Source organism: Anastrepha ludens, chromosome 5 (assembly GCF_028408465.1).
Source record: "Anastrepha ludens isolate Willacy chromosome 5, idAnaLude1.1, whole genome shotgun sequence".
Taxonomy (NCBI): domain Eukaryota; kingdom Metazoa; phylum Arthropoda; class Insecta; order Diptera; family Tephritidae; genus Anastrepha; species Anastrepha ludens.
In genome coordinates, this window is record NC_071501.1 from 53,769,824 (window position 1) to 54,046,807 (window position 276,984).

General features: G+C 36.9%; 4 protein-coding genes across 4 annotated transcripts; 3 read left to right on the forward strand and 1 right to left on the reverse strand.

Annotated features, from left to right (window-relative positions):
• Positions 1 to 76,057: 76,057 nt before the first annotated feature.
• On the forward strand, positions 76,058 to 220,928 carry LOC128864122 (neurotrimin). Its single transcript, XM_054103638.1, has 10 exons — positions 76,058 to 76,332; positions 105,182 to 105,597; positions 134,664 to 134,770; positions 180,406 to 180,622; positions 183,334 to 183,492; positions 190,652 to 190,780; positions 206,228 to 206,378; positions 211,213 to 211,355; positions 212,526 to 212,639; positions 220,434 to 220,928. Exons 2-10 carry the CDS (start codon positions 105,285 to 105,287, stop codon positions 220,628 to 220,630), a joined length of 1,530 nt encoding a protein of 509 aa, XP_053959613.1. The 5' UTR covers positions 76,058 to 76,332; positions 105,182 to 105,284; the 3' UTR covers positions 220,631 to 220,928.
• Positions 220,929 to 221,131: 203 nt separating this feature from the next.
• LOC128863028 (uncharacterized) lies at positions 221,132 to 221,692 on the reverse strand. Its single transcript, XM_054101921.1, has 2 exons — positions 221,426 to 221,692; positions 221,132 to 221,315 (listed from the first exon to the last, which is right to left on the reverse strand). The coding sequence occupies exons 1-2, from the start codon at positions 221,675 to 221,677 to the stop codon at positions 221,244 to 221,246; spliced, it is 324 nt and encodes a 107-aa protein (XP_053957896.1). The 5' UTR covers positions 221,678 to 221,692; the 3' UTR covers positions 221,132 to 221,243.
• Positions 221,693 to 240,127: 18,435 nt separating this feature from the next.
• LOC128865211 (lysine-specific demethylase lid) lies at positions 240,128 to 258,803 on the forward strand. The gene is made up of 4 exons (XM_054105332.1): positions 240,128 to 240,529; positions 245,969 to 247,420; positions 251,979 to 253,390; positions 253,837 to 258,803. Exons 2-4 carry the CDS (start codon positions 246,001 to 246,003, stop codon positions 256,441 to 256,443), a joined length of 5,439 nt encoding a protein of 1,812 aa, XP_053961307.1. The 5' UTR covers positions 240,128 to 240,529; positions 245,969 to 246,000; the 3' UTR covers positions 256,444 to 258,803.
• Positions 258,804 to 267,169: 8,366 nt separating this feature from the next.
• Positions 267,170 to 270,752, forward strand: LOC128864030 (sphingolipid delta(4)-desaturase DES1). The gene is made up of 2 exons (XM_054103502.1): positions 267,170 to 267,713; positions 269,684 to 270,752. The coding sequence occupies exons 1-2, from the start codon at positions 267,316 to 267,318 to the stop codon at positions 270,249 to 270,251; spliced, it is 966 nt and encodes a 321-aa protein (XP_053959477.1). The 5' UTR covers positions 267,170 to 267,315; the 3' UTR covers positions 270,252 to 270,752.
• Positions 270,753 to 276,984: the final 6,232 nt, after the last annotated feature.

A 276,984-nucleotide genomic window follows, 5' to 3' on the forward strand; every position in this document is an offset into this window, starting at 1 on the left:
GTAAGAAATTATTCACTATTCCAAAATCCACTCCAAAAAAATTCACAAACAATTTTTACATGTTGCACTTACGTTTTTTCCTTATGGCATCCAAATCAGAAAGAAATATTGACACATTGTAACTCACACTGTCAATTTGACAGTTCAGTTCCGCCCCAAGCGTTAAAAAAGTAAGCGACATTATGGCTGGCTCAAAAGAACGCTGTACCCGTTGCCACTGCTCCGAATTACAGCCAAACTTTACGAAACCCATTTTCAATACTTACTTAGCAATGTGCATAAGTTTGGTTTAATTCGGTGCAAAGACACGGCGGGTCCACGTTTTGGCATATATTTCGAGACCCTAGTCATCAATAGGTATGAAAATTACCCCGTATTAAAGCACTTATCAACAGCTTTCATTTGATACCCATATTGTACATACACAACCAAAGGTTACCCGGGTCCACGTTTTGACCTATATCTCGAGACCCCAGTCACGTAGCGGCATGAAAAATACTCTGTACTAAGGCATTCACCAACAGCTTCAATTTGATATCCATATTGTACATACACGTCCGAAGGTTACCCGGGTCCACGTTTTGACCTATATCTCGAGACCCTATCTACCAATAGGTATTCAAACTATACGGAAATCATCTTCAATACCTACTTAGCAATGTGCATAAGTTTGGTTTAATTCGGTGCAAAGACACGGCGGGTCCACGTTTTGGCATATATTTCGAGACCCTAGTCATCAATAGGTATGAAAATTACCCCGTATTAAAGCATTTATCAACAGCTTTCATGTGATATCCATATTGTACAAACACATTCTAGGGTCCACGTTTTGGTCTCTATCTCGAGACCCTAGTCACGGAGCGGATGGAAATACTCTGAACTAAAGCATTCACCAAGAGCTTCCATTTGATACCCATATTGTACATACACATCCGAAGGTTACCCGGGTCCACGTTTTGACCTATATCTCGAGACCCTATCTACCAATAGGTATCCAAACTATACGGAAACCATCTTCAATACCTCCTTAACAATGTGTGTAAGTTTGGTTTATTTCGGTGCAAAGACACGCCGGATCCACGTTTTGGCATATATTTCCAGACCCTAGTCATCAATAGGTATGAAAATTACCCCGTATTAAAGCACTTATCAACAGCTTTCATTTGATACCCATATTGTACATACACAACCAAAGGTTACCCGGGTCCACGTTTTGACCTATATCTCGAGACCCCAGTCACGGAGCGGCATGAAAAATACTCTGTACTAAAGCATTCACCAACAGCTTCAATTTGATACCCATATTGTACATACACATCCGAAGGTTACCCGGGTCCACGTTTTGACCTATATCTCGAGCCCTATCAACCAATAGGTATCCAAACTATACGGAAACCATCTTCAATACCTTCTTAACAATGTGTGTAAGTTTGGTTTAATTCGGTGCAGACACGGCCGGTTAGCGAACACACACAAAAAGTTGACTTTATTTTATATATAAGATTTTTTTCAGTTTGTGTCCGAAAAATCCAAATATCTTACGGAACCCTATTTTTTTCCAAAATAAAATGTAATCCATGTTACTCTTGGATAATGTAGTTTTCGAATGGTGAAAGAATTTTTAAAATCGGTCCAGTAGTTTTTGAGCCTATTCGTTACAAACAAACAAACAAAAAAAGTTTTCCTCTTTATAATATTAGTATAGATAAAATAAAGCATTCACGCTTGCATTCATGTGAATTTGTATATACCAGATGTGTTACTTTACCACGAGAATTCCAGAATCGTTGAAATCTTCTGTAAATAACCATGGGAAACTGTGCAAATAACTTGACCAATTGTATTGGTGGCAAATGCTTAATTCTGAAACTCATATCTTATCGTAGCGAGCTTTTCAGCATATGACGCACCTAGACCCGCAAACACGAGATTTTTACTAATAGCTGATGTTTGGCAGGTTTTTAAATAAGATTTTAATTTGGTTTAGTTATTTACCAGAAAACATCCCTTCCACAGAAAGCTGTGAATTCGAGTTACTTTACTTTAACTGGTCCGAGGGCCAACAATTTATCTTACCGTGTATCGTGCGATACATTATTTTAATTCGTTGAACTATTTAATGTTATATTAACTCAGCCGAACATGACTATTTCATTTTATGTCAATACTGTCTGGCAAACTATCCTAACTCTTACGTGCCTATTTACTTTGCCTTAGCTCCTGGAGTTCTAAATATTAAACGGTATCACTATTTTTCACAAGTGATGCCTAGATGTCAGTATTGAGTAATTCCTAGACGGTACTTTTTTCAAATGTCATATTTGATATTTGTTAACTAGACAGATGCACATAGTCCTGCCATAAGTTCTCTGACAAGTAAAGTGCGTTATATATATGAATTTATAATACTTTTTTACTGAAGTTAGTTTTATTTAATCATATAAGTATTAAAAATGCAAATATTAAATGGCCAAAATTTGCCTTTACGAAAGCCATCAAGCTATTGCAGTACGCACGGTTTCCATGGATATTGACGTCGCTGCCCGAACCAAAGATTGTTTGAGACGCTCCAAATTTCTGTGAGGTCTTCGCCATATTCTCCAATTCTGACCACAAACTGTAGCCCAACGTATTCAGATCTGCTCTTCCAGACGGTCAATGTTTTGAGAATATGAACACAGTAATATTGTTTTTTAGCTGCTGCTGAGTGGTTTTTGCTTTATGGAGCAATCTTGCTGGAAGATCCAACGCTCCCCATTGAAGGAAGTACTGCTCAACTGCTTCACCACAGCTCTTGGTATACTTTTTCCCAGTCTTAACCGCTTTTTCGCAGAAATGAAGAGATGTAACGCTTTTACAAGACACTCCCACTATACCATTACGGAGGCTCAATGGTGACCACATTGAACCCTTGGAACAACATTTTTTGCGTCTTTAGAAGTTTTAGCATAGATTTTGTCGGTATTAAAAACTTCTTCAACGGTAAAAATTTTCTCATCTGTGAAACAAATATTGATCGCGTGACACCGAAGTAGCTGGTTGCATCTTTCGAGTCTAACTTTCTTCAAGTCAAAAGATGACCAACCAAAAGATGATCAGTTAATTCTAAGTTCTTAGACGATTTCTGCGAATTCTTTCTCGAACGACTTTTATGGCAGCACTGGTTCGAACCTTGCGAGAACTTTTTTTATCTGTCACTTCAGACGTTTGGGAAAAACGATTGAACGAAACGGTGAACAAACATTCTCTAAATATTAAGTTTCTTCAACAATTCCTAAATCTCATTGCAATCACTGCAATGCGATTTTCGTTAGCCCCCCACTCCATTGTTAACAAGCGGTATTTGCCAGGGACTTTCTTAGGTTTACCTGTATACGCCATCTATTGAGTAATTTCTCTATATCTTTAATGTTTTCGTGTAGAAAATGTGTCGCCAAAATACTGTTGTGACTAGTAAACATAATGACGGTATTGTCAGCGTAAGTTGCAGTCTGAACCATTCGTGAGAGTGGTAGATCCGTAGTAAGTATTTTGTATAATACGGGGCCAAGAACACTTCTTGTGGGACACCTGCAGAGATCTTAGCCCCGACTTCGTCCGTGACTTCGTCTTAGTCCGTGACTTCGTCTCCCAGTTTCATTCTAAAAGACAGGTCATTGAGATAGGAGCGTAACACTTCATAGTAATTGTGTGGCAATTTTTTTTTTTAATTTATACAGTGAACCGGGGTGCCAAACTTTATCGAATGCTTATGAAACATCGTAGAAAGCAGCCGTACAAAATAGTTTTTCTTCCAAAGTAAATTTGTTCCTTTGTTGTGTTTCTGATATTGTTGTAGGTACAATCGGAAGAGACATTTGCTGAGGTGCATCAAGATACCCAATGTTGAGCCAGCCGCTCAAATTACCTCTTAGTGGAGGAACTCATGTTGTCGAATGGGCCAAGTTTTTCGTTGCCTTCCATAGAAAGTAATCAGTATTTTTGTTTGCAGACAGTCCAGACACATATATTAAAAATTCGCGATTATTCTTTTCCGAAGCATGTTTTTGAGACTATGTGCTGCGGCATTGGATTTTTGTTACTCTCCAGGGTGTTGAGTTTCTTTAAATAGTTTGCGCAGCTTTCGCTTTCCTTCTTCTAATTAATTGCATTATAGAAGAATTTATGCGCTTTTTACCATTAAAGTTAGGTGGAGCGGGTGTGCATGATCATGATGCGTGTTGAACTATATTGTGAAAAAACTTCAGCTGCAGTATACAAACGGAGAAGCATGGAGCGCCTAAAGATCGAAATAAATATTTTCATCACTGAAATTATTATAATTTTTTTTAAATTCAGTAAAAAAGTTTTTGAAAAACAAAATTGGATAACTAATTTGGTATATTTACTGTATGAACGTATGACTTGTGTTAGTCAGTTAGCCAGTCAAATAGTAATCTTTACGAAAGTAATCGTTGGAAACTGAGATGCGAGCCACCATTTGATTTCTGCATAATCATTTAAGGTCTCCAGGTGAATAACATACTTCATTGACGGCTTGATATACCTACCTACATATTGAAATATTAGGCTACTCTTTAATAATTTCCTTTATTAAATGTAACATCGTTCAAGTTTCAAGAAATATAATAGTTTAAATATTTCCGGTATTGAAAAATTATTTTCACTTTTTAAATGCATTTGTATTTTAAGCAAATACTTAGTACGAACTTCTTTTCAGAACTACAATAATTCAAAATATAACTGAAGGGTGCGAAAGCAATGGTGAATCGCGGCGTTGATTATGAGCGTAAAGGGAAAGTCAGTGATGTTGACGACTTGAAGGTTCTACTGTGTTAATCTTAATTACTTTTGTTTAATTACTTTGACGCGTTTTTCGCCTGAAGATGCTGTGTTAGCCAAGCGAAAAGTTATAGCAGTATTACAGCAGTCCCAGCTACCTTTAAACATGGAAGCAAATGTTAATAATGTGTTAGTTGGGCACGAGTTAATATTATTTTGGAGAGTCCAAGGATGCATGAATATATTTTTCGCCCTGGGCCTATGCCGTTAAAACTTCTTGCATATTATTTTTTCCCTTTGGTTCTTTTGTCTCATTTGCCATTAATTTACATAAACTAATGTTCTTTTCTTTGAGGCTTTTTTGTTTATGCTTTAAAAGTCTACCTTTCCGGTAGTCAATGGCATCTGTTAGCCGCCAACTTGATATGTTTAATAGGCAAATAAACAAAGCACATCCAAAGCCGCTACTGCTAAGTATGCACCTTCATTGTACTTTGTGGCTGCAGGTAACATATTTTGCGTTAACGAGCTTCAGTGATTAAAATCTGCCACAGTTCTTTCTATTATTACCAGAACAACTGGATTGGGGGAAAAATTAATAGCTGATAAAAATGTTGGAAGGAAAAATTGTGATGATTTGAAAAGGTTCTTTTGTGCGACAAAGTTCCCCTGAATTTACAAAAACACCATTTTGTTATTGGCTACATTGCTTCGCTTATATTTATATATATTGAAGTGTTCTCGGAACTGTTTATTCAGTGACGAAAATAATGCAGAGTCTTATATATCCATTCGCCTTTCACTATTGCGGCCAATTAACATAATAATAATTTTTATTGTTGTGTTAAACTTTTGTCATTTCAATTTGTAAATTGCTAATGTGTTTTGCTGGCTTCACCCACTGAATTTCCACAGCAGAGTCCAATAACTGCTACCCCACTTCGGTGGCAGGAGCAGGTGTGAGCATTTATGTAGCTGCCGTGGGCCGTCAAGCTTTTTGTTTGCATTTCTTGAATGCTACACCAATTGTTCATGGTGCTTATTTTCAGTAGAAATAAATTTACAAAGCATTAAATGACGTTTCCTTTTGAGTGGACGGTCCTTCCTCCTAATTGTCATCATACCTGACATCATTTAGAGGCAATTACCATTTGACAATTGTGACTGATTCAATTTAAGTGTTCGCAGAGCATAAATAACCTAACAAAGTGGAATTCATATATAATTGAAAATTATAGCTTCACGCTTTCAAATAGGTTTGATCGCATTATAATTCTATGTATATAAGGATTTTATATCACTTGCTAAGTTTTGTTCTTTTTTTAAATATTGTAAATATTAAAATATGTGCATTTATATATGTGTGTGCATACATTACATAGACATGGGTAGTTTTGGGGCTCACCCAAACACTTCCAATCACAATTGAAGAATTTCAACTCAAAGATTTTTGAAACAAATGCTTAGGTTAAGTACGTTATTTATAAGTAATATCTTGTTACAGTTTAATTTAAACTACGACGCTCCATATACACCGCACGAAAAAATTATAAGACCAAATTTCTTATATTTTTATTATCTGCTTAGGCCTAACAATTTGTGTTTTTAATATTTAAACTTTTAATGGTAGATAAATGTTTTAACAGTATCCAGAAACAAGCACGCATTTCACGAAGCTTAAATTAATTATTAAGGGGCCAGATACCTGTAAAATTTCGAAACAAATTTTTTTTTTCATAACATGTTAATACAGGGTGGGCCATATAGCGTTTGCTTTTTGAACCACCTATTTTTTTGAGAATGGTAACACAAATGGCATGTTAAATGTGTTCATAATTTACTTAAAGGTTTGACATTTACGAAATGGGACGCTATACGCTTGAACAAAATTGCGAAACATTGAAAACCTATTTCCAAAGTGGTGAGCCTTCTTCTTCTTCCGCGGTTACAGTAAATGGCGAACGTTACCGTGACCTGCTCAACGAGTTTTTGGTTCCAAAAATTGAAGAGGATGACATGGACGACATTTGGTTTCAACAGGACGGTGCAACTTGTCACACTGCCAAAGTTACAATCGAACTTTTCCCTACCGTTTTTGAAAACCGAATAATCAGCCGAAATTCCGATATAAATTGGCCGCCTCGGAGCTGTGATTTAAGCCCGTTGGACTATTTTTTGTGGGGTGCCGTTAAAGACAAATGCTATGCGAACCATCCAGAGACGATTGATGCTTTAAAACACGAAATCGAAGTTGCCATTATGAAATTGGAGCCCAAACCATCGAAAATGTGCTTAAAAATTGGGTTGATCGAATGGCTTACTGTAAAGCCAGTCGTGGCAGTCATTTCAACGATATTCTTTTTCATTCATAAATGACAATGTTCAATCTTCAAAAAAAAAAAAGTTTGAAAAGATATTGATTAGTTTTTTTTATAGCTGATTCAAAAAGAAAATTTTACACCCTATATAATCCTTTAAGAATATGTCAAACAAATTTTAGAACGTAAATTTAAGTATTTCTTATATTATAGATCGTCACCCGTGACGACTCTATTCTTTGCGTTCGAGCGCTGAGAGAGGTTGAATTTTCATGTATTCAAACTTTAGACGCGGTTTTGCCAAAACTATAATTTTCGAATTGGCGTACACGATAACTCGAAAAGTTATTTACCGATCTCCCTGAAATTTTGCACACATTTTTTTATGATATTCTATGTGGATTTAAAGTTTTCGAAAAATGTTTGAAAAATAACACTGCCCTGCAAATTTCAATTTTTCTGATGGTTTTCAAAAAAAAGGGGGTTGAAACCCCTAAAAATAGCGTATTTGGCCATTTTTCAAAAATTGTGGAGCAGAACCCTGACGTGCTACGATCTTCGTTATTGTCAGTAATTGAAGGTTGAACTTTGCTCTTTGAAATAAGCCCAAACCCAAATTGTTCGCATGCACCCTTAGAGTAGGGGGTGTACTTATGTCTACGGGGGTAGGGAAAAAAATTGAAAATTTGAATTTGATTTTTTTTAATTCTTTTTAAATGGAATGTTTGACTTCAGATTTGTAATCAGCGACACTAAATACCTTAGGAACACTGCACTTTTCATTATATCTTATCTCGTGTGCACATAAGTTCCTATGTTCATTTTTTTCTCTACCCCCGTAGACATAAGTACACCCCCTACTCTAAGGGTGCATGTGAACAATTTGGGTTTGGGCTTATTTCAAAGAGCAAAGTTCAACCTTCAATTACTGACAATAACGAAGATCGTAGCACGTTAGGGTTCTGCTCCACAATTTTTGAAAAATGGCCAAATACGCTATTTTTAGGGGTTTCAACCCCCTTTTTCTCGAAAACCTGACGTGATGGAAAATTTTTGAACTCGGATTCGTGCTCAGCGCGAAAATTCCCTTCAGGATCACTAGGTCCCGCAAAACCGATGCAGGGCAGTGTAATTTTTTCGAAGCAAAAACAGTAGGAAAATTCGCCCCAAAACTCATTTTTTCTAAGCATTTTATTCCGCGAATCATTTTAAATAATTTCAATGAAAATCAGGGAAAATTTGGCCGTTTACAGGTATCTGCCCCCTTAAGAAAAGAAAAATCTACGGAACGAAACAAATATAAGTCCAATGTTATTACATTTAAAATAAACAAATAGAATTTTTATACATTGGAGCTTAGTAATTTGTGTTGAATCCTCTTTTCGTTATAACTTGTTGTTATTATATCTTTTATTATAACTTGTTGTTGAGTATTATACAAATTTTGGTAAATTTTTAACCATTCGTCATTATTCGCTCTTCTAAGGCTTTTAGCGTTATCAAACTGTCTACCATTTTTGAAAGCCGATTAAAAAAGTATTGCCTATACATTTTCGATTGTGCTGCAGGCAGGTCATTCTAAAGTTGGTATTTTTTTCGCTTCCAAAAACTCATGGAACAGTTCATAGGCACCTGGTTCAGTTGGGAAAAGTTTCAAAGCTGGGAAAATGGGTTCCGCATAGACTTTCTGTCGCCAACCTGCAGCAGAGAGTGAATGTGTGTTCTCGGCTGCTGCAATGGCTTGAAAATGAAAGTTTTTTTAACTGTATCGTTACTGGTGATGAAAAATGGGTCCTTTATAATAATCCTGTTTGCAAACGCCAATGGTTAGATAAAGATGAAACACCAGAACCCATCCCTAGAGATGGCCTTTACCCAAAGAAGATTCTTTTGTCTATTTGGTGGGATATGGCCGGTATTGTTTATTATAAACTTCTGGAACCAAACCAGACGATAACTGCTGATTATTATTCACTTCAGCTATCAAACCTGAATGAGGCACTTAAAAAAAAATCGACCGTCTTTAGTGAATAGACGTAAAGTTTTGTTTCACCACGACAACGCAAGACCTCATACCGCAAGGGAAACATTAGGCAAGCTAAACGAGCTCGAATGGGAGCAAATGCCGCATCCACCATACTCTCCGGATATTGCACCTTGCACCTTAATTAAATGACAGGTGTCACTATTGCTGTCAATAATTGAAAAGTCATTTAATTAAGTCTTTAAATTGGCTCTAAAGGTTGTATAAGTCGTAGAACACGATCTTCCTTAAATTGCGCAAGCAAAATTTTCTTGTGAGCAAGCTTGTGGAGTATAAGGAAGGAAGGATCCGCCATTTTGAATTTCAAGAAGTGCCACTTTGCTTTCGAAAGTAAACATAATTACCTACATTTTAAGCCCTCATAGACCTCTTTTCGTCAAAATCTATTCTGGGGGCAGGGGGTCTCACGTTCAGAAAGAATGCCCCATATATATATATAATTGGGGCGTACACCTTTTCTGGATGTTTGGCCGAGCTCCTCCTCCTATTTGTGGTGTGCGTCTTGATGTTGTTCCACAAATGGAGGGGCCTTCAGTTTCAAGCCGACTCCGAACGGCAGATATTTTTATGAGGAGCTTTTTCATGGCAAAAATACACTCGGAGGTTTGCCATTGACTGCAGAGGGGCGACCGCTATTAGAAAAATGTTTTTCTTAATTTTGATGATTCACCGAGATTTGAACAAACGTTCTCTCTGTGAATTCCGAATGGTAATCACGCACCAACCTATTCGGCTACGGCGGCCGCCGTAATTTGTTTACTATAAATATTGTAACACACGAGCAAGTAAGGCTATCTGCTTTATTATCATTTATTTATCATAACATTTATTTACTTCATTTATATTCTACTTAAAATGTAACACCTGTTCTTGCCTCCGCATCTCTTTCGGAATTGAGCGACCATTTGCCTTTTGTTTGAACACATATATCTTACAAATTATAAAAATAGCTGGTTTATAGCTAGCTTAGAATTAAAGCTTTATTTCTATTAAACCTTAAGCGGGACAAATTTTGATTTCGTTTACTTACCACAAAGCGCTTTTAAGAGTTGATCACAAATTGGCGTCACTGTTCGTACGAACTACATGTGTACATATGTATCTTACAACGTACTTACATACAATTATTAGGAAATTTCATTGCATATCACACATAAACTATTTCAACATTGCGCCGCAAAGTATGCCATAAAATCAAAGTTGGACACTTGCACACAGCTTAACTAACAATACTGCTGCCGGTGCATAAAAATTTTATTATGACATTTCCGTGGCACTTAAGTTCAGCAAATTGTTCTCGCCCACGCTAAATTTGTTGGATATCAGATATGAGTGGAATTCTCCGAAGTACACCAGTATTTGAAAAGTTGTTTTTATTTTTATTGTTGTATGCATTTATGTACATATGTTTTGTTGTTGTTAAACACTAGTCAATAGGATGGTTTTATTGCGGTCGTAGAATTGATTGTGGCTTACCAACCATAACAAAGTGCCACAAAAAATAACACAGTTTTATGAACAACCTGTGAAATTCATATCCATGCTCATAGAGTTTTTTTGATTTTAAATTTTCACAGATCCAGGACCTGAAATGTTTAGTTAAATTTCAAGTGCGATTTCTTTTCAACCGTAAATGACTTATGCAACTGAAAGTGAGTATAAGAAAGCAAAGCATGTGAATGATTGAATTTGCGTTTTAGATGGAAAATAATTGAAAATATAAAAGCAATGCAAGTAAAGGTATTCCGAAGAAGTCACAAAAAGCTCAGAGGTATGCAATCAAAATGTTGTTATCTATTTTGTGCTAACAAGAAGATTTCAAAGAAAATAACGCCTGATTAAATTTGTTTGCCAGTTTTGTGACAACTTCACACAATAAAAGGGTGCCACACCACAAAAGAAATAAACACAGAGAAGACAAAAACAATAAATGGGTTGCTTTTTGAATAGAAACTCACAATTTCCACATTCCCGATTTCATTTCCGTCTTCCACTGTGTTTCTATTTTCATTTCCGTTGGTGCTGATAGTTACTTGCTTTGTTTTCACATATTTTTAGCACATATTTATACACATTTCCCTGGTTCATCTCTGCAGCCGAACCTACTAGTTTTGAACTAATTTACTTCCACTTTGCAGCTGAAGTAAATCGTCTCATAACAGTACATATATTTGTTTACTGCTATCAGCAAGTAAATGTCCTATAATGCATCAGCATAATATCATTTCACGAATTAGTCAGCTTCAGCGATATAGACGTTTCGAACTAGTTCATAATGGTCATTTTGCAACTGGATGTTGTTACATATGTATGTATGTATGTTCAGTGAAAACTCTCCTAACGGACACAAACTTGTAAGACGGACATCTCCTTTGAGCGCACAGTTTTTTCACTATATATTTAAGTTTCAAGTATAAATTTCGGAACAAATTACTCTCTCTTAAGCGGACACTCAATTGACCGGACGCGGACAGTTATTTTCGTAAAATTGACACAAAAGCCTCTATTGATCGGACGCGAACATCTTATCAAAATACATTAACATTTATTTTCGTAATAAATCAAAAAACACCTCTGTTGAGCGGACGTGCACTCCTTATAGGCGGACAAAATATAAGAAATGGAAAAAATGGTATATCCCGGGTAAAGCGTGATGCTTTTCATGTTACGACCCGTTTATGCCAGTTACGACCCTTGGGGCGACATATGGACATTTAGGAAATGGTGTAAAGTAACGTTCATTCGATTTCAACCACTTAGAAATAAAAAATCAAACATACATATAACACTGTACAATACAAACTTGGAACTTGTTTTGTCATTGTATAGGCTCAATTTTCGCAACTAAGCCCATAATGTTGTCGGAAACTTGTATGTAATACATATATGGTCGTCGGAATTGTTCTCTTACTATCGCTACATCCTTTTCCATTCACATTGAAAGCAATAGTGAATCCGAATTTGATCAGCCGATGCCCAACAACGCACTTACAAACGTAGTGGTTTCCCTTTTACTTGAAATGAATAAAAAAGAGGGTATACCTTTAAGGCTTTTTGTGCTCTTTTCTCATCACAGCACCTCATCCATAAGCCTGAGATGAAGCTGGGTTGAACTGAGCGTATGTGGCCGAGATGGAGAAGGTGTGCTGGAGGTTCTTAGGATGTAGCCTGAAACCGATAGGAGTCACTGAACCATATCCCGAGGTTGTGCAGATGCCTACGCAATCTCTAGAGACCTGTGATAATGCCAGTGAGCATTCTCAGTGTGTCCTTAGGGAGGCTTATGTGATGCCTAAATCTCTTTTGATTATACCCTCTTTTATATTTAGTTCCATTCTTTGTCGCTTAGTTTTATTAAAATTGAAATCAAGAAATGGCAGTACTTCTAAAATGAAAAAGAATTTTTGAAAATATAGCTTAGTTACAATAAATAATTTTCCTGTAGGTGTATAAGAAGGAACCAGTGAACTGTTGTGTAGATATATTGGCGTACATATACTCGTAAATGTACATACGTAGGTACATATAAATGTGATGTGCATGTATCTGTTACCAAACTACAATGCAATTCTTAGTTCAGATATGTATCTGTTAAGGTCCTTCATCAGCATATCTTGTGTATTGGCGACATAGTACGAACATAAGTTAAGTATAGCAAGTGAAAATGTGAAATCCAAAACTGAAATTCGGAACGGGAATGTCTAGCAAAAAATTTTAATACTTATATAACAAGTTATGCTTGAGAGGCATGCAAGCAAAGTTTTTTTGAAATGTAGCAAGTACATATGTATGCATGCCATGCAACACCTTTTCGCTACATACATGTGTATGCAACAGCTACAAACAGCTCTACGCCTGCATAACTGCTCTTAAGCTAAAACGAATACATATCCTTGCTCATCCGATGGTTGCAATTTTCACACCGTATATATCAAATACCTTACGTGGATTGCTGGCATGAAGAATGGTTACATCGCCTGCCGGCATCATTCGCACTTGTTTATGCTTTTGCCGACAGTTTTAAATGTTGGGTGAAGTAAAAAGTTCTCAACGTTTGTTCGTTTTATTTTGACGATGAAATTAACATAGTTATATATTTCCATAATTTTATCAACATTTTTAACGGTTGGCTCACGAAAACGGAATTGCTGAAATCAATGATTTTCTGCTGTATTCGAAACTCTATTGGGATTCATAAATAGCATAACTCTTTTTTAACACCTGCTCCACCTTGTTCGAGGCGGTACTGAAGAATGTAGCAATTTTCCCCTTTTTTGCCTTTATTTTGGAACGCTACAGCATTTACGAAGTAGAAAACTGTTATATATGTAATGTGGTTACCCCACATATCTGTCGCATGTGGCAACACCGAACAACTGGCAGTAGTGGCACGAAGAGAGTAGAAGTCGAGTAAGAGTTGGGAAAGACAGCCGCACTGTGGGCGGAGATTTATTTTTTTTAATCTTAATTTTTCGGTTCGTTTTCTTCACCGAAATACTCCTCGTTTATTAATTAACGATTATACTATATATTAAATAAGCTAGTTATTTAATTGTTACATTATGTAGTTCGATAGATTAGATTATATTTGTGGGGAGCTTGGACAAGTCCAAGCACTCAGTCAGGAAGACCATTATCCTGCACCCGGATTGATTACCTTGGAAGGAATAGAGAGACAGGGCAGATATAATAGGAATGGTAAGACTGAAAAATTTGGTTCTAGGTCACTCTTCCGCAAATATTTTTGGATTCATTGATGAATCCTAAGAGATTACGAAGAGTATAAACTTTATCCATATTCAGTACATCGAAGCCCAACAGACTAAACCTGATTCTAGAAAACGCCGCACAGCTACCGAGAAAATGCTCTGCAGTGTCCTCATTTTCCCGGCAGGAAAGGCATATTGGGTCGTCAATGACATCGACATGTATGTAACGTAAAATATGTCTCACATTGGATATCTAGCGGAAAACATTCAGAACTCTTTACTTCACCTAATACTGATATTTTCTCCATCCCATTCGTAGCGTTGCAATTCGTGATTGCAATTAGAAAATGCGTTCACGTACATATGAGTATATAGGTATATCCGTACAAAATTGCCCTGAACATAATAATTTTATGATATACTTATATATACTTATGCAAATACTTAATTCTTTATTGACGTCAGAATGCGTTGTTTTTCTTGAAGTTTTAGCCCATGACTTTAAAGACGGTATATTATTATTATTACAAATGGCTATTTGTTAAATGAGACTTAAAAAGATATATTAATAAATCCTAAAACTGCTGTAGGCTTAATTTTTACCTGGAGGTTTGGATCTATAACCCCACTTCCCTGGTAATTTAGTCTGCGTCGTGCCATTGCTAGGCAGTTGTATAGAACATGTTCTGTTGTTTCTTGTGCGTTTACATAGTCTACAAGAGTGATTTTCTACAACACCAATTTTTTTCATGTGGTAATTGAGTTTACAATGTCCTCCCAGTAGTTCAGTGTAGTTTTTTTTAGCATTGTCTCTACCTTTATACTACGGGCTGGATCAATTAGCTTTTTTGATTGTCACACTCCAGTCCTCGATTAAGCCTCGTTGTTTCTGCTCATGTAGAAAGGCACTTTCGAAGCTGTTATTTACCACGCAGAAAGGTTCAGGATCTAAGAATGTTTGCACCCTTTTTCGCTAAAGTGTCCTCAATTTCATTCCCTTCGTGCCCTTCAAGTGCCGGTACTCACATCAGAGTACCAAAGTTTCTTGAGGTAGAGTTGCGAGTATTTTAAAACATTGCCAGACCAACCTAGATTTAAAGATATTTAATTATTTCTCCACCCTAAGCGATAAATGATGACCACCTTGAAATTCCTAAAGAATTCTAGTTTTCATTCCATCTTGCAATGGACCGTCAGGCATGGAGAGTTCAGGATGGAATCCAGAGTTCTTACATGCCATGTAAGATTGTCTTCCTTAAAATGAAATAGGACTGAATTGTCTGCCGACCGTTTGGCCTCAAGGTGGAGTGGAATGAGGCCAGTGGCCATTCCTAAGACCGTTGTGGGGCAAGTACGCATTGCTCCCGTTACGCTCAGACAGGCTATTCTACATACCTTGTTAGTTGTTATCTGAGTATTAATTTGGTCTACTTTAGACCACCATACTGTAGGTGATCATTGGCACTGTTATTGTCTTATAATACCATGCCATCAGCTTTGGCCGCAGACCCCATGTTTTACCGTAAGGCCTTTGGCACGTGTATGTTGCTCTCAAAGCTTTATTTGTGATGTATGATAAATGATTTTTCCAGGTCAAGGTTTTGTCAGGGATTTTTCCCAGATACTTCATATCCCCGGATTGAGTTAAGTCTGTGCCCGCTAGTTCTTAACCACATCAGAGACGCGATATTTAGAATACTAGGATCACCCTTCTTATGGATTGAGCAGAGCACACTTAAATTTCAATCGGCAGTAATACTTTCATACGACTATATTTTGCATAGAAGCTGAGGCATGCACCTTACCAGCTCATCGTCGCCATGTTTCAATAGCTCAGCCGGCAGTTGTTGTACTTTAGTCGCGTTGTCGCTATTCTCACTCGTCATGGTTGAGTAGCGGAACGACAGTTCCGTCGTCATCGTCCTCATATTTTAAGTATGTTCTGGAAATGAACCACCAGATCGCCGTCTTTGTTCTTACAAGAAAACACTCCGGTCTTGAACCCTTCTGTCAGCCGTCGAACTTTCTGGTAAAATTTTCGGGCATTGTTCCTGTTGGCCAAAATCTCAAGCTCCACGTGCTCACGTATTTTGGCCTCTCGTTTTTTCTTTCGGCTCGTGCATGCCGGCAGTGATCTCTGAGAGCAGGAGTGAGAGTCGAGTGGCGAATCTTCTGGCTGTCTGTTGTGATTTTGATGTCGTGGTTTAAAAATAGTATTTTTCTCGAAACGTTTGTTATAAAGGTCATTAGTCAAAGTACTTAACTGATATTCATACATATAACTACTACTTTAGTTCTATTATTACGTTCATTAAATATGGATTTTGCTTTCAAAATATAAATTAAAGAATCCAGCTATGTGTATATAAGTATTTCGTGTAAGTATCTCGTATAAGCACGAGTATGTATGGCGGAGAAAGTTCAAACGTCCATACTTCGAAACTAAAACTGTTACCAAAGCAAATGGTAAAAATATGTTTTGTAAAGGCGTTGAATTGTAATTTATTCTTAGAGTTTCCTTCGTAATCTGTTGTTGGTGTTTTTAGTAATATTCGTTATTCTGTATGTCACTTCCGTTTCTGAGTTGCTTTCTCCTTGCTAGTTCTGATTGGTTTTAGTTAGTTGTCCATTATGCACAAGAATTCTCGGCTTCGAAAAAGTCATTAGCATTTTTCTATTTCCCTTTCTCAGTGGTTATTTGGTTATTTACACTTTTATTTTTAAGTGTTTTTTGTTTTTCCTTCTGTCTGTGTTTGAATACTTTTTTGCGATGGGAAGATCTTTATTTTTCGACTATGTTGTTTTGCCCTTCTGTTATTATCCTAGTTGAATTTAATTTTCGTTTTTACTGTCATTCTCAATGTCCGGAAAGTAGTTATAATTTACATTTTCTTTTTCCCAATTTTATCCGAGCGCAACCTGCTTCATGAGATTAGGAAAGCAAAGATGATTGAGAAGAAGAAGGAAGGAAGTTTCATTGCTTAAACTTTGGTAGGTTCATGAGGCATTTGTAATTATATAGGTATCTAACGGCCACCGTAATCGAGTTGTGCGTGACTATATTTCAGTAAGATCCAGTTTCGAAACCCGCAGTGAGTATGAAAAACCAAATTATAGAAAACGTTTTTCTAATAGCGTCTAATCTAGGTCGACGACATTAATATAGAAAATTTCTTACATTATCATGGAGGGGGGATATCATCAATACTAGCATCTTATACATTTTTAACAAAAGCAACGAGCCGACATTTGTCTAGTCAATCGAGACTTATCTCAAACTGAAGTACTTTATCGAGACATCTACAGTGAGTCAAAAAAGTATTGGCACACTCGAAAAGTCAAAGTTCTCAGTGCCATAACTTTTCTTCTAATGAAAGTATAAAAAACTAGAAAACGGTGTTTTCTAAACATATTTCGTAATGCATTATTGCAATACTGACCAAATAGCTCCGGCCGCCCAGATCTGGCCGCCCAAAAAAGTTAACCGAACGACAGGAGCGAATTGTGCTTGTCAAATTATGCGAGGCCCTGCAAAATTCATTTGAAATTTATTTCAATCCCCAAACTGTTCGTCATGGGTGTCATGGCCGGGTTCCTCGACGCAAACCCTTCATTACGAAGGTAAATAAGAAAAAGAGGCTAGAATTTGCTAAACAGCATTTCAATAAGGCCAACGCTTTTTCGAACACCACCATATTTAGTGATGAATCAAAATTCAATTTATTTGGGTCAGATGGAGCACAAAAGAGCTTCAAGAGAACAACCTGCTCAAAACAGTTAAACACGGTGGAGGAAATGTGATGAGTGTTTCCCGGCATCTGGTGTCGGAAAGCTCGTGTTCATAGATGAGACAAGGGATAAGCATGTGTATCGCAACATTCTTAAAGAAAATTTAAGTCCAAGTGTCGAAAAACTGGACCTTAATGGGACAACTTGGCAATTTCAACAAGATAATGACCCATTTGTGGAACAACATCAAGTCGCACACCACAAATTAGGAGAAGGAGCTCGGCCAAACACCCAAAAAGAGGGTGACGCGCCAATTATATAAACAGATATAAATAGAAGTGGATTAAAAGCATTCTAACTTGGTAGCAGCGTTCACAATAAAAATTCATTAAGTTTAACTCAGCTTAAATGCATCTGTGCATTTATTTAATTTATTTATTTGGAAGGCTTAATGCACGAGTTAACTTATATTAAGGCCGTAAACGCAAATTAACACTGTTGCCTATCTACCGTATTAACTGGAATCTGCTAATAAAATTGCTTTCTTCCTCCTTGCCTCAGTACTATCGTTTCCCATTACAAACGGCTGCAGCTGCGTAGTTTTCAGTATTGTTTTCATTATAATTAATAGTTGAGTTACGTCGTCGTCGTCGTTTCCTTAATCTCCCATTGGAGGCTAGGGTCTCACCCTCCAAATCTGAAGCGCAGACTGCCGACTTGTCGATACACGGCTACTCCTGATAGATTTCCCGCTATAGTTATATTCACAAAGCGGGAGCTTAGTAGGGACTATCGCCCTTTAATGACTAAACACATATTGGTAATAGACTTCCAGGAAGCTTGTAGGCGCTACCGTTAGTTCACTAATTGCTGCTGTATTACCGTACATAGGACATACACTTACCGATTCATATAGGGACTAGCTATGCATAAAAACATGAATTTCTAGCATGACTGGGTATTGCATGGCGTCAAAACGCTTGCCAATGCTTATAAGGAGTTCGGTGCAACCCAAAAGTCGAAGTTGCTCATTTCCTTCCATATAATATCGTTACTTGGATTCTGCACAACTCTGTAAATAGCTTGTAAAAAGATTTTGATTTTGATAAATTCAGTTTTGTTTAGTTCGTGAGTTTAGTAAATGTGAATATGAATAAAAATGTGTAATATTCTTATAGTCAAAAACGCATTTCATTGGTGTAAATGTAAATAGTATTTGGGTATGGCGTAATTTTATGTTGATAAACCACGTTTAGAAAACAAAAAAACAGAACGAGGCGGAGAAGGGTTTTCACACTGTAAAAGTGAAAACTACGCCCTTAGAAAAGTTATACTCTTTAAGTTATTTTATTTCAAAGTCCGTAAAACTGACCAACATTTCTCCTATTTTCGTTATTTCAACAAGAAGTGCTGTCAAACACCTTTAAAACAGACAATACGAGTATAAATCACTTTGGAAAATAATAAACGAATAAAAATACTAAGCGATGATGATAAGTAATTATATAAGTTTACGCTTGATTTCGTTGTGCCAACGATGCACCTAAATTTATACGTAAAATTATGCAACCCTGCCGGCTTCTCAGCTACCGAACGAAACAGCACAAATTTCAATTCAACTGCACAGTGGAAGCGGTAAGATAAATTCAACAATTGTAATATTTTAATGCCCTTTCTTATGTTAATTAAATTTCTTTCCTATTCTTGTGTTATGTTATGTTATGGTTTATAAGTATATGTATATATACACATATATATATTTCTATTATATTAATTTGTGTATATACTTATATAAGTATATCTAATTTGTATTAAAATATGCTTGATTGCATGCATTTTGAATTTATGGATTTTGATTCGATGGCTATATATAACACATGGACTGAAAAGTCCCGGGCGTAACACATAGATGGCACTAGTTTTATTGCGTTCACCTATTTTTCGGTTAGTATTAACCATAAAAAAAAGCTGTTAAAATTTCATGATAATCTATTCATTAGTTCGTGAGTTATTGTGCTAAGAGTGACGCTACCTTTTATATTTTCAAAACAATGGACCAAAAAGAATTTCGTGCTTTGATTTTGCACTGCTTCTTGATGGGGAAAAATGCCGTTCAAGCGAAGCAATGGCTTGAAAAGTATTACGGGGACTAATTCAGAAACGACAATAAAATGATGCTTTGTTGAATTCAAACGGGGCCGTGGAGACACTTAAAACACCGAAAAAATCCACAAAATCGTTTCGAATGATTGAAAAGTGAAGCTGCGTGAGTTAGCTGACATCGTAAAGAACGTGTTAGCTTTATATTGCATGAGCATTTGAGAAATCTCTGTTCAAAGTGGATGCCGCGCTTGCTCACTGCTTTGTTTAATCAAGACAACGCACCGCGTCATAAGTCAATCAAAACAATGGCAAAACTACTTGAATTTAACCAATTGGTCCCACATCTACCGTATTTGCTAGATTTGGTTCCCAGCGACTACTAGCTATTCACAGATCTAAATAAAATGCTCGCCGGAAGAAATTTTGCTTGAACGAAGAGGTTAATGTTCTACAGAAGTGGTATTGAAAAGTTAGAACAGCGTTGGAATGATTGCGTTGTTTTTGATGGAAATTACGTTGCTGAATAAAGCAAATTTTGAACAAAAAAAAAACCTGTTTTCTTTGTTGGGCCCGGGAGTTTTCAGCCCACGGCTACACCGACCACAGTATTTTTACGATAGATTTTTTTCGCGTGGGCGGCTTTCGACCGCGCTTATAAAAAAACTCATCAGTCCAACATCGGTTACGCTGCCCATAGTATTTTGGCGAGAGGTTGATTTTTAGCTGCTCTTCAAAAGAAAATTAATATTGTATTTAAATAAATATACCCAATATATGTACATATATGTTTTAGAAGCTATAAGCCCCAATCCCCTAGTTGTTATTAAACGTCTAACAGAAAAGGATGTATGTATGTAAATTTTATTCCTATCATATTATATATTGTTCGTTTTTATTCGCATTCAATTTGATTTCTTTGCGCCTGGCAGCGCACTGTTTCAACCATGCTTTTCAGATATTGTTACTTCGGCTGGTATGTCAAGAGTTTGCAATTTGTAAATTTTATTTGAATTGTTAAGTTATTGCACATATAAATAAAAAGTGTTCTAAGCGTGTATGTATGTTACAAAGTTGTAATAATGACAAAAATATATGTGATTAATGTACTTTCGAGTATATCAAATTTTGGTGAAGATAAAGGACAAACACGAAATAAATAAAATGAACAAATGTCTTAAAAACTATTACAAATTGAATAATGGGGATGCTAATTTTAGTAAAATAAAAGTTAAACCAACATTTCCTGTGAGTTTCATGTGAAAATTCTTAATATTTCTTACAACCAAGCGTACGGCTTATCGTCCAAATACATATTCAAAGAGGGCTCGTGGTATATATTAACTTTTATGTTTTCCATTTCTTTGGCATATCACATACATATATCTTCAAAACTCATTTTTCTTCTTCCGACATTTTTTTGGTGTTCTTCTTTCATTTACGTCAGGCAATGGATAAATAACTTCTAAGAAGGCTAAGTTAAAAATCAAAAATCGAAAGAAGCTCTTCATCAATTTTCGACAGAAAATTTTTGATAGAGGTATTTAATTTTTTTTTTCAGTATTTGACATAGCTCCGACTTATCCATAACAAATACCCTACCACATCCGATTTTTTGGTGTTTTTAATATAGTTTGACGCTAAATTTCAAATATTGTGTGGTAAAGTTTAGCCGAGTAGGTTTACAAGTAAATGAGTTTTCTTTGCATATGGCAAATATAATATTTAATGGACTAGGTATTCTGTGATGTGATAAACCGCATGAATTTTTATTGCAAGGGTCGTGCAAATATGTGCGAATGTTTAGGAATGATACAGATTTTAACACATAAACCAGTAAAATAATGATTTTCTCTATTATTTATTACTTTCATTTCTTAAGTCGGTAGGTTAATGTATTGAACTGATGAAAACTATGCTTATTAGCACTAGTATTTTTAATCATGAGAATATTAATTTTTCTATAACCTATGGACAACGCCAGGACCTTTTTTAATTTTTTTTAATGCACTCATATTAATCCCAACATATTGGTGATGTAGGCATTGAAGATGGGGGTGTGGTGAAGCTTGCTTATGTTTAGTTTATTTGAGGTACTAGAAAATATATTTCTAAAGTAGTAGCACAGCACCTTACTCAAAGTAATATGACAAGAACTTCGCACAAACCGTATACGCTCAATCTGAGTCAACCTCTGCAAAGCGTTTCACATTATTTACTTCTTTTTTCACAGGTTCAACTGAACACACAAGTTCTTTAAATGCAATAATTTGACAAAATGTATGTACATATTTATAAACTTGTTTGTTTGCAATGTGAAAAAGTGTTTAGTGAAATTGTTTTTCGGTAGCTATTGCTAAATAAGAAACATGTTAGTTCAGAAGATTTCGTAACATATTTTCTGCATCCTTTATGCAACAGAAATGTCATATTGCTTGAAATGTTATTCAAATTTTGTGATAGATGGTATACATGGGAGTAGGCCATATTCTTATTGTAGCTCAATGCAATGCCACATATTTCGCATAAAATTTGTGATACGCTTTGATAATGTGACATTTTGCACCACATACCATATTATTTTCCACCCATGTACTTTATGCAAGGTTGCGCAAAATTAATCGGAAGATTTATAACTTTTGTATATGGCGTCGCACGTCAATCATATTTTACACTTCAGAACTAGACAATTGTAGTATACAAACAGACAAGCAATGGAGTGCAAAGTTCAAAACAAAGATTCCATTACTGAAAATATTTGTTGTTTCATTTATTAAAAAAGGTATTCAAAACCAAAATCAATTTTGTGCCACCTTTAAGTTGAAAATTTTGATTTCTTGGAATGATTTGCGCCGATAGATCACTTTTGATAATGCGCCCAAATTAGTCTCGTTGCTATCAATGATATAATAATAATCTTTTCATTTCGAAGGTAGCTTTATTAATATTTAAGGCTACACAATTCTTACAACTAAGTTAAGGGGGTGGTAGTTTAGCGCTAAAAAAAAACTTTTTTTTTGAATTTTTTACAGAAATATGGCTTAAGATACTTTAATAAAATCGGTTGCATGTTATTGTACATCTTTTCAATAAGTTTTTAAAAAATATTTATAATAAAATATTGACAAATAAGCTCATGACAGAGTGGCAAAAAAACGTAAAACGAGCATTTTTGGCGAAAAGTTTCGCCATATTTGTAAGTGAAAAACAACCTTAAAAAAAAAAAATAAAAAAAAACAGTGGGGGGGGGGGGGGGGGGGGAGGGGCGGAGGTATTTTTGATTTAGAAAACGTGTGCCAAATTTGAAAAGAATCGGTTGAATAGTTTCGGAGTTGTGATTGGCACCGACTTTTAAGAAGTCGTTTCGGGAAAAACGCGTTTGAAAAAATGACTCTGAAAAACTATCGATGCTCCGCATTCGAGGTAGAGTGCCTACAAAGGCTATAACTTTGAGAGTTCTGCTCCGATCCACTTAAAATTTTGACACAACATTCTTGAAATGATTTACTATAAGATGAGTGAAGAAAAAAAATTTCGATTTTGTGACCCTACCCCCCCCCTTAACAATTGTAAATTTTTGTTGCTGTTATGTAACAAAGAGAAAGAGATTGTTTTAGATAATGTCATTAAATAAAAGTTCAATTAGTAAACGAGCAAATTAAGAAATGTGAAGTAGAGGTGTGAGAATATAAGTAGGAGAGGTAAGGAGAGAACGAGTAAGGAAGTGTGTGTTGTTGGCAGTTGGAGCATGGGTATGTATGCCCCATTTATAAGGTTTGTTGTGATGTATTGGTTCAGAAAGTTTCGAAAATGTAAGGATTTATACTTTTCATTGAAATAAAACGCTAAAAATTGGTTTTCAGATAAAAAACTAGCAACAAGGGTCAACTAGACTTACTCACAAACGAAATCCAATGAAATTCTGGAATAGCGAGAGAATATTGCTAACAAGTTATAAAACTTCAAAAATAAGAGTACCCGTACAAAAATTTTAAGTGAAACTACCTTCTTTTTTATATATTGGTTACAGTAATGCTTTTTATAGAGAATTTTAAAAATTTTAACGACGTTGTTACAAATACACTCAAAATTAAATTAAATCAGAAATGTTAAAGCAAATTTTACTTTCAGGCGGACGCCGTAGCCGATTGGATTGGTACGTAATTACAATTCGGAAGTGCATAGATGCGAATATCCGTACATTTTTTCCATCGATTTCAATTAAAATGTATGCTTCTTTTTGATGTGTTTATTAGTCTTTCTTTATGAACTACTGCAATCGTTGCGATTTCAGTGTTGACGGAGTTTATTTTAAGGTCGCCCTCAATGTCGAAACATCTGCAGTACTATGTTGCCTTGACAATACTCCTAAGGACTTTATTTTGGAACTTTCGGATTTGGTTTTTCGTATTTTGACCGGCGTACCCCCATAGTTGGGCACCATAACTCCATACTTGCTTTTAGATTAATAGTTTGTTTTCTGGAGTTAGGCCTGTCTGCTACCCGTGAGCTTTGCATGTATTTAGTTTGATTGCCTTCTTCCCTGTTTTTCTTAACATGTTTTTCCCATCTATACCTAGGTACCTCGCAGAGTTTGAGTATGGGACCTGTTGGTCTTCTATGTGCAGTGGTATATGCAGTATTTTAATGTTTGTGTTAACTACGTGTACAGATTTTGTTTGGTTTAGTTTCATTTTCCATTTCTTAGTCCACTGGGAGATCTTATTTAATGTGTAATGTGGCTTTTAGTTTCACCAACTGCAATCAGCGCGATGACATCTGCAAACGTTGCTGTGATGTAATTAGGATCAGACGAACAGTCATATGTGCTACCTTGACGTACTCCTGACTCTAAGATTTCGTAGTAATGTTTGGGAAGTTAAACAAGCAAACCTGTGTGACAAACTTTATCGAATGCCATTGCCACATCGAAGAATACCCTGGAACATACTTTATTGTTTTCGAGTGCTTTTTCTATTTCGTACATAATCCTGTGTACCTGATCGATTGAGGAGTATTTCCTTCGAAAACCAGTCGTTAAGTCGCTTGATCAACAGCTTTGAGATCGCAGGTAGGAGTGATGTGGGTCTATAAGATGAAACCTCGTAACCTCGTTTCTGCCACGAAAAAGTTCCTAATAAAAAAATATCTGCCGTTTGGAGTCGGCTTAAAACTTGAAGTTCCTCAATTTATGGAAAACTTAGAAGGCGTATACTACAAAGAGGAGGAGAAGCTTGGCACGCCAATTATATACATACATAAAAACTTTTCCTTCATCCAAGCCATAACTTCTTTTGTTGGTAGCCATAAACTCTTGATTTCTTCCTTAGCGCTCTGCCAAAATGTTATTACTTCTTCCTTGGAATAGTTCACAAATCCTTGGGCCATATGTGGCTACGTCTGTAAAAGTTCAGCAAGGGAGCATACTGTTTAGTGCTTGACTGAATTTTAAAAAGTGCACTAACAAAAAATTGTTTATTTAAATGTTTGCTATTTCTTTGTTATAAATTTTAAAGATTTCGCGCTTTCTTAACATTTCCCGCCAATAATTACTTGTCGTAGAAAATATCTACACGATTGATGGTCTTAATTTTAAATTAATAACTAAAAAATGTATGCACCTTTGCTAATATCTACTACTATTATACTTTGGGAAGACCACCTGAGAGGGTAGATAAAGTTCTTCATTTTTCGCTGGAACGCTCACAACTAATAAGCCACTAATAAAGTTATATTTAAAGACTACATGTAAATGCATATTCCCAAGCAAACAGAAGATGAACCTTTGAAGTCTAAAATTTTAGATTGATTGCAGTTATCTAGCTTTGATCCCTTTACTTTTGCAGAGCCCCAAAATGTCATTTTGACTGCAATGCGACAGAAACTGATGTGTTGAAAAACACAAGCCTGTTATACTGCGTTCACTCCGAGTCATTTGTGACAGCCTTTGACAAGGCATTACAAATAAAAGGCTGTCAAATGTGAACCCTATCACATTTTCTGTAGAACACTATGCATATAAATTTAGATGTATGTATGTATATGCATACATATGTGTGTATGAACAAGTATAGAAAACATTTTGTTTGGATGCAAAAGTACTTACTCACTACATGCGAGTATATGTAACTAAGTGTGTACATAGTTACAGCGGCTAAATATCAAGTAAAACAGAGTGAAAATGGATGCGAGCCGAGACTCATCGGGAGTGATACAAATATGTACACAGATATACATATGTATGTCTATCTTTTCATATCTCATCCACGCATATGCACGTAAGTAAGTATGTATGTTTGGCTTTATGAACATTTTTATTAACACATACACGCATGCATCTAAAGATAGAAATATCTTGCAAACGCGGCATAACATATACAGAACAAGGTGCTTAATCGTGCCTATACTTTACATGTTCAAGATAATTTTGCCAAATTCCTTGTTATTTGGAAAAACTGCATTTATGTATTTTTGGCTAATTATAATATTTGTTTTCATATGAAATTAATTTTCACTGACTTTAACAAAGTCCTTTCTTTAATGCGATAACTGGCATTAGTTGGTCAAGTGAAGCCCATTCTTTCTCCACTTGTTCTTTCCAACAGAGATTGGCGGGCGCCTCTTCCTGCGTTAGCTCCAACCGGTACCGTAGGGATTATTTTTCGAGCTGGAGTGTTGTGTCCGTTCTTTATGGTTTAGGCGGGAACTGTTGAATCATTAATCTCTGCATTGTGCAGCTATACGCCGCCGTAAAGTTTATACATATCATCGTTACATCGGCTTCAATATTTAAGGAATATTTTTCTTGAAAGGATGTTGACATCGTCCAAGCATCTGCGACATAAAATATTACAGATAAGGTTAGGTTAGGTTAAGGTTGCGAGCGGCTCACTTGGATAAAAATTTTAAACTAGTCTGTTGTGATACCATACAGGGCGAAGGGAGGGGGAAAATAGAAGGGAAGGAATAAGACAGGTGAAAGAAAAAGGAAGAAGGGGCTTTGATTAGAGGATGACGGCCAACAGTGGCGATTTATGTTTGTATTAAGCGCTTCAAGCTACTGAAGAATTTCGCCAGATGTGTGATATTTAAACCCGTAATATCCGCCGGTGTATCGAAAAAGTGGGAGCCCAGATGTCTAAACCTTTGCCCGACGAGAGCAGGGCAGCTGAGAAGAAGGTGTTGAGATTTTTCCCCCTCGTCTTTCAGACAGCTTCTGCAGAAAGGACTTGAAGCAATCCCAAGCCTCACGGCATGGACTCCTAATGGACAATGTCCGGTAAGCATACCTACCAAATTCCATAGTTGCGGCTTTGTTAGCTTTAGAAGTCCTCTCGAGCGCCCCCGATCTACCCGTGGACAGAAGGATTTCGCGACCTTACATGTTTGGGCACTAGCCTAGCGCTCGCTGAGTTTTCCACTAGCAGACCACAAGTTCTCAAGGCAACAGGGAGGATATTGCGATGAAGACAATCCTCTCATATTGCGAAAAAATTTCTACGGGGCTGATGATAGACTTATAAAATGCTGTTTTTGCTTCTCGAGTGAGAGCTTTACTGCTCAATTTCCTACTTGGACTAAATACAACTTGTTGTCGAAATAGATTTGGTCTATATTCGTTGATTTTCAAGACCTACGTTATTATTGATGTTAATGCTGGTTCATAAATTAACGACGTCACTAAAAATTTAGATTATTTTAGGTTTCACTATTTTTATTAAAAACACGGCTCGTAATAATTATATTTAAAAAATGACATCATTTAAATGTAACCCTTGAGGACGTCTATAGGTAAAATCCGCCAAACAGTCGATTCATGTCTGCCAAATTGTTGAGAACATCGAGATATCTATGTTGAAGGTTACACTACAACAGCAATATTCTTAAAGGAACGTCCAGTTTTTCGTCTGTCAGTCCTTTTTTTCTCCTCGATAGAACCAGTGTATTGAAATATTTTCACCAACCTTTGAATTGTCGACTCTTAGGGCGATTATTTCCACCAAAAAATCACGAATTTTGCAATATGTTGTTCTGAAAGATCGACCCTTTCATCATAAGTTTCAATAACTTTAACGCGCTGTTCTATTATATAAAATTGTACATCTGCATTTGTAAATGTCAAAGAATACAAAAAAAGGTATTTTTTTTCGTGAGATAGGGTTCAAAATGCCTTCACACTTACAGCGCCCGTCGTCTACTGCGCCGTGTGGTGTGGCCACTATAACGGTCCTTAATCTTCTTCTGGGGGACACTCTTCCCGGAACTGCTTTCTATATTATTATGTTGCTGTATATTGTGAATATCTAATCGGCAATAATAAGGCTCGGTAGAACTGTACATGCAATGTTCACAACAGTATTTGTGACTCCGGAATAATTGCCCAGATAGAAGGAATCTATTCACATAGATTAGGGAGAGCATTGCCAAATTCCGATCGACAGGCTTGCATTCATCTGACCACAGTTTGCAAGGAAACTGGTACATGTACTTTTCCAGTTCTTCACCGCGTTACTTGAAGCTCATCAGAATTTTGTTATTCGCAATTCCGCTTTCGTCAGATTGGAGAAGTATCCACTCGATAAGTAAAGCATGACACCAGGTCGCCGAACATAATTGCACAGTGCAACGCCAAGGTTTTAAAACTATCTGTAGGTCGTCGAAAAATCTGCTAAGCAATTTTCAATTTGACAAATCGGTAGTTTTTCGCACAAAAGACATTATTTTTAATTTATATTTTGTACACTTTTGTCGAATTACGCGAGATCTAATTTCACTGGCTTCCAAGTTCACAGTTTTGAAACTATAACTATAGACCATTTTCAAGGCGTCATTGACTTATCAAATTGCAAAGTGACAAACTTAGATGAAATCCTTTTAGATCGACACTACCATATACTGCAGTGCTTGTTTCCGGTTACACGATAAATATCGAAAGAATTTCAGAATGCGCATTAGAAATTGCACAAGAATTGGATAAGGAGAACCCAAAGTACAATTTGCATTCATCCGTTCATAAAATCTTAATTCATGGGTGTGAAGGAATTTATTATGCTTTGTCATCTACAGGGGAGCGGCCGAAGCTACACATAAAAATTATGAATTCTTTATGCCGATCTATTCTCTACACTCTTAATAAAAATATTGTTGTTAAGAAATGTTTTTTTTTTTATAAATAAGTTTAAGACTTAATTAAATGTTTATCTTAATAGTAAAAAGCACGATTTAATTGTTCCCTTTTAATTTTTGAAGACGGGTGTGCAACTAAACACATATTACCGTATATACTCGTATAACTAGATGTACAGTCTGTCTAATGGAAGCGTGATCGCCATAACTTGGAAACTATTTGATCAATTCGATTCTAACAAACTGTATTGTATGGCCCTATAATATTTATTATCCGTCAATATTTTAATAATATGTATTGTTCACTATTATCTACAATTTCTTCACATCTTCGAGTCATACCATGTGTTAATTTCTGTGCCACATTTGCCGTTATAATTGTTTGATCGCCCATATTTGTTTTCCTTTGAGTTCATGCTTAACTATTCCCAAAACATTTTCAATAGGGTTAGCATAAGGCGACTGTGAAGGCCAATCCAACATTTCTATTCTACTTTGCTGTTTTCCTCTATACACCTTTGGCTTCGATGTTTTGGTTCGCTGTCTTCTTGTAATATCCAAGGGTGGTTAGTTCTTCTAAATATCTTCGAAGCTAACAGTAATAAAGCGTTTTGTTAAATTGTATTCATTAAACCTACATTCAAATTTCCGGTAACCACAAATAAATTACCAAATCCTTCTTCGGAGAAGCAGCCTCTAACATGAACTTTAAGTATATAGATGCTTAACAGTTCGTTGAAGTTGTCGATTATCAGCAGTACACCAGGACCAACGTATGCAACAATCCTCCCAAAATAAAGATTCATTCGTGAATATTACGTTGGCCAAATCCGTTCTGAATTTTCCTTAGCCCATGCAAGTATTTTTCAATGAATTCCCGAATTTTCAGCACTCACACGTTCTCTAATTGCATTTTTGATACGAGAATACCAATTTTTCTTAAAACTGTGTCAGCTTCACACAACGATAAGTTCGGCTAAGTTCTGGCAGAAACAAATCGATGATGTGATCTTACTTTGGTGAGCTTTTCTTTTTTCGGCCTCGTTTGGGGAAGTCGTCAACATTTTTAACTTCGATATACCGTTGTACCCATTTATGTATGAACGTTTTCGACTTCTTCAAATATTTTGCTGCAGATGCATGTGGCATTTTTAGACGTTCAGGGTGTGTAGTTAGGAACACTGCTTCTAATGGTTTTTCATATGCGAAACTCATTTTGTAAAAACAACGTAACAACAGCTTTCTAAATTTCTCACGAAACTAACAAATTGCACAACGCGTATTGCGAAAAGGATACATCTACTTAGCATCATTGACATTTTTTTATAACGGAACTCTAAGTTTGAACCTTGACGGCCACGCTTCCATTAGACAGACTGTATGCATAATAAATATTTATGCAAGTACATACATGCTCATGAAATAAAGCAATTCGACACACCCCGCTGCTGGATTGTGTGCGTGCTGATGTGTTTCAGGTCTTTCCTGCTTTTGAGGAATATCCTTGGGCGTCTTGCCGCATTTATATTATTGTTTGAATTTAGATTTGAATTTGATTATCTCACGCATGACACGTCAGAAGCAGTGGCGTCTTATAGACTTTCTCGTAGTAGATATAACGTCAGGTAAGTTAATGCCGAAGTCAAGAGAAATGATTTTGGGTTGCATTGAAGCAACGAGGAAAATTATGACGAAGGAAAACGAAAAATTATACAACAAATAACCATATAATGTAAATAAGAATGCTAAATTTATAAATGTACAGGTACAATATGTGTGCACAGAGGAGAGTAGAATGATGTTACATGCACTCGCATGTATGGTACTATATATAGAAACTGTGGGTGTAAATTTTATGCTAATTTAATTTGTAACTGTTAAAGCTTTAAATATAAAAAGGATCAGAGGTGCTACTAGTTGCGTCTTATGCGGTCTGCCGGACGGGACGATTATAGTTCACCCATTCAGTTCGGTTGAACTTTATGCATTAATTATTTGTACTTGTATTGAGAAGAGGGCGAAATAATTTATCACAAGTGAGCATAATGATAATATAATCGCATCGGTTCATTGACACATATGCATAAGATTCTTTCTAGATCCTGTTTGATATGAATATGTATGCACAACCATGGTATGATTCATTTGTAAATATTGCGAGCAGTTTAAAATATCGCAAAGACAATAGTATAAGGTTGCTCAATAAGTTTTGCGGCTCGATAAGAAAAAAAAAATTTTATGGCTTGCAATACATTTTATTATTCAGTTCCAATTTATGAAATTCTCCCCTGAAGTGAAAATTTGGAAGGGCTGCAAAATATGCTTCCGCAGTTGTTTTGACTTCATCATTCGATGAAAAACACTTTCCTCGCACGAATTTGTTTAGGTCTGGAAACAAGTGAAAGTTTCCTTCCTTCCTGGTTTAAAAGGTTACAATAATTCAGAATTTATTGTTTTACTAGTTTGAAAGTAGTCCACAAACAAAATTTCTTTCGCATCCCAAAAAACTGATATTAATACCTTCTTCTTCTTCAACACCAAAGTAAAGAACAACTTTTTTCGGGGTGACCGCTACCTCGGCAGGCAATGGCAACGTATCTCTGTCATGAAAAAGCTCTTCATAAAAATATCTGCCATTCGGATTCGGCTTAAAACTGTAGGTCCCCCCATTTGTGGAACAACATCAAGACGCACACCACAAATGGGAGGAAGAGCTCAGCCAAACATCCAAAAAGGGTGTAAGCGCCAATTATATATTAGGAGGTTGAATTAGTTTTAAAGGTTTTTTTTCGAAGATTTGGGGCTTTATTGTGAAAAAACGGTACAAAATATTTTATTCTAAGTATTGGCCATCGCTAGCTACAACTTTCACCCATCTTTCGGGCAATTTCCGGATGCCGTTTCTCCAAAATTCTGGCCGCTGCTTGGCTATCCATGACTCAACCCATATTTTGGTAGCCTCGTACGAGGAGAACCGCTGGTCCGCCAAATCGAGACTCATATGCCGGAACAAATGATAATCGGAGGGAGCTATGTCTGGACTATACGGCGGGTGGGGTAACACTTCCCAGCCAAGCGTTCCAAGGTATTTTTTGACAGGTTGAGCAACATGCGGCCGAGCGTTGTCATGTTGCAAAATAACCTTGTCGTGCCTTTTACCGATTCCGGCCGTTTTTCTTTCAATGCCCGGCTTAAACGCATCAATTGCAGTCGGTAACGATCCCCCGTGATTGTTTCGCCCGGTTGGAGCAGCTCAAAATATACGACGCCGACCTGATCCCACCAAATGCAGAGCATGATTTTCTTGCCGTGAATATTCTGCTTGGCCGTCGACGTTGATGCGTGGCCGGGCAAACCCCATGATTTTTTGCGTTTTGGGTTATCGTAGTGGATCCATTTTTCGTCGCCAGTCACCACCCGATGCAAAAAACCCTTCCGATTTTGTCGCTCGATCAGCAATTCGCACGTAAAAAGTCGCCGTTCGACGTCGCGCAGCTTCAACTCGTACGGGACCCAATGTCCTTGCTTTTGGATCATTCCCATCGCTTTTAGACGCTTGCAAACGGTTGATTTATCAACGCCCAATGATTCAGCAAGCTCTTCTTGGGTTTGGCACGAGTCCTCGTTTACCAATTCCCCCAATTCCGCGTCCTCGAACTTTTTGGGCTGGCCAAGACGCTCCTTGTCTTCGGTGTGAAAATCACCACTTTTGAATCGTCGAAACCAGTACTCACATGTTGAAATCGACGGAGTATGGTCTGGGTAGGCCTCCTGCAGCAATTCACGGGCTTGGGCTGTATTTTTTTTCAAATTGAAGCAGAAAAGCAAAGCTTCCCGCAAATTGCGTTTCGACGGCACGAAAGTTGACATACTCGGAGCACGAAAACACTGCGTTGTTTATACTTCAGCGAAATGACAGATACTGATAAATAAAGCCTAGGGATGAGGCTTTGTCATGAATATATATTCAGTATTGCCAACGCGATAAAGTGATAAATAGCGCCATCTGTGTGTCACCTTTAAAACTAATTCAACCTCCAATATATATATTACCTTCTTGGAAGATTTCTGAAACGAACTGGATTCGGAACTGAAGAACCTATTTCATATCATTCTTTAGCCTCTTGTGTTGATTGACAATGAACAAAATACCCTATATCTTTTCGAATACGCTCTAAATGTAGCTGAGCAAGTCGCATTCGAATGTGTTTTTGTTTCATTGTTAGCGAATGCCGCACTCATCGTGCACACTGCTTTCTGAAACCCAATACTTCAGTTAAAATATTGCTTTCACTGCACAATGAGAAGGGTAGTCTCTCGCTGCTTTGCTAATACGATTCTATGTTTTTCTACGATTTCCGGTGTTGTTTCTGTTTTTGGGCATGAACCGTCTTGAAGGCTTCTGCGACTACTTTTAAATTCAGCAACCCACCTTTCTACCGTACTAATTAATGGCTGAAACTCTTATGCACTTTCAACATTCGTTCCTAAATTTCCTTTGCTTTTAAACTTTCTAAAAATAAAAATTGAGTCACTGAACGATACTTGATTTTTTCCATTGTAGAAAACACTGTGACATGTCGATACTAAATGGCTTGTAAGCAAACAATGAATTGACAGATTGAAATGAAACTTCACAGACGTTCATATAAGGAGTGTACCAACATAATGCAAAAAATATGTAGGCTAGTACCAACGCGCTTTCTTATAACTATTAAATTTTATTGAAGAACCTATTATATATATATGTTTTAGATATAAGAATGTATATTTTTAAAATAAAATATTTTCTATTTACTCTATTATCTATTTACTCATTATACTCCATCTTCGATCCTCCCTGCGAAAACTAAAAATCAATAAATTAAAAAAATTTCCGAAATATATTCAAACCGCCACTAATAGAGATGTGGACACAGCTGTGGAAACTGATGCCTTCTTTGAAACAAATTTTGTATATATTTATTCAGGTTTTTAAAAGGACACATATTTTGCCAAAAAAATGGAAAATGTTCTAAATTACAATTAATTGATATTTATTGTACATTAATCCTTCCATTGAAATTTTTATGTTAATCAATATTCATATTCCTACACTTCTTCCAATCACGTTAAACCCGGTATTTTTATCGAATTTTTGTGGCTTTTTTGACTTTGTTGGCTCATCTCGATATCATAGTCAGAGGGTGAGTGATAAAGACCGCAAAGGGTACCGAAAAAATTCGAAGATATTCAACTACAACAATTATTGGATGAAGGCGCATGCGAAAAAAAGATTTTCTGCATCGCATCGTCACTGGCAATAAAAAATGGATTTGTTATGATAACCCTAAGCGTCGAAAATGTTGGAGTCTGCCAGGTGACAGCGGAAACAAATATTTTTGCTTCAAAGTTTATGTTGTACATCTGGTGGGATCAGAAGATCAGAAGCGTGTCATCTTCTCTGAACTCCTTAAATCATCTGAAACCATCACTGGCGGTTGTTACCGACTGCAGCTAATGCGTTTGAATCGAGCTCTCAAAGAAAAGCCGCCGGAATGGGATGGTAGACATGACAAACTGATTTTGCTGTATGACAACGCTAAGCCACACGTTGCTAAATCGGCCCAAAAATATTTAGAGGGACTGAATTGGGAAATCTTGCCCCAGCCACCGTATTCCCCACACGTTGCACCTTCGGATTACCATCTGTTCTGATCAATGCAGTCAGCCCTTATTGGAGAGCGGTTCACTTCTTAAGAGAGCATCGCAAACTCGCTCAATGGCTGGATCAAGGCGTAAGAACTCGAATTTTTCGTCAGAGAAATCCGTATGCTGCCTGAAAAATGGAGTAAAGTTGAAGTTTCCAATGACACATACTTCACATAATATAAAGTTTTATTTAATTGTTTAAATAATTCGTAACTTTGTCTAAGAAAGGACGGAAACTTATTCCCATACCCAATACATAATTTCTATTCCAGTATTTTTTGATTCGGGCAATCATTTGAGTGAAGACCAGAACTGTGAAAGAAACTTTTTGATGATATAAAATGTGAACCGAATACATATAGCACATTTCTGACCTTTCGTCAAAACCCTCGATTTTTTTCGGGAGAAATCTCGCTCTTGATATATTGCGTGGCTGAAAATAGCAATGGCTGAAAGCGAAGTTATCCAGGTATGTATAGATATAGATGCCACCACTAGAAAAGTATTTATTTCAAGTCCCCTGTTTAATTTTTAAAAAACACCTGCTTCGCTATTAGCGCCTCAGCCCTTATTTGAGTCATGCCAAGCAAATAACATTTATTTTGTACTAGATACTTCGATAAAAAAGTAGCAAAAGTGATCCACGATTCAAAAACAATTTCTATACTTCATTGATCGCAAGAAAAAAATTAGATCAGTGATCGCCGATGAATACAACATTACTCTGATAAATATTTGTGATAACGGTAGCAATGCGAAAGATCAAAGCAATAGTGCATAAAGCATTTATTAGTGGTGAAATAAAAAATTGACTATCACTAACCATATATTGGTAGTGAAATTTGAAATGCAACGAAACTACAATAACACTAAACATCTAGTAAAACTTCCTCTATCTCTATAAGGTTAGTGGAAATAAATTGTTTAAGAGGACAGATACCTGTAAAATTTCGAATTGGCGTACACGATAACTCAAAAAGTTTTTGACCGATCTCCCTGAAATTTTACACACATCTTTTTTATGATATTACTTTCTATGTGAATTTACAAGTTTTTGAAAATTTTTCGAAAAAATAATTTTTTCGAAGCAAAAATAGTAGGAAAATTCACCCCAAAATTCATTTTTTTAAGCATTTTATTCCGCGAATTTCTTTTCATTTTTTTTAATTCATATAGAAATTATGACATTAATAAAGAAAAAAATTTTTGGTTTTTGTATGCAGGTCACTGACGTCCATGCTACAATGCCCGCCGATTGAGAAGCCCCGCTGCGACCTTCCTGGAAGAATTGAGTGTACATCCGCCATTTTAAATGATTAAAATGAAAGAAAAATTTGTTATATTATTTTAATGTATAAATAAACTGTAAGCCAATTTTAAAACAAATAATATATTTAAATGAAAATCTTCTTAAACCTCTTGTGTTTGACACCCATATTGTGGTACATGGGTATTTCAATTAACTGATGAATTAAGTTAAATTTCACTTTTTAATTGATAGTGTGCACAAATTACTTGTGTGTACATATTGGAGGGGATGTCTGGATAATGCTTAAGGTATATTTTATCGCAAAAAAGGTCAGAAACTTTTTTTAATTGGAGTTGTAGCTTGTAAATATCACCATAAAATCCAAGCTCCAAGACTTTCGAGTTTTGTCGACGTTCGGAGCACTGTGCGGTGGCCAAAATTAGTAAACATGCTTCGATTTGAAAGTTAGCAAATTGTCTACTTTTACTCAAGAAAGAAGAAATTTGAAGTATGATCAGCATTGGCCAACCCCTTCACCCCTTTCTCCCTTGTTGGTTGACATGTTAAAAATTATCTGATTTTGATTAAATTTGGTTTGGTTACAGCCCACATAAAATGTGGCTTGCAGCTTTTTTTCTTCATTTGCACTTAACGCCTCAAAAGTAGAAAATCATAAGTGTAAGTATATCTGTAAGAGGCTAAGTAAAGAATCTTTCAAAAGACGAGCCTGGATGGTTTAAAGTGCAATATGTAATAATTTAAATTATTTCAGGTTTCACTATTTTTATTCAAAATACCGCTATGTGGAAAATTTTACCATTTAAATGCTCACCATGAGCGCGTGTACAGCTAAAATGCGCCAAACAATCGATTCACGAATGCTTTATTGTTGAGAACGTCGAGACATCGATGTTGAAGGTTGTTCAGCAACACTTTGCGCTACAGCACCAATATTCTTAACAGAACGTACAATTTTTGACCTGCCAGTCCTTTTGTATCTTCGACAGAACCAGTTTCCTGACATTTTTTCACTGACATTTAAATTTCTGAGTCATTCGGACGAATACTTCCATCAAAAAAATTACAAATTTTGTGATCGCGATTTCGATTTGCGATTGCTTAAAGATCGACCATTTTCATAATAGGTTTCAGTAGTTTTAACGCACTGCTTTATCGTGTACATCTGCCTACATGACAAATATCGAAGATGACATAAAAAAGGTACCGTATCGGAATTATTCACTACTTACATCTTGGCATCACCTTTGAAAGGCCTCTTATGTGTAGAGTTAATTAGAAGTAGAAAACTAAAACAGTGTTTTATAAATAAACAATTATAGCCTTCTAAAAACAGCTTACAAAACAAATAGTTTTTGAAAAAAAGAATTTTTTCAAACTTTTCATTTTAGAAGAAAATTTTTATATTACATTAATAATATTGAATTGTGAAAATCCTTTCAGTCCATTTTTAATTAGCAAATAATATTAAGAAAATAATGTTAAACTTACCTCTGTTTATTTTACCATTTTTGGCTACACGCGTTACACTACGCCACGTTTCAAACATTTACACATAGTTGACACTACAAATACAAATGCATTTTGTTCAAATTAGATGCCATGTTTGTGCTACCCAATTACTCTTAACGTTTTAAACGTAATGGCAAACACACTCCCCATGAGAAACATCCTCACCTTGATGATATCAACGAAGTAGCAAAAATTTTTCAAGTGCTTGGAATTATTCCAATATGACAAACGAAGCCTGAAAAAATTATGAATACTGAATATGGCGTAGAGATACCAACCCTGGTTTTTAGAAAAGGCTCTTGAAGAAATAATCGGCACACATCACCTCCATGAAGGATTTTAAAACTGCTGCGGTGTTGTCGAACACGGAAGAACGTTCACTCTTCAACCTAATTCTGAATTTAGTATCCGTGTAAAAGATATATGGCTGTGAGAAATATCATCAACCACGCCCGATCTGTTAAGTACCAGTTCTACGTTTTTTAAATTTGTTGTAGATGATAACCAAATCGCTCAATTAGCATTTTTTAACCGCGACCCAAAATTACAGTTATTATATTTTTCAAAAAAATCAAGGACAAAATATTATTATAGACAAAAATGTTTAATGTTCGCGTGTCCCTCGGTGGGCAACGGCAAACCTTCGAAGGTATTTCTGCAAGTTTCTGAAATAAAAAGCTCCTCACAAAAAACTATCTGCCATTCTGAGGCGGTACAAAGATGTATTTTCCTCAACTGAAAGATTTTTGCGTAATGCATCCAAAATTATCTATATAACTGTAATTAAAGCTTCAAAGTGGTCAATTGCTATTGGATGATTTTTACAAAAATTGGCTGGAGGTAACACTTTAGATCCAAAATATTGATAGCGTAGCAAAAAAATCTTTGAGTTGTGTTGAGTACAGGTGTTATTAGCATACTCGGTGCGGTGTTAGTTTTGCATCGAAGATTAAGGCAAGTTCTTGGAGATTTGAATTTGCTTCTTAATGTTTTTCAAAATATTTTATGTTATTTTAAATAATCTTTGCAATTCATTTTCCATTTAGAATCTCGATTAATTGTCTCAAGTCAAAGTGAAGATTTGTTATATTTGGTTGATTAATATTCGAACTTGAATTATTTGACAGCTTGCTTTTGCTATCCATTCAGCATCTGCATAGCAAGTTAATGTTGAACGGGTTTTTACGGCATTGAAGCTTTTTTAACAGACTTACGTTATAATGTGTTCGACCACAATGTGGAAACAATTTTCATTTTGAATCTTAGTAACCATATTTTTTCAAAGAAAGGAACTGAAATAGGATAAATTATTTTTGGTTTGGGAAGGAGCAAAAAGTTTTAATTCCGAGTTAGAGTTGCAAATTAAAGTTGTAAATGCGTGGGGTTGAACGAATTTCTTTTAACAAATCAAAGAATCTCCGATATGGAGTTTTTCAATATGGATCGTATGATTCTCTATAATAAGTCTTGCGTGGCCTTCTATAAAAAAATTATTAAATCAATTCCGCATTATCTTCATTTAAAAAAAAAAATAAATAATTGGCGTGTACACTTCTGTTAGGTGTTTGGCCGAGCTCCTCCTCCTATTTGTGGTGTGCGTCTTGATGTTGTTCCACAAATGGAGGGACCTACAGTTTCAAGCCGACTCCGAACGGCAGATATTTTTATGAGGAGCTTTTTCATGGCAGAAATACACTCGGAGGTTTGCCATTGCCTGCCGAGGGGCGACCGCTATTAGAAAAATGTTTTTATTAATTTTGCCTTCACCGAGATTCGAACCAACGACCTCTCTGTGAATTCCGAATGGTAATCACGCACCAACCCATTCGGCTACGGCGGCCGCCATTATCTTCATTTACTTAGTATTAAAATATGACCACAATGATAACTCTTGTTCTCATTCACAAAAATTCACTCGCTCTTTAAAAAAAAATGTTCGAAGCTAACAACCTTTGACATCAGATATAAGATTAGCAGAAAGCAAACGAACTTAATTTTTTGTTTTATTTTAATAATCTACAGTGCAAAGTACCTTAAGACTAGACAAAACCATAAAGCAAAGCAAGCCAAGTTTACCAACTAAAATATTAGCAATCAATATTAATACAATATTTATTAAGCAACTAAATTTAAAGTTTTTACAAAATTAGGTCTAGATAAAGCGGATTTTCGTTAAGAATCAGGATTTACTAGCAGCTAGTTTTTTTCTCGTTTGCTGAGTTAGAATTATATATTTTAGAGATCTCGAAGCCAAGACAAAAGGCCTGGAACCAAATTTACTTAAATTGAACTGAATACTGTTTTGTAATTTAGGCCTTTTATTTTTGCCAGAGCCGGGACTCTTCCACTTTGGAATCTAAAATCGGTTGTTGTTTTAGTTATCATAAAGAAAAAAAGTTCGGAGTCGTGGCTTCGGGGTCGTGGTTCTTTGACAATGTTATACTATCAAGATGCTATTGTAATTTTATACTACGAAGTTTTAATTGTTCCTTTCAATAATTGAGAACAGTAAATAGTTTCACGCGATTTCACAGCACTTATATTTTTAATAATTACATGTGTCAACTTTTTAGATACCCTTTTTTGTAAATATATTCGTTCTTTGCAATACTAATTTAACCACCCTATTTGCAACTATGCAGTTATGTAAGTGCTTTCCTCATGTATCTTGCTAGCCATTCGATGGTATCAATGGCTGCAATAAAAAGTTCCTAATCGTGAATTCAGAATTCCTTGCCGTGCGGCCGTCAACATTGGTTGCGATAGCAATCTCGGTAAGTCATTGCAATTTCTCCGGCATTCCAGCAGAATATCCTTTTAGCACCCCACATTTAAATTTGCAGCGAGTACTCAAGTGAATGGCGAAGAGTTTTCCGGAACTTTTTATTTTTGCCGATGTGCACACTTGTAGTGTTTACTGTACATTCTATGCTTTTTGAAGTAACCGAAAAGGACTAAAAACAAAACTTTTTGTAAGTACTACAGTTTATTTTGTTTTTAATAGCACTGTGGCAGAATTTTTTGAGACTGCTGTTGACATTTTGATCTGAATCATCAGTGCAATAAGAGCTGCTTAAATAAGCTAGAGTGCGAAATATGCAAATATATAAAGGTAATACATGTTGGTTGAAAAGTAATGAAATTGGGTCCTATTAAGTAGTAAGAAATCAAACGAAATTAACGTTCCAGTGTGTTTATTTATACGTCTCCAAAGATGTGCAATCATTTCTTTTTGTTCTAAATACGGAGGGGCAAACAGCATATTCAAGCTCGATATTCTAAATGAATATTAGAGACTCTGGATATCCGTTGCAGCCGTTGCTAATGACTTAATTCACGAATGTGGAGAATGTCAGTCAGCGAAGAGCCGTATAAAATACTACACTACACTAATAATACTTCCGTACTCAATTCGACTCATTTTTGTACAGAAATACAAAAAGTATCAAATCGACAATTTCAATCTAGAACTTGATCTATAATAATAATAAATGAAGTCAATAGTAGCTGAATATGTGAAGTAATTTTAAGTTTAATATTTTATGAAGTAAATGAATTCAATTTGGGATTTTAATTTATTTCTTATGAACCTGGATAAATTTTTAATTTTACCTATATGTAATGTAGAATTCAAAAGTTTTAAATGAAATAAACAAACACAATGAAATAAGGTAAATGATTTTGAATTTCTTCAAAAATTCTTCCTACATCAAGGCATCAGCTCTTTGTCTCCCTAAGGCAGTAGGAGCATAAATCGTAATATGCGTTCTATCAACGCAGCCAATCACATTTGGTATTCCTGATCTAGAGAAATATTTGTTACTTCCTTGTTGCTTCTCTTGTTCGGTCATTTCTGTTCGATAAGCACAAGCTCTGCAAATTTCACTTTCCAAAATAGGTAGTATCTTCTTTAAAATAATCGAAACTGTGAATTTGAATTCATTCCCCACAGTTTGTTGGTAACTGCCATGAACAAATAATCTTAGCACACAACACAATTTAGCATAGCGTTTTGGATGATGACTGGCGGAAATTTATCCTTAATTTTGTCCAACAGTCGAAAGTTTGTTATGAATCTATATATGCAAATATGTAAGCATATATGTAAATAACATTGCTTAACAAAATCCATATTTCTTCGAATCGATTCTTCTTATTCTTAATTGGTGCGATAACCGCTTACGCGATTTTGGCCGAGTTTAACAAAGCGCCCAGTCGTTTCTTTCTCGTGCTAACCGGCGCCAATTGGACACACCAAGTGAAGCCAAGTCCTTCCCCACCTGATCTTTCCAACACAGAGGAGGCCTTCCTCTTCTTCTGCTACCACCAGCTGGTACCGCATCGAATTCTTTCAAAGCCGGAGCGTTTGTATCCATTCGGACGACATGACCCAGCCACCGTAGCCGCTGGATCTGTATTCGCTACGTTATGTCTATGTCGTCGTAAAGCTCATACAGCTCATCGTTCCATCGCCTGCGATACTCGCCGTATACGTTAGGACGGGCATGATGAGAGCCTTCTAGTGTTAATTTTGTTCGTCGAGAGAGGACTTTACTACTCATTTGCCTACTTAGTCCAAAGTAGCACTTGTCGGCAAGAGAGATTCTAATATACGTTGGATTTTTAGGCTGACATTATTATCGGTGTTAATGCTGGTTCCTAAATAAACGAAGTCCTTTACAACCTCGAAATTATAACTGTCAACAGTGACGTGGGTGCCGATACGCGAATGCGCCGACTGTTTGTTTGAAGACAGGAGGTACTTCGTTTTGTCCTCGTTCAGCACCAGACCCATTTGCTTTGCCTCTTTATTCAGTTTGGAGAAGGCAGAACTAACAGCGCGGTTGTTAAGGCCGATGATTTCAATATCATCGGCATACGCCAACAATTGTACGCTCTTATAAAATATTGCTGAGCGATTAAGTTCTGCGGCTCGTACGATGCTCTCCAACATCAGGTTAAAGAAGTCACACGACAGCGAGTCACCCTGTCTGAACCCTCGTTTGGTATCAAACGGCTCGGAGAGGTCCTTCCCAATTCTGAAGGCGCTCCTAGTGTTGAGCAACGTCATTTTTCAAAGCCGTATTAGTTTCGTGCGGATACCAAATTCAGACATCGCTGCATACAGATAACTCCTTTCCGTACTGTCGAATGCAGCTTTGAAATCGTCAAAAAGATGATGTGTGTCAATTCTCCTTTCGTGGGTATTTTCCAAGATTTGGCGTATTGTAAATATTTGGTCGATGGTAAACTTTCCAGGTCTAAAGCCACACTGATAAGGTCCAATTAGTTGGTTGACGGTGGGCTTCAGCCTTTGACACCTTATAGGCGATATTTAGAGGAATAATGCCGCGTCAATTGGCACAGATTGCAGGATCGCCCTTCTTATGGATTGGGCAGATCACACTTAAATTCCAATCGGCAGGCGTACTTTCATCCGACCATATTTTGCATAGAAGCTGATGCATGCACCTCACCAGCTCCTCGCCGCCATGTTTGAATAGCTCAGCCGGCAGTCCGTCGGCGCCCGCGGCTTTGTTGTTCTTTTGCCGCGTTATCGCTATTCTCACCTCGTCTTGATCGGGTAGCGGAACGACAATTCCGTCGTCAACGATTGGGGTATCGGGATCTTCACATTCTCGGTGACATGCGCAGCATGACATTCCTCGTCGTAACAACTGCTTTTTCGGGCTCGCCGGAATCCGATTTCTTCATTGGCGGCGGTACGTATGAAACGAGAAATGTTGCTCCATTGCTCGTGCATGCCGGTTTGTTGGGGAGTACTCTCTGAGAGCAAGAGTGAGAGTCGAGTGGCGAATGTTCTGGCTGTCTGCTGTGATTGCAGCTTTTCGATGTTGAACATTCTTTGCGTAGGTAGATGTATGCATGTTTTTTGCGGCACAGGGTAATGATCCGAGTCGATGTTGGGTCCTCGGATCGTATATACATCTAATACACTAGAAGGGTGTCTTCCATCTATCACAACATGATCGATCTGGTCTCGCGTTTTTCGATCAGGAGACACTCAGGTAGCTTGGTGTATCTTTTTATGCTGGAATCTGGTGCTGCAGACTACTATGTTTCGGGCTCCGGCGAAGTCGATCAGCCTCTGTCCGTTACCGGATCTTTCGTTGTGCAGCCTTTACTCTCACGAGGGCATCAACCAGCTGGGCAGAGGCGCCTTCCCCATTAAGGCACCGGATCAGCTCTAAATACTTAAATTGCGATCGGCAATGACGAAGAAGGTAACTCACTGCTCCACATTGTAACTATCCCTGAAATAAAGATCCGCGCTATTAAATATAAACTCTTACGCACACTGTTCAAATTTCAATTCGTATAAGACCAAAATTTGTAAGCATAGTTTCGGTGAATAATGCAATGCAAATTTTAGATGTGTTCGCAAACCGTTCGCTTCGCCACATTTGTGCGCTTCACAAGTGACAATACGAATTTGGCTGAGCGTGAAAGTGCTGATATAATAGGCATCTCAGCAGCATTCATAAAGAATTCAACAAAAAGCTGTGGAACAATCTTTTGAAGAGCTGCCGGAAAAATATTACAGAGATTGTACAAAATTATTGGAGGATAATTAGAATAAGTGTATTGAAGTTGAGAAAAATTTCGCAAAGAAACTAATTTCCCTCGAAAAATGCAATTTTTTTTAGTTCTATTTTCGTATTTTTCAACCAACCTGTGTACCTACAAAGAAACCAGTATTATACACTTCAAAATCGAAGATATTATGAGCAGCAATATTTCACCACATTGCGCCACGGACTTCTCCGAAACATTTTTCAAAATAAGTTAAAAAGAAATAACGTACGTAATACAAATCGATTTTTTAAGAGATCGAGAATTTAAAATGAGAGAGAAAAATATTGGTTGAATACATTGTTTTGTTAGCCTATCCACTCCAATCTAGTATCCTTACCTTGGCTAGCTTTTGTTCAATGGCAATGATGCATTCTTTGTGTGTTAGTATGTCAATGCCCACGCTTATGCTGATAACATCCAGTTGAACTAATCCAGTCATCTGGGTCTTGCTGAGAATTCATGTTTTCAAATTAACACTGATCTGTCTGCAATTTCACGATGGGCCTAAGATAATTTTTTGCCTAAATGCTGAAATACGTTACAAAGCTGAATAAACTGAATAAACTCTAACATTTACTAACAAGGTAAGAAATTTCGATTTTATTGTGAATTCTACGTTGAGTTGCTCTGACCACACTAATAAAGTTGTTAGTCATGTTCATGCTGTTTTACGTAGATAAAGTACGCCAGTTTCGTTTACACCTTTAAAGACAAGTTAGCTGTTCAACTAATTTTGCTCACTTTACGTATTCTGAGCACGTACATATAAGCAAACTTAATTCTGTCTCGTCTCACAAAATTGATGTTGCATTCAACAATGTTACACGTAAAGTATATGGCCTTAAAAGCTATGAGTACATCTCTTTGTGGAAAACTAACATTTATGGATGCAGCATTTCTGAAATTGTATATTCATATACAAACTTATAAAATGTAAAACTCCAGAATATATATCTATTTGAGAACTTAAAATTAACAAAATCTAGCAGGCATCAAAACCTTGTTATTCCTACGAGATGTGTTCAAAAAATAAGATGAATTTTCAAATTTCTTGGGCTACGTACATTCAACTTTCAATTATTATTTTTTTCATGTTGGTACACTCGTTTCGAAGATATGTTCACGGTTTTAGCAATATACTTGCAGCATGTTTAGTTTGTTTGTGAGAGGCTTATATAAGACAAGTGATTTGCGTGTTCGGCGATTTTCTGCTGATTTTGCTGAATTTTGACCGCAAACAATGTCGCATGAGCATCGCTCAGGAATTGTTGAACGATGATCTAGATTTGCTTAAAAGGGTCATAACTGGTGACGAATCATGTGTATATGGTTATGACATCGAGGCTAAAGCCCAACCGTCCCTATGGAAGAGTCCGGAAGAGCCAAGTCCAAAAAAAGCACGTCAAGTTCGATCAAATGCCAAGGTTTTGCTTACTTTCTTTAATTACCATGGCGTAGTGCATCAGGAGTTATTACCACAAGGTCGTATGATTGAAGTTATGCACCGTTTGTGCTCGGAATTGTGGAAAAAAATGCATGACTTTTGCATCATGGTAATGCACCTCCTCACTCATAAGCATGGCTTGTGAGAGATTATTTGGCCAAAAACAACACCGTTATCATGCCTCAGCCACCGTATTCTCCAAATTGGGGCGTCTGCGACTTTAACCTGTTCCCCAAGATTGAAGAGACCCATGAAAGGAAGGCTTTTTGCGACGATTGAAGATATATAAACCGAATTGCTAAAAGAGCTCAAGGATATACCAAAAAGTGCATATCAGAACTGCTTCGAGAATTGAAAAAGAAAAAAAAAAAACGCTGGCACAAGTGTATTATATCTGAGCAGGACTACTTTCATGGAAGAATGAAGATTCACCTTATTTTTTGAACACATTCTTACTTACGCTCATCAATGCTTTTCTTCATTAATTTGTGGCTTTACAATTCCATTCTGGAATCTGTCAAAACTATTATGAATACCCCTCCTATACTGTAAAAGGGAAATATGCCGATAGCAAATGCGAGCAAATGAGGATCTGGAGGACGTTTCAAAAGCGGATCTCCCAGCTCTGCTTAGATTCGCCATCCTACATGATGTCTACTTTCAGTATTCATAAACGCCGTTTTCCATCTGGTATCGCTAGGGACCAAAAGGTCTATGCGTGGCTTATTGCCAACCAGACTAACCTAACCTAACCTAAGAAGTCGTGATTTAATTAAATTGGCGACCAAAAATGTGATGGAACTACCTTCTTAAAAACACTTAGCAAATATTACATCATGCTAAAAAAATCGGAAATTCTAAATATAAAATTAATATACTCGGGAAAGTAAGGTCCAAATACAGTAAAACTGCGTTTAGTTCATCTTTACGGTTTTATTACCTTTTCGAAATATAGAGAATTTTCTATTTATGTTACTGAAATACAGGTATCCCTCGTATAACGCGATAGTTACGTTCCAGAAGAATTGCGCGTTATGTAATTCCGCGTTATCTAAAACATAGTTTTCATATAAATTTGGGGGTTATGTTCCAATAGGTTTTTTTTTTTTTAAATAAAATACATACAAAATAACAGATGCACATATATTTCAACTCAATACTAAAGTTCAGACTTTCTTATACAATTAAAAACACAAGATATGAATAATAATACATATGTACATACATATTTCAAAATTCAAAAAAAAAAATTTAAATAATTATGTGCACATTAAAAAATTTAAAAACAAACTAAAATAAATTAAAGGTTTATTAAAAACTTTATTGTTATTCTTCAAACTTCATATGGTAATTAATCTGTTTCACTGTCTTCAAAGATCTTTGCGCGTGGGCGTTTTGGGGGAGCAATAGTTTCATCAGAAGATATTTCTTTAACATAGTTTTCGCTATTGGATAAGAAACTAGTTGTGGGACCTTGTGGTTCTTCTACTGGTTTTATAATTGCAAAATCTGTTATCAGTTTTTGGTGGGTGGTTTTTTTAAGCTCCTTTTCAATTTCGTAATAAGGTGCTAGATTAATATCTATTCTATCTATCTAAGGCAAAAAAGGGTAATTCCCGGTTTACATTAAAAATACATTACATATTATAAATATGTGGTACGCAAATTAGTGTTACCAGATTTTATAATTATGTATTTTCCCCTTCGCGTTATATAAGCCTAAATTTCGCGTTGTACTGAAACCTAATTTTTCCAAATCGCGTTATATCGAAACCGCGTTGTATAAGACCGCGTTATACAAGGGATACCTGTATTTAATATCTATGCTCAGTTAGAATACAAAACGTGTGATTCTGAATTAACAGCAGAGTCTAGAAAAGTCGAAATTTTTTTATTCTTAAGATTGTCTAAAAACGGAGGTATGAACACAGACAAAGACTCAGAAATAAAAGCAGTAAGAGGCTTCATATTTTACATTAGCGATTATCTATTTAATCATATCCTTGCAATTTCAAAGCTCTTTAAAAGAAGTCTTGATATTAGAGAGAAAAACGAAAAACGCAGTTTTACTATATTTCGCTCCTAGCTTCTGGATTGATTATTGATTTTTTGTGTGTGTAAATTTTAATGTCACACGGTGTTATATTTTGTTGGAGCAAATTTATAAGTATTTATAAAATGCATAACCATGCAGCAAACCTAATTTTTTTTCTTTGTAAATTATACATCTTTGATTTGAAGATGAAGCCTAAGAAATAATTGGCATTCTCTATTCATTCAATGCTACGCGCAGTCCTGCATATATCTGCTTCAATTGCGAGTAGCGGATATTCAACAAGCAAATGGCATTGAGATGCTCTCAAAGTTTACAAAACTTTACTAATAATAATTACAGGCAGATAGAATTAAAACAAAAATTTGCAATATTGCTATATTTAGCTCAAATAAAACTGTGCCACCAATTACCATTGCTGATGACAAAAATAATGGAAAAACCATTTTATGCCTGAAAGAAATGATTGCACTTAAAAGCGACCTTTGCTTGGAGGTACATAAATGCTTTTGAATGTACATATAATATTTGATATTTTAGTGGACAGTACAAAAATTTGCAAGTTTTTTGATAGTTCGCCTCCAAAAAATATATTTTAAGATATATTTTGTTCATAAAAATATTTACTTACATTATAAAGAGTAAAGGTGTGTGAACACGACGGGAAACACCAAAAGGGAATTCGCAATGCTGAAACAACAAAAGTCTACTTGTATGAACGCGGTCTAATGAATCTCACTTGAAAGAAAGTTGGCAGCATTGAAAATAGGTATAATATGTGTTATGAGGTATACTCGCTAGCGGCAAATCTTGCTCGATAACTTTGTTGTTGCTTGAACATTTTTCTCAAGAGAGCAGAGTCAAGACTTAGGGAGCAGAGAAGCGGCGAATCGACGCCTACAGTTACATAAATTGCCAATACCTGTCTTATTCTGAAAAGTTGTGGGTTTTGGAAAGGGGGGGCGTAACACCTACAGTTACATAAATTACGGCTGCCTCCTAAAAAGAAGTTTTTGTGGATCTCTACCGCGATCAATAGAAATAGGATAAAACCCACTACTTATTGTGAAAATTACTGTAAAGGCTAATTAACCTTAATCTTAATATTTAGTTTTTGAAGTTAAATAGCTTATAAAAATATAGCTCACAGTACAACAAAAACCATTTTTCAAACCAGAATTTTTAGAATATTTCTAGGTAAAACTGCATACAATAACCCATTGAATTTTAATGTAAGTTTCAAGGGACTACAAAATTCCTTTGGTGTTTGGCAATTTGTTTTCCCTATTGTGCCTAACCTTTCCTTCCATTCAAAGTGCATGCTCGAATTTTTTATATGGAAGAAAAAGCTTAGCACCGTCAACAAAATAAAATATTATGGGTAGAATTCTATGCATAATGACTGCAACGCAATTTTTTCTAAGATAGAAGGATTGGAATAAAATTTTTTGGCGTACAAATGTGAAAGAAACTGCATACTATACTTTTGAATGTTATTTATTATAATGATGCACTGTAAAGGCTAAGAAGTAAGAGCCGTTGGATGATGAGAAGCATGAAATATAATTTCGAAAAAGTCATTGTATATAAAAATAAATAGCATCCGACCAAAATTGCACAAGCACAGTTGTGCATTTATGTACAAATAAGATATAGTTTAGTAAATTTTGTCTGCCTTTTTGCATTTGATAATTTCTATAGTTTTAAGTTCATTTTATATATGTACTATATGTAAATATTCCTTCTCTCCAATTTCCACTTCAACAACATTCGCCTGTCTGACTACTTAAGTAGCAATTTAAGCAGTTTGAAGGATGTCCTATCTTATCTAATTTATGTATCGACCACATGGCTACTAAGCATACCTTTCAGGCTTTTTTACGTCTAAACGTTTTCCGCTTCTTTTCACCGAGACCTGAGGCCTTCTTGCACTCACAGACCGTTGTTAAGGGCTAAAATGGAGAAAAAGTAGAAACCCTCAAAACATTGAAATCGTTTAGGAGATGTTGCTGTGAATTGAATAACAAATCGACTCAACATATGTTTGCGGACTTTATTTGTTATGTTATGTTGTTGGGACTGTCGTGACATGACACGCGGCAACAACATTGATGAATACAAAAATAACAAAAACAAAGCTTTAGATAAATGTGTTTGCACATGCGAAGCCACAAGGAATAAAGGGAAGTTTCAATACTCCACAAAAAGGACAATATGGGCAATATACGTAGGCGATGAGGGGGAATAAAGTGGCTGTTGGTTAGAGAGAAGGTCGAAACAATGGCAGAAAACAATGAGTAAAGTACTTGGAAAGCTATTGTGGCTTTTCGGATTTCCATCTTCGATACACGGAAGTACACAATGTCAGATTCACATGCACGCATGTAAATAAGTACCAGTATATGGTCATTTAGTAAAAAAGGCCGTTTGACGTTTATCACCATCGACTCATGTCTATCTTGTCCCACTCGCTTACATTTTGCACAACCAGTTTAAACGGTTTATTTTTAAATTATCGGGAATGCTCGAACTTTTCATTGGAAATGAAAAGGAACAAAGATGATAAGAATGATAATTTAATTACATTATTTGGATCTGTGGCGTTATATACATATGTACATAAATATGTTATGTATGCGGAAACTGAGCTATTGCGCATATATTTACTACGTATGTACTAGACATTTATCGCGATATACAGGTTATTTAAAAGTAAGAGGCAGCAGCACCGAATGCCAAAAACCGTGAGTTAATCGGAGGTTTGCCATTGCCTGCTTGGGCAACTGTTATTAGAAACTACTTTTTATACATTTTAGTTGTATGCCTGTTGTTTCCAACTCGAGCACTACGGGATGGAATTCACGTACCAACCTATTCGGCTATGGTGGCTCCAAATTATGTAAGTATGATATATATAATAGAGCGCCCATCAAATACTTATATGAAATGTGCAAAAGTACTTTTTTTCGCTCCACGCCCATTTTAGACTAGTTTACTTTTACTCTTGCTAATTATAGCAGATAGTACGTTCACATCACGTTAAGGCGATTTTATTTAGAGTGCAGTAACAAATATTCTTTTATACAAACTTTTAAAAGGTAGAATTTCTCAAAAAGTCTTGTGTTAAAATTCCTTTGGCTCTAATATATTTTTAAAATACCGGTTAAAAATGTTTTTAAAACATCACAGGATAGCGTATTATATTGTATGAAAACAAATTTGGAAAATATTTCTTCAAAATATCCATTTTCATAGAGTACAAAGCATCCTAAATTAAAAAAAATACATTTTTCTTTTCATGAAGATGTAATGGTATATTAACTTTCGTCTGATGCTTAAGTATAAAAATGATCATCAAAATTATTAGGCTCATCTCTGTGCTCTTTTGAATGAACACAACCACTAACCTTTCATAAATTTCCATTTTTTGAAGCACTAATAGCAACCAAAACCAAGCAAAGCAACTTTTTTAGTAATGAACTGATTACTTCAGTGATGCGTACTAATCACTTTTCTGGTGCGTTTTGATGTTGATGCACTGCCAACATTTTGTAATGTTGGCATTATGGAACAATATTAAGTAGTTTAAACACATAGACGATGGCATCTGTTAAATACAAGGTGGTGCAAATTAATCACTCTATCGGAAGATTTAAACTTTTTGCAATGGCTTCAATCGTCAATCATTTTTCACACTTATGAACCAGATAGCTGCAGTATACAAACAGACAAGCAATGGAGGTAAAGGTCAAAATAAATATGTTCATCACTTATTTATTTATTTATTTATTAAACAAGTTATTCAAAAACAAAATTAGATAATTAATTTTGCACCAGCTTGTATTAAAATAAACGTTCTTATGAAGGCAATTATATGTATTTAGATGACAGCACGACACTTCGACTGCAAGGGTTAAATTGTCGACATCGCAAAAATAAATTCATTTCTAATTTGACCAGCAACAATGAGCAGATGTAATACATACTAAATAAAATAACTATGTAAATGTAAAAATGTTAAATTTCTGTTAGCGTTAATAAGTCTAACGTTATTTAAGAAAAAAATAGCGCAACGAAAATAACTATATTTTTTTACACGTAATAACAACCGATGGCTTTAAACAAATAAATCCTACTATTTGATTATTTTGAACCAAAAATATATTACTCTGAATAAAAATATTATAGAAGTGAATTTTATGGAAGTGACGACTGTCGTTAAACCATAAATTGACCTTTCAATGTATTTGCGGGTATACTATTAGTCTTTGGGCAAATCAATTGGCGATTAGATTGCCATGCTCGGTCCTGGAGCCATCCCTAAAAATGCGAAAACAGTGTTTGCCGGGCTCATTTTCTGAGTCTCCCCACAACTGAGCCTCTGGTAGCACTACACTGTATCTCTTTTCAAGTACGACTCTTGATGGCATTGAGTCAAGGGGCATGGAGAGAATCGTTGGATCGATGTCCATGCCTTCTCTGTGTTCCAATGCCGGACAAGGGCCGTACCAGTTCCCACTGTGTTTCAGTCTGCAGATGGCCTTCAGGGCCTCTCCTCGGATGAAAGCATCAAGTGGTGGTAAACCAATCAGAGCATCTAGTGCCGGGCCTGAAGTAGTCGGAAAAGCTCCGGTGCAACAGATGGCCACAGTGCGCTGTAGTCTCGATAAGGTCCTCCTGACTCCCACTAGGGATAGTCTACTCATCCAGACCACTGATGCATAGATGATAATGGGTCTTGTCATAGCCGTGCAGATCCATAGGACCTTGCTAGGAGAGAGACCCCACGTTTTCCCAAAGACACCTTTGAACTGCCAGAAAGCTGTCAGCGCTTTGGATGCCTTTGTCTCAACGTGTGATTTCCATAGGAGCTTACTATCGAGGATTACTCCTCGATATTTAATTTCCTTGGATAGCTGGATTGTGACTCCTTTTAGCCTTGGCAGAACGAGTTCGTCAAGCTTCCTCCTTCTGGTAAAGAGGACAATACCAGTTTTGGCGGGATTTGCCGACAGCCCGTTCGCACAGCACCAAGTGTCAATCCGATCCAGAGTTTTCTGCACTTTCCTGCAGATGCTCATAAGCGAAGAGCCTGTTACCAAACAAGCAACATCGTCCGCATATGCTTGTGCGTAGACTCCCGACTCGTTTAAGGTGGTGAGTAGAGGATCGATTACCATGCACCAGAGTAATGGAGACAGCACACCGCCTTGGGGGCAGCCTCTGTTAACCCCAGATGACACCTGCAGATCTTCCTCTGCTCGCACCGAAACGATTCTTTGGGCCAGCATCGAACGAATCCAATTTACTAGCACCCGGTCTACGCCATGCCTACTAGCAGAGTTACACATACTATCAAAAGTGGCATTATCAAACGCCCCCTCTATGTCTAAAAATATACCCATAGCGTAGTCCCTCCTGTCGATGGCCAGCTCTACCCTAGCAACAAGGTTTTGCAGTGCCGACTCGCAGGATTTTCCACTCTGATAGGCATGCTGAAATAGAGACAGAGGGTGAGCCTTCAGCGACTTCTGACGTATGCGCAGTTCCACCAGTCGTTCGAGACTTTTCAGCATGAAAGAGGTCATGCTGATTGGTCTAAAGCTTTTGGGGCTGGTGTAGTCGTCTTTTCCAACCTTTGGGATGAAAGCGACCCTCACCATCCTCCAAGAGCGTGGTATGTAAGCCAGTGCCAGGCATGCCGAGAAGATTTTCTTTAGGGCTGCTGTCACGAACTCTGCACCCTCCTTCAGCATGGCAGGAAATATGCCATCTGGTCCGGGCGACTTGTAGTCGCCAAAAGATTTGATGGCAAATCGAATGGCGGCCTCATTCACCACAGATCTGGCAACGAACCAGTCATGCCGAGAAGGTGTAGCAGCTCTGACAACTGCCTCTATCAATAAGGGCTGTTGCCGGCTGATGCTTATCTGATTACCAGGAAAGTGAGACTCCATCAGCAAGCTGAGTGTCTCACTTTTCCGCTCCGTGAAGGAGCCATCAGATTTCCTAAGTGACCCCAGCTTTGCGGTTGGGTCCCTTTTCAGGATCCTAACCAATTTCGCCGTGTCACTCAGAGATTCAATACCGCTGCAGAATTCCCTAAATGAGGCTTTGGAAGTTTTCTCGACTCACGCCTCAACATCTGGAGCTCTCGGTTCCACCACGGAACGGGAGTCCGGCTAGGGAGAGGTCGAATTGGACAGGCTGACTCAAAACAGTCGGTTAGGGCAGCGTTGAGTTTCTCAACAGCCGCCTCAATGGCCTGTTCTTTTCGAAGTCTTGGTGGCGCAACGTCAAGGTCCCGCAACGCCTCCCTAAACTTCTGCCAGTCTGTTTTTCTTGGGCTTCTAGAGGGCAATGGCATTTGTGCCTCCTCGCCACACTGAAACTCAATGTACCTGTGGTCCGAGCACGAATCTTCGGCAAGGACTCTCCAGTTCTTGATTGACCACCCAAGTTTTGAGTTTGATAGGGTTAGATCAATCACCTCCTGCCTTCTAGCCGTTACAAACGTTGGCTGTGAGCCCTTGGTTTGTATGTCTAGGCAGGAGGACGAGATAAATTCGAATAGTCGAGAGCCCCGTCCATTGCACTTGCTGCTGCCCCAGATTGTATGCTGGGCATTAGCATCGCAACATAGGATGAGGCCCAGACTGCGCCGCTCACAGAACCTCACGAGACTAGTGGCCTTCCCGGGGGGGTGGCCCTTCCAGAGCATCGTAAGGAAAGTAAGCAGATGCAATCACAAACTTCGACCATCCGCGTCTACCTCTATAACACACCTCAGCCGCCACCAGGTCTTGGCAACAGAATTGCTCAAGACCCGTCACAGTGAGATGGGATGATACTATAAGACCGGTCCTAGGTCTGCTAGAACTCCTGTCATATAATAACGTGGCCCCTTTCAGCGCACTTAAGCCACAGAGACGGCCCCTAAAGACCCAGGGCTCTTGCACTGCTGTTATGTGGGGTAATGTGTGCAGCTGGGAAATCCTTCTACTTAGTAGTGCAGTAGTGGCTTTGGAATGCTGCAAGTTAATTTGCGTCACCGTCAAGGGACGATAGCTACAGGAATCGTCCGAGTAACTCATTTGGGAAAGACATGGAAGCTGGCCGTCCCAAAGAAGAGACTCAGACGGGTCCCGTACCGTGAGCCCATGACATCAACACTGGCCTCGTCCACTCGCACCACAAGAGTAGCCCCTTCCTTCCCGTCCCGGTTTTTACTCTTGGTGTACGAGACGACTCGCCAAAGCCTCGTGTTGATGCCCGGATTCTGGGCACGTAGACAGGATAGGACATCCGCCGTAGACAGGTCTGGATCCGGAATCCAGCAGATGGCCTTCCTGAGGGGTACACTCTCCTCGCTGTATACTGCGAAGCGAGTGGTCCCCATGGGGGGCACGTTATTGACCACGGTCCTGATCCACTCGAAGTTGGCCAGAGACGCGCACGTCACCTTTATGGTGCCGTCCTTTGTCTCATAGCCCTTCGCGTTGGCTTCCGGACCGGAGGCAATAACCCGACGCATCAGTTGGCTTTTGCAGTATTTGATTTCTGCATCCGTCAGCTGATGGTCAGGCCCCAGTTTTCCAATCACACCCACAGGTCGTGGGCCAGCAGCCTTCTCGCTATAGGATCGCTTGTCCGCACCCTTGGATGTGCTTGGGCGAAGGTCCAGCTCCCGATCCTCCACTGACGAAGATTTCGCCGGGCAGACAGCTGTGCTGGACATTTTGTCGAGGCGCCGATAGAGACGTGGCTCAGCAGAACCTTTTCCCGCCACATTGGCTGGCGCCAAGACCGCGCTCGTACCTTGGGGGGCAGGGAGGTGTGCTGCTTTCAGCCACCGTCTTTCTCCGCTTGCCTCGAGAGCGAGACAACTTGGGAGTGCCTGTGCCCACCGTAGATTCGGTAGCTTCCGTGGGTGTCACTTCCGCTGACCGAGGTCGTTTGGAAGACACAGACGCAGAAGGGCCGGCAGAGCCACATGAGGATTTCTCCCGCATGAGCCTTGCCCGCCGCTTTCTTCTCTTCCTCCTTGCCGCGCTCTTCGATTTCCCTGCTTCTTTGGGAGGTCGTGCAGCCACCGAAGAGACCTCACAACTCAGGCCCTCAGAAGCAGGGAAACGTTTTTCAGACTCTGAAGGAGAGGAGATTGCGATAGCAACCCCCGTCTCCTCCAGGATGCGCTCTCGCTCGTAGAGCTGAGAGACTTGGGTAATGGTTGGGGCCTCCAGAATCCATGCCCCTACCGCCGAAGCGGGTGGATTGCCACTTGTGTGGATTCCACCTGGAGTAATAGAACCATTGTTTTCCATTACCTTTTGGTTTTTTTCGGGACTCCTCCCTAGAAAGTTTGGTTCGCGGATGGCACCCTGATTCTATGCCAACTTTGAGTCATCACACGAGTGTTGAACCCACTCCATCAGGGAAGGCCACTCTTGTGATGCCAGGGCTCCCTATCCACCACCTGGGACGCGCCCGATGGGAGATCAGGCAACTCCACACGGGTATACCTACTGGGTATTCCATTTCTAAGCCTCAAAACTAATAAAAAATTCAATAACTCAAAAATATTTACAATTAACATAGTTTTGTGGAGCAGAAAGAGTTCTATCGAACAAATACTTACGCTTTGCTAAACAGCAAGCAAATCGTTGTAAAATAAAAGAAAATATAAAAACGCTATGAACTTATTCCCCTACTCAATTTTATGCGTATTAAACTATGTAGATACCGGAACACAAATACAACTTTGAATTGCCAAAAAATATAAAAGCATGGCAAATTTTCTTTTGCAATTTTCCGTGCACTAGGTAGAACTTCCTCCCACTTCCACTGATGTTTCTGTATGTATGTAATTCTCGTTATCTATGCTAATACGCAAAGATACTTACAATAGCAAAGGTAATGCCATCATATCGATTTATATACCTATGTAAAGATGTGTGTATTTATGTGCGAGTAGAGCAGACGCGTAAAAGGAAAAGTGTAAATATCTAGTAAAATGCTTGCCTATTGAATTCTTGCTAGCAGCTATGCTAAGTAGAAGTGAAGGCATGGTTTTCCCATCTCACCTGCAACACAACAAAAATAAACGATCAGCAAAGTAAAAACTCATTATGATTACGCGTCTAAGTTGTCCCCTAGAAAATGAGGCTAGTTCCATAGTCATTGGATGCGGAAATTTAGTGTGTGGGAAGGCATATTAGAAAGTTTGGTTTAATAGGTAAACGAGTGTTTTAACCATTTTAAACTTAAAGAAAAATAACTTCAGATGAAGATCTCTCAGCATTGAGCTTAATTATATATGCAATATATAATATATATAATATATATGTATGTATATAAGTGGTACTTACAAACATTGTTGGGTGTTTGGCCCAGCTCCCCCTCCAATTTTTGGTGTGCGTTTTGATGTTTTTCCACAAGTGGATTGACCTACAGTTTTATGCCGCCTCCAATGAGCACAAGGTGTTTTAGAAGGATCTTTTTAGGAAGAGCTTCGTCATTGCTTGCTGACCACTATTAGGAACCACTTTTTATGTCATTTGGTGTTACATGTCCGAGTTCCCGACACACCATCACATTCGGCTACGGTGGCCGTCTTGAGCTTAATTTCTTTTATTTGCTTTTACAGTGAAAATCTATAGCAATCTAACACGATTGGCTTAAAAGCTTTAAACCTTTGGTTAATACGCTTATTGCGCAAAATATGGCATAAAAAAACTGGATATTATTTTTACTCTTATTATTACGCTTCGGCAAATATTAATATACTTATATTTCAATGAAAGTTGGTACCAGATAGATTGGTATTGAAAATTTACGAATTCGGTCAGTAATCACGCTCACTTTCCACGCAACGATAATTTTAAAATACATAAACGAAATCAGTATTACTCCCAGTCGGAACATATTAAGAACCAAATAAAAAAAAATGCGGCAAAAGTAGAATTTCGCGCCCCACCCTTTTTGGGTAAATTCGCGTATCTCGATAACGACTTAAGAAACCCCGCCTGAATTTGGTATAGAATTGATCCGTTTTATTTAGATCCGCCAATTATATTTGACAAGACTAAATTTCCGTCCGTCTCTCTGGCGTTACAATTATAACCTTCATTTTTCGAATCCAAAAATTAGCAGCTGGCCCAAATAAAATGTGCGCGGGAATATAAAGTTCGGTCCGGATCATTTGTTTTCATTTTGACCTTGAATGTCATCTAAATTTTTAGAACATTCTAACGAGCCTACAAGCTCACAAAAGTAATTCATAACAAATGTTTCAAAATTCCTTTTATTTCAAATATTTTCTATGAAGAGCTTTTTCATGGCAGAAATACACTCGGAGGTTTGCCATTGCCTGCCGAGTCGCGATCGCTTTAAGAAAAAACGTTTTTCTTAATTTTGATCTTTCACCGAGATTCGAACCGAGGTTCTCTCTCTGAATTCCGAATGGTCGTCACGCACCAAACCATTCGGTTATAGCGGCCGCCGTATAGTTACCAATTATATACAATAGTTAGAAATGTTTCTTACTTTTATTTTCATGTGTATGTATTTTTCATACAGATGTACATATACATAATTAGATAAATTTGTTACTAAATTTTCGAGATTGGTACTACTTATAATTCTTGAAATCAATGCAGTAAATTTGGTTTAAATTATCACAAGTAAACAAGGAAGAAAGGGAGACGCGTTTTGGGAAGTTCGAAATACCATAAACGATATCCAATACAACTAACTGCAGTTAGTCCAATCATTAAATTTGAATAATGAGAGCGCAGTTTAGTTAACGCAAGTAAATAGTTTGGAATACAGTTTAGACGAATAAATGTCCATAAGCAAGAAAAAAGGCAATTTGAATAATTTTTAATATATTTTTATTTATTTATGTTTTTTCAAAAAAATTATAGACCATCAAAGGTGTACCGAAATTGATTGAATTGCTCAAAACATATAAATACAAAGTTAATTATTCAATAATGCTGCTCACACTCAAAAACGTAAACGTACGCCCGTATCAGCTGACACGATGAAACAACGATCTACAACACTACGGAACGGAACGGTGGTGAGAATTCATTTACATAGGGCTCTCATTAGTTTCGTCATGTCAGCTGATAAGGGCGTACGTTTACGTTGGTAAGTGTGATCACCATAAATTTGGGGTTCGATAAGAGAGGGCGTTGCTGCAAGCCTACATTTTTTTTTTTTTGTTATGTTGGTATACTTCATATGAACTTATGTGAAGCTTCATTTCAATCCGCCAATTCATTCTTTGCTTACCCGCCATTTAGTATCGACATGCCACAATATTTTGTACAATGGGAAAATTCAAGTATCGTGCAGTGATTAAATTTTTATTTTTGGAAGGTTTAAAGCAAAGTAAGTTTATAAACGAATGTGGAAAGTGTATAGCGACTTTTCGCTATTAATTAATACGATAGAAATATGGATTGCTAAATTTAAAAGTGGTCGTACAAGCCTTCAGGACCATCCATGTCAAGGACGTCCAAAAACAGAAACAACACCAGAACTCGTAGAAAAAATGTAGAATCGTATCGAATCGTCGAGTGACTGAAAGAGATTTGGTAGAAGCCCTAGTCATCTTATTTGGCAGTGTAAGCAATATTTTGGCTGAGGTATTGGGTTTCAGAAAGCTGTGTGTACAATGGGTGCGGCATTCGCTAATAATGGAACAAAAGTACATTTCAATGCGACTTTCTCAGCCACATTTAAACGTTTTCGAAAAGATATAGGTTATTTTGTACATCGATTTATGTCTATGCATGATATTGGGTCCCATCATCATGAACCTAAATCAAAAAAAGAGGCTAAAGGGGGGTGTAACCATGGTTCTTCGGCGCCGAAATGAGTTCTTGTCCAGAAATCGGCCAAGAAGGTGCTAGCTTCAGGTTTTTAAGATACGAAAGGAATTTGTGGATTACTTGTAAACGAAAAAAAACAGTAAATTCTGAATATTATTGTAACCATTTATACCAGCTAGATGGAAAAACTTATGAAAAAATGTCCACTTTGCAAAAGAAAAATATTATTTTTCATCAGGACAATGCACCGTATCTCAAGGGCATAGTGACAGTGGCTAAGGTCTATGAATTTAAGTTCCAATTGTGGGGCATCTATCGTGTTATCCAGATTTGGCCCCAACCGACTTCCATCTGTCCCAGACCTAAACGAATTCATGCGTGGAAGTGTATTTTGTAGCCCTTCCAGATTCTCACTTCAGGGAGTGAACTCATAAATTGTAATGTAGTTAGAAAAGTGTATTGATGTTCGGAGAGACTCTACTGAATAAAAAAATGTATTTCAAACTATAAAATAGTGTTTTTTTATCGAACCGCAAAACTTACGTTCTAACAAATTTAACAGCTCCCAGATCAAGCACATCTTATGTACAGTACATTGTACAGTATACACAAAATAAAATAATATTAAAACACTTCAATGAAAATGGCATATTAAGTTTAGTGTAACCATTTTAAATCTACGAAAACATTGCATTTGAACTATCAATTAGTAATTATTTATTGTTTTTTTATTACATCATTTATTCATCCCTTCAATATTTACTGAATTATGTAATACAGCTTCGTTATCTTTTTAAAAAAGATATCTGTATATCTGTTTCTTTTTCAGAGAAGCTACTTAAATTGATCCCAACAGTTAATATTTTCAAAATTAAAAAAATGCGCATTCATTCCAAAATTTATAGACTCTCCATTTAAAGCTTTAGCAACAATTTGAACCATTGCAATATATGTACATACATATGTATGTTATATGCATTTTTCCTGTATTTCCGACTTTATTGTGCAGTCGTACGCTACGTTGCGGTATTAATTTTGTTGTATTCACCGGTTCGGATTTTCAATCCATAATACTATAATTACTTAAGTTAAACTAACAAAATCTATTTTATATTTCAAATATCTACAAAGGATGTTGCAATATTTCATAGTCTTACCACAACCTGGGTACTTTTTCCCCCGGGCCCGTAGTTTTCAGAAGGGCCCGGACTCGAGATTATACGTATTTATATGAATTAGACATCATTGGAAAGGCCCCGCATTTGCAATTTTCCCCCGGGGCCCGGATTTTCCCCCGGAGCCCGGATATCCTCTCTACGGCCCTGATAATGGATCATTCAAATAATATCGGTCCTGCGTGACACTCCACAAAAAAGTCTAACGGTGCATTTTTTCCGAACCCCATTCGGGGCCACCTAAAGATGCTTTTGACACAATAAACGCGCTGTTTGGGCCACACAAGACTTTGGAAATGATTTTGCAACATTTCTTAATGCTGTTCAAACGCAAAGCGATTCATTTCGTTCTACGGAGATATGATTCTGACTTTCTGTGAAAATTTCCAGTGAGACAGCTGTCGCTATCAAACTAACATATGATTAAGAAAAATACTTTATGGACCACCCTGCACTGCAGTGTGTTTTAATTTTGGCAGCGATATAGTTCACTCAGCTATTTGATTCTGTTTATGCTTAAAATTTGGTCGCACTTGGCTAAATTTGTTTGCATTGTAGAATGATTTCGACACGCAATTTATTTAAATTTATAGTTTTTACAATTCATACAACTTATAAATTTATACAATATTAAAAATATCAGGTCAGTCCATAAGTTCGTGCGTTTTTTAAGGTGGTTTTAAAATTAATAAAAAAGATGTTTAAGGGGGGCCTCTTATCAGTGGCTTCAAAAAAAGGTGTTTTTTCTCAAGGCGAAAAAAGCGACACACAGGAATAATCTTTTGCATTTATTTAAAGCCATGATTGAAGAGTAGTAAACAATTTTTTAACATAAATAAAAAAACAAAATGGCGGACATATGAGGGATCTCGCACAGTTTCTCGTTGCGTGCTAATAAAACGGCGAGTAAGATTGCGGTCGTAGTTTTCACCTGAAACACAAAAGAAATATAATATATTGTCTTATTCAGAAGGCTTTCCCGCATATAATAGACTACTCTTGTATAAAAATATGCAAAAATGAACACACGGTGTTAAATAACACAAAGGTGTTAAATAACATTAAAAAATTAAATTTAATTTTTTTTTGTAGTTTGTTAGTTAATTAGTTGCGCATTTTAATTATCTTTATATAGATTCTCGGTTTGAAACGATAACTTTCGTCGTTCTTTTTAAATCTTACACGCCATTTTCAAAAACATGGTTTTGGGAAAACGCGTGTCAAAGTTTTCAGAAGGTAAACAGTAGACTCACACGAGGGTACACAGGCCTGTAACTCCGAAATCACTTTGAATTCCGCTATAAAATTTTAAGGGCATTTTCTCCTATAATATATCTATCGATTGCAGTAAAAAAAATCGACTTTTTGAAGCCGACTGATAAGAGGCCCCACTTAAAGTATTTATTAATCAATAATAAATTTTCGTTTATTATTTACAATGTCTTCCCAACGTTTATGCAAATTTTTAATTCCCTGCTCAAAAAATTGTTTGTCCTTGGAGCCAAAATACGCTTCGGTATCCCTTTTTATATCTTCTTTTGAGGAGTAGTTCTGGTTACTCATATGGGATTGAAGTCCACGGAAAATGTGATAATCACAAGTTGCAATATCCGGAGAGTATGCTGGATGCGGCATTAGCTCCCATCCGAGCTCGTTCAGCTTGCCTAATGTTTGCCTTGCGGTATGAGGTCTTGCGTTGACGTGGTGAAACAAAACTTTGCGTCTATTCACTAAAGACGGTCGATTTTTTTTTAAGTGCTTCATTCAGGTTTGATAGCTGATGGGAATAATAATCAGCAGTTATCGTCTGGTTCGATTCCAGAAGTGCATAATAAACAATACCGGCCATATTCCATTTCTTGGGGTGAAGACCATCTCTAGGGGTCGGCTCTGGTGTTTCATCTTTATCTAACCATTGGCGTTTGCAAACAGGATTATTGTAAAGGACCCATTTTTCATCACCAGTAACGATACGGTTAAAAAAAACTTTCATTTTCAAGCCGTTGCAGCAGCTGAGAACACACATTCACTCTCTGCTGAAGGTTGGCGACAGAAAGTCTATGCGGAACCCATTTTCCCAGCTTTGAAACCTTTCCCAACTGAACCTGGTGCCTGTGAACTGTTCCATGCGATGAATTTAACCTCTGAGCTACCATGTCGACTGTCAAACTTGCTTTCACGAGCTCGAGCAAGGCGTCGGAGTTAAAGACTTCAGGACGACCAGCGCGCGGGGCATCCTCCACGTCGCAGTTACCACTTCGGAATTTTGAAAACCACTTTTGCGCAGTTCATTTCTGCAGCAGCAGTTGTTGCATATTTACCACTTTTATAAAAAAATACAAAATATGCCTCCTATACGCGTTCGAAGATTCCATTTTATTTTATTGCTTCTATTCGCTATTAAAACCACTTGTGGAATGCACAATATATCAAAGAAAATGTATATAGTTCCGTTATATTCCGCGAATAATTTTTTGTATGCAAAAATCGTACAAAAGTGAAATTATGGGTAAAATACGCACGAACTTATGGACTGACCTGATATAAGCTTTGGAGACTGGCTTTTCGAGGGTAATATCATTCCAAAAATTGGTGCTTCACCTCTCAAATAAATAAATTATTGGTTAAAGGTTATCCGAAAATTAATTTTGAAGAACTCCTATATACGGGTGGGCCAAATAAGACCTCCTAATGCTAAGCACAAATAACTTTTTTATTTTTCTCTATTTGTAGGTTATAATTGAATTGTTGGAAATTTATTATGGAACCCTACAGTACAACACAACGCGTTAAAATTATCGAGTTTTTCTATTCTTACACAATTAGCCACACAAATTGATTTTTTAAATAATGTTTTGATGTCGGATGAAGCGCATTTCCATTTAAATAGTTATGTCAACAAACAAAATTGTAGATTGTAGGGCTCTGAAAATCCAAGGGCAACACACCGACATCAGTTGCACCCATCTAAATGTACTGTTTGGTGCGGTGTTATGGCCACTAAACTCTATCCATATTTCTTCGAAAATGAGGATAAACGCCGGAATCGATTTCAGGAGCTTCTTACGGAACATTGATTGAAAACTTTTCGCGGCCAATGGCGGAGCACTATTCTAATTTGTGGTATCAACAAATTATTTGGCCCACCCTCTATTAATTTTGCAATCACGCTATAATATTCAAGACAAGTATACCGTTTTGAATAAAAGGGGTTTAGCTCTTTCCAGTGATTAAGATCGAATTACAAATTATTAAATTACATTAAGTTAAGTGCATAAAAATTACTACGCGGTGATCTTTAGGGCCGCCGATTAAGCCATGTTCAGCAGCTGAAGTCGAGACGAGCAGTTCGTCAAACCAACTAAGGCAAGATAAGTTACTGGCCCAACCCGCGAATATAAGTATAGGTACCCATTAGGGATACCAATCCCGGGGTACTGGTATTTTTTAGATCTCGGAAATTTCGGAGTTAGATTGTAATTATCTCGGGATGCCGAAAATTTTAAAATATCGACTTGAAAGATGTAAAACTTGTTCATTGTAAAGTTTGGTTACTATAGAAGCTGTTTTTTTAATTTACTTTACGTACTTATTGAAGCTTTGTGCTCTAGAGAGATGAGTTTATCCCATATAAGTGCGATATTGCGTTGCACTTAGAGCTTGAAGAAACATAATAAATTTTTGTTAAGTAGAATTTTAGTGATGAAAATTAGTGAAAGAATGAAATTGCGTGGAATGACTATGGCAGACGTTTTCTCTTTTCAAACGAATCTGAAGTATAATTTGCAAAATGTTATCATTTCACTACAATTAAGAATTAACTTGAAAGTATGCTTCTTAAATTACAGCCTGCATTTTTTTTGGGGAGAAGATTTAAATGAATCTACTCAGAGTCACTAAGGTAAACGAACTATTGCATCGGTTCGCTCTATACGGCCATATAAAGGTGATATTTGACGTGTTTGTATTTGGTGAAGTTATTTTGTGTGTTACAGTCTTCAAAAATAAAGATAAAAAAGGAAATTTCGATATATTCTTCAGCTCAACTGTGACCATGGAAAGCTGAAGTAGGTGACCAAAAAAATTGTGTTTTTTATGGACCCAAATAATATCGAATGCAACAGCACAGCGGTGATTCCATCGCTTCCGTTCTGGACCAGAACGGGCCTGGTAGGCAATTCGTCGAAAATGTTGATAAAATCATGGAAATCGGCGAAGCAAAGCATTTCTAAATGGGGTTGTACGGCAGCAGCGAAGCTAAATACATGCATTCTGTACGTGCCTATCTGTATACTGGTGAGAACTTATACATAAAATTCTACGTACATGTAAGTATATGTAATTAAATACTTATGTTTATATAAAAATGAAGGTATGCGCGCAGTTTGTGGGCAAACACATAAAAGGATAAACTTTCGTATCAACTTTAAATGCGAATTGTGCTGGAGGTGTGGGGCGCGGTAGTATGCGCATTTGTATGTACACTAAGAAAGTAGCTTTGTGTGATGGCAGCAACAGGAGGAAAATCAACCACCTGGGAACGCTTCGCATGGACGGAGTGCAGAGCAACGTAATGAACTTGAATGGGTATCAGCATCAAGTGTACTATCGAATGATGTGGTATACCTGCATAGTTACAGAATAGCTTTGTTGTTCTGGGTAGATCTACATCTATTTGCGTCCAAATCATGCGGCCACAGATAAACCGCGAAAGGCGGTATACCAAATGGCCTTCTTTTGTATTCTAACGCATGCACAACATACAATTACAAACAACGACGAAAGCAACATCCGTACTGAGTACAGAATTCTGTGTAGTTATTCGCCTGCTTATGCGGCATGTAGGAACGTTATGCCCGCAAAGACTTCATTATCAGGTCTTGTCAGTCAGACACCTAATCTAATGCCAGCGCCAACACACGGTCACCTTTCAATATCATTTCATTGACTGAGCGGAAACTTCTAAGCACGTTTAATGGACTCTTGTGGACGAAAGAGTCATTGACAGTTCTTTATGGCACTCTCAAGCAGTTGAACCGATTTTGATTTCAAATATAAGTCCGTTAATTGTGGCTGGCGAAACCGGGAAAATGATTCCTTATATTGAATATTCATTGGAGAAAAAATAATGAGTTGGCTTTTTTATTCCAAGTATTTCACGCACGAAATGTAGATATCAAAATTTATCCAGTGATGAAGTTGAATTTTTCCTTGTTTTTACTTTGTTAGGTCCAAAGCGAATATATTAGAGATCATATCAGTAGACCAGCTGATTTGTTTTTTTTTTCTTTCGTCATGTACATAGGAATGTCAGCAAAAAAATGAAACGAAGAAAAGCTGTTTCATTCGCACCATCGTCGTATGCTTCTAACTACAAGTGCATGTCGGCTTCTTTTTCTTTTCTACTTATATTTTCTTTTGTCGCGACATTCTAATGTCCAAAATGTTGTTGTGAGTCTAGTGTAACCACCTTTAATAATTGCTCCTTGGTTAGGTCTTTAAAATGGTTGCCAACCTACTTGCGGGAATCAAACATTGCTGATATGATTCCTAAAATAATTTCTAAAATTGACTTCTTCTTTCATATGAATGAATTATTCTTCAAATAATTGGTATTTTACTGTGAAATAGCAGAGGTTTTAGCTCCCTTCTTAGAAACTAGCGTCCTACATATACACCATAAATTATCAAGTTGCTACTTAGATACAAATTAGCTAAACAGTGTTTCGCTCTACAGAAATTCGTAAATTGTTAGGCTTTAGAGTGTTTTTAGAGTGTCAAATTCAAAGCCGCGGCATTTCGTCATGTTTTTTTTATTCTAGTACGGGACATAGCTACAGTCATACTGATTCATAATTTCTTTGGTTTTTGTGTTTCAGATAAATAGAAGAGCCAAAATGGACAACACTGCCCAGATCCAATTTTTCGAGTCAACTTCAGCGCCATTTTAAAAATTTTTTAAATAAAAAAAGCCTAAAAAATTTAGATATCGTTTTTCCTTTTTTTATTGTAAAAAAAATTCCTGGAAATGCTCTAAATTTTCTACCTCTAGACCACCGGGTTCCTTTAAGGCGCACACAAATTATTATCAAAATATAGTTTTAAGAGCATCTGGTTTAATCTGTATGAAAGTATGTAAGAATATATCGTTAATCAGGCTCATTCTCTTTCGTCTCTTTTTCTGTCCATCCGGAAATATGAATATACCTACATAGTATTAAAACTTTTTTTATGCATAATTTTTTCACCCTTATTGCATTTGGCCTCAATAAGCACTATTTTAAGAATTAATGAAATTAAATAAGAACCAAACACGTTCTGTGTAACAGAAATTTTGATTTCGGTGATATGTGCAACTTAATACCGAACGTCGAAGTAAACGTCGCTGTTCAGAATCATTTCAAATCTAGTCGCCAGGTGACAGAGAGACATCTTTACAGGTAATTAATATCAAACAAATTGATTGGTTGAAAATGGCCCACTGCAGTAGGCAACAAAAATGCCACAATTTGAAGAAGTCGTAATCTGTGGTGGTGGATGCAGTGAAAAAACAAAGGAGAGCAAAATAAGTTATGTACGCTCAAATAGTAAAACCCAATAATGTCAAAAAATAAAACCAATTGCTAACCATTACCAAAGGGATGAGTATAAAAATGAGGGGGAAATAATTATGGAGTGCTTAAACGAAGACAGAAAGAAAAAAGTGGAAAAGAAGCATACGTTACGTATGAGCGATTCCATGTCAAGTGATCCCAGTATTGTCGTAAATGTTTCTAAAAATTGGTCTACTTGTCGGCTTGATCACAGGGGATTATACAGATGAATCAATAAGAAAGATCTGATACTGGCTTATTGAAAGTATTTCTTAAAATTCCTAAAAGTGGGACAGCTTCTGGATGACTCCTGATGTCTCCTCTACAACACCTTCACAACGAGTCTTCCATGCTTCGGGTCAATCACTACAGCAAAGTGGTCAGCAAGCAATTTCTGATATGGTGCTACCCTTGCAGACATTTGATAGAGCCTCAGCCACCTCCCAGGCGAGTCAGGAGACTGACGAGGTCCAGGAACAAACCAACTACAACTACTGGACCGGACAGTAATAGGCAGACATTAAATAACATTCATTGGGAGACTCTCATCACCTAAACTCCCGACCACTGATTGCCGTTATTTGAGTCCAAACGCCACCCATTACATACGTAGAGCTTCAGCTGTCTCGTGAGACTCGCGTAACTTTTCAAATACGGTCTGGATATTGTAGGAGGTTAAACTCCTACCACCGGCGACCGCCGTAGCCGAATGAGCTGCAATCCAGAGAGAACGTAGGTTCGAATCTCGGTGAAAGACCAAAATGAACGAAAAGTTTTTTCTAATAGCGGTCGCCCCTCCGCAGACAATGGCAAACCTCCGAGTGCATTTCTGCCATAAAAAAGCTCCTCATAAAAAATATCTGGCGTTCGGAGTCGGCTTGAAACTCCACAAATAGGAGAAGGGGCTCGGCAAAACGCCCAAAAAGGGTTAAAAAAAAAATAAATAATTGGCGCGTACACTTCTGTTAGGTGTTTGGCCGAGCTCCTCCTCCTATTTGTGGTGTGCGTCTTGATGTTGTACCACAAATGGAGGGACCTACAGTTTCAAGCCGACTCCGAACGGCAGATATTTTTATGAGGAGCTTTTTCATGGCAGAAATACACTCGGAGGTTTGCCATTGCCTGTTTTTATTAATTTTGCTTTCACCGAGATTCGAACCAACGACCTCTCTGTGAATTCCGAATGGTAATCACGCACCAACCCATCCGGCTACGCGGCCAAAAAGGGTTACGTTCCACTTATATATATATATATATAAACTCCTACCTATGCAGAACCCTCATTATATATATATCAGAAATTCCCAATATATGTCCGGCACGTGGAGGTGCACCGGACGAAACTAATCCCCTATTCACATGCCCAAACTCAATCACCTAATACTACTCTCCCTCTGGACCCAAGCTGTCGAAACAGGACGTGCCCTGGGCCTACCGTTACATGAGTTAGACGATGACGATCGGTGACCACACCGCACTGACAGGGCTTAGTGAACTGCTATAACAATAACAACATGTCAAGCAAAATGGAGTAAAATGGTATACGATCGACCTTTCCTACAAAACTGCCTACACAAATTTTTAAAACGTTTGACCGGATCAGAATCGGGCACCCACCCATCTTCTTAACTACCGAACTGCAATTTTATTACACTTGTATCTCTATGAAAACTAAGCATATACTCAAATACCGTTACATCAGTCATAAATACGCATCTTGTACATCTTTCTGTACTAAATGTTATTGCTTAAGTATAGTATATTAATTTTATATAGCCGACGGCCCTGGCAGCCAATAATTTAGATTTAAGTGTGACAATGATTTATAATTGTTTATCTTTGCATAAATAAAAATAAATAAACTTACATTATATTGCAACTAGCACTAATGAAATTTTTGGGTTTATGCAAAGAGCATCTTTGTGACGTGAGTGAATATAAAGAATTTGTATAGAATTGAAAGTATAAAATTTACTAAAAATATTTTAATTTGAAACATGTTTGCTCAGAATTCAAATGAATATGAAAGTATTCTTTGCAAAACGTGTGAACTATACTCGTACGTTGCACTTCAAAATGTTTCGATAAACTTCCAAATTTATAAGACAGTAATGATTTTCAAAACCAAACTTTTCGAATAATGTATTGAAAATACTGTAATAGAATACTAAATTAGACATTGGATCTAAATACAATAAATAAATATTTAAATTGACATACTACTATTGGTAAAGAGTAGATAGAAAAATCGGGAACCTTTCATAAGTTTGAAACATAAAAAATTGTATATTATAGATTTTAAATGGTGAAGAAAAATTGGTTAAAGCTGGAGGAAATAATCCTATTTACGGAAATACGTTCATACGAGGGCGGTTCAATAAGTACCCGCATTTGATGCAAGAAGTTGGTGTTAGCTGCCATCTATTGATAGGTTAGTTTGGATTTGGAAATTATTCGAGTAAAGGAAGTTCTTAGCGAGAAAAAAATTTTGTTCGAACGAGAAAGTCATCGCAGAGATCGAGGCGTATTTTGGAAAGTTCGACAAATCATATTTGGGGAGGGGTTAAAAAATGGAGGAGCGTTGGGAGAATTGTATTTTTCTAGAAGGGGACTATGGTGGAAAAAAAAACAGTTTTGATAAAATGGTGTCTTCATTTCTAACACGAGTACTTGAAACCCTCTCACACAAGGTGATGAAAAATTAATCACCCTATCGGAAGATTTATAATTTTTGCATACGGCGTCGTAGTCAATGAGATTTGGCACTTGTGAACCAGACAGCTGCAGTATACAAACATACAAGCAATGGAGTGCGCAAAGTTCATAATAAGGTTTTCCATCACTCAAAATAAGCTTTTTTTTATTTAGTAAAAAACGTATTCAAAAACAAAACTGAATGATTAATTTTGCTGCCACTTGTACATAGTTGCGTATAAATAATTGAAAAATGCTATACAAATAGTAAAATTTATATTTCCTAGATCTATTGAAAATTTATTAAACTTGCATAGAAAGCTTCTTAAACCTATATATATACAGATTTATATATATTAGGTATATTCAAATGTTCACAAATTTGAACAAATTTCTATTAACTAGTTAACGCTGGTGAGAATTGATTGTTGTGGAAGAAATTTATTTTTTATTTTAATTTTATTTTATTTCGTAAAAGTTTACATAGCAATACAATTATTATACAATATATATTATAAGAGAGAGTACTCTCACATCAATTCTCGTGAAACATTTTACTCTCAGTTAGGTTTTCAAAAATTCCCTTGTAACCTTATACACATGTACATGTGTATGCATTTGTGCCTCCGTATGCAAATTATATTATGAAATAATTTTTATTTTCTCTTTTTCTGTTGTTGATAACTGTTGTGTGTTTCCACACTTCTCTCATCATATGTACATATGTATGTATGTATGTCAGCCATTCAAAATTATTTAGGAACGACACTTTGGTAAAACGAATAGACACCACTTATTTTTAAAAGTGTGAAAGTTATATATCGCAGATTCTTTTTAGTTTTTTTCCTTTTAGACACTGTATTAAAGGTTTAAACTTTATTCCTTATAAGCGCTCTTATAATATGCTTGAGAGAGCAGATATTAAAAACTTCTTCACTTCTCCATTTTGGAATTTGAGGTAATGAAAAAGCTAATGAATTCGCCAAGTTTGCTACCAAAACGCCACTCATCACTGCACTTTTCTACAATGAAAAAGACAGCAAAAGAGTGCCAACTCGATAGTAGCCAACATCTGCACACAAAATTAGAGTGGTGTGCATTTTGATATTTTCCCTCAAATGGAGTGACCTACAGTTTTAAGCCGATTCCGAACGAGGAGCGTTTTCATGGCAAAAATACACTCGTAGGTTTTCCATTGCCTGCCGAGGGGCGACCGCTATTAGGAAAATGTTGTTCTTAATTTTGGTGTTTCATCGAGAATAGCAAATGGTTTTATGTGGAATGCTTTCTTATTGGAAGAAATACAATGGAAGGTTTGGCATTTGTTTTTTTTTTTTTAATATATTATAGAAAATATAAGATTATTGTAATAAATCTAAGGCAAGAATTCAAGTTACTTAAACAATTCATTTAATAATAATAATAATTTTTATGGCAACATTAAAAGCAATAGAATATCGCCAAAAAAAACTCACAATAATATCTTTAACTTGGAAAATTTATAATAACAATTATTTTTAATATATTTCTAGCTATAATAGTGCTTTTTATTGAGAAATATCTGAATACGTAATTTTTTAGAATTTTTGATACGATTTTGTATGAAATTTAATAATTTTTATGCAACCATATAACATAAATGAGCGTTTTGGTATCAGGTGATCTCAGCCATAGGCATTTTTCGACGATCAGCTGAGAGTGTATTTCATTATGGATCTGGACAATGTGCCGGATGAATGTGTTGCCAATGAGGCATTCTCCATACAAATATACACTATCTACTTAGTTGCCAGTCACATCCTTGCAGAAAAGAGTACTAGTTGTGAACTAGAATACTACTAGTTGACTTTTCAGCGCAACCAGTTCGAGTTTTATCTTTTTCCATTTATTTGTATTGGCATTGTTAATATAATGTATATATAATATATATATATATAATTGGCGCGTACACCCTTTTTGGGTGTTTGGCCGAGCTCCTCCTCCTATTTGTGGTGTGCGTCTTGATGTTGTTCCACAAATGGAGGGCCATGCATTAGCAAAATACCAGTTCACACTAGCCAAAAAAAACAAATTCCAGTCCAAATTCTAATTTCTGAAATTACTAGTTTCACAGCAATTAAAATATGAGAAGAAGTCTCCAGTCCTTTCCAATTTAATGTTTCAACACATTATTTTTCATGTTAAAAGTCCACACGGAGTTTTTTTTTTAATTAAATGAAACTTCTTTCAAGTTTGACTGGTCAAACATTCAAAAATTGGTATAGGCTTAGAATGTAAGTAACTCCTTAAAAATTAAATCAAATTCTTAAAAAAACGAATAAAGAAATGAAATCTAAGGTATTTACGTTAGGAACATAAATAAAGTTAATGCTGTTTAAATTTCGGATTCATATTTTATGTGTCCAGATGATGCGTGAATTGTTACGATATGCCCCTTTTTAAGAAAGAGCGTTTTTTATTCAGTAGTGCTTTTCTTCATTGCGTTTCTGGTTCATCGGAGCTGGCAAAGCATATTTTAGATTCTGAAACAAAATACCCTAATTAATTTTAGATTTATCTTGATAGTTTGTAAAAGTTCATTACCCGAAAAACCGCATACAAATTTCTATGTATTATTGTAGAAATCTTAAATCTTAATCAAAGTTAAACTTAATAGTTCATACTCTGTATTTTTTTTGCAATCGAAGATAATATACATCATCATAGCACAGTTGCGTACAATGCTTATTTTTCGAGTAGCTGTTCTGCAAACTGGTTAGCAGCCGGCAGTGCTTATAAAACAATAGCACTTGATAACTCTATTTAGGACGAACTCAACAGAAGGCAATGCACAACAAAGAAATTCATTCAACTAAATATTATACGAGTGTTTAACAAGTACCGAATACGCGTTGAGCATTTCTTCGGTTTAATGAAGGAACGTTTCAATAGCCTAAGAGAACTAAAAATGAGTATTCAAGTTCAGTTAAACTTGCCTGCCGTTGGATATTGATGTGTGAAATTCTGCACAACATATTAATAAACCTAAATGAGGACACCTTCCAAATATTTGAAGACGTAGATTGCGGTGATAATGAAGCTGAAACCACAACCTGCGCCCTTCACATTTTTGGTCTTTTGTCTAGAAAAAAATAGTAGTTTATATGACTTACTTATGTACATAAATACAAGTACATACATAATATGTCTCATGCAACATACCTCGTGAAGCCATCTTTTATTCATTTTCAAAGCGCACTCGCTTGATATCTTTAGGCATCACGTTCGCTTACATTCGCTTTTGAAATTATGTAATAATGAGTATAATGAGCTAATAGCAACCATGCAGCAATTGCAGGAAGTGTACGAGTATAATGCTGTTATGAGAAAGACGCAACAACTTCCATTCTATATTCACAATAGAGTAACCACTTTCAATGCCAGTTGGTGGACTGTCTACCAGGCATATCCCTAATGTCATTGGGCCAACTGGTTCAAAACTAAAAAAAAAATATTCAAAAATTGTTTTCCTATTACATACTTTTTATTTTCTAAAAATCTTTGTATTTCGATTGGGGATAAGGCTTGATAAGACAAAACCTGCCTGGATTTTGTGAAATGAATAATTTTAAAAATAAAAACAACAAAAATATAGTTCTATTATATTATCCTGATTGGATTTCTTTACAATTTGAAGTCGAAGTGTGTTAGTTTTTTTTGGAACATATAACTTTAAAATGTGTAAATAATTTTCAAAACATATACGAAAAGCTTAATAAGAGACTTATATATTCTGCGCCCTCAGTAAGGTGCAATAGTTTTATACCAGCCAACACCTGAAGGCGACAGGTGAATGAGTAAGCGCAGAAAGCAGGCTATTTGTGGAGACAAATAAAACTTCTAGCTTGAAGCTAGATGAAATTATAATTTCTTTTTTGAAGTTCTATATTCCACCTAGCAACCACCTTTGTATATGTGTTACACTAGAATATAAACAAAGTGTGGAAAAAATAGAGTTAAACAATTAATTTAAATAAAACCGAAATCAGTTTTTATAATATACGAGTATGTTTTGGGACAAATGTGTATACTACAGGCACAATACAAAATCAAGATCTTGTCATATAGGTCATCGTGAATGTGTTCTTGGTTTAAAAGAACAAAAGGTTTTGACGAGATTCAGTCGCATTACAATTTAAAATTTCATCCAATGACTTGGGTTTTCTCACAAATTCTTTCATTGGAAAAGGCAATAAAAATTATAAAATTCCAGAAACTTTGTTTTCATTTGTTTGCTTTTCTGAATTTGCTTTACCTTGCAGTAATCTTAACAAAATTTGCGCATGCTTATAAATCCCACAAATGCATGCTGTCTAAGGTTATTTCGCTTATTATTTTTACACTTAAGCGTCCTCGAATTTTTGAATTCTTGGATGTGATGCCTTAAAAGTTTTCTTTCAAAACACCGTTGTAGGCTAGCAACTCACCCGGTTCTACTTTTATATACTAGTATATTACGAGTATTAACTCTTCTTACGGTGTGTGTGGACTTGCTGCCTGTACGGCAAACAAGAGCTCTTGCAGGCGCCACGCAAATTAGTAATAGCATGAACTTTTATTATTTTTCTTCCATTTGCACATCAAAAGAATTCACAAATGTCATGTCGATAAATTACTTCTTAATTACTTTTACAATTCCTTTGAGGAATTGTACTACTGCAATTGCAGGATATGGAATCATAATAAAAACTATGTACTTTACAAATAGCTTAGATTAAAATTACAAAATATAATTCCTTGTAATGGGATTGATAAAAAAATTACTAATGAAATTATGTATACAGAATTGAAATAGTGATCAATTCCTTCGCTGTGTATTGAGGAAGGTAATTGTAATGTAATTACAATTACCCCGTTCTGACGGTCAATTCAATGTATGTATGTAGCATTAAGTCGTGCTAGATCTTTTGAAGGCGTTAAAGTCCTTATAGAAGCAAATGTTTTGGAGAAAACTTTGCCAAATAATCAAGGTTTGGCCAACACAAACACAGTTTTTTAGAAAAGGGGTAATAAAGTGTAATGTCTGTATTTTAAATAAATAATAAGTTTAATAACTATGATCTATAGTGTGTATTTATTATAAATATAGTCACCCATTCGAATATTCCTGCATGGAACCCCAAAATGAAGAAAAGTTTAGCGGTCGCCCCTCAGCAGGTAATGGCAAACCTCCGAGTGTATTTCTGCCATGAAAAAGCTCCTCATAAAAAATCTGCCATTCTAAGTCGGTTTAAAACTGACGCACTTTTACAAAAGGGCAAAAAATTGGACCGATGTGTGGATCGCTTCGAAAGGCGGTAATTGTTTTTGGAAAAGTGGAGAAGTTCTTTTCGAACTTTGAAAAGTAAATAGCGGTGGTCTTCTATTCATTCACTTAATATTATATCTTCAATACTCATATCTATACACGTATTTTATGAATACAAATTAATTTACGTCCATACATATGTACACTATTAAGCATACATTTTCACATATACATACATACATACATGCATATGTATACATAGTATACATACATAGTATACGAATGCCAATGCACCAAAGAATAATTGTTGCGAACAGCTGTTCGAACCACCAAATAACTCTAAACTCAACACAACATGCATGATCCAGCATGACCGCCATCGACCTCCTACAAAAATGGCTAAAAAGCAGTACTTAGTGCTCTTTCAACATCAACGACCTGTACAGCAGGAGATGCGAGCAAGCATATTTACATATTTACATATTCATGCATACCTTTAAACTTATTGCTGAATACATACTTGTATGCATCTGTGTTTGCTTGCATGTTTGTATTGGTCGTGTTGTTACGTTTTTGACGCGAATTTGCGGTATGTTGTTGCGGTTGTGGTCGCTCACAACCTAACAACAACATCGGCAATAACACCGGCATCAAGCATCTGACAATACTTACTTGGCACAAACCTCCTACTTACCTTGTTGTTTCACTCTTTCTATCAAAGTTAGCCTACCATGCCTCACGAAAACGAAAACGATTATAGCGGGGCCACAGTCGGCAGCCATATAGAAACAGTTCGGTTCGGGTTTCGTATCGTCAACGTTAATTTCTATTACTTTACTTCTTCCATTGCTGTTGTTTTGACTCTCGGCCCTCGGATTTCCCAACTATCAGCTTCGTTCCTTTGTACACTTCGGTTCTACCTTGGCGTTGTTATTTTTGCATTAAATGTGTGGCATATTCGTGTTGTTGCATAGCACTACGTGGCGCTGGTTGGCAGTTTTCGTGTGCCCACATCGTCTTCGTATCATTAAATTGCATACCGATGTATTGGTTTTTCTTGCCGCTGTGGTTGTTGTTAATTTTGGCCAATTTGTGTCGGCCTATACAGGAGTTGTCGCACTATATCCTGATGTTTTGTGGAGTAGCTTCGTATTCAGTTGCGCAAAGGATTCTGCACGAATTGGACGCGAGTATTTGTTTCGCGGAGCGAGTTTCAGTTTACTTGGTGCTTAGTTCGTTAATACGTCAAAAAATTGCGTATACATCGCTGCTTGAAGAGCATATATATATTTATTTAATTCAAATTTAACGAGCATTTTTTCGGAAGACAATAAGTGGAATCTAAGTTTTCGAAGAAGAAAACATGCCCTTGTGAGTGAAACGTAAACAAAATATTTAGAAATGCCACCAAAATGCACGTATTTAAAAAAATATTTAAAAAAAAAATCTTGTAAATGGTGAAACAAATTGTGAAGTTTTTTAAGTAATCAAATCTATATACATTTGTATGTTTTTGTACAGAATGTAAAAAAATCATAAAATATTGTAAATTATTTAACTACATATTACCTATAACTACGTAACATGATATATGATATCTAATGCATTAATTAAAAAAGTTTGAAATTAAAATTATAAATATGAGCACTTCCTTAAAACTAGAGATCATCACACAATCACAGTATTGGTTAAATACTTAGACATACACCTTATTATGCCAACATTTTGACTTTCTAGTTGGATTAAGAAAATTATTAACAGTTTCCCATGCCGACTTAAAACATAATGAATTACATTGAGCACGGATGACAAATTGTGGGATATGCGTGCCCATCCATTCATATGTATATGTATATGTATGTATGCATGTATGTACTTTCATACATATATCGATTACAATCTATTAAACGACAATAAGTAATTCCCGTAACAGTTTCACATAAAATATATGTCCAATACTGTGTTAACTAATTCAAACAGAATAATTGTTTAAATTTACTGTCAAAGTGCACCAAATGTGGACTGTTCGTGTAGAAAAGAAAAGTCTAAGCGTCTAAGTCGATTTTTTATAGAAATGTTATTATCAATGTTCGGAAAAAGTCTAGAATAAGTCCCGTAAAGCTATCGAAAACCCAAAAATAATACTCGATGGAAGTAACTGACTTGAACCATATAAAAATTGTATTGCGCAAGTGAAAAATGGGAGAGATACTAAAGGTCAAAGGCCAAATGATGACTTCCGAAAAATTATAAAAACTCGAAAAATAAAGAACCGATGCCTTTGCAGAGGTAATTAAATTGCCTTTCTTTCCATTTATGTATACATTTAGTTCATTCCAATTGCTTTAAATTTTTGAGTCAGAAAAAAACATGCATATATGTATGTAAACAAATTCTTTACAACTTTTTGTTTATTTTTTTGTTTTAGAAAATTTTCATTACCATTACATTAGTGGTGATTTTATTTTTAGAGGAAAGAAAAAATTATGTCTTTAATTTTATATACATACATATCTACACTTACATATGTATACGTTTATACTAGGTGCTTTAAATTTTTAATATTTCATTGTTTTGTGAATTATTAATTCGTATGCATATCAATATAGTGTTATTTTTTTTTTCAAAAACATAACCGTCATCATTCCAATCCCGATAAACAGTATTTTTGCTTATTTTTATAAATTCTCACGAATTTAAAATAAGAGGTGTGAAATATACATATGTACATATATTATTGCAATTTAATTACCTTTGCATACTTACTTTTTCAATCGGTTCATTTTTTTCGGAACATATCAATTTACATATCCTACTAAAAATATTGACTCTTTGCAAGAAAACTATAGGTTCATACGAATATATTGTTGATAGACAGCAAATTCGTGTAAGCTCAATTTGTGATTTTCTAAAAATTAATTTTCTAGTGAAATTGGAGCCTAGACCTTTAAAAATGGTTATTCTATTGCGAGAATGCGTTAGGCGAATAAACGAAACCAAATGCATTAATTATTAGCTATTTAATTTCAATAAGAATTCAAAGAGTTAAAATTTCAGCAAATAGGCGCATTGTAAGAAATCCATGCTGAGCTCCATAGGATTTTGTCAAGATTATATTTATTGCCATTTATCTGGAATCAAATATTCAGTCATTTAACTCTGCATTTACATAATTATCGTTAATTATGGAGCCGTCAGTTGTAACAACAAATTTTTCTCTAAATACTATGATACATACCATTAATATCGTTATTTTAGAACAAATGTTCTTGCTAAAAAGTCCACTTCGACAACACCGTTCAAATTCCAGAAAAAAATTCAATTTAATTCAGTAGTTTACAGGGAGGCCGCTTCCTCCCTTTTTTAAGTGTTTGGCCGTGCTCCTTTCACTTTTTGTGGCGTACACCTTAGTTGTTCCACAAATGGAGCGACCTACAGTTTTAAGGCCACTCCGAACGGCAGATGATTGAAGGGCGACCGCTTTTTAAAAAACTTTATCTTTCATTTGACTTTTCATGCACGGAGATTCGAACCTGCGCACTTCTGAATTATAGTCCAACCCATCCGGCTACGGCGGCTTTCAATAGTGCAAAACTAAATTTTACATGTACAGTGGGCCCTCAGTTAACGAACATCATTTGTTCCTTAATCTGGTTCGTTATATAAGTATACCCGCCCATATTTTTGTAAAATTTAATTTGGCCGTCGGATTTTTGGAATCAAACAAACTCAAATACCATGAGAGTTATAGTTTGTAGCAACAGAGGATCGTACGTAAATTTAGTTTTAGCATATAAAAAATTGGCGTGGTTTTTATCTCATTTCATTAATATTATGTCATTGGCGGATCTAAATGAAGTGCGGGCAATACGGGCACCCAGTTTGGCCTATTTTTATTGCAGCCTACGCTGTATCAAGTTTCACTGAAATATATTTTAATTTTTGTTCGAGATATCGTGGGCACGTAGAAATAAACATTACTTGTTTGTGAACGAACCCATTTGTTAACGAAATTATTATACCCTTCTGTACAAGGGTGCGCGGCTTTAATTACACACATATGTATATATGCATGCATGCTTCAACACGTCTCGCACAAGTGATGCAACGATGCTGCTGAAACTAAAGCTAAACACAGACAACGAAGTTTTACTTACCTTAACTTCTTCTTTTTCTCGTTATACGAAATTTCTAAGGCGAAGTCACTAGAGTAAAAAGTACAGTTACATGTATCTTGCCATCATAAACAAACTAAAAAATAAACAAGAAAAAACACATCACTTTGGCATTCAAACCATAAAATTCCAAGAACAAAAACGAATCAGCTGCTCTAATAAATTCACCTTAACGAATCCACCTTGCGAAAATTCGTTCGGTAAGCGAAATGTTTTTATATTTTATTCGTTCGTTAAGAGCGGCGTTCGTTAGCCGAGATTCCACTGTATTTTGTTTTTGCTTTTTGTGTATAAATTGTCATAGTCAGCTGACTTCTGCTGACTGGTAATAATAACACTCGTCGGCAGTTGGCTGGGTAGTTTTTTGAAAGTCTGGGTTGTATATAGAAGAGTAATTTCTCAGTTTCCCCTGGTTAGCCATAATATGGTATGCGTTTTTTTTTTTCAATTTGTAGTTGTTGGTCGAAGATGAGTATTTACTGGCTGAAACTTATTTACATGCAAATATTTTTACCACCAAAACAACTTTCTCGGGGGATTTTCCCGTACGCGGAATATGAATCTGTAATTTGTTTGTACCAACTAGAACCGCAAAAATGATAAATATAACCGAGTTATATAAATTACAATGAGCACACAATTGTTGGTTTTAAGCGGCTTCTAAACCTCCTCATTTTGTAACCCCTGCGTGCACACTTTACCCACCGGAAAGTGGTCTATGTTTAGAAATAAAGGGCAAATTCGCTCAATTATCCTATAAAAAAGTAACAAGTAAGGAATGCTAACTTTGATTCGGACCAAACTTTATATTTCCGCGACAATTTTAGTAAAATTTTATTTGGGTTTGCTGGTTATTCAAACAAACTCGGAGGCACTGAGAACTCTCATAGATTATAACATCAGAGGAACGGACGGAAATGTAGTCTTAACAAGTCTGTTTTTAGTCTTGTTTTTTAACCTATCTCAACAATCTTTATGTTGGATCCAATTGAGGTGGTGTCCCAAGTTAGAGCGAGTTTTACTAATTTACCCAAATTTTATAAATTTTTTTTTACTTACATTGTATTTCTTTCCTTGTGTTCGTCACTTGTACCAAATTCGTTAAAGATCGTGAAGGGGTACCGAAAAAATTTGTATTTATAAGCAACAATTCGCTTACGCGTTTGTATCGGTATGCCCAGGACCAATGTGACATGGAATACATCCAGGACATCCAGATCATTTTTTTGGGGCAATATGCGCGAAAGTTGGACTTTTCCACAATGCACAAATATAGAATTGCGGAAGTATGTACATACTAGGTAAGGTTTGCTTTGAAAATATAATATATAAGTTATCAACAAGAGTGCGTTTACCAATATGCAATTAATTACAGCCCGCAACACCAGTGGTAACGTGCAAACTGATGGAACTGAGTGGCCTCGCCTAAGGGGAGAATTTAAAAAGCTTTCTTTCGGATGATAAGGTGACTGTGAAGAAATTTCTGTATTATAACGAGCTACAACAGGGAGAAGAATTGGATAGTCTCCACGAGAACGTGATCAAACACATTGCACGCTTCATTATAAAAGATTCACGGAACATATGTATTTCCAATGAGCCTACCTCCACATCGGCGGATAAAGTGTTCAGAGAAGGATCAGCAAAGCCTTGTACCAGCTTTTTGAGTACTGCTAAAAACTTGGAGCTAGTACTAAAAAATTTTAATGTTACAACTATTCGGCATTACGGCAGCTTCTTGGAAAAGCGGATTGCGTGTTCGGAGCACATAAACACTAGCGCCGACCTCAAGAAGATTTTTTCAGAAGAAGAATGTATCAATTAAGTAAAAAATTTTACAAATTAATTCGAAATGAAAATATTTATTAAAAAATCCCCTTAAATATAATATATGTTATATGTCTTTTTGTAAGGGAGTGTTAAAACTGTAACTGCAACAAGTGAGTAAACATTTAATAATTGACATGGTGCCAGGTTAAAACTCATTTGACTCTAAGCCAATACAGGTGCATTCACTTTTATTTAGAGAAATATTCAAAGCTTAATCACGTTTTCGGAGAATTTTAATGGAAGGATCGGAAAACTTCAGAAAAATGTATACAACATATTAATATAATAAAAAATTGAGACTTCATTATTTCAAAAAATTACCTAGATGCAAGGTACATTAAAGATATAGTAGCAATAGCTTGGAAGTTTAAATTATTACTTTAAACAAAAAAAAAATGTTTAAGCATGCGGTATGAATTAAGTATGTATCTGTTTACGTCTCCGAAAAATTTTTGTGGAAAATTTAGTGAAATTTCCCTCTACAATGTGAAAAAAGATGTATATTTTTTGCAAATGGCGTCGTATGTCATATTTGACACTTGTGAACTAGACAGCTGCAGTAAACAAACAGACAAGTAATAGATCGATAAGCGGACCAAATAAAATTTCCATCACTCAAAATATTTTTTTCTATTTTTACTTAGAAAAATGTTATTCAAAAACAAAATTTATCTTGTATTCTATGTGAGTGGACTATACCATCTTTGTTTTGAAATAGAAAACACTACTCTTAAGTATCTAGGGTGACTTTCCCGGTAACCTTGTATAATACGTTACCTGCAACCAATTTTGAAAAGCTCGTTTCAACACAATTTCTGCTAAATGATAAACATTGAAGAGTGTTACACTTTCGAAATCCTTCCAGCGTCATTTGCAGATTGATCCGGTACTAGTGATGGCCGAGTTTGAGTTCTTTTAGTCGATTGTTCACACATCACAATGGTTCTCGGCGTTTTCTCTCTTACACAATTTTACTACGAATTGCCAGTCAATATTGACCAATGAGTTAAAGTAAATATTAGCAGAAACGAGCGAAATATCACGAACTCGCTCCTAGCCAACGATTGCTAACATATCTCTCGTGTTTCTCTCTCGCAGGCAACGGATCACAAAGTAAATAAGATTAATTATACGTTTAATACATCAAAAAGTAACATTTCCGAGGATTTCTTCCAAAAAAAAAACAAAATATTTTCTGTACAATTTGATGACTTGCTAAAGTTAAGATGGCTAACACTTCTTCTTGAAGTGATTAATTTTCATGAGCCCCAATACCTTGCGGAGCGACCTCAATTTATTAAAGCGTCTCGATCCCTAAACTTACTTAGTATGAAATATAATTGCTTAGTAGCCGAACGACAGTCCTTCGTGCTTACTCCCCATCTTTGGAACCTCCTGCCACAAAAATTAAATTAAAATTGCTAAAGTGTGACGAATATTCTTCTTTTTTCCACGCCTTTTACTGTTTTTTTTTACCTTCACAACATAAAAAACAATATCTGCGTTCGGAAGCGACTTAAAACTATAAGTCTTTCCATTTTGTGGAAAACATCAATACTCATATCACAAATTGGAGGAGAAGCTCGACCAAATACCCAACAAAAGGATGTAAGCGCCATTTTTGGAAGCAAAAATATTTTCATGTTACATATAAAGTGTCGCAGAATAGTTGGACAACTCAAAAAAGTAAATAAGCGTTCAGATATCAATAGTAAACCAGTATAAACTGCTTATGGTTTATCTAAATACATTTTTATTTTAGATATGCCAACAAGGTAGTGCCTGTCTAATATTAAACAGACTTTTAAAACAAAATATATGCTATTAATCTGTATGCTGCATAACATTCTTCAATAAAACCAGAAACAAATATTACAACTTTTCTAAAGCCGTTCGACCAGGCCATATTGGACATTTATTTAGACTTCGTCGGTGTATCTTTGTATCTTTTATTAGGCGTTTGGCCGAGGGACCGACAATTTTATGCAGACTTTGAACTACAAAACTTTGACATTAAATGACGAGAGGCATCGAAAATAAGTTTTATCAATATTTGTTTAGTTTCACTGCAATTGAGCAACCACTGCTTAGAATGCACTGGAGATAGGCGAAACGTAAGCTTGGTACTTAAATGCAAGTTAATAAATACCTATGTTTATATTTTCTATTCTTACTAATTATGAATTTAACTAATGAAAAAAATTGATAGATGTAAGCTGCAAATGTTATTCAAGGCTTCGTCACCAAGTATTTGTAACAAAACTGTGACGAATTTGTATTTAAGCAATAAAAAATGAAATTGTTATTTCAAAGCCTGTGGGTATTGGAGCATCTCTCCCCACTCACCTCAAACTTTTGGTTGCAAGCATTAGATTTCTGAACAAGTATTCCAAAAATATAACTTTGGGTGGCCTACTAAATGAAATTACATGGAATTAATTAAGAGTTAGCAAGCAAGCTTAACAGTACTAATACCTACAGCAATAACAATTATGATAATTAAAATAAGGCCAATTTTCAATTTAATACCCAGCACATTTTTAAAAGTGGAGCAGTTAAGTAGCAGCTCATAAACTGAAACAGTATACATATATGTATGTATATACAAAAAATTATAATAAAATCTGACTATTATATGAATTGCTAAAGCCGATGGCATAAAACGCACCGAGAAAGTAATAAGAACATGGAAAAATAGAATAATCGTTCCGCCGAAAAAGTCTAATTGAGCCACAAAGCCAAAAAAATGCCAATGGAAAAACAAAATAACGCTATCTGCATATATAAGTATGCAAGTGTGTTTATTTGTGGTTGAAATTACGTTGAACACCTCGAATATTGCCTGGCTGGTTGCTATCCATGTTTGTGAGTTCGGGCGAGTCTATCGAACGCCTAAGGTGTGGGTGCGGCCTTGCGGATGCGTTAGCTATGGCGGCAGATGTTGGCAATTGTCATTATTTGCTGTTGGTTTTTTTTTTGTTGTTCCAGCTATTGTCATTATTGCAATGTTATTTCTCCTGTTATTCTCACAACATAGAAACGAGCCCACTTCTAGCCCACCAAGCGGATGAAGCAGCAATATCAAATTAGTTGAGAGAAGGGATGGGTGACATTCTGTTTTGAAAAGACCTCTTGATGGAGTGAGATAAATACGTTACTAAAATTTTAAATAGACATGGTAATGAAAACTTTTTGACTATAGAGGGATGTCGACTTAAACGTCCTGCTCGTTGGTTCGTTCATTATTTTGTTTGTCTTTATGTTTGCATGAGCCTTAAGATGGAGATGAATTGGAAAAAGCCTTTCAGTTCCGAAAGTGAGTCTTGAGTGCCATAGAAAGTTAACGGCAAACCCGCAATGCAGTAGATGAATGATAACACATACAACGAGTTTTATACGAAATTCAGAGAAACGAATGTGAGAAATGTGAGTTGCTAGTAATTCCTAGGAGGAGATTTTCGCAGCTTGTAACTTAAAATTCTTTTCATTTTTATTTTACAACATATCTTTGTATTCTATCATTCTTGCCTGATTAATACATCTGAAGCAGTTTCGAGTCGGGAATAGGTCAACGATGAAGTAGATTAGAAGGTTTGGCCATCCGAAATAAAATTTTGAGTATAACTTCGGCTGCCACGTAATCGGGGACTCGGCACACACTGGTTCAATCAGTCATTGTATAGATAGCAACGAAGTAAAATGGGCTTAGGCTGCGTTGATTTATGTCGTATATCACCAGGCCAATCTCAGTTTTTTCGTAAATTTTTCGCAGACACGCTGTACAGATTACTATTGTACCGCTACAGTTATAATAATACAAAACAAACAAAAGGAAGAGAAATTACTTGCTTGTAAATATTCAGTGAATGGATTTATAATATTGTGATTTTAAGATTTGTGAATTTTAAATTAAACAAACTAAGTGCCACCTATGAAATTGTGAAAGCACGAATTATAAAAATTGCTCCAAATGCAGTTTTTTTGCTGATGACGCCGTGGCAAGAAAGTGTGTGTGTATACATTTTTGTGTTTGACAGTTTCCATTGCTGCAGTTAACTCTTCCTCTTCACAAACAAGTAATTCATCTTCCTTTTATTTGAATATTCGCAGCACGTCATGAATTTGGAAGACACAATCTTGTATTCTATCCTCCTTGTGTGGTAGCAGCAACAGTCCGGAAAACGAGCACTTATAAGATCTCGGAATAATTACTAATAATTAAAATACGAATACACTTCAGTTCTATTATTTAGATTTATTAAAAAATTTATTTCATTCAAAATTAGAATATTAATACGCTTTAATTTAGCTGTTTTGTTTAATTTTAATTGAAATGTTAATTAAAAATCTAACCACGAAGTCTGAGTAATTTAAACTATGTTAAAAGACTAATTTTCTATGGGAAACATAGAAAACATACATAGATACTTACACTGTTGTTGCTAGATGGGTAATTTTTATATTTAAAGGCACCTTATTGGGAGGTTTGTTAGAAGTTACGATGTTGTTTTTATTTTTAATGCATTATACTGGCTGGCGGTTGATTTCTTACGCTCATATTGCTTTTAATTGATATTCTTCATTAAATGAGGTATTGCGCGGTTGAGATCGAATGAATTTTATTATAGTGGGACAAAACTTAAATCTTTTGAATTTAGTATAAAGGGCTGAAATAATTACTGCAGCCAAAAATCGTGAAAGTGTCCCATAGCTATCCATAAAAACAATGTTGCTAAGTCTAAGTTTGTGGAATTGTAAAAAAATAAAAACGAATTTTCGAATTCGTTAAAAATTCATAATTGGGAAAGCCTCTGGGAAAGAAATCTCAAAAACAGTACATCACATTTCTCGTGTGTTCGCTACTGAAAAACACAAGATTAAATCGGAAAAGCTTAAAATTCTATAGTATTTAAAAAATTTAACTGCTCAGTGAAGTACAAAAGTACAGAGTCAGATTAGATGACATCAGCTTTGTTCCAAAATAGGTTTCAATAGACCACTGCTCTTTATTCTAACAATTAGTAAACAAAATACTTTGTAGTTTTTTCTATTATTTACGAAAACAAGAAGTGCAAACGTTAAAATAAAATGGTGATGAATCATTACACAGTAAACCACAACATTCTAATGTTTTGAATTATGCAAGAAAAATGGAATAATTGTAACCACAAAATCTGCTAACGAAAAAATAAATAAAAAATACATGATAACATTCGAAAACTCGAACAATTCGTTAACTCAAACAAGTCCGGTTTTCATTTCATCGAGTTTTAGCGAGCGTACTATAATTTGAAACATAAATTCGTTGACTAATAATACGTTCACATATGCATTAATCACCTATAAATCCACTAAAATAATCTACCCGGCAGATTACCTGCAAAATTGACAATCAGCTGTCAATACTGCTTTGAGAGGTTTTTCTTCATAAAAATTATTTTGGTGGAATATTAGGTGTTTTTGATTTCTTTAATTATTATTAATGATATGAAGAAAATACGAGGAGAAGGAATAGCTAATTTAATTGCGCAATTGGCTGCTAATAATAAACAGTTGGAGGAAATCCGTATGCGACGTTTACTGGGGCTGCAAAATATTATGGCAATAATACGCATTCGAAATTCGATATTACATTTTATAGTAAGTAATAACAGGACAAAACGTTTGTGTAACGTAAAATGAATCCCTAATTAATAATATTTAACAAAATTTTTATCAGAATTATGTTTACAGACCTGTTTGCTTTGCCGACATCCATTTTATTTAGTTTTTATTTTGATGTTTCTCCTTACATTCGTAATAATAATTATCGATAACACAGAAAACACAGGGTTGTATGTCAATAAGTATCGTTATTATCTGAGATTATTTTATAATCTCAGATTTTGGGAGAGAAATTTTGTATGGGAAATCGCGCTTTTTAATTACGGATTCTGAGTTAAGCGCGAAAAAGTAGATCATCTACTTATATGTGAACGTATTATAAGAATGAGGGGTTACAAAGTTTGGTGAATTTTTGAGAGTAAATTTGACTGTTACGTCATGGGGAATTTGACGGAGAGAAAGGTGAATGAACTGAAAACAAAACGTGTAAAGTGAGGTTAGTTGAATACAATCAGCCATTGCTCAGAGGCAACGGAGTAGCTTATGCAGTAACTGCATTGATTTTTTCGAACATAACCAACACAACATCAATTTTTTCTGCCCTCTGTTGTAAACAAATCGATGCTATCTCACTGACCACCTCACCAAATCAGCTGATTGCTTAAAAATAGCTGAGAGCCGGTTAACGGTAGGCCAAAACTTCTGTGTTCTCTCCACCGTGTTCATTGGCATCAGACGCGTGAGCGAGTTGTTCTTTCCATCCTCTCCTCATTTAGCAAAATTTCCACAATGGATATTGTGAAGTCGTGTTATTTCTTGTTTTAGCGATTTAGCATGAACAGGAAGATCGACCGCAGCCCCTTAGGAGAATATTCGCCGATCGTGCCGTGCGAAAGGAACGGCTTTTCGTGATTTAATTTTAAGCTGGCATGCGGATGTACACGGCGAAAGAATAAAAGCAAATCGACTGGTCTACCGATACCACCTTTAATAGATTTGCTTTGTATTAGCCAGGCAGGTGCCTGACGTTTCCAACATGGGTGGCACTGGTTGGCACTTCATAGCCAAACGGGCAACAATGCAAACCAGCTTTTAATTGTGTGGAAGCGTCCTCTCCAATTACGATTTGACGGTGCGCATGCGCACTAAACATTTAGTCATACATATATCACTTAGTAAACACAAGTTTTTTTAAGATTATTGTATAAGGGAATGTTATGTCATTAAAAATTTAGGAAAATCAACAAAGTATTGTAATTGATTTTCAATAAAAAGAACTTTAATTTCAATAATTAAAATGCATTATATGATTGAAAGAGGAGAAATGCGCATGGTTCGCTGGAAAACATGATTATACAGCAAAAGAAAAAATTTACTTCAGTGCTACATTCATCATTGGCTATCAGATTAGATTCTTATAAGTATATGTCAAGGCGAATTGAGTACTAAAGATGGCGTCTTCCCCAAAAGTTACTTTATTTTTCACGATTTTGACAAGTCTGGCGTCAGACTTTCACTAAAATTCTCTAAATATACACTCACCCGCGCGTTTTTACTTATTTTTATACTTGTATTCGAATTATTTTCAATAAAATTAAATGCAAATGCATTTATCCATATAATCACTTTCCAATTTTAAACGCGAATAAGAAGAAGATTGGAATGACAACAGTATAGTGTTGCCGGATGCCTGCAAATGAAAACAAAAATATGAACAAAACTGAAGTTGTTGTTGTTGTTGTAGCAGCATAAACATTCCCCATACATATATGGGGAATGCTGCTGAAGTGACAGTCCTTGGCCGGATATAAATACGTAGAACCGACTGTCGTGGGAACGAACAAAAATGAAGTATTTCAGTTTAGTGTTAATGATGGGGATAGGGGTTACTGTGCCTCCTTAATACACACACGCATATGCCGTTTTAATTTTGGGTTCAATGGTTTTAACACGGAAAGGAGTTCTACGCAAAAATACTGTGGATTGCGTAGCCGGAGGGTTATTTTTTTGAAAGGTTTCATAAAGACGAGTTTTTTCATAAAGACAACCACAACCAACCTATTTGTTTTGCAGACATGATAATTGAATTTTTGTGGAGAAAATATGTTTATAAAAAGCATGAGGACCCGTTTGTAAAACTGATCGAAGTAATACAATATACCTATAAACCGTAATTTTTGGTTTTTAATTTCTTTATTATTTTTTGCAATACCTTTAATATCATTGTTTTTAAGCTTCGATGAGTAAAATACGTGCAAAACATAATCCAAACAATCGCACTGCTTTTATTTTAAATGCTCTCCTGCTACGCTTTTTTTGTATGTTTATATTTTCAAAAATGTTTCTCAATTTTAAATTACAGCAAAAAATACTGCAGATTTACACTGAACATCTCTGCATACGAACTACGTTTTTATTTCAGGTTTATGGTAACGCCAACTTTTCGCTAAATTACACAACTTTAACATTAAATGACTTAAAAACTATAAGCCTCCGGGGGGTGCGGATTTCTGTTTTAAGATGGGGATACACCCCTCTATCCCCCCCTTTAAACCTTTTTTTCAAAGCTGGTTACATTAAACTAAATTTTTCCCAAAACAAATTAATGAAAACGAAGTGCCTCGTGTTAAATTGGGAAAGCACAAATAAATAAAAAAACCTCCAAATGCAGTTTTCCCGCTTTTTTTATACGGATGACGCAGAGACAAGAAAGTCTGTGTGTGTATAATTTCTTGTGTTCGGTAGTTTCTATTGCTTTCACCAACTCTTCTTGTTCACAAACGAGTAATTCCATTTCCCTTTGTTTGTTTATTCATGAAGTCTGACGACACATCGAATTCGGAAAGTGCAACCTGGCTATATAACAGAGTAGCGAGCGCCAGAGCAGTAAGCTTCCAATTTTCAGCTCTTCGAAACAGTTGCTACATGCAATAATCCACGTCTTACTATGCACCAACAAATTAATAATGTAATGCGTATGTCAATTTCGATACGCGGAATAACAAATGAGCGGATTATTTGCGCAATTTTTGATTGTTGGAAAGTAAACCAAATACCTACATATGTATATCGTACAAAGTGGGCATGCACTAATTTTTACTTTTCCACTGCAGATCTTGATCAAATTCGAACCAAGTTTCTATGTGCACCCTGAAAAATGGGCGTTCATTAGGATGTACCTATAGCATCTCGTTGCATGAAGATCCAATCACAATTTGGCTTCTGGATGTAATTTGGAGAAATCGGATTATTCGATCATATTTTCCGCACTCTAAACCGTATAAACCTTTACTAAAACATTAATTTGATAATAGTACTCAATATTAGCCTTTATGGATACTAATTTTGCACAGTTATCAACCTGCTAAAAAGATTCAATAAGGATCTTAGAACACAAACCTGTGTATTTACTAAGTACATACAATATATTGGATTGTTTATATCTAAACTCAAACAAATAGAGAGAAGGAGAGAGAGAGAGAGAGAGAGAGACAGAGAAAAAGCAGGATATTCATTATACAGAACAGTAGAGTTGTACGAGAGATAAAGCCAAGAATCATGGTAAAAGTTTTTGAGAAGTTCTGGTCAATAAGAGGCCATTATTGGGCTTTCAGCAAATTTTACCGAATCAACTGGTGGCCTGACACAGCCGGGCTAAGTATGTGTTAGTGATGTAAGAAAAAAATCAACGCAATGTCAATTCGTTGCCGTCTGAAGAACGACTGATTGGCTGGCGAGTCCCCCGTGACGTTGCAACAAGAACGATAGATTAAAAGATTGCGAAATCCGCAAGAGCATTCTGGCTGTAGACTAACAATTGGATAAACAAGAAGGTGAACGGCTCTGTAAGAGAAATTCGCTTATGAATAACAATAAAAAATAAAAACAATACACACATGGAGTGAATATAAATATTATAATATTACGTCAGTAAAGTCTCAAGCTGTTCATATGTATATATTTTTATTCTTTTATTATTTTTCTTTGTGTATAGTTAGGAAATTGTTCAGCTGAAGGAATAAGCAGTTCTCTTTTCCTAGCCGGTACGAGCAAACAGTGCAGCATTCACATTTCTGTACACGTAAATATATGTAAATGCATGTGTATCAATTGAAGTACAAAAATTCTGTTTTTAGAGCGAAGAAAGTAAGCGGCTGAATCGGAGTCGGGGGTTGCGCTCTCCAGAAACAGGAAGTTCATGGTAGCAACTTGCGCCATTAAATGAATGCATACGTTTGCAGACTTTGTAACATATGTCGTTGTTTGTCATTAAGCCAGTTGGGAAGAAACACACACTTAAACATCCTCATGATCCTTTTATGAAATTCATCTTTACATACACAAATACTTCTTCTCTACCAAATCTATTTGTATAACGGAGTTTCACACTTGTTCATATTTAATATTATTATTTTTATTACATTTTATAAAAATTATATTTTCATTGTTATTTTTCGTTTACGCTTGTTATTTAAGTAAGCAAAACAATTTAAAAATTAAGCTTTTCTGAATTAAAAGTATATTGCCATTTAAATCGATTTAATTTTTCAAATTTCGTTTTTTGGGTACTTCGAACTACTGCAAATTCAACTTAAAAGAGTTAAATTCAACTAAATCGACAACGAAATTTTATTTATAACATCATCAATAACAGAAGTACCAAAAAGTGTATATTCCCCATTTGTAGCTCGCTTGTGGGCGAGGTCAAAATCTGAAAGCTCCTTCCAAAGCTCCATTTTTCGTATTGTTAAATAATTAGCAGGCCACCCTCGCGGTCTTAGTATTATTGCTAACGATACGACAACACACTTTAAACCTATTGAACTAATGCCAAAAATTGAAAAAAATTGTCTGGTGGGTAGGTCTCGCAGAAGAGATTCCAAATTTCGACCAAGCTCACAGTCACGGTCTGGAGGAAAACGAAAAAGAACAATCTAATACGATTAAAGCAACAGGCAGCGCATGCGCGTCTATATAGGAGAGGACTTGGGTACCAACATTATTGGCGTTACCAACAATGTGGGCCTTGAAACGAGAATCTTCTTGAGTTGGAAATACAAAGCGGAGAAGGAATCAGTTTCAATTGATGCTTATAATGGGCGCGGTTAGCGCGCGGAAGAAGCTTTGTTGCTGAGATTGGTAGAAGAGAGGGAAAACCTCAACTTGGTTATATTTAACATTCCTAATTGCCCTCCACATCACAATGTATGTATAGTTGGGTACTAAATGTAAAGTGCATATACTCGTATAAGTAAATGCGCATATAATTGGCCGCAACAACCCTATTTTTTTATCTGAGCTTCTGTTCCAATTTTAGTGTTAAGTTATTGTACTAAACATATGCGCCCATATTTATGAAAGTGGTCTAAGTCAAAATTAAAAAAAAAAAATGAGTTTATCACTTATTCACATCCACATTATCTAAACTATATGTTTTTAATGTAATTTTTACGATATCGTCAAAAATTAACCTTTCGATAATGGATGTAATTTCAACGCTATACGGAATTCATTTAGTGTTAATTATGAAAACGGTTTAAGTAAAAAAATTTGAAGAAATTACATATAAACACAACTTGAAAATAGCGCGTGACCCTCTTCGATACATTTCTGAAGTACATCTGCAGATATTATACGACAACATAATACTTCAAAGAAATGAAAAAGAATAAAACAATTATCCTTTGTGATGAACCAGACCAAGACTTCACTGTAACTTTAGAAACCCCAGAAATGTTGCAGATAGAAAAATATAAGAAAAGAAAACGGGCAAAAAATGAAGATAGTTACGCAGAAAATATCATAAAAATTAAGAGAAATCTTGGCGAAGAATACGCGACAAGCAAATAAAAACTAGTGAGTGTCAAAATATTTGAAAATAAGGTTTGCTTGTGCTCAATGAATATAATGAAAGAAAATTTAATTTTGATCTTTTCTGGAAACTAGAGGATTTTGAAACCCAGAATCTATATTTGTGTACTGCAGTTCGTCAACAATTAATAAAACAAAGGAGGCCTAAAACTTTTGAAAGACCTGTGAGAAAATGCAGCTACAAGTATTTTCTATGAAAAAATAATAAGTCGATAGTAGTGTCGGTTTGCAGAAACTTGTTTTTAGACACCTATTACATTTCAGTAGTGCAGTTAACTCGTGCTATCAATACTGAAACACGTGGAGCTGATCGTCGTGGGAATATGCTTGGACCTTCACAAAAAACAGATGAAGTTAAGATAATAGCTATACGTGAACGTATTTTAAGTTTTTCAGCATATGAGAGCCACTACACAGGGATCGCCACATTCCATAGAAAATTCCAGCGAGTACTATGGATTCTCGTTTGATTTACCCTAAACTGTCTGTTTCGTTAGCCTATTATATTCGAAATATGTACGTTTATAACTTGGGCTTCCATAATGACAATGTCAAAATGTATGTATTCGGTGAAACTACAGCATCCAGAGGTGCACCGGGAAGTAGCATTATGTATTTTAGCGCATATAGAGGATATTACAACTACTCAAAAATACGTAATAGCTTACAGTGATGCGTATTCAGCCCAACATCGTAACATTAAAGTAGCATTAACAGGATGAAAACAAATTTTTGGTATCGGTAAAAAAGCAAGTTACTTATATAACCCTAAGCATTATTATGAATTAATAGAAAAGTTTAGAAGGAAAAATCCATTTTCGGTAAAACGAATGTCGCAGCCGGATTTTATTTCGATGGAGTCACTAGAAGAATCAATATCAAAAATTATAAAATATGCGGCGGGCGAATCTGTCTCTTGGCTGAAAATTTAATGGATGCGTTTCTTGATAAAATGTTCTACCCAACTTCATTAAATGATTCTAAATTCCACGTTACTTCCATTACACACCACCCCTAGACCAGTAACGGCAGAAACACAAAATATATTTTGTGTTTACTACCATACATTCCTTCAGTTTATCATGAACATTTTAAGAATCTTAAAAACTAGAAAAAATGAGAAAAATTTTTTTTTTTTTTTAAATACATATGTAATTAATAAATCGTCCCCTTAGTATTAAAAAATAGCCTATACATTTTTTGAAGTTTTGAGCAAATGAATTTCAAACTTTTTGTCGAAAGTAGCTCTCACTCAAATCTCGTTATGTCTGTAAATATTTAGTATTTTTTGACTGACGTTTTGACCCACTTTGTGGAACTAGAATTTGACAAAATTTTGACCACATATAAAATCGACGATGGAGAATCCAAAAATTCAATAAAAAAATAATAGCCTATGAGCACATAGGCTACTGTTATACTAAGGGGACGAAATGCTCATGAAATATTTCATTCAAGTTATTGTTTCAAATAAAACTCATAGTTCTTTATTTCATTAAATCATTTATAGGACTTTCCATTAATTTTGAAAATGGTCTAAGTCAATTAGAACTTTAAAAACAAAATTTACGTATGAAATTCGTACAAAATTTCATATTGATAATAAATTTCCATTAATCAATACTAAGAAAATTATAAATTAAAATGTCGCATAATATAAAAATGTTTTTTAACTCGTTCAAACGCAATTCAACAAATATCTCGAAACAGGAAATATATGACTTAGACCCCTTTCATAATTATAGGCACATATGGCATATAACGCAAGACTCGGTTCAAATGATGCTATGAGTTTATGCCAAAGTCAAATTTTACACATCACTGCAAATAAACACTTTTTAAGACAGTCACGAGTGAAATTGGGGGCAAAGGTAAAGTAATACAGTACACACATATATAAATACATATGTACATATATATAAATTACATCCTTTTTTAGGTATTTGGCCTCCTCCTATTTGTGGTGCACGCCTTAGTGCCAACTCCGAACAGCAAATGGTTTTTTATGAGGAGCTTTTTCATGGCAGAAATACATTCACAGATTTTCCATTGCCTGCCGAGAGGCGACAGCTATTAGAAACAATTTTTTCTTAATTTTTGGTGTTTCACGGAGATTCGAACATACGTTCTCTCTGTTGACATGCCCATAGAATTTACTTTCATTGAGGCGTCTTCGCACAAGTCTAGTTGATATATTCCTCATTTCTTTCCAATGTTATCGCTCGACAGGACTTAAAGGGTCACGCTTTCTTTTCCTAACCATGGCTTGACCAAGGGACGGTGGCTATTAGAAAAAAACCCGGATTTGGCCGGAGAAAATATTATCAGCGACAACAACATATTTTTTGTATCGCTCTGAGTGTGATCCATAGCTTTTGTACTACGAGTATATTGGTATTTTACCTTCTGATTTAGAATTTCTCTAAAGCGAGGTTAACTTGTTTCCTTGCAAATCATAAATGGTTGAGCGCCGTAACTCCATCTCACGTGGAGTGAGCGCGTTTATAAAAAACATGCACTAAACTCATCGTATAATGGGCGTATTTCAAAATACGTATGTGCCTTTACCGCATGAGCCAAATAATAAGCAACAATAATCACATTTGCCCGCTAACAATATATGCATATGTATGTGCTGTTAACTGATGGGCATACGAATAATCTTAAGAGTATTCTGCCTACTGTAGGTCCCTCCATTTGTGGAACAACATCAAGATGCACGCCACAAATAGGAGGAGGAGCTCTGCCAAACACCCAGAGAGAGTGTACGTGCCAATTATATACATATATATGTTTATAATTTTGTAAAATATAAATTTTTTAAAAATTAGTTCAATAGTTCACGCAGTTTTATTTAGATTTATTTTTTTTAACATATGGGAGCATTGCCCGCGATTGCAGTTGTTGGGGGTGTTCTTCTGCTTTCAGCAGTCAAATCTCTCCCGCTACTGGAGTGTTGCCTAGCTTTGGATATAAAAACACACTAAAATTCCCATTTAAAGAAAATAAAATACCGAATTTTTATTGAATTACTTAAAGAACTTGGTATGCGTGACAAATTGTCTTTAAAATGTGAGTTTTTTTTGTAATAAATGTGTTGTAGATATGTACAATTTAATTCATGAGTTTTTTTTTGTTAAGGGAACGACTTTTTTGCTATATTTGAGGTTATATAACTAGATAAGGTACTCTTTTTATAAAAATTCCATTATGGTTTCTTTAGTATTTTCTAGTACTTTTTTGCATATTTTTACTATGAATACACCTCTTATTGCCCTATGTCCCACTAAGAATTGATGGCCGGAAGAAACGATTACACCTCTATGGTTTTAATTCGCATCCAGTAAATTCAAACGCATTTTAAAATGTGTAAAAAGGTGTTAAGAAGAATTGAGAGAAAAACATGTAATATTCTTACGTTAACTTAAAAGGAAAAATTAAATTTGCACTTTCAAATTATCAAATTTTATAAGAATCAAAAAATTTTCATTAGCACTAAAATCTTCTCAGAGTGACCTTTTTAACCATCTTTAGTTTCTTAATATACTTTTTTTTTGTCACTTTCAGTTTCGGTAGCTTTGAATTAAAAAAAAAGAAACAAACACGAAACTTAAAAATTTTCGCGTTTTGGGTATAAAAAAGTACTCAATTTATTGCGAAGAGCAAATGGTTGGCAACACTGCACAACTCGGCAAACGTGACGTCACGCACTCTGGATGGGCGCAATCTTGTTTCTATCATTCTTGTATGATTGCATGCGGGTAATATGCATGTCCCGTCATTAATGAGTAAAGTGCTTGAAGCCAGCAGGCGTTTACTGCAAAAACCTGATAGCCTACATACTGAGTTGTGTTATATGTAATGCCATTTTTTGCTAACGATGCAATAATAAAATTTGCGCTGTGTTGTTAGTGCTAATACTTATAATCAAAAAAGCTTTGATTTCTTAATTTCAATTTTTCTCTTTGAATACATATTGTATTTCTCTTTATCCTCCATGCTCTACATCAGCTTGGACGGTGTTCAGATGCGTGCCTTGCCGCTGCTACGGGGTCTGTATCTCTTATACTAATAAACGGGCTGCGAAAACGAAATCCTTTGCTAATGTTGTAAATTGTGCTGTCAGCAATTCGACTGCACTCTCAGCAATTCTACATAAATAGAAAACTGGTCATAAATCAAAACTTATAGGTTATATAGGTACATATATGTATATAATTGGCGCTTACACTCTTTTTGGGTATTTGGCCGACGTCTTTGACGAGCGTCTTGATGTTGTTCCACAAATGGAGGGACCTACAGTTTTAAGCCGACTCCGAACGGAAAATATTTGTTTTATGCGGAGCTTTTTTATGGCAGAAACATACTCGGAGGTTTGCCATTGCCTACCGAGAGACGATCGCTATTAGAAAAAAACTTTTTCTTCATGTTGGTGTTTCACGGAGATTCGAACCTACGTATTCCGACCCATTCGGCTACGACGGCTGATAGGTTACAAGAGCAGTAAAGAACATTGGAATCACCATACAATGTATAGTAATTTTTTAATCTTTGTGCTCAGAATGTCTGTGTGTAAAATCGCGCTGACCAGATTTACGTAAAGATAACAAAATCTCTCTGATCTTTTTTCTATGCAACGTAATCTGCTCACATTTGAGGTAAAAAAACTTCGTTCTTTTGTTAGTAATACTATTGAAAAATTTAACAATGATAACGCTATCCTAACCAAAATTAGTGGTTCTTCTTCTTCAACTGTCTTTGCTAATGCTTTGCCACCTGCTGCTAATGTTTGTTCATCTACTACTACCCCCTGACTTACTAGAACTATGTATGTATGCATATCTACTAATGCTGATGCTGTTCGTAGAGTGAGAGCTCGTTTCGTGGTGGTGGTGCACAGTGCGGCCGATTCCAGAAAAGCTGGCCAAAACTCAAAAAATTAAGTAATTGATTCAAAATTTCTTACTCGGGGGTTGTCGGGGTCGCTGATTACGAATTTGATCTTAAAATTTTGAAAATCCACCCCCTTCCACCCCTATTGGCCACCCCCTCACGTGAAATAGCGTATATTCAAGAACATAATCAAGATGCATGTAAATTTATATGTTTTCGGGGTCGCTGATTAGCAAGTGGTAGCAGCTGAATCTTGTTTTATTCAGTAACCATTACTTTTTTGAGTAACCTTTAATAGGTTTCAAAGCAGCATATGACGGCGCTGTATTACTATACAGTTTGAAAACTCAAATTTTATAAAAAAAATTGCAAAAAATGTATCTACGTATTGCTGCAGCTAAAAATTTTGTGTCGAGGTATTGATATGTACTAAAGATTTCTCGTATTTTACTAACCTTCCGAAGATGATTCCATTTGGTTTTGTTCAATTTACTCCATTACAAAATCTTTCAAATGTGTACAACTTTCACTATTCATCGACAGTAATACGATGCTCAAACGAAGGCCACGTTGCGACTGAAAATACAGAGGATACTTAGGGTACAGTACGTTGCTATGAACGGTTTTCACTACTCAAGGCATTACTGCAGCCAACCCAAAGGCAAAAAAACTCTATCTAGAAACTTTTTTTTTCGACTTTTGGCCAGCTTTTTGGGAATCGGCCGCACTGTGTGGTGTTCCAATTGCTATCTGACTAAACAATAATGATTCTCTACTTGATCAACTCATCGTTTGAATATATTATATAAGTAGTCCTTCTTCACAAGGCTATACATGTTTTTAAGTTTTGTACGCACCACTTCAGTCGAGTTTTACAATGCTCATGTTGTTCTAGTTCTGAACAATTTTAATGATAAGCATTAATGTGTACTAGGTGATTTTGTCCTACTAATATTTCATTTCTCACATTTCTATTCTCACACCAAATAATGTTGTGTGAAAAATTGTATTGTATTTTATTGATAACCTTTATAAACTTAATTTAATTAAAATGAACTATTACGATTATTTCGTTTATTTCAAGTCTAAAACTTAATTATTGTTTTTACAAGCCACTTAGAACTAATAACATATGAGCTTAAATTACTACAGATAATTATTAAATAAATTAAAATAATGCGTTTAGAAATTTATAAAATTCATCTTTGAAACCGAAAAGTCAAGCGGAGTAGAACTCGAGATCTCATTGAATTCTCTTAAAGCGTGGGCAATAGGAGCGCATAGTTCGAACGATAAGCTGTATGAGCTTTACGACGACATAGACATAGCGTAGCGAATAAAGATCCATTGACTTTGTTGGCTGGGTCAGGTCGTCCGAATGGAAACAAACGCTCCGACTCTAAAAGTATTCGATGCGGTAGAAGCTGGTAGTAGCAGAGGAAGAGCAAGGCCTCGTCTGCGTTGAAATGATCAGGTGGAGAAGGACCTGGCTTCACTTGGTGTTTTTTCAACTGGCGACGGTTAGCACGAGAAAGAAATGACTGCCGCGTTTTGTTAAACTTGCCCAAAATCTCATAAGCGGTTGTCGCGCCAATCAAGAAGAAGGAGAGGCTGTGAATTGAAGCATCAGTTTGCTGTAAATATAAAACTTGATTTTTACTATTTGGCCTCCGTTACTTCTAAAGATACTTGTAGATAGATAATTTGTTTTCTGAGCTTAATGCTTTTAAATTAAAATAAAACCTTCTTCTTTTGACTGTGCTTGAGCAACATTCCGGTCAGAAGAAAAAACACTACGAATTACCTTGGTGTTTTTAAATTTAAAAAACATGATAATTTCAAAAGATTCAAAAGATTAAATGATTTGTATTTTGTTAATTGTAATCATTGCTTAAAGGAATTCAATTATTTAGATAAATTTGTCCATAATAACTATGTATATTCAATGAAGTTGAATATAAAATCAAATCTTAAATTTGTCGGAACTTATTAAAATCTAAGAAAAGTGTTGCGCTGGCATGCCCACTGGAATTTTTCTTGATGGCTACTATAAGCGAATCTCAAGTGAAGCGGCAACTTTATTTTAAATTGCTTTTTTTTTAAACGAATGATCTCTCGTGTAGCTTTTCTTCTAATCTAGCTTTCTCTCTGAACTCGGTGATCTGTGTCTCTTATCTGAGCATATTAGTAATGCTATCTTTAACCAGTTACCTGTGTTTGACGAGTATACTCGTCATGGAAAGATGGCATAAATTTTGGTCATGTACTTGTTTAGAATAATTCGAGGAACAAAACAAAAATAAATATATGACAAATTTTATAAACTCATTTCTCGCATACATTGGCAGAATCAGCGTATTAGTTCGCATACAGAATAACCGATTATTCATATCAGCGATTTATTGGTTTTTGATGACCAGTCATTATCAAGTGAGTACAAAGTGTACCAAAAAAGTGTGTACCAGTGGACATCCCACATGTCAGTGGTTCTTATCAAGTGAGTGCAGTGCAATGTTAGAATTTCTAGTGCGTAAATGTTATAAAGTTTTCCGCACAGTGATAGAATAAATAGTATCCAATGAATAACAATGATATTAGATGCTTTATCGCCTTCTTGATCTTGCAGGGCATCGCAAAAAAGTCAACATTATCAATGTACTTTTCAAAAAGGGAATGCACTAGTACGCCTCTTTTCTAAAGTCATGCCATGCGATAGATTTTTATTATTGTGCAAATTTTTCCACTTCGTAAATGAGCAATTTTATAAAATAAACCTATAATGCAATTCCTTAACAGCGACACTTTCTCTGCGCTTGACTAACATACTCGTCGTCGTTCAATTTGCGCGACACAAATTTGTGTGCACTCCAAGTTTGTAAATGGAGCGCCAGAGTTAACTGGTTAAACTTAAATCTTTCCCCCAAACACTCATTAATGGTCTATCACCTGTTTTAATGAAAAATTCTCATTATTTAGTTTGTTCTTTGAGACTAATATTTAACAAATATTATATGATATTTATTTTCGGTGTGTTTCATTAATTAAAAGTTGGAAGTTCTTTCATAACCGACCGTCTTTAAAATGGCAATAAGAATGGTGTGTATCTCGAAAATATTTGAACATTCAATCAACGTTAAGATGAGCTTTGTCGTTAAATCTTTGATTTCCCAAACCAGCGTGGGCTTGTCACCGGTAAATCTACATATCATTGAATATAAGTTAAAAAATTAGTTCGTCTTGGTTTCCATTTTGTTTTTCTGCTTGGATTAACTTATATTTGTGCATAAGGTATTCTGTTGTTGTATATTTTAACCCTTTTGTGGCCTCTTCTGGGGTAGCACAAGAAAATTCTTGAGCGAGATTTTATTTACGCTATTTATTAATGATATTAATACATTTTTTCTAATAGCGGTCGCTCCTCGGCAGGCAATGGCGAACCTCCGAGTGTATTTCTGCCATGAAAAAGCTCCGCATAAAAATATCTGCCGGCTTGAAACTGTAGGTCCCTCCAACATCCAGACGCACACCACATATACATAGAAGAAGGAGCTCGGACAAACTCCCCAAAGGGGTGTACGCGCCAATTATAATATATACAATATATATTAATAGTTGCTTTTAATTTGCTAATTTTTTGATGTATACTAAAGATATTCGTAGTAGTAAAGACCCTGGAGGATGCACTATCCTTCAATCTGACATTCACTTGTGGTGCCAGTAGTCGCATCTATCTTTGAGTTTATCTAAATGCTTTCAAATTACTTATTCGAAGATATCTCGCCTAACCAAAAGGATCCTAAAATACTTTTTTAAGCGCTCCCTTTTTTCAATCGAATGAGCGATTATTCAATCAAAAAGATTCCAAATCCGATGAAATCGGCCCATTTTATGCCTTATTTTTAGTGTTGATGTTCTTTTCGAGCCTTAAAATCTTTCTGGGAGTCTTGTAGAATCATGTTAAACCATTTTTTGATTCATTTTTTTTTGTTTATTAGAATCCTTATTTGGAAGGTTTTGATTTTTAAATTGTCTTTTAATGAAATTAATAACTTTCTTTTCCATTTTAGTTGTATTTCAGTTTTTTAATATTGTTTCCTATAAACATATAAATTGTTATAATTAAAAATAGGTAATAATAGTAATAAAAATATACACACTATCATCATCATCGTTGTCATTTTAGCCCCACAGCTCTGTGTGAACTTTGGCCTGCTGCACAAATTGTATCCATTTAGCCCGACCCTTGAACGATTCCTTCCAGTTGTTGACCTTCCTCACGTTCTCTTCTGGTTCGTCAATCCATCTTGATCATAGCCTGCCTCTTACTTTCTTTGCAATTATTTTTCTTTGACCTCTCGTGGGGTCCATTCTCATGGTATGGCCTAGACATCTTAGTCTTTTGAGCTTTGATGAACCGTACAATTCAGCGCTGTGATCTGAAAGAATCTGAAAGTGTTTTTGAGAGCCAAAGTTCCTCAATAAATTTTAGTTTATATTTCAGTAATATTTGTTCACCCAGGCTATGTGTGTATCATGTTAGGAGGTTTCATCTTTCTTCCTACTCAAATTGCGAACTCTTGGAAATTGGATTATATTTCCAATTTAGTTAGATGATGATTTAATCTAATGTGCCCTCTTAGAATTTCTGTGTCTAAAAAGTAATTATTGTTAATTATGGTAATGAGCTGAAATTACTCCAGATAATTATTTAATAAATTGAAGAAAAAAGAGTTTAGAAATTTATAAAATTCATCTTTGAAACCGAAAAGTCAAGCGGAATAGAACTCGAGATCTCATTGAATTCTCTCAAAGCGCGAGGAATAGGAGCATTACGCGCATAATTCGTGTTAAGAAATTAACAAGGTGGATTTATTAAGGTGACAGCATTCACCCAGCTGAATTTTTCACCGTAGGTATGGCTTACGTCAAAATGATATGCTTTGTTTGTATGTATTGGTATGTTTACATTCGTATGTTTACATTTGCTTGCTGATTTTGACGTGATGGTTGGACCAAACGCAACAACAAATACATGTAGGGTTTTACTTATATGTGTTTGCTGTCACCTGTAATAAATTCGCCTTGGAAATTAAGAAATTTGAAATGGGTAAGTATTGGAATGTGAAAGTGAATGCAACGTAATAGGGATGAACAGTCAATTTCTCCTTTAATTACACTAAAAACAAAAGGCAGTGAGAATATAGATCTTCTACTCTCTAGAGACTTTAAGTTAATTAAAATCAAACGGGAATGATAGGAATGGATAGGATTTGAGAATTTTAACGACCTGAGAGCATATTTAAGGAACACCTCCTGTACACGTTCAATTCTCTCAATAGCAAATTGGTGGCAAGACCTCCAGATAAATGTTCCATATTCTAATCTAGAGCGAACAAAGGAAGTAAAAAGTAGTTTAAGGGTCCGAGAACATCGAGCTATTACGCTGTATAAAACCTAAGATTAAGTAAGAAGTGGACACAATAAAGTTAATGTTGAAAGAAAAATGTGAGTCAAAGATCACCCCTAGATCTTTGAATTCATGAACAGATTGAAGTAAAGTATTATCAATGATGAATGGAAAACATTTTGAGTTTTGGCGAAGGTGACATGAAAACATTTCTTAATATTTAGAGAGATGCCAGAGTTGAAAAGTAGGTACTAATATCTTTAATAAATAGAACGAAGAGAAGAGGCCCTAAAATACAGCCTTGTGGCACCCTTGTGGATCCAATGAAAGGTTCCGAACATTCATCCTCAATCAGTACCACACATCGTCTATCGGATAAAAAATAATTCAATCAATGAAAGAAAGCAGAATGAAAACCAAGAGATGCTAATTTACGTAATATAATTGTATGAGAAACTCTATCAAATGCTTTAGAAAGTCCATGTAAACACAATCGACTTGAAAACCTTCAGCAAAAGTTCCAAAGCAATATTCACCTAAAGCAGCCAGGTTGGAAACTGTAGACCTACCCATGCTGATTGGGCGAGATTAAGCTCTTAGTTGCAAAGTACATTTTTTCTTTTACAATTCCTTCGAACAGTTTAGAAATAATACAGGTAGAAAGCTTCGAGAGCGGCCTATAGTTGCACACATCATTATTTTTGCCACTTTTGAAAATAGTTGTGATTTTCCAATCGTTGATAAAAACTCCCGAAGATAGAGATTTATTAAAAACTAGTTGAGAGGAATGCAATAGCCGGGCAGTTTTTAAGAAAAATTACGGACAACCCATCCTTATCAGTCTGCGAAGAAGGTTTTAAAGCCAAAATCCCATTCTCAATGTCCAGAGAAACTAGGTTTAAATTCAAAGATGAAAGTGGATTATCATGACAAAAAGAAGACGATTACGTATTATCACTAGTGAAACTAGATTTGAAAACATCGGCAAACAAATTGGCTACGTCCGCAGGAGTAGAAGCTGATTTGTCATTAAAACGCACAAGGGACTCCAGCACTTGACTTTTTAGATTTAACAAATCGCCAAAAGGCGTTAGGATTAGACTAAATATTCTCTTCAATCCAAAGAATATAGTTCCTGTACAAAAACTTATTTAAACAGTTGAATTTTTTTAAGCAATGCTGGTAATTTATAAAGATAGATTCATTCTTAGATTATAAAAATTGCTTGTGAAGCTTATTCCGCTGATTTTTAAGTTTTTTAAGTTGATAAGTGCACCATGGAAGTTTAAAAGGCTGTTTTTTAAATTGTGGTAAATATTTCATAAATTTTTGAGCAACTGCGCTTTAAAGGTAGAATAGCACTCAACAATATCTAACCCAGAAAGCAAATCTTCCCAGATGATGTCATGTAAAATGCTGTTTAAGCTAGAAAAGTCGAAAGAGGAGAAATTGAAAGCTAATAGATTATCAATTATATATCATCAATATCAATATCAATTAATATATATATATTAATAGATTATCAATTATATATGATTCTATTGATGATGTGACATTAGTTGGGATTAGACTATGCTTACAGAAGTTAGTAAATCAAGAAACATTCGGAAAATTAAAATCCCCAAAAACCATAATATGGTTATCATCAACCTTATTTAGAACTAGGGAAACAATGTTGTCCGTATGCGAATTGTAAAGATCAAAATTACTATTAGGCGGTATGTAAGATACAAGTAAGTATAAAGAGCCATATCGAGATGATCCCAAACACACAATTGTCGCTCCGCAAGTCCTTTTGGCCCCTCTAGATATTTCTGCAACCGCCCACAGATAATTCTTTGTAGTACCTTCCCCACTGTATCTAACAGACATAAGGGGCGGTATGCTGATGGATCATTTGGCAGTTTGCCCGGTTTCAGCAGTAGCACTAAACGATGTCGTTTCCATCTCCTGGGAAATATACCAGACTTGATACACTCAGTGTAAAGTTCAGCAAACATTTCTATGGTCAACAAGTTATTTGGTTTCAACAGGATGGACATACTGTTCGCGGAACCATCTATATACCTATAAAGGAGTTGTTCATGCACTGTGAACCCAGGCTTCAACGATTACGCGACTGGTTATGCGAGCTCTACGGTGGCTCGCGCGATTCTTCGAACTACTATTACAATCTTGAAAACCAATATCGAGTGCGGACTAACCATTAAGATTCTTGGTATGCGATCAAACCTAACTTGATTAAACTAAGGTCATTTGAAAAATTCGCGACTAATTTTTAGGAATCAATTTAATGAAAAATCAAAAATTTATGGATAAATTTGTATAGGACTGTCCATAAAGACAAGTTCCACTCTCAGTCATTTCTAAATTGTATAACTATTTCTTAATTTATATACATATGTGCACATAAATATAAGTAATGTATTTTCCTCATTAGATTTAGTACCACTCTTACCAATAAACTATTCAACACGGAGTACGAGAAAATCATATAAAAGCTCAGGCCAGCCAACACGGTAGTGAATAATGTGCAAACGTCAATGCTTACTTTGCTATCAATCTATACACCGTGCCAAAAAAGCAGCAAGTTGATGATGGGCCCTTGGTGTTTAATCGGAGCACTCTTGGTGCTCTCAACAAGGGTGAAGGACGCCACAAACAACATTATAGTGGAACAACGAAGCAGCAGCTCTGGCAGCGGCAACCCTGACGACGAAAACGGTGGTTACACCACAACGTCCGTTAGTGTCGTCAGTAGTGGCGCTGACCGTGACAGCGGAAAAGGAAAAGGGGGTGGTACCGTAGTTAGCGGCAGCGGTGTGATAGTGACAGGACCTTCATCCATGTTAAACGGTAAGTAGAAAGCAAAAATTAAAGAGAAATTTATTTATTCATCTAAAACTTGTATAAGTAAACCTTCAGACGGGTTATATAATATTTAACGCAGGTAGTTTAGTACCATACCTTTGCCCGTTTTTGTTGGTATTTAGTTGAAAAGCCTCGAAATTACAATTCTCGTAAGAAATGTACTAGCCCGCATTCTTGAGCAGTTAAATTTTAATTTAAATTTTATATCAATGCCTATACATATATACATCATTCATACATCCATACGTACATATTTGTAAAAGCCTACAGGAACGAAAGATCAGTGAATTGCAGGAGGGTTTGCAGCTGGTTCGCGCTTTTTTGTCGGTATTTTAGAATTTTTAAATACAATTTTCTGCATATTAATGATGCAACTGGATGCGACCAGCACAGCTTTCATTGTTTGTTTTTACTGTGGGTTGCTGCATGGTCAGTTTCGTGAAATTGCTGAATCGCACAGTTCGATGCTTTTGGCTTTGTTCCCGTTAAATTTCCATCAGCACACATTATTTACGCATTATAAGGCTAAAGTGAGCGTGAAATTGCGATGCGCCCAAAACAAATTCATATCCTCTAAGAATCGTGTGAAATAGGCAGGCAATACATAATAAGAACAAAAGCCAACTAAACTCGTATAAAAACTGCAACACTCAAAACGCCGCAAGTGTTACAACAGTAACACATTCGTTCATGCAAATAAGGTAGATTTCGGCCGCATTGTTTAACCGCAAGTGCCCTGCAGGAAAATCTATTGACGTTTAGAGCATTTGCAGCAGCCAGTATTTTCATCATTCCATTACTACTTACTTACATTTAACTCACTGTAGTACTTAGCATTTATTACGATCCTCTCCCCATAAATGTTAATTTGAAATCAGTTGATATTTAAAGCCATTGACATGGAAAATATTTGTTTTTTTTACAAATTTGATATAAAATCGCCAAACCGTAAAAATTTTGTAATGGGCAAACAGAAGGAAGCAACAAAGAAAACACATAATGATGATGTAAAATTTTATAAACTATGAATTAAAAAAAAAAAACTTATTAAAAACTCTCAGCAGGACCGCACAGTAATTCAATGCATGGAGAGAAATGGATATTTTCTTGTAAAATATATACCTATACAAGTATGTTGCCATATTTTCTCAGTTCTGCTTCTTCATTTCTTTGCAGCATTCAAAATATTAGTTGTTATTTATGTCTTTATAAATTTGTTTAATTTTTTAAATTAATTATAAAACTTGTTTCCAACCATTTTTGAAAAATTTTAAATAATACATATTATATTTTAATTAATTAACTTTTATTCCTTACTAGAGTCATAAAAATATTTATGATATACGTTTACTTTATACATTTTCTTAACATAGAATATTAATTAAGTATTTATGGCGGCCGCCGTAGCCGAATGGGTTGAGGCGTGACTACCATTCAATTCACAGAGAGAACGTCGGTTCGAATCTCGGTGAAACACCAAAATTAAGAAAAACGTTTTTCTAATAGCGGTCGCCCCTCGACAGGCGATGGCAAACCTCCGAATGTATTTCTGCCATGAAAAAGCTCCTCATAAAAATATCTGCCGTTCGGAGTCGGCTTGAAACTGTAGGTCCCTCGATTTGTGGAACAACATCAAGACGCACACCACAAATAGGAGGGGGATCTCGGCCAAATACGCCTAAAAGGTGTAAGCATTAATTATAATAGGACTATGAATAAGTTCGTGCGGTTTTACAACAGATGGCGTAACTTGATTATTATTCCATCGATCCACATTTCCAAACATTCATTGGAGAGCTACTGTCGTAAGGCACAAACGTCAGTATAAGTTTTTTATTTGAAGCGTAAACAACAATATTTTTACCACACTTGAAAATGTCGAATTTCGTGCCAAATAATGTGTTTTTGCGGGGAATTCTTCTTCATTATTTTAATATGAAGAAAAAAGCAGCCGAAAGTCATCGTATCTTGGTGGAAGTTTATGGTGAGCATGCTCTATCTGAGCGAACGTGCCAGAAGTGGTTTGCACGCTTTAAAAGTGGTGATTTTGGCTTGGAAGACGAAGAACGCGAGGGTGCGCCGCCAAAGTTCATGGATACCGAATTGGAGGAATTGCTCGATCAAGATCCGGCTCAAACGCAAGAAGAGGTTGCAAAAACTTTGGGAGTTGATCAATCAACCATTTCCAAACGTTTAAAAGCCATGGGAATGATCCGAAAGGTAGGCCATTGGGTGCCGTATGAATTGAAGCCAAGAGACGTTGAACGCCGTTTTATGGCATGCGAACAACTGCTTCAACGGCACAAAAGAAAGGGTTTTTTGCATCGAATTGTGACTGGCGATGAAAAGTGGGTCCATTACGACAATCCAAAACGTCGGGCAACGTATGGATACCCTGGCCATGCTTCAACATCGACGTCGGCGCAGAATATTCATGGCCTGAAGGTTATGCTGTGTATCTGGTGGGACCAGCTGGGTGTTGTGTATTATGAGCTACTGAAACCGAATGAAACGATTACGGGGGATGTCTACCGACGACAATTGATGCGTTTGAGCCGAGCACTGCGAGAAAAACGGCCGCAATACGCCGATAGACACGACAAAGTTATTTTGCAACATGACAATGCTCGGCCACATGTTGCACAAGTGGTCAAAACATACTTAGAAACGCTCAAATGGGATGTCCTACCCCACCCGCCGTATAGTCCAGACCTTGCGCCATCCGATTACTATCTCTTCCGATCGATGCAACATGGCCTGGCTGACCAGCACTTCCGTAATTACGATGAAGTCAAAAAATGGATCGATTCGTGGATTGCGGCAAAACCGACCGAATTTTTCACAAAGGGAATCCGTGAATTGCCAGAAAGATGGGAAAAAGTAGTAGTAAGCGATGGACAATATTTTGAATATTAAATTTGTAACCATTTTACGTCAATAAAGTTTCAAATTTCGAAAAAAACCGCACGAACTTATTCATAGTCCTATTATATAAGGGGTGATCAATTTAGAGGTATCGCTAAATTGGAATAAAACATCAAAAATTCAAATTGATTGAGCAATCTTTATTATTTTTGTATAGAATAATTAAGGGGGTCTTCTGGTCTCCAGCGAAAAAAAAATCGATTTTTTTTTTTTTTGCATAATTTTGTTGTATGTGTATGCGAGAATACGCCACAGAAAGGATTTTTTGAAAATCGCATTTTTCACATTTTTCTGAGCACCGAAGTGTACCCTCCTCCGGCCGTTTTATCATAAACTTTATCTTTAAACGCGTTTCCCCGAAAATCGTGTTTTTTAAGCATTTTGGTCACACTTTTCATAGTAGTTATACTCCGATTTCAATGGTTTTGGTCTTAAAAGGTTCGGAAAACTTACCGCTAAGTTTCCCCGTGTACGATTTTTGAAATTTTTTTTCATTCCATTTTTATAACCTTTTAAAGTTCAAAAAATGAGCAAAAAAAAATTTTTTTTGCAAATTGTTGCATAACTTTTGAAAAAAATTCAAAAAAAAAAATCTGTCACGGGAAAACTTAACCAGGGCAACTCTGAAGACAACGCATATCTAATTTTTGCTTTCTGATTACCCAGGTGGAAAAACCGTGACCAAAATGGAGACCTGTTTCGTTTGGAGGTGGACGTCTTCAGCGCCATTTCAAGGTCGCGGGTGTTAATTTTTTTCAAAGTCAAAACCATTTTTTAAAAGCCAAGACATGTACCTTTAAAATAAAAAAAAATTTTTTTTTAAATATTCACAGGATTTGTCACAATCAATCCCCAAAAAAACCCTTCATTTCAGGGCCTCGAGACCAGAAGACCCCCTTAACGAAATTTATTTTTTTGCAACTGCGCCGCAATTCGGTCATGCGTAAAACCAATTTTGAATGACACGCTAGAAGATTTCAGTCGGTAACTTGGAATAACTTTAGTAATGTTGGCTTCCTATGCTTCTATCGAAGCTGGTTTATCCACAAAGCATTTAGAATTTACACACCCTTATAAATAAAAGTCCAAAGGCGTGATATCACGGTCTTGGTGGCCACTGGTCCGAGACGAGAGATAAATTGCTCATCGAAACGAGGACGCAGTAAATCCATTGTTTTACAATCTGTATGGCAAGTAGCGCCGTCCGTCATTTGGTTGGAACAAAATCTTGTGGAGATCAGGGGCTTCAACTTCTGGCATCAAAAAGTCGATTTTCATGGCGCGACAGCGTCAGCCAATATAACAATGAATGGCGCTGTTACATTGGCGCCAGCCTCATCTTTGAAGAAATATGGGCCGATGATTCTTCCATCCCACAGACCCCACCAAACGGTTGTTTTCAATGGATGTAATGGCTGTTCTTGGCTGGCTTCCAGTTGCTCTTCAGCCCAAATACGGCAATTTTGCTCATTGACTTAGCCATTAAACCAAAAATGGGTCTCATCGCTGAACACCATAAGTTGGCCTGAGCGCGCGATGAACTCTTTCTACAGAGCGTCGATTTTCGTAACACAATTGTACAATTTGTTAACGTTGTTGAGAGTAAGTCTTTCTATCATTAAATGCCAATGAATACTGCAAAAATTACGTATTTAATTTTACAGTAGTCACGCGTGATCTGTCAAAAAAATTTTATTGGAAAAAGTACCTCCAGTCTGATCACCCTTTATAACAACTTAATTTATGAATAATTCCTATGTGTGAATTAACGATCTGAGGATATAGAGTCTATTCATCAATAGTGCAGATGAAAGAAAGCTGTTAGAAAAACGTGGCCTCTAATGAAGTACTCCATTACTTACTGGGCATGTAACCGCTATGTAAGCATAATCACCTCTGAAGTGTCAATAAGCCTCGGAACCTGGTATTCTGTTAATATCTAAATTCAAAACCCCCCGCAGATGAAGTTTAAAAATTTTTTGACATGAATCGATATGAAAAAAGTAGGCATGTCTGAAAAGGCCTGTTTGACTTCAATATACAAATTTTTATCCTTGACTTCCGTTGTGTTGTAATCTCGAGTTAATCCACATAAAAATGTAATTTTAATTAGATTATACAAATCTGTATTGCTAACAGTCCCGAAAAATATTTAGTTTCGATCAATATATAATATTTATTGAATTGCTTTCTAGTATTGCTCCCAATCATAATATGCGTATATAAGATACACATGTTGTATTCCCATCATCTGCACAGAGAAGAAAAAATTATGCAAAATCTCATTGTTTATAATTACTTTAAGAAATGACACAATGTAACGCTTATTATAACATTTTTTGAAAACTCCTCCCTAAATCTGAGGATCTGACGATATATATATAGTTAATTTAACAGAGCAAGTAATAACAGGAAGCGGAAATCCGTAAACAATGTTATCGATAACACAAGATTGCACGGAAAAAAGTATCTTCATAATCTAATATTATTTTATTCTCGGATTTTGGGAGATAAATTGTGTATGCGTAATCTCGCGTTTTAATTGCGAATTGGGAGTTAAGCTCGAAAAAGTAGATAATCTAGTTATATGTGAACTTATAGTTTTATTCATTTTGGTAAACGGGCGCTAACCACGGTCCGCATTAAAGCCACGATGTAGGAAATACAGAAAACTGAAAATTTGTTATTGGCAAGTGAATGACGCCAGTAAAGAAAATAAACAAACTTTAATATGCAAATTTATACACGTTCAAACATACGTGTGCGCTATTTATTCTATCATTCTTACCTTTCCATTTATCTTCCCTTATTTTTCCTCTCCTCTTCATTTTACTTTTTTCTGTATCGACGTCACGGCCCTTGTGCGCAATCTTATATTCTAACATTCTTGCATCAAAGCGAGACTCTTAACATCTCAATTCTGCTTAGGCGCTGAAAAGAGAAGGATGCCACTTTTTCTTTCAAGCGTAGGTGAATATCGCTTATTGTATCGATTATCATCGATTGTATTCTCAAAGTTTCCATTTTGAAACATTTTAATGGAAATAGAAAACTTAAATTAATTTTTATATTTCGCGTTGAATAATCAAAAGCATTAGCTTATTCTTATTCAATCCATGGGTAGAGTTATGATACTCTCTTGTTGAGATTTTATTCAGATATTACCAGTTGTATCGTAGGGATAAAAGAATGCTTGAAGAGCTAACATCTGTGGCATTTCAGATTCAACTATGGCGTAGTCTATCTACCCTTGAGCCCCTTTAGTTTGGAATACGTGTCAATTAAGGGTTTTAATTTAGCAGAGTTATTTGCGAGACATCTGAATTTTTTTGCCTGCTAGGTACATTTTTAACTATGTCTTTGAATCACTGAATAACATTCTCTGTTTTACATAGGCGACGCGGATGCCTTGGCTGCTAACACCTCATATGCAAAATGTCCAAACCTGCTCTTGAAAAAGTCGCAAAAATGAGTAACAACTGATGTGCGTTGCATAATATTTGCATTATGTATCGATGCCTCCTCAGTCGGAAATTTTTGAGAATTTTCAATATGACGTAGCAGAATCCAACTTATCATATCTTAATGAGACTAAGCGTATTACAACTAATGTAAGAAATTCACTTGTGTAAATCCATGAAGCCAGTTTTTGTTAACATTGAAATTATAAAATAAACTAAATAGAATTCATTCACTACAGAAACTTTTGAATTGTACATATATACATATAATTAATTCCTAAGCAGCAAGTATATATTTTCAAATTTTGTACCTTGATTTGACGGTCAGGGAGTACTAGTTTCTGTTCGACTTAAATTTTTCTAAGGACTCTTGCCAATCTTAAGATGTATTTCTTTTTGATTATTCAGTTCCAAGCTCAATAGCTCAAAAGGGTTAATTTTATTCTAGCCTTGTATTTTTCTTTTTGGGATGGTGTTCTATCACGGTGTTCAGAATTTATAGGTGGCGCCTTCCGAAACCCGCTACTTTATTTCTCGCGATTTTGACATCCGGTTCAAATAAAATAAAACAAATAAACCAAATAAACAAAAGACAGATTTGTAACTTTTAGATTAAACAAACTATTGAAAACGAAGTGCCACGTGTTAAATTGTAAAACCAGGAATTATAAAAATACCTCCAGACGAAGTTTCTATGCGGATGACGTCATGGCAAGAATGTGTGTGTGTGTGTAATTTCTTGTATTTAACAGTTTCTGTTGCTTTTGCTTACTCTCCGTTTTCACAAACAAGTAATTTCCCTTCCTTTTGTTTGCATATTCGTAGTGCTGACGTCGCAGCGAATTCAGAAGACGCAATCTTGTATTTTATCATTCTTGGCGCTCCATTTTCAATTTTCGACGTTTTTTTTTTTTTGCAAAGTGCTTAGTTCTTCTGCCTCTGCGTCTTTTTTCAAGGTGCCTAGCTCATCATTCCTGTAAAACTCGTGTTCTTTGCGCGGTACGTTTACCCCAGGGATTTGTGTGTTGTTAAAAGCCTTATTCCGCCCATATATTTTTTGATAAATCCACACTTGTCCACATAACAGTTTTAAGTACCGACCAATACAAAACAACAGATATAGTAGGACATCTGAACTATTAACTATATGTATATTACACTTTTTTGCATTTAGAGATCGACTTTGTTCCTGGCCTCGTGCTCTTGAAGGAATCTCGCAAGTTCTTCGATAATGCCTGCATTTTCTCTTTCTTTTCTTTTTGAGCCCCTCTCTCTATATCAACCAGAGTAGTCAACTGCGTTTTTGAATAGATCTTAATTGATACGAAAGAATTATTAAAATCAGATAAATAAAAATTGCGTTTTCGGTTCAGGAATTATTTTTTTCACGATAAGAAAAACACAAATCAGGGATTTTTTCACTTTGAATGGGTCTAGTTTAGTCTTAACATATACATAAAAGGTGGTGGGGTTTTTTGTACGATTTCAACAATTTTTATGTCGGATCTAAGTCGTTATCGAGAAACAGACAAACAAGATTTTACATTTTTTTCTTGTTTGAAAATTATCGTTATAAGAGAGGTATGCGTGGTTATTGACCTATTTCGTCAATATTCATTACCAACCTACATACCTTGGACAAAGAGCAATATGTGCACCAAGTTTCAATGGAATATATTAGTTGTTACTCGAGGTATCCTGCGCACAACAAGACGGACAGATATGGCTAAATCGACTCCTCTCATCATTCTGACCTTTTGATATGTGTAGTTTTACATCTATCTTCTCTATACTGTTACATACAACCGTTATGTGAACACAATTGCTATACCCTAGTGCACACGTGCGCGCGTGAATAAAAATAATGCAGTAAAAACTGCAACAGTTTTTGGTTTTTAGTCAGTCAGCTTTCCAAAATTCATATTAGTCGGTTCAGCTTATGGCTTTTGGCAATTAAACTGCTGTGCAGATACCAAATTGCCGTAGGCAATCCCAGCGACCACTTGCAGTTATGAAAATATGAAACTGAGTCGAGAAGATGGTTACTATGAATAAGTCAATAGAGAGGTGGCCAAACTGTGGCTCTTTCACATCCTACTCTTGTGTGTATTCGATATGGAAGCTGTTATTGTTGTCTTTACAGTTTCAGTTGCCCTTGTTGCTTTTACTATCCGTTTCAGATTCTGTTCACGAATGTGCATACCAAATAACAATAATGCTCGGCACGTATATTTAAGCATAAATATGTGTCTATGTTTGTAATTTGTATGTGTGTATCAAGTGCAAAACGTTTGGAATACTAACAGAAAAACAGTAACATTTATTGTGGAAATACAACAGTTTATCATCATCCGAAGGAAATTCAAGCGTAACATTGTTTTCCCTGATGCACTTTTAATTCTTCTTGAGCGCAATAATGAGCACAAATTTTTAAAAACTTATTGCAGGATTCTATGAACCGTTTAGTAAGTGTTACGGCAATGATATTTGATACATTATTTCTGCTAGAGTGCAATTTTTCTGTAATTAGTATTCCTTGAGAGATAATAAACCCGGAAACATATATTGATATTTAAGATTCGTCTATACATACGATACACGGTGTCATAGAAAGCAAAAAAAAATCATGAGCTCTTAAGTGATCTGTCATAGGTGGTGGAGATGGTCAAGTGAGCCCCGAAACTTGTTCAAAACTTTCTCTATTCATCCTTACTGATTTTAATTTTAATTTTTAGTTCAGTTATAAGAGATAAAGTGTGATATGATAGAGTACAAGAATGATAGAAACAAGATTGCGCCCATCAGAGAGTGCGTGACGTCACTTTTGCTAAGTTGTGCAATGTTGCCAACCGTTCGCTCTTCACAATAAATTTAGTGCTTTTTTATACCCAAAATGCGAAAATTTTTAAGTTTGGTGTCTGTTTCTTTTTGTTTTTAATTTAAAGCTACCGAAACTGTAAGTTAAAAAAACTGTATTATTAAAAAAATGAATATTAAAGGTCACTCTGAGAAGATTTTAGTGCTAATGCAAATTTGTTGATTATTATAAAGTTTGATATTTTGAAAGTGCAAATTTAATTTTTTTCTCCTTTTAAGTTAATGCAAGAATATTAAATATTCTTCTCTCAACTCTTCTTAACATTAAAAACCTTTTTATACATTTTAAAAAGCGTTTGAATTTATTGAATGCAAATTAAAACCATAGAGGTGTAATCGTTTCGTCCGGTCTTCAATCCTCAGTGGGGCATAGGGCATCAAGAGGTGTATTCACAGTAAAATAAACAACAAAATACCAGAATATACTGAAAAAACCATAATGACATTTTTACAAAATGAGTACCTAATTTTGTTACATAACCTGAAATATAGCAAATAAGTCGTTCCCTTAATAAAAAACTCATAAATTAAATTGTACATAACTATAACACATTTATTTAAAAAAACGCACATTTTAAAGACAATTTGTCATGCATACAAAGTTCTTTAAGTAATTCAATACAAATTTGGTATTTTATTTTCTTTAAGTGGGCAGTAGCGAGAGAGAGATTTGATTGCTGAAAGCAGAAGAACACCAACAACAACTGCAATCGCGGGCAATGTGACCAGATGTTAAAAAAAAGTAAAGCTAAAAAAACTGAGTGAATTATTGAGCTAGTTTTAAAAAAAATTATATTTTGCAAAATTATAAACATTACTTTTAATTAGAACAGGATAGAAAAATGTCGTGAAGAAAGAACTAAGACTCCGAGACCAAATAACAAAAATGCTGAACAAAATTACGAAATTGGTAATCTGGCCATACTGGTGCTAAACCGACGTAACTCATTGTCAAATTCGCTGAGAACAAAGTAACGGTCCCACGATAGGCGCCATCTCATTATTCATTCCACCATATTTTTTTTATTTGTGGAACCTTATTTGTTTGGGGAAACCTTCAGAAAATCAGTTCACCAATAAATTCAATCAGACTCTGTTCGTTGGTTTGTAATTTAAGGATTTCTAAAGCGTTCACCCGAGTGAAATGGAATTTTTTTATTTATGATTTGGGTCATTTTCGAAGAATGCGTATATCAAATACATTAATCGAAATGGTTTTGCAGAAAATTAATTCAAGTTGGGTTGAGCCAAGCGGTGGCTCTGGAGGAATCGAATTAGTACCAGATTTATCAAGATTTAGGGATTTTGTATTTTTCCTATATACTTCCAAACTACGACATTTTTCGCTCTTTTTTGTGTAAGATATACGAAATGGAAAGAGAAGGGCGTGGGATACATCTCTTGACAGGTGAATTACAGCTTTATTAAGTCAATATTGGACTTCCACTTCGCTCTCGATACAGGGCTCATTTCAGTATTCTACTCGCAATTCTGGACAAAAAAGTACATGAAAACATAACTCTAAAATGTAGGGCGGGCCTCCTTATTTTTAATTATAGATATAATATTAATCTCTTATTTATTTTGTTACATTTTTTGGTAGGAAAATGTATATGTCGGGTGTTTTTTAGCTGCATGAGAACTATCGATATCGTTAACTGTGGTTTGGCATCTGAGAATGCCAGACTGTGTTGGCATTTCAGTTCAGTAAGATTTAGCAAGTCATCATGAATCGTTTACCGCCAGAACCACGCCTCCAACTTGTGGAAATTTACTTTGGGGGCAATGGTCGTGAGACGTCATCGGTCCTTATTTTTTTTTTATATGAGGAAGGAGCTGCTGTTATCGTGAATACCGAGAGCTATCGAGCAGTGCTAACTGAATTTTTGTTTCCAAAAATGAATCAGGTAAACATCGACAGTATTTACAATACAGCGCGCTTAAAAATCGATTTATCGCCATTGATGCCATACGATCTGATTTATTGGCAAAAGTAAAGAATTGGATGGAGTGGACCATGCAACTCATAGTCGCGGCGGATATATGAGTTTGCGTGGAAACCTAGTATTGCTTTACATTAGCAATGTTCTCAGCAGAACGTCCAGTTTTTGTATGTCAGTCCTTTTTCTAACCTCGTCAAAACCAGTTTCTTGAAATTTTTTCACCAGCCTTTGAGTTATCGACTGATTCGGACGATTATTTCCATCAAAAAAGTAGAGAATTTTGCGATATGTTGTTCTTAAAGATCGATCGTTTTCATATAGAGCTTCAATAATTTTAACGCAATGGTCTATCGTGTGAAATTGTACATCTTTTAACTTGATAAATGAGTATGATGACACAAAATCGTCGAAAAATTATTTACTACTGACATCTAGGCGTCAATGTTAAAGACCCTTTATTATTAAATATATAGCCAAAAAAATATTAAATGTTATAGACATTTATGATATCCGGTACTGAATTGATTTCATTAGCCTTATTTTCATTTAATTTTTCACTTATTAAAGACGAATGGATCGATCATCACCATAATCGTTTTGGGACGCATGCAACTATTGTAAATTTGGCTGTTTTGTATAATGTTCTTCCGGCTCCTATAACCCTTCTTCTAAAATTCATTAATTTTATTTAATTTACAATAAAAAATGTTTACTTTCGGAACACAACTTTTTATGCATAGTCGTGGAAATACTATTTCTCTGTGATTAATTTAGTACATACAAAAAATGTTCCTTTCGAATAGCATTATACTCGAACATATCCACAAGTAATTCGTGTTTGTTTCGATATTGATCCTTTCATTTTATATTTCATCTCTCTCTACATATGTATGTAAACATACCAATATGCTCCAGTGTTGATTCGGGTATTTTTGCCGGTTTTACGAAATTCTCGCATTCATTGCTGCACAAAATATCCCTGCTGCCTTTCTTTGCCTCTAGCTCTGCTCTTCGCTTTCTATTGATTTTGCTGATAAGTTGCAGAGTTTTTGCTCATTCCAACAGATATTTTAATGCTGATTTTTTTTTTTTGTAGTGACATATTTTTTCGCTGTGGTTTAATAGTATGTACTTCCATTCCTTCAACAAACATACAACCGCAACTGCTCATGGGGTTTTCATTTCACCCTCAAAGTATTCGAAGAGACTCACATATATATACACCCACATACATGTACATACATGTGTATGTATTCGTATAAGGAGACGTGATTTGATTTTTAAAAATATTCTTCGACTCTTTTTAATTCCTTCACTTTTCAGAGGACCCCTTAATGCTGCGTGTGGTCATTATAGAGCACAGCTATGGAGGTGATAAGATGCGGTATCGATGCTATAAGGATAGCAATATTTTTAGTTACAATTGGCGTGTAACATATGTGCATACATATGTATATAGCGCACTCATTTTTTTCATTTGATTTCATTTGAGCATTCTCCTTAAGGATAATGGCAGTTGTAGAATTGTAAATAGCAGAAAAACTTGTATGAATGCACGCTTATGGCTGTTGAATAAAAGAAATAAGGCTTAAAAGCAAATTGTTGGTTATAATTTCTAGGCCTTCAGTCCATGATGATCTATGTGTTAAGCGCAATTGTGTCGGTCTGATCAATTACAACTAGCAAAAATCTAATAAATATATTGGCACTTAAATAAGAGCCCTAAATTTGACATATGTATGTCTAGGACGTAGTTACTACCACACTTACTCTGGGCAAAGAATACCTAGGTATTAAAACATCATTTTAAAATAATAAATGCACCTTAGAAGCATATTTTTCCAATGCTATATAAAAGACAGTTTCATGATGAGTGTAAAATATTTGATATTTACAGTTGGTATAGTTCTCTACATAAAAATAAGAATTTTTTTTAGGTTTTATTACTAAATATAAATTAATTATTTTATGTTTTGTTCGAGTTTTACAAAGGAAATGTAAAAAGATAAACATTTTACAGTATTTGCCGGACACTAAAATACACCAGAATCGATGCTTATAAGCTGCGTTATAAGTTTTACCGGTTCGAAGCCAACGGCTACTTCTATTAAATAAAATATATTTCAATTTAAAACAAGTTCAAATTAAAATGAATGAATGCTCACTGTAACGGGGCCGAAACTATACTGCTCAATATTATCAATCCTAAAGATGATAGATTTTAAGGTTTACTTTTGGGGGGAACTTTGGCTGCCATATTGCTCGGGAAAGGTGAATGAAAGTGTAAAGTGTGGCTAGTTGAATACAAAACAAAAAACCAACGTGGTTAGCAAATTGTGATATTGTGAAAAGTTTTATGTTATTATAAAATTAAATTGACGAATTTGGAAAAAAATAAACTGCAGCTTTCGCGACTTTATTTGAGTTAAATGCAAGTGCAATAGCTATATATGAATGTGTGGGAAGCCGAAAAAACTTAAAGATTGGTTGCTTACGGTTTTTACGCTATCACAATTTAAAATCGCGCACTTCATTTAGATAAAAATAGCAATTTTAATTAAACAAAAACTCACTTCAAATTACTCACAATAAAAGTATGCACTTTCGCACATTTGTATTCGACGTATTTGTAAACAAACCGTTGCCATGGGATGAGCATTGGCTGTGTTGATTTTTTTCGTATATCTCTAACACAAGATACATTTTGTTAAATGCATCCCAAGTGTCGTCAGCATATCAGCCGACTCCGTCGAATTCGCTCAGAACCGAATGACGGTCTGCTACATAGTTTTAACAGAGGTTTTTTAACGTAATGAGTAGAAGGAGGAGAAGTCGAATTATAAGCGGAATGCTTATGACATGATTTGTGTGTATATTTTATTACAGTATTTTTAGTGTATTTTTTTAATTGTTTATGATCTGGGAACACAGGATTCGTACAGGCTATAAGATACAATTATATTATACATAACTTCATAAACATTTGCTATAATACAGCTTATTTGGCTTTGAAACAGAAGTTTTTAATCAAAACCACACCCGGATCAGAAATTTCATCTCAGATTCTGAACCGAAAGTTACCAATATAAGGAGATAGAAATATGAGAACAAGTCATAGAGTAAGAGATCTGAAAGCCTTTTTCTATTTAAGGCTGCTGTCTCGTTATTAATACGAAGAAATTGAGAATGCTCAACGGTAATCTCGTAAGTCACTGTAGATTACGCAGCCATCTACACAAGTTTGGGATATGATCCAGTGACCTCTGACCTTTGTGTGACCAATCCCGGAAATTCCAAAACACCTTTTTCTCAAACGTGATGCTATAGCGAGGAGAAGGCGTAGACATCTCAGCCGGATGCGCCGGACGAAATGACGTAAGCTCAGCCAAACCCAGCTCCATCTTAATTTGATGCAATGAGCAGAGGGCACAGAAGACTTTCAGACCTTTCACTTATTCACTTCATGTCGTGGTTTAAGTACTGTGTACTTTTTAAAACAGCGATGAGGGCTTAAAAACGTAATGTAGAAAAAAGTAAGAGCAATTAATGGTAGTTGGAAGTAAATGAGATTACAAACTCCGAAAAATGCAAATTTGATTAAAGAACTTCAATTACTTCGAACCTTTTTTACTTTTAATAATTTACATACAATAAAAAACACCCATTTTTCAAGATAATTTACTTATTTTACCATAACTTAGATACTCGTATTTGGCTGTATATATGAGTGATAGTTTTTTTTTTTAATGATAGAAATTCGGCTTAATTCGCGTTAAAATTTAGTTCTGATCTGCGGTTGAACGAGTTTTAGAAAATTCGGTGAATACTAACTACTAGTCGAAGTCAATTGAAAGATTAACCAAGCAAAATTGTGAGAGTAACTTCGTCTGCCACGACTCCGGGTATTCGGCAGCAAAATTCTGCCCACTCATTTCACACGTATTCACAACATGGATGAGGGCTGCGTTGATTTTTTTCGTATATTACCAACACACCCGCTGTCATAACCCCGGTTATGTCAAAAAATCAGCTAATTATTTTTAAATCGTTTTGGAAACTGTTTGGGAGACTGTTTCAAGATTTTCTGCACACGATTAATTTTACTAGCCGAGTAGCAAATTATACAAATTTTGTATTGATTTTAATAATAAAAATATTTTATATAACTCTGCTAATGTCTGGCTGCAAAATTTGGTCCTACTGATTTATTTCAGACAATTACTTAGCAGTAGGCAGGCCAGTTACGGCGGTATCGCGGAGCGACGGAACAATGAGCTGTATCAGCTTTACGACGACATGGGCAGACATAGCACAGCGAATGAAGATTCAGCGGCTCATTGGCTGGGCCATGCCGTCCAAATGAAAACAAATGCTGAAAGTATTTGATGCGGTACCAGGTGGTGGTAGCAAAAGGAATTGGCTTCACGTGGTGTTTCCAACTGCCGCCGGTTAGCACAAGAAATAAAAGAAACAAATATTATAGTAGCAAGTAGTAAAACAGACGCTTTTTATACTAGTATTGAGAACCTTCAGTAACTGTGCGCAATATCCATAACAAGTAAATATACCTTTTTGCTTTAGTTGTTTGTGGGTTTTTACTTTCCAGCCACAGGTACCTAATCCCGAGTTCTGGATAAAAAGCGCTCAAGAAGCCCCGGTCTTGAATGTCCACAAATCTAATACTTTTCAAAAGAACAATAAGCATAACCGCTCTGCACACACGATAAAGAGTTTCACGAGATTTGAAACTCACCCTCTGCGCTTATATCGGGTGTTTTTAAGCTGTACGAGAACAATAGTTACCGATACTATGGTTTGAAAGCTGAGAATGGTTGTCAAACCGTTTTAACATTTCTGTTCAGTAAGGTTCGGCAAATCATCATGAAACGTTTAACAACGCTTCCAAATAAGGGAACTTTTCTATGAAAAAATAAATCTGTAACTCCATGTAACTCATAGTCGCGGCGGACATATGCCGGATATCATATTACAAAATAAATGCCATGAAATTTTCTTTAGATTATAATATACAAAAAAAAATCACTCCAACATTTCTATTTTATATTATCCTTTTAAGTTCCCAAACTCAATCACCCTATCGGAAGATATATTATTTTCGCAATCATATTTAATACTTGTAAACAAGACGGCTGTAGTACACAAACAGACAAGCAATGGAGCACGTAAGGGTCAAAATAAAAATGTCCATCACTTAAAATTATATTTTGTATTTAGTAAAAAATTTATTAACACGTTCGCGGACGTGAATGCTATAGCATTCATTTTTATAGCGATGCAAAATGACATGAATGCTACAGCATTCAAATTTTAAAGCCAAGGTTTGTTCATTTAATTTCATGTAACTTTAAGTTTTTGTAATTAATATACATTTTAAAGTAATGACCACTTGATTCATTAAGTACTTTCATATAACAGTTAAAATACGATGTTCTGACTACACTTATAATATTATATATCTGTAATCAGATTTAGGATATTACAACTAGTTTCAAAAATAATTGCCTGTCTATTTTTGCAGCTCCCTGAAATTTTTAGTGTCCGCGAACGTGTTAATAAAATAATATTAGGTGATTAATTTTGCGCCACCAACACCAGTGGCAAAAATTATATGGAAAAAATGTTCTTCACTATGCTGAATTTGACAGAATCACTGAGTGGAGTGTAGGCCCTCACACTTGTTTAGGTATTTCTTCTTCTGGAATTTTTGCTCACATTTTCAAATTTCTCTATCGCAACTGCACCCTCTGATGGGCGAAATCTTGTATTCTATCATTGCTGCGTTTTACCGATATTCGAATTCATAATATATAGGTATTAACTCTAGCCAAACACCTTAAGAAAATAATCAGAAGGTTGTTGTAGTCAAGCCCCGGCTGCATGTACACGGGTTCCATCCCACAGGCGCATGATAACAGCAACAAAGAATAAAAAATACGGAGCGACCATCCGTATCCAATTAATGAGTCGCGTTAGTAGTCGTCCATAGCGACCACTAATGAAAAAAAAATTCTTCTTACTAAGTATAACAATGTTAAAATGTCCGTACCGCAATCCCAACTTAATCGGCATTGATTTGATGTACCGTTGCCCTCGCCTTCGCCTCCGCTTCCGTTTTATTGCAAGTGTTTTCGAAATTCTTGACCAGTTATAAGTCCAATTACGCAGTTAATAAATATGTAGCTGTACATTTATAAACTTCCATTTGTACGTATCGGGTGTTTTTTTAGCTGCAAAAGAACTATCGATATCAATAGAAATGGTTTGACAGCTGAGAATGGCAAACTGTGTTGACATTTATATTTAGTAATAGCCTAGACAGACGGTGGCGTTAATCGGGATTAACGACTTCATTCGGATTTATCTCATGAATTAGGTGCAATTACTGCGGACTGACAACTAGACTTATTGGCAAAATTGCCAAAGAATTGCAATTAATATCTATTACGATTCAAAAATAATGAAAATTTTAAAGCGAATAACAAGACCAAAAAATAGCATTGCAGCATTAAAATTCTGGAACAATATGATGTACTGAACAGGAGTAAGTATTTTATAGCATTTTCGTTTTATTTTTAAGTCTAAAAATGTGTTTCCCAATTTCAGATGGCAAGCATAAAGAACCGTTCAACCTGGACGGAGAGGGAGGAGCAGGCGCTCATAAGCAAATGGAGAGAACGCGAAAGTGATTTGTGGAAGGCAAAAAGAAGTGTCCACATATACAATGGTATTGCTGTCAAAAAGGATATGGCGGAGCAGTTTGAGAGATAGCAATTTAAGACTTTTTTTTAATAAATAATTATTTTTTAGTATCAGAGCAACTAATACGCGTATTTGCCGCTTGCGATCCATCTTTTACTGACAAAGCTATCCAATAAACAAATCAGCTGTTCACTAATCTGCGTAATAATCTTCTATCGCACTACAATTTTTAAGAATTAACTGCGCCGGTAATTCCAATTAACGGTGCCGTCTGTCTAGGTTATAAGATTTGGCAAGCGGTTATAAAATGTTCAACGGCAGAACATACGCTTCCAAAGAAAAACAATACGTTCGGGAAGTTGATAGCACGACGTGTTGAAAAAAAAACCCCGAATGTCGATTCGTCGTCGTTCCCAACTAGGTGGCCTTTGTCCTTCGACTTCATGGAACATTTTACGTAGGAATCTCGAATTAAATAAATAGCTCCTGAGCTCTTGAGCTCCTCCTGAGCTCCTCCTCCTATTTGTGGTGTGCATCTTCCTGTTGTTTCTATTCCTACAGTTTTGAGCCGACTCCGAACGACAAATTGATTTTTATGAGAAGCTATTAGAAAAAAACTTGTTCTATCATTTTGCTGTTGTATGCACGGAGATTCGAACATACGTGCTCCCGAATGGTAGTCACGCACCAACCTATTCGGCTACGACGACCGCCGGCTTACGTGCCTATCAAATATTGCTCGCTCAGGAACCGAAGCCAAATGGCCATCGTTTGCATCGTATTTTTGCTGATTGGGATCATTTAGATTTATTGGAAAAAGTAGTTAAAAATTGGACTAACCCAATGGGCCATGTCACTCGTAGCAGCGGCGGACATATGCCGGATATCATTTCAAAAAGTAAATGTAATGATATTATCTACCAGATTATATTAAAAACAAATTCATTCCAACAAAATTTCTGCTTTGTATTATCATTTTAAGCTCTTAAGAAACACCCGATATTTACAGCACGTAACTAAAATAAATAAATATACTGCATATATACATAAATGTAATATAAAATATGTATGGCTGTAGTCAAATGCACTAGGTGTAAATTACCTCACAACTAGTTCGCGTATGAGTCGCAGACACAACTAGTCCGGCAATTGTCTTTCTTCCATATAGGCAACTGGTATTTTTTACATGGCGATGCCCCACATGATATGAATTCGAGATTTCAGTCAGATATTCCATATACCAGTCTCATACTAATTCAAAATAGACAAAAAAATACTAGTCCAAAACTTCTACTTTTAGAATAAAAATTATTACCCTTTTTAAAACTGAAATAAATTCATGAAGAAACAATAAAAAACCTTTTATTAAGTATAATTTACAATATTACACAGTTTTATTTAGCAGTCTTAGATTTGCTAATGATATTAGTATTACAGTTTCTAAGTATTGAAAGGAGGGAAAAATAAATACATAAAAAATTCGAAATTTCATATAAGTATATTACCTAAGATTAAATAAAAGCATTTTTCATTACGTATGATGAAAAATAAAAGATTTCAATTACAATAAATAATATTTCTTGATCGTTCTCAGTAATATTAAATGTTTTTTGGCGAAGAGACGATATAGTTTTAATTGCATACTTAATATCGTAAATTCGTTTTAAAGGTTTACAGCGTATTCAAATAATAGTAAACTAGAAGGTTTAAACCAAATAAAATAGAGGCGAATCAATCGTTCTATAATCGGTAAAAATGTAGTCTTTTTCGCAGTAGTTCGATTTCAGTCAAGAAACTCTCGTTATAAAGTAGTATTTTTTTGACTAGTTCAGTGTTTCAGTGCACGGTTGCTTGCTTAGTAGCGCACACATGCATTTTGTTTACGCACTTATGTACATATATGTATGGTCGGAAGAGTGAGTGTTCGTTTCATTAAAAATTAATGAATTTATGTAACGTGATATCATCATCACACACCTCAGTTTCTAACAAACCACCGCACGTGGATGCGACACACTTTTGAAAACCGAATTAAATTACCAATTTCGATAGGCTCTGTTTTTCTAACCGTTTTTGGTCATAGTTAAGCCTAGTATGCAATATATTTTAACTTATTAAATAAAAAAAGTATGAAATAAAATATGTTTACTTAGCTCCCTTTTCAGCTGCAATAAAAACCACTCGGGATATGCCAACAAACATGCAAACAAATTAAAGATATTGTGGATTCCTAGTCATGTTGTGGTAAAAGGTAATCAAAAAGCCGAAGAAGTTCTCAACGAAAGTAAACAACAATGGATTATCTACGAGCATTACTACAAAAGATCGAACCCGGAAGGAATCGCACCGAAGTGTCCAGAACAGTGTGTCGCATGGACACCTAATGGATAATTCGTTGTTCTCATTTCCTTTATTCAACAATGGTTCAACTGCAACAAAGCATTTCAGTGGAGCTTGCAGTACCTTAACACTTTATCGACCGGTAGCCTATTTATAGGCTTTTCGATTGTCAGCGCTTATTGACCGGTAGCCTATTAATCGGCTTTTGGTTATCGACGGTTTTTGTCAGTGGGTTGCTCTTTTTATAACTACGCAGCACCAGCGTCGTCAATTATTTGCAGCTTTGTACTGACCTCTCCAATTTTTTTTATCAATTATAATAGTTTCTTACCGTTTCTAATTGATAAAGGAAGTGCAGATGAAGAGTTTTGCTTAGATGCTCAAATAACCACCAAAATACTTCAGAGCCTACAAGAAGAGCACCAAAATCAGATCATCCAGAAAGATTATCATGCATAAAGAAGCACAAACGGATAAGAATAGAGACAAGTGGTAAATGCATAAACCCCCAAAAACAATGTAGAGTATGTGCATCGAAAAAGATAAGAAGTCGAACATGTTTCGTATTTAAATTTTGTAATATTCCCTTACATAAGGGATACTGTTACGAGAGATACCACACTCTAAGTAGATATTACAATAAAAAATGTAATTACTGTTACCTTGAATTTATTTCATGAACGTAAGTGAAACAGGCAATAAATTGTATAAAACAAATACAAAATAAAGTATAAATATCAATAAAATTCCATTACTTTAAAACAAAAGGAATAAGCACAACACAATGCATAGTGAAAATTTAGCCGGTACTTACTGAGTGGCAGCCTCAACCAGAACCGGTCGATAAAGTGTTAATACAATTACCTTATTGATTATCAGTAAAATACCTGCAGTTACATATTATAAGTATAAGTTTGGTATTGTACATGTGTATGGTATATAATATATATATATATATATATATATTGTATATACATATATATATATATATTAGGCCGGGTCGATTTGTGGGGAGGCAAAAAACTCGCCCATTGCTTTGTGAAAATCATATTCTAGGGATCAAAATAAGAAACCTTGCCGAAGGAACCATACCTCTAAAACGAATTCCGATGTCCCCCAATTTGGGTCGAACTTTTTAGTTTCTTTTCTCATGTAAAGGCCAAAAATGGTGATATTTTTAAATGATTGTATGGGGAACCCCCCAGGGGAGTTCCAGGGGGTGTGCCACTGGCATGGGTGGATCGGCCGTCCAAAGTTAGTGGGGTCGGTCATACATTTGAACTCGATTGGAACACTCTAAATGGGTCAAAGTGGGATTTTTCGTCCCAAATTGGGGGACATCAGAATTCGTCTTAGAGGTATGGTTCCTTCTGCAAAGTTTCTTATTTTCATCCCTAGAATACGATTTTCACAGAGCAATGAGCGATTTTTAAATCGACTCGCCCTAATATATATATATATATATATATATATAATTGGCGCTTACACCCTTTTTGGGTGTTTAGCCGAGCTCCTCCTCCTATGTGTGGCGTGCGTGTTGATATTGTTTCGCATATGGAGGGACCTACAGTTTTAAGCCTCCTCCTAAGGTCAGACTATCTTTTTTTTATGGCAGAAATACACTCGGAGGTTTGCATTGCCTGCCGAGGAACGCCTGCTATTAGAAACAACTTTTTCTTTATTTTGGTGTTTCACGGAGATTCGAATAGTGACATCTGCGGGTGTTCCGCTACCCAACCATGATGAGGTGAGAATAGCGATAACGCGTCTAAAGAACATCAAATCCGCGGGCGCCGACGGACTGCCGACTGAGCTATTCAAACTTGGCGGCGAGGAGCTGGTAAGGAACATCCATCAGCTTTTATGCAAAATATAGCCGGATGAATACATGCCTGCCGATTGGAATTTAAGTTGGCTCTACCCAATCCATAAGAAGGGCGATCCTGCAATCTGTGCTAATTATTGCGGAATTAGTCTCCTAAATATCGCCTATAAGATTCTCGTGAGTGTATTGTGTTAAAAGCTGAAGCCCACCATCATTGGACCTTATCAGTGTGGCTTTAGATTGATAGATAGATAGATAGAAAGTCCACAATCGACCAGATATTTACAATACGCCAAATCTTGGAAAAACCCGATAAAAGAAGAATCGACACACACCATCAAAGCTACATTCGACAGTAAGAAAAGGAGTTGCCTGTAGGCCGCGATGTCTGAATTTGGTATCCGCGCAAAACTAATACGGCTATGCAAGATGACGTTGCTCAACACCAGCAGCGCCGTCAGAATTGAGAAGGTCCTCTCCGAGCCGTTTGATTCCAAACGAGATTTCAGACAGGGTGACTCGCTGTCGTGTGACTTCTTTAACCTGATGTTGGAAAGCATCGGACGAGCCGCAGAACTTAATCGCTCAGGCGTAGTTTTCTATAAAGATCATACAATTGTTGATGATATTAACATCATAAAGAGGCAAAGCAAATGGGTATGGTGGTGAACGAGGACAAAACGAAGTACCTCTTGCCATCAAACAAACATTCGGCACACTTGCGTATCGGCACTCACATCACTGTTGACAGTTATGATTTCGAGCTTGTTAAAGACTTCGTTTATTTAGGAACCAGCATTAAAACCAATAACAATGTCAGCCAGGAAATCCAACGTAGAATCTCTATTGCCAACAAGTGCTACTTTGGACTAAGTAGGTAATTAAGTAGTAAAGTCCTCTCTCCACGAATAAAACTAACACTCTAGTAGGCTCTCATCATGCCCGTCCTAACGTATGGCGCAGAAGCGTGTGCGATGACAACATCCGATGAAGCGGCGCTTGGAGTATTTGAGAGAAAGATTTTTGGACCTTTGCAGGTTGGCAAAGGCGAATATCGCAGGCGATGGAACGATGAGCTGTATGAGCTTTACGATGACATAGAAATAGCGCAGCGAATAAAGATCCAGCGGCTACGTTGGCCGGGTCATGCCACCCGAATGGATGCAAATGCTCTGGCTCTGAAAAGTATTCAATGCGGTACCAGCTGATGGTAGCAGAGTAAGAAAAGAAGTATGCGTTGAGAAGGATTTGGCTTGACTTGGTGTGTCCAACTGGCGCCGGTTAGCACGAGAAAGAAACGACTGGCGTGCTTTGATAAACTCGGTCAAAATCGCGTAAGTGAATGTCGCGCGAATTAAGAAGAAGAAGAAGTCGTACACCAACCAATTCGGCTGGGGCAGCTGCTATATCAAAAAATACAGAAAGAGTGCGCCAGACTACTAGAAGTTAGAAATTATTTTAGCTTTCCTACAAGGGAGTGGTCTAGAGATTCAGACAGTCTGGAGGAGTTCAGTAAGAAATTTTCACACCGACGTCTTGAAGACTGAAAATCGTACTGTAGCGGGATGGTATTCGGACAGTATGTAACTTCAGGTGCTTTAGATATGATAAGAACGGGTTTTCAATCGTAAGCCCTTGAAATACTTAAGCCAAAAGACTGGATAATTGGCGAAAGGTGGCAAGGCCTTAAAATCAGAGTCTGTAGTGACAGCCAAGCTGCTTTAAAAACCTTAGCGTGCCTCTATGCCAGCGTGCTTCATGCAGAACTATTGGCAAGCAGAGATGCATGCAAATCACATAAACACTGCAAAGAAATTAGTGCAAGAGTAGCTATCTTTTTAGACAGTCAAGCAGTTTTCAAGGACTAGATTCCAATTCAATTTCATTCAAACTAGTTTTACAGTGTAGAGAGGAACTGGAATTGCTTAGTCATTTGCTTCAAATTACTCTGATATGGGTTCCCGGTCAGAGGAATATAGAAGGTAATGAAACAGCAGATGAGCTACCAAGAAAGGGCTTCCCACTAGACATAACAATAACAAAGCAGTTGCTACCCCACTCAACGCAATAAAAAAATCCAGTGCGTCACACTACTATCCTTTAGCCGAAATAAAATGGAAGCAATTAACTACATGTACTACTTCAAGAAAAACATGGCTGTCGTACAACATCCAGAGGACGAATTACCTGTTAGGATAATCTCGGCCAAACATTCCTTCCCTGCAGAAACTGCCAGGTGGAGGTGGTAAAATAGAGTATTTTCTCCTATTTATGCGAATGTCCAGGTCTAGCTAGAGCAAGACTTCGCTCTTTCGGTAATTCTTTCCTACAGCAACTTAATGAAATCTCCGACATAGAGATAAAAAGTTTGCTGCTATACTTGGATCGCACGAAATTGATCTGACTCAAACAAACAAAACTAAAAGACATCACACGAAACGGCGCTAGTCGCTATTTAGGATTTTTTTAGTTGAAATACCCAACCACTTCAACAACAATAAAGGCCTTAGAAACCTCACACCTCTCCAAATATAACGAACCGCCTGATGAATTAGCGAACTGCGGTTTTTGGAGCGTACAATTGGGCCAGAGGCAATCTTAGGACCAAGCATAACGGGAACAGTTGGGTCTGTCAAAGTTTGCACTAACAAAAAGGTGCACTATTAAAACCTTAAATATAAATACAATAAAAATTTCCTCAAAAGGCTTGGCAGGGTTTTATCAAAATTACTTCTCAGATAGAGGCGAAGTGGGTTAGAGCACTGATAAGACTAATTAAGGGACACAATCTGGCATGCAATCCGGCATGTGGTCACCATAGGCATCATCGACGACCTAGACTCTTAAAAAAATCTGGGAAGTTTGCAGAGGAGTAATAAATCCCCATCCGGTCTGTCTCTACGGGCAATATTAGCTGAGTGCTTGGAGAATTCCCCGACAGCCACAATTCCACACTGTACATTTGTATCAGTAAATGTATGTATGAATGTACGCACAGAATATCGAGTGTTCATAAATGTTTCAAGCATATGTACTTATATGTAAATAACAGTTAAATATATAAATCTGCGTTAGCCAAGACATAGACATAATTTTACTTAACTTAGACCAACCTACAATACCAGCAACACGTGTTTCTTGTTAGCCTAAACTCAACTTAACGTGAAGGACTTAGAAAGCTGCAGGTTTTAGATTCCTAAATGAAGTATCTAAGGGCAAAGAGGGCCAGAGTCATTTTGTCACCTGTTTCGAATAAAATTCCCCCAAATATGCCATGGAAAAGTGATATTTGGTACAAATGTAAAACATATGGTAACATTTCAAAGCGAACTGTCGAAAATAAAGGCAAAGCAAACAAATAAACCAAACAATGCGTTGTTAACCTCTACGATGAAAAATTGGTATGGCTGGTTGCACCGACGTGCTGAGTAAAGTGAGTAGAGAGTAACAATCTCTACGAAAACTAAGTTAAGTCTAAAGGTAGCTGGTCCAATGCAGGCTGGCTTTGCTTGCTTGGCTTCGGTAACTATCAAAAATTAATAGAACAATACTGAAATATATGAAATGAGTACGGTATTGAAGCACGGGAAAGCTTCAAATAGCTCAATGTTCTATTTTCAGCGCTTTTTAACATTAGGAATTGAGCACCCCGTCTTGCATTTAATTTGATTTGGTTCAGCTTCATTTGTAAATTTTAGCATTGAAAACCATGTTTTTGTCGACCTAAATATAATTGCCGCACCCAAAACTTTCGTCTTTGGCGAGATTGATCTCGAACATTTTTACTATATTATTAAAAACAAACTGCGCAATATTTTTTCATAGCTTCTAGTTAATGTTGCTTATTGAATACTTTACTGAACACATTTCAAATGTGTTTGTATAAAACTACCAATACTCTAAACATCACTTAACTAAGAACTACAAGCCTTTGTTATTGCGTTTTATATTTATAACACTTATTTCAAAAACAGATCAGAAACCACTTTTCACTTCTTACTAGAGCATCGCAAACTGGCTCAATGAATGGATCAAGTCAAAGAACTCGAATTTTTCGTCAGAGTAATCCGTATGCTGCCTGAAAGATAGAGTAAAGTTGTAACTTCCAATGGCACATACTTCACATAATTCAATTGTTTAAATAATTCGTAACTTTGTCTAAGAAAGGACGGAAACTTATTCCCATACCCAACATATATATATTATATATATATATATGTATGTATTGGGTTGGCAACTAAGTAATTGCGGATTTTTTTTAGAAAATCAAAGACAATTTTTTCATGGAACTTTATTCTGTAATGTATTGCCCATTTTGATCAATGACCTTTTGCCATCTTTCAGGCAGCATCATAATCCCACGTTCATAAAACTTCTGGTTTTTATTAGCAAAAAAAGAATCAGGTACGATTTTACATCATCATCATTATTGAAATTTTTACCATTCAAAGAGTTTTGTAAAGATCGAAACAAAAAAAAATCAGATGGTGCAAGGTCAGGACTTTATGGTGCATGTGGCAAAACATCCTAACCAAGCTCCAATAAGTTTTGCCGAGTGGTCAAAGATGTGTGTGGCCTTACATTGTCATGATGGAATACAATACTTTTTCGATTTGTCAATTCGGGTCGCTTTTCTTAACTGCATTGTTAAATTTAGTTAGTTGTTCAATGTAGCCATCAGAATTGATCGTTTGGTTGGGTGGTAAGAGTTCAAAGTAGACAATTGCTTTGTAATCCCACCAAAGTAATAATAAAACCTTCTTTTGACAAATATCAGCTTTTGATGTTGTTTGAGTTGGTTCCCCTGGCCTGCTCCACGATCTTTTTCGCTTGATATTGTTGTAAATAACCCATTTTTCATTGCCAGTTATCAGTCGTTTTAAAAATGGATCATTCCATCTAAAGGCCCAAAAATATGAGATGCATCTGCAGCAAAATACAATATTTGAAGTAGTCGTATTAGTATTACTTTTAGAATAAATGGGTGCAATAGTATACCGAAGCTGAAAACGTTGACGACTTCCCCGGACGAGGCAAAAAAAAACGTATCCAAAGCAAGATCAGAAGATCACTGATTTGTTTGTGACAAAGCCGAACTTATCATTGCGTGAAATTGAAGCAGTTTTAAGGAAAAGCGGTGATAATGTACCCAATAGGGAAGCCCTCAAATTTCGAAGCATATTGAAAAAACCGCTGCTCTCATTATCACAAGAAATACTTGCATTGGTTAAGCCAAAAATGAGTCTCATTTCTGAACACCATAAGTTGGCCTGAGCGCGCGATGAACACTTTTCCCAGAGCGTCGATATTCATAATACAATTGTACGATTTGCAAACGTTGCTGAGAGTAGTCTCGCGTGATCTAACAAAACAAAACTGTATTGGGAAAAGTACTTCTAATCTGATCGCCCTTTATATATATATGTAATTGTATGTATGTATTCTTGCTTTCTGGGCGGCAAAGTGTTTTGTAATCGTAATATCATCAAAATCCAACTGTTTAGACAGGGGTGCACCGATATAAATAAAAGCTAGCCCTGAGGTACACTTTTGTTTAGAGCACGAGCGATGAAGGTTCTTTACTTGGTAGGCTCATTGAAGGAACTTTCAGCACTATCTATAATAAGAAGTATTGCGCAAAATATTCGCAAAGCGATGCAAACGTTCGAAAAAATTTTCTCTAAATTTCGAAAAAAAATTGAATTCAGTAAACAAATCGTAGAAGATGCGGTTCCAAATAAGCTTTGTAGATATGTTTCACATGTATTAATTCTTCTCAATTTAGGAGACTTCGAATCTCATCCTAATCCATTTTTTCGAATTGCCACAAAACATGAAATCGATTAGAACTTTCTGCATCAACCGAATCAATGATCAGTAAAAAGTATTTTTTTTTTTAAATTGGTTTCGTCACAACAATAATTGATTTGCGTTTTTCTTTGACGGGGAAAAATTGTATATACTTTTTCCCTTGGGGAAGGATATGATGAAGATGCCCAAACTTCTAGTCCTGTGGCAACTGTTTTGTATTCCAGTAAAATGCAACCTCATTGATTTTGAATTAGCTGCAAATCGTACATAGAGTAAATCTTTAAGATTTTGAGCTTTAACATCAATGATGATGTCTCTAATTTGAAAAATAAAAAATAATGTTCCTTTAGTTAGCCCAGGGTTAAGTTCGAATTTTCGATGCATATTTATAATTTAATTTAAAAATATTTCTATACAGCGTAATATGCCCACTTGAATCATCCTGTCTAATAGAAGAGCGGCCGCAAAAACTTCGACCAATTTGAAAATAACAAACTACATTGTATGGCTTTATAATATTTTTTTATACTCAATATATTTAATAATAATTAATGTGTAGTCACCACCATTAGCTATAAAGGCTGCAGATCTTTGAGTCATACTTTGTGTTAATTTCTGCGCACGTTTTGGAAGTAATCGGCTCCAAATAAGCCGAATTTGCGTTGATAACTGTTTTAGCGTCCATATTTGTTTTGCTTTGAGTTTTTGCTTAATTATTGCTCACACATTTTCAAAAATGATAAACCTTATCCATACAATTTGAATTTTCGTTGTATTATTTCAATTTAAAATCCCATATCTCTAAATTAATTACCCTTTACATGAAAGTGTGATTTTGAATCGCAGCAGCTATTTAACAGTTTAATAAAAATAAATAATTTCATTATACAAATAAACTTTCATTATTTTTACTTTTTTTTTACTTTTTGCACTGATATGTATACTCGTATATATCCGTTCGATGCTGATTATTCGTTCCATATACAGACGTTAAAGAAATCCTACAGTCAACACCTTTATTTGACCTCATGCTCCTCATTCAATAAAATTTATGTATAGGGCCGTGACTTTTTTAGTCCCGGTCCCGAGTATTCTCTTAACGGTTCTATGTACGCACTTGTTCACAAAAACCTTATAATTTTATTTTAGCTGTTGTTGAAGAACCCGAATTTACTGAATACATCGAAAACGTAACTGTACCTGCTGGGCGAAATGTTAAATTGGGTTGTTCTGTGAAGAATCTTGGATCATATAAGGTAAGTGCAATTTATAAGCTTTTTCAACTTAAACAAATTTAATCAATAATTTAATTTTCATATATAAATATCTAACCTCTTTTACGGCTAACTATATTTCTATGGTATAAAGAATTACCTATCAAAGATATTTTGATGCTGAAGTGATGAAAATGTTTTTCAATTTCAAATTAGCTTAATACATATAAAGCGATACTTATAAAGTATTATTATTATAAAGTTGAATTAAAGAATTCCGATTAAGATTAACACAAGAATGGAGGTAAATGTGAATAGGTACATAGATGAAGAAAAGAATTAAGCAACAGATAAGAATGCAAATAATTATATGAAAAGGCGAAGGTAAAGATTAATTAAACCTATCTATAAAAGTAAAAATATATGTACGAGGTTTGTTAAATAAATAAGGGGACTTTTCAAATTTCGCGGGCTGCGTACATTCGAATATCGATTTTTATTATTTTTTATGCTGGTACACCCGTCTTGAAGATATGTTCACGGTTTTAGCAATATACAATATTTATTTTGTTTGTGAGAGACATAAATAAATAAGTGTTTTGCGTGTTCGGCGATTTTCTGCTAATGAAAAAAAAAAATGGATCAAAGAAGTTGCATCAAATTTTGTGTAACAAATGAAATTAAGTGCTCAAAAAAACTTGAAATGTTGACAGGGGCATACGGTGAGAGTACTCTGAGTCGAAAAAACGTTTACAAGTGGTACAAGCTTTTCACAGAAGGTCGAGAAGATGTGAATGACAACGTTCGCTCTGGATGGCCCAGCACATCAACAACCGATGAAAATGTTCAGGAAGTGAAGAAAATTGTTATGGAGAATCGTCGAATCGCAATTAGAGAAGTTGCTGAGAATGTAGGCATTTCCGTTGGCAACGAAGCTCATTCCGAAATTGCTGAATTTTGACCCAAAACAATGTCGCATGAGGATCGCTCAGGACTTGTTGAATGACGTCAACGATGATCCAGATTTGCTAAAGGGTTATAACTAGTGACGAATCATGGGTATATGGTTATGGCAACGAAAGCAAAGTCCAATCGTCTCAATGGAAGAGTCCAGGAGAACCCAAGACCAAAAAAAGCGCGCCAAGTTCGATCAAATTTCAAGGATTTGCTCAATGTTTCCTTCGATTACCATGACGGAGTTCTTACCACAAGTTTGTACGATAAATAAGGAGTATTATCTTGAAGGTAAGCGCCGTTTGCGTGAAGCAATACGAAGAAAACACCCGGTAATGTGGAACAACCTGCTCACTCATCTTTGCTTGTGAGAGATTATTTGGCCAAAAACAACACCGTTATGCCTCAGCCACCGTATTCACCGGATTCTTCCCTTCTTACAAAGTAATAAAATTATGTAATATTGCGAACTATTTCAGCAAATTGTTCACGGTTTCGAGCTGTGTGCGCAAGGTCACCGATTGTTGTAAGCCAAATCTAGTTGCGAATATTTCTCAACCCCGATAGTCGCTTTCGTGCGATTCCTCTTTTTCCTTCCAATTTTCCTACATATTTAACACCACGTATAAAGTGCCCAAACTAAGCAATACGTAGCAGTTCTCATCCACTCTAGCCAATATATCCTTTTTTGTTACCCTTTCGCACCAAAATATTTTTAATGTGCGACGGTAGCACCACGTCTCGAAAGATTCCAATTAGTTAAGGTGGATTGTTTTTAACGTCCATGCAACACCATACAAAAGCAATGAAAACCCATAGCATTTCAAAAACCGGATTCGGAGTTTAACTTTTAAGTCGACATGTGAGGATCTTGCGAATTTCAAAAAAAGCATTTCTAGCCATTTCAATTCGGCATCGAATTCTCTTCTCGCAAGTCCAATTTTCTTCCAACCAATAGCCAAGATATTTAAATTTAGCGACGCGCTCTATCGCTTGATTGTTTATATGTATACTTATATTAAAATCTGTTATCGTATGTGTTGCCGTTTCTGCTTGCAATCATGTATCATATTTTGCCTTTTTTACGTTTCTATTTAACCTAAATTTTTTTTGCTGCTTCTTTTGCTTTCGCTTACTCGTCCTCTTCGCAAAAAAGATATTTCGCTTTCTTTTGTTTGTATATTCTGAAGCGATGACGTCCCAACGAATTTGGAAGGCGCAATCTTGTATTCTATCATTCTTGGTTATACCTCATAAAACTGGTATAACCCACTACTTTCGATGCTGCCAAATCTCTCTTCTGACATTAGGCAAGTTATATTAGACCGCGTTCATACAGAGCAAATTTTTCCTGCAACTTTGCGATTTCTCCTTTGGTGTTGCTCTTGCAATTGTTAGTTTTTTGTCTACAGTCAATAACAGCATTGAGAACGAGAACACGAAGGATGTTAAAGGGCACAAGTAAGGAGTTGAAGCGAAATGTTTGCCTGTATGAACGCGGACTTCCTAATAGCCATTAAGTGATTCTAAACAACAACAGTGGTAACAGTAACAACAACAACACTTACCAATAGCAGTTCCAACGGCGACGACTAACAGCAGTTTAGCTTATAAATAGATGTAAGTGGTTTATAAAGGGCAGAGTAAGTCTCACCCTGAAACGAAGCAGTTGAGATAACAGTTTAAATAATTTATACATTTACATATAAACACGATATACAATACAAATATAAAATTTTTATTTGAGGAAAGCATCAAAAGTACCGATAAAGTAAGAAAATACATTAAAAGTAGGTACATTAAAAGATCACCAAGTATAGATTTCGACGAGGTAAAAAACTGACTCATGCATTTTCATTATTCAAAAATTAAAAAAAAAATTCAATTGCAAGAAAATTATTAAAAGCGAAGTACAAAAATAGAGCAGCTGAAACGGAAGAAAGGAGGGAATCTCGACTAGCAAAAAAAAAATGGGCAGAGAATCAACATCAAGAACTTTGGAAACAGAAGAACAACGAGAATCTCGACTAAAATTATATACATATCTTTAAGTTTGAGCTGCTAAAAGAAATGAACAACGAATGTTACAGCTGGAAAAATGCCGATATACAATAGAATATCACTGTCAACAGTTGGGGAAACCGACAAGCAACAAGAATCTCGGCTCGAACTCACAGCATTGTAGAGACAAGAGCTGCTGAAAACAAGCGAGCAATGCAGCGAGCGACTCAATACAAAATTTTCATTGGTGGTGCTGGTAACGCGCAGGAACACACACACAAACGCATAAAGAGTGCGTGGGCATATACGGGTGCTGCGCTCGGGCGGGAAACGACAACAAATGGGTAATAATGCACTCTGGCAATCTAAGCTAATGGTAAGAAAAACTGGCGGTCGCCAGGAAAACTTCAATAAATGTTGGGCGCGGAAAAAATGAAAACGCACAAACTTTGACGTTTCACATCGGCAAGAAATTCTATAAAGAGGAGGATTCATCAACAATGTTATCATTTGACATTTGTCAAGTAGATATGCATACAATTTTAAACCTGGATACTTACACGATACAACAATGCTATAAAATGATTGAAATTTACTATTATAGTTCTTTGAACATAAAACATGGTTTTTCACGCAAAATTATCTTTAGTGATGCAGTTCATTTCAAACTGGATGGATTTATCAACAAACAAAGTTGTCGCATCTGGAGAGAAGAACCCCTCGGGCAATTTCAGAAAAATCATTACATCTACTAAAATGTACTGTTTGGTGTTTTTCTTCGATGATGAAAATGAAAGAGCTGTTATTGTCAATGAGCATCGCTATAGACCAATGATTGAAGATTTTTTATAAACTGAGCTTGAAGTAATAAACATAGAAGATCTTTATTTTCAACAGGATGGAGCCACAACTCACACAACTTGGGAAAACATTGCATTATTGCGATCTAAGTTTTTTTGTCACCGCTGCTTTATTTTTAACGAATTTGATAATTGAATGACAGAAAATACACAAAGTTTTTGTGCAAATGTATGAACGTACAAATGCATATGTGCACTATTTATTCAGGATTAATTATCTTAAAATCACATAATATTTTGCTTGTATCAAGGTATGTATTGGATTGGGGAATAAGTTCATCGCGTTTTTATATTTTCTTTTATTTTACAACGATTTGTTTGCTGTTTGGCAAACGGTAAGTATTTGTTCGATAGAACTCTTTCTGCTCTACAAAGCTATATTAATTGTAAATATTTTCGAGTTATGTAATTTTTTATTATTTTTGAGGCTTAGCAATGGAATACCCAGGAGACAAAAGTCAACATTTTCGACACCTGCTCTTCTTTGCTCTACATCGAGGTCAAAAAACTACCGAAGCAGCCCGGGACATTTGCGACGTATATGGAGAAGAAGTTATGGGTGAGTTGTCGTGAATTGACGGAAAAAATTAAATGTGATCATAACACGATTCTCGATCACCTTCATTCAATGGGATTAACCGAAAAATTGGGAGACTGGGTGCCTCACGAGCTCAACGAAAAAAACGAAGAAAGTCGCATAAAATTGTTTCTCAGCATCTCGCCCGCCATCAAGCAACACGCGGTCATAAATGGCGCTTTTCATACCGAATCGTCACGGGAGATGAGAAATGGGGTTTATACATCAATATAAAGCAAAGAAAGGAGTGGGTAGCTCCAGAAGATACGCTAAAGCCGAGGGTCATCCAAAGAAGGTCATGTTATGTGTTTGGTGGGACTGAGGGCACATGGTGCACTGGGAAATGCTCGAAAAGAATGCCACGGTCAACAAGGAGCTTTACATTACCCAGATACACCGTGTGAATGAAGCTATACGACTAAAAACATCTGATCGACATGGTCAAACCATACTCCTTCACGACAAGGCCAGGCCCCATGTTGCACAAGTCGTCAAAGCCACACTCTAAGAGCTCCTATGGGAGGTCCTTCAGCATCCATCGTATTCTCCGGACCTTGCACCAACAGATTACCATCGTTTCCGCTTCCTGTCAAACCATATGAAGGGCGTTACCTTCGATTACAAGAAGGCGAATATATAATTGATTAATTTATTAATATAATTACTATTTTTTGTTTAAATAAACGTCTTCGGTAAAAACGCGGCAGACTTATTCCCCAACCCAATAGTTCTAACTGTCCTGTCGTCTTCGTCATGATTCAGTGCATTTTTTGCATTTGTTTCACATAACTTTATTCTAAATACTACCATAAAACCAGTGTAACACCGCTGCACCTGTACCCGGGTTTTCTCCTCCTCTCCAGCAAAATTCTCGTTAGGTATGTATGTCCACTGACGAGTTTCACAGTAAATGCTTCACCGCTCCTTTTTCATACAGATGATGAGCTAATAGAAAATATATTGCATTTCGCGGGCCGAGTGGTGTGTATTCATGAGGAAAAGAAGCTTTCAAGAGAGTCTTGATAAAATTTCCAAACAAAAATAAAATTTCAAGATTGAGAGTTTTTGACCGTAGGTGCTTACCATCTAACTTATTGAACAGATCATTAAATTTTTAATATATTCTAGATATAATTCGAGTGCCTACATAAATGTATTTAAAAGAAAATTTGCGTTGACTGCCATTCGCAAAGCTAGCTGGACATTTTGTATGTTCAAAAAACTAGAAACATTTTCCCTCTACTGGTAGTACTGTAAAATTTAGTACAACAAGTGTGGTCAGCTGAGCAAAAATAGGTTTTTACAATATTTTACAATATTTACAATAAACAAGGTAATGTATAGAATTTATAAATAATTTTATTCGAATACCCTAATTTTCAGCATATTTCCGCTTGACCAGCCCGCCGCACATTTGTAACGTATTAGTAAAAATGGCAAGTAAATTATCAGAACAGCAGGTTTTTGACATGCTTTTAGAAAGCGGCGTCGAGAATATATCCGATGATGAAGACGATATATCGAAACGGAATGGCATAGGTTTTGAAGAAGAAATTGAGATAAATTCTGTAGAAGTGTCATTTACGGGTGCTAGACAGTCGAAATGGCTTTCAACAAGCTTTTCACATTCCCAATGTTCCGACGAACCTGAATAGGACGTTGATAATAGACAAATGTAGACCCCATTTAATTAGTTTTGTGAATACTTTCATTATAGCTTCTGGAGTTTGGTTTCAGAAAAGAGCAGTACGAATGCTCTTCAAAACAACCTCAGTTTGAATTCAACTCCTTGTGAGTACAAAAAACTTTTAGAGGCTCATATTGTGCCGGGATGCATGACACTTCCGCATGCATGTATTATAAACCTCAAATAAAAGTCCTCGCCATCACACAACATCAAAAGACAAAACTTTATAAAAAAAAGGACGAGGTAGCAGTGAAGTATGTATTCATAAGGGAAGATGATAAAATGTGTGTAGTCAAGTGGATGCCTAGTCGCTCCGTATCAATAGGATCACTTCCTCTTCAATCCGCTCATCGATGGGACAAAGTGGCTTTTTTTATGGAACTTCATTCATAATTTTCTTCTTTTAATTTATTTAATTTGCTTTTCAAGACGTCTAGCTATTTAGGGATTTAAAAAGAATATGGATTAATAAATTCATTTGCATTGAATTGAACTGAATAGCAGCGTGTTGTTTTTGTTTTTGTTTCTTATCAACTTAGTTACAAATGTCAAGACGGCTGCACCTGCACTATTTTAGAATCTTATCATTCCACATGCCCTAAAACAAAATTTTTCTTCTAGTGTTGTATCTTTCTAACATTTGTTTTGCTCTTGGAACTGAGGAAGTTTACAAAAGTATGGGTTAGGCTTGGCACATTAATCTATCAATTATGTCTCTCGATTCGCTATATATATATGAGGCCGAATATTTCGGTAACATATTTAATGGCGCGCCAACGCTCTAATTTCAAAGAATGGACAAAATACCGTCTAACCTATCCAACAAGTACATACATACCAGTTTATCAGTTCAGTTCTTGATTTATATGATAAAGTATTTATATCAACTGATTAAAAGTCCCCATAAAACACCAGTAAGGGAAAATTGATCGCAGTGAAGCATTTTAAAACTTAGGTTTAGCTGGCAATTAATTGGTTTCAAACAGTTTAAAAGTACGTTCACATATGTAGTAATTAGCAATAAATCCACAAAATTAATCTATCCGTTCACATATGGCAGATTACTTGTAAAATTGACAATCAGCTGTCAATTCTGCTTTGAGCGCTTTTTCTTCATAGAATTTGTTTCGGTGGAATATTTTGGAGTTTTTGGTTTGTTTAATTATTAACGATATAAAGAAAAGACAAGGAGAAGCAATATTTAATTTAATTGCGCAATTGACTGCTGGTAATAAATAGTTGGAGGAAATCCGTAAACAACGTTTACTGTGGTTTCAAAAAAGCATGGCAGCAATACGCATGCGAAATTCGTAATACATTTTATAATAAGTAATAAGATGACAACGCGTTTTTGAACACACGCTTTTTTCTGCAATATGAATGCATAATTAATATTTTTTAACGAAAATTGTATTAGAATTATGTCTACAAGCCTGTTTTCTTTGCCGGAGTCCATTTTATTTAGTTTTTCCTTTGACGTTTCTCTTCACATTCGTAAAAATAATCATCGGGGTTATAGGTATGTAAAAAAGTATGATAATAATCTATGATTATTTTATAAGCTCAGATTTCGGGAGAGAAATTTTGTAGGAATAATTTCGGTTTTTAATTACGGATTGGGAGTTAAATACAAAAAAAGTAGATAATCCACTTATATGTGAACGTACTATAAGCCACCTAACTAAATAATTTAAATAAATTGAAAAATATACAATAATATAAAATAAAATTTGTTATTAATAAAATAGAAACATATGGCAAAATTTGCAGTTTTGACTTTCAATTTCCAAGTCAGCTTTTAATAGACCTGGACAAAGCTAATTAAAAGAAGGTGGCTTCGGTAGGACCTCAATTTTTTTTTTGCAACTTGTCAAAGATGTTGCAAATGTCAAACATGTTGAAGCAACGCAATTTGACATTCAAAATCCATCTCACTACCGAAGTCACTTTCTGTGGAGCGAAGACTTCCAGTTTTTTAATTTATATATGCGAAAATAAATTAAAAAACCCCGTAATTTTCGCAAAAATTAACTGGGAAACATGTTAAAAAAATTTAATAGAAGTAATAAGGTAAACTACCAGTTGATGCTTCCACAAAATTTTTGCTATGGTTGCCCACCGTCCGAAAAGATTAACAATGGACCCACCAATTCTTTATTACTTACATTTACTGAGCGCAATGAAATCGAATAATTTACTCCATTTCAAGCAAATATAACTTTAAATATTTGCACGAAACTATTTTTTATTTAGAAACAGAAAATGTTTGTATTGTACCTTCTGCTCAAATATGAACGAGACGTTATCAATAAAACGGTCCGCGGATGGCATATGGCAAAAATAAAGTTTTTGTTTTTTGGTAGGACTGTTATAAGCTTACATGGCAAATTTCAGCGTGATATGTCACATAGTTTGTTTTCTGTGCTACTGTAAACAAGTCAAGCTCGAGTGTATAATAAGTGAAAATCATCTGGCTTAAGATCATCCGCACGATTTATTGAGTTCGGAGCGTCGGAGTCTAATGAAAAAAAGGACAGAAAATGCATGGAAATTTTACAGGCCTGGTGGATGTACAGAAAAAAATTAATGCAACATTATATTGAGAAAAGACAGAGCTTTACATAAATACATATTTATTTATGTATGTATGATGCACATGTGCATGGATAATATGCAACATTATATTGAGAAAAGACAGAGCTTTACATAAATACATATTTATTTATGTATGTATGATGCACATGTGCATGGATAATACAAAGCACAGACACACCCATTCGACCTTTAGACACTCCATAAATATATATATGTATGTACATACATATGTATGTATACTTCTTTCAACAACATCTGCGTTCTTCCCGTTTTGTTATTCGCTCAGTGATTTGTGCCAAAAAAATTTACATATGACGTGCAAAAATTACTCTACAACGCCACAAGAACAATAAAGCAAAAAGCAAAAATAACCAAGAGATTTCTAGTTGGTGGTTCCAATGAGAAAATTGCTTTGGCGGAAAATGGAATAGAAAGGCATATAAGGCATCCCAGAGGAAATGATTTGTATATCAAGAAGAAGCTTAGTTAACCAGAAACCAAAAGACAACGTAATCATTACTTGAAAAAAAAAAATAGTGATGGAGGCATGTTATAGCTTATGCTGATGACAATAATAGCGAATATTACGATGAGAAATGACAAAAACGCATTACACTGTTGAATAACTGTAGAAACGCCACAGCTACAACCAACAGCATACATTTACCTTAATACATTCCTATATATAAATATATTATAGTATATATACACACAATCATAAGCATGTATATTAGGGCGGGTCGATTTAAAAATCGCTCATTGCTCTGTGAAAATCGTATTATAGGGATCAAAATAAGAAACTTTGCCGAAGGAACCATACCTCTAAAACGAATTCTGATGCCGCACAATTTGGGTCGAACAAAAAATCCCACTTTGACCCATTTAGAGTGCTTCAATCGAGTCCAAATGTATGACCGACCCCCACTAACTTTGGACGGCCGATCCACCCATGCCAGTGGCACACCCCCTGGAACTCCCCTGGGGGGTTCCCCATACAATCATTTAAAAATATCACCATTTTTGGCCTTTACATGAGAAAAGAAAATAAAAAGTTCGTCCCAAATTGGGGGACATCGGAATTCGTTTTAGAGGTATGGTTCCGTCGGCAAAGTTTCTTATTTTGATTTCTAGAATATGATTTTCACAGAGCAATGGGCGATTTTTTTGCCTCCCCACAAATCGACCCGGCCTAATATACAATATATATACTATAATATATTTATATATAGCAATGTATTAAGGTAAGTGTAGGCTGTTGGCACTTACTCCCTTTTTGGGTGTTTGACCGAGCTCCTCCTCCTATGTGTGGCGTGTGTCTTGATATTGTTCCATAAATGGAGGGACCTCCAGTTTTAAGCCGACTCCGAACGACAAATGGTTTTTTATGAGGAGCTCTTTCATGGCAGAAATACACTAGGGGCTTTGCCATTACCTGCCCAATGTAAGATATTAAAGTTCGCCCTTCTTGATGTCCAATATTTTTATTATTATTTATTTTTATAATTATTTATTTTATTTACTAAAGTTGTCTTCAGCCACCTTGTTCCGATGAATTTTGAAAAATTGAAAGAAATTTAACTGTCTTGGAACGAGTCGAGCAGCCACACGCCTCATGCCCAATTGATGGTGTAAAATGTTACGAATTGATTCGTGAGACACGCTAAGGTCACGAGCTACCTCCCTTAAACTTCAATGATGGTTTTCCAGCACCATTTCCTTGAGTTTGTCGACTTTTCATCCGTTGAAGACGTTGAAGGGCGACCAGATCGGAGAAAATCCTCCACGACTTCTCGGCCCTGTGCAAAAGTCTGATACCACTCATAGACCTGTGTTTTTAATAAAGCGCACTCGCCATAGGCTTTCTGCAACATTTTCAACATTTCGGCACACGAAATCCCGTTCAAAACACAAAATTTAAGATAAATTCTTTGTTCGATATTTTTATCCATAGTGCAAATCGCAGAGGATGGTGTATGGTTCCATATGCTGAAGTCCACGCAAGTGGGGAAAGTTACTGATCGTCATTCACTTGAAAGCGGCCAGGACAATTCTTCCAAATATGGTTGAAGCAGCTCACAACTTCAGGGATTAGCCCAAGTATCCTCTGGGTAACTTTCGAACACCCGTTCGGGAGTGAGCCAATGTGAGAAGGTGAAGCAAACCAGGATATCGGTTGTGCGCTGGGTTTGAGACCCGCCACAAACAAAATTTCAACATATGTATAACGCGCTTTTTAAATGAAGAATTCCCGACATTTTTTTGACAGAATGTATACTCATGCAATTATTTCGAAGCATTAAAGCAATCGTTTTTGAAACGTTTAATTGTGTTGAAATAGCACAGTAGGATAAAAAATGCAATCCTTCAAGAGAAATAGATCAATGAATGTTATAACAGCAAATATATCAAAGCGCAAAAAGTTCTGTTACGGCACGTACTCAATAAAAAATGGGCATATATAGTTGGCAACGCATCGCTCTTAAGTATTATTCAATGTTTATAGGTCTCAGCGACTTGGTTGATTGAAGCTTGTTATAGAAATATTTAGGAACCTTCCATGAACATTAAGTTTTTTGGGGGCAAAAAATTAAAAAAATTGAATCCAAGAATTTTATCTTCCCAAGGCGACATATGAGCAATACCATACACATGCCTTCTAACATTATTAAATCCTACATTCATCTTTCTGGCTGAAATTGAGTCGAAAGTGCTATAGATTAATTCTAAGTTTGTCAGTTTTCGTCGTGTTTCCTGCGATGTATACAGCAGGAAGTAGTGTTGAGGTGAGCTGTTGAACCGAACAATAACGATGGGATGTTTTTAGTATCAACCTCGCAACATTCAAACATAGAACCTTTTTACTCATTATTAACTTTACAACATACATATATTAATCTTCGACAAAATCAATATGAATAAAAAAGATATAATTTATATTATTAGTGTACGCAGAACTAAATAACAGAGGTTGACAGAGTCCAAACATTTAGAAAAGTCTAAGAGGTAGAAGAAAGTTAAATTGCCATTATTGAATAGTACCCTAAAATCATTTAAAATTTTATTCATAGCTGTTTCAAAATTGTGCTTAGGCCTACAACCAGATGGTAATAGAGAGACAGCAAGTTATTTTCCTGTATATAGTTTGAGATTTGCCCAGCCATTAAAGACTCACTTACTTTCGAAAATACTGGTACAATACTAATTGCTTTGGAATCGGAAGGAACAGAGCAAGAGATTTCTCTGGAACAAGCAATAGAAATAATAATAATTGGCGCTTACACTCTTTGTTGGATATTTGGCCGAATACCCCCTTCTATTTGTGCGTGTTGATATTTTTCCACAAATGGTGTACAGTTTCATGCCACTTCCGAACGGCTACCGCTATTAGAAAAAGCTTTATTATAAAACTGTTATTTAGTGTTTCAAGCCCTAGATTTCGAACGTGAGCACTACCGAATGATAGTCACGCACCAAGCAATTCATAGCCATAATAGACTTTATACTTTATTTTGTTACGTTTCTTTGTAGCAGGTCTAATTTATTTGCCGAACCAAAGACAAGATTTATTAATGATATTAGCAGTACGCATAGGGGCATGCCTATCATACATACAGAGCAGTCAGATTGTTGTTGATGTGTTGGTCTTTTCTATTAACTGTATCATCATACAAATAGTCGTTCCAGCATATAAAATTACAATCAGGGAACAAGGCACTGGTGTATAAGGAACGAAAATCACAAATATGCAGTGCCAGCTGCAGGACGATTAAAAGCAACATTACAATAAAAATATTAAATCATGAAATATTAATTAAATACGACCATAATTACAATTTTTAGTAATTACTCGACTCCAACGCCACCTTTCGGGAAATTTCTTTCATACGATCCTTGTAAAACCATAAATGCTATAAAAACAAGAATGATCAAAATTGATCAATCCGTTTTAAAGTTTCAAGGTTACATACTGTCATGATTTTTATTTATAAGAAGTTATTTCAAATAAAGTTGGCAACCTTAGGCTATAGAAATGATTTTTCTTATTGAAATTCAATCTATAAATATAAATATTATATTATATAGTAAATATTATAGCAGTGGTTTTTACTAATATTTAATAGAAGTCATCCAGGTTAGGTTAGGTTGGTATGGTTGCCCAGAGAGTGAGCACACTTGGACGAAGAAGGATTCGTCCTTTGAGATGGAAGAAGTCATCCAAGTCAAACAACTTTTTCAAAACTGCAATTGTTACAGTAGTAATCTCAGATCATTCGATAAACATTTACATTAATTCTAACTCTTTTCCTAACTCTTGAGTAATCGTATTCCTATCATCCAGGGAGTAAGATTTTCCAGTTTTGATTGGTTTAGTCAGAAGTTCAAAATAAACTTTGCAACTGAGTGCATTTTAATTTAGTGCACTTTCTGAAGAGTAACCTGGGCTCTCTGTTACAAGTTGCAGGATTTAGTTCGAATGTTTTCTTTCACGAAAACTATCAAATGATGAGCAGTGCTGCAATTTTAAGCAAAAAGTGAAAATCCTGAAGCAAAGTATAAGATATATTTTTAGCAAAATGGAAGCCAACAACTGAGGTATTAAGAAAAAACTCACTTTTCTAAAGCATTCATACATTGTTAGCTAAATAATTGTGTTATACGTGAAGTTACGGCAAATAATGAGTATTTTTTTTTTCGTTGACTCGAGTTGAAAAATTTCATATTTTACAAATCAGCTGTTTGACCTTATACACCGTTTATATATATTTGCAGCAACGTTTTCTCGGTTACTCTTTCGTTACTCTTGTTGCTGAGTTATTTACTATTTGACAGTTCTACAGGTTTTTGTCCATCAGTTTCTTAAAAAGCTTCAATAATTCAATTCATAAAATATTGTTTTATCGTAACTTATATATATGTAATATATTTAAAGCAATAATAAAGCAGCGCGGGGCAAACATTTGGACTAAAAAATCGCGCGACTGTTTATAAAAATATTGTTTGATCGAAGCCCAAAGGTCAAAGCAACTCTTCATCTCTTGATCTCTGACTTTCGAGTGGCTAGTCCGCATGGGGGCGTTGATATTCATCGGCCTTCGGCTTAGTTTAGGATCGTATCACTCAATCAGTATATAGAATTCTATTTTCTAAAATAAATAGTATATTACTTACTATATACTTATATATATATATATATATATATATATATATATATATTATAAAATAGCAAAATATATATATATATATATATATTGTATTATAAAATAAATGGTATATAACTTATATATATCATATATATATATTCTATATTATATGATTTATTTATTTTATTTTAATAATCTACAGTACAAATTACTTACAGACTAGACAAAAATGTAAAGAAAAGCAAGCCAAATCTGGCAGCCAAAATTTTAGCAATTAATATACATTCAATATTAAGTAACTAAATTTAAAATTTTTACAAAATTAGATCTAGATATAGCGGAATCAAGTAGGAATCACAAATTTAGCCTTAAAGCTTAGCCATAAAAAGAGTAAGCATTAAGAAAACTTCTTTTAGGAACATTAAAACTTATCCGCTCAAGTAGAACTGGACAGCTTACGATGCCTTTAACGACACTGAAAATAAGCGAAAGTGAATTCTCTTTTCTTATAGATTAATTAGCTTTAACCGGGGTCTCAAATCGTAGGGAACGTAATGCCTATATTTAGTTTTTGAACGCACTCAATTCTATTTGTCGAAAGTTTGTCGTAAGGTCTCCAAGTGCTAACAGCGTACTTTAAGTGAGAACGAACAAGAGCCGTAGTAAACAGCAATTTATAGGTATACGGAGCAGAAAATTCAGATGTATTGCAACGAATGAAGCGCAGAACCGAGTACGATTTTGAAATAATAAAACGAATGAAGTCATTGAAGGAAGAATTTCGTATCAAATAAAACTCCAAGATCCTCAAACTCTGTTACACTTTGTATATAATACAATATTAGAAAGGATGTATTGAAAATGTTCTGACGCCTCGAAAATGTAAAATGAAAAGATTTTTTAATATTCAAACACAAACACGACTTCATGCACAATCGCTGAAGATTGTTCAAGTCGAGTTGATGCTTTTGAGCATGAGAAAATGTTTAAGTCATCCGCGAAGAGTAAGAAATTCGAAAAGGAAAAACATTTGCTTATGGCATTGATAAAAATTACAAAAAGAAGAGGTCCAAAGATGCTCCCTTTGGGCACACATGAAGTAGCAACAAAGTGGCTCGATAATACTCCATCCATTTTTACCACGCACCATCTGTCCGTCAAATATGACTTAAGCCATTGCAGAAAGGTGAAGGGAAAACCCAAGCAAGCTAACTTGTTTACTAGAATCTCGTGCGACACTGTGTCAAATGCCTTAGGGAAGTCAATGTAAATACAATCAACTTGCAATTCAATTCTATTGCATGCGCCCCACCATTTCTCATTCTATGTCTCTTAACTTTTTAAATTAAAAAATAAATACTTAAAAATACTAATTCCACGAGTCTAGGAAACATTATTTTCTGCTTATTAGTCCATTTATAGAAACGTGGTATATTAAAAATACTTTGATTTGAATAAGTCTTTATAAGCTTTTGGTTACATACAATTTTCGTTCGATTCTTTAGTTCCTAGTTAGTAAATTTTAATGAACGGGTCAAAGTTTCGGTTCATCCATTTATAATTTTGCTGCAACTAATTAAGGTACATTTCTTAAAATATGTTGCGATAAAATTACATGTTCGCTGGGTATCTATTTTCTAATTTTTGCTCTTTTGTTTTTTAAACCAGAACCAAGACCATCTCTTATCCTCTTGTTAGCGTATACTCAACAAATTATCCAATCAACCTGAAGTGATAACACAAAAAAAACACAAGGCGCAAAAAAACATTACCGATGATGATAAATATCCTCAGCACTTTCTCCGTGTGCTTTCACAGCGATTTGTGTTTCCTTAGTATTTTTCCCAACTAAAGCAGCCAAGGTAAATGGACGTCAGTTCGTTAAGAGCAATGAACACTTTCCTGTTATTTTTGATTGGATTAAGAAAAAAGGATCAACAATCAAGTTCCGATAAAAAATGGTGCTAGTTATCAACTCCGTGTCGGTGGGCAAGGGATGAAAGAGGAATAGCGATTCTGAGCTCCAAGACAATGAGATTACACAGACGAGTGCTTTTTTCCTTAAGATCTAACAGCAAATTTGATGTTTTTGTGTTGAGCTTTTTTACACTTATTTTGCACATAATACTCTTAGCAACTTTCAACAGACTCTTTTTGTTTTCTAGCTGCGGCATTGGACTAGAACATAGTCAAAAAGGAAGCAAGACCGCAATAATGAAGTCAACCGGTAAAAAAGGCAAATACTTCCAAGTGCGCTAATAAAGCAAAATAAGGAAAAAATCTATTGTGTCAAGAGTGGTATTAAGTGTACTTAAGTAATTGCAAAGAATAGAAGAAAATATGCGATTGTGGAAGCAACTCAGAGTGAAAACTACTGAAACTAATGAGGAACTTTAAATTTATCACAACTTGTTTATATCACAGATTTTGTGTCACATAAGTTTTTCATAAGTACATAAGTATTTAAAGTATGCTGTGAATACTTGTTGTATTATATGTAACTTTATGCAAACAATTTTATTTAGCTTTGTATAATGTCGTTATGTGAAAATTTTTCTTCCCTTACTTGTAAAAACAGGGGATTGGCGCTGGCATATATTTTGCACTGTGTTTCAAGCTGAGATCTTTGCTGTAAAGAAAGCAGCAGAGTTTATATGGACAGAAGCAACAATTAACTGCGCAATAAACTTCTACGTGGACAGCTAAGCGGCTATAAAAGCGATCAAATCTTACTGTCTATCGCCCAAAAATATCCATGAGCGCAAGGAAGCAATTACTAAGCTCGCTCGTAATCGCAGGCTTTGTGTATATTGGGTTCCGGTGCATAAAGGTACAGAGGGCAATGAGATAGCGGATGAAATATGTAGCTAAAGAAGGCGCGAGAGTTACAGGGGATCAAATAAGTCAGGTACTTAAATCCCTGCGCACAATTCAAAAAGAGAAAGGCGAAAGGCAGATTGCTTAGTTTAACCAACTGTACTTTGGTGTAATAACAGGGTGCTTGTTTAATACATGGGCGGAAAAGTTCCAGGCTTAACAAAGAAAATACGTTTTTTTGTTCAAAATTAGCTTAATCGCTGGGAGCGAAATCTGGTGAATACGGTGGATGTGGGAGCAATTCGAAGTTCAATTCATGTAGTTTTCCATTATTTTGATTGACTTGTGACATGGCGCGTTGTCTTGATGAAGCAAAATTTTTGGATCCATTGTTGTAAAAATAACTCACGAACTGTCTTTTTATGGTTCTTACTAACTGAAAAAGAGGTAAATACAATAAAACTAGTGTCATCTATGTCTTAGGCCCGGAACTTTCCAGCCAATGTGTTACAAGCTAAATCTAGATCTTAACGATGCTTGCAGGAAATGTAATGAGCTGGGTACACGCGAAGTGCTACTGCCCGGCTCTCTCAACAATGAAAACTAAACTATGTTACCTTGGTGCTCTCAGTTTCGAAAGAAGAGAATGTAATCCTAAACTGGAAATTGAGCGACTCCTAAAATGCACGAACAGTACGCGCATCTTGAGTGATGCATATTTTCGCTAAAATAGGACTATGATCTGGTTACGATTATGAGTCTCCTGAAAAAAATTGTATAACATAAGGATATTGGATACATCGTGATTAATAGGTTATCGACGGTGCAGCACAGAGATTCTGCATGAGTTGCGATTTTTATGACTTAAAGTACCATAATTTGAGAACTGGTTTTAATCCGCTTAGCTTGAATTATTGCTGATACAGTGGCGTTGCAAGTCAGTTGACAGTCTATTATTCTTGAATTTGTATTAAAATTGTTAGAAAAATATTAATTTGGAGAAAAATAAATCCATTATTTTTTCGGTAGATGACTGTACTGATCGATATCTCGTAAAGTATGGATTGAACAATTTTAATGTCAAGGTGACATTCCACACTAAAAAAATCGTTTGCTGTTTATTCCATTCAATTGTGAGTTACAGGGTGTTAACAATCTAAGTCAATACAGAGAAAATCCGGTACTTTTACAGTTTTTGTTTGATAAGGTCGAAAATGCAAGTAAGTCCGCTGAAGTTGTGAATGGTGTGTATGGTGCCGATGGTTAATGGTTAATGGTTTCATATCGTCGTTCATGCTAAAGACAATGGAAAAACTACTTGAATACCATCTAAGAGAAGAAGTAATCTTCAAAAAACCCCTTCATAAGCTGCAATTTGCTTACCAAAAAGGGAAATCCACAGTCACAGCACTGCACACACTCGTTGTCAATATAGAAAAGGCCCTAAATCAAAAAGAAATAGCCCTAAGTTCCTTTATGGACATAGAGGGAGCCTTCGACAACGCAAATTACAAATCCATGGAAACAGCACTCGAAAAAAGAGGTGCAAACCCAATATTAACTCACTGGATAAGCCAAATGCTTAATCAGAGGATTATTAAAGCCTCGTTAGGCCAAGCTGAACTTAATGTCACAACAGTAAAGGGATGTCCGCAAGGAGGAGTTCTTTCTCCACTGCTATGGTCCCTACTAGTTGATGACTTGGTGCAGCACCTAAACAATAAGGGATTTATAACCATTGGTTATGCAGATGACATATCTGTTATAATAAAAGGCAACCATGAAAGGACACTAACGGACTTAATGCAAAATGCCTTGAGCGCAACATGGGAATGGTGTAAAAAGGAGGGGCTGTCGACCAACCCTAACAAAACCACAATAATCCCCTTCACAAGAAAAAGAAAGTTAGAGTTTCCTGCATTGAAACTAAATGAAACAGTGATAGAACTAAAGGAAGAGGTCAAATATCTAGGTTTAACCTTAGATAAAAAACTCACTTGGGAATCACATATAAATAATATAACAAAAAAAGCCACGAAATCCTTGTGGACAACCAAACAATTACTAGGGAGATCCTGGGGCCTCAGCCCTAGTATGGCCCTCTGGATATACACCCAAATGGTTAGACCAATCATACTGTATGGGGCACTAGTATGGTGGAGCAAATCTATCCAACAAGCAGTGATAACCAAACTGGGAATAGTACAAAGGCTTGCTTGCCTATGCATCACAGGGGCTATGAGAACTACCCCAACAGCTGGCATGGAAGCACTCCTTAATCTCCCACCACTTCATATAGCAATCCAAGAGGAAGCAGCTTCGCAAGCCCTCATGCTACACATGAAAGTAAATTTCAAATTGGGCAACCTCACCGGCCACCTAAATATCCTAAATAAAATCAAAAACACCATAAGCATGGCTCAAGTTTCAGACCACATTGACCCAACCCTCTGTTTCACAAAAGGATACACAGTTACCTTTCCGGAGATGATCGAGTGGAAAACAAACCCGAAATGGATGAATGATGATTCACAAAAATGGTACACTGATGGATCAAAAACACCTTATGGTGTAGGAGCAGGTGTAGTGGGGCCCAGAATCCACAAATCATACACTCTCACCAGGGACACCACTATCTTCCAAGCGGAACTATACGCAATAATGGAAGCAGTAAACATCATGCAACGCAGAAACCACAAGAGAGTAAGGATTAAAATACTCTCGGACGGCCAATCAGTCCTAAAAGCTTTAGATAGCTCTACATACAACTCAAAAACCCTCTTAGAATGCCACAAGGCACTCAATAATCTGGCATCCAAAAACAATGTTTCATTAATTTGGGTACCGGGACATGAGGGATATGACGGCAACGAAAAGGCAGACGTTCAAGCCAAAAAAGGGGCAGATGAAAACTTCATCGGACCTAGTCCTATGTTCGGATTCAACAAAAACAACCTAAAACAAAAAATAAAATACTGGGCCAAAACTCTATTAAATCAGCATTGGAACAATGTAGAGGGTCTTAGACACTCCAAAAAGTTCCTAAGTTTCAACGCTAAAAGAGCCAACATGGCCCTCACGTTAAACAAAAAGAGCATTCGCACTCTCACAGGCGCCCTCACGGGTCACACTTACATAAATTAGGCATAACTAACACCAGTACCTGCAGATTCTGCTGCGAAGATGAGGAGTCTATGGAACATCTCATTATCGAATGTCCGGGGTTGACGCATAGAAGGAAAAGGTTTTTAAACAAGTTCATGCTTACAGATGAAGACCTTCAATCACTCCCTCAGAAGGAGCTGGTACAATTCATAAGCATACTTAACAGTCAATAGACAGCATAGGGTGCACAATAGATCAATATGGTCGCAGTGCTAAAGGGCTACTCCTTAACCCTTTACAACCATTAACCATTAACCATGGTGCCGATACTCTAACAGCTAATTACGTGCAATTTTTGTTTGGTCGATTCCATTCAGGCATTTTTGATGTAAAAGATGCACCTCGCACAGGCAGGCCCGTCTTCGAAAATTTCGATAAAATCACATAAATAACCTAAGTTGACCGCCATGTTACTAGTGGTAGCATTGTCGAAGAGCTAAAGATCGCCCATAAAACAGTTTTAAGCCATTTGCGCAAAAACAATGGATTTCTTTTCCCCGAAACTAATATAATAAGTTTGTTTAATTATAAAAATAAATAAATAAAAATTCCCTACATTACTTTCGAAATCCAATTTAAACATTTTTTCTTCTCACAAATTTTGAGACAAACTATCATATATATATTTTATATAATTAAATAAAGATAAACAAAATGTAATGACAAATGGCGTTGTGCCGCAATCGAATCAACTGTATATAAGTACATACATATTTCTGTATCTACAAAAGCAAAAACAAAAAACAATGTTTGTGGTATTCAAACTTCAGCTTACGAATTTGCCGTCAACAAATAACATAATAACAGGACCACATTGGACAAATTAGGTTACGGAAACATCCGTTCTTTGAAAGATGTGATGCCAATGGCGGGCTTGTCAAAGGGGATGTATGAGATGAATATTGATGACTTGCTTGCATTACACACAACACTTGAATCGTACGAGACTTGGCATAGACAGTTTTTATTGACCAAATTATATGTGGTTGGAATTAACTCTGGCACAGAGAAACAAAAGCATTACATGCCGTATTCAAAGAGCAATCAACACCTTATCAGTTTTTCGACAGAAGATTCGACAGAATAGAAAATTTGAGACATTATACAGTCGGGCGGCCGCCGTACCCGAATGGGTTAGTGCGTGACTACCATGCGGAATTCACAGAGAGCACGTAGGTTTGAATCTCAGTGGAACACCAAAATTAAGAAAAACATTTTTCTAATAGCTGTTGCCCCTCGGCAGGCAATGGCAAACCTCCGAGTGTATTTCGCCATGAAAAAGCTCCTCATAAAAATATTTGCCGTTCGGAGTCGGCTTGAAACTGTAGGTCCCTCCATTTGTGGAACAACATCAAGACGCACACCACAAATAGGAGGAGGAGCTCGACCAAACACCCAAAAAGGGTGTACGCGCCAATTATACACATATATACATACAGTCGGGTGTTTACGGGTTTTTAAATGTAAAATTACTAAAAAGAAAACGTTACATATCGAAATCTACTACAGGTAAAATGTACGTGAATATATTGCTGAATTGGCACGCACCTAAAATCGGCACCAAAATTGCGGATTTCCGATCCTCAGATGCGGCAGTTTTGCAAACTTCGGCCAAAACTTATTTTTAATAAAAACTGCCTTTATACAGAAGATTATACTTATCACTAATCAATGCGAGTTGTGAGCGGCTTCAAACTTATATTTTATTACACTTATATTGAATGGGCTATAAAACCACGTACCCAGAAATTTTCTAAATATGTGTATATACATAGTATCCTTTAACTCATATTTAGAGCAAACCTATGGTTCTATTTGAAAAGTTTAAAATTTTGATAACAATATTTTTACATTTTAAAGAAGACTCGTGAAGGTATTTATTGTTTTCTCAACGGATTTAAACAATATAATGAACACCAAAAATAAAATTTACACTAAATTTAAGAAAATTTAGTATTTAAATTTAACCTACATTTAAGGAAATAATGTTGTTCTCAAGTAATTTTCTATGTTCTACATACGGACATATATATATATATATTTAGATTATACGTCCTATTTATTGCGACACTACAAAACAGGTCCGCTATAACGGAGCGCTTTCTGCACCTTTCCTCGTTAATCAAGATATACGACAAGGTTGTTTGCTGAACCCTACCTTTTTTCCTTGTATCTTAATGTCCTATTTGACAGTTTATACTCGTAATGCGGTATTAATATTGCTGATTCTACGGTCAATGTACTGTTATACGCTGACGATATTGTTTTGCTTGAAGATTCTGCGATAAATCTTCAATAAACTATTAGTGATCTTTGCGCTTATTTTAAGCAGTGGGATCTAAACGTAAACCTTTTAAATCTAAAGTAATGGTTTTCAGAGAATGTAGAATTCCTGCCGGCTGTCATTGGGCGTACGGTAATATTCCCATTCAAGTTGTGAATGAATATAAATATCTTGGTTTTATGTTAAACTATAAGCTTAGTTAAAACATTTAGATAAAGACTTTCTGAGGCAAAACTTGCAATAAATGCCACGTGGCTGAAATACATGAAAAGCCCGAGGATAAAACTATTTCCAAAAAATTTAAAATTTTCCATTTTTATTTTACGTTGCTTTAGTCTACTAGGCAAACAGACTCCCTCGCACCTTGACTAAGGAAGCAGTAACACAGTAAATTTTTACTCCTCGTCGATTAAGATTAGCTTGCCTTTATTAATAAATAAAATGATTCAGAAAGAGCTGCTAGCTTTTGCTTGATGTGCCCAAAAGGCATTAACACATGATCTTTATCCACATTTGGCGTCACTAGAAGCAATTTATTTTAGCTGAGCTCTCTGTGTATGATATACAAGGTCAGGCATTCGAAGTGTAACCAACTTCACACCGGACCAACTTCAGGCTGGCGATGCACGGGCATCAGCTGTCTGTTAGTTGACTAAAAGACAGTCCAGAGTATTTCTTACAAGCGCGCGGAAGCATTTTGCCGAGAGTAAACGCGAAAAAAGAAAATCAGTAATGGATTTCAAACGTAATAGTTTCATTCCATTATATTGTATTTGGCTGGAAAATCACAACCAGCGATTGTTCGTTAGCTCGAGCACCTTAAAGTAAATAAAGTTTTTGTTTATCGCACCACTACTCGTTACAATGATACTGGTAGCATCGCGAAACGTCATGGAGGTGGTCATCAAAAGACTGCAACGACACGTGAAATGGTTCAAAAAGTGAAGAAGCGACTTGGGCGAAATCCCCGGCGAAGTGCCAATCAAATGGTAAAAGAACTGAACATATCTGACCGTAGCATCCGCCACATACTAAAAAATGATCTCAAAGTCAAGTCTTACAAGATCCAAAAGGCGCATGATCTCACACCAAAGCAGCAATAAGTCAGACTTGAGGGAGCGAAGGAGTTGCTTCGCTTGACCGAAAGCGGTCAATTTCCGAATATTTTGTTTTCTGATAAGAAATTTTTTTAAATTGAGCAATTCGTGAACTTCCAAAACGATAGGGTTTATTTGACCGATCGTTCATACGAGAATTTGAGTAATCGATTTGCACCCGCCACAGGTAATGGTTTGAGCCGCTGTAAATGCAGATGGACGCTCTCCAACCGTTTTCATCGCGCCTGGCGTCAAGGTAAATGCGAAATATTATCAGGAAAATATTTTGGAGTTGGCTTTGAAGCCGAGGGCAAACAAATATTTCGGTGGTAGACCATGACGTTTCAACAGGACTCGGCAAAACCAAAAATTACTAAAAAACAACGTTCCGAACTGCATAACGTCCACACAATGGCTCTCAAATTCACCAGACCCGAATCCGATCGATTATTCCCATCAAGACGCTGAAAAAAGCCATTGTCCGCGAGTGGGCTAAAATACGTGCAAGTCACATTCGGGCAGCTTGCAATTCATTTCTGAACCGCCTCAAGGCCATAGACAAGGCAAAAGGTGGTCATATCGAGCAAAAGTAAATTGATTTTTAATTTTGTATTATTTTCACACATTTTTTACTTTGAATTGAATAAAAATAATTTTCCAAACTAAATTTATGGCCTTTTTAATTGGTAACACTTCGAGTGCCGGACGCTGTAAGCTTGATTTTTAAAGCTAGAAGCGTAACCACTGCTACATCGACAATTTTTACTGTTTACAATTTAAATGTTTTTGAAGATACGTTCCATTTTATCGGTGTGTGTCCTATTTATTCAAAGAATCGTCTAAAGTGTATTGGTGAGAAATTTTGGGATCAACCTATGGTGTTAAGTATCTTACGAGGAAATAACTATTTTGTTCATTATAAAATCATTGGTATTATTATATAATTGCTTAAAGTATAGATAACTACTTCTGAATGAATTTACTTAAGTAATTTCAAACTGAAGTGACAGACATACAACATCAAATGTTAAATTTATATCATTTTATTAAATAAATAATAATAATAATATTTTTATATTTAAGTAATTAATTTTTTTTAATTTGTATTTTGGTGCGATCGATTTAAAAATGTTCATACTCATAACGTTGCACCACCTAGTTCGGGATATTTGCCTATACATACATATACACATGCATGTAAATTCCTACATGTGGTATATCGCGATTCGTTCATGCTGTTGGGCAAACTTGTGCACACTAGTGTGAGCGTGTATAAAAACACATACTCATATGTATGTGTGTCCACTTCATTGTAGGCCCAATAAATTCAATTTACCCTGTGTGTTAATGCCTTTCTCCACACTCGTTAATATCAATATACATATGTATATACGAGCACAGCAATAGCCCCTGCATCCATATTTCTTTTCACCTCTCAACACACATATCCAGCAATCGCGGCTCATCACAAAACTGTTGTCCTAAGGAAATTCAGTACTTCTCTCCGGCCACACGCAAAAAATTACCAATAAACATAAACATAATAAAAATAAATAAGCAGGACAAACCAAAATAACAAAGTACACAATAAGAGCAACTATAACTTCACCTAAAACTAAGCCAAAACTATCAAAGAAGCTGCAGTGAATCATAATAAAATAGAAAACTGGCAGAAAAAAACCCGAAGTAAAAGCTCATGCAATATTTGGATTGTGGCTGCTATACGTCAGAGTAGACAAAAAAAAAGCAGTGTATTCCCCATTTCTAGATACCTATGTATGTATGCCATGCATGAATGTGTACATAGGTACGGGGGTTGCTATTTATATTTATGGTTTTGATCACTTCTAGTACTTCAGGTACTATCTGGCGTTTCTATTGGAACAGTCTGACATACTTTACTACAAATGCACTCAGAAACTTTTAATATCTGAGCCATATTAGTGTTGTTTAAAATGAGGTTAAGCCGCATGAACCTGCGATTATTTTTAACAATTTTCAACGTGGATTTTAAAAATAAAAACACATCGAGGGACTAAAAACATTATACCAAGCACCATCCATTAGCAACGTAGAAAACTGATGCAGCGAATATTCTCGAGGTTTCTGTTCGCTCACCGACGAATTCTGGGTAAGGCGCCAAAAATCAGTTAATATGCCAGAAAATATCGATGCTGTGCGCGAAATTGAGGTATGGTAAAAAAGGTGTGTCCACGTTGGATCCAACACAAACGCCCTACAAACGCAACTGGACAAAATGCTTCAAATGAAACCGTTTTCAACCAAAAATGTTAATTTTCCATTCTTAGCCTAGTAATATAAATAACAACCCTCGCATATAAGAAATCGATTTGTCCAAGCAATAAAATAAAATCCTATCATAATAGCAAAACAATAAAAACCAAATTGCCGGCGAAAACGTAGTTCTAAAATCAACTTCCAGCTTTCTTTTTTCATAGTAATACGAGAGTTGGTACTTAATTTTAGAGAAATGGCAACACCTGTGGAAGTATCATATGTCAAATTTAGCTTAGCCATTACTTAGTCCTGACATAAGTTCTCTTACAAGTTAAATCCCTTTTAATAAAGTTAGTTTCATTTAATCATGTAAATATTAAAAAAAAAAATTCACTCGAAATGGTCACCATTTGCTTGTACACAAACCTCCAAACGATTAGGCCATTCAGTTATTGCAACACGTACGGTTTGAATGGATATTGACGTCGCTACTCGAAGCAAAGATTGTTTGGGACTCTCTAAATTTCAGTGAGATCTTCGACACGTATTTTTGTTTTTTTTTTTGCCTCCTTTATTAATTACACCTGTCGTATGACACTAAGTAATTCTTTCTACAGCTTGGATTTCATAACATTAATCATTATCAATATTACATTTTGGTTGCGTTTTTGTGTGAGTTTACAAGTGTATGTTTATAGCTTTAAATTATTTGAACCGCCTAGAGTTTGCCCTTTCTGCTGATGCGAGTTGTCGCATGTCAGTATTTGTATGGTTCATTAAACGGATAATATGATTTGTGCTGCGCTTGCGGATGATTTCTGTTACTGTATCGATTGAGGTCGCGATGAATATCTTCGATTGGGACGTACCAAGGATCATTGGTTATAGTTCTGAGTATTTTTGATTGTAGTCGTTGAATAATGTTAATGTTACTTTTACTTTCAGTTCCCCAGATTTCTATGCCGTATACCCATTGATTTGTATACCCCATGCATTAAACCATATTAGTGTTTTGTTCAAAATCTGTTGTAACTTGTTTTTTGCTGCTTCTAAGGTTTTATGAGCTGCCAATAGGACGGTGTACAGTATAGTACAGGCCCTAGTACACTGCCCTGAGGTACACTGGCTTCCATGAATTGAATGTTAGATGACTTGTCTCTATATTTCACATAAAAGTATCTGTTTGCTGAATAGCTTTTCATTAACAAATAGTAGTCGAGTGGAAGATACTGTTTAAATTTAAATATTAAACCCTTGTGCCACACGCTGTCGAAAGCTTTCGCTTCATCAAGATACACAGCAACGCATGTATTTCTTGTATCAATTTTTATTTGTTACTCTATGTACCTGTTCTTTTGTTGAATGTTTTCTACGAAATCCGAATTAGTGTGAAGGAAATAAGTTTCGCGCCTGTAGTATGGGGTCAAGGCGGTAAAGTTATTTTCTTGATTGGTATATCTATATATTAATACGGAGAGCAAATTTTTGTCGCACCTTTTTTTAGTATTTATAGTCAGAGAAAAAAGTTGAAATATTATATATACCTCCATTGGAGACGGTTTATACAATGTATCAAAATAAATACATAAGTGAATAGGTTCAGGTAAAATTAATAATTATAATTCGAAGGTATTGAGGTAAGCCGGTGCGTATGAGTACTGCGCAGAGGTAGAGTGCAACTTGCTGAGATGTTACGGGTACGACAAGGCAGATTTACATGAGCATGTTTTGGCATAAATTAATATTTGTTAATGATATCGCTGATTTCATTTTAGAATTATAATGCAAATTCTGCGCGTATTAAGAGACTTACCCGCGCACTAAGAGATTTCAATGAGATATCGAGTTCTATTCCGCTTGACTTTTCGGTGTGAAGAAAGGACTATCTTTAATAATTTAAGCTTATATTACGTTTGAGAGGTCTGTAAAAAACTTTACTATATTTTAGACTTGAAATAAACGAAACAAAATGAAATGAAATAAAAATGTAGACGGTGTATTTTAAGAGCTTTAGAATTTAAAATGATAATACAAAACCGAAATATTATTGAAAGTACTATTTTTTTCTTATATTCTGGTTGATAATTTCAAGGTGTTTGTTTTTTTGGGTATGATATGCGGCTTGCGTCCGCCACGCAAATGAAATACACAAATATAGGACCGCTTAATACAGGTAAAATGGGATATTTTTCACATAATTTTACTACATCTATTCACATATATCATGTAAAAAGTTTCAACATAAGCTATCCATTTATATATGTATGTTTCAACTTTTTTCTATGACTATAAATACTAAAAAAAGGAATGACTAAATTTTGCTCTCCGTATTTATATAACGTCGAATAACGTCGAAATCTCGACGTACGGGCGATCCTAGTTTATGTTATTTGTGAGGTGAGCATGAAATTCAGAGTTGTCAATGTCTTGGTTATTATGTGGATTTCTAAATGTTTTTTTTTTTAAATGATCAGCGAGTGGTTTTGCTTTTTCTTTTGGTGTTTTCGCCAAAGAATTTGTGCTTGTCCTAAGAGGGGTTGGTGCATAACTGCGTTGTCGATTTTTTTCCAGGCCTTCCATAGTGTATAGTTTGTAACTCTAGTAGCTCCCAGTGATGCGATGTATTTTTCAAATTTTTCGTCCTTGTCCACTTTTAATATATCTATAATTTCTTTTGTTGCTATATTCAGCCTTTTTTTATTATCTGGTGAACGTGTAGATTGCCATTGTTGTCTAAGTTTTCGTTTTCCTCTGATTTTTTCCAAGATTTTATGGGATAATTTGTATTTGTTTTTACTCGTCTTAATTATAGGTGTGGAAGTTGTTGTTGCATACACTATACTGTCATTGAAGTAAGCGATTGCAGAGTCTATTTCTTTTTCGCTCTTTAGGGGGACTTTAATGTTAAGGCTTTGCTCCATAATTTCACGAAAATAGTTCCAGTTCGTATAATTATTGTAAAATTTATGTGTCTTGTAGTTTAGGATAGGACTAGTTTCATTGGAGAATGGTCAGATGAGAGGTTAAAGCTTGGAGTTATTTCCAGTTGCTCACTTTTAATATCTTTCGTAATGTAAAAGTCAATTAAATCAGGTCGTTTCCACATATCAGTTGGCTAATAAGTTGGTTCTCCAGAGCTTAAAAAGTTACTTTTATTTTTTATTATTGCATCGTAAAGATTTTTTCCTTTCGTGTTCCGTATTCTGGATCCCCATAAGGTATTCTTTGCATTGAAATCTCCGCCTGCAATAAAACGGCCTTCAAGAGTTTTAAGAAAGTCAAAATATAGCGTCTTAGAATTTTTATGTTTAGGTGGGCAGTATATGGCATAAAGGGCTAAATGTCCACTAAAGTCCTCAATTTGTATAGATGTCGCTTGCAAGAAGTCCTGTCTATAGTGGTTCACATCAATGCATTTAATGTCTTTGTTTATAATTACTGCCGTTCCACCATGTGCCTTATCATTAGGGTGGTTGGTGTGATAAATAGTATAGTTAGGAATGTTTAAATAATTTCTATCTGTGAAATGTGTTTCAGATATTAGAGCTCCGTCTATGTTATTGTTTGTTAGGAATGTTTTTAGTTCCAGTGCATGGTGGCTTAGACCATTAGCGTTCCACAGGACAATTCTTAATTTATCTTGTTTGTTCATTAAATTTAGCGAAAAGTACCCTGATCATGTTTATCATTGCAGACATTTGTGAGATTAGTTGTTTCATCATTTAATTCTGCAATGTAGAAGATGTGTAATAGTGTATATATCTTTGTTGTTGGGTTTGGTTTTAATTCAAGTGTAAACAGTGGCAAAGGTGCGTTGGTAGTAGCGGGTAAGATATTATGAATATCTGTAACCTCATGTCCAAGTTCACCTAATTCTTTTACAATTTCAGCTTGATCTTGATAGAAGATCCAATGCTCTCAATTGAAAAGAGTACGGATCAACTGTTTTACTACGCCTGCTAGACATCCTCCTTATATAATTTGCCGTGGTATTAACCCATCTTTCGCAGAAATGAAGAGATGATACGCTTTTACAAAACACTCGCCACCAAACCAGGTTGGAATGGTGACCATGCTCAACCCTTGGAACAACATTTTTTGCGTTTTAGCATAGATTTAGTTGTTTTTAGCTCAGCTTTGGCTTTGTTGTTTAGTTTATTAAAAACTTCTTCAACAGAGAAAATTTTCTTATCTGTGGAAAGATAAGCCGCGTGCCATCAAAGTAGCTGCTGGCATCTGTCGAGTCTAATTTTCTTCAAGCGCGTTATCAAAAGATGACCAGTTGAGCGAGGCATTCATGTGGAAATCATTTCTAATTAGTCTTGACATGGATCTGGTCGATAAATTAATATCGCTGGTCATGACTTTCTGCTTTCTAAGGGGATTTCTACGAATTCTTTCTCGAACGGCTTTTATGGCTGCACTGGTTTGAACCATGCTAGGTCGAGCACTTCTTTTTCTGTCTGTCACTTCAGATGTTTGGGAAAATCGATTAATCGTAAGGTAAGCAAACATTCTGGAAATATTAAGTTTTTTCAGCAATGCGTGGATCTCACTTGCACTTTTACCACACTTTTGTAATGTAATCTCTGCAATGCGACTCAGTTGTTTAACAAGCGAAATTTGTCACAATACTGAGTAAAATTTATGAGTAGACAATACATACAAAGAAAATAAAAAATAACGGGCTTTCTTTTGCGAATATGTTCTCGCCGTATGCATTGTAAAAGCTGTCAGAGAATTTATGGCAAGATTATGTATAAAGCTCCTACCAGGTTTGGCCATCCGAAACAAAATTGTAGTGATAACTTCGGCTGCCACGTCACCGGGGATTCTGCAGCAAAATTCTGCCCACTAATTTCACACGTATTCACGCACTCAGTCGTTGTTTAGACGGAAACAGAATAGCATGAGTGTAACTTGTGTTGATTTCTTTTGTATATCGCTAACATATCACCTGTTAGATTATAAAAAGCCGAATTAATAAAATACTCCCAAATGCAGTTTTTTGCGTTTTTTTTGCCGATGACGGTAAGGCAAGAAAGTGTATGTGTGTGTGCATATAATTTCTTAAGTTTGGCATTTTCTATTGCTTTCGCTTGTTATTCACAAACAAGTAATTTCTCTTCTTTTCTTTTCATTTATTTTCTTTTCTTTTCTGTTCTTTTCTTTTCTTTTCTTTTTATAAAAGTGAAATAAAATCTGGCCTGCGCCTGTTCTCTGACAGGCTGAATCAAATTCTGCTTTAAAAATGATCTCTAACTCTTTTACGCAATCTGAAAATCCCTAGGACGGAATTAATAAGCTACATCTGTCAAACTGCCTCTGCGGCGTGAAATAAAATACAGATGTAATGTCTTTATCGGTATACCAGCTGGTGGTAGCAGAGGAAGAGGAAGGCCTCCTCTGCGTTGGAAAGATCAGGTGGAGAAGGACTTGGCTTCACTTGGTGTGTCCAATTGGCGCCGGTTAGCACGAGAGAGAAACGATTGGCGCGCTTTGTTAATCTCGGCCAAAATCGCGTAAGCGGTTATCGCGCCAATTAAGAAGAAGAAGAAGAATGTCTTTATCTCTTAAAAATGGTAAGGATTGATTACAAGCGTGTGCCTTAAATGTTTTCAGTTAAAAATAGCCGCAAAAATACGCATAGAATTTTCCGTGCGATGTTAAATGTGTGTTCTGACCATGGCAGACCCTGAAATTCTTTCCGAGAGAGATTATAAGCTGCATTATCTTTGCACATTGCTTTCTTCTATCTGATGAAATCTATGTATCAATAAATGTTGTCATTTTGCGAGGTGGCGTAATTCCACTGGTACAACTACCACCCCTTCTAAATTGGCTGAATCAGTGTTCTAAATTGACTTGGCCTAGGCTAGCTTTGCCCTCATTTTTTTTAAATTATTTGGATTAATATGTACTTCAGAACGCCTTGATGCACAATGAATGCAATGTCGTTCCAACTTTTTCATTGGAATACAAAATTTACCATGTTTTTGCGATTCTACAGTTCCTACTATTATTTGTGTGTGGATCTAAAAATAGAAGACATACTTACCAATATCAACTCCTAAAATTGTCGACAAATTTAGAAAATTTATGATCGCTGATCACAAAGACTTGGCAAAATGCAACCCCAATATTCAGTAGTTGGGTAATGGTCTCGAAAATTTATTTTTTAGCAACATCCCATTTACATGAGTCATGCACTATACAATATAATAAGGGATGGGTTCAGGGTTCTCCACCTATGCCTTGAACCATGAGAGTCATAACACTTTTCCTTATTCTGCAAGTGCGATTCACGTCGTTGTAACCCTCAACTTCTATAATTTTTGCATATAACTCATGTGCCATTTCGTCACACAAACGGATACGAGTTCCTGGTCTTGCGCTAAACCCCTACTTTTTAATTATAAACTCTTTATAGAGCTACTGCTACAACCTGAGTCAGGAGTCCACTCCGAAACGAACTCGTGAAGAGTTCTCTCTTCGGCGCATCTAAGAAACGACTTTAAGTACTTATAAGCAGAGGAAATAGCAAATATTTATGTGTACACTAATCGTTGGGTTGGCGAATGCAAACTATTTTAAACTATACTACTGATCTCTCCTTTTGTATTGAAATCCTCAGCTTCTCTGCAAACGATGTAAGCAAAAATTAATCGCTAGATTCAAGAAATCTGTAGTTGAATTAGGATTAGCAATATAAAATTGAAAACTGTGTGTGGGTGAAGGCAAATTAACTGCCAAGTAATCATCTAGAATAGCGTTCGGCAACAATTTCCTTTCAAGCGTAATATAATATATTTTTAGAGATACAGATATTTCGAATGGATCTCAAAATTACTTCGAACAGTGAAATTAAATGACAATTTTTAATTTCCTTAAATACTAAAATTATTCTAAACAAAATTTGTCCATACTTTAAGTTCTGAGAATCAGGTAATGCATTTTTTCGAGAGAAAGCTTGCTTATTTTGAAAAATTATAAATGGAGGAGGCAATTGCCAGTTTGTGTTTTAAAAATAGCTTTTATTTGTACCAAAAGTAATAGTAATGCAGTTCCACTACAAGTACGGTAGCACACGCTCACTATCTGCTAATAGTTTATTAACAAGGCTGATAGATTTCAAGGTTTGCGCTTTAACTATGGTGAAAAAGAAAATTGTGAGGGTAATATTGGTTACCACGTCACTTGGGGAGACGAATGAAATGAAAACAAAATATGTAAAGTGTGGTTCCTTGAATACAAGCTCACATCAAAACAAACGTGGTTAGCAAATTAAAAGTTATGTGTTTGAAATTCCTATAACATTGGCGATTTCTATAACACTGTTTGTTTCAGAATCGCTTTTCCCATGAAACCTGTGTATATGCAAATGCACTTTTATCCCCCCATTCTTGCTAGCGCTTGATAAGGCACGGAGATACTTATAAACTGTAATTTAATAAGATTCAGATGCTTGTCGTTTGTCTTGCCAATACCTGCAATAATCAAAAGTATGTTAACAGAAGCTTCATGGGGAGTATAGTAAAATTCGAGTCATCAATTAAGTAATTAATCTATTTCGCCTTTTTTAAATAGCAGCCTCCGAACAACAAAGGACCTTTTATATATTGTTGAAGCATTTTTGTTTTCTTTGACAATACAAGGCGGCCCTGAATAAACGTAATTTTATGAATAAAAGAATATTAACAATTATAAAGTATACTTGTGAATTTATGGTATATATGGTATGTACTTATATATGTCATTGGAAATTGTGGTCGAAGACACTATTTTTAATATTACCTTTTTTTCTTTGGGGGCATTTTCAATTAGTTCTTTATTTAATTTCCTGATTGTAAAGAACATCCCTGAAAAATTATTTTTTCACTTTAATGTCGCACTGATTATTTGAAGTTTGCGCAATGTGTTTTTTCACAAAATTGTTTGTCAACAATGAAACATATTCATTCATTGCTTTGTATACTGACTCTGGACCACATGCATACAAAATAATTATAATAAACGTTTTTAATTTTGCTAAATTTTAATACCTCTTGATATGGATTGCTAAAGTAAATCTTCAACCAGTATTCTCTGGAACCGGAGGAGAAAGCGTATAGTATTTGGGCACAGTACCCCTCCTTAGACATGGCTTACTCGAAAAGCCTAAGATATTGTTAAATACACAAATCGTTAAAGCAATATTTTTTACCCCAATAAATTCCATACCATTTTCGATGTCTTCGAACTCACTTTTCCAACAAACCTGCGTTGGGCGGGAAACTGAAAAAATTTGAAATTGGTTTCCTACGGTTTTTACGCTATCACAATTTAGAACCTCGCACCTCATTTAGATAAAAATATTAATTTTAATTAAACAAAAACTCACTTGAAATAATGCACGCCCCACATTTGTATTCACCGTGTTCGTAAAAAAACCGCTGCCATGGCATGAGCATTACGTGTGTTAAGATTGCGTATGCGGAAGAAAATCCTACATTTGAAAAAAAAAACCGTTTTACGTATTCTGGCAGTTCAACCTCCGCGCTTCTATCAACCAAATGCCGACGGATATTTTTACGCTATGATATGTCTGGCCCATTCACATTGTTGACCACAGACTCGAGCTTCTAAATTCCACTTACAAAATGGATTGACGGTTTAATTAAAAAGCCTTTTCAAACCTGATACACCCACGTAAATGAACTTTCTGAACTTTTAAGACCATCTAGCTTCAGCTTCTTGATGATGTATTTATCAATGTACTTTAGAGCGTCTTCTTGCAGAACTAAAAATAAAAAAATAAATAATTTATCCTAGTAGGTGGTCCAATGACCGACACTGCGACCTAAAAGATCTTTTGTGTCAAGCTACCTAATTTAATATGGATGATCCTTCTGATCATCCGCGAAAGTTACCCGACCACTACATCAGGTTCTAGTTTGCCTAGTTGTTCTCTGCCTTTGGAAAGGAGTTGGTTGAAAGCCTGGTTCTTCCAACAATTTTTCTGCTATACGTATAAACCTTAGTATATCTGTAAAGGAGCTTTCTTTATTTCTTCCGGATCCAGTTGATCACGGTGGAAAATTTGCATTCTGGTTCTAGCCAGTGCAACGCACTCGCACAATAAGTGCTCCGTTGTTTCATCATCCTCAAAACAGAGTCTACACTCAGTGTCCCTGAGAAGTTGAATTCTGTTAAGATGATAGTTTAGATAGTAGTGGCCCGTAAGAAAGCCTACTATTTTCCTGATATCTACTTTCCGTAAGTTAATCAGTTCCTTTTTATAGGTAAAAGGTCTAACCAACCTCTTGGCTTGACGAAGTTTCAGATTATCTTTCCAGTAAGCTATTCTGAGAGTATGTTCCCACTGGTCTACCCTAGATTTAGCTTCCGCCCAGTTGATACCACAATATGGTTCTGGTCCTATAAGGTCTGATGTCGATCCAGCCCTTGCCAGTTCATCAGCAATTTCGTTACCCTCGATTCCAGAGTGACCTGGAACCCAGCAAAGTACAACCGTATTTTTTGTACTTAATTCTTGAAGATTGTTTACACATTCTTCCACTAGTCTCGACTCCAAAGAATGAGACATTAGTGCTTTCAGTGCCGCTTGGCTGTCCGAATATATAGTTATGTGGGCCCCTTTGATACCCCTTTTTAGATTTGTCAGTGCACAGATCGAAATCGCTTGGATTTCGGCCTGGAAGACACTGGGCCATTTGCCCATGGGTTCTGAAATTTTTGTGTTGGGTCCAAAGATCCCGGCACCAACTCCAGTATTTGTTTTTGAACCATCAGTGAACCATTTCAGACTTTTTGGGTTAACCCAAGGTCCTCCAATTTCCCATTCATCACGGTCTGAGATAATTATCTCATAATTTCTATTGAAGACCCGTTTCGGAATCATGTAGTCTGTTACTGAACAGCTAATATCCCTATCCGGTATTTTTCTTAGAATACTCATATGACCAAAGTCACTGTATTCCTTATTTGACAAGATTTGCATTTTTAGTGCATTTCTAGCTGCACATTTCCATATGAATATATGCAGTGGGGATAATCCTACTATCGCTTCAATTGCAGTTGTAGGACAGCTTCGCATGGCACCTGTTATAGACAAACAGGCCTGCCTTTGAAGACTTGCCAGTAATTTCTTGGCTGTTTCTTGTGTGGTTTTGGGCCACCAAACAAGGGACGCATAGGTAATGATTGGTCGAATCATCATTGTATACATCCAATGAATCATTTTGGAGTCAATACCCCATGTTCTCCCCAGGAGACTGCGACATGCCCACATGGCTCTGGTGGCTTTATCTATCACCGATTTAAGGTGAGAGTTCCAATTTAATCTTTTATCCAGAACAACTCCTAAATATTTGACCTCATTGGAATAGTTTATATTTGTTCCTTCGACAGTAATTGAACCAAGGTCCAACTTATATCTGTTTGTGAAAGGTACAATAATAGTCTTACTGGCATTTATAGAAAGTCCTTCTGCACGACACCAGTTTAGAATGAAATTTAATGTTTGATTCATAATGCTGGATATTGTTCTGTCGAATTTGCCAGGAATGATCACTGCAATATCGTCAGCATAGCCAATTACCTCCAAGCCTAACTCACTTAGTTTGACTAGGAGGTCGTCAATAACCAAGGACCATAATAAAGGTGACAAAACACCACCTTGGGGGCATCCTTTTAATGCTTTGACTGAGACTGATACATCTCCTAGAGATGAGCTGATTTCTCTGCTTTCCAGCATTGCCTTTACCCACCCTATGGTCGGCTTGTCAATGTTTTTATTTTGTAATGCTCTATCAATCGAGCGATAATCTGTATTATCAAATGCACCCTCGATATCTAAAAATGCGCAAAAGGCGATTTCCTTAGAATAATGAGCTTTCTCTATCTTTGATACGAGAAAGTGAAGAGCTCCTTCTGTAGATTTCCCTTTATTATATGCGTATTGCGATTTATGCAAGGGTGTGTTCTTTTCTAGATTTTCTCTAATGTGAAGATCCACCAATCTTTCCATTGTTTTTAGGAGAAACGAAGTTAAACTAATAGGTCTATATGACTTTGGAAGTTCACTGGACCTCTTGCCCGTTTTTGGAATAAATATCACGTTGACCTTACGCCAAACGTTTGGTATGTATTCCATACTAAAGCTATTCCTAAAAATGGCAACAAGTGGTTTTATTAGTATTTCTATCCCTCGTAAGAGGAGGGCTGGAAAAATACCGTCTACCCCTGGTGCTTTAAATGATTGGAAGGACCCAACGGCCCACCGTACTTTGTTTGGGGTAAAGATACGTCCTGACAGACTCCAGGATTTTTTGTTAGCCACGACGCCTTGGTCTGGTGTTAACTGATCATCCCTCACTGTCGATGACGTATCTATAGATCCCGGGAAGTGTACTTGAAGCATATATTCCAAAGTATCTTTCCGATTTTTTGTATACGACCCATCTGGTCTTTTTAAAGTTGTAACACCGTTTGAGTGTTCCTTGCACAAAGCTTTATGGAGCCTGGCGCCCTCTGGCGCCTCGATAATACTTTCACAGTATCTTCTCCATGACTCGCGCTTAGACTTTCTCAATTCTTTGTTGTAATTTGTTAGAGCAACCCTGTAGTCGTCCCATACCTTTGTATGTTTACAACGATTGAAAAGTTGTCTTGTTTCTTTACGCATTTTGGCAAGCTTATCATTCCACCATGGGACCTTTCTAGTCACATTACGTGTTTTGACTACGTTGCTTTCGTGGTATGCTGAAATTATTGTATCACTTAGTTGAAACGCTGCCTCATCTAGTTCACCAACAGAACTTATGTTGATAGGCAGTGAATCGACCTTTGATTCTAGTAATTCCTGATATCGTTTCCAATTTGTTCTTTTAGGATCGAAGACCTCATTTCTGAGATCACTTCTACCTGGTAGATCAAACCTTATGTGTAGATGGTCTGACAAAGAGGCTTCGTCAGACACATGCCAATTTCTCACAAAGTTAGCAATGTATGGGCTTGTTAGAGTAAGGTCTAGTACCTCCTCTCTAATAGCGTTAATAAACGTAGGTTTAGTACCTTTATTACTAATGTTTACGTTTTTGCTTAACAGATAATTTAAGAGAGACTCACCTCTATTGTTGACATCCGAGCTGCCCCAGATACAGTGATGCGCGTTTGCATCGCATCCGATCACGAACTGTATGTTCCGTGAGTGACAGTGCTCAATAAGCGCCTGCACCTCTACAGGAGGTATATCGTTGGAATCGCCCGGGAAGTAGGCAGACGCACAAACAATTTCCTGTGTCCCCTTTTCCGTTGCGATTTCTATTTGGATAGCTGCCAGATCCTGGCTGGCAAACTCTGAAAGTGGAAAGTAGTTAGTGTTATTGTCTACCATTATCGCAGCCCTTGGACGCGGACAGTGATAATAAACCAACTTACATTCCTTGCTAGATAGTCCTTTAACTTGACCACCAAATACCCACGGCTCTTGCAGTAGAGCTATGGATATTTTTTCTTCGGCGAATCTCTTGCACATGGTGGCTGATGCTCCTGTGGCATGGTGCAAGTTCGCCTGTAGCACCTTCAATGTGCTCATTTTTGGCTATTTTCTGCCACAAGGTGCTGGAGCCTTGCGCCCCGAGGTCCCTTGTTTTTGTGGTCCTTATGACCCCCCACCGGCCGTGGTTTTGCTTGCTTTGGCACCTGTGTGTGCCGAGCTGCAGCGGTAGCCTTTTTCACGACCCTTATCGCGTTTTGTCGCTCTAACGCCGCTTTGCTTGTTGAGGGTTTCTCCACCTCTTTGGGTGCCGTTTCATCAGTATGCCCAACAGCACTACTTATGGATGTTGCGGCAGGTACTTCTTGCGCGCCCAGTGGCTCTGCTGTACCAACGCTTTCCTCTGCCTTTACCCCCGCTTTGTTGTTTTTGAGGATAAGGCGCACATGGCCGAAGCGATATGCAATTTTGCCTTTCAGCTCTGTTAGCTTACTCAGCGATTCGTCGTCAACCGTCATGACAAGGTGAAGTGAGGCATCTTCGGTCGACCTTTGGATCACTTTCCAGTGTTTGGCTGCCAGATTGTTCTGGACCCCAATGGTCGCAAGAGTTTTCTCGTTAGAGAGTTCAATACTCTGTGGGAAGAAACCCCTCACGATGAACGTTTTAGGAAAATCATTTTCCTCCACGAGCATCATTTCTAACCCACATTTCTTCTTAATAAGATCGAAATTGCTTCGCATCCATTTGGCCGTGTCATTATTGGAGCAAAGAAACAGCAACCAACCGTTCCTGTGTATTGCACCCTCAAATACTGGCTTGTTATTGTCGTCGACCTCGATCATTACGTCAATAACCGTTTCTTGAATAAGAACCAATTGTTCTTTGTTAAAAGGTGACTTAGCTAGATCAGAAGGGACAATACCCAGCCGAACAATGCTAGCCACTTGGCTAAAAGTTGGCCTTCCCACGTGCGAAGACGTTTTGGGTTTTTTGCCACCTGGCGTTTCTTTGGCTGACTCTTCCGAGCGCACTCTTTTCGCCGTGGAGGCATTTCTTGCTATTTCCAGAGCCTTCTCTCTAGAGTGACCACTTGCCATCGCTTGCTTGAAACGCCTTTTCTCAGCTGACTTCATTTTGACGAAGCCGGATGTTAGGTTCAGTTTACCAAGGTCTGAACCAATGACCGTGCATCCGGATTTTTCTGAGACAACACTATTGTTGTCTCCACACAGGGTGTCGGTATCAGAGGAGTCCATTGACTCATGACCGGATTCTAAATGTTCCGACGTTGGCCTAGGAGCCAGGAAAGGTCGGTCTTCATTAGACTGTGTGGATGTTGATGCGGGGATTTTCTTATCAGCAGCACCTGCCAAAGTAGATGCTGTTGAAGGTTGACTAGGCGCATGTCCAACAACGCTGCGCGCAGCCGAAAGAGGGTTATTCAGCCCGATGGCTGATTCGGTCGAGTTGACCGACGACGATTGCCCAGCAGCAGATTCGTCGTGTTTGGTTTTTGTTTTTTCTTGTTTTGTATCCATGTGATTCCCACGAGTGAGTGCAGAACTAAGTGCATCAATGATATCCGGCGCCATATCCGCGCCAAGTTCCGTCAAAATCAGCAAGTTGTTCGAAACTAATGAGTCGCTTAGACCCCTTGAGCTCAAATTTTGGGACTGCTGAAGCACTTGTTTCCGAAACCACCTTTTCGCAGAGAAACGAATCGTTCATAACGCTCGATTCAAGCTGTTGTGATGTGCTTTCCATGAAATGTAGTTATTCAGTGTCATCGCCTTTCACATTTCCTCGTCCTTGCAGGCGTTCAGTATTCCAGGCTATTTTTTTTTTATAAAATATCATGTTTACCAATATTTATAAGCAATATTAACACTTATACCTAGAATGTATTTCCGAATCTTATATTTGAATTCTTTAGGGGAAGAATGATCATTTAGGCCGCCTTTACTGCGAATAGCTCCAATATAACCTGATTTAGCCTCACCTACCTTCCCTTTTTGAAGTCTTCTGAACATACTTATTCATAAAGCATTACCAAGGCTTTATTTGTAATTAAAAAGTCCTCCTGAAAATGTTCGAGTCCCTTCTTGTTTGGAATAATGGATCCAGACATGAACTCGTTTATTCGACTTAAAACTCCTACTTGCTTTGCAACGGCCATTCCAAATGGTTCCTTTATTCAAAATAATATAAAGCATGAGGAGTATTTTTACTTACTTATTCCTTTAATCGAAATATGCTCGATGGTTAATTTGAAAGTTATTGAAACGTCCTATTTTGTGGTGTGCTTCAACAGATCACAAATGGTCCTTGAAGTTAAAATTTTCCACACTACCCCAGAGTCTAGAAAGTGGTTTCTTACCAACTTTAGAAGATGTGGCACATCTACAAACGAAAAATAGAAGGATGTGGGAACCTGGGTTGATCTAAAAAAAAGTATAAGAAGTCAATATTATTTACAATATGCCGAACGTATTTACCAAATATATACTGTAAAAAATAACGACGTCCAAAATAAGTTTTTAAACATATTTCATACATCCAAATTCTTCCAAAGCTTGCGATTAGTGGAGCCCATATTACACACTACAACTACGACCCGAGAGCATGCATTTTGAAGTGCCAAGATTATGAAAAAAAAATGTCTTTCGACATTTGGCAATTAAAACTATAAAATACGGGCTGTTTCCACGATTTTCGTAGTTCGCAGCCTTTCGGACGTGATCTCCTGCCTGATAATATTCATATGATTCGACGATTTTCATTTCATCGAAAGCAAGAACACAAATTTTGTCATCATCACAAAGTTCAAACTTTTGTTTTATGGAATCAATTGAAGCAGTTAGGAAACCCTCGCTTATATCACTTTTGCGAGACCAACACTGCGGTGTAGCGACGTGAGGAAGCAGAAATCCCTTTGAGCTTGTCTGTCCTAAACCGGCACGTTGTAAAATTATTAAATCATTTTTTTTTTATAAATATGTACATATGTACTTATCTGGGGTATCAAAATTCAGTTCAACGTTGGGCATTTCTTTTGCCATCGCGAAATCGGACCTAAGTTTTAATCGCTGGCATATACTGGCTGGCGTTATTTGTGCAAAGGGGTGAAAGTTTCGGCATGACTTTTGGCAACAATCTCACTGTTGTGCCTGTATGGGCAATATCCACCCGGGCAAAATGGTCCACGCTTATAACATCTTTGCATCGAAGTTGCATTCGGCATGAATTGATCCATTGTTGCCGTTTCGGTTCCTCAACAGGAACGGCAAAAAAGGGTATTTTACCCTTCTTAACTTGTTTTGAACATTTTCTTTATGAAATATTTAAGTAGAAATTTTAATTCAAATTCAAAACAGTTAACGGATAAGCACAGATGTAAGCACACAAATCCAAACAAAAAAAGTCATTTTGACGTTGTTCATATCTACTCGCATCACCTTAATAAATCCATCGTTCAGTTGTTTGAACAACGACTGATCGAACGACTGAGTGAATACGTGTGAAATCAAGGTGAATTGAATACCGAAGGTAGCATTTCGAACAAATCAATAAATGAAGGGAACTTGCATGTTTGAAAAAATTCAGTGAATGATTTGGTACTATTTTGATTTGTGGCATTTGAACTAAAAAGGCCTATAAAAAAAGAAGCGAAAGAAGAAAACACAAATGAAAATAAAGCTTCCAAATGCGTTTTCTTGTGTTCGGTAGTTGATAGTTTCTATTGCTTTCGCCTACTCTTCCTCTTCAAAAACAAGTAATTCATCTTCCTTATTGCTTGACTACACACAGCCGAATTCTGAAGGTGTAACCTTGTATTCTATCACACTTGGTTTGTACGGTTACGGTTATGACTACGGCATTGTGGTTTGTCACCGCTAATAGTATACAGTGATGCCCATAAGTTGTTTCGAGCAGTAGACTTATGTGGTTATAGTGGTTTTCCCGAGCAACGACTTTGGAACTTCAGCGTAAGGAAATTCTTGGGATTCTTCGAAAGGCGAAGTGGTATGTACTTATGTAAATTTCATACATGGTCTCGTACGTAAAGGGCACGAATTTCTGCAAAGTAGTTCGAAATTGAATGACTGGGTACACATATTTTATGGGATGGCGGCGATTACAATCTTTCACTTTTGTTTTAAATCGGAATGTGGATTTTCGGAACACGAGCTTAAAGTGTAAAGAAAATCGACAAAAAAGGTATATGAAAGCATATATTTTTTTTAATTGTGGCACTGGCCAAATGCAACACAAATCATTAATAAAATAAATTGGGACTTTTGTCAATTATGCTGTCAATAATTTTTGTCAATAACTGTAAAAATAACAAAAATATATACGAGTATAAACAAAAAATAGTCCCTTGTTATTTAAAAGTATCATTTTTGATCATATATAGGAAATAAGGATTATTTTTTATATCAAGGAAGTAGGGATAAAGCATTTATTTGAGTTTGTGTTACAATTTTTCTTCAAGTTTTCGAAATTCATACCATAGGTCATAGCCGTCGCTTGTTTTTGTTATGTCCAGCAAAAAAATAGTAAAAATAATAGCAGGTTTCTGCTACAATTTATTTTATGGTATTTAATGTTTATGGCAGATATGCCATCGGAGGTTTGTCGCTACTTGACAAAGGAGGGCGCTTTTGCAGAAAGATACAATGAGTACAGTATATTAAACATACTCTTGTTTCGCAATAAAAATGGTTTGGGGCTAGAATGCTTATACTTGTACTAAATAATTATAGGAAACCTTATAGATATGCTTCCTTGATGTCATTGCGGGACTACTGGCGGTTCAGGCTCAAACTATATATTTTAAATACGTTACTATCAAATAATTAACTTACCAATTTTAAAAGTACTATTAAAGTAATGTTAAGCACCAGAGAATGATTATTTACAAAGATCGATAACATATCCCAGAAAACCAGTCGTTCGGTTTTTAATCATTGCACAAATTTCTGTATTTAAAAAGTTCTTGAAAATATACAATGACAAACTGAAGTGAATAAAACAAATAGTAAAAAATGCATATACATATGTAAATATGTACACCTTGATCAAAAAGTTTACGGAACAACCACCATGTGACGCTCTAAGTCAACTGATTTGAGTTCTGTTGTTTTGGTTTTTTTTAGGCTGCCACATCTATGATTAATATTCCTACCAAAACTTGTATCACCATTTCTTGACATTTATAAAAATTTCGCTGCACGGGTTTTCGATTTTTTACAGTTTTAAAAATAGATTTGAGTTTGCAACAACGAGTTTGTAATAAATTTTGCGTTAAAAAGTGGGTTAATGGGACGAAAACGTTTTAGATGTTGGGATCCCGTTTCGGTACTGGTACTCTAAAGAGAACAGTCGTTGCCGAGTGGCACACACGATTCAGAAGAGATCGTGAGTTCATCGAGGATGACGAACGTAGTGGAAGACCGTCAGAAAGAAAGGTTGATCGTTAGCCGCAAATTGACCATCAGAGAGCTGGCAGCAGACTCGAACATTACTCATGGATCTGTTCCGGACATTTGAGTTAATGATTTGGGTTTCTGCTGTGTTGCTGCCAAGTTGGTCCAAAATAACCTGAATTTGATGCGAAAACGGGATCGCGTTGATGCATCATAAGTAGGACTCAATCCAGACATCAGGCGAGTGAGTGAAGAGCTCTGAAGGAACCAAGACCAAAAAAAACACATTGTTTTCTTTCAAAAAAGAAAGTTATACTCACTGTTCTTAGGCCGAGGGTCAGACAATTAATAAACACTATTAGTTGGCGTTATGAGACGTTTACGTAACATAATTCGCTAAAACTTAATCTCGATGTCAGCAGTTTGCCTTCATAGATACATATGTATCTACCTATGTATATCCAGTGTCGAGGAAATGATTACGAAGCAGTTTAAGTAAATGCGGAACGTCCGTAAGCACAAATATTTTGCCATGCATTGCTGGATTTGAAAACCATGTTTGCCTTAATATATGGTTATAAAACGATATGGTAATATTTCAAAACACGTTTGCATACCACACAATTCTTTCAACTCCTTCCACAAGAACTGATTTCCTGCTCCCACATCTAAAACAATACCAACCACTGTAAATCCGGATTCCTGAATCTAGATGATCAGGTTGTCCAAAATTGCTTTCGTCATTTTGCAGTCGTACGCACAGAACAGCGAATGCTTCCATGAGGATTTTAGTCCACGTACGGTTGCAAATTACACGTAGTTGCAAGGATTGCGAATAGTGTCGGTTGAGTGGTCGTATTCGTAATTGGATTGCACTTTAGTTTCGTCATATTATGCAGAGTCTATCTGCAACGGGTAAGTCACCCGCGGCTCCCATGTCATTCAAGGAGAAATTCAAAACCCCATCTTTTGCAACCATTTACAAATCGTAATTCGGATGGATTCGTAAGGGAAAGGAAAACCACTTTTACATACATAAATGGACATAGATCCTTGACCCAGCTGCGTGAACAGCAATAGCAGAAGAAATTTCTTGCCATGGCCAATATTTGTCCCTCCGTAAAATATGATGATATACAATATTTGATTTGAGTTTTTCTAATATAATTCGTTAAGTCGCGTTCTCAATGCCTCAATTTTGGTTTCAAGATCTGCCACACAACAATCTTCATACGACCTAAAGCAAAGGATTAGCTACAAGAAGTTCTTATTATTTCATTGATAAATACTCGGTTTGTGTTGAGGCATCGGATATTTGGATGGAATGGAAGAGATAGAGTTTCACCAGCTATCGGTAAGGCATCTACAGATAACCTCACTCTCTTGGATCCGAACCACATACATCTACATATATGTATCTACGGCGAATGAAAAATGCAAGGAGCAAACTTTTGAAGAAGGGTTTATATTTACACCGCACGACTCAGACCATATTTTTCTTTTTATTTCGTTCATTGGGACATGGAATATCTTGATGGCTTCTTGGATCCATGTTTTGTGGCACAAGGCGCAATTTGCTTTTGACATAATATATATGTATATATATATAATTGGCGCGTCCACGCTTTCTGGGTGTTTGGCCGAGCTCCTCCTACTATTTGTGGCGTACATTTTGATGTCGTTCCACTAATAGAGGGACCTACAGTTTTAAGATTACTCCGAACGGCAGATATTTTTTATGAGGAGCTTTTTCATGGCAGAAATACACTCGGAGGTTTGATATTGGCTGCCGAGGGACGACCGCTATTAGAAAAAGTTCTCTTCATTTTGGTGTTTCACCGAGATTCGAACCTACGTTCTTTTTGAATTCAGATTGGTAGTCACGCACGAACCTATTCGGCTACGGCGACCGCCACTGTTATTTAAATCTTTTATAATAAATTAAACTATTTAACAACAAAATTTTAGTTTTCGATATGAAGTTATGCCAGTGCGAGGAATTTGGTAAAAAAAATTAGTTAGCATCGCTGTTGCTGTCTAAACAACGACTGATTGGTCGAGTGTGTGAATAAGAGTTAATTTGATGCAAATTTTTATTTTTTTTTAGACATTAAACTTTCTTTATTTTTTTGTAACGAAATAAAAAAGTACTCTTACTAACTCTAACTTATTTCATAACAAACATTTCCCGTGTTTTCGATTCATAATTGGCTCACTGAAGGCGAATATATTTAAAAAACCTAGTAGCACTACCGTTTTAAAGCTCAAAAAACCTACATTCTAAGATATTCTTGAATACTGAGTGACAAAGTTTCTTCCTGTTTTTTTAGGTTGCCTGGATGCATTTTGAGCAATCTGCCATATTAACCGTGCACAATCATGTGATTACACGTAATCCGCGAATCAGTGTTACACACGACAAACACGACCGCCATCGCACCTGGTATTTGCATATAAATAACGTACACGAAGAGGATAAGGGACGTTACATGTGCCAGATAAACACCGTGACGGCGAAGACACAATTTGGCTACCTAAATGTTGTTGGTGAGTATCCAATAATCGCATCTATTTTTAATTTTTTTCTCGTAATTGATACTTTAGTCGTGAACCGTTATAGTTGCTGGAACCGTGAAGTTTTTAGTTAGACGAAAAGAAGAGCAGTTATCATTGAATGTACGAATTGAAATAGGAAACCAGAGCTAATAAAACTTATGTATATTAGCTACATTCCAGCGGTTTTCGGACAAAACCTGTGGAACTGCAAATATGAGGGAGCAACCGGGGAAAAGTGCTGCAACGAAAAAAAGAAACGATTTTTACTGCAAGTACATAAACATTAAATATGTAGTTTGTTTGAAGTAACTACAAAATTAATATCGAATAAATTTTCTAAGAATTTCAAATGAAAAACTTAACTAACTATACTAAACACAAACGAAAGCGATAGAATTTTCCTTCTTCATTAAAGCGATTTTAATGCAATTAATAACAAGCGGGAGATATAAGGGGTATATGGGACAGACATTTTTAGAGATCTTAGGGCATATTTCAGAAACATATTTTGTACCCAGTCTATTCTTGTGATAGCAAATTGGTAAGGTCACCAACCTAGATCGAACAAACGCGGTAAACAGTAATTTCATTGTCTGAGAAGTTTGCACTCTTACGTCTAACAAAGCTAAAGACCGAATATGATTTTGAGATAATATAATTGATATGACTTTTTGAAGTGAAACTTCTTAGACGTCGATGGACGAGCGAGTATGGAGAGTAAAATTTCAAGGCCATGAAACGTTTTGGCCATTTTCGTCCAGCGAGAGAGAAAAAAGATATAACGTAGAGAAAAAGGAGAGAGAGAGCTATACCATACCTATATACACATATCTTAGATACACTTTAAGATATGTTTCCTGAGTTTTTCCTTGTGGTTGCTAATTTCTACTGAGAAATAGCACTGCCTACTTTTTGGCGCTTGTTTGTTGGTGCAAACTTGTAAGAAATATATTTTTGGTGCCTACTTTTTGGCGTTATATTTCCTTGGTGCCTACTGTTTGGGGCGTTTTTTGGTCCCATTTGCGTGTTTATTAATGCAACTGGGTTTTTTATTTGCTTTACCTAGTAATTTTATTCACTAATAGTAAAAAAATGACAAAAAGTCAGCTATCAAACTTCTTGAGCACTGCGTAATAGCACTGACCGACTGGCATAGCAATGAGCCGTGTTTGCATATTTTTGAACTGTGGCAACTCGTGAAAGATTCCCGTCGGGTGGTTTGACAGTCACATACATACATAGGTACATATGTTAGTAAAGAGTTATTAACACTTTTTGTAAACTTATCGTAAAAGCTACAGCTAATACAGGGTGGGTCATATAGCGTTTGCTTTTTGAACCACCTATTTTTTTGAGAATGGTAACACAAATGACATGTCAAATGTGTTCATAGTTTACTTAAAGGTTCGACATTTACGAAATAGGACGCTATACGCTTGAACAAAATTGGGAAATATTGAAAACCTATTTCCAAAGTGGTGAGTCTCCTTCTTATTTTCTGATTTTCACATCGGTGGCTACGTCAACAAGCAAAATTTTCCTATTTGGGGCTCAGAAAATCCACACCTTACTGTAGAGAAGCAAATGCATCCACAACGAGTCACTGTTTGGTGCGGTTTTTGGTCTGGCGGCATCATCGGGCCATTTTTTTCGAAAATGAGCGAGGAGCAGCGGTTACAGTAAATGGCGAGCGTTACCATGACATGCTCAACAAGTTGTTTCCAAAAATTGAAGAGGATGACATGGACGACATTTGGTTTCAACAGGATGGTGAAACATGTCACACTGCCAAAGTTACACTCGAACTTTTGGCTACCGTTTTTGAAAACCGAATAATCAGCCAAAATTCCGATATCAATTGGCCGCCTCGGAGCGGTGATTTAAGCCCGTTGGACTATTTTTTGTGGGGAGCCGTTAAGGACAAATGCTATGCGAACCATCCAGAGACGATTGATGCTTTAAAACACGAAATCGAAGTAGCCATTCATGAAATTGGAGCCCAAACAATCGAAAATGTGCTTAAAAATTGGGTTGATCGAATGGCCTACTGTAAAGCCAGTCGTGGCAGTCATTTGGACGATATTATTTTTCATTCATATATGACAATGTTCAATCTTCAAAATAAAAAAAAAAGTTTGAAAAAATATTGATAAGTTTTTTTTTTATAGCCGATTCAAAAAGCAAATTTTACATGGCCCACCCTATACTTAGTACTATTTTTTTGTATATTATACTATAATAGAATATTCTTTTTTATCCACTTGGCTGCCAGCTAGCGAATCCGAACAAATGTTTATGTATACTTTTTCGGGTCTAGATATGAAAGAAACATTTTTTGCCACCACGTAATTCCAAATCAAAAAGGCTTTATCTATTTTGTAATTTGTAAAAAATAGTTTGTCGCTAGAGAGACTGTTATTTGTTTATCAATGCTAGTATTTCCACAATCATTGCGCGATGGACATAATGCGCTGAAACATTTACACAGTTTTCTCACTCCCCTGTTACGAACTTTGGATAGCGTTCACTTCTTTGATTATTTTGTCGGCCAAAAACCTCTCTAAACTATCCCTGATCTAGTACATCTGCTATAATAATTTACGTATAGTATATTTGATCACAACGTATATTTTAAAAAACTAAATATTTTATCCCATGAAAATGATTAACTTGTAATTTAAATGAATTTATTTTTTAAACAGTGCCGCCCAATGTAGATGACTCCCTCAGCTCCAGCGACGTTATTGTACGTGAAGGTTCAAATATTTCGTTACGTTGTCGCGCTACTGGTAGCCCACGGCCGATCATCAAATGGAAACGGGATGACAATTCAAGGATCACAATCAATAAAAATCACATAGGTTAGTTTGGGTGAGTTCGTAAATGCAGTATTTTGTGCAATATTGCAGAACCGACTATTCAGTCATAGCGCAAATTTATCTTGCATTAAAGAACGCAATTAAAGATGGAATTGGTTTAATAATAAAATAATATATCAGTGAAATATTGCAGACAAATATATACAATATATTACATTGAAATACATACGGAAGCTCTCACAACGTGTCAGCTGACCAGTCGTGGTAAAGTGCACTAAGTGGCGCCGCAGCTGAGTAGGTGGATTCGGCAGTGCCCGAATGCGAAATCCGCGGTGGGCATGGAACACGAAAATGGTAGGAAATTCTTTTGTAAAACGGTCACCCCTCTGCAGGCGGCAGTAGTAATGGTTAATATTACTAACTACTTGTTTAGTGGATCAAAACCAATATACCATTCTCACTATTTTATTAGTGTTAGCGAAAAAAGTTTTAAGCTCCAGCTTAGTGATAGTGGAAGTACAAAATTTCCCCCAAAATTTTTGTAATGTTTCAAAAAAATGCTTCATTAAAAACTTGAGCAGTGAATAAAAATATTTTTCAACTAAATAAATTTACACTAATGACTCATTCTTTTCTTCAAATTTTTGTTTGAATTCTAGACAAGCCCACTTGGATTACATGTACTGCTGTCTTAGAAATACATACATATGTATGTAATCAGCTGACTGGATGCATTTTTCAATATCAATACAGTAATTAAAGCCCTAGTTTAGCTCCATGATTCAAAAGCCATCCCGGTAAAGCTAAAGCTCATGTTAGCAAAGCCAGTTCTTATGAGAACAAATTATGTAAATTAGTTTTCGATTTGTTATTGTATTTGAAATGTACGTAAATGTATTGGAATTGGTCTTTGTATTTTATTCGCTTTAATATTTTGCCTGTTTGAATTGGTATTTTGATTATATTTCAAACATATTACAATTATGGTATAAGTTCCTGATATTTTTTATTTACAGCTCTAATCTGTATCAGTAGCAGATGTTTGTTACGGATAAATACATATATGTACGAAACAATTTTGATTTTTCAGTTTCAAACCCTTTTCCACCAATACAGAAATGAGCTGGACACCGAGAGGGGCTGAAAAGATTTATACTATCTTTTTTTTTTTGTTAGGACAACTAGCAAGTACAGAACTCAGACACAATTAAGTTCCACTGCACTCGGATTCCCTTTTAATTTTCTTTAAATCTACCTGACCTCCGAAGACATCTGAGTAGATCTTGTGCTGTCAAGGAGCCAAGGTGGTCGCTTTTTAACACATCAGTGCCAAAGACTTCAAATCTGATTCGAGCTAAAGCGGGGCAGACGCACATGAAGTGGTCCGCCGACTCATCCTCCTCTTCACCAGCTGGGCAAACTACACTGTCTGATATGTCTACTTTTTCCATGTGCTTCGCTCACAGAAAGTGGCCCATCATCGGTCCAACCAGCTGTCTGCAATCCCTTCTGCTTAATGATAGGAGGGTTTGCGACAGTCGGTCGGACATGACAGGTAATATCAGTTTAGTCCATCTGCAGCTTCTCTCAGCCTGCAAAACTCACTTGTTGGTTGTAGTAACCTTTGATGGCTGCAGAAGGGAGTGGCAGAACGGACTCCGGGCCACAGATGTTGGCCTCAGAGCCCATTCTAGCTAAGAAGTCAGGGGTATCGTTACCCACGATACCCACGTGTTCCGGGATCCATGTTAGCATCAGGCTATTATGTCTACCGACATAGTTCAGCCTGGATTTACAGGACTCTACTACCCCTAAAGTGGTTGGGGGGCTCTCTAAGGCCATAAGCGCAGCTTGGCTGTCGCTGCAGACATATATAGATCTCCCTCTCCATCTGTTTTCCACAACAAAGTTCAACGCTTCTTTAACAGCATACACCAAGAGCAAAGTGCAGTTTTGTCCCGCTGGATTCCACGTAGACCCCAGAGCTGGAGCCGTGCTCGATCTTAGAGCCATCCGTGAAAATGCGAAAACAGTGTTTGCCGGGCTCATTTTCAGAGTTTGGCCACAATTGAGCCTCTGGCAGCACCACACTGTATCTCTTTTCAAGTACGACTTCTGATGGCATGGAGTCAAGGGGCATGGAAAGTATCATTGGATCGAAGTCCATGCCTTCTCTGTTTTGCCGGGCAGGGGTCGTACCAGTTCCCATTGTGTTTCAGTCTGCAGATGGACTTCAAGGCTTCTCCTTGGATGAAAGCATCAAATGGTGCTAGACCAACCAGAGCATCTAATGGCGGCCCTGAAGTAGTTCCACTATCACTATTGCCTTTTTATTTGCATTTTTTTACACTCATTAACACACTACCGAAAATGAGGAAAGAAGTTTCCATTACCAGTATACTGAAAAAGTAATAGTGGCAAAGTATTCTAGCACTCTATATGTATGTAAATAAGTAAAATCGCTTAGTGTGAAAATTTCACTAATTAATAAAAATACATATGTACATATGTAGTATGTGATTTGATCCTTGTTGGGTGTTTGATCGAGCCTCTTTTATTTGTAATGTGACAATTATAATGATGTTAAAATGATTAATAAATAGTGAGGTTGAAAATTTAGTGCGCTACCCCCATGTCTGTAACTGACACGATCCATCTTATAATAAAACCATGTAAATGATAACCTATCAACACCGCAACCGTAAACACTGGAATCTCAAAGTTCAGGTTTTTAACCCAGAACCGTGTCAGCTGATTGCTCTTTTTTAAATTAAGTTGCCTGTTCATACTTTCTGAAAACCTTATAAACAAAAATCATTTACCATAGTTCATTTGATTTATAATCTTAAAATTTTAGGACAGATTGCCCAGTTTGACTAATTTGTTTATAGTATTTATGGCTACAAGGACAAGGTTTGTATGTAAAAAATGTCACGCAAAGTGGCGCTGGTGTCGAGTTTCTATTACAAAACTTATTTCATATTCCAAATAAATATTGGTAACGTGAACAGAAAACTATTGCAAAATACTTAGACGCTAGGTAAAGCCAGAATCGTGATGAGAAATACTTTTGCAAGGTACTTAGCAATGTACTTACTAAAAACATTTTTTTGTAAAACTTTTGTAAAATATTTATCCATTTACTAAAAATCGGATTTATAACACAATACTGCTTTCGTCCGAAAAGTGCTTTTCCAAAATTTCAAACATAAATTTGGCATTTCCTCTAAATATTGTGCTTCACATACACATAATGCAAAGCTCTAAACATTTGTTTTGCTGTGACGTTTAACATTGAATATCAAAAATTTTGTGAATTGAATTCAAAGTGATAATTAATTGTGTTACTGGTGATTGAGAAAATAAAATCGGATGAAATTTACATCATTAATTGTGCGGAAATCGCTGATTACAAAACAAATCCAGAAGCATATGATTTAAGGACCGCGTGGCAATTACAACCGGGAATCGCTGGTTGTAGTGGGAAACAAATATTCCAGATGCTATCCTTGTGCTTTGTTGGGTGACACAATTACAGGTAATGATGGTTATCCCCCTGTATCCTCGTCGCTCTGTAGAGAATAAAGGCAGAATAATAACCTTAAAAGGTAAAAGTCAGATGGTTGTAGTTAATAAAATTGACAATTAGCAGTGCTATCAGCTGGATTTCAATCGAAAAAAAAACAGTGTAGGTAATTTTTAGTTTTATTCTTTATTTTGTTTAATTTGTCCATATTCCAGCTTGCAAAGAGTATAATTAAGTTTGTTAAAAAAAATAATGTTTTCTTTAAATTAATAGGAATGTGTGAAATTAAAAGTTTCAGCTGAATTTTTAATACTTTGTCGAATGACCATTGTTGGATAATACAGCTGCGCACCTCCTCGGCATAGAACCACCAAACGCTAGCATTTCTTAAGAGGAATGGCTTTTCACGCTTTCTTCACAACACTTCACAGCTGCTTCGTATTTGACGGATTTGTTTCCCCTACTGCTTCCTTGACCTCTGCCCAAAGATTCTCAAAGGGGTTAAGATCAGGGGACTGAGCCAACCAGTCCATGACCTCAACTCCATTTGAAACAAACAAATTGTTTGCCAACTTGCTGGTATGTTTAGAGTCGTTGTCTTGTTGATAAACCCATTTCAGTGACATCTTCCATTCTGCGTGTAGTAGCATAGTCGACTCCATTATTTCTACGTACAATTTGGCATCCATGTTCTCTTCGATCCAATATAGCGGATCTGTGCCTTAGTAAGTGACGCATCCCCACACATTGATTTTGCCACCACCATGTTTGATCGTTCGAGAAACATATCTGGGATCAACAGAAGCATTTTCTGACCTTCATATATACTCTCGCCGTGCTCTCGAACCAAATAAAACAATTTTTATTTTATCGACCCTAAAATAGTGCGCCGTTTTTCGACCGGCCAGTACAGGTGCCCGTTGGCAAATTTAATTGTAGCTTGTACATGGCGGGGTTGCCGACACCCTTCTTGGGCTTCTGCCGAAAACTTTAGCTGCGATCAACTTCTTTTTAATTGTTGACGAGTTAACATTAAGGCTTCACTCATCCTTAATTTTTTTTTTTTTTTTTTAGGTATAAAAAAACTTCTCTCGAACTAAAGCCACAACTTTCCTTAACTCTGCCCGCGAAATAGCTTCCTCTCGATGTCTTCTTTCGGATTTGGTGTCCATTTTTTGGCAGTCGCTATTATTTTGGCTGAACATCCGAGCAAATCCTCGATAAATTTGTAAGGTTTGCCTTCCGCCAATAACTTTTTAATGAGTTCTCGATTTTCTTTCGAACAGTGTTTAGCTCGTCGCATTTTTGCAAATTATTGTATCAAAAATTATGAATTTATATAAATACACACAGTGATATAAATACAGTTGAATGTGTGAACGTACATTGCAAAAGGAAGTGACAGTATTTAGAAATCCTAATATTAATGTCAGAGATGTAACCACAATATCAGATGGGGTGATATGTCCGTAGCAATGAGGCGGTTAAGAAAATCTTTTCATTTCCTATACGGGAGCGGTATCCCTCTGTGCTCCATTTAGCTGCGCACCTTTAAAACGGACAACGAGTATATTTCACAGTAGCAAACGCAGCGCAAAGAGCTGAGCAACCACCAGCGATAACGCTGGCAAGCTTCCTCGCGAGATGCGCAAGTGATTAATTTCCAATAACATTGTTTTACTCAGAGATGGTGAGATACATATTTCTCAAGAAAGGCATCATTACAAATACAAACACTGCCTATTATTGGATGCGGAAATGTGTATTCAACCGATGCATTGGGACGCATTTACACTTCTCCTCGATGCTCGGGGCAGAGACTGATAAAGTGTTCCTAAGTTCATTGATTCGTTGATTAATTGATTCGGGTCATCCTCTGTCGCACCATTCCTAGAACTTGCAAACGGCATATGAACTGCCCTCACCATTTCCAAAATAATCAATTAGGACAAGTGTACGATGTTATACAAACGATCGACGAATGTTGAAAAATTTGCGTAATAATCAGATCCTCTTTGGAGATACGATGATATAGTCAAACACTGCCAGTCATTTTAAGATCAACCCCAAATATGTTAGTTGAGTTACAAAATGACCAAATGGCGAACGTATTTTCTAAGTGAACCGACAATTCCAACTGATTTGGCATTACAATAATAATAAATCGCAAGGCCAATTAGAAGTGTATTGAGTAATCCTAGAGATGTCCTGTTTTGCCCATTGTCAGTTATACGTGGCGTGCCGCTTTTTGTTTTCTCTTCGGACGGAAAGACAAAAAGTATAGTTTATCACCAAGTGTTACGCTGATCGTACTAGAAACAACAATAAATATTTTTAAAACTATATTTTAATTAATTATTTATTTATATTGGCGGAATTCGGAATTCACAGAGAGAACGTAGGTTCGAATCTCGGTGAAACACCAAAATGAAGAAAAACATTTTTCTAATAGCGGTCGCCCCTCGGCAGGCAATGGCAAACCTCCGAGTGTATTTCTGCCATGAAAGAGCTCCTCATAAAAAGTATCTGCCGTTCGGAGTCGGCTTGAAACTGTAGGTCCCTCCATCCATTTGTGGAACAACATCAAGACGCACGCCACAAATAGGAAGAGGAGGAAAGCGTTTTGTCAAACGGTCATATGGATGCGGTCGATCGGGTGAAAAAGAAGAGGAAAGACAAATCATCGCGACAAGTTGCCGCATGTGTCCATTTCTGTATACGAGCAAAGACAGCGTTGGTCGCGTGTACAACTCATCATAATATCTTTTCTCATACGAGTCCTTCACAAAAATGAGTCACACAACATGTTTTCGAGATTGTGGCTATGTTATTGCTTACTCAGTGTTATCATATGCCTTCTGAGCTAACAAATGTGCTTGATGAGATATCCATCTAATCTAACCGCTTTCCATCATAACAACTCGGACGAGGCTATCACTGCCTGGATGGACGGAGGTGATGCGCCATTGAGCAGGCGGCAAATGAACGTGCCCATTTACTACATGACTACAAAGATATCAAATACGTCTAAAATGTTTATATGTACATACAGTGATGAAAAGATGACACAAGATTAGAAAAAAACCAAGTTGCCGGCGCTGTTATACTCAAAAAGCTCAGAATGGAGGCTTGGAACAGCATAACGTCTAAAGGGCTGACGAATTTAGTTGCCTCGATACCATGTCGACTTCAAGCAGTTATTGATGCTAACGGTGAACCCACTAAATACCAAAAAGCAACCATATCTAGGATCAAGTAAAGTCACACTAAACTAACTTATTTAATGACCATCTGACCAATGACCAACGACATCACTTCTCCAGCGAGTGGCATAAAGTACGGAGGCCAGATTCCTAGAGCGTATCTAACATAACTGCCAACAGAGGAGAAAATAATAAAAAAAAATAAAATCCGTACTTTCTTCTTTGTAGTATTTATTAAAATAAACTTTTATCTTTAGTTTTTTAACTTATATTTGAACTCCTAGTTCTGACACTGGACACCCTGTATTTCGATTACAAATGATTTTAAGTTTTTAAATTGAACTACATATTCAAATATACGTGTAAGATATTCTTACCACAGGGTATATATACAATATTTTATATAATATTTTTTAAAACTTACTAAATTATTGTGTTTTTATTCTTTCATGGTATTATGACATCGTTGCAGTGAATGAGTGGGAAGGTGACACGTTAGAGATAACACGCATCTCACGGCTTGATATGGGTGCCTACCTGTGTATAGCATCAAATGGTGTACCACCAACTGTGTCAAAGCGGATCAAAGTTAGCGTTGACTGTAAGTAAATGCGACGTACATAAATAAGTTTGTAACATATTGCATATTGTTGAAATTTATGGAGAAATGATTTTTTTTACAAATAGTATTATGCCTAAGATATTTAACCCTTTGTTCGCGACTACGAGTAATAAGAAATTTTTGTAATTGCCTTTAAATAAATGTATCTTAATATTTGGGTTGGCAGCACTATATGTCGGTTGTCAACTACACAATCTTTCTAATTCCTTTTTTTTATCTATTCGAGCAAATTACGCGTGCTTTTTATTCATCCGAATTGATGGCTTTATTTTCCCGCATATTTCCTGCAAACACTTTAAAACATTCACCATTTGGTTTTTCGAGCCGGATACCGCAATATTTTAATAGCATACAGTCCACGCTGCGTTATTTAAAATAACATTCGCGGCACGCGTAAAATATCGTCATTTGAAGTGCGCGATTCTGCATTAAACGCTATAAGACGCTATTTAAAAACAAGCAAAGCCGACGAACTTTTAGCGGACGTAGAAGTTATTTCTACGAATATGGAATTATTTGAGGAACATTGCGCCGCCTTTGTGCAGCTCAACCAGAAGTTGAATTGTCTTGTGGTGATGAAAACGCCAAGACGAATTTCAAACGCCTTACCGCGTCACCTAAGGTGCCTTTTCCTCAAGTCACTCTAACTACGCGTGCACTCGTGCCGCTTCCAAAGCTGCAGTTACCTTCACTCCATGGCGCATTTCTGTCGCTCGTCAATGTCAATGCAGTTCTGTCGGACGGATAGAAGCTACAATATCTTCGTAACTGTTTAAAAGGCGAAGCGTTGGAATTGGTAAGTAGCAGTGAGTAACAGCAATTACAGTGAAGCCTGGGACTTGTTAACCACAAGTCATAAGGTCATGCTAGTTCTAACGGAAAGCCATATCAAAGCGCTATCTTCAATCGAGAAATCAACGAAGGTCTCCGAAAGGGCAGCACGTTTGAGCGCTACGGGCACTCGGTCGGCTAGTTGAGTACTGAGATGACTGGCTTATCCACCGAACTAAGCTACGAAACCCGCAAGTAATGGGAATTATCCCTTGTGACATACGATCTTCCATCATTTACGCACTTCGTGACTTCCTCGAAACTCAAGCTCGCTCCTTGGAGATGGTGCCAATAGTTTCTGCTAATTCAAGGCAGCCGCAAGAGCAATCAAGGTTGAAGGTGCGTGCTTGAACTGCCTGAGTAATCGGCATGTTATCACTAAATGTCGCAGTCTATCATGGTGTCGCGTATACAAACGTAGTCATCACACGCTACTCCACGCTAGTTTCAGCAAACAACAGCCTGCACCTGCTAAAAAGGTGTGTGTGGAAAGTTCACGGAATTGGTTATGTTTCAGAAAATTTCGGCGAATAGTGCGAAATTGTTGTGATTCGTTTTGGCAAAAGAACGTTCACGTTACCTGGGACACATAAAGAAAGTAAGTGCTTAAAAACAAAAAAAGAAAAAGCATAAATGACAATTTGAAACATTTTAAAAATTGCGTGCGGTCCACGAAACAGTTGTTTTAGTGTTCAACAATTCAGCGATCCATTGGTGGATCAGCTTCCTCAAATGGAAAGGACACCATCGATAACCGGTATAGAATACGTTGGAGAGGACATTTTAAATCCGTGTGAACGACGACCGCGTTTATCACATTCTCCTGTGTGCTCCCTTAAATACTGCGCCCGCTCTAGGTATCACAAACCCAGTGACAACTGAAGTAGAAGAAGATAATGCTTTCCTGTGCATCGGTCATCTTATAAATGATCTGAAGAATATCATTGGCAGAGGCAAACGCTCCATAAACCAAAATCTGAGAGATTTAGTGAAGACGATTGCAACTTCCTACGATCAGGTAGCGGAAGAAATCGGAAAAGCTAAACCTCATACAAATTTAAGAAGTATTCGCAGACGGCTCCATCTCTTGGAAGAATTGCACAGCAAGCGACAAAGCGGACTCATGTACGAGCTCCGGTTGAGGTATTGTCGGCACAAAAGACAGCCATGGCAAATATGGAGGAAAACAAAGCAACCGAGGGAACGTGTATAATGGTAAATAAACGGCAGCGCACAAGAAATAAACCTGCTCGCCCGATGTCATCATTGTCAGAAGCACGGGCGAATGTTCTTACGCTGAGATTTTGAAGACGGTGAAAAATGAGGATTCCTTTAAAGGGATGAACGGACTGGTTCAAGAAATCCGCAAAACTGCGAATGGCGATCTACTATTCCAGTTGGCTAAGCAATCTGACGTGAACACGGCGAAACTACAAGCAGCGGTGTGTCTGGCTCTCTCAGGAAAGGCGGAGGTTAAATCGTTAACAGAAAAATCACTTGTTGAGATTCATGACGTTAATGAAGTGACTACGCCTGAAGAGGTTCGCTTAGCACTAAACTTCAAGTTCCTCAACTTCAACGTAGAGCCCTCGCAGATTCGCTCGATACGGAAAGCATACGGCGGTACGCAAACGGCAGTTGTTTCACTACATTCTAAGGCCGCCAAAAAGCTATTAGAAGTGGGTAAAGTTCGAATTGGCTGGGTAATATGCCGCATTTGTGAAAAAATCCAACCTAGACACTGCTTTAAATGCCTAGAATTCGGGCATATATCACGAAATTGCACTAGCGGAACCAATTTCCAAGGAGTGTGCTTTAAATACGGGGGAAAAGGGCATGTAGGAAAAATATACACAAGTACTCCAAGGTGCTTATTATGTGAAAGAAGACGTACCAACCGTACTGATCATGTTACCTGCGGCAATAAATGCGCTGTATTTCAAGAAGCGCTCCAAAAGATAAAACAGTTATGACAGTTATGAGATTGCTACAACTCAATCTCAACCATTGCGAAGCCGCACAAGATCTCTTGTGGCAAACAATTGCAGAACTCAAGATTGATGTAGCCATATTGAGCGAACCGTACAGAGAAAGGTCAGCAAACTGGACGCAAAGCGCTTGCAAAATGGCTGCAATATGGTCTTGTGGACGACATCCCTTACATCTATAGAGCGTACTAAAAGAAAAGAGCTTTGTTTGCGGCAAGATCTCAGATATATTATATCTATATAGCTGCTAAATAGTAGGGAAAATCGCCATGGATGCAATGCCAAGACAGCGATATTTTATTGCAGGCGAATTCAATGCATGGGCTATGGAATGGGGCTCACAAAGGGACCAAAGGGCAGTGCACTCCTTGAAGCATTTGCATGCCTGGATATTGTTGTACTGAGTACCGGCGGGGAACATACATACCTTATTCAGAAATGTCTTTGGTTCAATAATAGACATCACGTTCGTCAGGGCTAAAATCTACAGAGAGTCTAAGTGGAAGCTTAATGAGTGTTATACTCAAAGTGAGCACTCAGCAATAATATGTGACTTTGACATAAACGAATGTAAACTTCAAAAACAACAATTAATTTTAAAGCAAAGGAAGTTAGTTTCTTTAACTTCGAGAACAGCCACACATCAGTTTCCAAGAATATCAGCAGACGAGGTTCTTCAAGTTGTGAATGGACTCGAAAATAACAAGCCTCCTGGCCCAGACGGGGTGCATAACCAGGTGCTTAAACTGGCCTTTGCCCAAGCATCATCGAACTTCGTGCATTTGTTTAATACAAGCCTCGCGAAGGGAACGCACCCATTGATATGGAAGCGATAAAGGTGGGTTCTATTGCCCAAGCCCGGCAAACGTCCTATGGAACCGTCTAGCGTCAGACCGATTTGCTTACTCGATTCGGCAGGTAAAGTACTGGAGAGAATAATCTACGGCCGCCTCAAGAACGAGATCGATTCCGCCAAGGCAATATCTGACAACCAGTTTGGTTTCAGGCGATAAGTGGTACCCGATGGCTCGAAGGTGCCAATAAGTACTGCTTAGTAGTAACCTTGGATATAAAAAATGCATTCAACACCGCAAACTGCGCCAAAATCTTGCGAGCAATGATATGAAGCTACTTCGAAGAACGCGTACTGGATTACGACACAGTAGTAGGCAGAAAGACTTACAAAGTTTCAGGGGGGGTCCCTCAAGGTTCAGTGCTTGGGCTACAGCTCTGGAACATCATGTATGATGGTGTTCTGCGTCTCAATATACCCAATGATGCCAACGTTATATGGTTTGCAGACGATATCGCAGTAGTTATTACTGCTGAGAGAATAAGCGACATCTGCGAAAAAGCAAATCAGACCATAGCGTCCGTTAATTCATGACTGGTTCAAAACGACCTTCAACTCGCCGAGCAAAAAACGGAGTTCGTTGTCATATCAAGCGGGAAAAAAGTAGAAGTGGCAACTATACAAGTTGGCAATCACGGCATCACGATAGTACCAGCAGTAAAATATCTGGGAATAATGATAGACAAGAAGTTATCTTTTAAAACACACCTTTAATATGCGACCAAAAGAGCATCAACAACTGTAGCAGCATTATCGCGAATAATGCTAAACGCCCGCGGGCCAAAGCAATGGCGACGCCAAATTCTAGCAGGTGTGGTGAAGAACAAAATATTATATGGTCCTCCTGTCTGGCATATGGCTACGCAACATTCTTCTTATATCCGCGGTATAAAGGCAGCGTATCGTTTATGTGCGCTTCGAGTCTGTTTCGCCTTTAATGCTTTAAATCATACCTTCATCGGTACAAACAAGAATCGAATCCCAGTTGTAAATTCTGTGGGGTGAACGCGATAGAAGACGCCCACTATGTATTCTTCGAATTTAAGCGTTCAATTGCTCTAGATTGAAGCTTCGCAACATATTTGGAAGAAACTACGACCCAGATTCACTCATGCAATCCATGCTACAAAGCAGGGAAAAATGGACGGCAGCATGCGATGTCATAGCAGAGACTATGAAGAAACTAAGGACTCTCGAAAAACTACGACGAACGACCGGCAATTAATTCGCCTTTCCGCGTTCTTGCGTTCAACGTGTTCGTCTATCCAGAAGGTCACCGTTAGCTTGTGTTACAGATACCGCAGAGTGGGATTTGTTAAATAAATGTTGCTCATACAATAAACTTAAACGAATTACTGCCTATTTGATTTGATCGGTCAACAATGCGCGCTTATCCGTCACTCGCCAATCTACGTCGCTATTTTGTACGCCGGACCGCAAATGATACAAGCAGCAATTCAACACCGGTTCTGGATCCCTGGTATTCGAAACCTCCTTTGAAAAATGTAAACGTTTGAATCGCAATCCCCTGGATCAACGATGTTTCCTTCAAAGTGTACGTATTTTCCTTTATATGTATGAGCAATGTTTTTGGAGTTCGCAGGAGATCTCTCCTCAGTTAGATTTATCGCCGCCTCCACGCGTTTCACCAATCCAAGGGACGTTGTGGTGACCATCCACGACAATAATGCACCAACCACTAAATGGAAACTCCACCCGCTTACCAAACCTGAAAATACTTTTAAACTTTCACACCCTTTGCCTCGAGACGATCTCGCCCAAATTCGGTAAACATTTTATAGGTTCTTTAAAAACCATTATTAACAAATAATCGTATACAAATAATAAAATTTAACAAGTTTATTTATTTATTATATATATCGACAACAACTCACTTTAATAAATATTACACTCTGTAATTAGTTTTGGTGTGATAGCAATGGCCAAGATGCATCCTAGATTTATTAGGACATATATCACAGTAATACGAAATTTCCCGCCTACCTCCAGGCATCTTTCGGGCAAACAAACTTGCCCTTTTAGGCTCTTTTAGTATTACGTGAAGCTTCCCGTTTAACTGGAATTGGTCGGAATGCGACCATGGGAAATTTTCATGCCTCAAAAAAAGTTTCCACCACCATTTAAGTGATTTTCCCCGAAAACAGTGGGTAAATGGATACTGGTCCGCCCGGTCTACACCACCCATATATCTTATATAGTTTAATACAATATTGGGTTTCTTGTCCATTATATCCACACCACCTCGTGTCAACCCTCTTATATTTCCACCCTGCCGTGGATTTCGAAACGTTTGGCTTTTTTATTTCCTTGGGCAATTATTTTCTGTTCTTTAAAATTGTTCCGGTAAGACCCCATATGTATGTGTATTAAGAGGGGCAGCTCCTCCAAACTACGAGTCTTTCAATAATTTTTTGCGAAAAACTGAGGGTATTTACTATCTTAAAAAAAATTACAATACTATTAATACTATTTTGAAATAAAAAAAATAAAATGGCGGCACTCCACCTGCTCAAACGTGGCTCCTTTAATTTCCTCCATAGAATGTAATCAACTGAAATCAACCACACAAAAATTTTTCATTAAAATAAGTTATTCCACTTTGCACAGAAAAAAATTATACTTTTTTAGAAACAAATTTATCAAAACAATTAGAGTTAATTAATATAAAATTTGAGATACATATAAAGGCCAATATGTTATAGAATGTCCCTGTCAAATGTGAAGTTGATATCTTGATTACTTTTTGAGTTATATTCGACAGCGCTGAAAAAAACGTATTTCGAGAAAAACGCGATTAAAGTTTTCGTTCTTACTCATCTTTCGTTCATCACTTTACTGACTTTATAGAGACTTTTTAGACTTCTTATTAAGCTTAAACATTAAAAAGATATTATTTAGATTCTACATGAATTCTTAAAAATGCAAAATTTTAAAGTGCTGGAGGAGCTGCCGACTTAATAAGACTGCATAGGAGTATGAAACTGGTAAATCGGATCTGACCAAAAGCTCTATGGTGAGTGGTCCATAGTATGGCAAAATGCAGCAAATGTAGCCAGTCTTTGAGTCAGCTGGAGTATAATCTCTGATACCCCACATCGTCGGTTTCTTCGCATTGTATGTGATGAACGAAATTGACCCTTAAATTTTATAATTGACTCGTCCACTCATATGTACTCGCCCGTGATAAAACAATCCAAAAACTTTGATTTGAGATAGTCCAAAAAGGAGGCGCGTTCGTGGATTGGTGGTGCGTGTTGGAATAGTTTCCAGATGAAGCACCTAAAATATTTGACTAAATCAGTCCCTTGTAAATGTATCCAAATAGAAAGGAATATGACGAGATTGTACGACCAATATCGACAGCAAGAATGCCTAGAACTCTTCGTTGGTGGCAACACGTCATCTCCGCCATATTTTCTTTTCGAATACTTATTGATTTCACGAATAATTTTTTCCACAAGCTCATTGGTGGAAAACATGGGGAACTATTCGTGGGGCTGTCGGGTTTTGGTCAGGTATAAATTGTACGTCTTGCAGCACTTCGAAGTAGTCGCCAGAAAGTACCCATGTTTAACTAGTTGCACCTTCCACAGCTCCACTTTCAACTTTTCTTTCAGCATCACTCTCAACTTCAATGTCGCTCTCTATAATTCTAATTTTTCGCCGCCATTCCGCGGCATAATCCGCCGGAAATCAATGTAAGTTCATTTAAAGATGCAAAATTGAATTGGTCAGAAATCAAACTGACTTATTTTTTCTAAAGTTATGGATGTAATCGAATTCTACCAATTCATTCTGTCACTGGCTTATAAGAATTCAAATGGGTGGTTATTGTTAACCGTTTCCTACTTTTTCTTTAGAGACATCTTCCGTATGGTACCTGCTAATTTCTTGAGATTTAATTTGCATTTTCGTCTTCAAACCGATCTGCATTTTATTCTATTCTAAAAATTGATTTTATTTGAATTGAACCCTGTGGAAGTCATCAAAATCCAGGACTCGTACAAATGTCTGTAAATTTGCCCAATGTCTACCTCCAGGACTTTCCTTGAATTAATATTATTCTGCTCAACTGTCGGTTTCACTTGCTAATTGGCTATATAAGCATAAGTTTTTAGAGTTTCTCAAATATCAAAATTCATCCCAAATGATTGTGTACAATCGACCACGGGTTTGTAATCTGCATGAGTACGAGTATAATCTGAAATTTTTGTGACAACTACCGTTACGGTATGAAGAAGCGCTAATAGGATCCTAACAATAAGAGAAGAGAAAATATTGATTAACCTATATTCTTAAATTGGCTTTATGAGAGGTCATCCTCACAGCTTACTTCTTCGGATTGAAGCGTAATCTCGCGAAGGCAATGCGCTGAAGTACTTATCGAAGTTTTCCCGGTTGATCGTTTGAGGTGTAACAATTTATAATGCTACTCTAATAAGATGATTTGTATTGTATAGGTATTCTCGATCTGTAGCATGAGGTCCAGTATGGTGCATGGGCAACATGATTGAACAACATTTTTGTTGTTTCATGTATTCAAATAGTGTAGAATCTGGTCATGCATGTGTATAGTGAAGAAAATTTAGAAGGTGTGGCCAATACCAGATCGTTAACCATCCCTCAACGAATTTGAAGGAATCAGGAAGGATATACGAAAAAAATCAGCACAGTCCTGTTGTTGTTGTTGTAGCAGTAATACAAGCCCCGTCAATGTACGGTATACCACCGTGCTGCTTCGACAGGTTGGGTCCAGAGAGAGAGAGGGGTGTTAGATGAGTAGGTTTTAAGGGGCATGTGAACAGGTGGTTAGTGTCGTGCGGGGTGCCTTCACATGCCGGACATATGTTTGGTATGTCGAAGCCAATTCTGGATAGGTAGGACTTTAACCTGCTACAATATCCAAAATGTAAGTGTGCCAGTGTTACGCGGGTCTCACAGGGAAATTGGAGCTCTTCATCTGTTGTAGGTGGTGGTTGGAATCCGATTACGGCATTCGGTCGTAGGGAGCTTAAGAAGGTGGTAAAGGTCTTCCGATGAATGTCGTTTATTGTCTGTCTTAAACACTGTCTGGCCCAGTAATTGTCTGTTACTTTTTTCCTGGATCTCGTCGGCGTAATTTAATAGGTGTCTCCTGAGGTGCCTAGGAAACCTTCGGTAACACCCTAACAGGAACTGCTTGCTGCCTTATTATGAAGGTGTTGAAGAGGCCACATCAGGAAGCACCCCGTCGCTGTCCGAATGACGGTGTTTTGGCAAGTCTGGAGCTTCATCCACTGCGTGTCACTGGTTCCACGAGACCAGATAGCCGCAGCTCCAGCCACACCAGATAGCCGTTCCCGTTTGATCAACGACTGATTGGACGATGGCCAAACCTGATAATTTATCATCATTGGTTTCTGATCATGGGCTATAGTGAATTCTGCATCATCAGATACATGCAAAGTAAACTGTTCTCAAATAGCTCTTCAGAACGGAATTTCCCTATTCCAATGATTTCAACATGGCTTGAAGGAGTCTTTTGAGAACTTAATTGGTAATTAATAGTTTTGATTGATCTGAAACCTACATAATTATTATACCGCTTCCAAACACTAAAAAAATACAATAAGAAAGTCCAAGATTTGTTTATTTTCACTTTGTTTGTTTTTTTGTTATTTATTTGGTATATGGCATATCAAATTCATGCTACCCTTGTGAAAATTCGACCCTCGAATATTGCGTAGATTGTGAACTTCAAAAATTATAACCCGCACAGGTCCGTTGCAACAATTCTAGCGTTTTTTTTTATTACTTAATATTCTTATACTATGTACTATTAAAACGAAAAATAGTATATTAAATGGAAAGCTGGAGTAAGTATAGCTAAGTAAATAGAATGGATAGGTAAATAGAAGTAAGGAGAAAGGTGAGTACATAGCTGTAGAAATAGAATCAATGAATGTAAGTAAATAGCGAAAGGTAAGGTCAGTACATCGAGAATTTAGTGATATTAAGAGTACGAATATATTTTAATTGTAAGTACAAGTATATACAACACGTCACTCTTGACAGTTATGATTTCAAGGTTTTAAGAGACTTCGTTTATCTAGGAACCAGCATTAACACTGATAACAATGTCAGCCTTGAAATTCAATGGAGAATCTCTCTTTCCAACAAGTGCTACGTTGGACTAAATATACAACTGACTTCTCTCGACGAACAAAACTAACACTCTACACGGCTCTCAGCATGCCCGTCCTAACGTATGGCGCAGAAGCTTGAACGATGACAATATCCGATGAGGCATCCCTTCGAGTACAGGTGGTACACTTTCTTGGAGTGTTTGAAAGAAATATTCTGCGGGATATTTTTGTACCTTTTTGTACCAACTGGTGGTAGCACAGGTAGATACGCGCTTTGTTAAACTCGACAAAAATCGCCGTTATCGCGCCAATCAAAAAGAAGAAGAATATATACATTAGACTGGCGGCAGCTTGTATGGATTGTTCGGGTCGTAAAACATGAGGTTAGATGCAATAAAGAACGGTATATTTTTTCAGCCCGATCCGATGATGTCTAACCGTGCCCATTTGATTCCAAAGTATGGAAAATTTGAAAAAATTACAATTTTTACTAATTTTTTTTCGTTTCCAATTTTTTTGTTCGAATCTTATATTTAATTGTGATGCGATTTTAATTAATGATCTTGTTACTTTATTGCGGTATGACCCAATTTATATCGCGAAAGCCACCTGACAAAAGGCGCTTTCAGCACACATAACTGATAAGTGATACGTGGAAAATACGTCACCGTCAGTTGAATAATAGAAATTGTGTTTTATGAACGGTGTGTTGAGCCAGCTGCTAAATGAAATAATTATTTTTAAATTTTATGCAAAGGTACTTTTCAAATAATTTTTCACACTTCACTATAATAATAAAAATAAAAATTTGTTTCATAATCAACACTTTGGAGATCACTAAACAATTCATCAACTGTTGAAAGTTTTGAATTTTTACTCGACATTTGAATTAGTAGGCTTTGACATTGCATTTTTATTCAGTGTGAATTTTTTTCTCGATATTTGAATTGGTAGGCTATGGCATTGCATTTATATTCAGTTTCAGTTGTCTTATGCGTTCAATAGTACAAAAGTAATTAATATAGTTAGTGAAAAAATGAGTTGAAAACCATTATCAGGCATTCCGAAAAAAAGATTACGTTCTGAGCAAAAAATATTTCTTGTGGGTGAATGTGAAAGTGTTATTTTGGGGGCCAAGTTGCCATCAATGAAACAGGTGCTCCAATTATTGTTTTACAAACTGAGGCACGAAAACTTGACTTTGGAAAGCAGTATGAAATAAACGATTGCGCAAGAAAAAAATTATATTAAAAAACTTAAAAATCTTTACGAGGAATGGAGAAATTTACAAAAACATTCCAGGACTCCTAACGAGTAGTGTCGTAAAAATGAAGCAGAGTTTAAGGATAAAATTGAAAACTTCATATTTGACATTGCCCTAGGTATAATGAAAATGCAGGAAGATAAAGACTTTCTTTTGCTCCAAAGAAATAGAGGACGTCCAGGTAGTATGTATGGTGCCGATACTGTACTCACAAGAAAAGAAAAACGCAAAGTGCAACGAATGGAAGAAGAAAGAAAGCGCATTGAAAAGCTTTTAGTTCATAGTAAGTTTATTAAAGTTAAGCTTTACTGGTTCTTTTTTTTTAATATTTGATCCCATTTGAAGCTAATTATGCTCTTGAATTCTCTGATACCGAGGATGCTGAAAAGGATATTTCAGCTGGCGAAGAAAATGCAGCAAAAGGTATGAATGAAGGCGGAAGATACAGACGGAAGTAACATTAATTTACTACCGAAAAAGGCAAATCGAGGAAAAATTAAATTTATTGATGATAGAATGCATGCATGCATGGACAAATGTAACCTCTCAACAAGAGATGCCATGCATTTGGTGAGTGCAACGGTTGCTGCCTTCATAAATACCATGCAAAATGTTAATGGAACGCCGTCAATAAAAATAGAAGATTTAATTCTTAATCGAACAACATTACATTCGATGAGGATCGATTATCGTCGCAGACAAGCTCAAGAGATTATTAATGGATTCAAAGTAATGGTTTTACTGAATATGTTTATAAGATTTTGGATTCTTGACCTTTCTTTTTTGACTTGTTTGGAGATTCCCGACGTTTTTGTCCTTCACTGGGATGGCATTAATTCTAAGTCATTCAAAAGTGGAATATCGGAAAATGAAGTTCGGAAAGTCTTTACAATAGCTGAAGTGGAAATATTTAAGAATTTTTGTCTAACTGCATTAAATAGTCACCACACTCGTGCCGATTATAAAGAATTACTACAACTAGCGTTGCTCTTTGTTGGGGAAGACGTACCAAATTTTTCACAAGTACGGTCACCTGGTGCAACATCACACGCAAGGTTTATGTCGAAGTGCCTATATTGCTACAAAATGTTTTTGTTTCGCGAGCAATTCGTGTTAACGACTTCAGAGATAAAGAGTCTAAGAAGCGTCTGTATTTTTTAACCTGCATCTACGTTCCATATTGGTTTCGTTGTGTGAATCCAATAGCTGCTTCACAAAATGACCTTAAGCTCATTCAAGACGTGATTGTATATTTCGATAAGAATGTATCCAATGCCTTGTTACATAAAATTAAAAATCATTTATGGTATTTGTCGGAAGAGGCGGTTGGCCTTTCATTTTTTGATGATCAAATTCCTTCACATATTAAGCGAAAAATGGTGGAAGCAATTACTAGCGATAACCAGAAGGAAGATGCTGTTCTAAAGAGAGTTGTTGCAACAATGTCAGAAATAACGCTTTACGGCAGCAAGAATCCAGCAAAGATCTTTCAACATGGCAAGAAAGTGAAGACTATATAGCGGGAAAACGAATTTATCAGCATTTGTCTGTAGTTAATGATGCTACAGAGAGAGCATTGAAATTGATCACAGATAAGAAGATAAACAGTACTTACTGCAAATTGTTGAGCAATACAGGCAATTGTATCCGTCTTACACCAAAACATCTCTCATTAAATAGACAATCTAATTCTTTAATTAAAATTTTATTAAATTAAAAAAAATTATATAAATAAAGTTAAATTATATATATATTAAGTATATACATATTAAATTAAATTAAATTATATAAATTGGAAACAAAAAAAAATTTTGTAAAAATTATGATTTTTTGAAATTGTCCATATTTTGGGATCAAATGGGCACGATTAGGCATCATCGGATCGGGTTAAAAAATTACACCGTTTTTCATTACTCCTAACCTCATGTTCTAAGACCCCAAAAATTTATGGATTTCCACAAAAAAAAGTTACGGCCAGTCTAATATACATACAATGGGTACATATCCGTTATGAGTGTAGAGGTGAAGTGAGTGAGAGGAGAAGGAGTCCTACTTGTTGTGTGCGTCTTGTTCCAAAAATGGAGTGAGAAAACTTACTTTCTTATAATTATAATTAAGTAAATAATAAGTGTGGATCATTTTTAGCTATGTATGTACAGGGTGCGCCATCTTTAATGCCTGTATGTAGACGCTGAATAACTTTGTCATTTACCAACCGATCAACTTCAACACACATGTTTTCGATATGTCAATTCAGTACACTTTCAACCATAGATCGCTTTACACCGAAACAACCAAAATCGACGCTATAAAACCCGAAATGCTTGACAAGGTGATGACAAACGCAGAAAAAAGGTCGCAGTTTGTGATTGCTAATAAAGGTGGCCACTTGATGGATATTGTATTCAAAAAATAGTTTTAATAAATTGTAAGTAACCAAACCAAATAAAAATGCCTAACTATACAAGTCAGTTTTTTTTTTTTTTTCAAAGTTATTCAATGTTTTCATACCGAGACAAAAGATGGCGCACCCTGTATATGTTTAATCTTAATTATTTCAATAAAACAAATATTAATAAATTCGATATTTTCATTACTTAATTAGTTTTCTTAATTCAATTTAATTCAATTTTGTCTTACTTAAATTCGTTTTGCAGAATCTGTCTTGACTCCCGCTATCTTGAAGGAATCCATTATCCTTAAATTTTTGTTTTCCGGCGGCAGTACAGCGAGTTTGTGGATCGATCATCTCACTTTTCCACACCTATTGGCTACGCGCATTTAGGCACCCTCTCCGGGAATAGTTTTGGGAATTCTGCTGCAGTAGCTCATTGTATTCGCGGACGATAACGAGTTGGCTTGGGCTGGGCTGCAGGGGCGCACGTTTGTTGAACTGCTGAAGTTCCAACAGGTGGCTCTTCAACTGTGCGCGCCAAAATTGTTGCTCATGAAAGCAAACAAGCTTTATCTCCCTAAGCATAGGCTAGGGCTTTCGGGTATTTTCTGCTATGGCAAAGTTCACAAAGGGCAACCGATTAGTACATAAGCTAAACGACGTTAATGTTTCGCCATCGTTGGGGTTGTTGCTGAGTAGTGCGAGAGATCATGTCTTCAATATTGCTTACTCCACAGGCCGCCGAAATGGAGTGCCCTCGAAGGTATGAAGGCAAAGGTGAACCCTTCGTCGGCGACATAATGGAGAATCTCCTACTTCTACTACCGAAAGGTTTTCGGAGCTCACTCAATTTCCTTTATGCTCCGACAAAATTCGCCGCGTTAGCGCAAAATATTGTTGCTGCTACCCTCCGGATCCAGTAAATCTTTAGAGCCAGTTAAGCCAGATGCAAGTTCTAGCTGAACTGCCTTTGAAGAGAATCAAGTGAAAATGGCAACGTACATTTTCAAGGGACGGCGACTGCGAATTTTCAAAGTTTTGCGAATGGGCCCGAAATAATCTACGCAAATAAAAGTATTATGAACAGCCGTTGCAATTTGGGTTTATAATGGAAACGCATTCTTTAACAGTTCGACTACAGGCTTTCCGAACGTTTACAAGCGAACATTTTCCCACATTTATCCAACACAGTTCTCGATAAAGTATTCGTTTTCATATAGCGAGATTGCTACTTGTGCAACTCATGAAGATATAATGGAAAATATCGGTCTTGTAAGGGCAAGGTTTGAAAAAGATCAAAGTATGTCAATTGAATGGCGTTCGTAGCGATTGAAAATATCAATCGGAAACTATCACCTGACGAAGTTCGTTTACAGATTTGGCCCTTAAAACTTGCATGGTTCAATTGGTGCTAGAATTGAAACGGGTACGTTTGCTAAAAATTTCATCTTCTCCGGGGAAGCTAATTTCCATTTGTAAAACCTTCTGTATTATGTTGAGAAGCCTTTACATTCTACATACCTATAATATTTTATGACTTCCTCCAAAATATTTTTTTAGTAAGAGGTAAGGCGTTTAGAAGTAGTAAGGCGTTTAGAAGTACCCCGATCCTAGAGAAATGTTTAGGCTTATAAATCAGAATTATAAATACAAATTAGAGGCTTCAAAACTCAAATTATTAATAATACTTATAATTATTGCTATTAACTTAACTAAACAGAGGAAATATATATGTATATAATATCGAGCACATGAACTTAATATCTATGTGTATTCCGTGAGTTGAATTGGACTATAAACTTTATACAATATAAAAAATTTGAAGTTATTTAATTAAAATGTTTTAATATAGTTCGACTTCCTTTTTTTATCGCTCCTGCATATGTTTTTAAAATATAAAATCGGTATTCTTATTATTCTTCTTATTAATATTAAAATCATCCCTACAGTTCCTCCGATGCTTTTGATTCCCCATCAACTGGTTGGGGCTCCCGAAGGTTTCAACGTAACGATCGAATGCTTCACAGAAGCACATCCAACTTCACTAAATTACTGGACACGTGGAGAGGGACCCATAATACACGATTCCTACAAATATAAGTAAGTCGCTGTTAATGCATTTCGGAAATTACGTTTCATTGCCCTAGAAAATATGAGAATATGTATGTCTTTCTGAACTAGTCATACCCAACGTTGTTATTATTAAAACTGTTTATTTTTGTATATCTCCAAGTTGTTTTTGCATTTAAAGTTATCCCTTCCAACGAAAGCAGAGAGTAAATAATTATGGTGTTAAAAAGGGAATAGAAAATGTTGAAATCAAATGCTTTTTAAAGAAACAGAAGATATCAATTGGATAGAAGTAAAAAAATGAAAATGTTTAGTTATTACCAGTTTTTATAAGAGGCAAGGACTGGACACGAGAATACGATGCATTGAAAAGCAAGATATTGAGGACATTTTTAGAATGTTCTTGCAATTATGAATGGGCAAACCAAAGATGATAAAGGCGGTAACCTGACATTGTTGTACAGTTGAGCAAAAAGTCTGGTTAGATCATATGCCGATAACTTTATGTTTTGCGCTATATTTAATTGACTTGCATGAAGATTTTGGTGGTGGTTTGAAAGTTGACGATCTAAATATCAGTGTCAGACAGAGCAAATAAATACACTTAAAAAAATTATAAATACTCGTAATCTAGAGGCTTACTGTAAAAATGGAAAAAAGGGGTTGGCCTAGCCAAATCGGCAATAATAGGTTTTCATCGTGGAGGCCAACCGTCGGAAAAAGAAAAATGCCAATATAAGCGAGAGAATTTTATTATAACAGGAATTTAGGGTTACCTGGCTGGTTCTTACACCTAAAATGGTTTTCCAGAAACATCAAGACAAAGGAAAAACGCCGCAGTGTCAAGTTTAAACTTCTCATGGAATAACTGTTTTGAAAAAAAGGAAATAAAATAAGGTGTGAAATGGAAAATGTTTCATTCAGTCTGTCGAGCTGCCCAAAATTATGCGGCGCAGGTATGGAGGAATACTGTATGTTTGAGAATTTTGTCTAATTATTACTGCAATTCATAAAGAACATTTTTAAGCTCCCCAGCTGCTCGCCCACTTATGCTATTTATTTGAAAACAGGTATCGACTGTACGGACAGAATATGTAGGTCAAAGTTATTGGCTTTTTAAAGCCAGAAGTAATTGCATTATGCTTAATGGTCTTTGCAATAAAAACGACTCTTTATGTAACTTAAATGAGAAGTAAGCAATCCAAAATTTTTTTGAATGATGCCCAATTAAAACAATACCTTCTTTGGAAAGACCATCATTAGTAATACCGAAATATGTCACCGAATACCGAAATATGTCATGTTCTAAATAGCGTAAATGATTTTGAACGGAAAAAATGTTTTTACTGGTGTTTTACAACTTTATTACGGTGCTTGAAAGTACAGACAATTTATTATAGATGAATACTTTCGTAAATAAATATCTACCTAATTTTTCCGGCGGCGTATGTTTATTTAAACGAAGTAAAAAATATTGTAGAAGTCCACGCAAGTAAGGAAAGTTACTGATCGCCAATCACTTGAGAGTGTTCAAGTTCATTTGGTTCAAGAAGCTCACAACTTCCGCGATTAACCCAAGTATCCTCTGGGTAGCTTCTGAACATCCGTTCGGGAGCGAGCAAATGTGAGAAGGCGAAGAATCCCAGCATAGTTGGTTGTGCGCTGGGTTTGGGACCCGCAACGTAAAAATCTCTCTAATGAAAACACCAACAAAGCCTCGGATGAGAACTTCCTATACCAATGACGACCCCTGCAAACGAACTAAGGATAACGATTTAAGATCATGCACCTGCAATGTCTGGTCCCTTAATGGGGAAGGTGTCTCTGCCCGGCTGGTTGATGTCCTCGTGAGAGTAAAGGCTGACATCACTGCCATTCAAAAGATACGATGGACGAGACATGACAGGAAAAACTTAGGACCTTGCGATATCTACTATAGCTGTCATGTGAAGGAGCGCAAATTCGGTGTTGGATTTGTTGTGGGAGAGAGACTTCGTCTCCAAGTACTGTCGTTCACTCCGATGGACGAGCGTCTCGCAATAATCCTCATCAAAGCGCGATTTTTCAACATCCCTCTCATTTGCGTGCCCGCCCCGACGGAGGAGAAGGACGATGCGATCAAAGATTCTTTCTATGAGCGCCTGGAACGTTCCTATGAGCGTTGCCTTCGTCACGACATAAAAATCGTGCTTGGCGCCTTCAACGCCAGAGTGGGTCCCACAGTCGGAAAATTCAGCCTGCACAACGAAGCACCCGGTAACGAATAGAGGCTGATCGACTTCGCCGGGGCATGAAACATGGTAGTCTGCAGCACCAGATTACAGTATAAGAAAATACACCAAGCAAATAGTATTGTAAGATTTTTGTGAAAAATAAAATTAAAATAATCTATGTATATGTATAGACTGCAAATGCAACAATATTAACTTTTTTGTGAACAAATGGAATAAATCAAAACTTGATATTTTACCATTGAGGCCTATTTAATGAAAGAGAATCGGAGTTGGAGTGATCTGATTTAGTTAAACATACTGCTAGCTAAGCTCTTGAAAGTAGATCAATTATACATATAATACTTTCCAGGGTACATTTACGCCAAAACTTATTGAACAAATAGATAATTTAATAAAACTGGATACCTATTGACTGTCACACCGCATTTTGTTCCCTTTATTTGGAAGAAAGATGTGTAAGATTTTAATACGCTCACTTATTTATTTGCGTTTTGATAATGTTCCTTCTTAAAATATGCAAAGTGTTGAAATTTTGGATAAATCGCCATATATTAAAGCTCCTCAAACATATCATTGTCTCAAACGTCACTATGTCAGTATCTCATACTTTCTCCACACTAAAACTTTTAATATAATATGTGTATACCTCAGATCTCTGCGACAATTTTTCTCAGAATCACCCATGGCTTAACCATTTCGTCGAATATAGACGAGTATGAAAGTTTTGTCATCCATTTTTACTGCTTTTCGGGTAGCCTTGGCCTATTCCAATATTATTGAACTGTAATAACATATACAGCTAGAAATTCTCTGGGAGTTATTTCTCTATTTCCTTTCCTCCTATCACGAATAAAAAATTCTCGGAGTTTTTTCCCATTTTCTCTTTCCTGTTATCACGAACCAACTTCGAAAAATGGAAATTGTGTTTTGCAAAAAAGTAAATATCACGAATGTAAAAAACGGGAGAATGTGAAGATAGCATTTTGACGGATTTTCCGCCACCAAAGTGTGAAGAAGCAATATAAAAAATTTAAGAATTTAAACTTTTCAATGGAATTTGTTTATTAGGAAATTTGTTTTAGGTCAAAAACTACTAGCAAAAGTCAACTTGAGTGACTTGTAAACATGATGCAGAGAAATGCTAGAACCGCAAGTGGATTTTATAAAGGCAGCATTTTTTGCCGATGAGGAGATTGAAATGCATCATCAAAGTTGCCGTCGCAGCAATGGTATGTAGGAAGACTAAAAACTCCTCCTCGTTTGGATGGAACCGTCGCCCACTCTGAAACCACTTTCGTATTACTTCAGAGTGACGTTCCATCTTTCTCATTACAAAGGTCTATGCATATGTGCCTGCGTCCTGATCCCGCTTTTTTATCCGGAGAATTATTTCCGCGAAACCACTAATGACCTCCCACGTTTACTCGCTACTTAACATCTTCCATTCTCCAGCGTTCGACGTTCTTGTTTCCAACGCATGCATTGGAAGAATGTGTGTTCAATTGTTCATTGTGGGGTGCTCGCATTTCCCTATTTTGAACAGGTATTTCTGGACATACCCGTGCCACGAAAGCATTTGGGTTGCATACAAATTTCCATGTGGCAACGCCCAACCGTTCGCGTCCATCTGCCGCGTGTTTCGTTAATTCAGCGGTCTTGCCATAACCCTAGCGTTTCATTCCTTATTTCACACACTGCATGTTTGCTAACTCTTTCTTCCATTCCCCTCTTCTGATACTGTGGGGTAGACGGACACAACTCTCACGGCTGCCGTTCGTTGTACCGATGCAAGCAATGAGGAGGATAACCCTTGCCTTAATAAGAGCATGAATGTTTTAGAAGTAATGTCAATTTTTTCTGAAAGAATTTTATTAATTTTATTATTTAGTATTTAAAAAAGGGCAATAATAAAAAATAATAAGTAGTTGCATAACTTTATTGTCATTTTTTTATTAAAATTATTTGAAGTTCGAAAAAATTGGGTTAGCTAAGTATTGGGGTGAGACCAAAGCAATTACTTCTGTATTATTACTAAATAGGGTGGCAAATTCTGTTACTACTTCTTCGCTTGGGATTGAGAATGCTTAAAAATTAATACATATGGTATAGCGCAAAGCAGCCATCTCTTTTTTACATAAAGTAAGGAGTATAAAAAGGAGGGGGTACGAAAATCGTCGTGTCAATGATGACTTTGCGCGCATGCACAAAGGGTAAACGATGCAAATTACTGCTCTTTAATATAAAGAGCTTGTAAAAATGGATGAATTATAATAATAATTTGTTCCTTAATGGGCTAGACTATGTTGAATTCTTGATATTCGGTTTTTTATATATTCGATGAAATTAAGTCTAAATTGTCAACCCTAATTTTTTCCTGAAGCATTTCAACAATCCAAATACGTCTATATTTCGGACAGCAAATGTCACTATGTTTTCTCCTCCTCGTCTTATCACCCGACCGACCACATCAATATGTCCGTTTGCCAAAAATTGAGTGATTGTGAGCTATCTTATTACTTACTCAATGGTTGAAACAAAATTTTAGCTAACTTCGTTTTTGTACCACTTTGTCATTTATAATAATAATATATAATACAATATACAACAATACAATTTTATTATTTTTACAGAGTGGAATCCAGTGTTGGTGTTCCGTTGTACAAAACGCATATGAAACTAACAATTATAAATGTCAGTAGCGGAGATGATGGTATTTACAAATGTGTGGCCAAAAATCCACGTGGCGAAACTGACGGCGTCATTCGACTTTACGGTTAGTATAAGTAATTTTTAATATTTGTATATGTATGCGAAATTTTCTAAATCAAATACGAAGCTGTAAAATGAAATGTACCACATACCAAGTTCTATATAACACGGCGGCTCAAGGATGGTAAAATATAAGATTGCGCCAAATCCGAATTTCGCCTTGTTGGAAACATAGAGTCGGTTGACATCGCTCATTTCTAAGGAAATATAGGTCGACGATGCTGTTATGCCATAAACCACACCAAAAATTTAATCTTTGTGGATGCATTACTCAATCGAGTGCTTATGGATTGTGTTTCCTCCACTACATAGCGGCAATTTTACTTCACATAGTCGCTGAACCAAAAATAGTTCTCCCCCTAGAGGATGATTTTGCATCGCGCTGTGGCAGCCATTTTGTTTTGGTGACATCTGTCAAATCTTTTGTTTATTATTCAGTTGTTTATGCCAAATCATCATGCCAAGTTACACAATTGAACAGCACGTTCAAATGATAAATCTTTATTATCAAAATGAGTGTTCATTAACGCAAACGTTGCGCGCATTGCACCCATTTTTCGGTAGACGTGGTGGCCCTTCCAATTTCTTATGGCCCATATTGAACCATATGGACCTAGACGACATGTGGTGCCAGCAGGACGTGTCTCACAGCAAACGCCATTTTATTCCATTTCAACATCTACCCGCCCTTATTGAAAAACCCTTTATAATATGAAACATATGTCTATACATCTGTAATGCAATAACTTTGCACAGAATGCTCCGATTTACAAGGAGCTTTATGCATTTTAAAGCTTTGCTATCCGGAAAAGTAAATTTTTAAATAATTTAAAGCAAATATTGGTTACTATCTAATTTCATTAGTTAACAGCCAAAACAAACCCCAAGAACCGAGGCATCCAATTCCTGTATAAAATCGGGCGTTGAATACGAATATCCACGTAATTAGAATTCAAAATAAACGATCCCATACAACATTTCACCTATCATTAAATTTTTTCTTAATCACGTTATAATACGAATGGAAAAATCCACATTTTGTATTATAGACCCACCTACATCAGTTTATCTACCACACATAAGTAAACGTATTTTAATAGAGTGAACATTATTAATATTCGAGTTTACTTGATTTTAAATAGTAATTAATAGATTTTATATCATATCTTTTCAGTTTCATATCCACCAACCACAGCACCCCCTGGACTCTACACTACCGAAATACGGTGGGATGTGTTCTCTGGTCACGGCAGTGAAACGTCACGAACAATTTATGGTCAGGACAAAAGTGAGTTGTTAAAACATAAGTATTACTTGATTAAATTTGTTTTCAATACCTTCATTAATGGCATTCAAAACCTCTGGGCAAAATATAGGATGAGCCAGGTGCTTGTTTGTATTTTCTGTATTTCCTGGTTTCCTTGTCCCGGGGGACGAATTGCCAAAGTCGTGAAGGTATGATGACTTAATTCACCAGATGCGAAAGTCTCTCAAATGGAAGAGATGCGGAAAGTAATAATAAACTATTCATTATTTCAAGAAAGCGATTTATAGGTCATTTATCGGACATTGTGTTTTATTTGCATGCGGAGCCTATATTACATAGTTACATTCATGATATAATAATTTTTAAAAGTTAGTTTCACTACAAAACTCTGTAGTGAATTGTTACTACATAGGTAAGCCCTCAACATAACTAGTTGGGGTGTCGGAATTCACTGTCTCTTTGATGAAGCTTATAAAACAGTAGGAGATATTTCAGGAGGAGGTTGAGAGTTTGTTGTGTTGTTAAGCACGACCCCAGGAGCAAGAAATTTTAAATTGCCCCAACCACTATTAACTACCTCTACGATTTATTCTCATATACATCCTGTTGCTAAATTAAAAATACTCAGTTCAATTTATAAAAACATACATAGTTCATACTAAAAGCCACATAATAGCATACTAAAAGCAATATATAGGTATTTCAAAATTCCATTCCGACATCTCGTTGAAAAAACATAGTCAAAAACCAGTTGTAAATATAAGCTAACGCGACATTTCACAGAATTCAAAACCAAAAAGTTGTAGAAGCAATTTCAGAGCAGCGATTGGCAATCTCGTGGGAAACAACTAAGCATCAAAATACTGGTCACGTTGGAAGCACACGAGCTTAGCTTTTAGATTTAGTTTTAGAATTAAGATAATTTGAAAAGTCAGTTGTAAACATATGTACTTATAGCTTGGGGAAGTAAACATGCCAATAGGCACGGGTCGCGTTACACCTTGGGTTGAGGGGTTTTTTTTTTTTTTAACGAAGTTTACGTCTTCGACCTGTGTGGTTCGCGGGAGACCTACTCTCCTACCTTCCATATCTGGGAGGCGTTCCCCTATCCACCACCTGGGGACGCGCCCTATAGGAATAACAGGTTCCCCCAAGAGATATGGTTCCATACTAGGATAATATCGACCAGTGTAGCAAAATTAGAATTGTATTCTAATAAATTTGGTATTCCTTTTTATAGTTGAATACCAAATCTGGAAAAAATAAATAACAAAGATCAAGTTTGGTAGGAGACATTCAACTATAACCGTGCTTATGTCTAAAATCCTTTTCTCAATAGTTATATATATATATATATATATAAGTATATAATTGGCGCTTACCCCCATTTTTGGCTGTTTGGCCGAGCTCCTCCTCTATTTCTGGCGTGCGTCTTGATGTTGTTCCACAAATGGAGGGAACTACAGTTTTAAGCCGACTAAGAATGGCATATATTTTTTATGAGGAGCTTTTTATGGTAGAAATACACTTAAAGCTTTGCCATTGCCTGCCGAGGCAATTACCGCCATTAGAAAAAAACTTTTTCTTCATTTTGGTACGTCAGTTCTCCGAATGGTAGTCACGTACTAACCCATTCGGCTACGACGGCCGAATATAATATTGATAGTTATATATATTATACAATTGGCGCGTACACTCTTTTTGGGTGTTTGGCCGAGCTCCTCCTCCTATTTGTGACGTGCGTCTTGATGTTGTTCCACAAATGGAGGGACCTACAGTTTCAAGCCGACTCCGAACGGCAGATATATTTTTTATGAGGAGCTTTTTCATGGCAGAAATACACTCGGAGGTTTGCCATTACCTGCCGAGGGGCGACCGCTATTAGAAAAATATTTTTCTTAATTGGTGTTTCACCGAGATTCGAACCTACGTCTTTCGGCTACGGCGGCCGCCTAATATTGATAGTTACAATGACATAATACCAACACATGGGACTATTGAATGAGGTAGCCAATAAAATAAGAAAGATATTTGAACAAAGTGAGTATTACACGGCAATCTTTACCGACGCTGCCTAAGAATTTGACAAGATCTGGCACGAAGGGCTTTAGCTAATTACCATCGTTCCATCTTCAAATCCTATTTCTCTGAAACGGTTCTCGGTAAGAGTAAACGATTTTATTACAGAAGAAATTTCGATATCGGTTGGTGTGCCGCATTGAACCGTTCGTGGTTCAACATTACACTTAGTCTTGCCATAAATTCGGTTATAAATTTTACAATGCATACGCAGAAAAAGTGTCCGTTATTTTTCATTTTTTTCGTATGCATTGACTACTCGTAAGTTGTACTCAGCTTCGTGGTAAATTTCCAAAGGTCTATTTCAAGACTAATTAGAGATGATCTCCTCACGAAAGCCTTCCGTTGGTCATCTTTTGACAACGCGCTTTAAGAAAATTAGACTTCACAGATGCAAGTAGCTTCTTCGGTGGCACCCGGTGAACGGCCATTAAAATATTTATTTCACAGATGAGAAAATTTTCACTGTTGAAAAAGTGTTTAATAAGGAATGGGGAGTATCTTGTAAAGGCGTTACATCTCTTCATTTCTATGAAAAAAGGGTTCAGACCGGGGCAAAAGTGTATCAGGAGGTTGTCTTAGAAGGCGTGATGAGGCAGTCGATCAGTACTCTCTTCAATGGAGAGCGCTGAATCTTCCAGCAAGATTCCGCCCCAGCCCATGAGGCAGTTCTAAAAAACAATATTCCTGGGCTTATAACCGCAGAAAATCGATCGTCTGGATGTCCAGATCTGAATCATTGGACTACAGTTTGTGGTCAGAATTGGGGAACATGGCCTGCTGAAGACCTCACAGAAATCTTTAAGTCCAGCAGCGACTTCAATATCTATAGAACGTGCGTGCTGATATAGCTGAATGGTTTAATCATTTGAATGGTTGTATAACTTGTAACAGAACTTATGGGAGGACTAAGAACCATTTTTTCACATTTGATATCTCCATAAGCAGAAATGTGTTTACTTCCACATTCGCGGATGATACCGCAATTGCCAACAACGAACAAAATGCCTAAAATAAACATCAAAAGTCCTACAAAACCACTTAAAGCTAGTAAAGGAGCGACTGGAGAATTGGCGAATTTAAGTGAATGAACAAAAATGTAAATATGTGACGTTTACACTCAATACAAATGCATATCCAGCTGTTGTCTTAAATAATGCAAACATCCCCCAAGAAAGCAGTGTTGTGTATCTCACATAATTTTTGAAACTTCAAACCTTTATTCGTTAATAAGCTGGAAATCTGCATTAACATCAAAAATATCGTTCCATATGTAAAATGTTATCCATACCTAAGTTATTCGGAAAACTGGGAGGCTACAAGTTATTACCTTTGGTAAAACAGCTCATATTATATAACATCATCAGCATGGCTATAGTATAAAGGGAATACAGCTATGAACTTAAGATTATGTTCACATTTTACCCTGAACGCACTAGTATAAGGTAAGCAGTGCGGTGGCATATTTATTGATTTTGCAAATTAGAGTTAACCTCAATTTGTAACTTATTAATCTTGATCAAATGGGATTCTTTCAAATATCCTCAAGGGGTCGCTTCTTATATGACTGATAGGGGAGAGTAAGTATGGAAAAAAATAATAGGTGTATTCACACCAAGCTTGGTACTCGGTAGCTCGGAGTTCGTAAATTTTTCTCCGCATATTTTATTCGCCTAAAATTATTGTATTTTCGGTTTACCGCTTACCGAACTATCCTGATGGCAAGCTTGATAGTTTTTTTGGTAGTTCGTATGTATGTAAAAAATTAACGTGAAGTTTTAGATATGTATCTCCAAAAGTCTAAAAATGTACACTTCAAACTTGAGTTTCAAATTTACCACCAGCTGGTACCGCATTGAATACTTTCAGATCCGAATACTTTCAGATCTATGTCGTCGTAGAGCTCTTACCGCTCATCGTTCCCTCGCCTGCGATATTCGCCGTTGCCAACGTGCAAAGATCCAAAAATCTTACGGAGTATCTTTCTCTCAAACACTCCAAGCGTCGCTTCATCGGATGTGGTCATCGTCCACGCTTCTGCGCCATACGTTAGGACCGGTATGATGAGAGTCTTGTAGAGTGTTAGTTTTGTTCGTCGAGAGAGGACTTTACTACTCAATTGCCTACTTAGTCCAAAGCAGCACTTGTTGGCAAGAGAGATTCTACGTTGAATTTCAAGGCTGACATTGTTATCGGTGTTAGTGCTAGTTACTAAATATACGAAGTCTTTTGCAACCTCGAAATCATATCTGTCAACAGTGATATGGGTGCCGATACGCGAGAGCGCCGACTGTTTGTTTGATGACAGGAGGTCCTTCGTTTTGTCCTCGTTCACCACCAGACCCATTCGTTTTGCTTCTTTATCCAGTTTGGAGAAGGCAGAACTAACAGCGCGGTTGTTAAGGCCGATGGTGTCGATATCATCGGCATACGCCAACAATTGTACGCTCTTATAAAAAATTGGGCCTGAGCGATTAAGTTCTGCGGCTCGTACGATCCTCTCCAACATCAGGTTAAAGAAGTCACATGACAGCGAGTCACCCTGTCTGAAACCTCGTTTTGTATCAAACGGCTCGGAGAGGTCCTTCCCAATTCTGATGGCGCTGCTGGTGTTGAGCAACGTCATCTAACATTAGTTGCGGGGATAGCAAATTCAGACATCGCGGCATACAGGAAACTGCTTTCGTATAGCCAGCCGGGCAGAGGCACCTTCCCCATTAACGGACTGGACATTCCAGGTGCATGCCCTCAAATCGTAGTGCTTAGTTCGTTTGCAGGGGTCGTCATCAGTGTTGGAAGTTGTCATCCGAGGCTTTATGTACGCTTTCATTGGGGTGATTTTTAAGTGGCGGATCCCAAACCCAGCGCACAGCCAGCTATCCTGGAATGCTTCGCCTTCTCACATATGGAACCATACCATTCTCATTTATAACATGCTGTCAAAAAAATAAAAGTATATATAAATAATATAGAAAGTAGTCGCGTTGTAATAAATGGTCTGCAAAAAGGATAAATGGTCTGCAAAAAGGGACTTACTTCATAGCCTTTGATGATAGTTTTACTATAGAACTGGTAGCTTTTTTTAAGCTGTTTTTTATGCTGTTTCTTGCGGAACGTATATACCGCATAAAAACAGAATCTACTGTACTAAGAAATGCGAAAGCATTTTGTTTCGTCCACCCATAAAAAAATGCAACTCAAATATCAGAAAAAACTGGAAAAATCTAAATATTATATAATATCGAACGAAACCAGAACCCTATTCAAACCACTGAGAGCCAAATATCTCGGTATTCACCCCTATAAATTGTTATACTATAACGATCACATTAACCCCCAAGACGAGAAGACCGCAAGATCTTTCCATATCTACAAAAAAATGTTTTCATCAAAACTACTGCACAGGAACATCAAAATATTAATGTATCAAACCCTGGTAAGACCGGTATTCATATATGGTTGCTCAATTTGGTACAACATTTCAACCTCATATATGGAACGGCTAAGGAAGCTTGAGAGAAGAATATTACGATCATGTACTTCGTTATACAGATCACAAAATAGTAACCATACCAAATACATCTCGAATTCAATGCGAAAGTGTCCAGAATTGATTGTCATATTATAAATTTAATAAGAAAACATATCTGGCGTTGCCTATACAATACCAATAACATATTATATAAATAAGAGCGTTTTACTACGAAAGCGACGATTATTTCTCACTAGCTATTTCTAATGGATTTGCACTTCCTGAATCCTTCTTATACCTCGACCAAACGAAAACTACACGCCAATAATACGAGGGGTGCCTTTTATATTTCGGGATTTGGCAACCCTGGTTGCAATCTGGCAACTGACAGCTGTATCGCATTTTTGGGTTTTACGTACTCAGAACGTTTTGAAATACCAGCGCTATTTGTGTTGTTTACAGTAACTTGAAAGATTCATCTCGGTCCAAAAATGGAATTAAATCGTGAACATTTTCGTGCGACTATTTTTTACAACTTTCGACGTGGATTAACTCAGCAACATTGCATGGATGAACTTAATTCATTTTTTGACGATGAAGCTCCATCGAGGACCAGTGTTTATCGATGGTATGGTGAATTCAATCGTGGTCGTAGTTCACTCCAAGACGAATTTCGTGAAGGTCGTCCAAAATCAGTTGTTGTTCCGAAAACCATTGATGCTGTGCGCGAACTGATATTGCAAGAACGTCATGTGACCTATCGTGAGGTTGAGAAATCTTAGGCATTAGTGGGACCAGCATACATTCAATATTGCATAAACATTTGACTGTCAAAAAAATTTGTTCGCGTTGGATCCCACACAATTTGTCAATCGCTCAAAAAAAGGCTCGTGTCGATTGGTCGAAGGAAATGCTCAAACACGTCTATGACATCGTGACAGATGATGAATCATGGATTTACGCGTATGAGCCCGAAAGTAAACAGCAGTCGGCTGTATGGGTGTTTCAAGATGAGCCAAATCCAACAAAAGTTGTTCGCGCACGAAGCACTTCCAAGAAAAACTGGACATATCGTAACCGTACCACTAGAACAACGCAGAACAGTATATTCTGAGTGGTACACAACCATTTGTTTGCCAGTTGTCTTCCAAGAAATTAGGAAAACCAATCGCCAAAGACGGATCACTCTTTACCAGGACAATGCGAGCTCTCACACATCGGCTCAAACAACTGCATTTTTGAGCACCCAAAACATCGAATTAATAGGTCATCCTTTTTTATTCCCGTACGTAAAAAACAAACTGAGAGGTAAACGTTTTTCGTTTGGGGCATTCAGAATGCATGTTTTGGAGGTACCTCATTCAGAGTGGCAAAAGTGCTTCGACAATTGGTTCAAACGCATGCAAAAGTGTATAGATCTTCATGGAGAATATTTTAAAAAACAATAAAGTGATTTTCGATGATTAAAATTTGTTTTTGTTCTCTAATCCCGACATATAAAAGGCACCCCTCATATATCACATATTCAGAAGAGCGAACAATAAAATAGTCACATCAGAAATACTTAACGCAAGTACCTTATCAACGTTTTGATGCATATGTACATATATTTCAAGCTGCGACAAAATCGAATCCATTCTTACCATTAAAAACTGCTGGTGGTTAACAAATGACACGTAACACTAACTCACACTTTGAAGCCATTTATTATAAACAATCATCTATACATCGTTTTTGTCCCCTTTTCCCTGCATCAAAGATATAAAATAATCTCATAACTTCTAAGTTAAAACAAAATTAATTTCATTATTAAGGAAAAGTTACTCGACATCAGATAATATAGTCACTTGAGAGTTCGTTTAGAGACATTGTACGACACATCATTGCCATACTAATACTATTGTTTATTGTAGTACTTAATATTATTAACTGGTAATAAATAAAGAAATAAAATAAATATAAAAAATGAGTGTGAGATAAGAATATGAGAAGAAATCAAAGGGGCCGAATTAATTGTGATTAGGGCAAATATGAGACTAACCGAAATTTGCATAAAGCGTGGAAAAAACACAGTTTGTTTAGATTAGGCTGGGGTGTTAATAGTGCAACGCAAACTTTTGTAACGTAAGTGGTACAACTTCCTTATTTACGGTAGCTAGTGACCACCCTAATATACATTTATTTATTTAAAAACTTACTATATATTAAATTATATACAAATTAGCATGAATTATTAATAAATATACAAATTTGATCTTTTTTAGACACGCGCTTTCTATCCAATTTAAATGAAATTGGCACGTCGGAGCAAAAATCGTTTACCGAAAAAAAGAATGGCGCTTTAGGAGCAAGTGGTACTGAAGAAACCGATGATGACGCACTTCAATCAAATAATGGTTCGCTGTTGAACATCTTGCCCCATGAACTACTTGTTCTAATATTATTCACACAATGGTTATAAACGCATATCGGGCTTTGGCAACATCCAAGCGAATGTTTGTTATGAATACATACATAAATACATGCATGCATACATACATACATACATACATATGTATACATATCTCTAAAATGTATAATAAAACGCTTTTGTAGCAACATATTACTCCCCAAATGCCTTCATGCTCGTTCTCTCAAATCACGTTACGCGATCGCATGGCTATATCCACATATGGTACATAGTATATACATATACACGAATTATATATACGTATGTATTTATATTAGTTTAAAAATGATGTAAATTATGACAATTATAAAGATATTTTAATAAATAATCGATTGCCAGAATCACTGGTAAAGTAGTTTTAAAATATGTATAACTAGCTGACCCGGTGAACTTTGTTCCGCCCTAGAGGCAATAAAAAAGCAGATTTTTGATTTTATTAATATAAGTTAATTTTTTTATTAATCAAGTATTTCAATGAAGCTTTAATCGATTGCACTCTTCAGTTAAGCACCTTGTGATACACGACATTTTTTGTTTTATTATTAGGTGCAAGAACAAACAACGCAGATGGTTTTCCGACCCGTGAACATGCCGTTTATCTGCTCTGATCACGACTTTGTAGTCATCATTTGGCTTGCGGTATGCTGTGCATCTTCGAGAGTTGCAATGCAATTCGATGGTGAATCTGTCCTTGTATCTATAAAAGCAAAGTCAGTATTTTTTTATTTATAAACACTTTTTCTTTTAATCAGCAAACATAATACGTATGAATAATTATAGTAAGTTCAAAAACAAATCAATAAATACCTTGAATGTCGGATTAAATCCTCGTTCTTCGATAATGTCTGCCCCAAATGAGGTAATTTGGAAAAAACCATTGTATTTTTGAGTGTTTGCAAGAAAATGATGTGATTCTGGTGTTTCGCCACAAAGCAATGAATGCAATGGCTCAGGTGGCGGAGTCAATAATGGCAATTTCACTCTTCCACTAAGGCAGCACAATCCGGGCGTTTCTCCGGAAAACTTCAATGCGCCACAATACTCGCAAACAATGTTCATTGGCCCAATGCAAACGCTAGGATGCAAACAGTAATCAGTGTTGCAATCATATCGAAACGCTGCTCGATTCAAATCAGATCTTGATAGTTCTCTTCTTGTGCGTTGAAAATAATCTACTTGTTGATCTCTGTTATTCGCTCGACGATTTCGCATTGCCAACCGAGCCGTTTCAAGGGCTGCCTCGCTTTGCTCTTGTGATTGAGAAGAACGAAGTCGAGCCATACTAACGCGGCGCTCTTCACGGACAATTCCTTGTGCTTCTTCAGTCGTTTCATTCGCAATGTTTCGTATCTTTCTTGCATCACGGCTTTGTCGAGAAAGATTCGATCGTCTTGGTTGCGGCATTGATAATGATGATTCAAAGAGAATACAAATTACTGTGATTATATATTTCTGACAAAATTTATATTATCAAATTTTCTACCTAACCATAGACAAAATTACGTTTAGCTGTCATTTGCGTTTTGTTATTCCATATCAGATGTGTTTTTGTTATACCCCATTTTATAGTGACTTTGCGCAAACGCAATGGGATAAAAAGTATCCTATGTCCGTCTCCTGGTTCTAAGCTATCTCTCCACCAATTTTCAGCCAATTCGGTTCAGCCGTTCTCGAGTTATAGTGTAACTAACATGACTTTCTTTTATATATATAGATGAAAACATTGATATCGTTTAATGTCTTTTGAAAGCGCCTATGTGTGCTATACAAAAGTTGAGTACAGTAGGTTCTGTTTTTATGCGGTAGATACGTTCCGCAAGAAACAGCATAAAAAAAAACAGCATAAAAAAAGCTACTAGTTCTATAGTAAAACTATAGATACGTTTCAAATGCTAAAACCGCATAAATCTGAAATATTGTAATAAAATCACATAAAAAAGGGCACTAGTCCCATATTATTACTATAGATACGTTCCATAGACCGCATGAATCTGAAATAATTAAATAAAATCGCATAAACAAAATATTGTATTTTTGAAAATTATATCCTTATTTAAGAAACGTCAGAATCGAAAAATAAATTTAAGTCAGAAATAGAATCAGACAATACCCACATGTTGCGCGTTCGTTTAGGATTTGGCGTAAAATCACTTTCGTCACTTTAGGAAATGTACACGTCTGATCTAGATAGTTATGCAGGCGGTTCCATACTTGTAGGGTTAGCATTTCTGATGTAATCTGTGATGAGTTTTTGCTTAGCTGGTTTAGAATCTTGTTTATATGTACAATTCCCGATAGGTCGACATGCATTTTGTAATTTAAAAAAAAACCGCACTATTTCAAAACCGCATAAAAAAAAACCGCATAAAAACAGAACCTACTGTATATCCCTGAAATGAGATTAATGCTTAACAGTATACATATTTTAAACGTACTCATTCTTTTTGGTTTTATTTTTAGTAATTTTTATTTGAGGAAAATAATTTCGTGACCTCTTATTCTCCTTGATCAGTACGAAAGCCCGTTTAAAAAAAAAAACTGAATGATAAATCTTAGAAAAATCGGTACCTGAAATCCTGATTGGAAAGCGGCTACACAGTCCCCTGAAAATACTACTAAATTAGATACCGTCGTAGGGCTTGGTACAAATCCATACTACTCCAGTCGTTTTGATTTCCGCACTTAAATCGGGGTGAATCATCTATAAAGGTGCGCAACGATGAAGATTTGTTAAAAATTTCCAAAAACTAATGATTCACAAACAAACCATCGAAAAAGAAATATACTCATCGCTCTAAATTCATTTACGGGATTTTACTTAAAAAATTCAGCGAATACACTAGCAGAATCTGTAGGTCCCCACACACAATTTTTACAATTTTTTCGAACTAACAAAGGGCCAAAATTCGTATTTTTTTATTTTTCATAATATTCCTTTAGAGTTGCTCGACCGCGAATTAGATTTATTTTTGTCATTCTGTTTCATTCCTCCAACACTTGTTTAGAGAGTTGGGAGACGTTCTGCATTAGCTAATTATATTTACATCTGACGTTTTTAGATATCATACCAAAGGCATATCCGGGACTGTATAATCCTTCCGGAACAGACTGGAGTTGATCTTGCAACTGCTCCAAGTTGCTCCTCGTGAAGAGTATTGATTAGCAAGAGAATTTTTTTGTGATCAGCTCTTAAAGCAGCGCTTTTGCTGAGCACGGTTTGTATTGGATTAGACGCATTACCTCTCTTGTTGTTGGGCTTTGGAATATGAAAAGTGCACTGAACTTGCAAGCATGGAGAATCAACATAAAAGGTTTGGCCACCCGAAACAAAATTGTGAGAGTGACTTCGGCAGCCACATCACCGGGGACTCGGCAGCAGAATTATGCCCGCTTATTTTACTTGCGCCCACACACTCAGTCGTAATTCAGACGGCAGCGAAGAAACATGAGTAATTGCTGCGTTGATTTTTTATATATCACCAACCAAGGAGCATTTATTGAAGGTGGTGGCACTAGACCAACAACCATGTTGTGTACGTTTTATTTTCATGGCAAGGTATTGGCGACGTAGAAAACAAAAAATTAATTCGCCTTGGGCACAGCGAAAGAAAAAACAAATCAGCCGATTTACCACACCACCTTTAATAGATTCGCCTTGTCACCAACACAATCTCAATTATTTTGTAAACGCTGTCATGACCCCGGTTAAGGCACCCTGTTAACATTCTGATATTGGCCACACCTCTGCAATCTGTACGTCGGGATCTATCATCCTTGGGAACCACTTATAATTTTCACAAACTGCAATGTTTTTTTCGGGATTATCATGAGCTTTTGCGGGCTCAAAGTAATACAACCTTTTTAGATAATTTCTGAATTGTTTCGTCATATTCTGAATTCTGGACCATATCGACAATTTCTCTTTCGTTGACACATACCGATACGCAACATTCTGAGTCCACTCTCGGATTTCAGACCCTCTGATTGCAACAAAGGCTTGTAGCATAAAAGGATGTGTTTTAATACAATTGAGTGTTATTTCAGAGTCAGTCCAAAACCCTATACGGTCAAGAGGTCGCTATTGGCAACCTAACCAGTAGAATGGGTGTACCTCACAATGACTTCTGCAGGGGCTGTGGAGATGAAGAAGAAATTAAGTCGGTACAACACCTCTTCTGTGAATGTCTTACACTTCAAAAAAGCAGTGCCAAATATCTTGGCGATTATTTCTTTGACGGCCTGGGAAATTTACAAAATATCTCACTGGAGTTACTTTCCTAAAAAGATCTAAGTGGTTTAAGCAACTTAGTTAGGGAAAGGAAAACAAATGCAGGTATCGCAATGGGCCTTAGGGCCACCGAGTGTCCTGGCTTAAACAAACAACCAGACCAACCTAAACTAACCTACTTAAGACTTGCCAAAGCCTTCGGGTAGTTTTTCCGTCGATTGGAACGATTTCACTATTCCTAAAGCTTCGCCGGATAGACATGATATTTAATAATTAAACCGCTAAATGACCGGAACTGAAGGGTCGTTATGAACAATCATCTCAAACAAGCTCATACAATTATGTTAAGCGCTCAATTTTGCGACAATATTGATTTAATTGAAGCCTTAGCTTCTACAAGTATAATCAAATCGTAAAGAGTACTACAGGCGGCATCATCCTTGTCAATTTCTTCAATGCCTGATTGATATTTTATAAGTTTCTTGTCATATGGATTTGCCATCTCAAGTCGACACTTTAATTCCTCTGAATTTCGCGAAATTGATTTATCGAGATGCACGATTTAACTCGTAGTTTGCTTGTTTTTACAATCTCCCTTTGTCTTTTCAAAACTTTTGTGTCATCTATCCGACCTCACTTTTGCTGATTATTTTTGTTCTCCGCTACACGTAGAGTAAGATCATGATTCAATGATAAAAGGTTTGCTCAGTAAGCAGCTTTCTCGTTCTCTTTTGGCAAATCGGCTCCCTTGGCAAGACACTGGGTTGCTAGCTCTAGAATATTTTAGTAAAAGTGGAGGAAAAGTAAAATTTGTAGAAAAAACATTTCATTTTCAAAATGGTCTGCTTACGGTAACATTGCATACTTCATTATAAAAAAGTTGGAATTGACGGGACTTCTTTCCAATGAGGCCACCTTCCCCTGGATGGATGAAGTTTCCAGAGGAGGCTTAGCAACACAGTACCAGCATGAAAAATCTCCTCATAAAATACCACCTGCCGGAATCGGCTTACAACTGTAGGTCCTTCCATTTGTGGAAGAACAACAAGACGCGCGCTACAAATAGGATTAGGATCTCGCCCACATACCTTACAGAATTGTATGTGCCAATTATTTATTTCTTTTTAACAAAATAGTTTCAGATTCATTATTTTTTAAACCGTTCGCAGTTTGTTTCTATTTAAGTAAAAAAATACTTTTTCGCTACCATTTTTACCAAAAAGGATTTAATTTGTTCCACTTTATTCACTTTATATTTTAAATACAACCTTTTGTAAGGGAGTGCCAAAAATTGAATATTAAAGGTTTGCTCACTAGACCTTTAATAATTGAATCATGGGCATAGGATACAAGCGGTAACAAAAATGCACAGTCGCGTGTGGCACCAAGTCGGAATCGGGCGTTCGTGAGGCATCTTTGCCAAGAATCGCGCCTTTGTTTTAAACTTTAGTACTTTGTATTTCAAATAAAATACACATTGTTTCATAATTAATAAATCTAAATAAAACTACTAATTATCACATGAAGGTGGCTGAAGACATGCCTGAGCAAGTGAATTCGGGCCCAACGATTATTCAGCGCATCATAACAGGTGATGAGTGGGTATATGAGTTTGGCATGCAAGCCAGTCAACCAATCAACAGGCGGCTTAATGGCGCTATCCACATGAGCCGAAACCCAAAAAACCACGTCTAAGTCGGTCAAAAGTGAAAGTCATGCTACTCATTTTCTTTGATTATCATGGTGTGGTGCACTCGGAATTCGGTAAATAAAGAATATTACTTGGAAGTTATGCGACGTTTGAGAAAGAATGTGAGAATTTGTGGAAAGAAAACTCATGCACCTTGATAACGCATCGTCTCACAAGGTTTATATTGTGCACACCTTTTTTACCAAAAATTCGACAAATATCCTCGAACAACCACCGTATTCACCAGATTTAGCCCCTTGTGACTTTTTCCTTTTCCCAAACTTAAATTGCCACTCCGCGGACGCCGGTTTGAGTCGATAGAGTCCATTAAGGAGAATTCGCTCAAGGAGCTGAAGAAGATTTCTTCAAACGCGTTTAAAAGGTGCTTTGATGACTGGACTAATCGTTGGCATATATGTATTGCTTCGAATGGAGCCTATTTTGAAGGCGACAAAATAAATTTTGATGATTAAACAATTATTTTGCGTTTTATTGAACAATTTCCGGTACTTTTTTGACAGAATGTATGTTGTATGAATATAATTTTTCATTCCGCGAAAAAAAGAAAGCCGGCCCAAACGGATGAAAGCAGAAAAATGTTTGGAGGCAGCAGAAGCAATAATGGAAGTTGAAACATCCAGACTCTTCGAATCTTTTTGCGAAGTATTGGTGCAAGAATTTTACAGAGTGCTGAGTAGGAACGAAGTGTAAAAAATGTTGAGAGAAAGCCGAAAGAAGGTAACAAAGAATTTCCACGAATATGTTTTGTACATGCGAAAAAATGCGTTATTGGGAAGTGGAGAAAACGAGTTGGTGATTGGTGAAAAATGGCAAATCTACAAAAATTAAATATAACGACAAATAACTTAAAACTGCGTAATTAAAATAAGCAGGACTCCGCAACAAATAACTTAAAATAAATTAAATAAGCGGAACTCCGCAACATCCCCACCCCCGGTAATCAGCCCGATTTACCACTATCAACGTCTAAGACGGCCAGCTTTTAAACTGAACGTCGTTTCACACCAATTGAGATTCGTATGTCTGCACGCAGCACTTCACCATCAGCCCCGGAGTACACTCGCTCGACCTTGCCACGACACCATTCCCTACTGCGAACATTGAGATTACATATGAATACTAGGACCCCTTCTTGCAACGGCTTCGTTCGTTGGTCAGCGGCCGAGAATTGACGACGTTTTCTGCTTTAATAAGGAAACTGTTCATGGTATGCTCCTTTGGCGCAATTTCTTTGAAAGGATAACGGAGCACACGCTTGACGCACTGCACCATTCTCTCCCAGGCACTACCTTGTGCTGGAATAAATGGCGAGTTGAACACCCATTCGACACCCTTCTCCGATAATTCATTTTGCAGACGAACGCAATCATGGACTTCGACGAATCCCTTTGCCTCTTGATCGGTACCCACGAAATTCCTTCCAGTGTCAGATGTGATACGTATGGGCACACCACGACGGTTTATGAAATTTCGTATAGCAATAATGCATAAATCATGAGCCAACTCCAGGTGCACAGCTCGCACAGTCAATCAGGTAAAAAGCGCTACCCATCTCTTTTCAATGCTGCGCCGGACAGTAACAGGGCAAAAATAATCGAGTTCCGTGTAGCTAAACGGTGGCACGTATGGAGTGAGCCTATCCTTACGAGGCGGACCCATTAATGAAGCTACTGGTATTGCCTTGTTCACTCGGCACTCAGCACAACTGGCGACCACGCTGCGCAACAGGTTTCTTATACGAGGCACCCAAAATCTGCGGGGAATGTTACAAATCGTTGCTTCCAGGTTCTGGTGGCACATGATGGTATGATAGTGCAGTATCAGAAGTTTTGTAAAGGCATGTTCAGGCGGCAAAATAATGGAGCGTCGGGTGCTAATAGGAAGCCAGCTAGCAGCGTAGATGCGTCCCTTCACACGGAGAATGCCCTCCTCGTCCACTTACGGCGAAAGTTGAATCAGCGTGCTATTACGAGCAATTCCATTTCCCTTCTCAATGGATTGAAACTCCTCAGCATAAACCTCGCGCTGTACCATGCGCCATAAAAGGCGTTTGGCATTTTCAACCTCCTTCGCGGTCAAACCATAGCATCTGTCTGACAGAATACGGCAACGGCTATTGTCGATGAAACGCAAAACCCAAGCAGTTGATCTCATCAATCTGTTAAAAGTAGAAAAGTTTTTAAAATTCAAAAAGCTAAAACTCACAATGACCAAGACGAATTTGCGGCGTAGCTCTTCATCAGATTCATCATAACTGATAAGGGTGGCGTCTTCCGAAAGTCAGTCATACTCTTCCTGCTGTAGAAACTGGAGTCCATATGACCAACGCGCAGTTGGGTTGAGATGTGATCGTTTGCACGTGTAGCTTCGTCAGCTACATTATGTGTAGTGGACAGCAATCTCCAATTTTTAGTACTTACGGCCAAAATCTTTGCTACCCTGTGATGCACAAAGGGCTTGTAACGCCGATGCTCACTTTGGATCCATTTAATCACAGTCTTTGAGTCGCTCCATAGTACGCAGTTCTCGATGACGACGGAGTGCTCTTCGCGAAGGCTGAGCTTAAGACGAGAGCCCAAAACCGCAGCCTGAAGTTCAAACGGGGGTACAGTAAGGATTTTTATTGGCGCACATTTTGACTTTGCAGATACGAATACCACTTCAATTTCACCCAATGAGTTGCGACATCCCTAATAGGCAACAGCGGCGAAGGCAACTTCACTGGCGTCTACGAATATGTGGAGCTGCAGGTTATGAGGTGATCCATTGCGAAAATAAGAGCGAGGTATATTGAATTTGGCGACTTCTTCTTCTTAATTGGCGCGATAACCGCTTACGCGATTTTGGCCGAGTTTAACAAAGCGCGCCAGTCGTTTCTTTCGCGTGCTAACCGGCGCCAATTGGGCACGCCAAGTGAAGCCAAGTCCTTCTCCACCTGATCTTTCCAACGCAGAGGAGACCTTCCTCTTCCTCTGCTACCACCAGCTGGTACCGCATCGAATACTTTCAAAGCCGGAGCGTTTGTATCCATTCGGACGACATGACCCAGCCAACGAAGCCGCTGGATCTTTATTCGCTGCGCTATGTCTATGTCGCCGTAAAGCTCATACAGCTCATCGTTCCATCGCCTGCGATATTCGCCGTTGCCAACGTGCAAAGGACCAAAAATCTTACGCAGAATTTTTCTCTCGAACACTCCAAGCGTCGCTTCATCGGATGTTGTCATCGTCCACGCTTCTGCGCCATACGTTAGGACGGGCATGATGATAGTCTTGTAGAGTGTTAGTTTTGTTCGTCGAGAGAGAACTTTACTGCTCAGTTGCCTACTTAGTCCAAAGTAGAACTTGTTGGCAAGAGAGATTCTACGTTGGATTTCAAGGCTGACATTGTTATCGGTGTTAATGCTGGTTCCTAAATAAACGAAGTCTTTTACAACCTCGAAATTATAACTGTCAACAGTGACGTGGGTGCCGATACGCGAATGCGCCGACTGTTTGTTTGAAGACAGGAGGTACTTCGTTTTGTCCTCGTTCACCACCAACCCCATTCGCTTTGCCTCTTTATCCAGTTTGGAGAAGGCAGAACTAACAGCGCGGTTGTTAAGGCCGATGATATAAATATCATCGGCATACGCCAACAATTGTACGCTCTTATAAAATATTGTGCCTGAGCGATTAAGTTCTGCGGCTCGTACGATGTTCTCCAACATCAGGTTAAAGAAGTCACACGACAGCGAGTCACCCTGTCTGAAACCTCGTTTGGTATCAAACGGCTCGGAGAGGTCCTTCCCAATTCTGACGGCGCTGCTGGTGTTGAGCAACTTCATCTTACATAGCCGTATTAGTTTTGCGGGGATACCAAATTCAGACATAGCGGCATACAGGTAACTCCTTTCCGTACTGTCGAATGCAGCTTTGAAGTCGACGAAAAGATGGTGTGTGTCGATTCTCCTTTCATGGGTCTTTTCCAAGATTTGGCGTATTGTGAATATTTGGTCGATGGTAGATTTTCCAGGTCTGAAGCCACACTGATAAGGTCCAATCAGTTGGTTGACGGTGGGCTTCAGCCTTTCACACAATACGCTCGCTAGAACCTTATAGGCGATATTTAGAAGACTAATCCCGCGGTAATTGGCACAAATTGCAGGATCGCCCTTCTTATGGATTGGGCAGAGCACACTTAAATTCCAATCGGAAGGCATGCTTTCATCCGACCATATTTTGCATTGGAGCTGATGCATGCACCTTACCAGCTCCTCGCCGCCATGTTTGAATAGCTCAGCCGGCAGTCCGTCGGCGCCCGCGGCTTTGTTGTTCTTTAGCCGTGATATTGCTATTCTCACCTCGTCATGGTCGGGTAACGGAACGACAATTCCGTCGTCAACGATTGGGGTATCGGGATCTTCACATTCTCTATGACATGCGCAGCTGTCCCCGTTTAACAGGTTCGAGAAGTGTTCCCTCCATAATTTAAGATTGCTCTGTACGTCAGTCACCAGATCGCCGTCTTTGTTCTTACAGGAAAACGCCCCTGTCTTAAAACGTTCTGTAAGCCGCCGAACTTTCTGGTAGAATTTTCGGGCGTTGTTCCTATTGGCCAGCATCTCAAGCTCCTCGCACTCACGTATTTCGGCCTCTCGTTTCTTCTGTCGGATAATACGTCTCTCTTCCTTTTTCAGCTCTCTGTAGCGATCCCACATGGCTCGCGTTGCGCCCGATCGCAGCGAGGCTCTATAGGCGGCATCTTTTCTTTCGGCGGCAGCATGACATTCCTCGTCGTACCAATTGTTTTTTCGGGCTCGCCGGAATCCGATTTCTTCTTCGGCGGCGGTACGTAGGGAACGAGAAATGTTGCTCCATTGCTCGCGCATGCCGGTGTGTTGGGCAGTGCTCTCCGAGAGCAGGAGTGAGAGTCGAGTGGCGAATCTTCTGGCTGTCTGTTGTGATTGCAGCTTTTCGATGTCGAACATTCTTTGCGTAGGTAGATGTACGTTTTTTGCTGCACAGAGGCGTGTGCGCAGTTTGGCTGCAACAAGGTAATGATCCGAGTCGATGTTGGCTCCTCGGATCGTACGTACATCTAATACACTAGAAGCGTGTCTTCCATCTATCACAACATGATCGATCTGGTTTCGCGTTTTTCGATCAGGAGACAGCCAGGTAGCTTGGTGTATCTTTTTATGCTGGAATCTGGTGCTGCAGACTACCATGTTTCGGGCCCCGGCGAAGTCGATCAGCCTCTGTCCGTTACCGGATGTTTCGTTGTGCCGGCTGAATTTTCCGACTGTGGGACCAAAAATTCCCTCCTTGCCCACCCTGGCGTTGAAGTCGCCAAGCACGATTTTTATGTCGTGGCGGGGGCAGCGCTTATAGGAACGTTCCAAGCGCTCATAGAAAGAATCCTTGGTCGCATCGTCCTTCTCTTCTGTCGGGGCGTGGGCGCAAATTAGTGAGATGTTAAAAAATCGCGCTTTGATGCGGATTATTGCGAGACGCTCGTCCACCGGAGTGAACGACAGTACTTGGCGACAAAGTCTCTCTCCCACAACAAATCCGACACCGAATTTGCGCTCCTTTACATGGCAGCTGTAGTAGACGTCGCAAGGTCCTATGTTTTTCTTACCTTGCCCCGTCCATCGCATCTCTTGGATGGCAGTGATGTCAGCCTTTACTCTCACGAGGACATCAACCAGCCGGGCAGAGGCACCTTCCCCATTAAGGGACCGGACATTCCAGGTGCATGCCCTCAAATCGTATTCCTTATTTCGTTTGCAGGGGTCGTCATCAGTGTTGGAAGTTCTCATCCGAGGCTTTGTTGCTGTTTTCATTGGGGGGGCTTTTTAAGTGGCGGGTCCCAAACCCAGCGCACAACCAGCTATGCTGGGATGCTTCGCCTTCTCACGTTAGCTCACTCCCGAACGGATGTTCGGAAGCTAACCAGAGGATACGTGGGCTAATCCCAGACGTTGTGAGCTGCTTGGACCATATGTAGAAGAATCGTCCTGGCCACTCCCAGGTGGATGGCGATCAGTAACTTTCTCCACTTGCGTGGACTTCCACACATGGAACCATCCTCCAAATTTGGCGACTACTGCTAATTATTTACGCCACTTCTCCCACGCGGTTATACCTCGTCCCAACGGTTTTTGTGTTTCCACACTTCGCGCATAAGTATTTTAGCGCCAATAACGAAGATATTCAACAGTCCTAAAATTCACTGCTCCATCGATGTTATGGAATTTTAACTTGAATTCAAAACGATCTGACGACTGCCAAAACAAACCAAGTGCAGATACTACGGTCAATGAATTAGATGTCAAACCACGAAGCTCAAACGCGGTATTCCTGTGAATCGCTTGTACATACCTCGACACAGCGATCGCTTCTTCCTCCGAACTGAAACTATCTACAAAGTCATCGACGTAATAATGGTCCAATATTGTCTTCACAGCACGAGGGGTGGTGCCAAATTCACTTTGATGCTCCAACGCGTTAACCGTCTTGACATAATTGGCAGCACACGGCGAACAAGCAGCACCAAAGGTCATTAGAAATTATTCATTACACATCCGGTGGGCGTGTGGCATTACCTCGACGCCAAAGGAATCGTTGAGCACATCTATCATCTTCCTGTATAAGTACCTGGTGGAACATCTCTTTGATGTCTCCACAAATGGCAACCGCACCTTCACGAAAATGGAACAATATTGCTGGCAGGGACCAATATTCCTGGGGGCTCATCAGCAGTTGCGAATTTAGGGAGATGCCGCTTACCTCAGCGGCGGCGTCGAAGACTATGCGCAACTTACCCGGCTTGTTGGGATTAGCAACAGCAAAGTGTGGGCGTACACTTGGCGGCTTCTGCAGGCAGCACCTTTCGGGCATATTTCTTGACGATGTAGGAGTCCAAAATGCGCTTATACTCAGAGGCGAACCCTGCATCTCGATTCACCTTCCGGTCCTCACTAACCAAACGTTTTAGCGCCATGTTGTAGCTATCAGGCAATTTAACGCTGTCTTTTTTCCATGTCAGACTTTTTTGGAATCGCCCCTCTTCGCGGCATTTAGTAGATTCCAAGATTATTCTGGCACGGACATCTGCTTCACTTTCTGTGGGGGATGCAGCTCTCACGCCGAAGCTCTCAATTTCGAAGAACTCAGCTACCTTATTATGCAGTGACTGGTAGGCTTGGCCGTTCAAAAATAAAGCACGAAGGATGGTAATGTAGTAGATGTTGGGCCAAACACCACCCACCCTAATTCCATATTCGCAACAAAAGGACCACTGTTCTTCGTGTTCATGGTAATCGACGGCAAACCCAAATGGCAATGACCAAGACCAATTAACAGCTGGGCCTAGCCCCAGTGTAACACTGTACTGGCAACGATCGTACATGTTTAGCACCACAGTTCAAGACGTCCCGGCTCAAGCTTTGCAAAGGACGCTGCAAGTTCGACACCGCGTACACGATATGAAGTTTGTGTCGTCTTTCCATACCGGCACCGCTGATGAGTAAATCGACCACCACCGTTGGCTCCTGCGCTACATGCCCTCCAAACCACTGTAGGTTTAAATTCTGCTTGCGCCCTTGCATACCTAAATCTCGAATAAGAGCGTTGTAAACCATGGTGATAGATGATCCTTCGTCTAGAAGTGCGTAGGTGTCGACGCGCCTTTGGTTCCCATATAGCGTAACTGGCAGGATACGGAACAGAAGCTTGCTCTTGATGGAACTGCAACTTAGAACTGCTTGTCCCGAGTCTTGTGACGGCTGCTGGCTATGAGGTGAATGCTGCGTTATTGTAAGCCGGTGCAGGGAGCGTGCATTGGTGCCATAAGTTCGCCTGTTATATGCATGGGGCGATGTTGACTGTCTTGTCAAATTACTGCTGTTGTCCCCTGTTTCGTGTAAAAGCTTGTGATGCACCCTTCGCTTGTGATCCCCCAACGCCATATGGCTTGCGTCGTTGGCAATCGCTTGTAATGTCACCTAAATTGAGACAAGTAAAACATAAACGATACCTTTTCGCTTCGGAACCCCTTCTTGGGACGGAATATTCTAGGAAGCGCGCACAACCTATGGGCCTATGTTGGCCCTCGCAAATTAGACACCTCAACGAACAAGCTCATCGAGCAGCGTAGGATTCAAGTGTAACTCACCTCCATGGGCAGATTGCAAACACACACAAATATTGCTAACCTTTGTTGCAATCGTAAATCCACCATCGGAAATGGGTGCAATTTCCTTCACCTGCGACAGCTGGCTGCGAATCAGTTGTTCAGGACAACCAAATCTAAATTTTAGTTGTTCGATGATATTACCGACGTTATTGAGGTGGATGAGCAGTGACTCAACTGCTTTACGCGCATCTCCTTTCAAGAACTTCTGTAGCCGCTGGTTATTTTCGAAATTGGTGCACCCATACATTACCGTGGATTCTGTGAAAGCCGTAAAAAATATTGGCCAATCTTCTGGATTTCCACAGAACAGAGACTGGACATATCTTTCATGAATTTGATACATGTTTCGTCATTTTTCACGTTTCTGTAAATGTAACTTGATCAATTCCATTGCGATTCCATTTACCTCCTTCTCTATATCCATACAAAATATCTATCAAACAAATAAAATTAAAATTTTCTTTTGAAAAAATGCAACCATTCCATCAGAATTTTCTTATAACGTTGTCACGTTAAACTATCTCGAGTAAACCGACTTTACAGACAACCTCTTTTTGAATATTATTGGGATCAAAACGCATCGTGTGGTACCCACATAGACAATATTGGCCAATTTTTGCCCCAGACTTGAAATTGGTTGAATATATGATATATTACAATTTTTTCTCAACCTTTCAACAGAACGCAATTACGAGTAAAAGCAAAAATGTAAGGTACGGAAGACGTCACAGCTACCAGCTATTTTTTGTTTATAAATCGCTATCGTGACCAAGGCATATTTATAATACGTTCACATACAATATAAGATCTACTTTTTCGCGCTTAACTCAAAATCCGTTATTAAAAAGCGCGATTTCCCATACCAAATTTCTCTCCCAAAATCTGAGATTATAAAATACTCCTAGATAATAACGATACTTTTTGAGATACAACCCTATGTTTTCTGTGTTATCGATAATTATTATTACGAATGTAAAGAGAAACATCTAGAGGTGTAAAAGTAACGAAAAAAAGCAAACCCGTATATGTGCGTTACTATAACGTTGAGTACTCGTTACTATCGTATCGTTACGTTACTCGTTACTTTTGATACCTTATCCATAACGCAACGAATCGAATATATTGTATCGTATGGTACGCGTACAGTATGACCCGATTTACACGAGGAGACATCTGGAAGGGAGACACTGGAAATTCTCTTTTCATGTCTCATTCGCGGCCACACGGGCAAAATTGTTTTCGGCAACATTTTGACATTTAATGCTTTAGCATCGTCTGGTTCGGATGTATTCTCGCATGCGCTTACATGTAAAGCGGAAAACGTTCGTCAACAATTTCTTAAATATATGAATGAAATATGTAAACTGGCTAAATAATAAATAATTTGTTGTTTTTTTATTGAAATATATTTATAAATTATTGTACTTGAATAAAAAAAATTAAATTTAAAATCTTTCATACATAAATAATTAACTTAAAATTAAGTATCTAGAAATACGGGAAAAATTAGAATTCAACATAAAAATGCCCCATAATATATTTTAAATTATACCTACTTTACTAGCAAAAATAATCGTGCATTTCCCAAGCAGTGTTCGGATGTTTGTCATCTTTGTTATCTTCCGTTTGCTTGAAAACCAACACATAACTCAGAACCTTCTCCCACAAAAGGAGAATACAAATGAAGCAACTGTCAAAAATTGCTTTAAGGTTGGAAATACGAATAAGAAGCACAAAGCGTGTCGCCAGTACAGGAGACAAATTCCCTTCTCTCTTCCGCGGCCGTCCTTCACCACCGAACAAAATGTTTCCCTTCCAGTTGTCTCCTCGTGTAAATGGGCACTATGACGTTGCGACGTCACAAGAAAGTGTAGAACTGCAAATGAAGTATTGGCTGAATCTCCCAAATTATAATGAAAAAGCAACAAATAGGTGTCAAAAAGTATTTTTTGACAATAACATTTAAACAACAAAAATCTTTCGTTCCTGATCTAAAATCTTTTCCATTCCCTTTGGCTGAATAGAGCTGCTCTTCTCGCTTAATATTTGGCTCGATTTGGAAAAAGTCCTTTCAGATGGTACAGAAGAAGCCATAACTGATAAATATTTCAGCCAAGCTCGAGAGCTCCGGGTATAGAATTGCCCGTGTTTGCCACCATTTCAAAGGACACTCATTTCGAGATATAATTCTTTCCTCTAAATATTGCCTCATAGTAATAATACTGCTGCTAACTACAGAGCTTGAAGCTGACACTGACGTCGACACAGCGTCAAAATCTTTCCAAATTGAATCGTTATCAGCGTCAATGTTGCTAGTTTTTCAGCTCAGTTTTCCATGCATCTTTCGCAGACTCATAACTTGATAAATCAAACCTAAATACCAGCTTCTTAAAACGCGGGTCTAATAGTCCTGCTTTAGATAACACAGGGTGCCTGTAAAAATTCTGTAACTTTTATTGTATATTCCGTTAGTATTTTATTTGCCAGTTTCTTTCCTGTATCTGTTAATATATTCATAGTTAAACTGACAAAAATTTTGGCCATACTTTCCGTCGAAGCCATGACCATTGAAACAGTCACCTTTTTTTCTGAAGACATTTCTTCAGTGAGTTCTTTGAATGGCTTCAGAATTTTTATTATTTCTGACAGTGTCTGCCATTCGCCTTCTGAAAGAAATGAGCGCGCGCTATACGCGCATGCGCAAACAAACGTACATCAGCAAACGTTTTTATACACGTATAAACTTATTACCTACGTGAACTGAACTCATACTACAAAAAATGCGAGTAACGAAATATATTCGTGGGTAACGTTTCGTTGCTCGGTACTAGAGAGCGCACCCGTTACTCAGTACCGAATACATACAGTTTGCTTCAGCTCTAGAAACATCAAAATAAAAACTAAATGAAATGGATACCGGAAAAGAAAATAGGTCTGTCAACATAATTCTAATAAAATATTTATTAAATATTATTAATTCTGGACTTATTTTACAGAAAAAAGCGTGTGTCCATAAACGTTTTGTTCTCTTATTACTTATTATAAAATGTAATAAGAATTTCCCATGTGTATTACTGCCACAATTTTTTGCACCCTCAGTAAACGTCGCATACGGGATTCCGCCAACTGTTTATTATTAGCAGCAAATTGCGCAATTAAATTAGCTAATCCTTCTCCTCGTATTTTCTTCATATCGATAGTAATAATTCAAGAAACCAAAAACACCGAAATATTCCACCAAAATAATTTATATGAAGAATAACCTTTTAAAACAGTATTCACAGCTGATTGTCATTTTTGCAGGTAATCTGCCATATGTGAACGGGTAGATTAATTTGGTGGATTTATAGGTGGTTAATGCATATGCCAAACACCCAAAACAGGGTGTACGCGCCAATTATATATATATAATGCATATGTGAACGTATTATTAGAAGGTAGTAGCAGCAGTTGCAACTTTTTTTTATTATTTATTTGTCGCCAAAATTATAAAATTTTGTTTAAATTACTCTTACTTTTCATATTTATATATAGATTTTGACATTCCAAAAAATAGTTCTTTGTCGTTCGGGCATGACGAGGTGAGAATAGCGATAACGCGACTAAAGAACAGCAAAGCCGCGGGAGCCGACGGATTGCAGCTGAGCTATTCAAACATGGTGGCGAGGAGCTGGTAAGGTGCATGCATCAGCTTCTATGCAAAATATGGTCGGATCAAAGTATGCCTGCCGATTGGAATTTAAGTGTGCTCTGCCTAATCCATAAGAAGGGTGATCCTGCAATCTGTGCCAATTATCGCGGGACTAGTCTTCTAAATATCGCCTATAAGATTCTAGCGAACGTATTGTGTGACAGACTGAAGCGCACCATCCACCAACTGATTGAACCTTATCAGTGTGGCTTTCGACCTGAAAAGTCCAACATTGACCAGATATTCACAATACGCCAAATCTAGGAAAAAGCCTATGAAAGGAGAATCGACACTTACCATCTTTTCGTCGACTTCAAAGATGCACTCGACAGTACGAAAATGAGTTATCTGTATGCCGCGATGTCTGAATTTGGTATCACCGCAAAACTAATACGGCTATGTAAGATGACGCTGTTCAATACCAGCAACGCCATCAAAATTGGGAAGAACCTCTCCGAGCCGTTTGACACCACCTTCACTATCATCGGCCTTGACAACCGCGCTGTTAATTCTGCCTTCTCCAAACTGGATAAAGGGGCAAAGCGAATGGGTCTGGTGGTGAACGAGGACAAAACGAAGTACTTCCTGTCATCAAACAAACATTCGGCGCACTCGCGTATCGGCACTCACGTCACTGTTGACAGTTATGATTTCGAGGTTGTAAGAGACTTCGGTTATTTAGAAACTAGCATTAACGCCGATAACAATATTGGCCTTGAAATCCAACGTATTTTGGATTAAGTAGGCAATTGAGTAGTATAGTTCTCTCTCGACGAACGAAACTAACACTATACAAGGCTCTCATCATACCCGCCTTAACGTACGGCGCAGAAGCGTGTACGATGACAACATCCGATGGAACGTCACTTGGAATGTTTGAGAGAAAGATTCTGCGTAAGATTTTTGGACCTTTGCACGTTGGCAACGGCAAATATCGCAGGCGATGGAACGATAAGCTGTATGAGCTTTACGACGACATAGACATAGCGAAGCAAATAAAGATCCAGCGGCTACGCTGGCTGGGTCATGTCGGCCGAATGGATACAAACGTTTCGGCTTTGGAAGTATTCGATGCGGTACCAGCTCGTAGTAGCAGAGGAAGAGGAAGGTCTCCTTTGCGTTGAAAAGATCAGGTGGAGAAGGACTTGGCTTCACTACGTGTGTCCAACTGGTGCCGTTTAGCACGAGATAGAAACGACTGGCGCGGTTTGTTAAACTCTACCAAAATCGCGTAAGTGGTTATCGCGCCAATTAAGAAGAAGAAGAATCCAATCATATAATTTTAATAAGCACATATAAAAAAGGTATTTTAATTCTTCCGTCAGCGTATGAGTTAAGCTCTCGTATTTGTTAAAAAAAAAGTAGCTTGAAAATTATGCACCACTTACCAATAAATAATTTTCCTTAAATTTTTGTTCTCTTTAAAACACTAATACCATGTTTCAATTATTTTTTATTTATTTTATGTCGTCATTTGTCACAAAAAAACTGTCAAAGCTATGTAATAATTGTACACAGCGGAGTGAACGACACGTACAACATCAAAAGATAATTCAAGAAGTTGAAGCAACAAAAGTGTCTCTGCATGAACACGGTCTTACTGGGTTCCAGTTTGCAGGTTAGAGTTGGATACAGTTTAGAGAGTGTAAAAATACAAACTATCGAAAGCATTTAGTTCTTCTGTTATCAACCCTGTATGCTACATATAAATCGTTAGCAAGAAAAACGAGAAACATTGGGTGTTTGTGTGCGGTATTCCTCTCGTTAGTTTTAGTTGTTCGTTCGTTCAATATGTCTGATTCGCTTTTTGCGAATATGCTTCGGGTCCGTCATTTGGTAAAAAGTAAAATTTATATCTGCGCACTGTAAAAATAATTTCTTTTTTGTGTTATTACTGTGTGTTACATCAAAAGTAAATAGATGCAGTACAACTCCGTAGTGAACATAGAAGGACCTAAAAATAAGATTAGAAATCGTTAGTTGAAAGAAAGACTGAAAACGAATCGAAAGTCTTTGAAAATCGTTGGTATTGTGGCATCAGGAAGTCTGATGGAAAAAAAAGTGAAAGACAGCGTTAGTGAGCCGAAAAAAGATAAAAAAGTAAGATATAAAAACCTTTAACTTCTTCTCTCAAAAAAATAGTATAGAAAACTTAATCTACTTATTCTGTTTATTGTGTTTATTAAAAGATCGCCATCGGCTTGTGCCACTATAAATGCGTGTATAACTGTTGTCAACGAGTCTGACGACAAGTGAAACTTTTTAATATAAAATTTTATTTAATTGAAACAACTTTTCTAAAAAACACGAAGAAGTATATGTACACATAAGAATAATTTTTCTGAACCCCGAAAAAAGGTGAATACAAAGTTTATGTGAGGCGCGCCTAACAAGATTATTTATGTTTACTTTTTGTAATGTAATAATCCCTACAAATTTTACGGGCATTTACTATAATTTAAATTCGAATTGGGGAATTACTTCTACAATAAAATATTTCATTAGCGCACGTCGCCAAACTAAACTTATGTACATATGTATATACATTTTTTTGTGAAGTCGAAGCTGTTTGAAGTGAGACACATATGCTACCAATATAAAACGTTTGCTCCCAAGCTTGGCTGTTTATAAAAATTTCTTTATTTTGTGTTATGTACGGATGTAATGAGCTCTGCAAAAGTGCGTATGGTATTTGCTATGTAATATGCAACTTCGTTACTCGGGAATGTGCGTTATATCTTTGGCGATGGAAAAAACCTTAATTATATAAAAAAAAACCCTATAATCGATGCATACATATTAGTACATTACTTTATACTAAAACTTGGCGTATAGGAAAAACATTTCTTACAAACATGTTCAACTCCTCAGTTTTCCATGTAGCAGATTTTTTTATTTATGTGTAAGGCATAAAATGTCGAAATAACACCCTAAAATTATGTGAATTCATACAAATGCATCTGTTTGTATGGTTGTGGAGTTTTTGAATAATTTTTACATATAGTGGTTTCGCCACTATTTAGGTAGATGAAGAAATGTACTTTATATGCAACCAATTTTGCGTATTTTTTCTGACCTGTACACAATTTTTTGGAGTTTCGTTTCTTTTTCTTTGCTTTGAAAGTACATAATTAAAATTTTAGATCTGTGCTTACGTCGCAAATAAGTTTTGTTAAAGCCTTTATACTTTTACATGCACTTTATTAGGGAACTGTAAAAACCGAGCCTATGCAAAGAAAACATAACCTCAAAATTAAAAATTTTTTAAATATGTATTTACAAGGTGCTAATGAACACTACATGGTATAAGATTATAACTTTATCTGAATCCAAAACTTTACAACATCTAAGTGTCGAATAAGTAGTATTTATTTCATTATATCGTAATTATTACATTCGAATTATCTATCTCTGGTTCTACAAAATCAATATGGGCGACAGCCGACACCATCTAGTCGAACACAAAACTACAATATTTCCATATGGCCCTGAGCTTAGTTAAAAAAAGGTTTCTTTGCACAAACCTGTAGCATTAGAGTTATTAAAGAAAATAAATTGCTGTTTTTTTTAAATATGGAGCGTTCGCTGTAGTCGAATGACTGGAGCGTGACTACCATTCGGAAGGGCACAGGTTGAAACCCCAGGACGAAATACCAATTGATAGAAAAAGTCTAATGGTGGCCGCTACTCGGCAATTATATATATAATATATATTAAGCAGTATCTCGTTCTTTTGATTTTTGTGTGGTGAACTGAAATAATAACGGAAATCATCTGTGCTTATACAGTGCGTGGTAAAATATTAACTAAAAACAATTAAATTGTGTTTGCGGATGTCAGGAATATGTTTTTAAATATGATTTTTCCCAATAAATATAACAAAAATGATAAATGTGGAAGCTAGTTTTCAGCCAAGGCGAATTCAATTAAGGTGACTTCGCTAGTGCAACGACAAGAATGGTCGTTTGAATGTTAAATTTCTATGCGAATGTAAACGAATAAGGCAACAACGAAAAAACACTTTGACGTCCAAATCAGTTGCTATAGCGAATTCAACTTCTGTGGATTCGCCTTGATTATTAGCTAACGTTGAATTACATATTAATTCAAGGTAATACTGTTTCAAACAAATTTTATAGCACCGTTGCCATTTTTATGGGCATATAACTTTCTATAAGACCTAAAAAAATGGATAAATATAATACCTACGATTACAAGACAAAACAAAAAAGAAATCAGTTCGAATAGGTTAATACTGACACTAGTTTTTTGGGTGTATGGCCGAGCTCCTCCTCCTTTTTGTGGTGTGCGTCTTGATGTTGTTCCACAAATGCAGGGGCCCACAGTTTTAAACCGACTCCGAACGGCAGATATTTTTTATGAGGAGCTTTTTCATGGCAGAAATACACTCAGAGGTTTGCCATTGCCTGCCGAGGGGGACCGCTATTAGAAAAATGTTTTTCTTAATTGGTGTGTCACCGAGTTCGAACCTACGTTCTCTCTGTGAATTCCGAATGGTAGTCACGCACCAACCCTTTCGGCTACGGCGGTCGCCATGTTAGCTAATAATAATTTCAGTTTACTTATCAAAACCCTGCAGTTTTTAAATCTTCAAAATGCTAGTTATTGGATCTAAAGAAGAAATCGCGAATAAGACTCCAGCATCATTCTCTGTACATGGATGGGGAATGTTTATGCTGCTACAACAACAACAATTGGCATATAATATTTTATTTATTCTCCCCAGTGCCATGGCTATTAAATGGTTCATGTTTTCAACCTAGCATATACATGCGGTGGAGTGTTCTTTTCACAAAATGTTGCCTTTAATTCGGTAACAGGTATCATTTTCTAACCTACACAAAAAGTGAGGATAAGCGTTATCCTAATATATATTTACATATATATATTTGACGCGTAACCCCTTTTTGGGTGTTTGGCCGAGATCCTCCTCCTATTTGTGGCGTGCGTCTTGATGTTGGGGCGATAGCTATTACAAAAACCTTACTTCATTTTGGTGTTTCACCGAGATTCAACCTACGTTCTCTCTGAATTCCGAATGGTAGTCACGCACCAACCCATTCGGCTACGGCATGCGAAAACTTTTATTGTTACAAAACATTACAGTAAATTGTTAGATACATCGTTTCATGAAATAAGCTAAATTTGCATGTCATCATTATTTTCATTATATTCAATATGTTGGTAAGTGCACCTGTGCCTTTATACATATGCTTAATAGCTATCGAATCAGGGACTCGGTATATCAGTGAAGAAACATCCAGAGTGAGCTCCTCCTTTCTGACCGCTATAATGAAAGTGCCACATAGTGCTGGTTAAGAATATTTATTTTCGATAATTCTATCCGACCCAGGACACCAGGTCAGCGCATTCACCATTCAAGACCAGAACCCTCTCCTTATCCGCGCTGTCGAAGAGTTGCCCGATACTGAAGACGTACTGCCGCCATCCGACATGAAGCCATAGGTAATGATGCCATATGTTCAGCGAGAGGTTCGAGAGTCTCTGCAATTAGCAGAATCAGTGCTTCCCGAAAAGGTCCCTCTGACTTCTCCACCTTAGCCAGCTTCCTGTTGTGCGTAAAAAATTTTTTCCTGACTGGACAGACATGGGCTCGCTGACAGCCGACCGCTCATCGACGCATACAATTCGCTTAAAAGTACCAAAATACCGCCCAACATTCACAGCACGGCGGAAGTTCAGGGATCTTCTTACCATCGTCACAAAACGCCAGAGTGGGCCCGCCACTTTCATTCTTGGAAAGGTCTCTACAGGGGAAGCTTTCTCTTCGGACTTTTCTCTTATTGCCTTATTTATTGACTATTTATAAAAGAAAAGTATTAGCTAATTTGTGGGAAAACATTATTTGCAGAGGCGCCTTTTAATTAAAAAAAATCTCTTCACAAAAATTGCAGTTAAAACAAAAATGTTATAAAATTCAACATGAACACAATAATACTTCTTCATGCAGAGCAATAAAGGGGTACCTAATATTTAGTCATGTGGCCCCTATTCGGAATAAAGGCAGCACATTTTTGCTGCATCGAGTTCACTAAAACGTTTGTATCTTTGGATTGGGATCAGAAGTGATTGAAAAAATACAGAATACAGAAATATGGAATGGGAAAATAATCGAGTAACTGAAAGAGATTTAGTAGAAAACCTAGGCATCTCATTGGGCAGTGTAAGCAATATTTTGACTGAAGTATTAGATTTCATAAAACTGTGACTCAGTGGGTGCGGCACTCGCTAACAATGGAACAAAAACGTCTTTCCCAGTAATCATTTAGAACGTTTTCGAAATGAGTAAAGGGATTTTGTGCGTCGATTCATCATTATAGATGAGACTTGGGTTTATCACCAAAACGCTAAAGAGTGGTGTGACCCTGGTTTTTCGGTTCCGAAACGAGTTCTTGTCCAGAAATCGGCCAAGAGGGTCTTATCATCAGTTTTTTAGGATGTGAAATGAATTTTATTCGTGGATTACTTGACAATTGGTAAAACACTAAATTCTGTATATTATTTTAACCTTTTGACGACCTGAAGGAAAAACTTCGTGAAAAAATTCCCAGTTTGCAAAAGAAAAGAATTATTTAAAAATTCATCCGACACCTCATTTGCATCAGTAAGCAGGCATGCACGCATGCGGATAGTTGGATCAAGCGTTAAGAGGCATACCCGATTCCGGCCATGAGACTTTCCTCTTATTTGCCATGCTACTCTTTCTTTCTGCTCGCACATACCCCTTGCTTTCTTCTTATTTGTTTCAGATTGCCTCACGTAAGTTAAGACCCTATTCATCGAGTCAATTTGTTGTGAGAAAGTTTGAAATTTATATTATATTAAAATCACGCTTAACACAATCTGCACAATGAGCCAAGAAAGCTTAAATTTGAAGCAAATTTAAAATTTTCAAATTTATACAAATCGTTCCCAAATAATGACAGTATGTATGGTGTGAATAGATGGTGTAGGTATATTTATTTTGATATATGATTTAAATTGTATTTATATACTTTTAAATTTGACAGAAGTGGATTTTTTTAGTGACGTCAACACAGAAAATAAATAAAGTCTGTGTGCAAAGTTACTCATTTGTGAATCAATCAACGAATATTTTGATTTTTCAAGAAAGGAATAAAAATTAAGTGCCACGTGTTAAATTGTGGAAACAAACCAGGTAATAAAGCCTCCAAATGCAGCTTTTTACGTTGTTTCCGCCTATTCATCTTCTTACTTTTTTTTTCTTTATTACTGTGCTGACGTAACGGCCTAGGGTTGGGGCAATTTTGTGTTTTATCCTCGGTATAAATCATAGCCAAAAAAGTGTTAATAATAATAAGGTTTTCTCCTCTTTTTCTTTTCTTTAAAAATAAGATTTATGCCTCTTCGCCTCTAACTTGTAATTTATAATTAATTTACTTAAAATAGAGTAGTAAATACTATATCAATTATGTTTTAACAAAATCACTATATAATATATGTAATGTTTCTTCCCTTTTCTTTAATCTTATACAGCAAATACTTAACTTTTAAATTTAGTCAAAGTCATGTCGGCCAAAGTTTCTGCAGAGGTGACTTGTGTTTCGGCCGCATCAACATCAACAGCTGCTGTTAGTGGTAACACGACTCCAGCTAGACGCCTACGTACTCGGACTTCCACTGGAGGAAATGTAAGTGGTGGGGATTCAGGAAAAAAGTGCAGTAGTAACTCCAATGGAGCCGAACGCAGTACTTACTCATCAGATTCAAATAAAAACAGTGTTGAAGGAATCAATAGTATTGGTACAGGGACTTCGTCCACAGGAATCGCTTCAAGTGACAATAAACAAAGCGTTAACAGCTGCAGCGGTGTAACTGGATTAGCTAAAAAGTACCACAATAGTTGTCCACATCCAACAAATGATCGATGTCGGAGTAAACCATTAACACATTTACAACCTCACAGCTCAAGTACATTTAACTTGAATAAGACAGAAGAATTCCATTTTGATACTCCGGTTGAGTGCCCCGTTTTTCGTCCTACACAGGAAGAGTTCAAAAATCCCCTTGCTTATATTAGTAAGATTCGGCCAATTGCTGAGAAATGTGGTATTGCAAAAATCTTGCCACCTGAGTCATGGTCTCCACCATTTGCTGTCGACGTAGACAAATTGAAATTCACACCTCGGGTGCAACGCCTTAACGAATTGGAAGCAAAGACTCGAGTGAAGCTTAATTTCTTAGACCAAATTGCCAAATTTTGGGAACTTCAGGGCTCTTCATTGAAAATACCAATGGTAGAGCGTAAAGCGTTAGACTTGTATACCTTACATCGCATTGTTCAAGAAGAGGGCGGTATGGAACAAACAACGAAGGAACGCAAATGGGCAAAAGTAGCAAATCGTATGTCTTATCCATCGAGCAAAAGCGTTGGTGCGACATTGAAATCTCATTATGAACGCATACTTCATCCATTTGAGGTTTATACATCAGGCAAAGTACTAGGTTCTGGTACTGGAGCAGGAACTAGCGTGGATTCAGTGAAGCTCGAAGATGGCACTGATTATAAAGCTCACGAAATACCAACACGGCAACAAATTGCACCACCAAATGAAAACAACGCTCGTCGCTCTAAGCGCTTTGCAAATTCTAGTGCTAATTGTGGGCTGGGTAGCGGATCTGCATCTCGCAACTGCGTGAAGGTCGAAACAAAGGAGGATATTAAACGGGATCTGCTGCATTACTTCAATGCTGCAGGCGCTTCCACATCAGTAACTGGGGCACGTGGTCAAAGTTGTGGAACGACTTCAACCAATCCGACGGTTCAAAAAAAAGCACTAGATCCGCAATTGGTTGATCCTTTGCTGAAATATATTTGCCACATATGTAATCGCGGAGATGTAGAGGAATCAATGCTGTTATGCGACGGCTGCGATGACAGTTATCACACATTTTGCTTGCTACCTCCTCTATCCAGCATTCCAAAAGGTAAGTGCAGAATTAAGAAATTATATGGTATACGAAATTATATGCTAATTAATCTGGAATGTATTTTTTGGACATCGTTTTAAAAAACCTTATACGGAAGTAGTTTACCTTATATAGAAGTAGTTGGATATAGTTTTTTGAAAGAAAACATTGCTTTAGATTTGCAGACGCTTGAATCCAATTGGTTGGACATTTACCATCATCCACTAATAGGAGGAGTAGCTGGGCCTAACACCCTCAAATGGTGTTACCGCCAATTACATTATATTATTATTATATATATACATATATCGCATTCTTTGTAGCAACTACAAATAATAGTGAATTAATGTTTTGATCTAGAGTAAGTTCAATACATGCCAAACTACCTATTGATAGAAAAGTTTTCCATCTTTCAAAATGTAATTTTGTTCATGCTAATTTCTCAATGATTGCATTGGTTCTGACAGAATTTCCAATGCGGCCGGTTCCATTTCGCTATTAAGACAAAACATGCCAGACGTTTCTACAGGAAGATTTTTCACTGTACAATATTAGCATATCTCATTCATTAATCCAAAATGTCCATGAATAATGTAATCTGCCTCACACTGGTAATTAAAATCAGCTTTTTCCACTTGTTCCTGATGCCACGTGACTCTGGCGTTCGCCGATTTTTTTGTTGAATTTAATCGAATTACAATATTTTTTCCAGATCCAAATGCGAACAGAGCAAAAAACACTCAGTAAATACCAGAAATGGAATGTCTACTCATGGTGGTCCATAAAGTGCTTTCTTTTTTAATTGAAAAAAAAAAAAAAATTTCGGGATATTCGTTTATTCGAAAGAGGGAACATTCTCATTATTTATGCAGCGCGATTTCGTTCATGTGATTGCTTCGGTTGTTGGCTCTAATTCAGAAATGACTTGCTCCATATTCACTTTAAGGGCCTTGCTTATTAATACGACCACCAGGCAAAAATGCGTTTCGTCAGAAAAGTTGATTTTTACTTATTTTCAATAAACGCATTGTTTGGGTAACTCAAAAGTAACTTTGGAAATATGCTGCAATATTTCCCAACGTTGTTTAAACGGAAAGCAATTTTATTCCGCGGAGATATGATACTGACTTTCTGTCGCTGTCAAAAAAACATATGAATAAAAAATTTTCCTTTTGTTTTAAAATTTTTGGAAATAATCAAGAAATCTGATTAACGCAGAGTGATAGGCTTTTCAATGCTGCAATGAAATGCTGATGTGGACAATTAACAAAGAGATCCACGCCTTTATTGCGAAAGAAACTTAAAATTTTATTGGTCGCTTATTACGGGCTTCAAATTTGCAAAATAGTAAGCCGCAAAAGTGAACTCCAGTTGATGTTCTTACTTAGGTTTCGCTCGAGAAAAGATGATGTATTTGTCGACAACGCGACTCACTGTATGCTTGCCTGGCCACCAATGTGTCAATACTGCAAACGAATTTAAACAAGTAAAGATTTTGGTCCAGCGTGAAGCAATTGACGATGATAATGGTTTAGTTCGACGTCCAATGTTGAATTTTTCAGCCTTCAGGGCTTCTAAGTTTAAGAAGAAATTATAGTTAAATATTTCGCTTGATGAATCAATCGGTTTATGTTCTTAAATCACCATAATCCATTACTAGATGCACTCTCTAGATCATTGAAAATAACAAGTGTGGTCTACGTTTAATATCAGTGCTGTAGTAGAAATCAGTGTGCCCATAGTAGGAATCGCTTCGATATGTGATTTATCAAATGCATTTGCGAATTTTAAAGCTGTTGAATGGATAATCAGTAGTAGCTAACCTCGAAGAGGGCATCCGTTTCGGCTTTTCAGGAAAATCTATTATATGTAAGAAGATTGAGGTCAGCTGTCGTTTGGACCTCACAATAAATCCGAAGGCCGTATTTCCAAAGTGCAAAGCCCATAAACTCTTGAGGGGCCTCGTCCCTAGACAATATGTCTTATTTGACGGCGAGGAGCAATGTAATTCAGCTCCAAAAACACCTGATCGTGCCGTTGACGCAACAATCTCTGGTTTGCGAATAAGTATTTTAAGTGCGGTGAGACGGGACTTTGATCAAAGTAAAGCTGCTCTGCTTAAACCATGACATCAAATTGAAATATAAATATATGCAGCATATACACTGAAGAGCAAAACTGTAACAAAATGTAATACTTTCTATTTCAACACATTTTTTTTTAGACATGTTTTAACAAATCAAATATTTTTTTTGCATAACTTTATTGGCATGTATGTACTCTCTCTCTCAAACCGGTTTGGTGTCAATGCAACAACAACAACACTAGTAGCAAGCAATAATGCAAATAAAGACAAATGTTACAGTTTTGCACTCAACCCATTTTTTATTTTTTACAATAAATAAAATAAATATTAATAAGATGTCCAATATCCTTTGGATTTTTTCAGCTCGTGGATACGATTGGGCATACTTCGTGTATACCTCAAGACAAAGTCAGTCGGAATAGCATCCCATACATCGCGTGTTCGCTCCCACAGCTTATTAACTCCACTGGGCGGACTTGAATATTCGGCAAGCTTCGATTTTACATGACTCCATAAATTTTCGATTGGGTTCATGTCCGGTGATTGTGGAGGCCACTTCAAGTTACGAAATTTTTGGCGTTGCATCCAATTTCGTACAACATGTGCGGTGTGCTTAGGGTCATTGTCTTGCTGAAAAATTACTTTTTCAGCAGCAAGACCCATACTTTCCACTACACCCGGCAGATTTTGTTGCAATATGGCCAGGTATTCCTCTTTCCGCATTATACCGTCTATTCGTACTAAAGGACCCACACCATTTTTGGAAATGCAGCCCCACATCATAATGGAGTCACCACCATGTTTTACTGTCTGCTTGATGTGATGTGGCTGGACTGCATTTGGGTCTTTAACCCAATACCAGGCCCGACCATCTGACTGAAATCGATTGATTTTGGTTTCATCAGACCAAATAACCTGCAATCGTTTTGAAATTTTATGAAAAAAGGTCTTTTATAATCCATTTATAAAGACGTACCTGATCCCAATCTTCAACTGTCCAGCTTTGGTGAGCCGCAACAAAATCCCGCCTCAACCGCACATGTCTTTTTGTCAGCATTGGCTTGGTTTTCTTCTCCGCTGCCTTTAGCCTCAGTTTTGACAGGCTGCGCCTGGCTGTCCACTGACTGGCATCAATATCCAGCATCTTTAGTGCTTCTTTGGGAGTGACCGCCTTGCTGCTTGTTACCAAATTTGCCAGATGGCGGGCATCGCGGTCGCTTATCTTCCTTGGCCGGCCTCCTTTGTTACTGGGAACAGCGTCTGGTACATTTTTCCGCAGCCTTTGCACAGCCATGTGGCTCACTTCGAATTTTTTAGCTATTTTTCTTATAGACTCGCCCTTCTTCAGCAAATCAATTATTTGGCGTTGTACTTCCCGATTTAACATTTTGTCTTATTCACGGTCACGTTTATAATAATTAAAAATCCACCAAATATATAATTACGAGAAAAATAACTGAAAATTTGAAAATTAAGAGTGAGTGCAAAACTGTAACATTTGTCTTTATTTGCATTATTGCTTGCTACTAGTGTTGTTGTTGCATTGACACCAAACCGGTTTGAGAGAGAGAGTACATACATGCCAATAAAGTTATGCAAAAAAAATATTTGATTTGTTAAAACATGTCTAAAAAAAAATGTGTTGAAATAGAAAGTATTACATTTTGTTACAGTTTTGCTCTTCAGTGTATATGTATATATATATATATATAATTGGCGCGTATATCCTTTTTGGGTATTTGGCCGAGCTCCTCCTCCTATTTGTGGCGTGCGTCTTGATGTTGTTCCACAAATGGAGGGACCTACAGTTTCAACCCGACTCCGAACGGCAGATATTTTTATGAGGAGCTTTTTCTTGGCAGAATTACACTCGGAGGTTTGGCATTGCCTGCTGAGGTGCGACCGCTATTAGAAAAATATTTTTATTAATTTTGGTGTTTCACCGGGACTCGAACCTACGTTCTCTCTATGAGTTCCGAATGATAGCCACGCTCCAACCCATTCGGCTACGGCAGCCGCATGGGCCGATAAATTTGCGTTGCAAGAAGCACAGCACTTTTGGGGGGAACGGGGAGGACTACGTATTTTATTTTTTAATACGATTCGTGCATTGTACATTTATAAACGAATTGAAGTTGTTTCGCCCGTAGTGCAATGGTCTGCTAACTGAGTGCTTGGACTTGTCCAACCCCCCACAAATCTAATCCTGAGGTTTACTTAAACCCATTTTACGGTGTTATGTTCTGAAGAGCATCATCGCTACATCGGAAAGCTGAAAAGTGCACTTACACAAAAAGTTTTCACTTAATTGGCATACGCAGTGCTACTACTGAAATAGTTTAATAGCGAGTCTCTAATAAGATCTGGGTTGGCTGTACATCATCGTTAGTCTAAGAGAAAAGTAGAACTTTCAGCATTTTTATTAATATATATCCCGCATTAAGATGAATTTGTTAACTACATCATTTAAAAAATATTTTCCGATTCCAGGCGAGTGGCTTTGTCCACGTTGTGTTGTGGAAGAGGTAAGCAAGCCTACTGAAGCGTTTGGATTCGAGCAGGCTGAGCGAGAGTATACATTGCAACAATTTGGACAAATGGCAGACCAGTTTAAAATGGATTATTTCCGTAAACCAGTTCATCTAGTACCTACACATTTAGTGGAGCGCGAATTTTGGCGTATTGTTTCTTCGATCGATGAAGATGTAACGGTAGAATATGGAGCTGATTTGCATACCATGGACCACGGTTCGGGATTTCCCACAAAAAGCTCTTTGTATCTACTGCCTGGCGATCAGGAGTATGCTGAATCTAGTTGGAATTTAAATAATTTGCCACTACTAGAGGACTCTATATTGGGTCATATCAACGCGGATATAAGTGGTATGAATGCACCATGGATGTATGTAGGAATGTGTTTTGCAGCTTTTTGTTGGCACAACGAAGATCATTGGAGTTACTCCATTAACTATTTGCACTGGGGAGAACCAAAAACATGGTACGGTGTGCCGGGTTTTTGGGCTGAGCAATTTGAAGAAACTATGAAGCAGGCAGCTCCAGAACTTTTTGCTTCCCAACCGGATTTACTTCATCAACTAGTGACTATAATGAATCCCAATATTTTAATGAATAACGGAGTACCTGTTTATCGAACAGATCAAAACGCTGGAGAATTTGTGATTACATTCCCTCGGGCATACCATGCCGGTTTCAATCAGGGATACAATTTTGCTGAGGCTGTCAATTTTGCACCAGCTGACTGGCTGAAAATGGGTCGTGAGTGCGTTAATCATTATTCAATGCTGCGTCGTTTTTGCGTTTTCTCTCATGATGAGCTTGTATGTAAAATGGCCTTGGAACCAGCTAAATTGACATTTGGAATTGCAACTGCTTGTTATATTGACATGGCAGAAATGGTAGATTCAGAAAAGAAATTGCGAAAATCTTTGCTTGAGTGGGGCGTGACGCGTGCTGAACGGAAAGCATTCGAACTAGTTACAGACGACGAACGGCATTGTCAAGAGTGCAATACCACTTGCTTTTTATCAGCTGTTTCCTGCGAATGCACTAAGTCAATTGTTTGCCTTCGCCATTACACAGTTCTTTGCGACTGTCTGCCAGAGAAGCACACGCTTCTTTATAGGTATACACTAGATGAAATGCCTTTAATGTTGCAAAAACTTAAAGCCAAAGCGCAAAGTTTTGAACGGTGGTTATCGCGATGTCGGGACATTGTCGATGCAAATACACCTACTTCAGTACCGCTAGTTGAATTACAGGAATTATGCAAAGAAGCTGAGGTTAAGAAATTCCCATCATCACTACTAATAGATCGTTTAAATTCAGCTATAGTTGAAGCTGAAAAATGCGTGACCGTCATTCAGCAATTAGGAATAAACAAGGTAAAAGCATTTATATTATTGTATATTTTATATGTATATTCTTGTGTTTTATTAATATTATTTATAGCGGATATATACAATATAAACCTAACTTAGTTAGGGTGTTTTACGTAGAATAAAATAGTACTGATTTTTTTTACAAATGTTAAAAAATGATAGTTTCCGCCTAAATGTCAACGTACACAATTTTTCAAGTTCGAGTTAATTTCTTAAATTCAAATTAACTATTTAAATGGAAATCCAATATTTGTTTATTAATATTTGTAGTGAAGTTCTACAATTTATAAATGATGCGTGACTCAAAACCATTACATTTAATTTCGTTTAGAATGGATAGCGACTGTTGAGGTCGATACTATCAATATTAAATTATACCTTGTATACTTTTTTTGCTTCTCAGAATATCGAATAAGGCAATACTAATACCAATATTGAATTTATAATAGGTTCGCACGCGTTCCGACAATAACCAGGAAGCAGCTCAATATAAACTTACAATGGAGGAATTGGAGTTGTTTGTGCAGGAAATCGACAATTTATGTTGTATTATAGAAGAAGGCACATCTGTACGCGAACTTCTTGTTCTTGGCAAACAATTTTTGGAACGTGCAAACGCTTTACTGCATCGGTCAATTGACTCAATGGAAGAGCCAGAAATAGAGCAATTGATCAGTGAAGGAAATTCACTTCGAATAGAACTACCACAGATGAATCAATTGTTTATGCGCCAGAAGCAAATGAAATGGTATAAACTTTCGCAAGGTATGCGAAATTCTAGTACCAAAGTAACCTATAGTGACATAAAAAACTTGCTGGGCAGTGCGGCGGCTGAATTAGATCCAACTGATCCAATAATAGATAAAGAAATGCGAAAGTTACAAGAGATAGGAGCCGCTATTGAAGCATGGGAAAAGCAGGCTACACGATATTTCCGATGCACTACACAGCAGCATGAGCTAGATGACATTGAGGAGTTCCTTAAAACGGCTGCCGAAATAGACGGTCAGGTGCCATCATTTATAACACTTAAAGACGCATTGCGCAAAGCTAAAGAGTGGCTTCGTTCAGTAGAACAACTGCAGACGAATGACCATTTCCCCTACTGTCATACTCTAGAAGCAATTGTGCAGCGGGGCCAAAACATTCCTATTCCGCTTGAGGAGTTGAAGCGTATGCAGGGGCATTTAAATAGCGCACATGAGTGGAAAGACAACACCGCTCGGGTGTTTTTGAAGAAACAAACTTTTTTTACTTTGCTCGAAGTATTAATGCCCCGCTCTGAATCCGTCATTATCGATTCAGATTTAAAGCAGCCCTTTGAAGACGATTTTGTAAAAGAAATGAATCCTGCACAAATTGTAGATTCCTTTAAGAAGGCTGAAGAGAAAGAACTACGCGATATGCGCGAACTGCGACGTCAAAATATGTCAAAAAACCCATTAAAAGACATGTATTGCTTATGTAAAAACTCGTTTCAAGGAGTTATGTATAATTGTCAACTCTGCCGTGATTGGTTCCATGAGGACTGCGTAGCGCCACCTTTGGGAATGTCGAGTATATCTTTAGGGAATAGTAATATTTCACGACTTAAATGGCTTTGTCCGTCGTGTGTTCGATCCAAGCGTCCGCGACTTGAAATTATTCTTCCGTTGCTGGTGTCACTACAGCGTTTGCCTATACGTTTACCAGAAGATGAAGCATTGCGCTGTCTCGCGGAACGCGCTATGAATTGGCAAGATCGAGCTCGAAAGGTATTGACTAGTCCAGATGTAACCGCCGCTCTCGAAGCAATAATAATACAGCAACGTAAACAAAAACGCAAAGGTGTGTGTGCTACTGCTGGGGTATTGGGAGGAAGTAATTCACGTAAACAACATCGACTAAGTGGCAATTGCAACTCCAAGGATACTGCTGCTACTTCTGATAACCCAGATAGTACTGATGATGATGACGAAGAGTTGGGCCGCTTGCATATTGTGGAAGATAATTTCAGTAACGAGGAGGAAGATCTCTCGAATGTCGATGCTGCTCCACCTCCCGAGTTACAAAAGCTTTTGTCGGATAGTGAAAAAGAAAATTTAAATGATTTAATGATGGAAGGTGATCTCCTTGAAGTGTCACTAGATGAATCCCAAGAATTATGGCGTATTTTATCAGCTATTCAGCCAGTGTGTGCTGCCGAAGCAGCTGCACTCCAAAAACAACATCAAATAAAACAAAAACAAACTGTGCAATCAACATCTAACGTTAATTCAGCTGCAGAAGATTCAAATGATAGCCTATTAGTACAGAGCAGCCCTAACAGTAATAGTGGTAGTTTAAGCGGTCGAACTCCCACCGGAGGTAATAAAAAACGGCGATCATTAGAACCAGTTACTAGCAGTTGTCCAATGCAGCGCAAAAAGACTGCAACACCTAATAAATCTTATACTTCTTCAGTGAAAAAGTCTACACGCAAATCAACAACAGATACATATAGTAAACAACTTCAACCCGATGATGCTCTCGACAGTAAACAAGCAAATGGTGGGAGCACTACTCCCAACTCGAACACACTTTCTGGGCAGAAAAAACGTAAACGAGTGGGAGCTAATGCAAACAACAGTGGCAATACCGTTGGCCAAAAAAAGCACTCGCAACGTACCCAAACAGCACAACAAGAAGACGATGAAGAAGAGTGTCGGGCAGAAAACTGTCATAAACCAACTGGTCGTGAAGTTGATTGGGTGCAGTGCGATGGAGGCTGCAATGAATGGTTTCATATGTATTGCGTTGGACTGAATCGAAGTCAAATAAAAGCCGATGATGATTATTTCTGTATACGTTGCTCTAAAACAATGGCAATGGGGCCAGTGGTAGCAAGTAGCGCTAACAATATTGCCGCGTCTGTAATTGAGACCACACCAACAACTACAGCGTCTAATTCAAATGGAAGCAGCAACAGTATGATGGTAACAGGAGCAACAGGAGCAACAGGCCCGACAACCCAGCAACAAACGTCAGCCCAATCCACTGGTTCCGCGTCGAAGGGTCGAGCACAAATAGCACGATAAATTATATATATATATATATATATATAAGAGAACACAGGCTCTATAGATTTTCGTGTTGTTTGCACTTTCGTTAGGCAAGAAGAAGAGAACTTAATAAATCGCAGAATCCTAATTCCGCTTGCATTTTCAAGGTCCAGCAAATGCCAAACGAGGCGAAACACCTTAAGCCGTATGTGAAGCATTCTCAAATGTATATGGTGCACTTGAAAAAGATGTAGAATTATAATTATTTATGTGAAGAAAAAAATGTATCCGTAGGAAGTTTAAAGGATTAATTGCTAACTGCTGCAGCGTTAATTATTTGGAATCGATTCTAATTTTCGAGTCGAAAATAATTTTCGTTAAGAATTCTGTTCTTTAAATTATGACTTAAATTATTTAAAATTTGAAATAATTTATTATTTATGTCATTTTGCTTAATAAAACTGGGGCAAGCTAAACAATAAAAAAGCAAAGCGGATTATAATTAAAATAATTAATTTCAGTCAAACAGTAGAAATTATACGCTGCATTCATTACAATTGTTAAGTAAATTTTTAATTTCGAAGTTTTTGAAAGTTGTTTTGTGAAACAAGGTATTGATTTGAAGATATAAACCAAGTTAGATCCAACCGGTACTTGATAATTAATTCAACGTAAATTTATATGGCTTAAAGATCTGAAATTAAATTACTCTACAAAATATTTTTTCAGACATGAGTGAATTGCGCCCTGTATATACTTTACAATAAACTGTTATGTAATAAGAGGGTAGATCCGCTTTACCTACTTATGTTATAGCGCTAAACCTGTGTTGAATATTGAAAAGCAGAGACAACGAGTCTTTGATACATATTCGTACTAAAATAGTGCCACTTAAACTTTACTTGCTTATTTCAGTACATTTAATCGTTCCTTATTAGATACCTTAAATCACGAAGTAACGTTCTAAAACTTCATACGAATAAGTGTTATTGTTTAGATTAATTTACGATTTATTTTTGGCTTATTATTTTGGCTTACCCTTAAAAAATAAGATGTTTCACATTTAATTCATTGAAAATAATTGGTTTGGCTTTAATGCAATTTTTCGACTAAAGTATGCTTTGTACATTTATTTTAAAATTCATAATTATTTGATTGGTATAGAAAATATCAGGTTTGGTAATATAACATAACAGGGATCGAGTGGGATCTAGACATATTACATACATATATACATCGTAAAACGTATTAATGATATGCATAGTTAAGTTATCTTAAGTCTTAGTAGGCAAATACATATATAATTATTTACTCAAGTGAGTACGAGCGTTCAATTACAAGTATTCAATTTTTAACATTTCACGTTAACTCCAGTTCGTTTTCTTTAAATATTACTCTTTAGCCTCTTGAAATAGGAAAGTAAAGAGATCTTTCATTGCTATGCACGTAACGACGGCAACACGTTGCTTGAAAACCAACTTACCATTTGCATACGATACTCAAATAACTCCATCGCATTATGGGTGAAATTCGAAAATGAGTTCAATTAATATTCATTCAAAATGGTCATCAAATATTTTATTCCGAATATTCGAAAGAAATTCAAAATCAATAAATGATAATTTTGGGACCTTGCAAATAGTATCATTGCATAAAAATAGAGCAGTTTAAGCGTTGAAAATAGAAGTAAAATATTTCACATACTTTATGAAGCTGATAAAATCGATAATGAATTTTTATATTTACATATGTGTATATATACATATGTATGTATATACGTAAAATGAAAGTATGGATATTGTATGTATAAAATGAAGTAAATGATAACATAACCATTAACACGAATTTTAACGTCTTGATCACTCTCATGTAAATGTCCTATCGTGTTCAAACATATGAATGAGGACTTTCTTGAAAACAAATTATCCTATTTTTACATTCATTTCGTACCGTTTTCTACAGAAATATCGTTTAACTACGGAATTATCTTTTCCATGGGCCTTTTTTTAATGAAATATTTAAATTTAATTGATGTATGTAAATGTTATTTTTTAAACTGAATTCAATATTTTGTTTGCGTTTTAGTTCAAATGGAACCCAGTCCTATATTTTCAATATTTATTGGTGTGCACAAACTTTTTTCGTCATATTGGAAATTATACTCTAGGAACTATAATTATTAGAAAACTTTTTAGTACCTCATCTCAATCAAAAATCTGTTAAAATAAACTGTTCAAACAAGAGGAACCCAACACAAACCCAAAATTGCTATTTTAATTTGAATATGTATATGTAAAATAGAACTTATACTAAATATATACAAACAACTAAATTTAATATAGTAAGTAATGATTTCATGTAATTCTGTACGATAAATAAATCAAGTAGTAATAAAATGCCTTCTTCTGCTTCATATACGCGGTAAATATAGGGCATCCGGGAAGCATACTCATGGTAGCTGCCCGTAGGGGCAATTTTTGTCGGTTCAATCATAGAGTAAGTAATAACATGGAAGTGCAATCACTCAATTTTCAGCAAACGGTCATATCGATGCGGGCGGTCGGTGAGGAAAATCAAAGAGGCTAGCAACGTTGTCTACACAAAAAGTAAGCGATGCAGCGAAGCAAGTGCGGTGCCGATTTGTCTTCCCCTAAGCTCTGAGCAAGCGTACGATAAACGTACATCTTCTTCATGATTGTCGCGATAACCGCCTAAGTGATTTTGACCGAGTTTAACAAGGTGCGCCTGTTGAATACGCTAAGTGCAGCCAAGTCCTTCTCCACCTGATCTGTCCAACGCAGAGGAGTTGTTCATTTTCATCTGCTACCACCAGATTTCTTTCTCGGCGGTGGTACGCAGAAACCAAGAAATGTGGCTTCATTGCTCGAGCATGCCGGCTTGTTGACAATTGTCTCTCTGAGAGAAGGAGGGAGAGTCAAATGGCGCACCTTCTGTCTGTCTACTGTTAGACGGAGGTTTTTTACTGCTTAGGGATGTGTGCGGATGTTGGCTTCAAAGAGATAATCGTTCAAGTCAATGTTGGGTCCTCGGATCATACACACATCTAAAACACTGGAAATGTGACTTCCATCTATCGAAACATAATCAACCTAGTTTCTTGTTTTTCTATAAGGAGACAGTAATTTAGTTTGATGAGTTCCTTTGTGCTGGAATCTGGTGCTGCCGACTACCATGTTTCGAGCCCCGGAGAAGTCGATCAGCTTCATACGGTAGACGGATGTTTCGTTGTGCAGGCTGAAGTTTCCGACTGTGAGACAAGAAATCGCTTCCTTTTCAACCCTGGCATTGAAGTCTCTAATATGAGCATTTCAGGCACTCATAGAACTAGTGTCTGGCCACATCGTCCGACTCATCTGACTTGACGTGTACGAAAATGAACGAAATGTTGAACAATCTCGCTTTGATGCGGATTATTGCAAGGCGCTCATTCACTCGAGTGAACGAAAGTACTTAACGCCGAAGTGTCTCTCTCACAGTAATTCCGACAGCGAATATGCGCGGTAAACGTACATATGTACCTATAATGTACATACAGTAGATTTGAGGTAGAGTGAACTAATTCGTGCAAGCGCTATGCCCTCAACCCAGACTCTACCTTTAATCGAGATTGAATTAACTATGTACAAAAGTTGATTGAGAATAAAAATGTATTTATTAATGCGGCAATATGTAACGTAAATATAATATATACAGTTAGAGTAATTATTTTAAATAAAATATGTATATTATTTGAAGAAGTTCAAATTCCATTTCATTTTAAGTACTTCCACTTTGTTTTTTCTCAGCTTGGTATTGTTCTTGTTGTAGCAGTAACTTTGCCCTGTCAGTGTAATGTAATCACCGGTCGTCTTCGTCTAGCTTTTTCGACAGGTTGGGTCCAGAGAGAGAGGGGTGTTACATGAGTGGGTTTGATGGGGCATGTGAAAAGGTGGTTAGTGTCGTGCGTGTGCCTTCACATGCCGGACATATATTTAGTATGTCGGGGTCGATTCTGGATAAGTAGGAGTTTAACCTGCTGCAGTATCAAGAAGGTAGTTGTGCCAAGGTTACGCGGGACTCTCGGGGAAGTTGGAGTTCTTCGTCTGCAATGGGTGGTGGTTGGACTCCGATGAATGTCGTTGATTGTCTGTCTGTACGCTGTCTCATCCAGTAGCTGTCGGTCTGTTTTGTCCTGGATCTCATCCGCGTAATTGAAGAAGTGCCTCCTGAGATGCCTGGTAGGTGGCTCAGGCTCAAGCAGGTGTCTGCATGGCTGAGACCTGCGGTAACACCCTAGCAGGAACTGCTTGCTGAGCAGTTTGTTATGCTTCTTCACAGGAAGCATATGGGCCTCGTCGTGAATATGTTGTATTGGGGACATCATTAGACATCCTGTCGCGTGTGTCTTGAAAGGTCTGTAGCTTCGTCCACTGCGAATCACTGGTTCAGGCGACCAGACAGGCGCAGCATAATTTAGAACCAGTCGGCCTATTGCCTTGAAAGTCGACAGCAATATTTCTTTGTTTTTGCCCCAAGTGAAGGAGAGCAAGCTGTCGAAGGTAACTCTCAATATTCTGGGATTGCTTACAGTCGGAATTGGTGTATCATCGACTTTCACCTTAAGTTGCAGGTTGACCTCCTTTGTCCAGGTGGTGAAGAGGGTCGCCGTGGATTTAGTGGGAGAAAGTTGTAAGTTCCTCGCAGTAAAGAAGCGAGAAAGGCAGGCGAGGTAATCGTTTACCTTGAAGCACACGCCATCAATGCCCGACGCCATTATCGTGCAATCGTTGGCGTAGAAGACCAAAAATTTTAAAGGTTTCAGTTACATTAATTGTACATTTTTCGGTTTTTTTCCTTATTCATGCTCATTATCAGAATCTACAAGAACTTGATCAGCATTACCCGTAACTGCGTCAGTATCATTAACACAATTGTCATACATTTCTGTCCAAATTTGTAGTTCATTTACTGTATAAATGCGTATGTGTTTCAATTAGTTTTCGGATGAAATCTTCCCCAAAAACGAGCTAAGATGTACAGAATTTCACTGTTCCGTTTTCGTTTTAGAAAATTAAGTCCCAACTATTTGGCATGAGCCAGAAATCAAAATAGCCATTTCCCCCACTTTGAAATCACGAAGCAGCGGTTATGCGAAGTTAATAAAAAAATGTGAAAAACACAGCATTCATTAATGATCTTAACAACTTGCTGTGTGGTATAGTTCAAAATAGTTTTATAATACTTTAAACAACAACAAATATTTTTCAACTGTAAAAAGGATGTTACGAGTTTTTGAGTGTTGCAGTTGGAGGATGGTTCCATATGTAGGAGGCCACGCAAGTGGGGAAAATTACTGATCCCTATTCACTTGGGAGTGGCCAGGACAATTCTACCCCATATGATTCGAGCAGCTCACAACTTCCGCGATTAGCTCAAGTATCCTCTGGATAGCTTCCGAACACCCGTTCGAGAGCGAGCTAACGGGAGAAGGCGAAGCATTCCAGGATAGTTGGTTGTGCGCTGGGCTTGGAACCCATTCATAAGAGGTATACGAAATTCGAAGACGAAGCGGGCAGCATACTAAACATCGAAAGAAACGTTTACTGAAACAATGTCTTTTGCACGGACACAGGAAACAGCAAGCGAGTGCACAAAAACAATCGGATTGAAGTTGAAGAGCCTGCCCCTATGGGGAAAACCATGAGGAAAGTAACAAGAGAGTTCTTTTCAATTTATATGACCTAGCAGTTCGGATATAAAGCATTATATCTGCAGTACTACTGGGTATATCGCACGCTTCTATAGAATACCACGTAACCAGCCGAAGACGATTAAATGATCTTGACTTGGGAAAGACTTTGGATATGAAGTTGGGGCATATTCAGCACTGGGCACGCAACCTTTTATGTGTTGATCGAGGGAACGATATAGAACTAATTGGTTTAAATTCTTCGCAAGGACATGCGAAATCTTTCCTACTTTGGGAAATTATATTGGTTTCTCTCTACATATCAAGGGTAAGCGGCAGCCTGAGGCAACTTTTAGAAATGACGAAGAGCCATAGTATCGCCGGATCAAGCACTCGCTGAAGCTCTATTGGAGCAATAAAGGTCGGGGCTATGACATTTATAAGACTTGAAACTATTAACATACATTTATAAGGCTTGAAACATTAACATCAATGCAGAATGCGACTGGCTGACCGCTTCTTGATATAGACTAGCTTAGGAGGACGCCTGTGCTTAACAAAACGTACCCCTCCTGTCTCTGCTGTCATAGCAGAACTGGTAACCGGTCTGTTAAGACTTCGAGCAGAAGTAGTTGACCCTGATGCTTTTGTCAAGAGCAGATATTGAGAATTGGCGGAAGCTGAGTTGCAGGTGTTGCCTCCTTCCGGGTTTTAAGAGATCCGTACTCTGCACTTTTGGTGTTTTTAAAGAGTTTCATTTTTGGACCTACTGATGTAGATCAAGGGAAGTTCCAATCGCACATGAGCTTCTGTGTACAAGTATGTAAGGCTGGATAATACAGAAGGCCACCAGGTATTCTATATACTCCGTTTGCAACTGGGCTATTTGATGAACTGAGGCCTTAGTCCGGTTGTTGTTGTTGAGGTGGTTGAACATTTCTGAGCTGAAATGCTCCTAATTAGTGACCAGCACCGTTTTACTACCACTATCTCGTGTGAAGATGATGTTGTTATAATTTTTTTTTTTTTTTTCCAAGTCAGATCCATTTAGTGAGGTCCAAGTATAGCAGCAAATCCTTTATCTCGATGTCTGAGATTTCCTTAATTTGCTGTAGGAAAGGCTTACCGAAGGATCGGAGTCGTGCCCTGGCTAGTCCCGGAAATTCACATAAATAGTGGAACAGACTTTCCTTCGCCCCTTCCGCTTGACAGCTTCTACAGATAGGATTGAAGGGTAGATTGAGTCTAGCTGCATGATCTCCTACTTTCCAATGTCCTGTAGGGGTTGCAGTCATACGTGAAATGTTTGGCCGAGAACATCCTAGCAGGTCATTCGTCCTTTGGATTTTGTATGACGGCCATGTGTAATACATGTAGGTATTTGCTTCCATCTTCTTTCGGCTAAAGCATGATAGTATGAAGCAATGGATGCTTTTAGTGTGTTCAGTGGGGTGGAGACTGCCACCGCCTCTGCTATGTCTAGTGTCGAGCCCTTTCTTGCTAGCTCATCCGCTATCTCATTGCCCCGTATGTTCCTATTACCGGGAACCCATATCAGGGTAATTTCAAGCCAATGGCCGAGCAGTTTCAGCTCCTCTCTACACTGTAGGACCAGTTTGGATGAAATGTAGTTGGAGTCTAAGGCCTTAATAGCTGCTTGACTGTCTGAGAAGATAGCTACTCTTGCACCAACTTCCTTGTAGAGTTCTAGGGGTTTGCATGCTTCTCTGATCGCTAAAAGTTCTGCCTGGAACACGGTGGCATAATCAGGACGACGAATTGATTGAGATAGGTTGAGTGGCTCCGAATGGAAGCCAGCTCCCACACCACAGCTCATCTTAGAACCATCGGTATAGTCCGGTTGAGTATGGGCACGGGTCGAATGACAACTTACTCCAGCTCAGGGGGAAAAAGTGGGGATGACAACTTCTTAGCTTTGAAACTCAAGAAGAATCGACAGTCTTTGCCCTTGCTAAGCTCCTACACGACGCCGACTGTACAGTCCCGCAGGAATTAAAGAAAATCAGATTCTTAACTGACCACTAACCCCTCACTTTCGCGTTGGGAAGTAGGAAATACAGCACTAAGTTGGAGAGATGGAATGACAGAATGGAAGAATATAACTACGAATTGATTTACATTCCGCATAAACCAAATATTGTGGCAGATACTCTACCAAATTATGCCAGATCAACCATCTAACCTCATCGTTAAATGCAAAAGCTGGAAGCAATGAGGAAACTGTTCAGAACAAGTCGTAGTCAGGTAATATTTTCAGATGGCAGCACCATGGCATGTGTAGAAAACCCTCCCCTCAAATTTTAACGATATTCACTTTGTTATCTCTCTTTCGCCATTGAAATAGCAACGACAATCACAAACCTAAATAAAAACAATAAATAAAATTACAGCAAGTACACTTAAAACGTTTTTCCCCATTACTTGTTCTGGGGCATTTTTTTGAGGGATACTTTTGTTTTTCCTGGTTATATATGCATTTCCATTATTTCAAAGCTTTTTGTTTTTATTATCACTCCATTTTTCAACATTACATTTCCTTTTTGTACCTCTGTTACACTTATCAATTACCTTCGACAATTGCGATCGTATCATTTTGCGTGTAACTTATAACGTTCTTCCACGGACTGACTTCTTCTAATTGCTTTTTGATTGCCTTATGGCCCGAAATTTTAACTTATTTGATGCTTTAGAGATGCAAGAGAGTAATAGTAACGGAAATCTGCAAAAAAAAAACATGTTTTTCTAAAAATGGCTTTTAAAATGTTATTCGCGGCTCCGCTTCAATTGTCGAATCGTTAAAAGTTAGTGCACTACAGATTCCACCGTCACTATATCCGGATAACTAATATCTAGAAGTCAAATTTAAATGAAACATTGAAGGAAAGACCTAAACCGTCAGTTACAAATGGAATCCAAATTCCTGAGAACCACACATAGGACTTTTACAAGAAATATGTATATCAGGGGCACTTCCTCTCGTACAGAATAAAGATAACGTAGAGGGTAAATGAGAATGTTGTTAATGAGGACAGAATTTGACGAATAATAGAAGAACACAAAAGAGCTCATAGGCGCTCCAGTGAAAAAAAATGAGCAAATTTTAGAAAATATAAATTTTTCAAAAAATTGTTTATCTGTCTTGCAAACAAATCATCATCAGTTAGCACTACAACCCGGGATAGGTTTTGACTTGATCTACTATTCTCTTTCATTCTTCTCTATCATTTGCTAGTGACCGCCAGTTTCTCACTCCAATTGTTTTCAGATTATCTTGGACGCAGTCTAGCGGGGGAAGGCCTTCTTCTTTCCGCTATCGGCGTATAGTCCATAATGGTGCTTATCATTCGTATGACGATATTTTTTTTGATAGAGCTGAAAGAATAAATTATCAAGTGCTGACTAATTTCAAAAGAAGAGTTCACAAACGAATTAGGGAACAAATCAAGAAAAATCCGGAACTGAAAAATCTCCGGTTAAATAGGAACAGCAAAGAACCGAAAAACCGGGAGATGAGATATTTATAAGAGACTAACAAATAAAAGGCCTCTTCTATTCGCCACAACAACAAAGTTATCGAGGAAGATTCGCCGCTAGTGAGTATGGGCATACCTCATTAGACTGGTATAAATTATTGTGGTACAAACACATGTAATTTAAGTCAGCTCTATTCCCGCGTTGCCAAGATATGTTCATTTATACCAGTTGCTTCATATATTCGCCACTTGCTAATTCTTTGCGAAAAGAGGCCTAGAAGCAAAACAAATGACGCTGTTCAAAAAACGAACTGTGGGAAAGGAAAATAGGGTGACTTTAGTAACCCACACGGGGAAGAAAGTTCACAAGGCATTACTTAATTCAAGTAGTAAAAAAGTTTATATATATAATAACATGAGAAATTAAAAAGTTTATGAAAATAAAATTATTCTAAAAGAATAAAGCACATAGTAATAAATCATAGCAAAAACTGCTAAATATAATGGGCTAAATCTGCCACAAAAAAAGTTTGAACACAACATGAGATAATATTGCCTATGCAAAAATGTATGAAAAAGACGAACAGGTTACTAAAGTGGCAAACTGGCCTCAAATTTAGACAAAGACCAATATTTTTGCACACACTTTTCTATCTTTTTTCTTCTTCTTTATCGACGAAGTTTCAACAAGACCACGGGACATAAGCATGCATTAGGATAAAAAAAAGTATGAACCATTTAAATAATAAAATTCCTTCCAACTTGTCAATAATTAACTTCTCGAAATTGGGGACGGAAATATGACTTACATTGGCATTACGCCTATATAAAAAATAGTAAAACTGAAAACAAAAAGTAAGAAAAATAATTTGTAAAAGACAAATGATTACAAACAAATATTTAAGGAAAAATTAGATATTAATTTAATTATAATGTCTTTTCCGTCCCTGAAAATAAAGTAATAGCATTTAATAAACCTTGTGGAGCAATCTTTCGATAGGCCAAAACTAATAATTATAATTGTTTCCGAAACATAATACGACAGATTACAACTACGACTCTCCGCTGGCGACGCTCGCACGTGGGGATGTTGGATCCTGAACAGGCACTTCAGTTTAGTCCATGTAATGGACCTTAACTACTTTAACATAGCATTGAGGGAATTTTAAAATTGAGCGAATCATCGCGGCACGATATCAAAAGCTTACGCCTATTATTAATGCAATCTTTGTTCCAGATGATTAATTTGTGCTTGCTATGTGAAATGTATTGATTGGACCACGACGTTTCGGATAACTTGGAATAATGTATCTGCCATAAGTTTTACTCTCAGATTCCCAACATCAGGTATGAAGAGATAGGTTAGATTAATATAAAATACTTAATCTAGTATCTTTTACGGTTTTTAATCAACAGAACACAAACAATAGTAAAAATGAAATGTACAGATGACGTCACATCCATCAATCGCTTACAAATGACGGTCGCAAAGTGTTGTGATGTTTAATTCTGTAATAATTCGTTCATGCCCATACAGTACTCGAATAGTTTGGTCAAGCCTTATTTTAGACAGGCTGCTTGCGTAGTGTATTCGCACTATAACTCTCATATCTTTGATCATCGATAGGTTTTATTAAAGGAATTCATTAGTCATTTTTTTCATTAATGCGGTTTTACAAGTGTCAGTTTTCGAAGTATGTTTTACAAGTGTCGTTTTGAATAAACATGGGGCAAAAAGTTTCGCGTACTGATTTTGAATGGGTGTATACTGAAGAGCCCCACGCTTCGCGACGTAAAATCATTTTGGAAAAATATCCGCAAATTAAAAAGCTTTTTGGATATGATCCGAATTTTAAATGGGTGGCCGGTACAATGGTATTGCTTCAATTGCTCGCACTGTTTGTTGTAAAAGATTTATCTTGGACCTTGCTTTTGATAGCAGCATATTGTTTTGGAGGAATATTGAATCACTCACTTATGTTAGCAGTCCATGAAATATCGCATAATTTGGCTTTTGGACATAGCCGCCCAATGTATAATCGTATTTTGGGCTTTATCTGCAACCTGCCAATTGGACTGCCTATGTCGATTTCTTTCCGCAAATACCACCTTGAACACCATAGGTAAGATAACTTCAAGCGATTTGTGCGAGGGAGGTGCAACTACATCTTATCGTTTAAGCGCAGAATGCGTTTCATTAAAAGGCTAGCAACTTTTAGAAATATCAACTAGGGACATTACAATGACTAACGTCGTGGATAGAATGCCGACAATAAAAAGGCAACGTGAAAATACATAGTAACATAAGTTATTTCTAAAACCATGCAGCAACCTATGCTTCATATGGGCCTCTCGATCCAAATTTCCCAATTTTTCCCTACGTTTTTGCTTGTTTTAAGCGAATGAAGGCACAGAATTTTAATGAAAGCATAGGAAGTCCTTGAAATTTATCTAAAACTCATAATTTTATTTAATTGAACAAATCCTTTTTATTTTTTCAAAACTGGAACTCATCACCGCTTCGGAAATTGTGGAACGATGTGGTTAACACTACGAGTAATTAATAGAGCTTTTTTACATTTAGGCGACATTACTTTTGTTCAGAACTCCTTTTCCCAAAGGCTACTTTTTGCTGTAGCAGAATACAATTACCGGGAATGCTAATGGAGTGACAGTTCTTGGCCGGATCGTTCCGGTAAAGCAGATCCGACTGTTATTATTGCTGTTGTTGTAGCAGTAACTTTACCCTTCCAGTGTAGTGTAATCACCGGCGGTCTTCGTCTAGCTCATCTAACGGTAAGACCAGGAAACTTGCTGTTTCGACAGATTGGGTCCAGAAGGAGAGGGGTGTTATATGAGTGGGTTTGATGAGTCATGTGAAAAGGTGGTTAGTGTTGTGCGGGGTGCAGAACTACTTTCCATTAACACAATTCGGCCTTTTCATAGAAAAGTATTGATTATTTAGTTTCTTGGGCATTTTACTTTTGCTTCTACGCTTTCCTTCACATTTCATTGATTATATTTATATCAATATTTAAGATATTTAGAGAAAACCCCTGCTCCCATTCCCCCATTCCATCTTGGAGCCGTTAGTGAAGACAGAAGTAATAGCCTCGGTACAGTTTTCCCCCTTGTTCCAAACCTGCCTGCTTGGAAAGATTGCCCTGGCACGACCCTCAAACTTCAGTTTGCGGATAGAGGGATCTGTACGAAGTTCAGAGAAATACGGTGCCAAAAAGGCTACCAAGTTCCTTGAGAGATTGCCTCCAGTCGCTATTGCATTCACCCAAAATGGGACATTACGCTGCCAATTTTACTTCTGTCGTATTTCTTTTTTGGATTCATCATTTGTAGTATATTTGAGTAATTTTGCTTCATTTATAACAAAAATATAAAGTTTGATTTTTTCTTTTTTGAAAATTACCGTTATATGGAAGTTACGAATAAATTTGGATACATTTTTTTGAAAATTATGGGTTCAATTTATTTTTGTTATACATTTATCGTTTAATTTTATCTATTGCTTAAATTAACGTTCTTATGCAGCCCTGGTCCCATTCTCGAAATGCGCAATATTATCGCCGGGCGCATTGCAATATCTTTGTAATGTCGTCATTATGAGGAAACTTTTCGAGAAAAGAAAGCAATATAAGACATCATCCTTTATAAGAACTTATATTTACTGGCGAATGATCATTCTATCTTGGTACATTATTGGCTACGCCACTCTGTTAGTTGTTCTGATTCTTCTGGATCTGATAAAGAACAAAGACTCTGATGTTTTGTGAGAGGTAGAAACTATCCCGAAAGAAATTGAGCGTAGAAACAAATATTGAAGATAGATGGCCAATCGAAAGACAAAGATTCCTCTTATGACTATTTCCCATCATGACCCGTTTATTGTTTGCTTGATGTCGAAGAGGAAGTTTCACCTTATACGAGAATTTGTACTCCTGTTTTTACCGAATTCGAAATTGATGTGGATTTTTGGTTGATTTAATCTGTTTTTAAGCTTAAAATATTAAAAAATTGTAATATATCACATGTAAACCAAAAATATTTCTATGGAACTAAAAAAACAAATTTATTGCAGGTATCAAGGTGACGAAGGGGTGGATACGGATATTCCTACTTTCTTAGAAGCAAAACTCTTTGATACAACTTTTGGAAAATTTATCTGGGTTTGTTTACAACCCTTTTTTTACATTTTTCGGCCTTTAATAATAAATCCAAAACCACCTACTGGACTAGAAGTTGTCAATACTATCATACAGATAATATTTAATACAATTGTCGTTTATTTCTTTGGATGGAAAGCTCTAGCTTACTTAGTTATTGGATCTATACTAGCAATGGGATTGCATCCGGTGGCTGGGCACTTTATTTCGGAGCATTACATGTTCGCCAAAGGTTTCGAAACGTACTCCTATTATGGGCCACTTAATTGGATAACGTTCAACGTTGGATATCATAATGAACATCACGACTTTCCTGCTGTTCCAGGTTCGAGGTTGCCTGAAGTGAAACGTATCGCTCCGGAATTTTATGACACAATGCCACAGCATACGAGTTGGTCACGGGTGCTTTATGATTTTATTACCGATCCTGCTGTAGGCCCATACGCTCGTGTCAAACGTCACAAGCGCGGACTTAAGACGTAAGTTAGGCAATAAAAATGGAAAATTTCCTTGAGCGCATCTAGTATAAGTGATATTTTTGAATATAATTTGCGCATTTTTATTGAAAAAGCCACCTAATATCACCTAATTCATATATATATGTAAATTTGCAAATATAGTTTGAAAAATGTATCCCTAAATTGAGTTATAAACAGTATTTTTTTGTTACTTCACTTAAATATATAATATTATGTATCACTTTTATTTTCTATTCCATAATATTCACTTGAATTATAAATCATGTAAATATGAACTATTTTCAAATACCAAATATAGATATAATGAAGCTAAACTGTGTACTAGTATGAATCGTTCAAATTATCGTAAGACTTTAAAAACAAAGAAATATATAATAACGTGGAAAAAACTTTAACTGAACCATTTGTGTAATTATGAAGAAGTATTTTGTATTCACATATAATATAATATTATGTAAAGTATTCTATTTGCTAAATAAATGAAATGCACCATGCTGATTTGTAATTTGTTAATATTTTTTCACTGGCAAATTAAATATAATATATGGGCGTAGGTATGTATGTATATAAAAATGCAGCAGTGCCGAACTAAAACATCCACACTATTTCCGCATTTTCCAAACATTTATGGGAAGTATTTATTCTGTTACAACAAAATAACATGGTAAAATGTTGATTTCACTTAAATATAAAATAATACATGCAGGGTGATCCATATAGTATTTACCTATATGGTATATGGGTATTTCCAAACTGGCGTGACGTGACATTTGTATGACTAAATGTAAAAAAAAAAAATGCTTTACTTAACATTTCGAAATATTTTATATGAATAGTTGCATTGTAATAAAGGGGACTTTATTTTAGTAAACAAGTTACCGAAATTTATTAACAACACTAAAGAATATAAGCTGGCGTGACGTTACAAAAAACGGAAGTCCCCCTTATCTTGAATTTTGAAAAAGCATAATTCTTCGAATTTTGTAAAACTATTCGAGTGAAACTTTTTGTCAGGATATTTAAATATTTAAGGTTCACATTCCAAATTCCTATGTTAAAAAAATGGTTTCGGTTTTTTTTTTACCACACAGTCTCTGGCGTGACGTTACCTGACGTTATGTTACTGAAATTTATATAAATTATTTTTTTTGTTGATATACCAATTTTTACATTTTTTGGAGAAATTTCAAATAGAAGGGGTGTATGTAGATATTCAATTCGGTCTAGCGCTGTGATTTTGATGTTTTGAGAAAATAAACGAAATAAATAGGCACATAACTTTTGACGCTTAAAAATAAAACATGAATTTTATTTCAAAAATACGATTTTGTTTATTTAAATATTCCAAGTTAATTTTATTATTATACAACACTTTTGTGTCTCGGCTGCTTTTATTTGCCTGTCTTCGCTGCTTGATAAATGATGAATTTTATGTATTCCAGAAATTTTCGGCAACTCATTCCACTTTTCTATTAGCATATATAGGGCTGATTGGCTTCTGGGCTATATTCTTTGGCACATTCATTTTTCTTTCTCAGGCGAAATGTTTGTTGTCTTTTACAATTTTGTTTTTTTATTGCATCACTTTTATGCTTGCTCGATTCTAACCTTTTTCTGTACTTTGATGCCCTCTCTTTTGCTTTTAAACGGCTTCTCTCCAGCCGCAGTGGGTCAGTTTTTAGTTTTTCCCTATAGCACTTTGAGTATTTTTTACAGTTACTTTATCAACTTTTATTAAAATACCAAATTATTTGCATCTACAATCGCCAGCGCAGTTATAATAAGACTAAATAGCATCTGTATGGCGTGACGTTATTGATGAATATCTTTTAAAAGTAAATGCAAAATTTACCGTTAATTGAAACGTCACTGCTCTTTTACACTGGTTTTACGCCTAGTTGTTGTTATTGCCAAATTGTAGCTATTAGAGTTGAATTGCAGAGTTACTCTTAGAAATTTAAACAGCAAAGAGAAAACGCTCTTGTAAATAAAAAAACTGATCACCAAGTGAACATGAAATTTGTGGTCCGATAACTCAAGAACGCAATTAAGGAAAATTTTGAAAATATTACTTTTATGATATTTAAATAGTTTTCTTTAATAAATCAAGCAATTTTTTTTTGTTTAATCATAGTCTAGGTTTTCGGTTAAGGTAGACTTTTCTGTGGAAGTTCCCATATGTACTCGTATATCAGTATCATATCTCCGTGGAAAGAAATAAATCGCTTTATGCTTGAACAACGTTAGGAATTATTGCAAACTTATTTCCTAGGTCAATTTTGTTAAACCCAAACAACGCATTTTCATCTCGGCGGTTTTATTAAGAAGCAAAAGTGCCGCTTCTCGGTATTGAAAAATCCGCACTGCTCGTTGATTTGATTGAAGGGGATTTTTTGTAGCCAAAAATTGAAGAAGTGAATTGTACTATCTTTGATTTCAGCACCCACACAGCCCATATTTTCTTCTTCTACTTAATTGGCGCGATAACCGCTTACGCGATTTTGGCCGAGCTTAACAAAGCACGCCAGTCGCTTCTTTCTCGTGCTAACCGGCGCCAATTGGACACACCAAGTGAAGCCAAGTCCTTCTCCACCTGATCTGGTACCGCATCGAATACTTTCAAAGCCGGAACGTTTGTATCTATTCGGACGACATGACCCAGCCAACGTAGCCGATATTTAAAAGACTAATCCCGCAGTAATTGGCACAGATTGCAGGATCGCCCTTCTTATGGATTGGGCGTATCACACTTAAATTCCAATCGGCAGGCATGCTTTCATCCGACCACATTTTGCATAGGAGCTGATGCATGCACCTTACCAGCTCCTCGTCGTCATGTTTGAATAGCTCAGCCGGCAGTCCGTCGGCGCCTGCGGCTTTATTGTTCTTTAGCCGCGTTATCGCTATTCTCACCTCGTCATGGTCGGGTAGCGGAACATCAATTCCGTCGTCAACGATTGGGGTATCGGGATCTTCACATTCTCTGTGATATGCGCAGCTGTCACTATTTAGTAGGTTCGAGAAGTGTTCCCTCCATAATTTAAGAATGCTCTGGATGTCGGTCACCAGATCGCCGTCTTTGTTCTTATAGGAAAATGCCCCGGTCTTGAAACCTTCTGCAAGCCGCCGAGCTTTCTGGTAGAATTGGCCAGCATCTCTAGCTCCTCGCACTCATGTATTTCGGCCTCTTCCTTTCTTAGCTCTCTGTAGCGATCCCACATGGCTCGCGTTGCGCCCGATCGCAGCGTGGCTCTATAGGCAGCATGACATTCCTCATCGTACCAACTGTTTTTTCGGGCTCGCCGGAATCCGATTTCTTCGGAAATGTTGCTCCAATTCCTAAATGCACTCCACGGCTTCACTCGACGCCTTTTAACAACAATCTCTAAGGGAGTAAAGTAAACACCAGTATTCACAAATACCCCAGAAAATGTAGCAAGTCTTTGAGGTTACTCATTACCGGAGGATGTGGCGCAGCACGTCCATTACGGCGGTAATTAAAATCAATAATAACACAAGTTAACTGATAGTGTCGAAATGACCAATTAGCAGTGTGTGATGTGTAAGGGAAATAACGGTGGTCTTGCTGCGGCGTGTGGTTCTCCCGTAGTCGACCGTTCAACATGCCCTTATTTTTACCTTCTAATCACCAAAAGGTCTCATCTTAATAAGTGGCCAACGAATCAGCTGATATGACTAAAACGAAACAAGAAGTCTTGGATCCCTGCACGGGGAAAAGGGCCGCCGCTGGACATGGTTAAAAACTCGGAGGACCCGGGCAGCCCAGCAGTTTTAGAACCAAACTTTTCGGTATACCTTACCCACAGGTGGTAAAGCTGCCTTGCGTGAGAGGAAGCCGCTGTCTGGTTGTTCCTGGCGAATTAAACCTCTTGAAGGAAAGCCAAGCCCGACTAAAGAGGTGCAGAAGGCAGCGAAGAGGCTAAGCTCGATCGTTTTAAATAAGGATGCCGGGCATTAGTCCTTAATGGACGATCAAACTTAAGCCGAGATCAGTATGACGAATCAAACACTCGCAAAACGTCTGGCAACAATACCGAATAAATGAGGAACCAAAACAAAACATTAATGCCAACCGACAAGAAATATGAGTTGATACATCTAGAAATTATGATAGTCGTTAAATACAGGTATACAGTGTCTCAATAAAGAACTCCGACACCCAAATGATATGATTTTAAATAAATATATATTAAAATGCAAATCTAATGCGTTTATGTCTCACATTTACTTTCGTTCTTCAAGCGTATTTTTCAAAACTACAAAAACCATAAAAAAAACTTCAACTCATTCGTACATAGAAAATACAAACATAAGAACTTAGCGAAGTACAAGACAAAAAAGAACTCGTACTTTTATTTAAAGTAGAGTTTGGCGAATAATATTTCAGAAAAAATAATATAATTAATATTTAGTCGGCAAGTCTTTATTTTTTCTCACAGCATTCAGTCTTCTTGGCCAGCTTCCTGCATGTTAAAGGGTCGATTTTCCCCCACTCTTCTTTAATATCATCTTATAGGCCTTTCTTGTTCCTAATACCATGCTTTGTCAGTTGGTTATCCAAATAAGCCCACAGATGTTCAATTACATTGATATCTGGAGGTTTTGGAGGTGTTTCAAGTACTTTCAAGCGCCTTATGCTTCATAGATAACACTAGTTTTCACCAAAAATGGTCCTCGACCAAAAGGCGGTTTTTAAACTAATTTGAGGTCGCTGAAACCAAAAATGAATTTTATTTTTTTTTTTTCAAAGAACGGTTTCCGAGGTAATCCCAAAAAACCTGTTTTTTGGGCAATAGTGCAGTTATTACCTGCAATCTCGAAAACAGTGCGCGCCATTTCTTTGAAGTGCATAAATTTATCTTTATATTATATAGGACTATGAATAAGTTCGTGCGTTTTTTTTTCGAAATTTGAAACTTTATTGACGTAAAATGGTTACAAATTTAATATTCAAAATATTGTCCATCGCTTACTACTACTTTTTCCCATCTTTCTGGCAATTCACGGATTCCCTTTGTGAAAAATTCGGTCGGTTTTGCCGCAATCCACGAATCGATCCATTTTTTGACTTCATCGTAATTACGGAAGTGCTGGTCAGCCAGGCCATGTTGCATCGATCGGAAGAGATAGTAATCGGATGGCGCAAGGTCTGGACTATACGGCGGGTGGGGTAGGACATCCCATTTGAGCGTTTCTAAGTATGTTTTGACCACTTGTGCAACATGTGGCCGAGCATTGTCATGTTGCAAAATAACTTTGTCGTGTCTATCGGCGTATTGCGGCCGTTTTTCTCGCAGTGCTCGGCTCAAACGCATCAATTGTCGTCGGTAGACATCCCCCGTAATCGTTTCATTCGGTTTCAGTAGCTCATAATACACAACACCCAGCTGGTCCCACCAGATACACAGCATAACCTTCAGGCCATGAATATTCTGCGCCGACGTCGATGTTGAAGCATGGCCAGGGTATCCATACGTTGCCCGACGTTTTGGATTGTCGTAATGGACCCACTTTTCATCGCCAGTCACAATTCGATGCAAAAAACCCTTTCTTTTGTGCCGTTGAAGCAGTTGTTCGCATGCCATAAAACGGCGTTCAACGTCTCTTGGCTTCAATTCATACGGCACCCAATGGCCTACCTTTCGGATCATTCCCATGGCTTTTAAACGTTTGGAAATGGTTGATTGATCAACTCCCAAAGTTTTTGCAACCTCTTCTTGCGTTTGAGCCGGATCTTGATCGAGCAATTCCTCCAATTCGGTATCCATGAACTTTGGCGGCGCACCCTCGCGTTCTTCGTCTTCCAAGCCAAAATCACCACTTTTAAAGCGTGCAAACCACTTCTGGCACGTTCGCTCAGATAGAGCATGCTCACCATAAACTTCCACCAAGATACGATGACTTTCGGCTGCTTTTTTCTTCATATTAAAATAATGAAGAAGAATTCCCCGCAAAAACACATTATTTGGCACGAAATTCGACATTTTCAAGTGTGGTAAAAATATTGTTGTTTACGCTTCAAATAAAAAACTTATACTGACGTTTGTGCCTTACGACAGTAGCTCTCCAATGAATGTTTGGAAATGTGGATCGATGGAATAATAATCAAGTTACGCCATCTGTTGTAAAACCGCACGAACTTATTCATAGTCCATTATATCGATATAAAAATGTTTGCTCCAAAAAAAAGTTAATAAACCTTGATAATTTAATAAAAAACGTCAAAAATGCCTTTTTTTTTACTTTCAACAGCTGTTTTGCGAAAACTACGACTTCCATTGACACAAATTATATATTGCCATGTAGGTTACATGTGTCCCTTTCGAAATTTATGCACCTCACCTCAAAGAAATGGCGCGCACTGTTTTCGAGATTGCAGGTAATAACTGCACTATTGCCCGAAAAACAGGTTTTTTGGGAATATCTCGGAGACCGTTCTTGAAAAAAAAAAAATAAAATTCATTTTTGGTTTCAGCGACCTCAAATTAAATTAGTCTAAAAAACGTTTTTTGGTCGAGGACCATTTTTGAAAGTGAAAATTCGTAAACTAGTGTATTCAGCCGGGCAGCAGGTGACAGAGGATATATATACCATATACTATTAATTCCGAGCTCGGCATCGCCTGACCGGACAGATATGCCTTGACATTCTAAGGTGCTTTCCCTGCAGTCGATGCCTCCGTTGTCTCGCTCGCGACCTTTTCTGTGCACGTTGTA

Coding starts and splice junctions, on each gene's coding strand:
- LOC128864122 (XM_054103638.1), top strand. CDS start 105,285: ATGCTTACTTTGCTATCAATCTATACACCGTGCCAAAAAAGCAGCAAG. Junction 183,493..190,651: donor AATCAATAAAAATCACATAG/GTTAGTTTGGGT, acceptor ACATCGTTGCAG/TGAATGAGTGGGAAGGTGAC. Junction 206,379..211,212: donor CACGATTCCTACAAATATAA/GTAAGTCGCTGT, acceptor TTATTTTTACAG/AGTGGAATCCAGTGTTGGTG.
- LOC128863028 (XM_054101921.1), bottom strand. CDS start 221,677: ATGAACATTGTTTGCGAGTATTGTGGCGCATTGAAGTTTTCCGGAGAA. Junction 221,316..221,425: donor GATTTAATCCGACATTCAAG/GTATTTATTGAT, acceptor TTGCTTTTATAG/ATACAAGGACAGATTCACCA.
- LOC128865211 (XM_054105332.1), top strand. CDS start 246,001: ATGTCGGCCAAAGTTTCTGCAGAGGTGACTTGTGTTTCGGCCGCATCA. Junction 247,421..251,978: donor TCTATCCAGCATTCCAAAAG/GTAAGTGCAGAA, acceptor TTCCGATTCCAG/GCGAGTGGCTTTGTCCACGT. Junction 253,391..253,836: donor AGCAATTAGGAATAAACAAG/GTAAAAGCATTT, acceptor AATTTATAATAG/GTTCGCACGCGTTCCGACAA.
- LOC128864030 (XM_054103502.1), top strand. CDS start 267,316: ATGGGGCAAAAAGTTTCGCGTACTGATTTTGAATGGGTGTATACTGAA. Junction 267,714..269,683: donor TACCACCTTGAACACCATAG/GTAAGATAACTT, acceptor AATTTATTGCAG/GTATCAAGGTGACGAAGGGG.